Source organism: Panthera leo, chromosome B3 (assembly GCF_018350215.1).
Source record: "Panthera leo isolate Ple1 chromosome B3, P.leo_Ple1_pat1.1, whole genome shotgun sequence".
NCBI lineage: Eukaryota > Metazoa > Chordata > Mammalia > Carnivora > Felidae > Panthera > Panthera leo.
In genome coordinates, this window is record NC_056684.1 from 106275331 (window position 1) to 106518706 (window position 243376).

The 243376-nt window shown below is 37.0% G+C and overlaps 3 protein-coding genes across 13 annotated transcripts; 2 read left to right on the plus strand and 1 right to left on the minus strand.

The window, feature by feature from the left end:
* Nucleotides 1-430: 430 nt before the first annotated feature.
* On the plus strand, nucleotides 431-112890 carry LRRC9 (leucine rich repeat containing 9). 4 transcript variants are annotated; one of them, XM_042943393.1, is made up of 33 exons: nucleotides 431-918; nucleotides 10028-10105; nucleotides 10361-10579; nucleotides 11503-11643; nucleotides 12199-12262; nucleotides 12569-12639; nucleotides 17345-17527; nucleotides 24623-24778; nucleotides 27566-27762; nucleotides 28642-28773; nucleotides 34617-34793; nucleotides 35549-35666; nucleotides 44035-44164; nucleotides 46099-46221; nucleotides 47912-48027; nucleotides 51684-51896; nucleotides 58679-58798; nucleotides 66712-66903; nucleotides 68014-68139; nucleotides 70498-70632; nucleotides 72081-72258; nucleotides 74284-74504; nucleotides 75970-76092; nucleotides 80231-80361; nucleotides 82821-82929; nucleotides 83613-83752; nucleotides 87303-87439; nucleotides 91996-92213; nucleotides 96130-96198; nucleotides 104245-104385; nucleotides 109259-109403; nucleotides 110832-111000; nucleotides 111844-112890. In XM_042943393.1, exons 2-33 carry the CDS (start codon nucleotides 10058-10060, stop codon nucleotides 111881-111883), a joined length of 4482 nt encoding a protein of 1493 aa, XP_042799327.1. In that variant the 5' UTR covers nucleotides 431-918; nucleotides 10028-10057; the 3' UTR covers nucleotides 111884-112890. The 4 variants fall into 4 exon arrangements, with proteins under 4 accessions (XP_042799327.1, XP_042799328.1, XP_042799329.1 ...); XM_042943394.1 differs by lacking the exons at nucleotides 109259-109403; nucleotides 110832-111000; nucleotides 111844-112890 and adding an exon at nucleotides 103494-103623 and having other exon boundaries at nucleotides 104245-104379; XM_042943395.1 differs by lacking the exons at nucleotides 109259-109403; nucleotides 110832-111000; nucleotides 111844-112890 and adding an exon at nucleotides 103494-103623 and having other exon boundaries at nucleotides 96130-96202; nucleotides 104245-104332.
* Nucleotides 110940-175019, plus strand: PCNX4 (pecanex 4). 7 transcript variants are annotated; one of them, XM_042943400.1, is made up of 11 exons: nucleotides 110940-111000; nucleotides 149343-150087; nucleotides 156053-156232; nucleotides 156316-156830; nucleotides 157069-157169; nucleotides 157291-157413; nucleotides 162758-163118; nucleotides 166600-166703; nucleotides 169805-170841; nucleotides 171217-171403; nucleotides 174733-175019. In XM_042943400.1, the coding sequence occupies exons 2-11, from the start codon at nucleotides 149390-149392 to the stop codon at nucleotides 174982-174984; spliced, it is 3558 nt and encodes a 1185-aa protein (XP_042799334.1). In that variant the 5' UTR covers nucleotides 110940-111000; nucleotides 149343-149389; the 3' UTR covers nucleotides 174985-175019. The 7 variants fall into 7 exon arrangements, with proteins under 7 accessions (XP_042799334.1, XP_042799335.1, XP_042799331.1 ...); XM_042943401.1 differs by lacking the exon at nucleotides 110940-111000 and adding an exon at nucleotides 134914-134974; XM_042943397.1 differs by lacking the exon at nucleotides 110940-111000 and adding an exon at nucleotides 135881-136326.
* Nucleotides 175020-180965: 5946 nt separating this feature from the next.
* DHRS7 (dehydrogenase/reductase 7) lies at nucleotides 180966-199482 on the minus strand. Of its 2 annotated transcripts, none has more exons than XM_042943407.1 (7): nucleotides 199219-199482; nucleotides 192089-192241; nucleotides 188929-189035; nucleotides 188251-188490; nucleotides 185616-185738; nucleotides 184192-184407; nucleotides 180966-181192 (listed from the first exon to the last, which is right to left on the minus strand). In XM_042943407.1, the coding sequence occupies exons 1-7, from the start codon at nucleotides 199349-199351 to the stop codon at nucleotides 181145-181147; spliced, it is 1020 nt and encodes a 339-aa protein (XP_042799341.1). In that variant the 5' UTR covers nucleotides 199352-199482; the 3' UTR covers nucleotides 180966-181144. The 2 variants fall into 2 exon arrangements, with proteins under 2 accessions (XP_042799341.1, XP_042799339.1); XM_042943405.1 differs by having other exon boundaries at nucleotides 192089-192262.
* Between the last annotated feature and the right edge of the window lie 43894 nt (nucleotides 199483-243376).

The window sequence follows — 243376 nt, forward strand, 5'->3', positions numbered from 1 at the left end:
CTTTGATTTTCCTTTTACTGAATGCATTCATTTCTCAGCCCTTCTGCTCACCCTTTTAAAAAAAAAGTTCCTCCCTGTCCCTCTTTAAGTTCTACTTTATTTTATAAATATGTTTTGCCTCCTGAACATTTTGGAGTATTTAAAGGACCCTCCAGAGCCGGTCCAAGAACAGTAAGAAGACCCTTGGAGGGTCCATCTCCTCTCTAGAGGCACCAGGGCATTTGCCTGCCTGCTCCGTCCTTCTATTCTGCTCGTTCCGCGCTCTGCAGCTTAGGCGGTGGTCAGCTACATTCTTGGGGCTCCGAGGCCACGCCAGGGCCGGGAGCGGGAGGGGGGATCGGAACGTGTCCTGGCTGTCTGGTCGCCTTATGACATCACAGCGACATGACTTTTAAGGTTCCAGTTCAGCAAGGCTCCGGCCTTCCAGGCCCCGAAGGTTAAAGGCTTTCAATGGGAGAGAGCCGGGACTGGAGGAAGCCACACGACTAGGTCTCTGCCATCATGCCCACAACTCGTTGCCTCCGGTCCGGTCCTCCGATCCTGCGACAGCAGGCGAAAAGATGCGCGCGAGCACAATGACACCCGCGAGCAATAAGCTCCCCGCCATTTCCCAGCAGCACCAGCGGGGTCTTCCGGGTGGACCCCTACCTCTGCTGATTGGCTGGAGGTTGCCGCCACGTGATCCAGAAACGGATTCGGCCGCTGCTTTTCCCACCCCTTGATGTCCCCCTCCCCACTCCAAGGTCGCTGGAGGCGGAGGGCAGGTTTCCTAGGCAACCTCAGCTGGTCGCGTATACACACCAGGCCCTGGATTAGAGAGGGTGTCGTGCCTGCTGTTGCAAGAAAGGGATTAGGAAATCGGAGTGGACTCTGCTCTGTCTCGGATTGCCCTGGAATCCATCCTCTTTCTGGGATAAGGTGAGTGTGCCTCACCTTGTGGCCTTCGGGTGTCTTTGCTTCTCTCTCCTGCCACTCTGCCCACCCCGGAGAGGAAGATGGGAGAGAAGAAACACTGTGGTCAAAGGACCCCCCCCCCCCCCCCCCCCCGTAATGGTGCAATGGAGATGGTAATAATGAGACAGTTCCATGTCTTTATTGAAGGCCATCAGGGTGACCAGAGCAAAGGTTAAGAGAAGAATAAAAGAGAAGGTGGCTCACAGTCACCTGTGCAGCCTTTCCTGCAGACGTTAAGGTACAGAACTGAGAGAATCAAGTGCTTATTGGCCAAATTTGATACTGCTCACCTAGAGTCAGAAAGGTGTTTGTTTGGCCCATCAGTGCTAACAGGTGGATTCTGATCCCTTTATACCCAAGGGAGGAGACAATTTGACCATACAGGGCTTCTAGTTTGTAGAAAAGAAACTTGATTTTTCAGAATAATACCCTACCCAGCTCTCATGGCAGACAGAACATGGTGCTTTATACTCTAATTATTATACTCTGGTCTTGTATGGCAAATATTTACATATTATTATATTATATTCCAAGTTATACCATATAGGACCCTGTAGCATGACAATTAATTCAAGCCATTTAACAAACTTTTATGGAACACCAAGCAAGTGCCAGGCACAGTGATAGGTTCATTGACCCTGCCTTCGGTGAACATGTTACCTGGTAGGGAGGAAGGACCTGCAAGCATCACAGTAGAGTAGGACAGGTGCTATAAATAGAAAGTGTGCAGGCCTTAACAAGGAAGAGAACGATTATAATACTACCTGAGAGAATTGAAGTCTTCATACAGAAGACCCTTGATTTAAAATTTTAAGGATGTATGGAGTATGCCATAAAGTCAAGGGAAAAAGGCATTTTAGGAAAGGAAGACTGCATATGCCAAAATGCAGAAATGCCCCAGCCCATTCAGAGAACCATAGTTGTGGTCAGACTCTGAGGTGTTGGGAGTTTGTGGTTGATGAGCTTGACAAGCAGGCAGGGGTCAGATCATGGATACCATGAATACCTTCCAAGGAGAGTAGCCTAAATAGATTTACCTTTTGGGAGGTTGGCTGTTACAGTAGTGTAGAAGGTGGATTGGAGGGATGGATGTAGGACTGTAAGGAGAGCATCCAATTAAGGTGAAGTGATAAAGGCCTGAACTAACGCAGAGGCAAATATGATGGAGAGGAGGGGGAAAAGGATAGACATTTAAGAGGTATATTCAGAAGAATTTAACGAGCAAGTGAATATGGAAGAAAGACTAAAAGAGTGGTTAAGGATATGTCCCAGGGTTCTAATATGGATGATTACAAAGATGGTGCAATTTACCAAGAGAAAGCATACACTAGGAGAAGAAAGCTGGCTGGAAAATATGACTCCAGGTTTGAACGCACTGAATTTAAGATGCCTGTGACACATTCAGATGTAGCTTTCCATATTGGAAATTGGATTTGCACAGGAAGGAAGTTGCACAGCAAAAAGGAAGATAAAAATTAGTAATTTTCACCAAGAAGGAAACAATTGATCAGAAAAGTAGATTTGAAATAACAAGTAGAGGGGCAAGTGGGTGGCTCAGTCGGTTAAGCATCTGACTTCGGCTCAGGTCATGATCTCGCAGTTCGTGAGTTCGCGCCCTGCTTGGGCTTCTCTCTCTCTCCGTGTCTCTCCCTGCCCTTCCCCTACCTGCACGCTCGCTCTCTCTCTCTCTCTCTCTCTCTGTCTCAAAATAAATAAATAAAAATTTAAAAAAATATAACAAGTAGAGAGAAGACACGGGGAAAATGTCAAACCAAAGAAGAAATCTTAAAGAAAGGAGTCATCAACATTGACAAACGCTATGTCAAGGTCAAGTTAAATTGAGAGCTGAAACATGGTAAGTGTCTTTGACAATTAGAAGATTATTGTTGACCTTGGCAAAAGAAATGGTTGTGGCCTGACATATCATCAGTCAGACTGTAGTGAGTTAAGAACTGAATGGAGGTAGTGAAGCATTGCTAATGACTACTCTATCTAGAAGTTTTTCAGCGAAAATATCTAAACCCAGCTACTCATAGAATACAAGATAGGAAGACTTTTTTTTTTTTAAGACAGGAATGATCTAACATTCATGTATGGAGGGAAAAGAAACTGCAGAGAAGAAAAGGTGGGAATAAATGAGGAGGAGGAAAATTTGACGGAATAGTATTCTGAAAGAGACTGACGAGGATGGGATCAGTACACACATTTTGGACAAGAGAAAGAATACTTTCACTAAGAGGGGAGTCAGGAAGGGAAAGAAATACATTTTTAGGAGGAAAAGAAATTTAAGGAATGTAAATCTGATGTCATCACTGTTCTCTGTGAAGACGGGAGACAAGATCATCTGCAGAGGAGGGGTGGGAGGGAGAACCTGAGAAGAGTGGCAGAAGTTTAGAATAGTCCCTATGTCATGAATCCCCCATCTGTATGTCTAGCCCTACTCTCACTAGGAGAGGAAGTCGAAGAGGAAAATATAAAATGTTGTTGAAGACGGAGGCAGCTGAAGTAGAGGCCATGCATTTGTAGTGACTTCAGCTCCGTGCTGGTTATATGAAATGTTTCAGCAGCACTTCACAGTGGAGAGGGGGAGGTGATTGGATCAATCTGAGATCGGAAGGGTGAAAGTTATAGAAGCTCCTGGTGGCTCCTGGTTCCCTGAAGGAACTAGAGGAGACCTGTGGTCTCTTAGATGGTCAGGCCCTGAAAAGAACTTCCCCAAAGTGGAGGAGAGTGGGTACAAGCTGGCCAACAGGACACAACTCTTGATGAAATCAGAAGCTTCAGCTGGAAGCCTTGGGTCTACTAATGACTGGAGGAAGCATAGGAGGCTTATAAGTACCAGAGAGGTTCAGGCTCCTCATAATTCAGGTGCAGTTATTCAAATTATAGAATCGGAAGCTTTGTAATTAAATTTTGTTTTGCTAATTAATATTGGATTAGAACAGATTTTTTTCTAAATGAAGGCATTGATGAAAGAAAATAAGATGAAGTGGAAGGTAAGGCTGATATCCAAAATATACGTGTTTTCTCTATCAAGAAAAAGTAGTCTCCTTGAATAAATAGAAGACTAATACTGTAAAGATGGAAGTTCTCTTTAAATTAAGCTTTACACTGGAATCTCAAAAACCCAAGTGAATTTTTAAACACTAAATACAAAATAAACATAAATTTTGGTTGGAAAAATAAATGAAAAAGTAGCCAAGAAATTTTTAAAAAAGAATATGATGGAAGTTAATATAAATCACAGTAATTAAAACAGGATAATACTATAGGAATAGATAGAGCTAAGGGAGAACACAGATTGGAAAGTCCCAAATTAGGCTCAAATATATGTGATAATTTAGTAAATAACAAAGGGAACAGTTAATTTCTTTTGGAATAGACATCTTGGACATGGACTAGATAACTGGAATTGCCATTTGGTGACTTTGGATGTACTGAGGACAGGCTTTTTCCTTGTGTGGTGGTGGGAAGGCAGGCTTTCCTTTAGTGTTCACAGACATTAAACCAGAATGTAAGGATTTCTTAATGATGAGAAGGGGTGGTGGTACAAAGCTCTCCTTTACTTAATATGGCATCTGAATAAGCCTAGGGAGGGAAGACTGTGGCCCACATCTATGGACGGGCCTCTGATAGAGTACCTAATCCTCTCAAAGTTGTTCCTTGCTAAGTGCTCCATTGCCTGGCTGCTCCTGCAGCCTATGCTGTAATATATGGGGAGGGGGGGGGAGGGCAAGAATGGGTTAAAGAGACAGTTGCAAGGAAAGATCAGTATCACCTTCAATATGGATCCATCATCTAACTACTTCTCACCATCCCCACTACCTCCACCCCACCACAACCACCATCCTCTCTCTCATGTTATTACAAGTGTTTCTTAACTGGTCTCCTTGCTTCTACCGTAGACACCTACAGTCTATTTTCAACAGAGTAGATCGGGTGATCCTTTCCAAAACTTAAGACAGCTCATATTACTCTCCCCCCCAAAATCCTCATAGAGATTTCCATTTTACTCATAATACTAAAATGTAAAATCTTCACAAGGGCCTACAAATCACAAGACAGCACATGATCTGTCCCTGCAATACCTTTCTGATGTCACATCCTACCTGTCTCTATTTCACTAGCTGTGTTCCAGCCATATCATTTTCCTTGCTATTTTGCAAACATGCCAACTATTCTTTCATCCTGTTCTTTTTTTTTACATGTGTTCTTCCCTCTGCATGGATGCATTTTCCCCAGATTTCCTCATAGCTCACACTCCCTCATTTCCTTCACCTCTTTGTCCAGATGCTACCTTACTAGAGAAGTCTTTTCTTTCCTCCACCCCCTATCATTTTCTGACTGGTAGATATTAGTTCCTCAACACAAATGTTAATGAATAAGTGATGAATTAGTAGAGATTCCAGTGTATTAGAATAATTTTCTGGCTCTTATTTTTCTTTGTGATGCTAGCTGGGGCCCCTCCCCTTCTCAACTCAGCATGGTCAGACTGTGTCTCCAGTTTACAAAGCCTGAGTACAAATACAGACTCTGATATAAATCTCAAAGTCTTTTGATTTGGTTCCCTTGGATGGCTTACAGCCACCATCTTCCCAATCACTGCTGGTCTGAGTTTGGGGAATGTTTTCGGATAGTTTTATAAAACTTCTTTCCTTGGTACATTGAATTTTGGGCTGGTTTATACCAATGGGCTTTTCTCTCAGACTCATGCCATCTACTTCATTTTCATTCAAAAGACGCTTTGCTAATAAAATACTCAAGAATAAACTAACCAAAGAGGTGAAAGACCTGTACTCTGAAAACTATGAAACACTGATGAAATAAATTGAAGATGACAGAAAGAAATGGAAAGATATTCCATGCTTATGGATTGTTAAATCCATAAATATTGTTAAAATGCTTATACTACCCAAAGCAATCTACACATTTAATGCAATCTCTACCAACATACCAACAGCATTTTTTGCAGAACTAGAACCAAAAAGCCTAAAATTTATATGGAACTACAAAAGACCCCAAATAGCCAAAGCAGCCTTGAAAAAGAAAATCAAAACTGGAGGTATCACAATTCCGACTTCAAGTTATATTACAAAGCTGTAGCAATCAAAACAGTATGGTACAGATACAAAAATAGACACATAGATCAATGGAACAGAATAAAAACCCCAGGAATAAGCCCACAATTATATGGTCAATCTTCAACAAAGGAGGCAAGAATATGCAATGGGAAAAAGTCTCTTCAACAAATGGTTTGGGAAAACTGTACAGCTACATGCAAAAGAACGAAATTGGACCACTTTCTTACACCATACATAAAAATAAACTCAAAATGGATTAAAAAACTAAATGTGAGACCTGAAGCAATAAAAATCCTAGTTGAGAGCACAGGCAGTAATTTCTCTGACACTGATCATAGTAACATCTTTCTAGATATGTCTTCTGAGGCAAGGGAAACAAAAGCAAAAATAAACTATTGGGACTACATCAAAATAAGAAGCTTCTGCACAGCAAAAGAAACAGTCAACAAAACTAAAAGAGAACCTACTGAATGGGAGAAGATACTTGCTAGTGACATATCTGATCAGGGGTTAATATCTAAAATATTAACACACAAAAAAACCACAAATAACCCAATTAAAAAATGGGCAGAAGACATGAACAGACATTTCTCCAAAGAAGAAATACAAGGTGGCCAAAAGGCACATGAAAAGATGCTCAATATCACTCACCATCAGGGAAATGTAAATCAAAACCACAATGAGATCACTTCACACCTATCAGAATGGCTAAAATCAGAAACTCAAGAAATAATAAGTGTCAGCGAGGATGTGGAAAAAAAGGAATCCTCATGCGGTGTTGGTGGGAATGTAAACCAGTGCAGCCACTGTGGAAAACAGTAGGGAGGTTCTTCAAAAAATTAAAAATAGAACTACACTGTGATACAGTAGTTGCACTACTGGATATTTACCCAAAGAATTGGAAAACACTAATTTTAAGGGATATATGCACCCTTGTGTTTATTGCAACATTATTTACAATAGCCAAACTGTGGAAGCAGCCCAAGTGTGCACTGATAGAAGGGAAGGATGGATAAAGAAGAGGTGATATATACATATATATATGTATATATCACATTTTTCTGCCATAAAGAAGAACAAAATCTTGCCATTTGCAACAACATGGATGAATAGAGAGAGTATAAAATGCTAAGAGAAATAGCTAGTCCGAGAAAGACAAATGCCATGTGATTTCACTCGTGTGGAATTTAAGAAACAAAGGAACAAAGGAAAAGAGAGAGATAGACCAGAAAACAGACTCCGTTTTTTTGTTTTTAAGTTTATTTATTTATTTTGAGAGAGACAGAGTGCGAGCAACCAAAGGAGGGGCAGAGAGAGAGGGAAAGAAGTAATCCCAAGCAGGCTCTGCACTATCAGGACAGAGCCCAATGTGGGGACTTGAATTCACAAACCGTGAGATCATGACCTGAGCCAAAACCAAGAGTTGGATGCTTAACCAACTGAGACATCCAGGTGCCCCACAAAACAGATTCTTAACTAGAGAGAACAAATGGATGGTTACCAGATGGGAGGTGGGTGGGGTTATGGGTGAAATAGGTCAAAGGGATTAAGAATACACTTATCACAATGAACACTGTGTAATGTATAGAGTGTTGAAGTACTACGTTGTGCACCTGAAACTAATATATCACTGTACATTAACAATATTGGAATTTAAATAAAAACAATAACAGCAACAAAATACCTTTTTAAACATCTCTGACAATCAATGCCCCTTTCCTAGCATTGTTACACATTCCTTTCTTATTTTCACATTTCCCTAGTCATTTTAGTGGGATTTAGGGAGGGAAGAGGGATTTAGGGATGGACTCAAGTCACCAACTCATTTTTCTTAAAATTTAAATTTATGTACATGTATATAATTATGATTGAATGAATGAAAGTAGACATATACTTTTAAAATACATATTTAAGTAAAATTTTGTTCTAAGTATAACATCTGTATAGATATCACACAAAATCTTAGGTATCTAATTTTATTTTCTCAAAGTGAATGTGTTCCTTTAATCAGCATGCAGATCACAAAACACATCTTCATCAGCACTCCAGAGCCCTTCTTTGCCTCCTCCTAGTCACCCACCCCTGAAAGGTAACCACCACTATCTGGGACTGCTGCTAAAACCATAGATTGGTTTGCTTTCAAATTTTATATGAACAGAGCCACATATTATGAACCTCACTGTGTTTGTGTGTCTTCCTTTGCTCAATATTGTGCTTGTGGGAATCATCCATGTTGTATACAACAATAGTTTCTTTCTCATTCCACCTCTAGGTATAAACTCAGACTAAATGTGCACTAATGTCTCTTATGATAAAAATGTTCAGGGAAGCACCATTTAACTCCAAATTGGAGACAGTCCGAAAGTCTACTAACAGAATGAATAAATGATTTATTATAGTCTTACTTTTGAAAGTAAGTTTATGTATTCTTACTTTTGAAACATGCTTTTGAAAAGTTTTTTTTTTCTTTTCCAGTTTTGCCTAGATCTATCCCCGTCCAACCTCTCACGCCTATTATATGTAAAGATAGACATACTCAGTTGTTAATATTAGTTACCTTGCACGCAGCTTTCACCTGCATGTTAACAACTCATGTTAACCACTTTGTATGTTTATATGTTTTATCCTTTCATAATCATACACACGTGCATAACTACATATACATATATATGTATATTTATATACATATACATACATATACATATACACAGACATATACACATATACATACATATATACACACATGCATAACTGCGGGGGAATTAGTGTAAAAAGTGGGATCATGATATATATCATATCTACATTTTTGCTTTGTCATGTCATCATATTAAAACCTAGACTCCTGTATTTTATTTTTTTTTTTTTTTTTTTTTTTTTTTTTTTTTTTCAACGTTTTTATTTATTTTTGGGACAGAGAGAGACAGAGCATGAACGGGGGAGGGGCAGAGAGAGAGGGAGACACAGAATCTGAAACAGGCTCCAGGCTCTGAGCCATCAGCCCAGAGCCTGACGCGGGGCTCGAACTCACGGACCGTGAGATCGTGACCTGGCTGAAGTCGGACGCTTAACCGACTGCGCCACCCAGGCGCCCCAAGACTCCTGTATTTTAAAAACAGTATGTGCCTAGAATAATATAATGGACATATTAAAAATTACAAAAAAAAACTGAGTTAAATTTTATTGTAGCTATTAGATATTAAGCAGTTCATATCATCTAAAATGAAAACACTGGCTCATTCATTTTAATAAATATTTATTCCCATGCCAGGTATGTCACTAATTCCTGAGGTTTCTTTTCTTCCCTAGTACACTTAGAGAGCTATGTTCAGTTTGGGACACAACAGTGTAATAGGAAGGATAAACTGGAGCCTGTTCGAAGGAGAGAAACAGGGATATCTCTAGTGAGAGAACTAAAAGACATGAGCTGGGGAGTGAGGTAAAGTTGTAGATGAGAGATGACTGTGTTCGTCAAGTATGGAAGAAAAATACTTGTTTTATTTGAACCCAGGAGGTAGAATAACAGTGGAGTGGAGTTATGGACAGACAGAATTAAATTCAAAATAAAAAAGAACTTTCTAACAGAAAGTTTTAGAGATGGAATGGACAGTCTTGGGGCCCAGACAGATACTTGGTATTACACTGTGTGAAAATTTCAGGCCACATGTGGGTGGTTTCACTTCAGTAGCTTTAAGATCCCTTTCAGGGGTGCCTGGGTGCTCAGTTGGTTGAACATCTGACTTCGGCTCAGATCATGATCTCACGGTCTGTGAGTTCGAGCCCCACCTCGGGCTCTGTGCTGACAGCTCAGAGCCTGGAGCCTGCTTTGGATTCTGTGTCTCCCTCTCTCTCTGCCCCTCCCCTGCTCATGTTCTGTCTCTCTCTGTCTCAAAAATAAATAAAAACATTAAAAAAAATTTTTTTTAAAAAGAGCCCTTTCAACTTGGAATGACATGACTCTAGAATTTATTTAAACTTTTCACTTTCCTTAACAGGTATATTATGACCTTTATTTTTAATGGAAGATGATTGAATGTGAAAACCTAAACCAAGAAGAAATAATTAAGGAACTGGTGAGTCAAAGCCAAATTTATTTTCAACTCCATTTGCAAGAATGTTAAGTGAACATTTTTATACTCCTTTCTGGAGCTTATACTCCTTTCTGGTCTACCCCATGACCTTTGGAAACAGAGAAAAACCATTACATGGTATGACTTTCCTTCTTGTAAAAGTCAAAAATGGCATTGGTGCAATTGGCAATTTATAATTTCTACTGGCAAAAATATTTTCTTTTAATAGGTAATAACCCAATTTCTTTTTTGAAACAGTGTTTATGCAATGGTTTGTCTTACGAGATGGTTGGACAAAAAGGATCAGATATTTCAGAACTGGAGATGTTTTTCTCAGGGTATCCCCGTATAGTTGGATTATCATTATTTCCTAATCTAACGAGTCTCACCATTGTTGCTCAAGATATAAAGGAAATATCAGGACTAGAAACTTGTTTACAGCTTAAAGAACTTTGGATTGCCGAATGCTGCATAGAGGTAAGCGTAAACACAACCTTATGTGAAGTATTTTATGCTGAATTCTTTGGCTTTGGGAAAAAAAATTCCTTGAAATACATGCATGAGTCATAAATCAAAACAGATGAATGGGGGCGGGGCATACATGATGAATTACAATAAAACCCTTCACCCTGTAAAACAAAACAAACTAAACAGATAAATGGGTAAAATACAGAAATAGATTTCTACAAAGGAGAAAATAGAAATAAAGACATAGAAATAATAGACATATTCTACTTTTTAGTAATCAGATCAGATCAAATAATGCCCAGTATTGCTTAGTAGTAAATTGGTCCACTTGGTCAGTATTGGTTGTATGAAAATTGTAACATCTGTATTGAAAAGCAATACTGCAAAATGTATCATGAGTCAAGGAAAGGTGCATACCTTTTGAGTCAGAAATCCCTTGTTCTCAGATCTTATCCTAGAGGAGTAATTCAACAGCAGAAAACAACGGTATGCATGAAGTTATTTGTTATAGCACTATTTAAAAATGTGAAACGAATATTCTGCACGTAAAGGTATTTTTAAGAAAATTATTATAAACTTCATGAGGCTGCACCTTGGTGGCCCAGTCAGTTGAGTGTCCAACTTTGGCTCGGGTCATGGTCTCACAGGCTGAGGGAGAGAGTGTTAAGCAGGCTTCATCCTCAGCATGGAGCCCAATTGATGCAGGGCTCTAGCTCACAACCCTGGGATCATGACCTGAGCCAAAATCAACTGAGCCACCCAAGCACCCCTGTATTTTTTTCTTTTATAATGTTTAGTTCATTTTGCTGGCTACAGGTTTTTCAATAAAGTGTGATTTTTAAAAGAAAATGTGCTTATAATCTACTCTATTAAAAGGATTGATTCTAAAACAGAAGTTAACACTATTCAGTCTCTTTTTTTTTTTTTTACAGAAAATTGGAGGTCTTCAAGAATGTAGAAATTTAGAAAAATTGTATTTATATTTTAATAAAATTTCCAAGATAGAAAATTTAGAGAAATTATTCAGCTTGGAAGTTCTTTGGCTGAACCACAATACAATTAAAAATATTGAGGTAAGATAATTTCAGTCATTTATATGTAAAGTCAATTGTTCCTGTGGAGTTTTAACCACAATGTCCTAAATAATATAATGGTTAGGGACCAGAATATTCGTGACTAGTTTAATAATTGTTAAAAAAAACTAACATGTATATAGTATTTTATAATGTGTAGAAACTTCATATACATCGTTTTCTTTGTTCCTCCCACCAAGCCTGGGAGGTAAGGTATTATTTCTTCTTCAAAGGTTAAAAAAAATAGAGATTTAGAGAAATTATATGTAACTTGCCAAGGATTATAAACACACTCTGTGTGATGTGTTTTTCTTCTTACTCATCATCTTCTTTTCCTCTCCACTCCTGTCCCCCTTCTCTCCTCCTCCAATAATTCTCTCCATATTCCAGGGAAACAAAGATGGGTTCACTGAGACACCTACTTAGCTTCTGTGTTTGTGAGGTACACAGTACCCAGTGCTCAGAACACTTGGAGAACCAACCAGATAGATCAGATCATTTATAAGTATATATTTTACTAATTTCTTCTAAATTCTATATTGTCTAAATTTTTAGGGCTTGCAAACTTTGAAGAATTTAAATGACCTCAACCTTGCTGGAAATCTAATAAGCAGCATTGGTATGTACTGTTTCATTTGGAATATGAGCTAATGCTACAATAATTTTTTATCAGTATGAAAAGTACATTCTTAGATTTCGTTTTTAGACTCTTGTATGATAGTTTGCAAGGCATTTCTAAATCTGTGATTACAGGATGTGAAAATATTACCCACTAACCAGTTATTACTAACTATACAATGTTATTGTTAGTCTTACTTATATGCAAGCCATGATGATCATATATAACTAAAAAATATTATAGGATATGAGCAGGAGGTAAAATAAGAAATTTGATTTTTCTTTCATCTTGTTTTTTAAATTAAAGGTCGATGTCTTGATCCCAATGAACAACTGGAAAGATTAAACCTTTCTGGTAACCAAATATGTTCTTTCAAGGTATGTTTAAGTGGAACAGTCTACTTTTATTTACCAACCTAGATCATGAATCGTCTTATTGCAGAAAATGTACTAAATAGTTCCCTTTTAAGGAACAATTTAATTATTTTGGACTACCCAATACTCTTGGAAATTTTACAGGCAGCTGATTAAGTTAGCCATACTGATCTGACACTTTTAAATCTAACACTATTTACTTGCCTTTGTTTTCCTCTGATCTTTCTGGCTGCATCTCTTCAGTTTACTGGTGTTTCTTCTCCTGGATCTAAAAAATGGACTCTTCCAGGTTAGGCCCAGGATCTTTTCTCATTGCTATCTATGTTCATTCTCTAAATAATCTCATCATATCTTATGACTTTAAATAGCTTTTATTCATTTATTACTCCTACATTTCTACTTTCTCTAACAGCTATCTCTATTTCTACTTTCCCTAATAACTCCCAGAACTACAGACATCTCCTATCCTAACTCAAACTGATTTCCCCTCCAATGAACCATCTTCTCCTGCAGCTTTCTCTACCTCTCTAAATGGCATCTCCATTTTCCTAATAACTTAAGCCACAACCCTTAGAGTCATTCTTTTTTACTCCTCTTATTTCTTCATAACCCATATCCAGTCCATCAGCAAATTCTATTGGCTCTATTCAGAATATGTCCAGTCTGACCATTTTTTACCACCTGTATCTCTACTAATCTGGTTCAAGACACCATCAGCTCTAACCTGCATTTGGGGTTGGGGGGAAAAGCCTCCTAACAGGTCCCCTTGTGTTTACCCTTTCACTACTTGCTCCTTGAAAAAATATGTGAGATCAAATAATTCTTCCACTCAAAACTCACTCTTGCTTCTCCCACACTGTGTCTCTGACGATGCTGCTCCCAGTTTCCCTTTTGTTTATTCCATTTCAGCTGCTCTGGTCTCCTTACTGGTCCTTGAATACAGCTATCACTGTCACCTTAGGGCCTTTGCACTTGCTGGGGTATTCTTCCCCCAAATATCTTCATGGCTCATCTCCTCATTTCTTTCAGGATTGTGTTAAGATGTTATGTTCTTAGTGACCTCTTTCCTGCCCAATTTAGGTAAAATAACAGCAACCTTACTTCCCTCCCTAACCTGAAGCACTCTTATCACTCTCCCTGTGTTTTCTTCTTGGTGCTTATCCACATCCCTGACTAGAAAGAATACAAGCTCCCTGAGTGCAGGAAGCTTGCCTGTTTTGTTCACTGTATTCACAATGCTTAAAACAGTATTTGACATGTAAAATCTCAAAAAGCATTTGAATGGAAGAGAGGAAAGCAAAAACACTTAATGTTTATGGGATATAATATGGCTGAAAACATGGCATTTGTAATTTCGACGGTGTCAAATTGAAAGTGCGTATTCAAACACTTCCTCTAGACAGTAATGAAGAAAGATGAGTAAATTTACTATAGAAATAATTTTGAATGGATCATTATTAAAATACACATTCTTTCACTCAGAGAAGAATATAAGATGCCAAAAAGCTATAAGAATGAGGCAGAGTATTATAAGCACTTTAACCAGAAATTTTAAAAACATAAAAAGTTTAAACAAAATTTTATTCATCAGAGTCAAGAGGAAATAATTGATATGAACACTAAGGGGTTGACAGAATTTCAGCAAGCATTAGAGGAGGATCTTCTAAAAATACAGTGGGAGGGACTCTTGATCTCGGAGTCATGAGTTTGAGCGCCATGCTGGGCATAGAGATTACTAAAAATAAATAAAAATTAAAAATACATGCAGTGGGAGGTAAGCATTCTAAGGTGAGAACATTATGCACGAAGACATGGAGGTAAGAAAATCAAGGGGTATATTTGAACAACATCAGCAGAAGAGAGCAGAGGGAGCTACGAAAGATAAATTCAGAATCCTGTGGGAGGTCATTTTAAGCTGACTAACGAGACATGAGGTGCTTAGGAAAAGAGCATTCCAGGCAAAGTGTGAAGGACCTAAATGGTGGAAAGAGCATGGCAAATTCAAGAAACTAGAAGTCTGTTGCTGGGACAGAGTGAGGGAGAGAATCATGAGTTGAGGCTGAAGAAGATAAGCACACAGTGCTGTGAGGATAAGGTATTGTCCTACTAAGAAGCCATGTAGAAGTTTATCTTACTCTGGCTAGTGGAAAAGCCAGAAAAGTGCGGTGGTAAACAGCATAGCTACATAGAAAGATCTGTCACTTCTTTCTAGCACTGCCACAAGCCACAGGCAGCATTGTACTGTGGTAATATAAAGTGCAAGCAAAATAATAATGTAAAGCTTTTAGAATAATGACTAGCACACAGTAAGCACTCAATAGATATGCTATTTTATTATTACTACCATTTTAATTACATTAACCTATTCTATTTCAATCTCATCAAAAAATGAGGATACAAATTTGGATTGTAAAAATTTATTATATGGAATAAAACTTAAACAGTTCTCTAAAATAATGGCTATTTTTCAGAAAAACATTGAAACATGATTCACAGCAACTTTTATTATTCTCACATTAGGAATGTTCTCGAAACACTATTACCTTGAATTCTTATCTCTAACCTTTCCACCCACCCTAAAAAGATACTATCCTGGTGGTGATGGAATAACTTCTGCGCCACTTTCTGTCCATACCAGCTACCACAACCCTAACTTTTAGTGAGATTCTGTGCTTTTGTAGACTCCAGTGTCATCTGACTTTTGAGTGTAGGTGGGGGTTAGGGGAAGTTCCTGTGTAAGACTTCAAAGTTCCTATCCACCATAGCCCTGACTGATGGTCAAAGGCAACATAGCCACCCAGAAATCAGACAGTGTTTTCTCCTTGGAACAGTCTAATGGTTTACCTTCCTTGCTCCTGCAGAATTTGACCAAATAATTCTTTGCACAACTCTGTCCAGAAATCTCCATTTCAGAGCAGCTCTGCTTAGTCCTACTTCTGCCATGAGCCCAGTAAGAGCCTCAGGGCCAGCCAGTGAACCAAGTCACATTGGTCACCTGACCCTGTCTTACTCTTGACTCCAGCAGCCTGACTTCACTACTTACTTCCTCATTCCATTTGTACTTTATTTTTAGGACTAGTACCTCCTGGTTTTTGCTTTGGATTTCCTTTAACTCTGATTCGGAATCTACTAATTAGCATTACATCTGTTGAAGGCAAGCCCCACCATAGTACCCTTCTACACCAGGCCTCTGTCGTGAATTCTTCCTTAGTTTTTTTCAACACTTTAAAAATGCAATCACCATTCTAACCTTGTAGACTGAGGGCCAAAGCCTATATAGACTCTTAGCTTATAGACTTGTGTGTGCATAAGAAATTAGTAATAGAGTTGTGATAAATTCTATAACAAAGGTAAACCCAGTGGCTAAGAGAGTTCGTAGGAGGAGACTCTGCCCCAAGCTTGGGGGATGAAACAAGACTCCCAGGAAAGATGAGGTAAATCTGGGATGAAGTTCAATCCACTCAAAGGCAGCAGCACGAATGAAGGTATAAAGATAAGGTAGGGTCTGGCACATTCTGAAATTTCAAGTTGCTCAGCACAACTAAAACATGAAATGTCAAAGTTGCAGTAGAAGAGGAAAGACTGAAGAGTTAAGCAGGGACCAGATACCAAATAAAGGAAGGTGTAAACAAGGACCTAAACTTCAGTGTAAAATAGGTTCAGGAAAGACATTGGCCTGGAAGTGCATTATCAATCCCTTCCCCTCCACTGAATGTGAGGAAAAAGGGGCTCTCAGGAGAAAGCTAGGTTTTAGTTGCCATTAACTGGTAGAAAGGGCATTTACAGAAAACAAACAAAAACCCCTAAAAATCAGGAATTCAGTGGTGCATATAATAGAACAGATGTCCCCTAGCCTTTGATGAGAAAAACAGATCTGGAGGTCCAGGAGAATGGTAAGCACCCTTCCTAGGGTGGTAAGGGTGGGAAATGGTGGTGAAGGAAGCAGGAGACCTGCGGACAGTAGGGGCAATAGTTAGCAAAGGGGCTGCGTGGAGGAGGCACCGTTATCTTAAAAAATATATGTGCTCAAGTGACTGACTCCAAGGTTCCAGGTGGAATACATGATTTAGTAAATACTCTTTGGTCTTTTATTTTATTTTATTTTTTTTTTTTTTTAAATTTTTTTTTCAACGTTTTTTATTTATTTTTGGGACAGAGAGAGACAGAGCATGAACGGGGGAGGGGCAGAGAGAGAGGGAGACACAGAATCGGAAACAGGCTCCAGGCTCCGAGCCATCAGCCCAGAGCCTGACGCGGGGCTCGAACTCACAGACCGCGAGATCGTGACCTGGCTGAAGTCGGACGCTTAACCGACTGCGCCACCCAGGCGCCCCTATTTTAAAATGCGTAGTTTAGAGAGTCTGCTATTTAACAATTGTTATCTATTCTTCATGTAGTTAACATGTTTTTCACTAGAGGAAAAAAAACATTTTATCCATCTAAATCACTTTAAAATGTTTAAGCACATATTAAAATGCATTACATTAAATTATGGGTGATCTTAAGTGTTCAAATGGCTCCTTTAGAAATGGTCAGTTGTGGGATGACTGGCTGGCTTAGTCAGTGGATCATGAGACTGTTGATCTCAGGGTTATGAGTTCAAGCCCCACGTTGGGTATAGAGATTACTTAAAACTATAATGTATATAAAAAAAAGTAATGGACAGTTGCAATTAATTAATTGAACATTATCATTGCTGTTGTTTTAGGACCTCACTAACTTAACCAGGCTGCGTCACTTAAAGGATTTATGTCTGAATGATCCTCAATATAAAACCAATCCAGTTTGTCTGCTGTGTAATTATTCCACACATGTATTATATCACTTGCCTAGCCTTCAAAGACTTGACACGTTTGATGTGTCAGCAAAACAGATCAAGGAACTGGCAGATGTAAGTGCATCTTCAATCAGAAATCTGTGACTTAAGTTTAATTAACTGCTTCTTTCTGGCTATGTCCACATATGGTAGGTAGTAATATCTTGTCAGTTCTTGTCATCACCTCTACTTTTGTCCCAATGAGCTGGATATTTCATATGAATATATATAAATAATAATATTAGTACTAGAATCTCAATGTTCTTGACAGTACTAGAAGGCAAAATAATAGAAAAACATTAGAATTTATAAAACTAAAAGAAATAAATCTGAGAAATGATCATCAGTGTTAAGAAGAAGTGAACTAGTGGTATATACATAAAAATTAATAAGGCCAAAGTAAAGTAGTAATGAAACAAGTAACCTCCTCTCATTTGGAATACTGCATATCAAAATTAGAAAATATCCATGGTTGATGGTAGTATTCTGGAATTAGGTAGACTTTAATATAATTAAGATGATTTGGGGCTCTCTAGAAGTATATCTACGCACACCGCCAGAATCTAGGAGATCTCTCAAATCTCAAATGGCTCAAGAGAGCCATTCCTAGGCAGCCACTGATGGTGAACCTCCCAGTAAAGGGGCTGGCTCCTTTCACATGCCACCAAAGGACCTATAATTTCAGGATGGAGTGCATAGGAATTCACCATATTTATTAATAGTCTTTCCAGATTATAGTTCTTCTTCTCCTTCCAGTCCAGTGAGCCACATTCATTTGTGCAGTTAATCGTCCAGTAGACAGGTTTTGAGTATCTAGAGTGTGGATGCACATGGATGTCCCCATATGAGGCCCTCCCCTCCTTTCCTTGTGGTTCATCCATCATGTCAACATAGATAAAGAATGCCTTTATCCATTTATCTTGTTTCTCTTGTCTTGCCAGCCTGAGGATTTATTCTTAGCTTCCATTCTCTCCTCTCTTTTTTCCAAAACTGAGATTATCCTCTCTCCCATCCCAGTCTGAAAAGTGAACTGTCTTGCAATATCAAGCAAAGGGCTAGAGTTCTTGTCTACTAGCAGATGTTCAGAGTCTTTGGAGATTCAGGGAAGAATGTCTCCTCTAACACCATTAAGTCAAAAATAACGGGAAAACTTCACAGTGACAATCATATTTTTTTAAGATTTCTGTTATCATCTGCAGAGTTCTACATTAGTCAGTTTCTTCAAAGGTGAGCTGGAAATGAAATTACTTGGCTGATTAACTTATCTAACAAATATTTAATACCTATTACATTCCAGGCACACCTCAGGTCCTAGAGATATAGAATGACCAAAACAGACAAAATCTCTGCTTGCTTGGAGCTTACACTCTTATGAGAGAAGACAGATACTCAGAAACTAAATAAGAAAAGAACTAGTATGTCAGATAGTGATAAATGCTATGGAGAAAAATAAAACAAGGGTGAAGGAAACAGAATTATAGGTAGGGGCAGAGGGAGAAGTGTTGGCTATTGTATATAGAATTGTTGGGAGAGGATTCCTCAGGCAACATTTGGGCAGAGACCGAAGGAAGTAAGGGAGCAAGCTTTTCAGGGATCAGCAAATGCAAAGAATTTGAGGCAGGAGCCTGCCTCTCATATTTGAAGAACAGGAGGTTAGTGTGGGTGGAGCTGAGTAAGTGAGAGGAAGAGAAGAGATGAAGACCGGAATTGGGGGGTGGGGAGATCAGATGAGACTGTAGGATGTTAGAAAGACTTTGGCTTTTACTTTGAGTGAGGCAGAGCCCCTGGAAAAATTTGAGCAGAGGAGAGACAAAATGACTTATGTTACTTATGTTTTATAGGGATCCTTCTGGGGGCACCTGGGTGGCTCAGTTGGTTAGGCGGCCAACTTCATTCAGCTTAGGTCATGATCTCACGGTCTGTGGGTTTGAGCCCCGTGTTGGGCTCTGTGCTGGCAGCTCAGAGCCTGGAGCCTGCTTCCAATTCTGTGTCTCCCTCTCTCTCCCTGCCCCTTCCCTGCTTGCTCTCTCTCTCTCTCTCTCTCTCTGTCTCTCTGTCTCTCTCAAATAATAAACATTTAAAAAAATTTTTAAGGGATCCTTCTGGCTAATGGGTTAAGAATAGAGGATTTGAGGGAAAAGATGAGCACAGAGAAACCAGTTAGATCCCAGTCACTTGGATGAAAGGTGTTGATGGTTTGATATAAGGTGATAGTAGAAGAGGTGGTGAAAAGTAGTCATATTCTGTAGTAGTTAAAAGGGGGAACCCATCTGGATTTGCTGATAGAGTGGATGTGAAGTGCAGAGGAAAGAAAGAAACAATAATTCCAAGCTACTGGCCTGAGCAACTGAAGGAGGGAAGAAGTCACTGTTTGATGAGATGAGGAAGAATATGGAAGAAGTCTGTTGAAAGGAAGAATCATGGTTTAATTTCAGACATATAATTTTGAGCAATCTTTTGAACATGTAAGAGGATATGTTCAAAAAGTAATTGGGTACATGAGTCTGCTATTTAAGAGGGTTGCCTGGGTTGGAGATATAAATATGAGAACTGAAGGCAGAAAGATGGTACGTGGAGCCAGGGACTGGATAAATCACCAAGGGAATGGTGTAAATGGAGAAGTGTGTCAGTTGGGTGTTGGAGACTGGGGAGGGAGGAGGAACCTGCTGATGAGATGGAAGAAGAGAACTAAGAAAAGTAGGTTCTTTTGACATTCTGCCTAAGATTGTCATATATTCGGTTTAGTCTTGTATATGTCAAAAGTAGTAGTATTTAAAGAACAAAATAAAGAATTGTTACACTATTCCTGATATCTTCTCTTAAATTATGTCATTATATTTCAGTTTTCCCACTATAAAATATTTATCCTTTCTTCACCGTTTTAAGGCAAAAATAGGATATATTATATACTAATATTGCTCAACTTTTGATTTAGATCAAGATGATTTTTCACATTCAAAGTGTTTTTATGTAAGAATTGCATATAGATTGCCAAGGTGCTTTCTTCATTACCATTCATATGAAGACAGGTTGTGCGAGGGTGGTGGCACTTCTCCAATGTGGTAAACTCTTGAGCAGAGTACTGTCGATTCTTCAAATTTTCACCCATGGCTGTGGAGTATTTGTGTAAACTATAAGTGACAAGGAAAGTCAGGAGGACCAGCAGGGAGTCAGCATGGGAAAGAGGGAAGAACATGGGAGTTCAAGTCAGAAGACTTGGATTCAAGCTCCAGTTGCGTCCATCACAACCTGCCACTCAGGCAAGGCATTTCCCTTCCAAAACTTCAGCTTTCTCGGAACTATTAAAATAGTGATGATAAAAATAGTACCTGTCCTAAATGTTATTGTAGGGACCCAATGAGTTAATGGGCATAAAAGTACATTTGATTTGTTAAGTACTGTAAAAATAACCACTATGAAACTGTAGTTGAGCCTATGACTTTTCATTCTTTTTTGGTAATCAAAGAAGCAAATGGAACATGTTTTATCTTAACTTCATACAAACATGCAACTGAATTTAGCATTATAGTTAGACTATTTTACAAAAAAACAAAAAAAACAAAAAAAAACACTTTTTTTTTTTAAACTATAACGGACAAGTAATTCCGCCGAAGTGGAATAGTGAAAATGAGTTTGACATTCTCAAAATCCAAACACAGAAAAGCAAGTTGAATATAGTAAGCCTACAAAGTTGATTTACTGTTTATGTACAGTTTACAACATAGTCTTCCCCATTTTTATGGAATCTTAGTATATACTCTCAAGGACAAAAAAAAAACCCTGATTAATAACTCTTATTGTTATGACACACTAAGTGATCATTGAAGAGTTCAGAAATAGTAAAATATCACAATTTATGTTCCCAAACGTAGATATAGGTATATTCTTAATAAAATATAAAAATAAAGTAGAAGATGGGGTGCCTGGGTGCCTCAGTCAGTTAAGCATCTGACTTCAGCTCAGGTCATGATCTCACAGCTTGTGGATTCAAGCCCTGCATGGGGCTCTGTGCAGAGCCTGCTTGGGATTCTCTCTTCCTCTCTCTCTGCCCCTCCACAACTCATGCTTTCTCTATTAAAATAAATAAAATTTAAAAATAATAAAGTAGAAGAAACTGTGCAAGGATACACTAGAAACTGAAATTAGTAGTTATCTGTGGAAAGTGGGGCACCTGGGCAGATGGGAAGTAGGTGTGGGAAGTACTTTTCATTGTGTATTTTTCAATTATTTTGGTGTTTGAAACATGAGCATATTACTTATTCAAAAATAAAAATTAAAAACAAAATAAAAGCAGTATTTTTTGTCCCCCCTCTGCCAAGGGACTTCCAAGTTAGATCTGAATTTTGGGCAAGCAACACATAATGTTTCAATATCATATTTATTAAACTTAGTTATAATTATTCACTTATACTCAAACATGATTTATTATTTATTTTTTAAATTTTTTTTCAATATATGAAGTTTATTGTCTTATTGGTTTCCATACAACACCCAGTGCTCATCCCAAAAGTGCCCTCCTCAATACCCATCACCCACCCTCCCCTCCCTCCCACCCTCCATCAACCCTCAGTTTGTTCTCAGTTCTTAAGAGTCTCTTATGCTTTGGCTCTCTTCCGCTCTAACCTCTTTTTTTTTTTTCCCTTCCCCTCCCCCATGGGTTTCTGTTAAGTTTCTCAGGATCACATAAGAGTGAAACCATATGGTATCTGTCTTTCTCTGTATGGCTTATTTCACTTAGCATCACACTCTCCAGTTCCATCCATGTTGCTACAAAGGGCCATATTTCATTCTTTCTCATTGCCACATATTACTTACTCCATTGTGTATATAAACCACAATTTCTTTATCCATTCATCAGTTGATGGACATTTAGGCTCTTTCCATAATTTGGCTATTGTTGAGAGTGCTGCTATAAACATTGGGGTACAAGTGCCCCTGTGCATCAGTACTCCTGTATCCCTTTGGTAAATTCCTAGCAGTGCTACTGCTTGGTCATAGGGTAGATCTATTTTTAATTTTTTGAGGAACTTCCACACTGTTTTCCAGAGTGGCTGCACCAATTTGCATTCCCACCAACAGTGCAAGAGGGTTCCCATTTCTCCACATCCTCGCCAGCATCTACAGTCTCCTGATTTGTTCATTTTGGCCACTCTGACTGGCATGAGGTGATATCTGAGTGTGGTTTTGATTTGTATTTCCCTGATGAGGAGCGACGTTGAGCATCTTTTCATGTGCCTGTTGGCCATCCGGATGTCTTCTTTAGAGAAGTGTCTATTCATGTTTTCTGCCCATTTCTTCACTGGATTATTTGTTTTTCGGGTATGGAGTTTGGTGAGCTCTTTATAGATTTTGGATACTAGCCCTTTGTCCGATATGTCATTTGCAAATATCTTTTCCCATTCCGTTGGTTGCCTTTTAGTTTTGTTGGTTGTTTTCTTTGCTGTGCAGAAGCTTTTTATCTTCATAAGGTCCCAGTAGTTCATTTTTGCTTTTAATTCCCTTGCCTTTGGGGATGTGTCAAGTAAGAAATTGCTATGGCTGAGGTCAGAGAGGTCTTTTCCTGCTTTCTCCTCTAGGGTTTTGATAGTTTCCTGTCTCACATTCAGGTCCTTTATCCATTTTGAGTTTCTTTTTGTGAATGGTGTGAGAAAGTGGTCTAGTTTCAATCTTCTGCATGTTGCTGTCCAGTTCTCCCAGCACCATTTGTTAAAGAGACTGTCTTTTTTCCATTGGATGTTCTTTCCTGCTTTGTCAAAGATTAGTTGGCCATACGTTTGGGGGTCTAGTTCTGGGGTTTCTATTCTATTCCATTGGTCTATGTGTCTGTTTTTGTGCCAAACATGATTTATTATTTACCTAAAGTTCAAATTTAACTTAGAATCTTATCTTTTATTTAGCAATCCTATCTTTACCCACGTTCTCTTGTTTTAGATTTAAGAATTCAATAGAAAATTTTTACACTGACTCAAAGCATTCTTTATTGGATTTTCCATTTTCTCCAAATAGGCAAAAAATTAACACCACTTGCCATTTCTTTAATTACTGTTTTTCTTCTCAGTTGCCCTTCCAAAATAAGCTCTTCTTTATCAGGAATTTTTTATCTATTAATCATCATCTTACTAGCGTGTTTTTTCTGAACTGTTCTCTGTTACTGATGCCTTATTTTTTATAGAGGAATTTAGTGATTTCAATCTCAGAACTTCATAATATGTTGGGAAAGGGAATTCTTTTGGCCTGTTCATCATGCCATACAACTGTGTCTATTCTATATTTTATGCCAAATAATTCTGTTGGGATCTTGATTATCCACTTTCTAACAAATAAATCACATAACAAGAGCCTGCATCTATGAAAATACGTGTCCAGAACAGTGTACAAGCCTTCCAAATTATTTAAGGTACAGATAACCTAATAAAGAGAAATGTCTTCATTATTTCAGGTAAACAGTTAAAACTAGGTCACATTTAATAGTGCATCTGATTTGCTTATTTTCTCCTCAGCTAGTTCCTTTTGACTAATATTACTTGTAGGTACCATTTAGCTGGTGTATTTCTTAATAGTAGATTTAATCTATTTATTATATATTTATTATAACTAGATAATCCACTGGTATTAAGATATTCTAGGTAATGGGATTAGATTGACAATTTAGTCATTTGCTCAATCTAAAACAAGTTTATTTAGAGCATCCTTTTATAGAATTGGGCGAAAATCAAATTCTATTTCTTACCCATGCTTTTAAAAAATGAATAATGTTACATTTGCTTTTAATGCTTTTGATGTATTTTTCCCTAAGTTAATTAAATAGGAATAATGCAGTGACCTATTTGCTTTTTAGCAATATGCTTTATTAGCTAAATGATAAGATTTTATAAATTGAATTCTATCTGGAAGCACTTTATGTTGTCATCCTCGAAATAAATATGAATATGCCTTAACTTAAAATATTATCTACAAAGGAAATATTTGGAATTTTATATTTTGCTTATTGTTTAAATATAGCACTCTGTATAGCCGTCATCATTTCAGCTATCATCATTATGAGTTATTGGGCATGTAAAATTTTCCAGTGGGTATATAGAACATATCACACTCCCATAATGCTACCAAACTTAATAATGTTTTTTGCTTCAGCTGATCATTTATTGGTTTTTATTTTCTCACTTTTAGACCACAGCAATGAAAAAAATAATGTATTACAATATGCGTATAAAAACTGTTCAGAGGCATCTTCATGAAGACCTTGAAAAATTGAATGAACGAAAATGCAAATTACAGAAATTGCCAGAAGAAAGAATAAAATTATTTAGCTTTGTGAAAAAAAATGTAAGATTCAGTATTGTAAAATTTTAGTGGCCATATCTTCAGAAAACTGGTGATAAGACAGCATTATCTTTTAAATTATATATATATATGTATACACATACAGAAATAATTTTTTTATTACTACTTATTTTTTTATTACTACTTTTTTTATTACTACAAGTTTGCTTCTAAACCTTTGATTCCATTTGCTTGACCAAGCTTCGTTGTGTGCTTAGAAATCTACAACTGTAAAAAGGTAGAGGCTTATAAATTTATAAATGTTTAAAAAGCTGTGTAATTCAGTATGATTCCAAAAGTTATTGAAATCTATTAGAATTTATTTCAGCTGTATTTTTATTAGACATATTCAGGTTGTGCTCAAAATTAATTTTTTGGTCTAAAGTGCTAAAATTTCCCTTTAATAATACTTTTAAGGTATTAAAACCAGATGAGACCTTTAAAGCAAGCTGCACTTTGGTAGTTATATTATGTGTGCTTTTTTTACTTAGAGTAAATTGGATTTCCTTTACCAACAGTAGGCTTTGAAAAATGAAGGATTATTAACCTCAAAATAGAACTTTTTATATATAAGAACTTACTGTATTTTTTTAAAGTAAGAAAATATAATTATTCTACAAGTGTTAGACAAATAAATTATTTGGGGGTAGGGGAATTGGATTCTTAGTTTACACTTTACCAAAAAAAAAAAAAATGCCAGTGGGGAGAAAAAAAGAACTAAATTAAAAATGAAAAAACATGAAAAAAACTGAAGAATATATAGATGAATATGGTTAACTGATCTCAGCCTGCCAAATAAAAGGAATACTAGAAATAACAAAAGAACAGAATGTAGATCTGATTGCAAAAAATAAAAGTAAAATGCTTTGGTACTAAAAAGGATCATTAATAAAAATAAACAGTTTTCAGCAAACATGATGGGGGCATCTGGCTGGCTCAGTTAGTAGACCATGTGACTCTTGATCTTGGGGTTGTGAGTTCGAGCCCCACACTGTGTGTAGAGATTACTTAAAAATAAATATTTTTAAAAAACCATGATGGACAACCTTAGTATAAGCATTCATAAATAAACAAAACAAAAAGCAAATATTCAAATAGAAAAACTGAGCAAAGTACATAAGCTTCTGTTTCACAAAAGAAGAAATTAAAAAATGACTAAGATTTGAAAGAAGAGCTTAACTTGGTTATTAATTTCCAAGTGTGAATTAAGATAACAAAACCATTTTCTCCTATAAAATTGTCAAAGTGTAACACGTGACAGTACTCAGGCTGGTGAAGATGAGTGTGACCCTACTACACCACCAATGAAATGTAATTTGGGTCAGCATAAGAGACTGTTAAAAACTGAGAACAAACTGAGGGTTGATGGGGGGTGGGAGGGAGGGCAGGGTGGGTGATGGGTATTGAGGAGGGCACCTTTTGGGATGAGCACTGGGTGTTGTATGGAAACCAATTTGACAGTAAATTTCATATATTAAAAAATAAAAAAAAAATAAAAAAAAATAAAAAATAAAAAAAATAAAAAAAAAAAAAAAGAAATGTAATTTGGGTCATATGTATTCACAGCCTAAAAAATGCTTGTAGCCTTTGACCCAGTAAACCTACTGGTAGCACTCTGTTCTAAGGATTTGGATAAAATTTACATACATAAGATATTTGTCACTACACTATTAATAACAACAAAAAATTGGAAACTTACCTAATTGTTTAACTAAAGAGGAAGAATTATTCATTCTTAAGGTAGAGTAGTATACTGCCATTAAAAACCAAGTCTTTTAAATATATTTAATGCTCTTCCTAAAATAAACAGGCTTGAATTAATAATATAATAGACATCCTTAAAGTGAAACATTAACAACATTTATTTTTGGATAAAAAATGAACCAGTATATGAAAATCATTTTATATCTATTTTTGTGTACAAATGCATGTATTAAGGAAAATCTGCAAATGTGAAAAATAATACCTGTAGATTAGATAAACTATAGCATTTTTATAAATATGCTTGATTTGCTTTTAATAGCTGGATATAGCCATTATAGAGGTGGGACAGATAATCAGTAAATTTCTATTTATAAAAATCTCTCCAATGTATCTTGAAATCCTACAAAGCTGGGGTTAAGGCAAGGCAATTGAGGTACTCACTGCAGGCCCAAAATTAGAGTGCTAAACACCTCAGTAATCACAATAAATCATATCTAATGCAATATTTTTTTTTAAAATACAAATGAATGCCAAAAAAGTCCACTATGAACAAGAAAAAACAATCAAAATTTAAACAAAAACATTGCCGTGCTGAGCCGTATATAGGAGACTGAGGCAAGAGGAAAAATATGCATCTCAATATACATGTTTTATATATTTTCTATGGTTGATTTTTTCCCAGAATACCAAAGTACTTAAAAAAAATACTGAAAAATTGAAAAGTAGGTGTGATAAATGTCACATTACCTTGAAGTTTAAATATTTTATTTATACCCAAACCAGTATTTGTTATAATTTTACTTTGGCTTTAATAGAAGGAAGCTCATCACTAATATTTAAAAATCAATTTCTTTGCTTTTCTCATTTCGATGAAAAGAACTGCCATGTTTGAAGTATTTAAGAATGTCCTTTGGTCAAAAGAAATTGACTGACTAAACTTGCACCAAAGTTGTAATTGCACATTTGGCATGTTTTTATGCGTTTGGCCTATTTATTATCTAGATTTCTATTTTATTTATTTAAATTAACTGTATATTTCATAATTCCACTAAAATGTTTTGCTCTATGGCACACTGATTTCAACAGCTGGAACGGGAACTTGCGGAACTCAAGGGATCTGCCAAAGGGCACGGTGATAGATCCAATAACAATAAAGTAGCTGAACTTGAAAAATCAAAGAAGTGTGAAACTGTCACAGAGGAGCCAAATCTTCAACAGAAGATACTGACCAAACTAAATGCCTTGAATGAAAGGGTAACATTCTGGAACAAAAAACTAGATGAGTATGTTTTATGAATTGTCTAGTTCAAATTTGAAACAGGAGAGGATAGAATGTTCTAGGCTATCAGTCGAGCTCAGTTCTCTTCCTCAGGGGTGGAAAGAATTATGAAGTAAAACACGGAATGTGTTTCTAGTCCCATTCCCAGCAGAGATAGACATCATTGATTCAAAGCCGACATACATAGTTTTTTACAGAGGCAATGCTTAATTAGGTACAGCAAACTTCCCCCTAGTGGCTTCTTGTCACATCACTGCTCTAGTGTCTGCAAACTAAAAATAGAGCTGCTACTGATGGAGAAACTCACCACATAGACCTGACTGAGCAAAGCACATACATAGTTGTCTGGAGTCACGTAGAAACAAACTCTGGCTGAGTTTCAACTAGAAATATAAAGCAGAAGATTTAGTAAGTACCAATAATTTTTTATTTACTAGGGCATTAAATGGATAAAGTTAGTTTGCCCTGTAAATACTCCTACTGCTCCTACTGCTTCTACTACTCCTCCTAACAGCTAACACTTATTTCTTACTCTGCCAAATTCTTTGCTAAGAGCTTTATATGTATTTTGCATAGAATCGTCAAAAAAAAAAAAAAAAAGCCTTTTCAGATGTAGGTACTGTTAATATTGCCATTTTACTGAGAAACCGCAGCATCAAAAGATCTGCGAGCCATAAGCGGCAGAGCCAGGAGAGACTTCTAACCTTATTGCCAGAAACAGAATGTCTTTAACTTGGTTTAACTGTTAACACCAAGCTTTCTGTACCCATTGACAAATGCCTTATATTTTTATATCAGCCTTTTTTTAAAAATCTATTTTAACTATAATTTTAATGTTGTGATATTTAGGTTTTTCTAATAACTTAATTTTTCTCTTAAATAGGATTGAAGCAATTTATCATGTTGAAGTAAAACAAAAGAAGAAAAGCCATGGCTTATGGATCCCATTTTTGTTAATTGAGTTGGAAACTGTGGGAAATATCCACTTTGAAGAAGGCACTCGATCTGATGACTGGTAAATCTGTTTGAAATTTAATTACAGCCTTAAAAATAATTTTAGGTGCTTAGGGGTGCCTGGGTAACTCAGTCAGTTGAACATCTGACCCTTGGTATCAGCTCAGGTCATGATCTCATGGTTCATGGGTTTGAGTCCCGCGTCGGGCTCCATGCTGTCAGTGCAGAGCCTGCTTAGGATTCTCTCTCCCTCTCTCTGTGCTCCTCCCCCACTCATGCTGCCTCTGTTGCTCTCAAAATAAATAGACTTTAAAAAAATAAATAATTTTAGGTGCTTAGGATCATCAGCTAAAATATCAACTTATAAAATCTTAAAATGTCTAATTTTCAAAACACTTCTCATATAGAATGTTCATCCACTGAAGAGTAGCTGTTACCTATTTTGCCACCAATATGTTTTTCTGTTTACATAATTGCTGTGAGCTAATCTTCAGAACATCCTAATGATATTTCATTGCTCTTTACCCAATTTCCCTTAGCCCAAGAGCCAGAATAAATTTTTTTAAGTTTATGGCTAAGTATTAACTTCATATATGTTTATACTGTTCATTTCTTGACTGGACGTGGCCCTGGATTCTGAATATTGTGTGAGAACCTACAATAGAGAAGGAACACAGGAGCAAGATTGGCAACAGCAGGTCGCAGACACTGGGGGAGGCACCATAGCAAATTTCCTGGGGGTCCATAGTCAAGGTCAAACCAGTTGTCTAGAGCTGGCTAGAGTCAGGGGGCACATGGACTCTCTGAGTTGAAATAAGGCATACACTTAAAAACCAGGAATTTGGGTTAAAAGTCCATTTAGGCAGAAATGCAGAGAGCCACCAGAAACAGGAAACGGGCATACACACTTCGTAATTGAAGCCTCCTGGTACAAACAAGGAAATGGCTGTGTTGCCTCAACTTGAGGGTACAACTTAGAAAATAATTCTGAAGGAAGGAAGGAAGGAAGGAAGGAAGGAAGGAAGGAAAGAAAAGGTTTGCAGCAGAAAATATCACTAATTATAACTTCCACATTTCTATAATCATTTCCTCAAAACTGGGGAGCTGTGAACAAGCCAAAGCTTGCCCTACAACCCTAGAGCATACTGCGAATTTGGGTGTGTAGAGAGAAAGCAGGAAACACGTAAAGTGATTGAATGGACTTGATCCAGCATCCCAGCGGATTGTATTTGCAGTCAGTGTTGAAACAAACACTGACTTTTATGGAGTAAAATGCAAAATTCGTATTAACTTTTTATATGTTTATTTTTGAGAGAGACAGAGACAGAATGTGAGTGGGTTAGGGGCAGAGAGAGAGGGAGACCCAGAATCCAAAGCAGGCTCCAGGCTCTGAGCTGTCAGCACAGAGCCCGACGCGGGGCTCAAACTCACAAACTGTGAGATCATGACCTGAGCCGAAGTCGGATGCTCAACCGACTGAGCCACCCAGGCGCCCCTGTATTAACTTTTTATAAATAAAAATATGTAATTGTTATGAATTACTTTAAGCCATAAGAAGTTCTGCCCAAGTGAGAAATAGACCGTTTAAAATATTTTCTCTTGTATCAGTACATCAATGGCCCAGCAGTTACCACTATTCACTTAACCACAATACTTGATTTTTATGTGCAAAGATATAAAGGGGATTCATCCCATTTCCCATATAAACAAATAAAGGCCTTGATTTTTCAAGTACAAAAATTGAATGGTGTCTGTCTGCAGGGTGCATGAAAAATTTTTCAGTCTTTCATTTATATTCACTCAACCTAAACAGATTTGTTTATTATTATTTCCGTTTCTTTGTAACTTATTGCATAGTAGTCTCTTTACAAAACAAGTAGATTATAAGGAAAAAATACATAAAAGCAAAATGACTAAAAAGCCATTAGGTAACTATGTCAACCTGATAGTAAATTAGGTTGATGGATTTTGATAAGCATTAGCAATTGTTTACTTGGCTTTAGTAATAACAGCCTTGTTCCATTTTAAGAAGAAAATCAAATCTACATTGGCAGAATTTGAAGGATTGTTTTTTTACAAACTTGGCCACCTTAGCTGTGATTTTTTATGGATACTATGAAATAGCTCCTGAGGCGCCTGGTTGGCTCAGTCGGTAGAGTATGCGACTCTTGATCTGGAGGTCGTGAGTTCAAGCCACACGTTGGGTGTAGTACAGTGTCTGCATATAGTAGGTACTTGGTATTTGCTAATCAATCAGTAAAGATAACTAAATGATTTCCTATGTGGTCCCTGCTGGCACACCTCCTACACAGAGAGCACTGTGTAAAACAAAATAAAAGCCTTTTGTAGCAACCTGTTATTTTCCAAGTGATATTCAAACCTTTCACCCCAATATTCAGTGGGCTTCACCATATGGTGTTCAAACCATCCTACTACTTTTCCAACCCCTCCAGAGTCAGCCAAACTGTGTGTGCCTCACTGCTCTTGGGACACAGCTGGTGCACCACCGTGGTTTCCTCTGTTCTGCTTCCTTCACCCAGAATACCTTACATCCTTGCCCTCACTCTCTATCATTGTCTGTCAAAACTTACTTTATCTTCAAGGCCAACATCAAGAGCCATCTTTTGTGAGGAATACCTTTGTCATCTTTATCAGATTAGTCATTATTATTATTCTCTTTGAATCTTCACAGCACTATGTTGCATCTCTCCTATCTTCTACTCAGTTATAATTTTGCCTATTGTTTGTCCCATTACTTTTCTGCTCCATTTGTTTATAAACTCAGTGAAGATAGAGACTGCATTCTTATTCATCTTTGAATCTTTTCTATTGTGTTCACTTGCTCAGCATCCATCCACTGGGTTTCTACCATGGCCCAGATTCTATTCTAGGTGCTAGGGGTAAAAGTTACAGTTCCTGCTCTCATCCAGGCTGCCATCTGGTATGGGAGACTATGGAAATGAAGCAGTACTAAATTCTGGGATAATTGTTGGTCTGGAGAAGAATGACATTCAAACCAGAATGGGGGTGTAGAGAAAGTTTTTGGAAGTGGGGACATCTGAGGGAGATACTTTGATCTGAAATTTGAGGGACAGATAGAAGTTAACTATACACAGAATTAGGGGAAGGACTTGCTAAGCAGAGGAAACAGCATGTGGTGAAAAGGTATGGAACTATTATAATACATTTGGAGAACTACAGTATTTCCACATGACAAAGGCCTGATCATTAAAGCGCACCGTGAGCTGGTAGTTTGAATTTCGCCCTTAAGTCTTTGGGACCCCTTGAAAGAGAGGTATAAGAGATTTAGATATTATTTTATATAAGTTCCTACAGTTATTATTTGAGGTTCAGACTAGAAAGCATATATCTCGGGTCAGTAATGAGATGCTGCCCAGTGCATGTAGCACGTTACCAACAATGCTATGAGAAGTGTCCTCTTCTACGAGGAACTGATAATACGGAGTGTCACAGTACTTCCTAGTCAGTTATAGGTTTGGTTCTCCCTCCTCTAGCAGTATTTTGGCACTCTGTGAGTGATGTCTTCTCATCTCCAGCTTGACCAGGTGATTTATTGAATGGCTTTAGTTCTCGGATTCCAGATAGCACAGAGCCCATGTCCCATTAGCACGGGGGTTCCCAGTCTCCAGGGCTGTAGGAATTCTATGTGAAGAAGGGCTCAGCTACTGAATTTCCAGGCAGAGAAAAGCTCTATGAAAGGATTCCACTTCATGGAGTTTCCTGTGCCATTCTTAGTTCTTGCATTCCTGGGAACTGAACTAGAAGCTAGGTGTTGTCCATTTATCGCTTCTACCCTTGTTTATCCTTGTTACTATATGACAAAACTTTATCTAAATAAAATGCCTACAACACTTTCTATCAGAGTATAATAATAATAAAAATAGAGTGCAAGTAGTAATTGGAGCTTCAGTGGTTCCAGGATGTATTATGTAGGAGTGACTTGGACTGATCAGGCCCAGACAGTGATCCCTCTATACATGAGCCTGGAGGTTTCCCACTCCTGGTGATGATGTAATTATTTATCCAGACCTCCGAACTAATTAGCAGCATCAGCTGGTTGCCACACTACTTATATGTATCTGTCTCCTAACAGACTGTGAGCTCCTCCGGGAGTGGTTTGGTTTGGGCAGCTCACTTTTCAACTCCAAGGGAAGAGCAATTGGGCAGCTCTTAGCTGCACTGGTTCAGTCTTCGCTAGTGAGAAAGGCAGACACTCACTCTAAATGAGTTTGTCCCAGGGAAAGACCACCCACCAGGAAGCTCACCTCTGTGATCTTAGCCCACACTCATGCTCAGGCCTTTGTTGATATTGTATGCCAGTGAGGACCAGACATCTCATTACAGGTAAATGTATCGCATATAGGATCACTTAGCTTTCTTTTCAAATTGATCCATTTTATTTTATTATTATTATTTTTTTAATGTTTATTTATTCTTAAGAGGGAAAGAGAGAGAGCACAGCAGGGGAGGGGCAGAAAGAGAGGGAGACACAGAATCCAAAACAGGCTCCAGGCTCTGAGCTGTCAGCACTGAGCCCAACGCAGGGCTCGAACCCATGAACCGTGAGATCATGACCTGAGCTGGAGTCAGATGCTTAACCTACTGAGCCACCCAGGTGCCCCCAAATTGATTCGTTTTAAAATCTCATCTTAGTCCAAATTCTGTGCTACTTTAAGATAGGGCATGGCCCAGTAAGGGCAGTAGAGAGCAGATGAGCACTTCCAATACATTTTCTTGAGATCTTCACATAGTTGGCCCCTTCTTCTCCTTTTCTTCACTCAAATATCTTCTCTGAAATATCTTACCCAGATCTATACTCAGTAGCCCCCACTCCAGTCCTTACCCCAAACTTCTCTTTCTTCAAAGCACTTGTCAGTTTAGAAATGATTTTATTTATGTATTGTTTATTTTTTGGCCAACTCCTTATAATATAGGCTCCATGAGAGGAGGGACCCTGCCTCTTTCACTTCTATATCCCTAGTTATGAAGTTATTGGCAGTAGTCCAAATGAGAGATGATGATGATTTGCAAAAAAGTAATAACAGTGATAGTGATGACATAGGGTTATAATCAGGATATTTTAGATGTAAGGCCAAAGAGATTTGACCAAAGAATTGGATATTAGTGAGACAGACAGGAGGCAAGTTTCATTCCTGGGATGTTAACTTAAGCTACCAGTTAGATGCTGGTACCATATACTGAGATGGAAAACAGTCAGAAGGAGTAGGCTTAGAAGCAGGTGATGAATTAAGTTTTAGAGGCCTATTCCATATGCAAGTGAACATACCAACTAAGCAGTTGGATGTTCAAGTAGGGGTATATCCACCTAAATTGGGTAGAGATAAAGTCTGAAAGTAAAATGTTGGAATATATCCGTATATATAAAATATATTTTTTCTGTATATTGCCAAGGGACCAGATGAAATCACCTAGGAATAGTATTCATGGAAACAAAAGGAGCACCCAAGACTTATTCCAGGTGCAATCCAACATTTAGAAAGCTGCCAGAGGAAAAAGAATCAGCAAAGAAAACCATTAAGGAGCAGCCAATAAGAAGAAAGCCAGAAATATATGGTTTCACTGAAGCCAAAAAACAAAGTGTTTCAGTAATGAAGGATTACTCAAGCAACATGTCTTTCAGTCAAAACACATATCTAATCATTAATAAAAACAACTCTTACTTTTATGTTTCAAAGTTTAACATCTCTTTTATTGATTAAGTGTGCCCAGTTTGGACCAAAGCAGAGCTATGATATGACAATGTATCTTTAGCAAAAAATATAAAATATGGGTTATAACTTTTATTATATGTAACTTTGTGTTCTTCAACATTTTAAGGACAATGTGTTCTTTTCTTTATATATATTCTGTTTTCCCATATAGGTTTAACTCCTGCTATGAACTAATTCTCTCACGTTTTTGTACCTGGGACTTCAGGCCATATGGTATTACTGGAGTGAAAGTAAAACGTATCATCAAAGTTAACAACCGTATTCTGAGACTAAAATTTGAAGAGAAACTCCAGAAGTTTCTTGACAATGAAGATATGCATGATTCAGAGTAAGAAGTTAAATTCCGTAAGGAACATTTTTACAGAAGTCTGATTTTATTTTGTAAAGAGTCATTCTGTTTTAAAAGCTTACAATATTGGAGTGCCTGGGTGGCTCAGTCAGTTAAGCACCCAACTTCAGCTCAGGTCATGATCTCACGGATCATGGGCTTGAGCCCCGTGTTGGACTTTGCTTGGAGCCTGCTTGGGATTCTCTCTCCCTCCGCCCTCTCTTCCCCTCCCCTGTTCGGTCTCAATCTCGCTCTCGCTCTCTCTCTCTCAAAAATAAATGAACATTTTTTTTAAGTTCACAATATTGAAAATATGCCTTGTTAGTAAATATTTCCTTTTCATGCATCTCCCTTGAGGAGGATGACATCATAGTTTACCCACACTGGGGCCTTTTTTGTTTTTTAAGTTTTCATTTGTCCATTTTGAAAGAGACAGAGAGAGAGCAAGCAGGTGAGGGGCAGAGAGGGAAAATCCCAAGCAGACTCCTCGCTGTTGGCCCAGAACCTGATGCAAGGCTCGAACCCACAAACCTTGAGATCATGACCTGAGCCAAAGTCAGACGCTCAACAAACTGAGCCACCCAGGTGCCCCTGGGGCTCTTTTTGAGACTGAGGGGGATTGGAGGCTTAGTAATGACACTGGACATTCACTGTAAATGGGAAATATCCAGGGCAGGATATATGATTGTCTTATCTATGCCTAAGCTCTTTTGAAATCAATTCTCAAACTTTTTTTTATCTTAATTATTCTTAAGGAGCTATCGAAAGATGCTGGAATGTCTTTTTTATGTTTTTGATCCTGAAGTTACAGTGAAGAAAAAGCATCTGCTACAAATACTTGAAAAAGGATTCAAAGACAGTGAAACGAACAAGGTAGCATAAAATGTCATTCAGAATAATGCTTTCTTCCTAATGAATAAAGCCCTGCCATTGGTTAGACAGGGCTTGGTTCTCAATCCTTTTATTCATATTTATAGCCAACTTCTGCTATTTCACAGAAAGCTTGGTGCTACAAAGTATAGCATCTTCCTTCTTTGGATTATACCAGAATAAGTCCATCAATTAATTTATCTGCCTATCTAATATTTCTAGGTATCCTATTTTCATGCTGTGATCCTTTTGTTAATGATCTTGAAATCTATTTCTCTAATCTCTTTTAAACACTCTAGGGTCTTCTCCATCTTGAAAAAAAAAAGTCCATTCGCTGAACACTGCTATGCTTTCTGGTTGTCATCCTGTTTTTCTTTCTCTCTTACTGCCACCACTTCTTTATTTTCTACTTCTTTGTCTGCACCTTGCTCCCTGGTCACTCTGAGCTCCAAAATATCCAGTCACCCTTTCTCTGTCTTCCGCTCTCTTGCTGAGGCAGCTGTAACACCCTGTTGTACAGCAGTGCTCCCTCACCCTTTTCACATCATGGCGCACACAAAAATGACAATGTTGTTGCATTTAAATCCTGGCTTTCCTACTCAGGAGCTAAGTGACTTCACCTCTATGTGCATTTTTATTCCTATATATAAAATGAAGGTAATAATAGTATCTACTTCACAGAGTTGTGGTTAGGATTTAGTGAGGTATGCATTCAAAAGTTTTTGGATACTGGTACACCACTCCATGTTCGTAACACCATTATTCATAATAGCCAAAAAGTCAAAACAACCCAAATGCCCCTCAAGACACAATGGATAAACAAAATATGATATAGCCATCCAATGGCACACTAGCCATAAAAAGGATTTAAATTCTGATACATTCTGATCCATGGTTAAACCTTGAAAGTATTACGCTAAGTGAAAAAAGCCAAACACAAATTTACAATTATTGTATGATTCCACTTATATGAGGTACGTAGAATAGGCAAATTGGTACAGACAGAAAGTAGAATAGAGGTTAGCAGGGGATGAGGATGGAAGGATAGGGAGTCATTCTTTAATGAGTGCAGAGCTTCTATGGGGATGATGAAAAGTTCTGGAAATGAATAGTGGTGATGGTTGCACAACATTGTGAATGTACTCCATGCCAAAGAATTGTACACTTAAAAACGATTAAAATGGTAGTTTTACTTCATGTACTTTTTACAATTAAAAAAAAAATCACCAAAACAGCTTTCCAGCCATTCAGTGGAGAATGGATTGGAGGGAGTAGGAGCTGATGGCAGGAGGTTACATAGGGGGGATACTGCAGCAGCAGGCCAGAGGGACAGTGGCTTCAGCAGGCTGGTGTGGCGAAAGTGCCCTTATGTACTTTCTGGAAGAGAAGAAAGAAGGAGGCGAGGAATAAAGGATTTGAAAAAGTAGAGTGGAGTGCTCAGGGTGATTCCAGAGAACTATGAACCATCATGGGCACGAAGGTTGGCAGAAAGATGAGGCTAACATTTCTGTGTGTTTCCTGCTTGCCCGACACTGTGCCTAGCGCCTTATCTCCTGCCGCTCCTTTAGGAGATGTGGTATCTCTAATCCTTCAAACAGCCGGCTATCCAGTATGGTAGCCACCACCCGCATGTGACTGCTGAGCATTTGAAATGTGACTAGTCGGAATTGAGATGTGCTAAAAAGTTTGAAATAAATCTAAGTTTTGGTATAGAAAAGAGATTATAATTTCTTATACTGATTACATATTGAAATGATAATATTTCAGATAGATTACATTAAATAGAATATATTATTAAAATTTACCCAGTAAGTTCTTGGGACCAGTTCCTGGCACATAGAAAGTTTTGGGGGGTTTTTTTGTTTTGTTTTTTGGGCTTTTTAAAGAGTTTATTTAAATTTTTTTTTCAACGTTTTTTATTTATTTTTGGGACAGAGAGAGAGACAGAGCATGAACGGGGGAGGGGCAGAGAGAGAGGGAGACACAGAATCGGAAACAGGCTCCAGGCTCCGAGCCATCAGCCCAGAGCCTGACGCGGGGCTCGAACTCACGGACCGCGAGATCGTGACCTGGCTGAAGTCGGACGCTTAACCGACTGTGCCACCCAGGCGCCCCTAAAGATTTTATTTAAATTCCATGTGCCATACGTATGAGTTTCAGGTGTACAAAAGAGTGATTCAGCACTTCCATTACAGGTCACATCACAAGTGCTCATCACAAGTGCTCATCACAAGTGCTCATCACAAGTGCACTCCTTAATCTCCATCACTGACTTTACCCATCCCCCTCCCCACCTCCCATCTGGTAACCATCAGTACCTTCTCTATAGTTAAGAATCTGTTTCTTGGTTTGCCTCTCTTTTTTTCCCCCCTCTATGTTAATTTGTTTTGTTTCATAAATTCCATATTAGAGTGAAATCATGTGGTATGTCTTTCTGTGACTGACTTATTTCTTGTAGCATAATACTCTCTAGCTCCTATTATTCAGCCATAAAAAAGAACATAATCTTGCCACTTGCAATGAGGTGGATGGAGCTAGAGAGCATTATGCTGCATGAAATAAGTCAGAGAAAGATAAATATCATGTTAGTTCATAGAAAATTTTAAAATAAGATTTACCATTATTCTCTGAAGTATTTGATACTATTGACTGCTCTTTCCTTTTCGAAACTCCCCTTTGGCATCCATAATATTACACTAATGTTATTCTCCTATTTTTCTGATTGTCCTGTCTTTGTTTTCTTTTAATTCTTCCTCTTCCCTCTAAACATGAGAATACCACAAGATTAAGGCTTAATAATCTTGTTTTTCTCCACACATGATCAATTACTCTCATTGTTAAAATCTTAGAAATGGAGTATAATTGGCTAGAAAAATCACTGTGTAGCATGTAGATCTAATAAGCCATATTTTTTATGCTATTATGTGCACACAGGAAATCAAGATAAATGTTTATGTACTGCATCGTTTAAGAGGTGGGATAAGATTAAAAAGCATGAGCTGTGTAAGCAGTTTAGAAGACAGATTTGGCTTAGGTTGGCAGTGACTTTGTAAGGCAGAGGGCTGGCTTACATCATTACTCTGCCCAAGGACTTGGTCAATAGACTTAAGGAGTATCATTTATTCCACTTGGCTTTCTCCAAAGTGTACGTCCTCAGCCAGCCCACCTCCTGCTCTCTGCTCTGACACCCACAGCTGCCATTCCTATGTGATTAACCGGTTTTATCTCCTTCTACAATATGTCTAAAACCAGCCTTTAATATTTTGTCCATAACCAACTCTCTCCTTGTCTTATTTCTGCCAACAATGCTGTCACTCTCCACTGACCAGGTTCAAAGCTTTGAAATTATATCCAACCACTCCCTTTTTCATTATCCCTGTATCTAATCATTTACCATTTGTAGCGATTCTTCCTTTACCATATCACTTTGCATTCTTCCTTTCCCTCCCTGTTCCTATTGCCTGCCACCACTTGGAACATTCCCTCTAATCTTTGCCAGTAGTTTCCTAATAGGCAACTCTGCCCTTGGTCTTCCCTCTATTCCTTCCACCTTTAAAAGGACAGACAAATTAATCTTTCCTAAAACATTATTTTCATAGCACACACTGCATTGTTCTCATGATGAAAATCCTTCAGTCTCTTCCCATTACTCATGATAATGAAGTCCAAATCCCTCTGCCTTGCACTTAAGGCCCCTCAAAATCTAGCTTCAACCAGACTCCCTATTACCAAATACAACAAATATCCCAAATGAAGTATGTACTTCCTTTGTGATTCTCCTAAATATACCTCAGTGCCATGCCTCCTTTTGATGAAATGATCTTCCCTACTTTTTTCTTTTGGCAAACTTACCCTTCAAGTCCCGACTTAAGGACTTCCTCCTTTGCGAAGGCTTTCCTGAGTTCTCAGATAGTAGGATCCCTTTTACCTAGTTTACAGGTTTATCAGAAAATCCATTAAAATGGAGAACTAGGGGGCGCCCAGGTGGCTCAGTTGGAAGAGCATATGACTCTTGATCTCAGGGTCGTGAGTTCAAGCCCCACATGGGGTGTAGAGTTCACTTAAATAAATAACACTTAAAAAAAGGAGAACTTTAAATAAATTATGTACTTAAGGAACACTTTAGCAAACTTAACATATATGCTGCTGAAGCGAGCACCCCTTCAGCAAACTTAAAACATATAAACTTACATTTCTTTTTTTTTTCAGCTCCAACCTCTGCTATTTTCTTTTTTCTTTTTTTCAATATATGAAATTTATTGTCAAATTGGTTTCCATACAACACCCAGTGCTCATCCCAATAAACTTACATTTCATTCATCTTTTTACATAGGGCCAAAGCCGCTGAGTATGAGGTTGAAACTCTTGATAATCTTTCTTACATCAGACCATAACCATATTACATATTAGTTTCAGTTGCTTTAAAGTTGAGCATGAACTTGAGTGCAAGAATCAATCTAGTTTTAGTTTGTATGCTCCCCCTTGCCACCACCAAACTTTTATATTTGCCCCATTTACACATGCTGTAGCAGAAGCTTTTAATGATTAGTCTCTACAGAATCTTACCAATACTTTCCACTTATTTTTCACAGAAACAGCTCTCATCCTTGTTCATGTTTCATTGTTTTATTTCATGTGTATAATTTCAATAACAAATACAACTGGTATAAAACATTTAGGAACAAAATTAACCGACTTTTTGTAAGCATACAACACAGCTGGGGAGAATAGAAGTACATCAGTTTTTTTTTAATTTTTATTATTGAAGTATAGTTGACATACAGTGTTATAGTAGTTTCTGGTGTACAACATAGTGATTCGACAATTCTATACATTACTCAGTGCTCACTAGAATAAGTGTAGTCACCATCTGTCACCATATAATGTTACTAACAGTATCACTGACTATATTCCCTATGCTAGTATTTTTTACAGTACCCTCTTATCCTTGAATTGTCACCATACTGTGGGATTTAGAAAGGATGGAAATTACTGCTTAATCCTGTGAGTCGGTTAGCGGAAGCTGGTTAAGTGGCAATGAGTGGCAGTTGAGAATTTTATTGTAGCACATTTGTTATACTAAAATACAATTGAGAGGAGTTAAGATGACACAGAAGTAAGCTGTAACCTCAAACACAGCTGTATTGAGGTTAGGTCACTTGAACACCCAGGAAATCGATCTATGGAGTGGCAGAAGGATCTCCACGGCAATCATGGTGTGCATCTCTCTACAAGACCTTGAGGACAGGGACTTTCTTTAGAGATTCCTAGTGGAAATCTGATTAATGAATGATGGATAGTTGAATAGATGGATGATAGTTGAATAGACAATCGTACCTGTTTCTATACCTTCATATGCTTTCTCCTCTTAAAAAGACTTTCTTTTAAGATTTCTGATTGGAATTATGTCTAATCTTTAAAGCCTAGCATTGATCCCTCACCTCTACAAAGATGGTTCTTAAAAACATTTCGTTTAAAAAAGGAGATCTTATTTGACACATCTTGTGATGGTTTGTATTTTTTTAATGTTTAATGTTTATTTATTTATGTTGAGAGAGAGTACACAAGCATGAGCAGGGTAGAGGCAGAGGAAGAGGGAGAGGCAAATCCCAAGGAGGCTCCATGCTCAGCGTGGAGCCTGACACAGAACTGGATCTCATTGGATCATGTGACATCATGACCTGAGCCAAAATCAAGAATTGGACACTTAATTGATTGAGCCACGCAGGCACCCTGTGATGGTTTGTATTTTTAATTACTGGGTACAGTTTCCATCTTCCCCCCTCTTTCTTCTTTTCTTTTTTCCTTTTTTTTTTTTTTTTACATTTTCTGATTCTTTTTGTTGTTGTTATCTATTTATTTTTTAAATCATTTTATTTTTTAATCGTAAGTATACTCTTTAATCCCCATTCACTATTTCCCCCATCCTCCCACCTACCTTCCCTCTGATAACTATCAATTTGTTCTCTATAGTTAAGAGTCTGTTTCTTGGTTTCTCTCTTTCTCTTTTTCCTTTGCTTGTTTATTTTGTTTCTTAAATTCCACGTATGAGTGAAATCATATGGTATTTGTCTTCCTCTGACTTATTTCACTTAGCATTATACTCTCTAGATCCATCCATATCACAAGTGGCACAATTTTATTATCTTTTACAAATGAATTATATTCCACTGTGCATATATACCACATCTTTATCCATTCATCTATCGGGGGACAATTAGGCTGCTTCCATAGTTTGGCTATTGTAAATAATGCTTCATAAACTTGGGGGTTCAAGAATAATTTTGAATTAGTGTTTTTATTTTGTGTGTGCAAATATCCAGTAGTATGATTACTGGACTGTAGGGTAGTTCTTTTTTTAACATTTTGAGGAACCTCCATATTGTTTTCCACAGTGGCTGCATCAGAGTGCATTCCCACCAACAGTACAAGAGGGTTCCTTTTTCTCCACACCCTTGCCAACACTTGTTTCTTGTATTGTTGATTTTAGCCTTTCTGACAAGTGAGGGGTGATCTCTCATTGTAGTTTTCATTTGCATTTCCCTGATGATGAGTGATGTTGAACATCATTTTATGTGTCTGTTGGCCATTTGTATCTCTTCTCTGGAGAAATGTCTGTTCATGCCTTCTGCCCATTTTTTAATTGGGCTATTTGTTTTTTGGGTATTGAGTTTTATAAATACTTTATATATTCTAGATACTAACCCTTTATTGGGTAAAGCATTTGCAAATATCTTCTCTCATTTAGTAGGTTGCCTTTTTGTTCTGTTGATTGTTTCCTTCGCTGTGCAGAAACTTTCTATTTTGATGTAGTCCTGACAGTTTATTTTTGCTTTTATTTCCCTTGCCTTAGGAGACATATCTAGAAAAATGTTGCTATAGCCAATGTCAGAGAGATTGCTGCCTGTGCTGTCTTCACCATCTTCCCTCTCTCACTTGAGGACCAAGACCAGGCTATAGCTGCACAATGCCACGTACACAGCTTGTATCTAATGAATAGTTAGTGACGTTCATGGGAAATCTGATAAGGTTATATTTACTGGGATGTGAAATTTATGGTAACATGAGCAACATTTTAGTATTTATATTTTAAAAACTTCTTTGGGGGGGCGCCTGGGTGGCTCAGTCAGTTGAGCATTCAACTTCGGCTCAGGTCATATCTCACAGACATGAGTCTGAGCCCTGCATCGGGTTCTGTGCTGACAGCTCAGCCTGTCCCTCTTGTTCTCTGCCCCTCCCCCACTCACACTCTGTGTGTCTCTCTCTCTCTCTCTCTCTCTCTCTCAAAAATAAATAAACATTAAAAAAATTTTAAAACCTCTTTGGGTAACAGCTTTTAGTAAGAAAAAGTAAATAAGCAATTCAGCATTTATAGAAAACATATTTTTTAGATAATTTGGGTACTAATATTAAACTTGTAATAATTTCAAAACTCTGAGATAGTGACAAGGAGAAGCAGACCTGAGTTCAAATTATGACTTTGCTAATTTCTACTTCTGTCCTTGGATAGATTATATAATCTCTCTTAGCTCTAGGTTTTCTACTACTAAAAATAGAGATTTTATTTGTTCTTCAGAGCTGTCATAGCAAGTGATATGAATTTTAGAGTATTACTGTATTTCTTTTTTGTTGTTGTTGTTTATTTCTTTTGAGAGAGACAGTGAAAGCATGAGTGGGGAGGGGCAGAGAGAGAGGAGGGAGTGAGACTCCCAAGCAGGCTCTGCACTGTCAGCGCAAAGCCTGGTCCAGGGCTCAAACTCAGGAACTATGAGATCACGACCTGAGCTGAAGTTGGACACTTAACCAACTGAGCCACCCAGGCACCCCTGTATTACTGTATTTCTGATAAAACATTTTTAAGAAATAAATCTAGTCCCAACGCAAACTAAAATTTCCATGCATTAGCACAATGAGATGTATCTGGAAAGCCACGTAGATTATTAAACCAAGAACACTATTTATACCAAATCTTTATCCATGTATCTATATTTACCTATATCTCACATATAAGTAAGAACCTACAGGGTTTTCTTTTTTGGAATTTACATGATTACTAGTGGAGTATCATTGAAAATGTGTAAGACTATAGCTCCCGCACCGCAGTGTTGTCAGTCCTGACTCTGGCTGCTTTTACAGGAACGAATACTGTGTATCACTTTTCATAAACCTATTTGCATGTAAATTTAAAGCATATTATATAAATGGCCTTACAGAATGAAGTTGCACCTGAAAGTTACCTACTGCTTTTCAATGAATCTAGCCCTTTTTTTTTTTTGCCCAGACACATAAACATAAACTAATAAGCCATCTGTATTGAAGCTGAAGTACTGTCAGTTTTATAAAAATACTCAGCTTTGTTTTTTCTTTGCAGCTGCCTCTCAGAAAAGAAGCTGTTATTCTCGCTAACAGCCTAAGTATGTGTGAGGGTCCCAGAATTGAATTTCTACAGCAAAAGTACAAAGATGAGAAGAACTCTCCTGAGCATGAGCTCTTCAGGCATGGTAATACAAATATATGGTATTTCTGAACTTTTTAGTTTTAAGCCTTTGTTAATTATTTTCATAACATTTTTAATACTTGGCTTTATCAATCAGGAAGATTTTCCAGAAACTATTTTATTTAGTATTTACCAGTATAGTGAAATACGACTTTCTGATCTGTAACTTTACAATTTATGAACAAATACTTACTGATTATTGTGTCAACATTAATAGAATGGGACTCATTTGTTACTCACATTTAATCCAATTTATATGAAACAGGCTGCTTTTGTTCATTCGAGGGCCAAGCCAAGCCTAGGGTCCTCCTACTGCACCACCATCTTAGTTCCTTGCTGTCTACTTTTGTTCATTAACTTGTGTCCTAAAAATAAACTCAGTATATATGCATGCGTCTCTCTCTCTCTCTCTCTCTCTCTCTCTCTCACACACACACACACACACACACACCACCCCAAATTCATAGGAAAGAGAAAAGAGAACTTGGCACAATTATGCAGTAGTCATCATGCCAAGCACTTGGGAAGGCAGGACTTAATCATTTTCATAGATACAAGAAAACCTGGTTGCAAATCTAAAACTGGCTAAAGACAAACTGTAGTGTACAGATTTCTTTATAAATTGCCTCATAGAAGATAAAATTTTGGTACTTTATTCACAATGATCAGTACTTTATTTGCATCTTGAATATATAGATAGATAAAAGCATATGAGCCAATTTGCAGGACACTTCTGGGAGAGGTCCCCTTGTAACCACACACTGGGGAAAAGTCCAGCTCATTAGGTCCTCTTGCCTCACCCTTCCACTGTTCATGCTTCAGTTCCACCAGTATTATGGAATGTTTACTATGTGTTAGGCACTTGGTAGTAGTATGGATATAGTCTTTACAAACCAGACACAGTTGCTCCTTTATGGTACTGACAAATATTAATAAGCACACAAATAAATGTAAAATTAAAATTTTCATAACATAACAATTTCATAACAAAGAGGAAATGTTAGTGCATATTACCAAAGAATATATAATACGGAGAATTGACCTGGTCAGGAAGTAAGGGACACCTATTCTTTGGTCTCCACTATACACCTACTGAAGACTGGGCAGTCAGAAATTTGGTTAAATTAAGTCTATAAGAGTGATATTCTAGGTTCCAGACTAGAGCTCTGCTAGGATTATTCATGACAAACTACATGTGTCTTGCAGCCTTTCATTCAGTTAATGATAATCAGAAAATTAAGCAGATAATTGAATATAGAAAGAACTCCTTATTAAAAAAAAAAACCATTTGCTTCTTTTTTCTCATGCTCTTCCATTCCCATCTTAAGAAACACCTCATCATGTTTTTCTAGATCCTTCTGAAATGTTTCCCAAAACAGTTAGGTTCTTTCAACTCGCATTCTGTAACTCGTATAGTGTAAAAAAAGTCATCTAAATGTTTTGTCTAGTGATTACAAGTTACATTATAGGATTCAGTGACTCCTAGACATCCTTAGGATTGAGAGAATCCAAAGGTTTCTTAGAAATCTAAAGGGAAAAGAAATGTTTATCCATTTAGTAGACATGTATTGAGTGCCTCCCATGATCTAAGTGATGTGCTAGGTGCTGATGATTCAGAGATGAATTTTTACCCAGTTAATAACAACAACAAAAAGTTTCTTACTTCAAATCACTTGATAAAAAACATTGCTAACTTATTTTCTTTCCTTATTCCTTTTCTGTAAAGCTTTGCTTTAATCACAGGAATCCTCTTTATAATTATTTCATTTGTTCAACAAATATTTACCGAGTTTCTGTTTTGCTATACAATGACAAACAAGGTAGCAAGGATCTCTGCCCTTACAGAACACATAGTCAAGTCTGGGACTAATAAGGAAGGTGATATGGGAAAATTACTAAAATGAATTACTGTTAAAATGATTTTTTATTCATATTTAGGCATCCTCCTCATTACAAAGGTTTTCCTTGGCCAGAGTGTTCAGGCTCGTGAACAGGACTCCATCAATCAAGCTAACTATCCAATGGTTAATTCAGTGTTTGCTCCTCGAAAATATTTACTAAGTATGTCTGCCATAAAGAGAAATGTGCTTTAATTTTTCTGAATACAAAATGCTTGTATTTAATACAGATGTATAGAGCTTAATCTCTACTTAATAAAGTTTGTAAACTTTTCTAAAAAAAATCTAGTGCTGGCTACTAATGAACTATTTTTCTGTTCCCTGCTTCAATGACATTTATATATGTGTGTGTATAGATTTTTAATTTTGTGAACATTTATTTTTTGAGAGAGAGAGAGACCATGAGCAGAGGAGAGAGTCAGAGGGAGGGGGGACAGAGAGAATCTTAAGCAGACTCCATGCTTAGCATGGAGCCTGACACAGGGCTGGACCCTGGGATCATGACCTGAGCTGAAGTCAACAGTCGGGTGCTTAACCAACTGAGCCACCTAGTCACCCTTGTAAACTTTTATATTTACACATTCATGCATACTGTTATATGAAATTTCATGTATTTTATACATATACTATGTATGTATTTCATACATCATATGAATATTATATACATATATGTGATATAATACATATATATTACATATATATTATATATTTCATGTATAGTCTATGTATTTCATGTATATTATATGTATTTCAAAAGATAAACCCATCCTTTTTTTTTTGAGAGAGAGAGAGCAAGCCGGAGCAGGGAAGAGGAAGAGGGGGGCGGGGAGAAGAATCTTAAGCAGGCTCCACACACAGTGTGGAGCCCAATGTGGGGCTCAATCCCATGACCCTGGGATCATGATCTGAACCGAAATCAAGAGTCAGAGACTTAACCAACTGAGCCACCCAGGCACCCCAAACCCACCCACTTTTAACAACAAAGGTTTTTGAGTAATACATTTGTCAAAAGTATATTTGAATAGAAAAATGACAAAGTATGAAAAGGAAAAGGACATGATGAAAAAAATTAAACCCTACTAGTCTATGTAGTGAAAAGGTGACTAGTAATTTCTAGAATTAAGAAACTGTCGCTTTACTCAAAGTCTACTAATTTAAATGTTAATCACATCTAAAATTACTTTAGTGGCAAGGTCTAGACTGCTATTTCGCCAACTAGGCACCATAGCCTAGACGAGTAAACACATAAAATCAACCATCACAATCCACCCCCTGTCTATGTGGCACTCATACACACCTTCCTATGCCATACTAAATAGTCAAATAAATAAACTAAGAGGCAAAATGGGTGAGGATGGTCAAAAGTTAAAAACTTCCAGTTTTGAGATTTAAAAAAGTCTTAGGGATTGTAATGTACAGCATGACTGTAGTTAGCAATACTGTACTGGATATTTGAAAGTTGCCAAGAGAGTAAATCTTAAAAGTTCTCAGCACAAGAAAAAAATTGTAATTATCCTTGGTGATGGATGTTAACTATAATTATTGTGATAATTATTTTTCCATGTACACATGTATCAAATTATGTTGTAATCCTAAAGCAAATACAATGTTATATGTAAACTATATCTCAACTTTAAGAACTTAAAAATTAAAGGGTAAAAAAAAACCTGCAGAAAGAAAATTAAACTGTCTAGGAGGGGTGGAAAAATAGGAAAAAAAAAAACCAGTCTCAATAACGTAATAGTTGGAACTTACTGAATTTATTGTTTATTAATCTGTGTAATAATGAAAAAAGTATATTATGTTTCATTTTGAAGAGTGTTTTTCTTGTTTTGTTATTGATTTTACTCTAGATTCTATCATGGGACAGAGAAACTGTGATTGCAGCATTCGGCAGTTCAAGTGGTTTGTCTTTGATCATGATCTTGTTTTGCCAGAATACATCGTTGAATTTGAGTATATTACAATGGTATGGATGTATTTTTAAAACTGGAATTCCTTAAGTAAGAAAAGAACAGAAATAGTAATTAACAGAAGTCTAATAATGTAGTGTCAAGTTTATACTATATATTTATACGTAAACATACATACAGTGGTTATTCTGTGAAGGGTTCATTTTCAAAAGAAATCATTATGACACCTAAACATTTTTATATGCAAATATGTTACATGAGTAATATATGGCCGTAGTCTCACCGAAAAAGCTTCAAACTATATTGAAGGATATATAATAAACATAAAATCTGATTTCACCTCACATGCAGCACCACTCCCTTTCATGAAGAAATCCACTATTAACAACTTCATGGGTTTGCTTTCACTGTTTTTTCTATGCATTTACGTATATAACAGCATGTAACATTTTACATAGTAGAATCAAGATCTAAGTATATTGTGATTTCTTTTTGCCTTTAATCATGTTTTGGACATATTTCCACTTCAGTACATATAGGTCTATACTTTATTCTTTTGGTGACTGCATTCTATCCAGTAATATCTAATTTATTTGACTATTCTCTTGTTCATGAAACATATAGGTTGTTTCCAGTTTTATTACTGTTTAAAAAGTATTTCAGTGAATATCATTATATATTCATCCTTATATAAATATGGAAGTTTCTCTGTAGAATAGATTGATACAATTGGATAGTCAAAGGATATACACATTTTAAATTCTGATACATTTTGCCAGTATTCTCCACAAAGCCTTGGCCATTTTACAAATTTCCAACAGTATGTGACAGAGCTTGTTTCTTTGCATGCTTACCAAAACAAGATATTATCAATCTTTTACTTTTCCACTCTGTGGGCAAGAAAAGGATATTTGATTCTTTAATAGGCTATGGATTATTTATAGTTTTATAAATCACTTGTTATATCCTTGGACTTTTCTTCTTTTAAAATGTTTTTAATGTTTATTTTATTTTTGAGAGAGAGAGAGAGAGAGAGTGCAGGGGAAGGGCAGAGAAAGAGGGAGACACAGAATCTGAAGCAGGCTCCGGGTTCTGAGCTGTCAGCACCCAGCCCAATGCGGTGCTTGAACTCACGAACCACGAGATCATGACCTGAGGCAAAGTCGGTCAGTTTACCAACTGAGCCACCCAGGCACCCCATCTTTTGACTATTTTCTATTGGACTCTATTTTTTTAAATTGATTGGAAAAATCCTTATATGCATCCTGGATATTAATCCTTTATCTTATATACACGTTGCGAATATTTTATGTCACTTGTCTTTTAAATCTATTTGTAGCAAAACCTTATTTGTCATTATTAATTTGCAATTTCCTGGTTAATTTTTAAGAGGTCAGATCGCTCCAAATTTCCTGATATGGATTCTGGGTTTTATGTCTCATTACAGAAGGCTTATATAAATATCTTCTTTATTTTCTTCCAATAACTATATAGGTTGTTCTACAACTTTAAGTTTTTTTAAGTACATCTGGAAATTATTTTATGTCATGTGAGAGAGGAAGATCAAATAATTTTTCCTTAAAAATGGATAGCTACTTGACCAAGCATCATCTTTTTGTTCTATTTTGAAGTGCCATCTTTATTGTTAAAATTATTTTCATATATAAGGGGTTTATTTATAGATCCTTCTATTCCATTGATCTCTTTGTCTAATCTTGGACCCCTCCCACATTGTTTTGGTTATTACAACTTTGATGATATACTTTGATATGCGACAGGGTAAATTCCCTTTCCCTGCCCTCACTCATCTTTTAAAAATTTTTCTTGGCTATTCTTGAGCACTTTCTCTTCCAAAAAGAAGTTAGAATCAGCTTGTTAAGTTTTATTTTAAAATCCTATTTAGTAATATAAAAATAGGGAGGGGGACAAAACATAAGAGACTCTTAAATATGGAGAACAAACAGAGGGTTACGGGAGGGGTTGTGGGAGAGGGGATGGGTGAGGGGCATTAAGGAATCTACCCCTGAAATCATTGTTGCACTATATGCTAACTAACTTGGATGTAAATTTAAAATAAATAAATAAATACATACATACATACATACATACATACATACATACATAAACAAATAAATAAAATCCTATTTAGGATTTGATTGAGATTGTATTGAATTTAAACCTTAATTTGGGACAAACTGTTCTGCAGTATTGGACTTCTCATCCAGGAACATGATAAGTTATTCCATTTACTCAAGTCCTCCCTACAGTTTTCTTTATTCAGGTTTTAAGTGTAATTCCGGGCACTTAGGCACTTATATTTTTACGTTGCTATTATGAATGAAACTGTTTCAGTCAAGTATGCTTTCAGCAAAGACCCAGACAAATAGTAGAAACCCAAACAAACTGTTAACATAACTCAAATAACAGGAAGTCAAGAGGTGGGCAGTCCTGGCTGTTGAGACTGTTCAGTGACTGATGTCAGCAAAGACCTTAGCTCCATCATCCATCTGCTTGCCACTTCATTAGCTCTTTTGATCTGAAGAGTCAGTTCTTTCTTCACTTCCGGGAAGTTTTCTTCTCTTAATTCCTCCATTATCTTCTCTCTTCCATTCTGTGTTCAGCCCTCTGGAACCTTGATTGGTTAAACACTGGACTTTCTGAGTTGATCCTCCATTTCTTTTAATTTTCTCTCTCTCATATTTTACATCTCCATTTAAAAATTCTATTATTCTGGAAGATTTCCTCAATATTAACCTCTGCTAATTTGATCATTGCTAATTTGATCTGCTGCCATATCCATTTGGTTTCTCAGAGCATTTAGTGAATACTTTCATTTCACTAATTATTTTTATTTTGACTCTAAAGTGTTACCATGTTCCTTTCTCTTTTTTTAAGTTTATTTATTTATTTTGAGACAGAGAAATAGAGGCACAGCACAAGTGGAGGTGGGGCAGAAAGAGAGAGGGAAAGAGAGAATCCCAAGCAGGTTCCACGCTGTCAAGCACAGAGCCCAATGTGGGACTCGAACTCACAAACCATGAGATCATGACCCGAGCTGAAATCAAGAGTCAGACACTTAACCAACTGAGCCACCAGGCACTCCACTCAATTCTTTTCGATAGCAGCCTGTTCTATTAGGGATGCTTTATTCCCCCAGATTTTAAAATAATTCTCTTATGGACCATTTTTTTTCTAGAGCCACTTCTGTTTATGTTTTTTATGCTCATTCATCCACAGTTTTTACCATAATTACTTAATCACCTGCTAATTACCTAGAGCATCCTACTGCTATTTTACTTGTTCACTCTGAACATCAAATTTCTCTGGATCTGTTCTTCAGAGTGGTTTATCTCCCACATATGTTTTGGCTACAGGTTACATTTCTGCTCCCATTTGTCTGTCAGTTTGGTCCCCTCTGATTTGTGTCTCACAATTCTTAGTCTTTTGTTGGCGCTCTCTCCACTGTTGAAAAATATTTAAAAATTATCTTTTGCCAGTTTTCAAGGACTTTTCAATGGGAGGGGATGAACATATTTGTTCTTAGCCCACAATTTTAATCTACTCTCACTGGTTTTCTAATGTGATTCTAATCATGATAGATATTATCATATAAACGAAAAAAACTTAATTAGTCTTTCTACATAGCCTACTTCTTATTCAAAGTGATAAATACAGCAACCAAATTTTCAATATTTTTAATAAATTTTTTTAGGTAAAGCCTCACTCTTTATTTTCTTCATTCAACAATGTTATTCTAGAAGAAAGCAAAAAAAATTCAGAAGGATCATTACTGTCTCAGGATTTGCAATTTGATGATGAAGTTATAAAAATGGATCCCAGGATCAAGCCCAGACCAAAACTTATTAATTTGGATGATAAAACAATACTTTCCCTTGCCAAGACTAACATTTACAGTCATATTGTGGTGAGTATTATAAGGAATAAAATTTGGGGACAGAAACCTTGAATTTGGAATCATAATCTACCATAAGAAGTCTAAAGATACTAAAGCACCTATCTGGTGATGCCAGTCATCATGCTGTCAAAATTAAAAGGACCTTGACCTCTCCTTCTTTGTGGACTAGATCAGATCAGTGTTGTCTGGTAGTAATATAATATAAACCATATATATAATTGAAAATTTTCTATTAGCCATGTTAAGAAAGTTTTCTTAATTAAAAGTAAGATTAATTTTAATAAATCCAATTTTTCTAAAATATTAACATTTCAATATGCAATCAATATGGAGAGTCATTCATCAGTTTCATACTAAGTCCTTGAAATGTGGAGTATATTTGCAGATGACAGCACTTGCAGCCCATCTCAAATCACACGAGCCACATTAGTGCTCAAAAGCCACATGTCACTAGTAGCTACTGTACAGGACAGTACAAGCCTAGAGGGTACCCTTCTAGTTTACAAGGGATTTTATTACTGAAAAAAAAAAGCTTTCTTTAAATGACTAAGACAGTTAAGTTTCAAATCAGTTCCCAGGATTAGTCAACATAGAATATTAGAGATTTATCTTTACAAAATTAATTAATAATTTGAGTTACTATTGAAGTGACATACTTTATTTAATTAATTTATTTTTAGTTAACATATAGTGTAATATTAGTTTCAGGAGTAGAGTTCAGTGATTCATGACTTACAGGTAACACTGAGTTCTCATCATAACAAATGCCCTCCTTAATACCCATCATCCCTTTAGCCCATCCCCCCACTCACCTCCCTTCCAGCAACCCTGTTTTTTCTCAATAGTTAAGACTCTGTTTTATGGTTTGCCTCTCTCTCTTTTTCCCTGTATGTTCATCTGTTTTGTTAAGTTCCACATATGAGTGAAATCATGTTATTTGTCTTTCTCTGATTTATTTTGCTTAGCATAATACACTCTAGCTCCAACCACATCATTGCAAATGGCAAGATTTCATTCTTTTTGAGGGCTGAGTAATATTCCATTATATAGAAATATATAATAGAATATATAGATAGATAATGGAATATCCATATCTATAGATATTCTATTATATATATATATATATCTAATCTAATATGTATATATAGATATATAATGGAATATATATATACCACCATATATAATGGAATTATGTATACACACACACACACTCACACCACCTCTTCTTTATCCATTCATCAGTCAGGGGTTTTGGGCTCTTTCCATAATTTGGCTATTGTTAATAATGCTACTGTAAACATCAAGATGTATATGTCCCTTCAAATCAATATTTTTTTATCCTTTGGGTAAATACCTAGTGGTGCAATTGCTGGCTTGTAGGGTAGTTCTATTTTTATCTTTTTGAGGAGCCTCCATACTGTTTTCCAGAGTGGCTGCACCAGTTTGCATTCTCACCAACAGTGTAAGAGGGTTCCCCTTTGTCCACATCCTTGCCGACATCTGTTGTTTTCTGAGTTGTTAATTTTAGCCGTTCTCATAAGTGTGAGATGATACCTCATTGTACTTTTGATTTGTATTTCCCTGATGATGGGTGATGTTGAGCATTTTTTCATGTGTCTGTTACTCATCTGGATGTCTTCTTTAGAAAAATGTCTATTCATGTCTTTTGCCCATTTCTTAACTGAATTGTTTGTTTTTGAGTGTTGAACTTTATAAATTCTTTATAAATTTTGGATACTTATGCTTTACCAGATATATCATTTGCAAATATCTTCTCCCATTCTAAAGGTTGCTTTTTTCGTTCTGTTGATTATTTCCTTTGCTATGCAAAAGGTTTTTATCTTAATGAAGTCCCAATGTTCATTTTTGCTTTTGTTTTCTTGCCCCTGGAGACATGCCTAGTAAGAAGTTGCTACAGCCAATGTCAAAGAGGTTGATGCTTGTGTTCTCCTCTAGGATTTTCACATTTAGGTGTTTCATCCATTTTGAATTTATTTTTGTGTATGGTGTAAGAAAGTCTTCCAGTTTCAGTTTTTTGCATGTTGCTGTCCAGTTTTCCCAACACCATTTGTTGAGACTATCTTTTTTCCATCAGATATTCTTTCCTGCTTTGTCGAAGATTAGTTGACCATATAGTTGTGCGTCCATTTCTGGGTTTTCTATTCTGTTCCATTGATCTATGTTGAAGCAACTTACTATACACAGAGGCAACTCTACTGAGATATGAAGTCTACCTCCACACCTTGACTTTCAGATCTGTCCACTTCAAATCTGCTACCATTCTATGCAAACTACCATTATCTCTGACCTAGACTATTGCCATAGCCTTCTAATACTCTGTCATTCAACATTGCACAACTCCAGGAAGTGCAATTCACATTATATTCTATTAATGTGTTCTTTGGGTGCCATTCATAACTGAATATAACTCAATATGGGGGTTAGAGGGTACCACCTAGAGCTGTACAATAGAGGCTTTGTCCTGCTTTCACTTTGAGCCCCCAATTTATTCTGCATGTTGAAGCTAGAGCAATCTTTTCAAGATACAAATTTGCTCATATCTTTGTTACCCCTTACCACTCTTCCTTGAAATCTTCAAATGATTTTCCATTGTTTTAAAAGTAAAACCAAAGTCCTTAATATGGCCTATAAGATTCTGAATGGCCTGGATCCTGGCCTACCTTTCCAGACTCTTTCAATATTACCCTCTCTTTAGTTCTCCATGCTCAGCCTCCTTTCTGTTTCTTAAATGCATTCTGCTTGCATCCAACACAGATCCTCTGCACTTTCTAGTCCTCTGCATGGAATGTTCTCCCCTGACCCTCTTCTCCTAGTTAATTCCCACACATCTTTTAGATCTATACTAAAGCAAAGTTTTCTCTTACCTCTGAGTCTGCATCAGATTCCTTTGTTATATGCTCTGTGTCCTTCCGAGACTGTAAATTCCACAGTGGCTGAGGCTGTGGCTATTCTTCGATATGTATATCCCCAGCACCAGGGCAGCAATATAAGATGGTTCAGTGTGCATTGCACAAGAGGGCCAAATCCAAGGGGTACACTTTAAATCTATAGTAGTATATTTACTACAATTTTCTGACAACTGTTCATAGAATTTCTTGTGCTAACAAAATAAGAATATTGTGATAATTTTCTAAAAGCTGAAAATAGTGGTGTCTTGAGGAAAGGATGGATGCTGCTTCAGATCCTCTGTCCCCCACTCTCTCTGCCCCTTCCCTGCTGGTTCTCCCTCTCTATCTCAAAATAAATAAATAAACTTTAAAAAATAAAATAAAATAAAATAAGATAAAATAAAATAAAAACAATATCTTTACAGCAAATGGTTCTTACAAAGTGGGTTTGCTTGAACTGCAGAAGTAGCAAACAAATTAATATCTGATACACTGAGAAGACAAGTATCTGATTGATACTTGAGAAGACAAGTTATTCTCACATGACATTATCTTTCTATGTGTGCCCTGAAAGCTGAGATACAGATAAATATTCAGAAATTATTTTTATCTTGAAAGTCAATTACATTGTTCCAATGTGACATTTCTAGATCACTTGTTTATGAAGACAATTTTTTTCAAGTGACTATATAAAACAAAAAGAATGAAAAAATGTTTAAAAAATTTTTAATGTTGCTTTATTTTATTTTTATCTTAAAGTTTATTTATTTTTGAGAGACAGAGAGAGACAGAACACTAGCAGGGGAGGGGCAGAGAGAGAGAGAGAGAGGGAGACACAGAATCCAAAGCAGGCTCTAGGCTCCAGCTGTCAGCACAGAGCCTGCCATGGGGCTCAAACCTACAAACTGTGAGATCATGACCTAAGCCAAAGTCAGACATTTAACAGACTGAGTCACCCAGGAACCCCTATTTACTTTATTTTTGACTGAGAGAGAGAGACAGAGACAGAGACAGAGACAGAGACAAAGAGTGAGTGAATAGTGCAGGGGCAGAGAGTTGCAGGGGAGAGAGAATCCCAAGCAGGCTCAGTGATGTCAGTGCAGTGCCCGATGCAGGGATCAATCCCATGAACCATGAGATCATGACCTGAGCTGAAATCAAGAGTCAGATGTTTAATTGACTGAGCCACTCAGGGGCCCCCAAAATATTTTTGAAAATAAGAAGTGTGGTCAATAGTTTTGAGTCTGCTTCTGAAAATATTTAGAAAACATCTTTTTTCAAGGGGTTGCTTTGGTCCAACTATGTTGTCACCATCCACCAAATCTTCAAGTCTAGGAGATTAAGTTTGACCTTAACCAGTTATTATTAGGGAGGAAGGAAAGCTTCATGACATGATGGCAGTACCACCATCTGCATCATAAATGTGCCGTATAGCGATTATAAGAACATTCTTTGAGTTGACGTGGAGAAATTATTGTTTCTGCCCTATAAGGTAAAGAGTTCATATTTGAGTAATAAATTTTTTATAATAAAGCTTTAGTAATGAAAAGCTTAAATGCATGAGTTTGATTGGATTGAGCTTCCACAACATACATTTCTATAGATTTAAAGGGATTAAATAAACGTTAAAAAAAAAAACAGCAATAGTTTAAAAAAAAAGGTAGGCCTTCTTTAATTATCTTTGGTTTGTAAGATAAAAAACAGTGAGGAGGAGAATAAGACTTCAGAATACCTGGCTTGCTTGTGACCTCCACCTGACTGCCTTAATTTGATCAATACCCATAACATAAGAATGGAAGAACCTCTCATCCTAAACTTGCATATACTGCCTAAAAGCCAGGAAAACCTTCTAGGGCTTCTAGTAAAAATAATGGCTACTACAACAAGAATGTTTAGACATCACACCCTTTATTCTCCTTCCTTTGTGCCATTACTATAAGAGAAACCGAGGGTACACACACACACACCTCTTATTTTCTTTTCAGTCTTCCCCTCTAGATTGAGTTTTTTAGGACACCTAAAAATAAATAAAATATATAGAAATAAAGGTGGGAGATGGGAGGGAATGAGTGAAATAGGTGAAGGGGATTAAGAGTACACTCATTGCGATGAGCACTGAGAAATGTATAAATTGGTGAATCCCTATCTTATACACCTGAAACTAATATAACACTGTATGCTAATTATACCTGAATAAAAAAGAATATAGTTATTAGTTGTATGTCTGGCTTGTATGTCTGGCTTTTGCACCGATTTATTCATCTAGCATTTACTGAGCATTTGCTATGTTTTAGGCAATGAGTTAAGCATTGGAGGTTCAAAATGAGTTATCTTCCCTATCTCAAGGACATCATTTTAGCAGAGGAGACAGATATGTATACAAATACAAATTTGCAAAGGCAAATTTTAAAATTTTAGTATATCTTTAAGGAACAGGCCCTGTGTTTGTAAAGACCCTAACTTTGGCAACTTGTGGTTAGATTTAACTAAAGACAGACTGATGGTATGAATAGCCAGTGGATACTATTGTAGTAGTCCAAAGGACAATAATAGTCTGAACTAAAACACTTTTAGTAGTAATGGTATGGAATGGTTGGTTTGAGAAACATTTCTAGAATCAAATGCATATGGAAAAGAGGAAAACGGGGTGGTCAACAATAACTGTTGGATAGATAGTCAAACTCTTAATCAGGATTGAAAAAATAGACTACCAGGCAGATATGTATGGAAAATGATGAATTCAGTTTGGACATGTTAAGTGTAAGGTATCTGTAGATACCAAAATGTGACCTGTAGAATAAACTATTCTGCATAAATTGACCCTTCTTAACAATTTTAACTAAATTTTGACAACTATTTGACATGTAGATGTTTCTCCCTGCCAAGAATTTGGTTATATCCACAGTATAATAGGGCATAAGATGGTGGTGGTGAGTGAAGAGAGTTGGGAAGTAGATGCTTGATTTTATCATAATACCAATTTGTTGTGAATATTAAAACATTTTTAATTATATGAAAACATTTTTATATTAAATTATATTAAAACATTTTTCCTGTGCCACTGCTTATTCTGTAGACTATGCATAAACATAATCTTCACTTGATACCTCTCACGATGGTGTAGTGTAAAGACGGAAAAATATATAGACATCAGGGTATCCTCTAAATATTAAAAAAAAAAACAACTGTAATAACACTCATTTTTGTCTAGCCCGGGATCAAATGGACAGGAAAAGTCTACGCCAAATTCTGATATGGAAACACTTTCCTACCTCCTTCTTTGAGTGTCTGTCCTCCTACTTTAGCATCCTCAGCCTTTCTTCTTTAGTCCTGTGCCTTCATACAGTTTTGTCCAATCAAGGTGTATCCTTGCCATCTTCTCTCTTATGAGGTATCCTAGCCAATACCCAAAGTCTTTAGGGCCTATATCGTTCACTGGCTAGCGTGAGAAATAGATGTGCCTTAATAAATGTCTTAACAATGTATTTAGCTATTTTCTAAAAAGACTTTTGAAGTCAGTTAAGTGTCTGACTCTTCTTGATTTCAGCTCAGGTCGTGATTTCATAGTCGTGAGATTGAGCCCTGAGTTGGGCTCCGTGCTGGGCATGGAGCCTACTTAAGAGTCTCTCTCTCCCTCTCCCTCTACCCCTCCCCCCACTTGTGCACACATACGCTCTTGCTCTCTTTCAAAAAAAAAATTTTTTTTAGACTCAAGTGGAAGATCAAATTAATCAAGAACAGGGCCCAGTGATGCTATTATAAGGTATACTTTTAAAATCATACATTAGATATATTTCTTATTGGCTCTCTCTCAATGTTAAAAAACTATGATATGGAATGTAATCTGTCTTATTTTTTTATTTATATTTCAATTTATTTCAGAGTCTGAATCTACATGGAAACAGCTTGAGTAAATTGAGAGATCTCTCCAAGTTAACAGGACTTCGAAAACTTAGTATCAGCTTTAATGAATTTACCTGTTTAGATGATGTATACCACTTGGTAAGAACTGTCCTTTTGAAACTATTTAAGTAAAATAAAATTATTAATTTAATAGATAAATTATTTTTGTAATTATGACCTCAAATATTCCATATTCAGGATTATACAGCTCAAATTGGGAACAAACATACATACATTATGATATGTTACTTTGTCTAAAATAGGTCTTGGATTCAGATTCCATTTGGAAAACCAATTATACGCCTGTGGTCATATCTGATTTCTAGCTACTTGAAAATAAATTTATTAAAACTACCCCAGATTTGTTTTTAAAATGTCTTTTGGAAATTGTCATTTCCATTGTTTTCTCATTCTTATTTTTCTGCTCCTGAGTCCTTATTTCTTCATTCTCTAGTTTACTACTTCATATTGAAGGCTGTCAATTCTTCCCATTTGTTCATTGTTCATGTTGTTATTTCTCTTTTCCTTCTGCCTTGTTCTTTCTACCTGAATGTCACCCGCACGGACCTTGTTGAACTTGTGTTCGCCCTCTCACAGATAATAGGACAAATACAGTAATGCACATGTACCCATAGCTAAGCATCTTATCTGGCTTTTGTTTTCTTTGTTATGTATCATATAACAAAAATAATTACATATGTGGCTCCAGAACTCCAACCAGCATCCCCTGTTTCCATGGGTCCCAGGTCACTGACATACCGTTTCAGAATATATCATCATCCTCAGCTCTTCATTCCCTACCTGCTGCTTTCAACCATATCAAAGCCCTTGCGTTGCTGCTTCTCCCACTCTGGTCAGAACTGTTACTTTGCTAACTGACCTTAAGTTTTAGTATTAAGCCCCCTTCCTTGTTTCTTTTGGTAAGCCGAGGTCCTTTGTAATAGAATCCCTGATAGTTTGGGTTCGATATACAGCTAAGTAAAGAAGACAGTTTGGGGTGCTTGCGTGGCTCAGTCGGTTAAGCATCCGACTTAGGCTCAGGTCATGGTCTCGGGGCTCTTGAGTTTGAGCCCCGCGTCAGACTCTGTGCTGACAGCTTGAAGCCTGGAGCCTGCTTCAGATTCTGTCTCCCTGTCTCTCTGCCCCTCCCCACCTCACGTTTCCTCTCTGTCTCTCTCTCTCTCAAAAATAAACATTAAGAAAAAAAGAAGGTAGTTTAATAGAGGTCCCAAGACTATATGTAAATGGTTGGCATGTTTTATTTAACTTTTTTTCTGATGATTTGCCAATGGTTCCAGAGGTTATGACAGCCATAATTATTTTGCTTAGGCACAAAATTTGATGAGTAAACTCTTAAGTCATGCAAGGCACTTAGATAGTGAGTGAGCTTAGCCAGCTTCTCAGCATGTATTTTGTAGTACAGTTTTGTTGTTCTCCTTAGACGGAAAATTTTCTTTCAACATCATAGCTTCACAGCCTACTTACTAGATTAATATTACTGTGGACATTTTACAGGTAAGAGAACTGGACAAATATGCCTAAGTGGTGTTTTCAAATTTTAAGATTAGCAAAGGTAGATAGATAGATAGATCTAGATAGATCAGATACATCAAGTATCTGATATATAACTATGTCTTGAAAAATGACTACAGGAATGTTAGGGGTGATCAGAGGGAGGAAATAATCTGTGTGTATTTTTTTCACCTTTTTATTGTAAAATAAAACAGATACAGGGGTGCGTGAGTGGCTTGGTTGGTTAAGCATCCAACTCTTGATTTCAGCTCAGGTCATGATCTCATGGTTCATGGGTTTGAGCCCTGCATCGGGCTCCATGCTGACAGTGTGGAGTATGCTTGGGATTGTTTTTCTCCCTCTCTCTCTGTCTCTCCTCCACATACCTGCTCTCTCTCTCTCTCTCAAAATAAATAATAATTTAAAAAAACAGATACAGAAAACTACGTACTTCAAGCACATGGCTTAGTAAATTATTATAAGGTGAATGTGCTTGTAACTAGCGCCCAGGTCAAGGAATAGAACTTTGTAAACTACAACATAAGCCCCTTCTATATATGCCCCATCCCTCCAAGAAATCATTATTTTGACCTCTCCAGTAATCCTCTCCCTGCATTTTCCCCCATAGTTTCATCACCCAAATGTGCATCCCTACCTAGTACAATAGTTTGGTTTTGCCATTCTAAAAATCGTTTAAGTCTCTTTTAATTTATAGGTTTCTCTTATAATTCCTTCTTTCCCCTTCCACTCCCCATAGTTTATCTCTAGAAATGCTTTGACCTTCCAATCCCAAGAGTGTCCCACAATTTGGACCCTGCTGATTTGCTTATGATACAATCCTACACAGCCCCCACCCTCAGTATTTTCTGCAATTTGGCAACTAAATCCAGAAATTGGATCAGACTCAGGTTCCATTCCTCTGGTAAGACTGTAAGAATCAGATCATGTGTGGTTGACTCATTTTTCTCATGCTGGTAGCATTATTAATGTCTGTATCCATTAACTCATCAGTGATTACAAAATGGCAATATTTCTATTCTATCATTTCTTTTTCATTTATTAGTTAGACTATTTTTACGTAAAGACATTTCCCCTTTTCTGTGATTTGGTTACCCAGTGGTACCACTCATGTAGAAAATGCAGAATAGGTGTTTATTTGCCTTTATTTACCAATTTTGAAGATAACGAATGGTTCTTTGTGATCTCCCAAAGACAAGCAATTCCTTTTTTGTTTTAATATCATTAGGAATGCAGGGTCTTAAACACATTTGATGAGAGTCCATCCATTCAATTATTATCATGATTAAAGCTCAAATTTTATCATCTTCACCAATGGAATCATCTTAAAGTTAGCTTCTTTTGCCATGACCATAGTGGTCTCTGATAGCTTCTTTGCCACCTGGCATAAAAGATGTTCCATGTCCATTTTCTGTATTTTCTTTTGTAGACATGGGATCAGCCATTTCTTCAAGGAGCCCTAGTTTCTTTTAGAGAAAAGTGGTATTTCAGGACCACAGTCTGGGTTGGTCATTGTTTCTAGGTCTTTCCATTGGACAGAACTTATTATGGGGAAGGTGTGTGCGTGTGTTTGTGTGTGACTATATATGTATGTATAACTAAAACTAACCTCATGTATTTATATTGGTATTTCCAATTCAGATTCAATACTGAAAATCTTTTAGCTTAACCTCTTCTCTGTTACTTACATCAGTATCTTTCTTTCTCTCACACCAATAATCCTCAGTTTCAAGGGTACAAATTGATAGCAGTGGACTATTTAATAACTGCTCATTGTTTTATCCCTTATTACACACACAAAAGTCTCAGAATAACAGCCCTGATACTCTCATCAATATGATTACTGGGAAGATTTTTTTTATTTTGTATATGTTCTTTCCATTATTCATTTTAAAAATGAATCAAAATGATCATTCTGTATATACTTTGTCAGAACATGTAGCCTTGCACTTTGTACACTCTCCCTTTTAGTTGTTTGGTAACTGTATATTTAATTCTTGTCACTAGTCCTTAGGTTGGTATCTCTCTAAACATTTTGATCGTCTGAAAAATATTCTATTATAGATTCCTCAGGAAGGGCTTATGGGGACAATATCCCTTCCACTACTGCATGTAGATAATAGTTTTTCTATATCCTCTACACATGCAAGGCAGTTTTGCTAGATATAAAATCCTTGGCTCACAATTTATTTCCTTGGCCATCTTAAATGTTACTTGTTTCTTCTGACATAAACTGTTACTGTAGAAAAGTCTGATGACAGTGTACAATTTTTCCCTCATAAGTCACATGCTTTTTTCTTCTGGATGGCCAAAGAACTTTTTAAGTTTTTTGTTTTTTTTTTTTAAGTTTAGTAATTTTACTAGAATATGTCTTGGTATTGGTCGCTGGGCCAGTATTTCAGCTTCACAGTATGCTCTTCCAAAATACAGATTAACTGGGTGTTGTATGGAAACCAATTTGACAGTAAATTTCATATATTAAAAAATTAAAAAAAAAATACAGATTAAAATCATTTTTTCTTTCCTTTTTTTAAATTGAAAGTTTTAAGCCTCTTTTTTTGCTTCCTTGCTTCAGTTTTCTTCTTCTTCAGGGATGCACATTATCCACATGTTGAATCTTTACCTATCTTCACTATTGGTCACTTTCTTTTGTGTCCTTTTTATTTCTTAATTTAAAATTTTAAGTCGATTTGATTTTACAATTTTTTTTTACCTTCTGTTTCTCTTAAAGCATTACCTATTGTTTTACTTGCTTTTGTGTTTGACTATTTGTTCTGAAATGTTTTTCTTTTATTTCAAATTATTTTATGGGTTCTTTCACCTTACTACTGAGTTTTTCTAATCCATATTTATATTGTTATTTTTTATCTTGTATCATTCTTAACATCTTTTTGCTTGTTTTAAAATAGTAAGTTAATAGTCATGATAAGTTCTGAGCATATCTTTCTGGTGTTCTTTTATTGCCAACAGCAATGTCTCTCTCTCCTTTCTGCACCCCCACCCCTCTCCCTCTCCTTCCTGCTCTCCTAACTTTGGGATTTTATCTCAATACTTTTCTGCTGCTCATTTTTTAATGAAATTATTTTTTCTTAACTTCTAAAACGAAGTGGAGTTAGGGAAAGCTTTCCTACCTTCACAGATCTCCCTCCTCTGTTGTTTATTTTTGCTTTAAAAAAAATTATAGCGCTTACTTTCTGACATTTCCCGACTCTACTCTCTTCCTCCACTTTGCTCTGAACTTTATCGTTTATTTGTGTTTTTTGTCTTTATCCTGTTTAATTTTTGAGTTTCTTCTTTGAGAAGGATTTTGTTCTAGAAGGGGGCCTTCTAGGGGAGTTTTAAGATCCATAAGTGCTGGACTGCCCCAGCTGCTTCAGACCTTTCTCCTGTAGGTCCCATGCATGCACTCAGTAATGAACAAGGCAGAACTTCTCCCAGTTGTACTCAGGTTGGCTCCCATACTTTCCAGTAAACATTGGCAGCCTTTTGGGGTCTGTCTTGTTCTCAGGTCCATCAGATGCTGCCTGATGGTTCCTGCTTCCTCTCATATAGGCATGGATACCCCGTAGGGCTTGTGGTTGTTGTTGGTTTATCCCTACGGCTTCTTTGGGATCTTATTGGGCTACCTTGTCATGTAACTTTGTTATAAACGTTGTCCATGGAATTTGGGTTTATTTATTTATTCTGTTTTTGTGTGGGGATTCAGAGAGATTGAAAACTTATGCTGCCTCCACCTCTTTATTCTCCAGTAATGAGTTTTGTATGTGTGTTTAATATGAATTATGTTTATCTTGGCATTACAAAAGGTTATGATCTAGTTTAATCACTCACCTTCATTCTTTGAATTATTTTAATTTTTTTTAATGTTTATTTATTCTTGAGAGAGGCAAAGCATAAGTGAGGGAGGGGCAGAGAGAGGGAGACACAGAATCCAAAACAGGCTCCAGTCTCTAAGCTCTCAGCACAGAGCCCAACGCGGGGCTCGAACTCACATACTGCAAGATCATGACCTGAGCCGAAGTCAGACGCTCAACTGACTGAGCCACCCAGGCACCCCTCACATTCATTCTTCTGTCTTCTAGGTTTTTTTAAATTTACCTTGGAGATATCTCATTTTTACTCTAATTTTCCTTAAGCATGTCTCTAACATAGAGAGTTTCCATACCTGCCTTGCATGCTACAAGTTGCTTCTACTAGGTTGCAGAAAATAAATATATTATTCTTAAGTGTTCATCATCCTGGCCTTGCCTTGTAAATGAAAATACCCAACCTAACACTGTTTATATAATGGAAGACTTGGCTTCGTTAATGATGAAAACATATATATACTCTATGGTTTTTATAGCGTTTTTAAAAGTCTAAACAAGACATCCATACAATAAATTAAAAAGTCCTAGCCTGCATCTTTGTCATTCGCTCACCTGAACTATCAGGAAAAGAGTATCTGAAAGAAAACAATAAGAACAGATTTGTTTCTCTGAAAATAGCTCCACCATAGAGTAGGCCGGGGAAAGACAATTATATATATATATATATATATACAACACACACACACACACACACACACACACACACACATATAGACAAATATAGACAAATATAGACATATATATATATATATATATATATATATATATATAAATGGCTCTTTGCAATCTTAATCTGGATTATGTGCCTAATTTTTTATTGAAATAATACTTCTGTCTTATCTCTTCCAATGAAAAACTTATTGTTAAAGTGTTCTTGATGTCTAGAGAGAGCTAATTTATATTTACAGAATGAACCATTATCCCTAAGAATAGTTAAAGGAGGTGTTGTGGGTTTTAATCTTTGTAAATTGGCTGTGCTATACTGTGATTTAAGGATTTAAACTGAAGCACAAGAACTATTAAGACCAAAAACTCTGCCACAGAACTGAAAATACTTAATATCTGTTTTATATCTTGGGATTACAAAAATGAAGATCCTATCCCCCTTTTCAAGGAAAGAAGACAGTTATTTTTTTATGATGCATGGTTCCCAAATGCTAGTCTGCATGTAAGTGCCAGAATTTGGGACAAGTTTTTACCACTTTATGATGAAAACTGGGAAAAGACAGGCCATGTAGTAAACCTTTATAAAGCCAAAAAGACTGTTCTAAGTCTAAGGACTTTATGTCCTTAAGGAAATCAAGTTCATTTTTAATCCATAGTAATATTACTTTTTATTTTTAAAAATATGTTGCAAAATATCTTCTTAAAGTTCTTAATCTCTTCTTTGTTCTAAGTCTGAATTAGTATACACCTTAAAAGAAAATTTTATTTGCAACAAATAGAAGTAACAAATTGAAGTCTTAAAGACTTCTTACAAATAACTAGATGAATATCTGAATAGATAAATGGCTAAAGACAAGACACAAGAAACAAAAACAAAATTTAAAAATGGCTCATACAAAACACATGGAAAGATGTTCAACTTCACCGGTCATAAGCAATGTAAATTAAAATAAGGCAGATGAATTGGTGGGTATTTAAGAAAATGAACATTCTCATATTCTACTGTTGGAAGAAAAAATTGGTACAAACATCCTTGAATATTATTTGGCAGTATTTATCAAAAATTTTAACAATATAGAAATCCAAACTAAGAATCACATTTTTAAAAATCTCTTCTGAAAAAACATGAGAGTCTCAGTTAAAGTCTCATGATCATGGATGTTTGTGGTAGTGTTGTCAACAATTAGAAGCCACATAAATGTTCGTAGTAATATGTTTAAAATAATCCTAATTATTCACTTATTGGAATATTATACAATCAGTACAATATTGGAATATTATCCAAAACCATTTTAAAGAATATTTAATGATGCATGAATGTGAAAGGGATACAAATTTCTATGTAATACAATGTTTTGTGTAAGACTATGTGTGCATATAATTGAAACAATGTTTTCAGTGGCTCTTTTTTTTCTTTTTAAGCTTATTTATTTATTTTGAGAGAGAGAGAGAGAGAGCAAGGGAGGGGCAGAGAAAGAGGGAGCAAGAGAGAGTCCCAAGCAGTCTCCACGCCGAGGGTGGAGCTGATGCGAGGCTCAAATTCACAAACTGTGAGATCATGACCTGAGCTGAAATTTCTACCTCTGAAGGTGAATCTTTTTTAACCAGGCCATGGGTTCAATGGTATAAACCAGCAGCCCAGAAAGTAAAAGTGAAATTCCTTGTTTTGGGGGGATAAATTATCTTGTCAGTTACTCTTCAGTTTCTTTCCTAGGAAAACAAATGCCTGCCTCTCTACCTTAGAAGGGTGAAGTGAGAATTGAGGGCTAAAAATAAAAGACCTGTAGCTCTTTGGGAGAATACATATGTTGATACCATAATGCAATGTATCTACTGTGTAGGTTTTCTGTAAGAATTACCAAAAAGCATGGAAATACTTAGTGAATCATAGAGACAAGAACTCTGTAAATAGAAACTGTGCACCACTTCTATTTGTATGTGTTGCAGTATAACCTTGAATATTTGGATGCAAGCCATAACCATGTGATAACGCTGGAGGGATTCAGAGGTCTGATGAAACTCAAGCACCTAGACTTGAGCTGGAATCAATTGAAAAAGTCTGGTGATGAAATAAATATGTTATGCAAACACACTGCAAGCCTTCTTAGTCTTGATATTAGGCATAATCCATGGCAAAAGGTACGCAGGAGATGTATTTATAAAAAAGCAAAGAATCATTTTTATTTCTAAGCCATTTTCTTGGTACTATTCAGCAGTAGCCAGAAATGGGAAAACTATCTTTGTTTTACTAGAATTCCTTTAAGTATTTTATAAGTTGAATTTAGTGTAGTGATCAAATGAATTAAATGTTACTATAAGGAAAGCTTTTTTTGATAAGCTCTAATAGTTTGAGAGTATGGTGGCTTTAAGAGTGTTAGATACCATTGCTATTTGCAAACTTTGGGAGGGATTATACAGTTCAGTGTACTAGAACCTATTGTAATGAAGCATGGGACCAAGAATAATAGAATACAGTGAGAGAAACAGACTATTAAGGGAGGGAATACATTTGTTACTTCCCCTGATAAACCTGCATTATAGAGGCTTATTTTCTGCTATAAAAGGAAATTTGATTAAACACTATTTTTTTCTCATCACAAAAATACAGAGATTCATGCTAAGAAATTTCAGTATTCAATGATTATATTTAAGGGTATCTCCAAGGATTTAAAATAAGCCCCAAGCCAATAATTTCAAGAATCCTCCTTTCCTTGCTTTTCAAAAATGAATATAAGACTGGGTTCAATATTTTAAAAAGAGGCTAATGATTGGTTCTGTTAAATTGGCCAAGTTACTATGTTTATGTTGTTCTATTTCTTTTTTGCTCGGGAAAATTGAAGGGTATTTTTCTTTTGCCAAAGCAGACACAGAATGTGTACAGCTATCTTCCCGTTGCCAAACTAGATGCCAAGGGCTAAAGATCTATAGAGACTTTACACGGAGCTGACTAACTGCTGATCTAGAAGAACAGGAGTTCACTGCCATTGTGCTCTGAGCACTTTTCACCACACTTTTCAACAGCTTATAGCCAGAAGTCATCTGGCTTCAAACAAAACAGATTAGTTTTTAAACAGAATTTAATTTCAGCTACTGGAGAACTAAGTTAGGCCCTTATTTTTAGATATATGTAAGACAGTGGGAGATGCATGATTTTGAATTACAAGGGAAGGAAAGAAGAAGCACACTCCTTTCCATGCCATAACATATGTAATATTTTGTAAAAATTAACCTTTTCTTATTTCTCCCAAGCCAGCCACATTAAGGCTGAGTGTTATTGGCAGATTAAAGGCTCTCACTCATTTAGATGGACTCCTCGTTTCTGAAGAAGAAACAATAGCAGCAATGAAATTTATTACTGGAACAAAGATTACTCAGGTTGGGTTTCACTGTTTAATATTTTTTGTGCTGTTTAGAATATACAAGTTATATATTCCATACCTTGCTTGTTTTTAAGATTTTGTGTCTTCTTTTAGCATGCTAATAAAAAAAAAACAATCAATATGTAACAACCATATCACTCGAACTTTTTTTCCTGTTTAAATGTATCTTATTTAAATACCAACTGGTTGTATGGATTCTCATCCCTGCACACTACCCCCAAAATGCCTCCTGGGTAATTGTATTTTTTCCTAGTCAACTTGAAAACTCACCAGAGTCCTTTCTAGAGCCTACATGAAAACAAGCAACTTTCTGTGGACAAAGTAAGCTTAGAGGCCTTGATAAAGCATTTAGTGAATTACCTATTTAGTATTGACATTACTGGCTGAAACAAAACAAAACAAAACATAACATAATTAATGAACTTGGGCAGGGGGCAGGAAATGCCAATATTATCCAGATTAAGAATGCTGTACTCTGGCCAAAATAGCTGCAATCCTAAACATCTTTACCCTAGTTCTCTAGCTGTGTACTTCTTGTGAGGCATTTGAATATTAATTCCTTAATGTAATGTTTAATTTTGGATCCACTCAAAATGAAGGGAAGAAACTTTTTTGTTGATAAAAAAATATAATTAACTCCTGAAGAAGAGTTGGGGATTTATCCTACCAGAAATCAAAACTTACTAAAATCCTTTAAGACAATGTAGAGTTGGGACAGACCAATAGCACAGAATATAAAGACCAAATATAGAACCATACATACATGGAAACTTGATAAATTATAGAACTGCCTTTACAAACCAAGGAAGCTAGTCAATAAAAGGCACTGGGACAAGTGCGTTAAGACTTAACTGTAAAAGTCAAAATCAAAAATGTTTTAAAAGCAAAGAGCAGAGGGGCGCCTGGGTGGCTCAGTCAGTTAAGCATCTGACTTCGGCTCAGGTCATGATCTCACGGTTCTTGAGTTTGAGAGCATCGGGCTCTGTGCTGACAGCTCAGAGCCTGGAGCCTGCTTCGGATTCTGTGTCTCCCTCTCTCTCTGCCCCTCCCCTGTTCATGCTCTGTCTCTCTCTGACTCAAAAATAAATAAAAAACATTAAAAAAATTTTTTAAAAAGCAAAGAGCAGAGATTATCATTATGTCCTTGAATGAGGGAAGAATTCATTACACAAGAAACCAAGAGCATAAATATAAAAGACTGGATTTGTCTACTTTAAAATTAATTCAACTGTTCCTTAAAGGGCACACCATAAAGAAAGTGGAAAAACAAGCTACATACTGGGAAAAGAAATATGCAACATGTCTAACTAACAAAAGATGCTATTTGCATATCCTGAATATACCAGGAAAAAGACTGCCAATCAAACAGAAAAGTAGGCAAAAGGTGCTGGAGAGGAAATCAGAGCAGCCAAATAATAGGAAAAGATGCTCCATCACATTAGTATTCAAGGAAATGGACATTAAAACTGCATGAGATAACAATTTACAGCCACCAATTGGCAAAAGTTTTAAAGCCTGACACTATCAAGTTTTAGCAAAAATTTGAACTAAAAGTTACCATTGGTATAACCACTCTGGAAAACAATTTGGCATTATCTAGTAAGGCTGAATATATAGTTAACCCTATTACCTAGCAAGTTGTGTATATTCCAAAGAAACTCTTGCATGTATGCAGCAAGAGTCAAGAATATTCATAACAGCAGTGTGCAAAACTGAAATCAGCCCCAATGTTCACTGATGGGAGGATCGATAAGGAAATACTGTACAGCAATGACGTGTGAATGAACTACAGCTACGTGCAGCAGCCTAGATGAATGTCACGAACACGATGTTGAGCAAAAAAGTAAATCATAGAAGAATACATTTATATTATTCAATTTACAGAAGGTTCTAATATGTGTAAGATTAAATGATATATTGTTTATGGGCACAAACATAGGCCTATAAATAAAGCAAATGAATGGTAGATACAAAATTTGAGATTGTGGAGCATTGGTTGATTCACATGAGGTGAGTGATGGCTCTGGAGGGGAAGGAGAGGAAAAGGATTAGGATGGGGCACACAGGGAGCTTCCAGAGTGGGAGAAATATTCTAGCTCTGAAACTTGTTTAATGAATGGACTATATGGGTGTTTGTATTATAGCAATCTTTTATAACTATTATTTTGTAACGGTCTGCTAAAACAAAAAGTGAAATATATCTAGATATTGAGAACATTTTAAGGCAAAGAAAATGTCATATTTTAAAATTATTCATTGTGCCACTCAGCAAGGAAAAAGTACTTTTAACTATATATAAATGAACCTCTATATTCCATTTCCTTTATTCATCATGTGTTTTTTATTTTATTAGTTATCGCTCTTACGGCATTCTAGTACTAAAGAGGAGAGACCACGGACACTTAGTATATGGCCTTCTGCCAAAATTCTGACACAGATTTCAAAGTTGGGACCACATTTACATGTGAATGGGAACTGGTACTTGAAGGTAAAAATTAATTCTGTTTAACTAATATAAAAGCTTAATTTCAATTGATTTTTAAATTTTTTTTAACATTTATTTATTATTGGGAGACAGAGAGACACAGAGCATGAGCAGGGCAGGGGTAGACAGAGGGAGAGACATAGAATCTGAAGTAGGCTCCAGGCTCTGAGCTGTCAGCACAGAGCCCGACGTGGGGCTCGAACCCACAAACTGAAAGATCATGCATGACCTGAGCCGAAGTCAGTCGCTTAACCAACTGAGCCACCCAGTCACCCCAATTTCACTTGATTTTTAATCAGCTTTGGTCCATGTGTCTTAAAGAGGGCACAGATAGGTAAGGAGCAGAAAACCGTAAGAGCCAAAGTAAAATTAAACAGGGACGTCAAGTCATGAGTGGTAATGTCATGGGGACTAGGCCTTAATGGCAGTCACCATAGAGCTGGAGATTTAGGATAAGTGTATGCTACAAGACCAAAGGGTAGATTTTGATAATGGATCAAAATAAGCAAGCAAACTTTAGAGCACAGAACCAGAGATCAAGCCAAAATTTTGGGTGACAAGGTAAAAGAAATAAAGAATTCTGGCATGACACTAGGGGAACTGGTCACAATTCAGCCAAGGATAGAGCACCAACAGCTTCTTTTTGTTGCACAGAGCATCCTTATGCCTCTTGCCAAAGACTGAAACTGGGTTAAGAGAAGCTGACCCTCGAAAAGGGAAGAAATCAATGGCATTATTTTATGACAGGATATATACAGACATTTAGCTGTGATGCATGCCCAGTGACAGCTCTGCCTGACCCCACGGCGAGTTTTGGAATTAGAATGGCCCTTTAAATTTGTCCCAAGTTGGGCTGAGATGGCCAGGTCTTTATATCCTTCCATCATTGGATTTGGGCCAAACTGGGAAGGAGCATGACCTTGCGCAAGGCAGCTCTCTGCAGCTGAGGCTGTCCCTGAAGGAGCTGACAGCCGAAATCTTTCTGCCCACAGCACTCCCAGCAGCTGGGACAAGTTTTCCACTGCAGGGGAATCTGACACAGCACAGTGTCCATAAGACCATATAAGTCCCTCTTGGGGTTATAATCTTGTCAAATTTTACCCTTTTGTAAGTTTCACAATGTCTTCAGTTCCTGAAGGAATTCTTTTTTTTTTTTTTAAGTTTATTTATTTATTTTGAGAGAGAAAAAGTGAGCAGGGGAGGGTCAGAAAGGGAGAGAGACAGAGAATCTCAAGCAGTGCAGAGCCCACTGTGGGGCTCAAACTCAGGAACCATGAGATCACGACCTGAGCCAAAGTCAGACACTTAGCAGACTGAACCACCTAGTTGCCCCTGAGCCCCTGAAGGAAGTCCTTTGCTGTTACTTATTTGAATGATTTCGTTAGCCTTTTTTAACATTGAGTTTATTGATACCGAGTCAGAAGTAACATAAAATGTGAATTATTCTACAGATAACTGCTTTAAATTTAGATGGGCAACATCTCTTTGAAATCACAAATTTAGAAAAATTGGAAAATTTGAAATGGGCGTCATTCAGCAACAATAATCTCACTAAAATAGAAGGCTTGGAATCCTGTGTTAACTTGGAAGAACTCACGTTAGATGGAAACTGTATCTCAAAGATAGAAGGTATCTGAGAATTTTAAAATCTTAAAATATGAATGTTTAACTAACAAGAGCCAAAAAGGAAAATGTGGAGGACAGAATTTTTTAGGAGGAAGATGTCTACAGAAGTTCCAAGAAGGTTTGGGGCAGAGTGTTCCGAACACTTACTAGTGGGATCTGTGACCAGTCACTATATGTAATGAGCCCAGCTAGCTGACTTTCAGCTCTGACTTCTCTCTCCTCTCCTCTGTCCCACCTATAGCCAAACCTAGCACATTACAAACTAGAAAGTAATTAGTATCTGAATGAGAATGAATGAATGAATGAGGTGTGCTTTTGAAAAAGATAAAGCAGCCCAGTTGATTTTTCAAAGTATGGAATTAAGATTACCTTTGGAAATTTGAAGATTTCAACAAAAATGAAAACTACTCACTAGAGGTTGAAAGTTATCAAATGTACTATATCACCTTTTATAGGGATCCACATAAAGTACAATGAAGCAGCTTTACTAATTAATGTTGGGTATGCGCACACACACAAATATACACATTTATCTGGGTATAGAATATTTCTGGTTGTATGATGATTTCCATCGGCTAGAAAAGAGACTTAATTTATACTTTATTCACTTTTGAATTGCTGGATTATTTTTAGCACATGTGTGTACTTTTCCATAAAAGTAGAATATTCTATTTCAAAAAATTACATATGCAAAAGCAAGTATTAGATATCTTTAAAACAGTGTGTATAACATTCATTATATTTTATCTTGATGGCTCTTAACAATCTGCTTATAAAACCTGCTTGATCGTAAGAATCACTTGGGACGCTTATTGAATATATAGATTCACAGGCCTCTCCTTTGTAGATTTGAATTACGTAAACCTGGGGGTAGCTCAGACATCTCTCTTTAGAACCATCACTAGTCTCTTCCATTCTCACAAAATAGGGTGTTAGTTTTCCTTTGTATGTGTAACTGAAAACTGTTTCCAGTTTCCTTTTTATTTCCACCCATCAGCCCACTGAAGGGAAGAATCCTCCAACCTATATTTTTCCTATTACCCACTTTTCAGAGATGATAGTTTTACCTCACTAAGCTTTAACAAATATTTCTCTTCTTTTTTCAAGACACAGATAAGTTTAATGTCCATCTAAGGATTTTTTCTCTGATAGTGTTATCCCAACTTGCCCTAGATCAATTTACTCTCAGCTTGCATAGTCCCATGAGTAAGGCTGGTGTGAAAGGCCAGCATGGATAAAATGTCCTGAGAACCAATTATTTGCCAAAAGCTATAACTGACATATTTCAAATGCAATTCCACTTAATTCCATAACCCCTTAGAGGTAGATTTCAGTATGTGCTTTTTATGGATGAGGAAAATGAGGCACAGAGGTTACAAAGTTTTACATAATATACTTATGATCCCAAATCTAGTGGTTCTACGTTTGAAACCAACTCTGACTCCAAAGTTCTCTCTCATCTTTCAACTTGCACTATACTATCTGCAAAATACCTACAGCATATAGCATACTTAGGGGTTAGATTGTGGTGAGAGGTGGCATTTTCTCAAGTTCTGTCTTAAAGTAGTTTTAAGCATGCAAAGGTAGAATTAGGCCAAGTGGTTCTTTTCAATACAAATAATGCCACAATGAGGAATACTTTCCAAAGTGCTGTATCTACTCCCTTACCTTTAATGTTTTAAAATGGGGGGCTGGTGATGATTTTGAGCTTTGTGTTATTGTGATGGTGAAAATCTTAATTATATAATTTGAAGGTTATTTGAAAATGAAATTCAATATTTCCTACATAATACAGTCCCTTAATACCTAGGAAGACTGAGTCTACATAGAAATCCAAAATTGGAATTTAATATATTAGCTGGGACTTTATACACATTGTATCCTTCTTAAAAGTCAAAACAATGATAGTACTATAGAGTCTGTAAAGAGAAAATGTAAAGAGAAAAAGTAAAATGGCCAGCCAGTTATTTTTTAAACTAACTTTTCAGTGCTATCTGAATCATTTCTTGAATTTGCTTATTTTTCTAGGCATTTCCAAGCTGACTAAATTAACCCGCCTCAGCATAAATAATAATCTTCTCAATGGTCTGGAAAAACATACTTTTGATAACATGCTTCATCTTCACTCCCTTTCTCTTGAGAACAACAGAATTACTTCATTGAGTGGTTTACAAAAAGCTTTTACTCTGATTGAATTATACATAAGCAATAACTATATTGCTCTCAATCAGGAGATCTATAATTTAAAGGTGACTATCTCAGATGGTAATGTTTTTGTTTTTTAAAATATGTATGGTTTCTTTATATTATGAGCATAATGCATGTTCAATGTATAGGATTTGGAAAATACAGAAAAATGTAAAGAAAATAAAAATCAAGAATAAAAAAATAAAATCAAAATCAAAAAATAAAAATCAAGAATAACAAGGTTTACTGAATGTATTTGCATTCAATTTATGCGTATATAAAAACATATGTATATGTAACCATGTCCCCAAACTGATAACCTACTAGGACAATTTTTTTTTAGTACTCGAATAAAATACCCAAGCCCCATCCCTTCTAACTAGTGCCTTTCTCAGTATTTCCAAGGACTCCTCAACCGGTTGGGGAGTAAGTCTTGAACATTTCCTGTTCTCAGAGGAATTCTTGATTACTTCTCACTTACTTACTGGTTCTTACTGGAGACTCCCAACTCTTTCTGGCCAACTTTGCCCAGCTTTGTCCTCTTTAATTCTCCCAAAGAAACGTCTAAAACTACTGTATAACTGAAGTTTTGAAGGCTTTCCTAAAGGTTTGAATAAAATGGACGTTTACTACAGCACAGAATAGGAATTCACTTCAAATACATTGTGTGACTTAACTATTTCTAAAGTTCAATGGCCATTTCCTACCACTGGGATTCTCACGATGGCCTCTTTCCTTTTGCTGATATCATATTGCTAGGGCTTGATCTCCTACCAAAAACTTATGTCTGTTTCCTGTCTTTCCTTACTTTCAGCCTTCTCCCCATCCTATTCCACAAATATAACTACTTCTTCTAAAGCTGCAGAGGCAACCAAATCAATGGTAGCAGCAACAAAATAAACCATTTTACATTGTGAGACAGAGTAGTGTTACTCCCACTTGTCTTAACCTCTCCCAACCACATCTACTCCGGGCCGTTCCTGCACAACAAAGACACATCAAAATGTTCTAATAAAAACACATTTTCCCTTAAGATGAATTCTGCTACTCTCTCAAGATAGAAGTACATGGGTTTTATCCCTTATCAGAAGGCAGTATTTTTCATTCCTACTATATCTATATGCACACATGCATACTATTTAATAGGCCATTCTTCCATAAACAAAGTATATTATTTTAAACTTAGCAAAGTTCCCTCCAAGTCTTTACCACTGATAGATAATATATTTAGCAGCAGTGTGCTAAAAGAAAGAGATTCTGATCATGTATCACATATCACTGAAATATTGTACAAAATTAAAACTTACTGCTCTGAAAGGATAACTCTTGCAATAAAACGTGTACTTAAAGTACTGTAATCACTAAGAAATGATAGAGTAATTTGAATATTAAAATTCCAGGGTAGTTAAACTCTTAAGGGGAAAAATCTTGCTGGAGTAATACACATAATGTATATGTGTATGGATAGATACATAGAGATAGAGATACATAGATATATCTTTAAATTTATGTGTTTTTATTACCCAGGGTTTATGCAACCTGGTCATTCTCAACATGTATGGAAACATTATTGTATGGAATCAAGAAAACTACCGGTTGTTTGTAATATTTCACCTTCCAGAACTGAAAGCTTTGGATGGAATCTCCATTGTAAGTTGTTTTTATGACTCACAGCATTTGGTCCAGCCTGCATATTTATATATCCATTGGCCATCATCATTTTGAACATTGCCTTATCACTAGTATGATACTCAGACTTAGGTCTCTAAAGCACATTTTTGATCTGGGTTTTTAAATGTTCTCCTTTAGCCAATTTTCTTCTAAATTGAGATGGCAGAAAAGGGAAGATATTGCTTACATTTGCACCCATTGAATTCGATGCCTGACAAAAATAAAGAGTATAGGGACAGGACAGAAAAATCTGTTCTGGAGCTCTACCATTCTCTTGGGCCTAAAAACAGCTCCCTATTTCCTAGAAAAATACAGTTGTTAATATTTAAGCAAAATATATTTGAACAAAAAACTGGTATGTCAGTGTTATTAGTAAACCGTAAGTAAGGCGATGTTGCTGTCAGATGGAAGGTGTAAGTCCAAGCTCCCCCACTTGGCCTCTGTTGACAACCTGAAGGCATGTGCTTTATTAACTGCTAAGCTCACATTGCCCATTGGCCTCCACTGACTCATAAATGCTCCGCCATTATTACTGTGTGGAAATGGAACAGGCTCCCCAAATATTCTCTAGTAACATTTGTGTGTGGGGAGGGGGTGCATTACTGCTGGGAGAGGATGAAGATCCAAGCCACTTGCTCAGCAGGGGGATGATAGAGAGGTGCCTTATTACACTAGGACAAGAGTGGAAGACTGTGCGCCCATCTGCTTTTACAGGTGTAGATGGGACCACAATTTATGCCATGGGTTTGGCTGGAGTAGACCCTCTCTTGTCTAAAAATTTTCTGGCTTGTTAGGCTTCCCCTTTCCTACTCTTTTGACTATAGAGAACAGGCATTTGTGTGAATTTTTGTTTTCTCTGGTTGGCATTTCTGGGTTTCTGGTTTCTCCAGCACATAGTCCCGCATATAGGAGGCAAAAACAAAACCCAGTTGTAAAGGAAAACCCACATCTATGTGTTTCCTTTACTCTCACAATTCCCCATACTCACAACACTTCTGACACCAGATGTGTGGGTTTTCCACATATGAGCAATTCTCTGAATTCTGACACTATGTATCTGGAGACAGGATCAGATCCCACACGCTCAATCCCCCAGCACTGCCCCACCCCACTTCACAAGTCCAGATTGGTACCTATGCTTCTGACTAACCAGCTATCAATAGGAGGTTCCCATCACCCTCTCCTTGGGTTTGATTAATTTGCTAGAGCAGCTCCCAGAACTCAGGAAACAATTTGCTTACTAGATGACGGATTTATTATAAAAGGATATAACTCAGGAACAACCAGATAGAAGAGATGCATAGGGCAAGGTATACAGGAGGGGGCATAGAGTTTCCATGCTCTCTCTGAGCAAACCACATTCCCAGCACCTCCACGTGTTCACCAACCTGGAAGTTTTCTGAGGCCCCTTCTTTGGGGTATTTATGGAGGCTCTACTATGTAGGCATGGCTGATTAAATGACATTGGTGACTGATTCAACCTCTAGCCCTTCTCCCTTCTCCACAGGTCAGGGAGTAAGAGTAAAAGTTCCAACCCTCTAATTGTAGTTGACTCCCCTGGAAAACAGCCCCCATCCTTAAGGACTTTCTAAAAGATACCCTTTAACATGAACTCAGGTGTCGTTGAAAGGAGCTTGTTATGAATAACAAGACACTGCTTTCACCTTTATAGCTCTGAAGCAATTTCAGGAACTGGTGTCAGAAAACCAAATATTATAGCAAAACATGCCCCTATGTCTCTTATATAGGAAATCACAAGGGCTTTAGGAGCTATGTGCCTAGAACAATGGATGAAGACCAAATAAATATTTGTTATTGTATATTTTTTAATGTTTATTTATTTTGAGAGAGAGAGAGAATCCCAAGCAGTCTCCATGCTCAGTGCAGAGCCCCACATGGGGCTTGATCCCACAAAGTGCGAGATCATGATCTGAGCTGAAACCAAGAGTTGGACACTCAACCGACTGACTCACCCAGGTGCCCCTATATTTATTACTATAAATCACATTATCATAGTACATTCCCTGATTTTTGATCCTATCATTTATAGCAAAATGATCATAAAATTCAAAAAACACTGTCATATTACTATAATCTCATTTAGTCATTATCCAGTTTGTAATCATATGAAAATGTCTCCCAGGGTGAAGCCACTCAGATTTGCAAGCTTTCATTGGATACCTTTTCAGATTCCACAAGCAGGAGTGGTATCAGAAAACAGCTTCCCCTTTTCAGGCAACTGATATAATTATTTAAGAGACATTATCAGGGCACCTGGGTGGCTCAGTTGGTTGAGCATCAGACTCGTGATTTCAGCTCAGGTCATGGTCTTGCAGTTCGTGGGATCGGCCTCTGCTAATTGCATGGAGCCTATTTGGGATTCTCTCTCTCCCTCTCTCCCTCTCTCCCCGCCCCCCCCCCTCAAAATAACTAAACAAAGATTTAAAAAAGACAAAGAGAATATCATCTCTTGCTCTGAGCCTCTTTTGAAGTGTTAATGTAACATTGGATTTCCCTCATTACATAACTTACTTATTAATTTCTTTACCCATAACTGCTATTTCTCCTTCTCTCCATTTATACCCAAATTTTCCCCCTTTGGAAGGGACAATAGGCTGGGCCACTGTGCTGGCCTAGATTGCAGACAACAATACTAGTCTAGTAAGTGCATCCCCCTCAGTCAGATGGGGTGAGATTATACAGGTGCAGGACTGATCAGCTATTTTTGCCCCCCAGACAATACAACTAACATTCACTGTTAACCCCAATTTTGCCAGATGGGGTGAAGACAAAGCCCACCCCCATCAGGCCTTTAAGAATTTTAACATAAAGTTTAAAAACATAGTTGTAGTTTCTTGCTTAGGAATCATCCCTGTTTCCAGCCATAGTCCCTGATCAGGTAGGAAATAAAAGTTGAGGTGATGTGGAGAAAAATAAAAAGGATAGTGGTATATGAGCATCACCTTCCCTTAGCAAGGATTGCATAGTCACACCAGCATCCTTCCCCAGAGCCACCAGAAAAACAGAGAAGTCTATCCACTGGGGATAGCTTTAGCCCCACTCATGTTCACACTGAGTGTGAGCACTCTCGTAAAGGCATATAAATCAGCTCTTCATATTTTATCTTCTTGCTTTAGACAACTGGCGTTTTAACTGCCCATTCCAATTCTCTATCGAGCTATTACTCTTGAGTAGGATATCTTACTGCCCACTGTTGGACATTATGAGCTGTCAAGTGTGCTCCTTGGTCTGAAGAAAGAACAGTCAGCTGTCTAAATTGGCATGATATCTTCTGTCTCTGTTCTTTTACAGCACTCTGAGCATTTGCATTTACCAGTGGGTAAGCAAAACCCAGTCCGGAGTCAGTATCTATTTCTGTCAAGACTCTCTTGTAGCCCATTAGGGCTACCAGAATGAGTCTGACTTGCCAAGTTTGTTCAAAGTCTTCCCACCAGGGAAATCTGCCACATGGCCATCTGCAGTCTCTGTCCCTTTTGCTGGCAGAAAAAACAGTTCTTATTGGTATTCTGTGCCTCAGAGGGTGCAAGATAAAGATGTCTAGATTCAGTCCATCTCTGCATTGCTGTAGACCCCCAGTATTCACCTATTTCACAAACCCAGGTGGCCACCTTAAGTGAGCATATGGGGATATCTGCTTGTCAAATCCAATCACCTTTCAAACCTGGAAGGGAGTTCTGATGGGCATCAATGTGTCCTACTTTAATGTACTCCTCAAATTTCCATAGGGCCATGCCCCATATGGGCATCTTTTAATAGGCCAGTTTTCCACTGCTCTTCTGCCTAACCATATGGCCAGGCCAGGAACAGTGGATAAAGGCCAAATATATATTTCTTATGATAAATCACAACAATAGACCAGCAGACTCACCACAGCATCATTCCTCAGTCCCAAGGGCCCTAGCTGGTCTGCCTTCTTGTCTGCGCCTTTCAGTCTCCTTATATTTATTTTCTATATAATGTATAGGAGTTTTTGCTGTATTTAGTGGGAGGAATAGGGAGAAGTGAGTCCACTCCATTTCGACCTAAAACCAAAGAATTAATATCATTTAGTCATCTGTAAGAGAAGACATCACTTTCTAAATGTCCTTATATGTAGGAACCACCAGAGACTGAGTGTGCAAAAGACTTGTTTGGTGGCAGACTTACTTCTGACATGATTGCAGAACGACAAGGACATTCAAACTTCACCCAAATGCAAGAACTCAGTTGGACTTCATCATCCATCAGGTGCAATCATTTTATTATATGCTTTTTGATATAATTAAATATGCAATTATTGTAATTATCTAAGGTTTTTATTCACCTTATCCAAATATAACTAATAATTCAGAAAATCATCTTCCCTACTTCAAAATCTCATGCTAATTTCACCACTCATTAAAGTGCATTATCACACACTATGGTTTAAAATGTCAGCAATCTAAGACATTCTATGTCTTCTTCTCTAATAACCAAGCTTTTAAAATTAGACTAGACTAGGTTTGCTCCTCACATATGACTTTAACCCAGTGAAATCTGACTTTTAAAGCTACCATTCTTCTGATGTTCTTCTTCTCACTGTCCTCCTGGCAAATAATCCTTTTCTCTCCTCTCTTTTTCTTATTCTGCACTCTTCACAGACATCTTTAGCCATAATTTTAATTTGTGATGATGATCCTTTAAATTTAACCAAAACCTGAGCTCTTTACTTGAAAATTCAGTTGCTCTTTAGATAGCATCTAGAAGACAACATTCATCTGTTGTCACCCTAGCCAAAAATCTAAAGGTCATTTCTCTCTCCTTTGTCCTCCATTTATAATTGATCTCCATGCTCTACAGAGTCCATATTATAAGTATGTCTCATAATTCCCCTCTTCTTTCTGTAGTCACTACCTTTGGCCTAGGTTGGGACATGAACTATTTTAGAAACTCTCTTGATGATAGTTTTGGGTTTTTGTCTTATATAACCTTTCCTGAAAATCCATACCACCTTCTAAGATGCAAGTTTTATCAGGTCACTTCCCTTCTTAACATTGTTCAGTGGCTTTCCACTGTCTATAGTAAAATGTAAAATCCCTTTGGATGGCATAGAAGACTCATTCTATTTGTATCTCTTATAACCCTTACCTTCACTGCCCATTACTCTTTATACTCCAGAAATTCTAAAATATTTTAGTTCCTTAATCTCAATCACAAGATGCTGTTTCACATTTCTGTCTTTGCTTATGCTTGTTCTGCTAGCTGGAACTCTTTTTCTAATTGCCTGACAAATGCTTATAAATTCTCCAAGGCTCATTTGAAGGCTCCACTGTGTGCTGACTTCCCCAGATAGGTTTTTTTTTCTCCCTAATATTCCATTACATCTAACTCTATTATATCATTTTTCCTTTTTTATTTTAATTTTTCTGGATCCCATTTCATGAGGACAGAGACAGTATCTTTTCATATTTGTTTTAGCTTTTCCAAATACATTGTCTGCACTTAGAAAATACTAATTAAAATATGTTGAATGAATGATTTATTAATGGATAAAAGTATGCCATAATTATAACTACAGGGTTTAGGATTTGTTTAAAAAAGTAGTTAGGTTCTCAACAATAGCCAAATTATGGAAAGAGCCTAAATGTCCATCAACTGATGAATGGATAAAGAAATTGTGGTTTATATACACAATGGGGTACTACATGGCAATGAGAAAGAATGAAATATGGCCCTTTGTAGCAACGTGGATGGAACTGGAGAGTGTGATGCTAAGTGAAATAAGCCATACAGAGAAAGACAGATACGTTTTCACTCTTATGTGGATCCTGAGAAACTTAACAGAAACCCATGGGGGAGGGGAAGGAAAAAAAAAAAGAGGTTAGAGTGGGAGAGAGCCAAAGCATAAGAGACTCTTAAAAACTGAGAACAAACTGAGGGTTGATGGGGGGTGGGAGGGAGGGGAGGATGGGTGATGGGTATTAAGGAGGGCACCTTTTGGAATGAGCACTGGGTGTTGTATGGAAACCAATTTGACAATAAATTTCATATATTGAAAAAAATAAAATTAAATAAATAAATAAATAAATAAATAAATAAATAAATGTAGTTAGGGTAACATAATTTAGCCTTATGCTCTTCTCTATTAAGGCTCAAAGGACCAAGAAAGCCATGGACTAGGAATCAAACATATTTTTAACTACCAAAGCATTCTTGCAAAGTGGAATGCCATAAAAGTTTTCAGGAGATTGCATAGAAAACTCTTTTTTCAAAGACCTCACCTGCTTTCTTTCCCCTTTTCTTTCCCATCTCTAATGTATTCCTGGAATTTTAGAAATAATGTGTTTCACATATATCCTCTGCAGTTTATAACCTGAAAATCTTACGATTTACTATATCAACTTCACTACAATTTCATGAATATGTATGTAAATTTATAAAGAAATAGGGATGTTTACTTTAAAAGTTGCTTTGTGATAGTGCTATGTTTATGTGGTAATAGACATGATTTTTAAAGCATTCAAATTCTGTGTCATTTTCTTACATAAATGTCCAACAAAAACATGTATTTATCCAATTATTTAACCCATTCATTTTACACTAAGGCAATTATTTTTCATAGCACTTGTCAGATAGAGGCATTTTTTTCATGTTTTTGGGATTGTACATGAATGATTCACCTATATAATTTTCCTATCAAAATTATGAATGTATTTATCTCAATTCAGAACTGTGGATTTGATTCCAGTTGACCAATTTAGAAATGTATGTAATGTGAATCTACAAAACAATAATCTCACCTCATTCAGTGGATTAATCTATCTGCCTAATGTGAAGGTGAGTCACTCACAGATTTTACTTTTTTCTTTCAAGGTTTTCAGTGTGAGTTGTAATCTTATTTACTTTGGGTTCAAATATATTTTTGTGTTATTAAAGAAATTATTCCTAAAATTTTTTTTCACCAAGCAAGAGAAAGTACTACTTCCAAAATTATTTTGGTTGACCTCAGTTTTATGTGATTGTCTTATAAGCAGTAAATCTTCCTCTGCAGTAGGAGACGGGATAGAAGGGTGCCTCTACAGTGTGGGTATGGAATGAAATTGGAGGACACTGAGGTTCTCAAAGCAGCCTTATTGCCTCCTGTCTTATAGCTTTGGCTGAGCCATCTACAAAAGCCTTTTAAAAATAGGGAAGTGGTGATCTCTCCAACTAAACAATTGTTTCATCTATATCGGGCTTGGAGAAATCAGGAGTGCAGATTGAGAAGCTTGAGCAGCTTTCTGGGGTCTCCATTATTTATTTGAAATATTGTCATTTCTTAGCAAGTCATATTATTCAAAAAAACACATTCAAAGCTAAATACAGACCATTTGTACCATTTTAACACTGATATATTATTATACTATGTTGTATAATCCATTACATCTTAATAGTTTTTAGGATGTTGATAATCTCAAACTAAAGATATATATACAGCATTCATATTTGAACATCTGATTAATAAGGTATTCTTTCTGTAGGTCTTATGCCTCAACTATAATCATATTGAATCAATCATGCCCAGACTAAAACCTCAGACTCACTTGACCAACAGACAGCTACTCTACCAGAAAGTGCCTTCCAGTGGCTATGGACAACAAGGAACTTCAAAAATAAACAGGTACTATTCTTTTTCTCACAATTATATACAATATTTGTTGGGAGTTTAAAAAGCAGTAAGTCACATTAGTGATAGCAGTAACGTACATTTTTCTTACTTGATACTTATTTTATAGCTACATGCCAATAATAAATGTCACAAATAAAAAGATACTCAAAATAGCCCTTTGTCATTGCTTTTTCCCTGCTTCCAACATTTCATACCCATTATATAAAAAAAGAAAATGAAGAAATGTTGTATGATTAATGTGTTTTAAATTGAGATACAATTCACATAGCATAACACTCACTCTATGTACAATGCAGTGTTTATTTTAGTATATACACAAAGTTATACAACTACAATGCAACCTCCATCTAATTCCAGAGCGTTTTCATCACCCCACAAAATAACTCCTTCCTTACCCAGTAGCATGAACTTAGGTTTCTTGTAACTTTTGTTCTGTTTGTGTTTCTAAATAATTCACCCGGTCACTTAATGCCCCAGCACCAATGGAAAAGATACTTTATAAAGAAAATGAGGACATACCTCCCACCTTCCTACACATTTTTGGTAGAACGTGAAGATATATATCCAAGACAAAATACTTTCATTCCAGTTATCCTAATGAAGAGTATTCCTAGTGTTTTCATCTATATTTATTGAAGTATAATTTACATATAATAAAACTCTCCAGGTTAAGTGTACAGTTTCATGGGTTTTGACAAATGTATTCAGTCACGTAACCATTCCTTCAATGGAACTATTCCCATCCCAGAAACTCGTATCTTGTTATAATACCCTCCCCCCCACCCCCCCCCCCCCACACACCCTAGGTCCTGGAAACAACATTGATCTGCTTTCTATCCCTATAATTTTGCCTTTTTCTAAAATTTCATATGATTACAATCGTATAGTAAGGAGTCTTTTGTATCTGGCTTCTTTCACTTAGCATAATTCTTTTGAGATTCATCTATGTAGTTGCAAGTGTCAGTAATTCATTTCATTTTACTGCTGTGTTGTATACCATCATATAGATTATATGACAGTTGTTTATCCATTTTTTGTGTTCTTTAATCTATTTTGGGATATATTAAGATCAAAGACAATATAATCATCTGTTAATCTGTAAGAGCAAAAAAATATGGAGGGTATAGATAGAAAAATCCCCAGAATAATCTTATTTTTTTATTCATTTATTATTGATGAGCCATGGGGTTGTTTCCAGTTTGTGGTTAGTTTGATCAAAACTGCAATGAACATTTCATTTATACACATCATTTATATTGGGGGCTATTCGTATTTTTCAACAACTTTACTGAAATACAGTTTACATACCATATTCACTCATTTTAAGTGTATAATTTTTACTAAGTTTGTAACTGTGCAACTATCACCGCAACATACTTTTAGAACATTTCCATCACACACCAGAAATATCCATCATTGTCCATTTGCAGCCAGTTCCCTTTCCCACCTCTAGCTCTAAGAAACCATTAATCCATTTTCTATAGAGTTGTGTTTTCTAGACATTTCCTATAAATAGAATCATATAATATGTAGTCTTTTGTATCTGACTTCTTACACTTAGCATAATATTTCTGAGGTTCAGCATGTATTCATAGTTCATTCCTTTCTAAGGCTGAATATGTTAGGTATTCCATTGTATTGCTCTGCCACATGACGTTAATCCATTCAATAGTTGATGGACATTTGGATTGTTTATACTTTGAGGCTAGTATTAATAATGCTGCTAAAACATTTGTGTAGAAGTATTTGCAAGCACTTGTATTTTTCTCTTGGGTAGAAACCAGAGTGAAATTCTGGGTCATAGAGTAATTTCATGTTTAACTTTTTAAGAAAATGCCAGAACTGGTTTCCAAAGTGGTTGCGCCATTTTACATTACTGAAAACAGTTTATGAAGATTCTCATTTCTCCACATCCTCACCAATACTTGTTATTGTCTTTTTTATTATAACCATTCTAGTAGATTTGAAGTGGTATCCCATTCATTTATAAGCATTTTCTGTCAGTGACTTGGTTTTTCATTTTCTTAGATGGTGTCTTTTAAAGGAATTTAAATTTTGATAAAGTCCAACTTACCAACTTTTTCTCCTACAGATAGTGATTTTGGTGTTGTATCTAACAACTCCTTGTCTAATCTAAGGTCACAAAGATTTTGTCATGTTTTATTCAAAAAGGTTTATGTTTTTTCTCTTACATTCAGGACACATTTCTCATACATTTGTGCATGTTATGAGGTAAAATGTTAGTTCTAAATTCATCATTTTACATGTGGACATCTATTTGTTTAAGATACTACCCGTGGGGCATGTGGGTGGCTCAGTCGGTTAAGCGAGTAACTCTTGATTTCAGCTCAGGTCATGATCTCACACTTGTGAGATCAAGCCCCAAGTCGGGCTCTGTGCTGGGCATGGACTCTGCTTAAGATTCTCTCTCACTCTCATCCCTTGCCCATGCAAGTGCTCTCTCCCCCCCCCCAAAAAAATAAATAAATAAAATAAAATAAAATAAAATAAAATAAAATAAAATAAAATAAAATAATAAAAATAAATAAAATACTACCCTTTCCCCCACTGAATTGTCTTGTTACCTTTGTTGAAAATCAACTGACCATAACTGTAAAAGTTTATTCCTGAACTCTAAATTATATTCCATTGATCTGTCTCTCCTTTTGCCAGTACCAGACTGGTTTGATTACTGCAACTTAAAAGTTTTGGTGTCATAGATTTTAAGTCCTCCAACTTGGTTCTTTTTAAAGATTGTTTTGGATATTCTGAGTTCTTCACATTTCCTTATAAATAACCATCTTAGAATAAGATGTTTGTTTTTTTTTTTCTGGGGGGAGAAATCTGCTGGATTTTTGATGCAGATTGCCTGGAATCTATTAATCATTTTGAGGAAAACTGCCATTTTAGTAACATTGAGCCTTCTAATCAATAAACATTGAATATTTCTCCACTTATATAGATCTTTAATTTATCTCAGCAATGTTTTGTAGTTTTCTGTGTATATATTTTATGTTGCTTTTGTTAAATTTCTTCTGAAGTATTTTGTTCTTTTTTATTCTATTGTGAGTAAAATTCTTAATTTCGTGCTCAGTTTATTGATGACATGTAGACATTCAGTTAATTTTTAATACTAATTTTTATCTTCTGATCTTGCTGAACTCATTTATTACTGCAATAATAGTTTTTTGGTGGATTCCTTAGGATTTCCTAAATACAAAATCATGTCATCTGAGAATAAAGACGGTTTTATTTATTCTTTTCCAATCTGAATGCATCTTTTTTTCTTGCTTGATTGTGCAGGCATTTGCTTTTCATTTCAAGTAATTCTTTCTGTACTTTGTCTTTACTATATAAAAATAGTTTTTATTTTAAGAATAAAAAGTGATCATTATATAAAATACAAAGATAATATTATTTAATTCTGATATACTAGTAAATTTTTTTAAACTTCAACTTATAGTAAGTATATATCAGACTTTTTATGATATAGCTTGTTTGAAACTAAGTTTATGGGCTCAAACTTACATGTGTGTTTCAGAGATACAACAAACAGTGAAAATTTGCCTCCAATAATGCATAGTTTAGAAGTTCTTCATTTGGGCTATAATGGAATTTGTAATTTAATTCAGCTACAGCTTAATAGACTAAGAAATTTAAAATTCCTCTTTCTACAAGGTGAGTAGCAACACTGTCAGTGTGTTTATTATTAAAAATTGATTTGGTAATCCTGTTTTAATATGCAAATATTAGCATCAACATTTACGCAAAACAGATTGACAAAAATATTTAGTAATCGCTAATGGGTTTTTCTTGGGTTATTTACATAAATAATGTAAATGCAATATTCTAGGGCTAGAGAATACTGCATCTGTAGCCCTAGAAAATGCAATGTGCTGGCACTATGTATGGTATTACATCATAATTTATTTTATATCACAGTTCGGTTAAAAAACCAATAGAAAGTAACCAGTGAGAAATTCACAAGTAATTATTAAACCCAGAATTGGGCTAAGCACTAAGAAATATACAGAAACACTATATTATTTTAATTATATATAAGATCATTGCTCTAAAGCAATTTAAGATCTACCTGTGGCAATATACTGAAAGAAAGATGAATCAATTCTGAGTAACTATGCATTTCTAATTTAAGTGCAATAAGGTTAGAGAAAAGAGAAATTGAAACATATATGGGACTCTTTGAAAGACTGATAGAACTTAGATGGAAGGTGAACATGACCAAGAGTTTTGCAAGTAGTGGGGAGAAGAGTCTCAAGAGCACAACTGTGGTGTCTATGGACCAACACTTGAAAAGGGACCAACCTGATAAAAACAGAGTATGCAGTTCTCTGAGAGAGGTATGAAGCTTCTAAACATGATCAATTTGAAGTATAATGCTCATTTCGCAACTGAAAATGAGTAAGAGTTGTAAATCTTTAGAAAAGTAGAATGAGAAGAAAAAAACAGTTTGAAACATTAGTCTAACAATAATTATTTAATGGCACAGAAGAAAGGTTGGAGGATCCATCACTGAGACATGTGGGAAGATATCTGTATAGTTGATCTGAGTATGGTAACTTTTTTCTGAAAGACAGGCTTTTCTAGATCATATTTTTAAAAATTTAATGCATCTTTTTGCCTATCAAAGGTGCTTATGAGTTGCTTCAAGACCATGGAGACTTAACTTTAAAAGAACAAGAAACTGAGCACACCAATAACAAATTTTTTAAGATACACTGATGTACAAAAAAAAGCAAACAACCTAGCCCTGGAAAGTTTATTTTAATCTAAGAATATAAAAGGGAGTGTGTTCTCTTGCTGTGTCTAGCATGACAAATCAGAGTGGAGCAGCCTTATGCAGGAGGTGAGGCAGTTGACTCTGACAATAATGGCTACCATTAATTGGGTCATTAGGTAAAGTATTTGTTTGCATAGATTATCTCACAAAATCTACACAGCAATTCAACATGGTAAATAATTTTATATGCATTTTGCAAAAAAAGAAATTGAATCTCAGTGGGGTTAAATGATTTACCTAAGTTTGCACTAGTTAATGGTTTTCACCAGTGAATGGTGTCAAACACAGCTCTGTCTGATTCCAAAGCACATGCATTTTCTATCCACACAAAAGACATAGTAAGGGTTTGGGCTGGAGTCGTGTCAGTGGGAAGGGTGAGTAAAAGGTGACTCCAAAATACATTTTAAAAGAAGGAAATATTAGGACTCACTGACTAATTAAACATATAAGGAGATGAAAAATAGTTCAAGAGGTTTTCATGATTTCATTAGGAGACTGGGAAAAAGGAGGTACTAAAGCTAGATAAAGTCATTGTGAAAGGCTGCTACTTTGTAGTAAGGAATGATCAGGTTGTGTTATGACAATTTTGAGATGTAAAAATGGAAACTTTCTCAAGCAGTAGTAATGGACCACAAGTCAAGACTAAAAATTATACCAAAGGAGGTGACAAGTGGAGTCATAAGTGTATGTGCTTACTTAGGAAGTAAACACAGAGAAAGAATAAAAGGCCAAAAGAGATGTGGAGACACCCCCTCCCCTTATATACATCCCACTAATCCCCTGACCCAGCATTAAGAAGGCTGGAGAAATAAGACCCAGTAAAGCAATCATATAAGAAATGTTGAAAGAAAACCAAGAAATGCAGACCTTAGGCCATTTTTTTTAAGTAGGCTCCACACCCAACGTGGGGTTTGAACTTATGACCCTGTGATCAAGAGTCACATGATCTACCAGCTGAGCCAGCCAGATTTCCCAAGAAATATAAACTCTAAATATCAGAAAAAGAAAGGATGAACAGCCTCAAAGTCAAATGATAGGAAGAATAAGGTCTTTGAAAAAAATACTGAATGTAGAAACTGGATTAAACAAAAAGAACAACATTGGTAATTGTCAGATCAGATTTGTAAACATGCAAAGAGCAATAATCAAAGTGAAAACAATGTAGAGGGAAGTGGTTGGATGGGCAGTGAAGATAACAGAGGTTGCATACTTGAGGAGCTTGTCCCTAAAAAGCAGGTAAGAGGTCAGAAGGTGGCTAGTGAAGTTATGAGCATATTTGGAGGTTTATAAAGAGGTGAGTTAGGTTAAAGACTGAACAGGAGGAGATGATTCTGAGATCAATCAAAGGGAGTACACAAATAAAAGCAATGATAAGATGAAGCCTGGCCAGGGTCCACAAGAGAGAGATTATGAACCAAACTTTCACCTGTTATGTTAAATTTGCAAGAAGATGAGGAAGGTGAATCTTGGGGGAAGGGCAGAGTGAGGCTGTACGGTAGCAAGTTAGAATCTTAAGGATTAGGAGTCAAATTTATTCTAAAATATAACTATTTAGTTGAATAAGCGTGAGTTTTTCAAACAATGGTTAATGTTCCTAGTTAAAGAAATGTAAGATCCCTGAAATCACATTCAGCATAGTTTGGGAGTTTTCTTTCTTAAATATGTTTAATGAGCCTTCTAAAATGAATCCTGGCCAAAAGTATGCTATGGCAGACATTATTCAGTACTTGAAGCTATCCCATAATGATTTTTATACCACTGGCCTCAAAATATCAAAGGTGACAGTCTAAATGCATAATTTCATGAAAGTAATATATTAACACAACTGAGTCTCTTTTCTCTATCTGACTTACATAAACTTCATTTACAAGCAAGACACTGGTAAAGTTTCAAAGTCTGTGATTTAGTTCTGTGAACAATTTTATTGAAGGCTGTGATGTTATAAATTTCTCTAAAGAATAGAACAAAATAAGGTAAATTTGCCATAGCTCACCAATTCTGAGACACCTGCTTCTTATTTTTTAACATATCTGAAATCTGACCATGCATTAATGGATAGCATGTCATAGTTTACCTAACCGAGTTTTTTTCTCTTAGTATACATAAAATACTGACCTATCTTGACAACTGTTATTGTCTTAAATTCAATGAAATACGTTACATTTCAAGAAGAATTCCAACATCATGGAATCACACGTTCAGTCATATGTTAGTTTGCTAGAGCTGCCATAACAAAGCACCACAGACTGGGTGGCTCAAACAACGTACTTATTTCCTCACAGTTCTAGAGATGAGAAGGGCAAGATCAAGATGTCAGCAGGGTTAGTCACTTCTGAAGGCCTCTCTTTTTGGCTTTTAGATGACTTCTTTTCAGATGGTTTTCCCTCTATGTGTATCTGTATCCTAATATCTTCTTATAAGGACACCAGTCATACTGGATTACAGCCCACCCCAATGACCATAGCTGCCTCTTTAAAGACCCTACCCCCAAACAGAGCCACATTCTGAGGTACTAGGGTTAGGACTTCCACATACAAATTTGGTGGCAGCGGGGAGGATGTCACAATTCATCCCATAACAAACAAGGAAGATGAACAGTGAATGAAATATAGTGTGGCATAATAGAAGCAGCATTGAGCTTAAAATGTAAAAGGTCTAGGTCAGGCCTGGTGTTGCCACTTTTATGTCCCTGTGCAAGTCACTTAATTCCTCTGACTCCCAGTTTTCTGATTATTAAAAAATAATATTTTCCCTGTCCCATTTTGAGACTCTAGTAGAAAACACATTTAAAAGCATTTTGTCAAGTCAAGGGTCCTCTCATTATCATTATTATTAATACTTACAAAGCTATCGATTGCTACAGTAGAGAGAAATAATGGGTTGTAAAGGATTGAGATTTTATAGAATGTAATGTTTCATTCATTTTTAATTTTTTAATGTGGCTGTGGTGCAAAAATATGTTGAGAAATAAATAACTGCATAATTAAGGTTTATTTTTCCAACTTAACACAACAAATTCATTTATTTTAAAAAATATTTAGATATACCTATTTGAGTACCCATTAGAAAAATCAGATATACTCAAGAAGTGTATCTTTTGCAGTGCTTTTTTGCAGTACTTTCATACATCTACTTTTGTCAATACCAACTATTTTAGCACTTAATTACTGAACAGACAGATTGGGTCAATTCAGTACATCGTATACTTCACATCTTGATCTCTCAAACGTAAAGGAAAAATTTTAGCAAATGTTATTTGATGATAATGCTACCTTCCCACAAACTGCACTTCTATTTCTCCTTGGAAATACGTTCCTTTTAGCATTTTACTTTTTAAAAAATCATTTGATAAAAAAATTTAAGTGAAGATAGGTAGACCTTTGTTCAAAAAGTTTGGGCTCACTTGACATTATCATAACTTCTCTTTCTTCAGGGAATGAAATCAGTCAAATTGAAGGGCTTGACAATTTAGTAGTCCTTCAAGAATTGGTAGTGGACCATAACCGCATCAGAGCATTTAATGACAGTGCCTTTGCCAAACCAAGCTCTCTGTTGGCACTTCATCTGGAAGAAAACAGGCTACGAGAGCTGAGCAAACTACAATCTTTGGTAAAACTTGAGAAACTCTTCCTAGGATATAATAAAATCCAGGTAACATATTTTTTTGTTATGAAATTACAAGACTTAGCTCCTCTGAACATAAAGCTTCCAAACACATCAATGAAAACTTTGCTACTGTGTTACTTATCATTTATATGCCATGTAAATACTCCATGAAGCGGAGACATATAAATAGTCTGTGATGCAAAGATGTCCACTCTGCTCCTAGATTTTAAACCCAACCAACCTTACATGTATCCACCTACTAAAAACAAGTTAGCTCTAAATGTTCTAAGGCTCCTCCAGCAGTCCCAAGAGATCTCTTTTGTTCTTGACTGCTCTTGTTCCAAGCTATTTATTTCCACATCTCAATCCCAGACTTCCTCTGGTTCTTTAAACTTGGCATATGTCCTTGGTCTACTTGATATTTGACTCAATTCCTGATAATGGACCTTGACCTGACTTTAATATTCCATCTCTACTGACTCAAGACTTTCTTATGTAAGGTCCTGCTTTAGTTTTACCTGTTCAGATTTCAACCTATCTCCAATGTCCTGTCCCAGTGAGCCTGACCAGACTCTCTGCCCAGACACAGTATGCAGATAAGAGGGTTGAAGGTATATATAACCTTATACAGCCCTAACATTTCTCTCAGTTCTTTGGTGATGATCTGTTAGCCCACCTCTTACCAATTTTACTGCTTTTGCCTATACCTCTAAGACAACCTCAAAAACAAAATAAAATGTGGATTGTCAGCCAAGAACAGAGACCAAGTATATCTTCCCCACATTTGATCAGTATATAGCATAGTGCCTGGTACATAGTAATTATGCAATCAATATTTGTTTGTGGCTCTACTTGCTACAGTTTAGAAAGTCTTTTCTATAGTGATATAAAAGCCTGTTCAAGGCTAGAAGGAAATCATGAGCACTGTCCTTTTCTACACAGCAACTAGGAAATATACATACAGAGAAAAATGGCATACAACTAATTTATCAAGGTTCAAACAACATTCATCTGAGAAAAGCCTTCCAAACTGGCAATGATTCTTGCAAAGCTTTATTCAGAGGAAATCTAAACTGGGAAAATTGCAATCCTATGGGAAATCTTTCCATTAATAGCAACTGAACTGACACAAAGGATTGTCATATCAGACTTAACATGAATCAGATCATACCCAGTTTCAAGCTTTACTAATAATTTCAAGGATACACAGGGTCTGGGACATTACTGTGGCTTGTCAGATCCTTTCTTTCTACATACTGTCTAGCTTACATTGAAATATAAGATCTCCAAGGGAGATTATGTGTGACAGATTTTGTGTGAGTGATCTCTTACAACAAGGGAGTGTTTCATTTATGAAATACCTCCACTTTATACTTGAGCTTACATGATATTTTATAGGGAGCCATGCCTGATAATTCTATACTTTTAGGTTTATTTGCTCTAAGCAGTCCTTAACCAGGGAGGTACTGCTAAGAGCATCTCATAAATAAGGACCTTTTTCCTAGTATATATCATTGGTCCATTTGACAGTACAGCTATTTATCAGCATAACAGAGAGATTAGACCAGGGAACCTGCTTTTTCCCAGGAGTATCTGTGCCCCCCCTCCGCACCCTCCTAAATCCCTACAGGAATGAATGAATGGCAGAATGGTTATTGTAACAACTTCCTCTCTAGTAACTCAAGCAGGATAACGCCCAGTCAAGGTTATTTTTTATCAAAATTTAATATAGCTAATGGACAAACTATATGATAAACCATGGGAAATTATACATACGTCACCGAGTGAAGGGGTATTGATTGTTTAGTGATCAGTCCTCTTTTGTTTATTTTTATTCTTGAAATAGTATTTTTCCTAGAACTTAGATTGATCATTTTACCATCAAACTTATTCTATTAATATTATAGTACCTTAACATGAACATACATTCAGCTGGGAAAAATGAACTGAGATGTGTAAAAAGGTTAAGTTAGAGATTCTGTTTAACTGAAAATATTATGTTCTTCAAAATTGTAAACTCCCCATTCAAATTTTCTTTGGGGGAGAGATTTTTTTCCTCTGTATTCGTACCAACATGGGTAGGTGACACCAGCATCAACTTCTACAAATGGGCAATCAGATCAACCCTTGGGTTGATAAAGACTTCTAGAATAGAAGGGAAAAGGCTTAGAAAAATTAGGAAAACACTTCAAATGAAGGTATATGCAGCCCTACATTAACCTACTTTAAAATCTTTCATAAACTGCATATCCTTGATAACAGATTCTCGTGTGAAGCTTTTCACTTAGCCATCATGACCCATAATGTAGATTTGGAAAATTGTTGCCTGTAGTCCTGCCCTTACAAGTAAAATACCAGAAACACAACTGAAAGGTGAGTTATTTAATTCAGCTTTACAGTCCTAGTTGATTCCTGTGTCTAAATGACTCCCCTATCTGGCATCAGACAACCGTGTCTACTTTTAAACATCCCAGTAATCACCTGAAGCTGGAAATGACTCTAGGAAATAGTCCATTGCTATTTCTTGCCCTAAATGAAAGGCCCCAATCTGAGCCTAACTAGCTGCTACCTAAGCTATTAGTATGATTGCCATAAGTGCTTATTCTGAGAATGTACTCAAAAGATAACAACCATTATATTTTGGTTAATGTTGAGCATCTGACTTCAGCTCAGGTCATGATCTCATGGTTCATGAGTTCAAGCCCTGCAACAGGCTCTCTGCTGTCAGCTCTGAGCCTGCTTTGGATCCTCTGTCCCCCTCTCTTTCTACACCTCCCCCACTCATGCTCCCTCTTTCAAAAATAAAAAAATAAACATTAAATAAATAAATAAATAAATAAATAAATAAATGGGAAGCCATTAGCCCTCTTTCCCAATTATGAACATATTAGTTTTCTTGATATATCTTTACACCAGCATTATCATCCACATATTTAACACTCTGTTTCTCATATTAATATCTTGACATCTTTGATTAGAAATACTTCACTACTAAACACTGTTATACTCTGTTTCATTTAAGAAGATGATTGAGAAAAAGACTTTTCATATTTCTATGCTTTCCAGTCATGCTTTGCTTCCACAAATAGGAACTACCTGTGGGTCAAATACATAATATCTCTATAGATAACTGACTGTCAGAGATTTTCCAAAGTCCTCCTAAATTTATGAGACTTCTATGATCAAAATTGAAAAGATCAATCACTGTAGTCAAATTCTACTTCCAAATGGTCTAAAATAGGTCTAAATGTTTTTATAGTTAGTAGATGAATTGGTTATGTCTACTTGTCAATCCAAATAAGAATAGAAGCATATCAATAACTTTATGTTATTACTATAAACTAGCAGCAAACTGAAGCTGAGCTTGTTGCCTAAATTTTTACAGAAATAGCATATAAAAAATAATTTTGCAAAACTTAAAATATACTCACAAAGTTTCACCAATGATAAATAGACAATGTTAAATAATCCCATCCATACAGAAGACAAGTCATTCAACCAGAAAAATAGTTTTTCAACTATAAATACTCCCAGAAAATATATCAGGATGCAGTCCATTCAGTATCACATGTGCCTTTATGGCTAAGGTGTGTTTAAAATTATTTAGACTGGATTCACCTTCTTTTCCACACTTCTGGGTCAGTCCTCTGGGGAATTAACCAACTATAATCTCAGCCTTAGATCATAACTTCTCTGAGAAGAAATTTGGTCTTTTCTTGCAAGTGCTGCTATATGGCCTATATCCCATGTTAGAATATTGTCTTTACCAATCATGCATTTTGAATTAATTGTATATAGATCTGTCCTTAATCAGCATTACAGGATTTGTCACTCAAGCTCACTTTGGAGAATTCAGCCATGAGCTAGCTGTAGTCCAACACTTACATATGATTACTTCAAATCAGTGTATATTTGAAGATTTTGGATCTAACCAAATAATAACTTATTAACTTTGGAACAGGATATGACAGAACTGGAAAAACTTGATGGTATCTCTTCTCTCAGAGAGCTTACAGTTTATGGCAATCCAGTGAGTATGTTATTTTTATAATTTATCAGTTAATTTATTTATAGTTGTATATAATTAATTTTTATATGTGAGAATTTTTTATCTGTTCCCATATGTATAGACAGTTATCCAAGCACAATTTATTGAATAGTGTCCTCTTACAACTTGTTATAATATAATCTTCCATTGTCACATATAAAAGGATCTGTTTCCGGATTCTATGTTGTATTCATTGGACTATTGTCAATCCCTGTACCAGTATTATACTGTGTTAATTATTAAAGTTTTATATTAAGTTTTGGTGTCCAGGAGAATAAGCACCTCCAATTTTCCTTCTCTTCCTCCTTCTCCTCTTTTTCTTTCTTCACTGTCGTGGCTGTTCTTGGCCCTTTACACTTCCTATGAGTTTAAGGAAACAGCTTTTGAAGCTATGTGAGAGTCTTATTGACATTTTAATTGGAATTGTATTGAATATATAAATTAATTTGGGGAGAAATTTGCCATATTTTCCTGTTGGAGGCTTTGGAAGGATTAAATAGGTAGCACTTTTATTTACCTAACATCTGAACAAATTGACAAATATGACAGTGGCAGATAGAGGGTGAAAATACTTTGCTTACCTTCGTGAGAAAGCCAAATGGGTATGCTAACAGATCCCAGAAATAAGCAATCATCATCACCTGGTAACAGGAAATGCTTGAGTGAATTCTTTCCACATAGGAGGAGAGCTTCTGCTGGAGGAACAGCAGGCATTCTCCTAGCAATAAATTCCTTCCCAAGACAGGAAAGACAAGAGCTAAACATGCCCAGTCTAATCTTCCCAGGTTTATCAATTAAGTTACCCTGCTACTCTTGGTGGAAGAGTGAGGGATTCAGAGAGCCCACTAGTGCCACATCACAGAGCTATTTCCACCAAGAAAGAAGTAATAATAAGAGTCTCCCCTAATATTTGTAGTATTTAGACTTCCCATTCATAAGCATGAATGTTCCTACATTTATTTTATGTTCTTCAATAAAATTTATAGTTTTCTCCTAAAAGTTTTAATCATCTATGGTTTGATTTATTCTGTTGTTTTAATAGCTACTTTGAACAATATCTTTTTACATTTTTCTAATTATTTGTGGCTGAAGTACAGCAATTCTGATTTTTGCATTGTTCTGATTTTTGCATGCTACTCTTTATCTAGGAACCTTGTTGAACTCTCTTTTTAGTTCTAATGGATTGTAAATTTTGTTGTATTTTCTCTGTAGACTATCATATTATCTACAAATAATGACTATTATTTCTTTCCAATCCTTACATTTTTTTAATTTTCTTTACTTAGTGTGTTGACTAGGACCTGTAGTACAGTGTTGAATGAAAGCATTAATAGTAGGTTATTGACTTCAAAAATGCTTCTAAATTGTTACTATTAAATATGAGTTTGTTGTACATTATGGGTAGATAATCTTCAACATTTTAAAGAAGCTCCTTTTTTTATTTATTCCTGAGAGAGACGGTACAAGTGGGGGAGGGGCAGTGAGAGAGGGAGAGAGAGAGAATCCTAAGCAGGCTCCCCACCATTAGCGTGGAGCCCACACTAGAGTGGAGCAGGGCTCCAACTCAGGAATCATGAGATGATGACCTGAGTCGAAACCAAGAGTCAGATGTTCAAACAACTGAGCCACCCAGGGGCCCCAAGGAAGCTCCTTTCTAATTGCAGTTTACTACCTGTTTTTATCATGAATGGTCATTGGATTTTGACTAATTGGCAATTCACTTTTTCTCTTTAATCTGTTAATATGTAAATTATATTAATAGACTCCAGTGTTAAACTGTCATTAATCCAGTGCTGAATACTATTTATTTGGTCATGTTTTATGCTTTGCTGGATTCAGTTTGCCAAGATTTCATGTAGTATATCTGTATTTATGGAAATAAGTAAAGTTATCCTATAATTATCTTCTTATGCTATTCTTTTAAATTCATCAAGGTTGTTCTTGCCTCATAAAATTAACTGGGAACGAACTCTCTCTCTTGCTAGTCTATGAATTAGCATATATAGGAAAAATTCATTCATTTGAATCTGGGCTCAATATTTTTTGAAGTTAGGTTTTAAACTACTTATTCAAATTCTTTAATGGCTATAAATCTAGTAATGTTTTCTATTTCTTCAAAAGTCAGTATTGAGAAGTTATATTCTTCTATAAACTTGTAATTTTTTATAAATTTTAAATGTATTACTATATAATATTCTCCTGAATTTTAAAAATGTCCTCTATATTTATGTTTTGTCACCTTTTTTATACCTAAATTTGTTGATTTTTACTTTTTCTCTTTTATTCTTGATAAGTCTTGCTTAAGACTTATTTTGTTTATCGTATTAGTATCTCCAAAGAACCATGTTTTGGATTTATCAAGTGGTTTATTTGTTTTTTATTTCACTAAGTCCTACCCTTGTTTCCATCTTTCAGTTTCTTGGAATTTACTTTTTTAAACATTTTTAACATTATTATTAAAACTATTTTTAGCATAATACTGATTCTGTGGTTCAGCTTTTATTTGTTTTAAGTTTTTATTTTACTTCCAGTTAGTTAGCATACAGTGTTATAGTGGTTGCAGTTATACAATGTAGTGATTCCACACTTAAATACATAACCTGATGCTCATTACAAGTGCACTTCTTAATCCCCATCCCCTATTTAACCCATTCCCCCACCGACCTCTCTTCTGGTAACCATCTGATTGTTCTCTATAGTTAAGAGTCTGTTTCTTGCTTTACTTCTCTCTCTTTTTACCCTTTGCTCATTTTTTTTCTTAAATTCCACATATGAGTGAAATCATATGGTATTTGTCTTTCTCTGCCTGACTTATTTCACTTCACAGTATACTCTCTAGGTCCATCCATGTCATTTCAAATGGCAAGATTTCATCCTTTTTTATGGCTGAGTAATATTCCAGTGTGTGTGTGTGTGTGTGTGTGTGTGTGTGTGTGGGTGGGTGTGTTTGGTGTGACATCTTTATCCATTCATCAATTGATAAGTCAATTGATGGCTGTTTCCATAATTTGACTATTGTACATGATGCTGCTGCAAACATCAGGATGCATATATCCCTTTGAATTAGTGTTTCTGTATTCTTTAGGTAAATATCCAGTAGTGTGATTGCTGGATCATCAGGTACTTCTATTTTTAACTTTTTGAGGAACCTCCATACTGTTTTCCAGAGTGGCTGCATCAGTTTGCATTCCCAGCAACAGTGCAAGAGGGTTCCCCTTTCTCCACATCCTCACCAACATCTGTTGTTTCCCGTGTTGTTGATTTTAGCCACTATGACAGGTTTTGATTTGCATGTCCCTGATGATGAGTGGTATTCAGCATCTTTTCATGTGCCTATTGGCCATCTATATGTCTTCTCTGGAAAAATGTCTTTTGTGTCTTCTGCACATTTTAATTAGATTATTTTGTTTTGGGGTGTTGAGTTTTACACATTCTCTATATATTTTGGATGCTAACCCTTTATTGGATATGTCATTTGCAAATATCTTCTCCCTTCATTAGGTTCTCTTTTAGCTTTATTGGTTGTTTCCTTTGCTGTGCAGAAGCTTTTCATTTTGGTGTAGTCCCATTAGTCTATTTTTGCTTTTGTTTCCTTTGCCTCAAGAGACATATCTAAAAAGAAGTTGCTATGGCCAATGTCAAATAAATTACTGCCCTGTGTTCTCTTCTAGGATTCTTATTGTTTCAGATCTCACATTTAAGTTTTTAATCCATTTTGAATTTATTTTTGTGTATGGTGTAAGAAAGTGGTCCAGTTCCATTCTTTTGCATGTAGCTGTCAAGTTTTCCCAAACCATTTGTTAAAAAGACTGTCTTTTTCCATGGGATATTCTTTCCTGCTTTGTTGTAGATTAATTAACCATATTATTGTGAGTTCATTTCTAGGTTTTCTGTTCTGTTCCATTGATCTGTCTATTTTTATGCTGATACCATACTGTTTTGATTAATACAGCTTTGTAATATAACTTGAAGTCCAAAATTGTGATCCCTCCAGCTTTGCTTTTATTTTTCAAGATTTCTTGAGCCTTTAAATGTCTTTTGTGGTTCCATACAAATTTTAGGATTGTTTGTTCTAGCTCTGTAAAAAAATGCTGTTGGTATTTTGATACGACTTGCATTAAAACATATATTGCTTTGGTTATTATAGACATTTTAACAAGACACAAAGAAGGGCACTATATAATAATAAAGGGGATAATCCAATAAGAAGATATAACAATTGTAAATATTTATGCATCCAACATGGGAGGACTCAATTACATAAAACAATTAATAACAAACATAAAGGGACTAGCTGATAATAATACAATAATAGTAGGGGACTTTAACATCCCAGTTACATCAATGGACATGATCATCTAAACAGAAAATCAACAAGGAAACAATGGTTTTGAATAATAACACACTGGACTTGATGAACTTAACAGAAATATCCAGAACATTCCACCTTAAAACAGCAGAATACAGATTCTTTTCAAGTGCACCTGGAACATTCTCCAGAACAGATTACATATTAGGCCACAAAACAGGCTTCACCAAATTCAGGAAGATCAAAATTATACCATGCACCTTTTCTGACCACAACATTATGAAACTAGAAGTCAACCACAAGAAAAAAATCTGGATAGACCACAAATAAATAGAAGTTAAATAACATGCTACTAAACAATGAGTGGGTCAACCAGAAAATAAAAAAATAAATTTAAAAAATACATGGAAACAAATGAAAATGACACATAACAGTCCAAAATCTTTGGGATGCAGCAAAAGTGGTTCTAAGAGGGAAGTAGATAGCAACATAGGTCTACCTTAAGAAGCAAGAAAAAAGAATCTCAAATAAACAACTTAACCTTAAACTGAAGGAGCTACAAAAAGAACAACAAATGAAGCTCAAAGCCAGCAGAAGGAAGGAAAAAATAAAGTTTAGAATAAAAGATATAGAAACTAAAAAAATAGTAGAACATATCGATGAAACCAGGAGGTAGTTCTTTGAAAAAAATTAATAAAATTGATAAACCTCTAGTCGGACTCATCAAAAAGAAAAAAGAAAGGACCCAAATAAATAAAGTCACAGATGAGAGAGGAGAAATGACAACAAACACCACAGAAATATAATTATAAGACAATATTATGAAAAATTGTATGCCAAGAAATTGGACAACCTAGAAGAAATGAATAAATTTCTAGAAACATATTAATTACCAAAAGTGAAACAGGAAGAAATAGAAAATTTGGACAGACCAATAACCAGCAAAGACATTGAATCAGTAATCAAAAAACTTCAACAAAAGTCCAGGATCAGATGGCTTCACAGGTGAATTCTACCAAACATTTAAAGAAGAGTTAGTACCCATTCTTCTCAAACTATTCCAAAAAATACAAAAGAAAAGAAAACTTCTAAATTTATTCTTTGAGGTTAGCATTACCCTGACCAGATATCAAAACCAGATAAAGACGCCAAACACAAAAAAGAACTACACTCCAATATCTCTGATAAACAGAGATAAACATAGATGCAAATATCCTCAACAAAGTACTAGCAAACCAAATCCAACAATACATTAAAAAAAATAATTCACCATCAAGTGAGATTCATTCCTGGGTTGCAAGGATGGTTCAATACTTGCAAATACATCACATTAATAAAAGAAAGGATAAGAACCATCTGATCATTTCAATAGATACAGAAAAAGTATTTGACAAAGTACATCCATTCATGATAAAAAACCCGACACAAAGTAGGTTTAGAGGTAACATACCTCAATGTAATAAAGGCCATCTATGAAAAACCCACACCCAATATCATCCTCAATGGGGAAATACTGAGAGCTTTTCCTCTACGGTCAGGAACAAGACAGGAATGTCCACTTTCACCACTGTTATTTAACACAGTACTAGATTTCCTAGCCACAGCAATCAGATAACAAAAAGAAATGAGGAATCCAGATCAGCAAGGAAGAAATAAAACTTTCACTATTTGCTGATGACATCATACTCCATATAGAAAACCTGAAAAACTCCACCAAAAAACTGCTAGAACTGTGAAATGAATTCAGGAAAGTTGCGGGTACAAAATCAATATACAGAAATCTGTTGCATTTCTATACACCAATACTGAAGCAACACAAAAAGAAATTAAGGAATCTATCCCACTTAAAATTGCACCAAAAACAATAAGATGCCTAGGACTAAACCTAACCAAAGAGATGAAACACCTGTACTCTGAAAACTATAAAACACTGATGAAAGAAATTAAAGATGACACAATGAAATGAAAAAAAAAATCCCATGCTCACAGATCAGAAGAAAAAATATTGTTAAAAGGGAATTTACTTTAAAAAAAAAATTCTTAAGTAGGATGTCTAGTTCATTTTTAGGTTTCAAAACACTGCTTAGCAGCATATTAAAAGTTTTGATATGTAGTATTTTTCCTGTTCTTTATTTCTTAAAATCTAGTCTCCAAAAGATTTCTTCTTTATTCCATGAATGATTGAGAGGTGTGTGTGTGTGTGTGTGTGTGTGTGTGAATTTCAAACCTATGAAGTGTTTTTTGTTATCTCTTTGTCACTTATTTTTGTTACTGTGTTTTGGTCAGAGGAGACAGTCTATACATTCTTTGGTATTTATAAGACTTTCTTTCTGGCCTATAATGTGGTTCATTTTTTAAACCTCTATTATATATACACACTACATTAGAAAAAAATAGATTGTTGGCATGCCTGGGTGGTTCAGTCAGTTAAGTGTCCAACTCTTGTTTCAGCTCAGGTCTTGAGGGCGAGCCCTGCTTCGGGATCCACACTGGGCATGGAGCCTGCTTGAGATTCTCTCTCCTCCCTTTACCTTTCTCCTCCTCCCCCACTCACACACTTTCTCTCTCTCTCTCAAAAATAATAATAATAATAATAATAAAATAGATTGTTTATTCATTCCCCTTTGATGAAAATTTGTCTCTTTTTGTCTCTTCTTCATGATCACAAGATGTGCTATATACTTTTTCTTTGCTGTCAGTCCCCCAAGAACACCCCCACATTCAGAGATTTGCTAAAAGAACTCAAGGGACTTAGCATATCATTGTACTCATGGCTAAAATTTATTAAATGACATAGTGAGGATTCACAGCCAGGTGATGAGGAAAAAAGACACAGGTGGAGTCTGGAGAATTGATAAGTAGGCTTCCTTATGCTCTTTCTCTCCCATGAGGGAGAGAAGGGTCACATAGTACATACTCTTCACCCAGCAACAAAAATGCAGCAACATGTGTTTATGTTTCTACCCAGGAAATTCCACTACACTTAGCATTCAAGAATTTTGTTGGAAGTTGGTCACATATGTACCCAATGCCCATCACATACCAAAACTCCAGACTCCCAGAAGGAAAGCAAGTTGACCATAAAGCATATCATTTGGGTAAGCAGTCTAGGCACAGTGAACTACCTTTAATCACTTAAGGAATGGTGGGAACACTTCCAAAATCCAAGTACCAAAAACTAGTCAAGAGCTATCCTTGCAAGCAGACCTTTCTAAAGATAACAGTTTCAGGCCTACTATGTTAACTCTTCCTATATACCTTCTTATGTACACATGCAAATATTTTTCAGAGTAGGCTGACAAACTATGAAGGGATGGATTATACAATCCAACAGATGTGTACTGAATTCAATTGGACAGTGCCTATGGGAAAATACCATATACGTTTCAAAGTAATTACTCATAAATGAATTTTTATAGCATAATCCTATTCATGAGTTGAGATTGCCTGTAGTTAATGAACAATATTATATGCTCTAAAAAGAGACTACACGTCTAAATGGTAGTCTTGGTTACCAAAAAAGTTCTAATCTTCATTTAGTATAACAAGAAATTGAGAAATCTTTCAAAAAGGGAGCTCATATTTGTATCAGCTAACACTACAAATTAGCTATTATCTGTCATTTTTGGTGCCCAGGTTAAATTTCTTTCTCTATAAAGGTTAATCTTTGAAATAAAAGTTTTTTTAAGAAATACATTGTTATTTTTAACTTTATTCAGATTTGCAGAAAAACACTACATCGCCACATGCTCATATTTCGGCTGCCTAACTTACAGATGTTAGACGGAATTCCTGTGAATTCAGATGATAGGGCAAAAGCTGAATTTCAATTCTCTGAACTACAAGCAAAGAAAACTTCGGTAATACTTCTATTATTTATACTTTTCCTTTTAAAATATATGATTATTAACAAATTAAAACCAATTTACTGGGTAAATCTGGGCTATGATGTTCTGGTAGACTATTTTAGTATCTATTTTAGTGATTACTATCAAAAGCATCTTGATCTGGTGAATAGAGCATATACATACATGCAAATTCCAGGGAAGCTCCTTTTTCTAATAATGTAGTTTGATATAAAGAAAATTATTTAAAATCTTGGGGTGCCTGGATGGCTCAGTTGGTTAAGCGCCCAACTCTTGATTTCGGCTCAGGTCATGATCTCACGGTTTGTGACTTTAAGCCCACGTCGGACTTTGTGCTGCCAGCAAGAAGCCTGCTTCAGATCCTCTGTCTCCCTCTCTCTCTGCCCCTCCCTGCTTTCTCTCTCAAAAATAAATAAATATTAAAAATAAAATAAAATCTGTGTACCTCTTGCTCAATATGTGAGATAATGCTAGAAGGTAAGAAACTATAACATATCACTTCTATAAACAGAAACTAACAAACTCTTTCAGTTTAGCAGATAGGAAGGGAAGGAAGGAATTCTGACCTCAACACTCTGGACTATGTAGTTCATCTAACAAGGGAGATGTGTGCTTCTTTCTTGTCGGCCAGAATAATTGTGCCTTTTACCCATGAACGCTAAAAAGGTATCTGACCATGACATGAAAGAGTTTAGAGAGAGAAGCCACAAAGCATACCATTAGGAAATTCTGTCCTTGGCCACCAGGATTCTTCATGACCATCCTCCAAAGACTAAACTTAACCCGGAAAAGCTATAGTTTTTGAACAAAGAAGTAACCTTATTAGAGCTGTGCCTTTGCAAGATTTGAGAAAGAAGAGGCTGGAAGCAGGGAAGCCAGTTAAGAGGCTTTTAGAGATTATGAAGACCTAGACTAAGGTGGGGCAGTTAAGAAGGTAAATGAACCTCTAAAGTAAGTGAAAGCCAGAGAGCAAGGACATCAGTCAGTTAACAAATAACACTTTTGAAACTCATATTGAAAAGAAAAGATTACCATAGATGCTTTTACTTAATCAATGGATTACCCAGCACTCTCCATCCCTTCTGTAAAATAAATCGATTCCCAGAGCACACTGGAAGTTTGATACTAGAAGGCTCTTCTCCAGCCCACTTCTGCCTTCAGCAGATTTACATATTTATCAAGAGCTGGCTGTTTTGTCAAAAACGTATATGTCAGTTCTTTTATCTTAAAAAGCCAGATATGCTATAAATGCAAATTCTAAATTACTATTTGTATATTTCTGTGATAACCAAAATAGGGTACTTTGGAAAATCTGGATAAAGATCAATCACACACACACACACACACACACACACACACACACACACAAATAGTGTCAAATAGGTTAGGAGGAAAATCTTGTAAAAAATGGGAGAAAATTATAGAAATTCAAACACAATATGTGGGAAAATTATTTTAAAAATTCTTGTGTTCAAATTTTCTCCACATGTCTTTAAATTCTTACTACTTTAAAGAAACCAAAACTGGAAGTTGTAGGCAAAACATTAAGGATAGCTTTATCTAAGAACAATGAGATAAAATACCAATCAAGGGACTCTTACAGAAAAGGCCTTAGCCATCACAAGATTCATGAGCGCATGTACATTTATGTTTTATGACTAAAAAATAGGGGTGCCTGGGTGGCTTAGTCAGTTAAGCATCTGACTCTTGATTTCAGCTCAGGTCATGATCTCATGGTTTGTGAATTCAAACCCTGCATCAGGCTTTGTGCTGATGGTGGAGAGGCTGTTTGGGATTCTATCTCCCTCTCTCTCTGTCCCTCCCCTGCTTGCTCTATCTCTCTCTCTCTCTCTCAAAATAAATAAAATTAACTTAAAAAATTTTTTTAAATAAATCTAAAAAATAAACATGAATTATATATACAATTCTTAGTTATTCCCTGATTTTTTTCATCAACCTTGACATTTTTTGGTTAACCAAGGAGCTTCTATTATAGGTCAAAGTAGTCACAGAGACCTGCAAGACTTAAAGTTGTACAATGTTAATAAATATTATCTACATTAGGCAAAGGAAGTGGTTCATTTGTAGGTTATATCTATAAAAATTATTCTAAAAATTATGCTTTGTGAAAAAAAAAATCTTAGCTACTAATTTGTATGACTTAACTAAGAAAGAGCACCATCTAATGTGATCTACTGAAATTACTGTCACAGGTCCTAGTCTTTCAAAAGAGAGCAAATAAGCAAATAAAATTTAGGTCAGTGATCTAAGGCTCCTTTCCCCTCTCTATTTTATATTCCTGGAGCAAGTCATTTCTTACTTCCAGAAGTGGAAAACTAAAGGAAACTTGAGTTTCCCACTGCTGCTGTAATAAATTACTCAAATTTAGTGGCTTGAAACAACACAAATTTATTATCTTATAATTCTAGAGGTCAGAAGTCCAAAAACTGGTCTTACAGGGCTAAACACAGGCAGTTAGTCCTATATTTCTTCTGGAGCTCAAGGAGAGAATTTGTTCTTTGCCTTTTCAAACTTCTGGAAGTTACCTGCATTCCTTGGCTCACGGTCCTCTTCCAGCAATAGCATCACTTCCACTTCTGATTCCATCCGTACATCTTCTCTGTCTCTGACCCTCCTGACTCCCTCCTTCTTATAAGGACTCTTGTGATTGTACTGAGACCACCTAGATAATCAAAGATCATTTCCTCACCTCAAAATCCAATGTAATTATGTCTGCAAAGTCCCTTTTGTCATGTAAGGTAATATATTCACAGGTTTTGGAAATTCAGTGTGGACATCTTTGTTTTTTGGGGGGGCACTATTCTGCCTCCCATACCACATATGTGAGGGCTCCAGGTGAGAGAACTATAAAGACTGTCACATTAAAATTTATAAATTGTATTTTAAGGTAATGTTGGCTAATTTGAAAAATTACATATAAATTCACCAAATTACATATAAAGAAATCACTTAGAGAAACTTTAAAGATCCTAATTTCCATATATATTTTTTATTAGTTTCATGTAGCAGAAAAAATACACAAACTCAAATTTTAGTCGATAAGTATTTTACTAAAGGACTTGCTTCTTGGTTATTCTTTTCTATTTCTCATATAGTGAATTCAGATTTTTCCCATTACTATATATGATATGATAATATGCCTTGAGTGAATCTAGACATGTATTCTTGCCATTTGAATCAGTGCCATATAAAAAAACTTATTTTTCCACTTATTCTATATGTAAGCATTTTATTAAAAATTATTTTTTGATTTGTCTATACATGGTTAATAAAATAAGGGGGATATCCAAAATCTTTATTTTAGAGAAATCCTTTTTTAGATCTTTAAAATTTTATAATGTTTATTTTTGAGAGAGAGACAGCACACACACACACACACACACACACACACACACACACACACGTGGGGGAGGGGCAGAGAGAGAAGGAGACAGAATCCAAAGCAGATTCCAGGCTCTGAGCTGTCAGCACAGAGTCAGACACGGGGCTTGAACCCACAAATGGTGAGATTGAGACCTGAGCCAAAGTTGACGCTTAACCGACCGAGCCACCCAGGCACCCATATTTCTTTATTTTTAATTAATCTCTACAGCCAATGTAGGGCCTGAACTCATGACCCCAAGATCAAGAGTCACATGCTCTTCCAACTGAGCCAGCCAAGTGCCCCAGAGAAATCTATTTTAAGATTCAATAACAATGTTTATTTTCATGGCTAGAATAAAATTGAGCCATCATTTCTTTTAGCTATTCAGAAGACACAAAAACAATCCTTTTTCAAGTTTATCACTTCAGTCTAATTCATTTTTCTTTCAGTTACTGCTGTTCTTTCTTTTTTAAGAGCAAGTAAAGATAATTAACTCTAAAGTTGTCCTTTAAACCAAAACATTTTGGTCCTTTTGGTTTCAGAAGAAAATTTGACAACATTCTAGATTAGTGATGGGAAGAAACTCTAAAAAGGAATTAGTTAGGGAATTTGGGACTGAGCATCTTTAGTAAAAAGCCTGATATTTTAGTGCTCATTACAAAGCTGCATTCTTGTTGACACTTATTAAAACAGGGTAATTGGCCATTTTACACTAATGGCAAACACTTATATTTCTAAGTAAGATGACTCATATATTCAGAATTCATATTTTTAAAAGTATAAACAAAGTCAGTCTTAAGACAGAGCAAGCATAAATTTCTAGGGAAACCAAGAGTCTCCAGCCTAAAATACTTGTCTCCTCTGTTTGCTGATTCCTGAAATTCTTTTAAAAGCCTCTTAATCCTCAACTAACTTAAAATGTAAACACCATTTAGAGAGTTAGCACATTCATTAAGTGATTGTTTAAGATGCTTTTCTTAGTCTCCATTTATTTACTTGTTTTTGAAAAACTAATTAACTGCAAGGCACCTGATGAGGTAATATGAGGATTATAAAGATGTTGAAGATATAACGCTTACTATCTAGAAATTCCTGCTCAGTAAAAAAGAAAAGAGAAAAGAAAAGAAAAGAAAAGAGAAGAGAAAAGAAGAAAAAGAAAAAAAATGTTACAAAGGAGAAAAAGTTTAATTCTCATTTTCTTAATTCTCCACTTACCTCATTGAGATCCTATGGAGAGAGGGAGATGCCGTCATACTAGTGATGAGTACAGTACAATCTGAAAAGACAGAACATAAGGTTCTGAGAGAGGTTAAAGGTTCAAAAGACTGTTTCAGTTTCTGCCTCATACCAACTCAGTTTAGGCATATAACTCTTGACCTAAAAATTTTTAAATTATCAAGTGGGGCTTGCAGTAAGGACTAAATCTATTGATCTGAGTTTTGGAAATGAGACATTCTTAACTGGTTTTATTTTATTATGTAGCTCATTCCTGTTACCAACTGTCCAATGGATGGTGGGTCATTTGGCCAAGTGAAAGCTCCTCCCATGAAGATAACAAATGTAATTCTGCCTAGTGGATTTAGCCATTACTTGGGATCTGACTTCACTTTAACTCCTGAAGCTGAAGGTATTTTGACAAAAAGTTTCAGAATGAACGTAAAAGCAAACAAACACTTCATTTGAAACAAAAATCTCACTTTGACTTCTAATACTACTTAAAATTGCATTTTTAAATTTACATTTCCTAAAATTGCATGTTTGTTCAAGTTTCATGTGGCCATTCTGACTTTAGAGTCTATAGTTTTGGGGAGTTTTGTTCAACTACTAATATTTTGTAACTAAACATTTGCTCGTAATGGGAACTTTGTGATACTTGCACAATTATTTTCTGAATTATGTATTTTCAAAGGCTTTGTTTTCATAGCGTATAACTGCTAAAACCAATTCTTTTGTACATCCTGCTAAAAGTAGAAATCAGAGGTTTAAAAACATCTGTGACAACAGATTCTTGGGGTACAAAGAGAAGATTGGATTTTATCCTTGAAACCACAAGTAAAGCATGCAGCTAATACTAGAGAAAAGTTTTAAGAGATACAGCTCGAAAGGAGGGAGTATATTAAAAGGACAGGGCATGGAAATGTATCCTTCTATTACACACATTTTAATTCAGGCTTAGATCAAACCTATTCCCTAATTCCATATCTTCACTGGCTATCTTGTTGGTGAAAGTGGGGATAGCCACTCCTCTCAGGGCTCACCTCTTCCATTCCCTGTAACATTCCACTTTGCTTGGGACCACTGGTGGCAATAAAATTGAACATCATGAATTTATAAAATGATCTAAGAACCTACCAAGAACAGTATATTGTTCTGTGTGATTATTTCAAGAAGAAACTCAGTTAAAAGAAACCCCAAATCATTTACTTTGTTAAGATGTTATTTTTTTAACTTATTTTTCATACTTCTACATACTAAATGGCTTTAAGATTTTAGTCACGGTGAGAATTTTTATGCTTCTGTCTGATAGATATAACTATTAGTAAAATAGGACATACTAAATTTTTAGCCTCCTTAACAGTACAATGTCCTCTTCGGGAATGGCATCAATATCTTTTTTTTTTTTTCCTGGCACTAGTTCATTCCTGAATTCATCTCCATAACATCCTCAGATCTGTCTTCAAAATTTGTCTGTGACTATATTTGAGGTTTTTCTTGAAAAGTCTTATAATTTCTCTCCTATCTTCTGACTATGTTGCCCCGATTTTTATTTTGAAAAATTATGGTCACTTTGTCTGTACATTTATTACAGCACACAGCTCTAGATATTTATATTTTTAAAAATTACCTAGAAATAATCAAATAGATTCACTAACTCAGACATTTAAGCAGCATTGAGTGCTAGAAATATATTCCAATTCCATAATTTTATTTAAAATTTTAAATTCATGTTATGAAATATGTACAGGATACATTCAGCTCAAGGGCAGCCAAGCTTTATTACTTAATTCATTTCATTACTTACTGCTTCTCATTCTTTCACAATTCCTAATTTCAGACAAAAAAAACAAGAATGCAGGGACTCTGACAAATAATCCTCGGAGCATCCATGCAGAAATAGCTTTTCGGCAACTCAGAGGAATAGATCCCTCTCCGCCTCTTTTATCACATCAGAATATGACATCTCCAACTACACAAATGTACCAGAGCAACCCAGATGAGGGAAGGTAAAACTATTCTGTGTTTTAACATCATTTCTCATCATTAAAAAAAAAACTCCCCAAATTTGCTAGTCATGTATAAAAATAGAAAACATTATTGGATACTATTATTTATTTACTGAGAGCAGGGAGAAGCTGTCAGATAGCATAAGGCTTCTCCCACATTCACAAAACCTTTCCCGAAGTCCAGTATATTTACTTCATAATTCAAAAAGACTTAGAAATGGCTATCAAGGTAGAATAGTGCTCACCTGATGCTTACATGAGGGAACACTGAAATAAACACTTGTAATTATATTCTCTCTGAAGTCACTTCTCACTAAACGTGCAACATGATTCACTTACATTTTGAACAACAAGATAAATTCAACTCTGAAATCACGAAACACCAAGAATTTTGTTGATTCTTCAAACCTCTTCCTATAGTTCCGATTTGCCTCTCCTCCAGTCTGGACCCTCTCCCTGGAGGCCAGCTCAGTGCCTAAGAACCTGCTAATTCTCATTAAGAATCCACTCTGTTCAACACCTGTCTGCCTAGAGTTCCAGTTATTACCTGTCCCCCAGCTTCTTTGGAGCCAAGCTCCAATTCATCTATTAGTGACCTACTCAACAGCAGATCTAGTGTAGGCCTGGCTCTTGATGTACTGACTTCCTTCCTATTATCAGTCCTCAGGATAACCTGATTTTTAAATGTCCAAAAATAGGATCATTTTCTCTACTGCACTGTCTTTTTGGAATTGAACACATATAAATTACAGAAATTATTTAGTGCAGAATGACCTTAAAGTAGCTGATCCATTAGGAAAATAAGTCATATTATTTGACTTATAAATATCTTATTTCTGACAGAATTCCTGGCAGCCACTTTCCAAGATCAAATCGAATGTAACTGCCTAAAGAGAAATGAATATACACCAAGAAACCTATTTCTGTTTAGTAGTTGTACCAAAATTAGCAGACAGTGTTGGTGGAAATATAATATATAAGATAATCATGTTACTTATTTTACTGAAGCACTTCAGTTCCATATGATGATAATTTCTGTCACCCTGGTTGAATTTTACTTTAATATCACCTCTCTTAAACTTTATGATTATCTTAATTTTTCATTTGAATTTCTATATTAAAAAAATCATGAACCATTATATCCTACAATTTGAAAAGATAGAAGTAGCGTAAAACAAAGTCCAGAGAATCAAATATTTAGTGCTGATATTGGAAGCATTTAGTTACAAACTCTTATTGTGGTCTGTCATATGAAGATACTAAGAAAAGGTAATTCTAGTAAATATGCATATTTTATTTGCTGAATATCTGTTCGTTTGAAGTTAACAAAAACTAAAGTATACATTTCTTACCAAACACAGCTATTACTAAAGCAAGTTGAGCTTTGCTCATTGAATTACAAACTAGTTTTTTAGAACTAAAATTGGGGAAAAGTACACTTAAGCCAGATCTGTCCTAAGAATTGTTTAGACATGCAAATTATGGGCATCAGTAGTACTTCCTGAAGGTGGCTAATTGCAGGTGCAACCAGGCATTCATGCTCTAAGAATAAAAAAGAACTATTTCAAATACAAAATGTGTTAATTGTACCCATAGTGTACTAGCAGTTTGAGGCTAAAAAGAACATATGTTCAAACTGAGTGGACACTTTTAAATTTGAGATCCTTAATAATTTATTTCACTGGAAATAATTTATCTAAAATTTTACACTGCATAGTACTAGGGCACATCACAAATAAATCAAATATGGTTTTGAATTTGATTGTTTTATTAGATACAGCTCTTTAAATTAATGACTAAATTGCCAATCATATTTTGATATAAATGGGCTCTACAATTCATGAATTATTCTACTAAAATTTTCCAAGTATTGGTTCAACACTGCATGTAGTTTTCATACTATTTTAGATGTTCCTTACATGAAAATAAATTTTTACTAAAATATTTGTATTTTTTAATCTACCTGGAAATAGGCTTAAAGATATTTTGGAAACTAATTCCAATGTGTTTGCAACAATATTGTATCTTTTCTTCTTCAAATGCTATATATGCTTATGATTTAATCATGTAATGCTTAAAATTTCAAACCCAATACAGATTGATTTTATACTTTTTAATGTGTGGTTTTTAAACAACTGTTACTCTTAGCTGAAAATAAGATCCTTTGTTTAAAAAACAACTCTGCAGTTCTTATGATGTCCAGAAGATGTCTTTCTTGCCCTTTAGTTTTAACAACTGCTTCCCTTACAGTGTTTGGATGAGTGTCTGCTCTTCATTCTTTGTTACTAACTTGGCATCGCCAGCTTTTTTTCTTTGATGATAATGTATAAATGAAATACTGAATATGTGTTACTTTTATAATGAAAATTGCCTTTTCAAATAATAAATCTGGTGGGAAAAATAAGTGCAACTGGCTTTCATTAGACAAAAAGAATTTACAAGAATTAGAAAAGTATAAAGCAGGAAAACATAACTCATTATTCAGCATCCACTTAACATTTAGCATATTTTCTCCAACGATTTTTCCTATCCATTTGGAATATACTTGAGATGATCATTTGATTTTTATGTACTACACATTGTTAAATCTTGAGATATCATTTCTATTATAAATTTTTAATTACATCTGAATTTCCTAAAAGAAGTAAATGAATTTATAATACATAATTTGATATAACATTAAAAAATATTAACATGTATTTAGGCATTATTAGGCGACATACAGAAAATAGACACAGATCCAACCTTTAGAACATTTTAACATAAAACGTGATAGGGGCGCCTGGGTGGCTCAGTCGGTTAAGTGTCCATCTTCAGCTCAGGTCATGATCTCACAGTTCATAGGTTTAACCCCATGTTGGGCTCTGTGCTGACAGCTCAGAGCCTGGGGCCTGCTTCAGATTCTGTGTCTCCCTCTCTCTGTCTCCCTCTCCCTCCCCCCACTCACGCGCGCGCACTCTCTCTCTCTCTCTCAATAAATAAAAACATTTTAAAAATGGGAAAATGTGATAAATTATTTCATATAAAAGCAATGAGGAAGATCATTACTAAGGTAATTTGCACAGTTCTGAATTTTTTTCTGCCATGATGGCAGATGACACTGACATGATATACAACATAATCCCCTGAAAATGCCTAGATAGGTTAAACTGTTGGTTATGTGCAGTTCATAAAATAATAGCTATAACTGCATCCCTTTCCTGTTCAACAAAACAAAAAAATGTAATTGAACATGAGAGATGTTTTTGTAGGAATGACTTTATTTTTTTAATGTTTTTTAATTTTTTTTTTATTATTTATTTTTGAGAGAGACAGAGCGGGAGTGGGAGAAGGGCAGAGAGAGAGAGGGAGACAAAGAATCAGATACAGGCTCCAGGTTCTGAGCTGCCAGCACAGAGCCTGATGCGGGGCTTGAACCCACGGACCACAAGATCATGACCTGAGCTGAGATGATGCCCAACTGATTGAACCACCCAGGCACTCCTAGGAGTGACTTTAAATCTGCCCTAAATTATTTAAGTAAGTAATTCACAAACTGAGCAATTTTAAGTTATAGTTACAAATTATTTGTAACATACCTCACAACTCATTACAACAAAACAGGCAAATAGTGCTTTAAATTTACAAACTACTAGCCCATATTTTACATAGTTTATCCTAATACCACTCTATGAAGTAGATAAGACATTTATTGTCTCCATTTATAAAGAAACTGGCTCAAGGAAAAGAGTAGATATCATACCAAATCCTAGGGTTTTTTTCCACTCCAAATTCATTACTTTTTCAATTACTACAAGTGAACTGACATTTAATTATTACTAATATGTAATCAGCAGTAGTAGAGCCCTAATGTATGTAAAAGCTATAAACTATTCATCCTCTTCCAGTATATTTAGCTTAAGGAAAATGCATAATTTCCACAGTAAAATTAGTTCTTTGCCCCCAGCAAATGTCCTGACAGATTTATTTTGCATGCAGTCATATGCATGAATATAGACTTGTTTTAAATTAAAAAACATTTCCACAAACAACCTTGAAAACTAAAGTTAGGGCACTTTATAGGTTAGGAGCCTGTAACGCTGAACTGAATATAGATGATGTCAAAGTGATCTTCTGATTTCTGTATATGAAGATTGACCATAATAAAGTAATTATCCAATAAGAACTTTATTATTTACTTCTTTTTGTATTGTTCTAGACTTCTCTGATTGTTGACACAAAATTAACTATGGTCATGCACATATTTTTGCCTAGAATATTTAGTATGCACTGTGTGTATGTTTGCAGGCACTCATGACCAGTTTTAAAATAATTCTTGCATTTAAGTAACATGCCATTTCACTCTTTATTCATAATATTTCATACATTATAAAAACTGTTTAATGTTTTTAAACATTAGATCTTACTGTTTGTTAGTCATGCTATGGGCTCTTAGCTTCAATTAAATGTTACCTACATAAAAAGAAGTAAATTATTTACAGTTCTATAAGAGTAGAAGCAAGCACTTACGGCCAAGTTCTGTTGGTTATTCAATGAATCTGATCAAATCAGTTCTTTTTATGAGAAAGAAACTGGCTGGGTTTTTTTTTATTTCTCTTACTATAATACTTAGAGCTTCTGGATGACCTCCAAGTGCTTAACTACTCTTCTTATTCATCTCTCTGCATTTACCTTCACAAATAAAATATTTTTAAAGACTTTTTTAAAGTAATCTCTACACCCAATGTGGGGCTCTAACTTACAACCCCTAGATCAAGAGTCACATACTCTACCCACTGATCCAGCCAGGCACCTCAGTTGAAATATTTTTAAAGAAAAAAGTATAAAAATTGCAATTTTAGCTCACAGCTGCCTTTTATTAGAACTAGGTCAGCAAGAAGCACACAGTTATTTTATTAGTAATATTTTATTTCTGGAAGTTTTTATCTTATAAGAATATGAATTATAATATTCTTTATTATTCTTTGTCTTTAATTTGTGAATAAAAATACTTTGTAAACTACTGAAAAGACATTTCTCAGACCAAATCTGTGCATTTTTTACCTTTAAATTTTGTTTTGGTGATGATTTTTCCTTATAATTAAGATAAAATGAATGATTTTATAGCCAAAACATGAAATGCTGTAACCTCAAAATAGAATAGTATATTCTAAGGAACTCAGACGTAGCTTTGAAAGTGGTAATTATCTGAAACCACATTATTTATCACTTATGTTTTATGTATTAGACCATACCTTAACTATATGGTCTCTTAAGTAAATCAAAGGCCAACTCATCAATATCATCATTTTCCATATAAAATACATGTGATTCTGAAATGCTAAGTTTAAAATTAGAATAGATATTTCCTTATATTGTATCATTTAAAATAAGAGTGTTCCCATAGGCTCTGAATAAAATTCTGTTAATTAACTTACAAATGTTTAAATATATTTAATACCAGCAGAGTTACATTTTTAAACATTACAAAGAGAAAAAAAGGTTAGTGATGATCTTCCTATTTTTGTAAACCATTTATGGTTACATCTATTTTTAAGTAACAGTATCTATATTTTAAATAGAAAAAAAATAAGATCATATGGTTTAAAAACTGTAGATTTTAATCAGGGATCTGCATGTTTTACAACTTGCTTATTTTAAAACATTTTTTCTAGAAAATGTTTTAGATAACTTTAACAGTTTGGCTGTACTATTTGATCCATCTTTAATTATAACATGATGCCCCCTCTTTCCTCAAAATGTTCTGCCGGTATGTTTCTCAAAGAACAACCAAAAGAGACTAATCTATAAAAAAATATATCAATAACATTTTTAAGTTTCCAATTATTTCTTATTTCTTCCCATCAATTTGGCTGAGAACAGGTATTTACAAACACTGGTAGCCTACTTTCTTATGGTCTTTCTTTTTTTTTTATTTTTTTTTTTATGAAGTGCTTTAAAAGAGTTCAATCAACCTTAATGGTGCATTTTTAGTTAAGGAAATAGAATGCGGAGAAGTCAATTTGAGCTCCCAGACGAACAAGTGTCTTGAGAAAGAATAGGCATAAATGGGTTTAGAAAACAGGGAGAGTAGGAGTAAAATGCAGTGAGCAGAGCACTCAGGGAAGCCAGATACAATGGAAAGAGTAAAATACTGCAGAGCTTTTTAAGCTACATACAATTGGAACAATGGACTTGATCCAGCCATCTATGTTAAACTGTTAAAAGGTGAAAAGCAAGCTGGAATTCTATAAAGAGTGTTGAGGAACAGTAGATTGAAGAGCTTTAAATCTAAAGAGAATGAATGCAGTCATTCAATAGGATGGAAATGAAGTCAAAATTGGCATATTTCCCTGGTTAATTTACCTTGCGAAGGACTCTGTTCAGTTTTAGGCATTAAGCCATTATTTGCAATGAAATAGTCTTTAAATTGCCACCTTTGGAGTTTTTAAGCAACACAGTGTACATCTATAAATTTCACATGGACATACCACATATTCATACACATATACATGAAAGTAAAAATACAACATATAGATCTCACATAATTGTAACAATTTAATACTATAGTTTACAGCCCACAGCACACTAAGTATGTCAAACTTCCCATTCTCCAAGAACAAAAAAGACTAACTTAGTAACAAAGATGCAAGTGTGCAAGTACAAAAACTTGAAAAAGAAAACTAATCTAGAATAACACATGTAACTCATAGACAAGAATGCTGTGAAATGATTGAATGGCTACATTATTTTTTATTAGCTAGCAGTCAATCAGAAGAGGTTTTATTTTTACATTTTTGGAAAACTTTTACTGAATATGTTGATATACTTTCCTGATTTAGTAATTAGAATAAATGAAATTTTATCTTCAATGATTTATGCTGACTGGGCGACGGTTGTGCATGATTTACAATTTCAGAAAAACGTAGCTGAAGGAAGTGTGTGGCATGTATCTTGTACAGAGGATATCACCTTGAAAGTTGCTTATAGCCAAGGTCTGATGTTATATTATTATTATGTTTAATGAAGGTAGGAGTACATCTGTGGAAACAGATCTAAAACATCTATAAATAGAAACTAAGTAAGACTAAAGTCCAAACATGAGCAGGTTGGACTATTAACTCTCAAAAAGAATAATTATGAGAATGTTAAGTTATAAAATCATCATCCTTTTTTGTTACTACATACTTTAAATACTTATTTATTCTCTTTAGACTTAAGCATTAACTGACCAATACTGACATTATCAAAGATTTAAAGGGTAGCTACAACAGACTTCAACAATGAAGAGTTCCCAGTATCATGGAACTGTTTCAAGTTTTTAAACACTGATACTATTCCTTTGATATTTATCACTTATTCATTTGCATGTGTGATCAAGCTTACCACAGCTAAATGACCTATATATTAAAGAGGTAAACACATGAATAATGTTATAGCAAAGAATAGAGGATACACAAGTAACAAAAAGAGTAATATAAATCAAAGAGCTGTCCTCCCACATAATAGATCACTTCTATTTCATGACATTATACCCTTATTGTTCTTTTGCACTTATAAAAGATGTATACCTCACCATCTGGGAGGCCAAAACCTCAATTATAGACAGTTATAAAATCTTCAATTGAACATATCAGTATAACAAAGAAAGCAATATCAGAACCAATCCCAAGATCTATGAAATTATTTCCTCTAGGAATTACAAACTTAGAAGACTTCAGGGACCTGCCAAATATGAAGGAGACCAGATATAAGAAAAATTCACAGCCAGAAATATAATCAACTGCACTTTCACTGAAATAAAATGTGCTAGTTTCTGTTTGCCCTCCCATATCTACTTTGCACCTTTTTCCTGATTTGTGACTCTAGAGAATGACTCATGGACAACATCAACCAGGGTTCTTGTTCTATCTGGCAGTTGGGTTAGCCAATGGAAGACACTGCAGTATATCAAAGAGAGTAAGAATGAATAAAATTTAGGCTTTAGTAGTAACTGTATTCCTTTACAAGGGCCCCAGCTCCTCTTGCGCTCTCCTAAAACTTTCTGGATTCTCACAAACTCCCACCTCTTACACTTCAGGCCTGAGGCTGTTGCAGATTCGTAATGTATCACCAATGCTGGTCTTTTATGATTACTCATCTGGTTTGAAACTGACACCTGACACCTTTTTCTTCCACAGAAAGATGTGTTTTTTGTTGTTGTTTTTTATTTTAGAGAGAGAGATTGCATGTGTATGAGCCAGGGAGAGAGGGGGAGGGAGAGAGAGAGAGAGAGAGAGAGAGAGAGAGAGAGAATCCCAAGGAGGGGATTCAGCACACTCAGCACAGAGCCCAATGCAGGGCTTGATCCCATGACTCTGGGAACATGATCCTGAGCCAAAATCAAGAGTCGGATGCTCAACCGACTGAATCACCCAGGCGCCCCTACAGCAAGATGTTAATGTAAGGCTGGAGTTGTGATGTGCAGCATGAAATATAGACTTGAATTCTAGGAACTACATTTTTTAATTAGTATTGTGGCCAAAAAAAAAAAAAAAATGTGTTCACAAACATAGGAACTAATTATGGATAAAATCTTTGCAGTTTTTACATACTACTCCTGCAATGTCTATAAAATTCTGGTATTTCAATGAAACTTTACTTTTCAATTCACTAAATTCCATTTATAACAATTCATTCTCATTATCAAAATTGGGAAAACTAACTGCACAATTATTTCATGTTCATAAAGTTTGAAATCATGTAAACATTGCAATCTAGTCTTTAACTCCCCATTGTTAGAAGTGTCATGCTGGCCACCACTTGCTTTTCTGGAAATAAATTTTAGCCTAAGTAAGGGGGTTAGATTACTTCTTATCAAACTTGCAAAGATAAAATTTCTCTAGGATTGAGTAAAGTAAACAATATGTCTGAGTAACTACTAGGGAATGTTTTTCCAGAGAAATTTTCAGAGCATTTAGATGTAGTATCGGCCCAAAAGGCTGTCCTTAAAGCAATCTTCACTAGTGATCTGAGCCAAGAATTTTGTGGATGATTTGCACAAATCAATTTTCCTGGTTGAAAAAACTCTCTACAAAACTGTGGTTGACTAAGCACCAAACATATTGTGCAGCACAACAACCTATGGTATTGTGGATCTGGTTCATTAAGTTCTCAGTTCTATTCCACCCCCACCTGTACTATAGAGTTTCCCCCTCGATTGTAGGTAATTTTCTATTTGGGGCTGAAAGCCTAAAGAATTATTTTTCTTTATTATTAAATCTTACTAACTATTGCTCTTGCTATGCTCAGAATTTTTCTCTTTCTTTTATTGGCGGCCAGTGTTTGAAGCTAATGGCCCTTCTCTGTAGTTGCTGATGGTGATTTTTTTTATTATTCCTGTTGTTGTAGTTGTTGATTATTATGTTAGAAATTGGGGGACAGTGATTCATTTGCCTATCTTAATCTAGAAGTTCCTACCTGAAGATTTTCATGTCTTTCCCAAACACAAAAATAATTTATGTGCTACTTTACTGTCCAAAACACTGAGTAAAGTTCTATTAATCTAAAGGGAACGTAGTGTATTAAAGATTGTTTTTTATCAAAGCTAGTAGCAATAAAATGAGTTTGATTAGTAAATTCAAGAAGTATATACATAGAAACTTTTGAGGAAAGTTAGACAAAATAGGAGATCCAAGAGAAGTAAAGAGTGTTTTGCATTTTTTCAATCCAAGGAGTAAGAAAATTAAGGATACTACCTGCCAAGGACTATGGTTTTGGTAAAGATTAACCTCATGACTACTCTTAGTTGTCCTGGCAATGGGAACCTCACCAATGAAAGTGGTATTATAATGAAAACAAAAACAAAACACCAAACTCATGCACATGAAGTGCATGACAATCACAGGCAAAGTAACTCACGGTCTGGCTAGCTCTACCTTGGGAAGACGTCTAGGGATGTTGTTTGAGAGTGGTTTGTACTCTTTTTAATCAGTTAAGGTAATTAAGTGCTATGTATCCATACTAACTTACCCGTTATATTTATGGCACTCACAACCTGGAAGGGTTTTTGCATGGAGAAAATGTAGTTGCTTATTATCTTCCTGTCAAGTGTAAGATGGCTGGGGATTGAAGGAATTGTAGCTCCTTGTTTACATAGCTTTCCCCATCCTTTGCTGTGGGCCCAGGTTTACTCTGCACAAAGAGAAAAGTGGGATTAGAAGTAAGAGTCAACACAGAAGTTCCTTGCTCCCATCAAGAATCATACTGACCCCACAAATAGAGATAACTGGATTGTACATCTATGCTCTTCTCAGCAGCAGTAGAAAATGCCACAAATAATTTAACATTTGCACACAATTTTTCCTGTGACTTTTGCAAACATCTCAGCCATATCTTTAACTTACTGATGAAAAGAATTTCTAATCAGGTTCACCTTCACAAAATCTTTGTTTCTACTCAGAGTACATAATTGTCTCCTGCACTCAATAAACTGTGGTATAAGAAGAAATAGATTCGATCTTTCTCCCTGGTTTCTGACACAACACTCCAAAAACTCTTGGAATTTCCTGAGTGATATGAGTATCTTTTGTCATTCGTAAGGAACCCCTTTAGAGCACATCCGAGTTTATGCTAATGAGGTGACCCAGGGTGGGGCTCCTAGAAAGCATCTGGATGGAACTGATCATCAGAAAGACCAAGTGATTAGAGGGTTGGGACTTTCAACCCCACTTACAACCTCTGGGAAGGGGAAGCAGGGTGAAAGCTGGAGAGTAGAGATCTAGAACAACTCTTCAGTGAGGGCTTGATGAGCTTTGAGGTTGTTAAACCCACATGGCAGGATGGTTGGCACACCCAGTTCCACAGGGACAGAAGATCCTATACTAGGGACACTTTTGGACCTTGCTCTGTGTACCTCTTCTTCGTCTCTATCTTCATAATATCTTTTATAAGAAGCTGGTAAACGCAAGTAAATGTTTCTCTGAGTTCTGTGAGCTACCTGAGCAAATTAGTCAAATCTGAGGAGTGGGTTGTGGGAACCTCCAATTTATAGCCAAAGAGTCAAAAGCACAGGTACCAACCTGAACTTAAGGCTGGTGTCTGAAATAGGGCCAGTCTTGTGAGATTGAGCTCTCAACCTGTGGGATCTGAAGCTATCTCCAGAAAGACAGTGTCAAAACTGAGTTAAATTTGTGAAACACCTAGTTGGTTGACTGAGAATTGGGAGAATTGCTTGGGGGTGTGGAAAAAACACACTGGAACATGTAAAGAATACTAGATAAATCATCTCTAGATAAAACTAACAGATGTCAGTATAAGCAGTGTATAAGCAGCATATTAGAATGGCCTCTAAGAATTGCCCCACAAGATACTTTTTAACCACAAATAGAACAATTGTAACTTTGCAGTAGAAAAACCTGGTAAACACCACTTTAAGTGATCAAATTTAATGTCACCAATAAAATATATCAATACCCTGATGTAATGCACTGATAAGAGCACATCAGTTCTGTGATAATCTCACCAAAAATACATAATCTGATCATGAAAAAATACCAGAAAAACTGAAACTAAGGGACATTCTACATGTAACAGGCCAATGACTTTTTAAAAAGGTCAGGGCATTGAGGGGCACCTGGGTGGCTTAGTGGGTTAAGCATCCAATTCTCAATTTCAGCTCAGGTCATGATCTCACGGTTCATGGGTTCAAGCCCCACTTCTGGCTCCAAGCTGACAATGCAGAACCTGCCTGGAATTCTCTCTCTCCCTCTCTCTCTCCCCCTCCCCTTCTCATGCTCTCTGTCTCTCTCAAAATAAATAAACTTAAAAAAAAATACAAATAAAAAGGTCAAGGGCATTGAATAATGAAAACTGAGAAATTGCCGTAGATTGGAGAAAACTAAGGAGACATGACAACTAAGTGTAATATGGGGATTCTGAATTGGATCTTGGACCAGGAAAAGTACATGAGTGGGAAAACTAGTGAAATCTGATAACGTCTGTAGATTAGTTAACAGTAATCACCAATGTGAACAGCTCACACAATCAACAGGAAGGCTAGAAATCCAGGCTCACAGAATGAGCTCCATGGAGAGCTGAGTGGTTAAAATCACAGGTGTTGTCATGACATTGGAATAAATTAGGGTACCAATGCCCTGCTGCTACCTCAGTGTTACTGGGCCTTGGATGTTCCTGCTGCCATTAGAATGGATTCTAACTCTTCCTACTGCTTCACTGCCCATGATTACATTGAAAGCCCCAAGAAGATGGCCAAACGTACACTGCCTGCCAAAACCTTAATTAGGAGAGTTTAAAATAAGCATTGGTATTTTTCACCTTTCCGTGAGAGTTGTGGCCTGCCCACTGATGCTTCCACAGTGGCAAACAAAAGAAAAGGATTCGAATGTTGGGCAGCTCAGTTGGTTAAGCTTCTGGCACTTGGTCGTGAGACTGAGCCCTGTGTTTAGGCTTTGGCTGGCTATGGAGACTGTTTAAGATTCTTTCTCTCTCACTCTCTTTTTTTCTCTCTCTCTCTTTCCCTTTGCCCCTCCTCCACTCTCACTCTCGCTTTCTCAAAAATAAAACAGAGTGGGCAGCTGAAAGATGACAAATATGCAGTACATGAAATGATTTAAACTATTTTATGTTTTTGTATTGTATTTTATTTATTTTGAGGAAGAGACAGCATGAGTAGGAGAGGGGCAGAGAGAGAGGGAGGGAGAGAGAATCCCAAGCAGGCTCCACACTCAGCTGGGAGCCCAAAGCAGTGATCTCACAACCATGAGATCATGACTTGAGCCACAATCAAGAGCCAGATGCTTAACCCAAGCCACCCAGGCACCCCTAAACTATTTTAATGGAGTTGAACAGAAATATTGATGTTTATCTAGAAGTTTTTAAAAAGTGGCTTCACTAGAAGGTGGGTAAACTATGGGAGTTTGTTATTTTGTAAGGTAGGTAATTTCCTACCTTCTTTCTTCAGATTCCTTTGGGAAACTCTTCCTCAACTCTATGTTAGTGTGGGGGTTGCCAATGACAGGGGTAGGCACACAGGACCTGAAGTTGAGACATGGACATTGGCAGAGTGATTTCTTCTTCAACTGCAATTCTTTTTTTTTTTTTTTTTATGAAATTTATTGTCAAATTAGTTTCCATACAGCACCCAGTGCTCATCCCAACAGGTGCCCTCAATACCCATCACCCACCCACCCCTCCCTCCCACCCCCCATAAACCCTCAGTTTGTTCTTCTTAACTGGAAGGATGTGTGAGTATGAAGCCTCTGAAAGCATTTGCCTTCTGCCCCTAGGAAAGACTCTCTTTGAAGAATAAAGCAATGCAAACCAAGAGTGGAGAAAGTCCTAATAGTGGTCTTTGAGCCTCTGGGTGTTTTTTTTTTTTTTAATGCAGTCTTAAGATCTACTCTTGAACTTCTCAGTTATGTGAGCTAATACATCTTTTGGGGAGTTCAAGTTCTGTCATTTGCAACCCAAAGTATTCTGACATAGTGTAATGCATAAGATCTAGAAGAAATATACTTTCTGTTTTGAGTTCTAACAAAGAGTAATGAAGAAATACAGTATCCCCACTTCCCACAGCAGGAGTAGGAAGGATATTGGGTCATCAATTCATAAAACAGATTAGTTTTAAAAGTAAAGAAAATGCAACTCCTCTTAGAATCAAAGGAACTATGGCCTGGGGAAAGAAAAGCTGTTAATTACTTGAGAAAGTCAAAAGCAGGAGTAAAAATCCTAGATTAAAGTCATACCATCAAATCCATGTTTGATACGAGAATTTCTTAATAGGAAAGAAGTAAGAGGGGTGCCTGGGTGGCTCAGTTGGTTAAGTGTCTGACTTCGGCTCAGGTCATGATCTCACGGTTCGTGAGTTTGAGCCCCATGTCAGGCTCTGTGCTGACAGCTCAGAGCCTGGAGCCTGCTTCGGATTCTGTGTTTCCCTCTCTCTCTGCACCACCCTCACTTGTGCTCTGTCTCTGTCTCTCAAAACTGAATAAACATTTTTTAATAATTTTAAAAAATAGGAAATAAATGTTTCATAAGGTTAATTCTTTTAATAAGGTTAATTACTTTAAAAATTAGAATCTGGCCTGCATCAGGTGGTATAAAGCTTAAATAATGTCATAATAAAAGTCAAAGGATCCATTGTCAGATTTATCATTATATATCTATAAAATCCTAACTTCTCTGGAAACTCTGGTTTCTCACCTCTAACACAGCATCTCTAAAACTGTGATTGAACATTAAGAGTTCATTTCAGTCTGACAGTTACATTTTTTTGCTATTGCCAACATACATGAGCTTAGAAAAGCACGAAAAGTAGAATAAATTTCAAATCATACATTCGAGCATAATGCCATATAATTTGAGGATACCCATCTTAAAATTCTTTTTCCAATTGCCTTATGTATTTCATTTTTTCACTGTAGTGTACTTTTAAATCTATTGACTAACTCTTCTTTCAACTTTTGATGTATATCTAGTAATCAATCCATAGCTGCAACCACTTAAAATTTTTTTATTATGTAATAAAATATACAGAACATAAAATTTACCATCTTAATCTTTTATTTTTTTGAATTGTGAAATACACATAAAATTTACCATATGAACCATTTTTAATTGTACAGATCAATGGCATTAAAAATATTCACAGTATTGTGTAACTATCACCACTATCTATCTCCAGATTTTCACCTTCCAAAACTGATACTCTGTACCCATTAAACAATAACTTCCCCATTCCTCCTTTTCTAAGGCAACAGCCTGGCAACAGCCACTTTACTTTCTGTCTCTATGAATTTGATTACTCTCCTATAGATAGAACCATACAGTATTTGTCTTTTTGTGACTGGTTTATTTCACTTCGCATTATGTCTTCAAAGTCCACCCATGTTGTAGCATGTATCAGAATTTCCTCCCAAGGCTGAGTAATATTCCATTGTATGTACATACCACATTTTGCTTATCCATTCATCCATCAATGGACACTTGGTTTGCTGCCACCTTTAGTGGAATAATGCTGCTATTGTAAATAATGCTGCTATGAAAATCAGTGTACAAATATCTCTTCCATCCCTGCTTTCACATCATGGGGAATATACCCAGAAGTAGAATTTCTGGATTTTATGGTAATTCTATGTTTAATTTTTTTGAGTAACCGCGACACCATTTTTCACAACAGCTGCACCATTTTATATTCCTACAAATAATGCACAAGGGTTCCAATTGAGAACTACTTCTATACATTGAAATGTTTTATTATTTTTAAATGTTTCAAAAACATTGAAACGATCATCTAACCATGCTAATACAGCTATCATTTTCTAAAATCTAAGTCTTCTCATTTGTATATCTCACAGAACTGTAATACTTTATACAATTTTTTATTTTTTCTGCATTCTACATCTTGAGCATTTTCCATATTACAAAGCCCAAAAATATCATTTTAATGTCTGTATTATATTCAACCAAAGGGAAATACTATTTTTCTCTTAATCATTAGACATTTGAACATTTAAGTTGCTTCCAATTTTATGTCATTAAAAGTATGCAATAAACAACATATGTTCATAAGTCCTTTTACTTCTGAGGAATACTTTCTGTAGGAAGGTATTAATCAGTTAAAAAGTTTACATGTTTTTATAGAGTTGTGACAAATATTACTACATTTATTTCCAAAGGGGTCATAACGGTTTCTATTACCCTAGCAATCTCACCAGAATGACCCTTGACAGGAGGTAGTTATCTTTCCATGCATCTCTAATTCTCTAACAAGCTATCACCTAGTAAACACACAATATGTGTTTACCAATTGAACTCATGAATGAATAAATAAGAATGGCATTTAACTGAATCTTCACCATTACCCAATCTTATTTGGTTGCTAATTTATGACAGACAGTGCATTTTAGATGGGGTTAAACTATTTTAAAGCAATGAAAAATTTGGCTTGCAAATCGGAAGGTTCATAAAAAATGAATCATGCCAGCATAAAGGTCTTTCTTGGTATTTAAACATGTTCCTATCCATTGCCAAGTGTAATGTAATTTCACTCAATTATAATCTTTCATTCTAAACATAAAATAGTATTGTGGGATCACTTTCCTAACTTGCCATCTTTTGTAGTATTGGGTAGATTAAACCTTTACTTAGCATTTATGGATCAGCAAACAAAATAGTATCAGCCATCCTCAACTCCAAACCAAAATGTAATTGACTCTAAGTTTTATCTTACTTTGTTCATTTTTCTTGTGAATTTCTATCCATTAAACCATGGGTTCTTTGACATTAAATAATGTTTCCTTTCCATCTTTGTATAAAATTTTGCACAGTAGGAATCAATATTTTTTGTATATAAATATATATATTATGCTATACATTTTTGTTTAATCTAATTGAGGATTTTAAAGAACATGGTAAACGTAAATTATATATGCATTAAAATACACATTAAAAGGACATCCTCTTCATGTTAAAGTACTAGAATAAAATTATCAGATAAAAAGGAAGACAAAGTATCCTGATATTCAGTGTAGTATTCAATTCTTCACAGGTTGTAAATTATAATGGGAATGTTACAAAACTGTCAAATTCTTCCCAAAGCAATCTTCAAGTTAATCAACATAGACAATCACTCTTTTCATTTCTATGGCAATAGGAAAATTTTAAGCAATATCTTTTGATTGGAGTTGTCTTGAAAATTGCTTCGTGTTGGAGGCCTTATTTTAAAATGCAACAAGCCTGAAATATTAAATGTAATTTGTCATGCAGCCTAGAGAAAGAATGAAGCATTTGGTACATTTTTCCTAATTGTTTCTGATTGCTGCCTGGGTAGCTCCAGCACTTCTCCATCTTCAAAATCACCTTCCAGGGCTTTAACATCTTTGACCATTACTTTTAATCAAAGAGGCTGAACATAAAATAACGTGACTATTAGGTAGCAGAAATCTTAACTACACTGGCTTTAACATTTTTATTTAATTGACCTTAAAGACAGAGCCCTCAAAAAGTAAATTGTTAATGAATTCTGATTAAAGTGACAAATTACCTAATGTTAACACTGACATAAATCACTGTCCCAGGAAAAGTGGTCAATACTAAAGTCAGCAGAATTTAGTTTTCCAATGATAATCATGTTTTGTTAAGTCCTGCTTAATAATAAAGTCCATTCTCATACTTAATGTGTGGTTACTTAGAAAACTTATACACATTAAAAATTTGCATGAATTTCCTTCACACTAAAAAGCACTGTTTTTTTAAATTTCCACTACTGTAATCTGAAGTTCCCATGTCCATTCATCCAAGAAGGAAGATATCACTTATTGAGTTAAAATTTGATAAGGAGGTGAAGAAAATATTGGCAGAGTCTAGTAAATAGGGATTATGAAAAGAGGACAAAATATTTCAGAATGTTCTCAGGTAGCATTGCTTTTGTTTCTGAACAGAATGAGTCATTTTGAGAGGAGATAGTAATGGATGGGATATTTGTGCTATAATCAAAAGGAAAGGAAATTAGCTTAGGGCTCTCCTTGTTCACTTTCTCATGAGGCAAATATTCACTATGTGCTCCAGAAGAAAAAGGATAAAAATTCTTCCTGAAGGATTCCATATCACATTCAGGTACATATGTTTAGGATGTATATTTTTAAAGAAAATGTTGGGGAAAAGAGACACAGATTTAAAAAGAAGTCTTTTCATAGAGTAAGTGTAACTTTTAGGATTTCACAGTCCAGTGTTCTAGACCAGAGTATATTTAGGCGTGCAAATGATAGAATAACAAGTTGCACAGGGATACTGACTGAATTGTGCAATTAAAAGTGTATGCCTCTAAGCTAATTGAGCAATTCAGAATAAAAATATTTTCATTTGATTTTTTCAACATAGAACATGAGTTTTTTTTTGGTTTTATTACACGTGTTAGGTCATATGTGCCCTTAAAAAAAAAGCTTGTCTCTAAAATTTTATTCATTATTTTTGCCAAGAGAAAAAGTTATATGGGAAACGACTTACAGGGAAAAAAATCCATAGGCTAGTTTTATATAAAAACCACAAATAAAAATGATCCATAGTTTCTTTAAGTTTTTATTAATACCAGTTAACATACAGTGTAACATTCATTTCAGGTGTACAATTTAGTGATTCAACACTTAACACATTCAGTACTCATCACAAGTGCCCTCCTTAATCTCCATCACCTATTTAACCCATCCCCAACCCATCTCTCCTGTTTGTTTCTTAATACATGGTTGCTTCCACAAGTTAATGCATCTCTTTCTTGCATGCTGCTCTTTCTGGTTACATTTTCCACTAGTTACAAAGTATTTTAGGAGGAAAATTTCTATGTAAAAATGTGAATCCAGTATTTGGCTTGAAGTTCATATGTAACAGAATTTTAACTTTGAAGACTGATAATTATTCTAACATTTGTTTCTGTACATTGGTTTTCATTGAGACTAAAAGCATAAAAAGCAGCTCTGGTAAAAAAAAATTAATTACTGGCATAAGTTTTATTAAAAACTGCTGTACTTTAAAATTATATTGTTAAAGATGAGCCAGATATGAAAATTTCTTCCATTAACATTTAGTTATTGCCAGTTCAATAAAATAAAATTCCCATATATTTTATTTTACATATTATATATAACATACACTTTGTATAGATGCAAGTATTTTACATATACACATATCTGTAAAAATACATGTATACTTTACACATATACTAAAAATTAAAATTTTATATGCAACATACAAAGAAATTCTAATAATCTTGATAATGTATATATAAATTCAGCAAAGGCTCTAATTTACTATAAAATAAACTCACGTAAAGGATTCCTACAGATATATCACTGAAGTGGTCCAGATTCTAAGCAGTCTCTGATTACCAGAGCTCAAAATTTACCGATATGCCAAATAACTTATTGTAATTTTCAACTGAAATATAACATTTAAAAATAAATATAACATTTCTCTCCCTGTGAAAGCATCAATACTGTAACCACTTACTCATAGAAACTAGTAACTACATATTCCAATTAGTTTCTAGATAAAGGAACTAGTATAAAAACAAAAACCCACTATGCCACTTTTCTTGTTATATGATAGCTTGGTGGGTTTTCTTCTGGGGGGGGGGGTATAGAGATATTTTTTTACTGTCAATTTAATTTTGTACATAATTTTATATTTAAGTATTATAAAAAACAATATGTATTGTTGAAAATATATTAACAGCACAAAAGAGTAATATAAAAAGTTCCCCTTCCCATCAAACCCCAAATTAACCTTAACTTCTATCATAGTTCCTCAGGTAGCCTTCAAAAATACACTTATACAAAGCATGCTCATGCATACATCTAGGTTTAACGTAAGATCATACTATAATTTTTGAATTATACAAACTATAATTTTTAAATGTTTTACTTAAGTTAGACATGTCTGCATAGCAATACATGTAGATATACCTCCTTTTTAACTAATTTATTTAACCTGTTCCCTATTGAAGACTGTTTTGTATTTTGCTATTACAAATGTTCTAAGTACATCTTTGTACAAATATTGCTGCATACTTAGGTGAGAAATCTGTAAAGGTGGGATAACTGTTAAATATATTTCTAGACATGAAATTTCTGTTAAAGGCAACTGCAGAGCCAAGCAAAATTTCAAAGTGTATCTCCAATCTACTATCCCACCAAAATTGGTTATTGTTGTTGTTGTTATTTATATTTTATGTATACCTTTTGTCGTTGATACTTAGTTTATGTACAAGGTTTTTATTTTTTTTTTTGTTCGTGTGTTTTTTATGTATGTATGGTGGTGTTTTTTTTTTTTTTTCCAAACTGTGGTTTCATTTCCTATAAATATTTATCTGTGAGTAACCTCTAGTTTTCATATTTTTAAATATATTAACCTAAAGAGGGCATCACAATTTAAGCTGTAGGAAGTAACTCTAACCAGTGTGGACTTTTCCATTCAATAGCAATAATATCATCATGAGTCTGGAAAGATTGTGAGAAGGCATATAAACTTTCCTCTACCTTCAGACGAATTATACTAACTCCCTTTCCACTCCACTCCACACACATTCAATTACAATTTCAACCAAAATTTTATAAGGCAACTTGTTCGTTGCACTTCCTTATATGTTCATTCTACAGGAAAGTGAAGATAATGTTCACATGATCCTAAACAGTTGGTACATTTACAAATAAATGAGTTAGCAGGCAAATGCCAGGAAAAGGACATCTAAAAACTTCAGCTTTAGCTTTCGAAATGAGTAGTAAGACATATCCTTGATAACAGTGTCAATAGAAGAGGTTAATTTATGTTCCAATCTTAGTGTAGGACACTGGGAATAAACACTATGAAATCTGCACAGTCAGCTCTTATTTATGTGTACCAAAATATAAAGGGAAATCATTGTAAGTAATTGAGATCTATGTGTACCTTAATTTTTAGTAAAGAGTCAAATGAATGCGCATATGGATATTTACATAGAGTTTGATCTTTCAGTGATAGCTATATTCACAAACTCTTATGAAATTTAACGTAATTAAAAAATGAAACTCTAGCCTTTTAAATATTCCAATTTAGTGATTTTCAGTCTACCAAAAATTCTACTGTGTTCTTTTCAAACAAATACCTAAAAGAAGTTTCCAGTGGTGACAACTTTCTCAAGTAATATTAATTTAAACACTCCTGAAATTAAAATTTTAATCTTTGAAATTAGTGATATGAAATAATAATGAAATTTAAGAACTATATGAAAAATTTTAAATTCTTTTTTTTTTTTTTTTTTTTTTTTTTTGAGAGAGTGAGAGTGAGCAAGCTAGCAGGGGAGGGGCAAGAGGGGGTGGGGAGAGAATCTTAAGCAGGCTCCATGCTGAGCATGGAGCCCAAAGCAGGGCTTAATCTCAGGACTATGAGATCATGACCTGAGCCAAAATCAAAAGTCAGACGTTTAACCAACTGAACCACCCAGGTTCAGTTCTTAAAAATTCTTAAAACCTTAAAATTCTTAAAACCCCTTAAAAATTCTTAAAACCATAATCTGAGAAATTCTATCCTTCCCACTGTACACTCATCAGAAATTAATATACATTTTTCAGAATTATCATTTAGAATATATTGTAATTTACAACAAAGTTTAAAACCAATTAATGGCAAAGCTATGATTACAGTATACATTATTTTATGGTCCTAATTATGAACGTTTACCTAGTATGAAATTTTTTTCTGTGTTAAAGGAAGTTTCAATATTAAACTTTAAAGTTAACAATTAGTCACTCCTTGTCTTTAATTAATTTTATTGAAGTATAGTTGATATAACAATGTTACATTAGTTTCAGGTGTACAACACAGAGGCTGGACAAGCTCAAAAGTTATACTATGCCAACTGCAAGTGCAGCTACCATCTGTCACCATACTACCCTATTACAATACCATTGACTATATTCCCTATGCTGTGCTTTTCATCCCTGCCACTTATTCATTCCTTAGGAAGCCTGAATCTCTCTCGTTCACCCATTTTATCCATGCCACTATCCCCTTCCACTCTGGCAACCATCAATTTGTTTTCTGTATTTATCAGTCTGTTTCTGCTTTTTGTTTTTTTTTTTAGATTTCACATATAAGTGGAAGAATGTGGTATTTTTCTTTCTGACTTATTTCACTTACCATAATACCCTACTCCTTATCTTTAATAGCCTCATAACTCAAAGTCACCCAACCCATATGCCTGTAAACACACTAAAATTGCTACCGGCCACATGCCCATTCACATGGTCTTCATACACATTGAGATGCATATCATGTTTTGTGACATAAAGAAATTAGATGAAATGAGCCATGTAAGAAATACATCATCTCATTTTATAATCCTTTTTTTCTCTCCTGATGGTTTTCTTCACGTTCAGTAATACCCAAACCTTGGCATTCTTTTTCAAATCTCATGCTTCCAAATAACTTTTTTTTTTTTAATATGCTTCACGCCCATTGCAGAGCCTCACACAGGGCTTAAACTCAGGATCCTGAGATCAAGACCCCAGCTGAGATCAAGAATCAGATGCTCAACCAACTGAGTCACCCAGGCACCCCTCAAATAACTTTCTTTATGTAGAATACTCCTAAATCTCTATGTCTTAACCTGTTTCCCAAGGTCCAATCCTATATTTGCAACCGGACATATCCCCCAAGTCCTTAAAACACGTAACGCCTCAAAGTGGATTATCTTTCTTTCACCCTCAAACCTATTCCTCTTATGCTTACTTTAGGGTTCCTCAAACTTTGTGGTCACACAGCTTGAAGGTTAGGCTCATCTTTTTTCTTTGGTCTCCTTAACTCCCCCAACCATCCCCACCCTGATCCAATCCTTTACCAAATCTAGCTGTTCTATTGCCTTGCCCTGGAAGCGCAACTTTCAAATTCTCTGCAGCCACTTCTCCACTTTAAATCATCTTACCCTGTGTTGCTGCAGTTCTACATTATTTTCAGAGTCCTCTGGTCAATGACCTGTGAGCAATGGAGCAGAGTGAGGCTTTTATGATTTTAGGTTTGTCTGTTTTACTTTATGGCAAGAGGAGTAACTTGAAAATGAGCATTACCATTACACAAAAACGGGTATGCCGTGATAATGACTGGGCAAACATTTTCTCTGGCTGAAGAAGCAGGTCCAGATTTTTGGTAATGTTTCCTTGTATATCAATCAGCAGGGTTAACAGAAAAAAACAAAACAAAAACACGGATTTTTTGTTTAAACAAAACAAAACAAAACAAGGATCTTGAAGACATACAGATAAACGCTCAATTCTAAATCTCATTTATTTTACTTTTCTGCAGCTCAGATTCCTTATATTTGAAATGAGAATAATAAGCTATCTCATACGGTTAAGATTAAATAGGGTCCATAGGTACCTGACTTATGCTCTAAATATTTGTTAACTGAATGAATGGTGCTCTCCTGCCTGAAATACCTCCTTTCCCAGATCTTTATCCAGCTAACTTGTACTTATTTTATGGCCCCAGTGCCTATTTGTCTATCACACACTCAGTATTACTGATGTCCTTGTTAGTCTCTCATTATATTTCAGTAAATTCCTTGAGGATAGAATCCATGTGTTATTTGACTTTGAATCTGCAGCAATAGGTGTGATTCCTGGCAAACAACATCCACTACTTCAGTAAATGTTGAACGACTACTTTTTATACACTAGTAACCAAAGGCCTTGTACCATAAGCTTTACCCATTTTATTCTAAGGGCAAAGTAACCAACACATTGGAAAAAAGAAAAAATTAACAACCAAATATCTACAGCAGGTATCACAACAACAAAAATATTCTGATCGAATTCTATGTAATTGAAGGTGGCAAAAATACAGCCTCTCCTCATAAAGACAACAGCTCGTTCTCAATAAGCACTTAAACTGTGCCTAACTGAGCGATTTGGTTATTTAATCCAACCTACACAACTCCCTGTGCGATAAATTTTCTCTCTCTTATTTTACACGATTTGAAAACTGAGCACCAGGAAGACTAGGTAACCCCTAGATCACACAAGTAGGGAGCTGCGATGTCAAGATTCCAACAATTTGGGACTTCCTAATTCCAGAGCCTGTACCGCTAATCACACTACGGCCGACTTCTAGCAACTGCAGATGTCAGGTGGTATCCTGACCCATGATGACTAAGGCTAGTATGTCTTCCCTCAAAGTGAGGGAAACATTAGGGATGGACCAAGAGTACCTCTCCCCCTCACACTGAACTATGAAAGGTTCTACCTGCTAACTGTGTCAAGTATATGTACGTTATTGAAACTGCACAGGGTTTTCTTCCCACAATAAACTACACTTTCCCTCTGAATAGAGTAATCCTTGGTTTTCTTTTCATATTAACATACACACAAATTTCCTTACAGCTTGAAAACCTAGATGCTCGAGAACCAAGCCACCATTTCCAGTGAAACCAGAAAACAAACCAAAAAAGGGCCGCATTTATAGTTTCGAGGTAAAGAGATCCAAACAAGACAGTCCTTGAGCACTTAGAAGTCCCGAGTATGCAGAATTGCTAGTGTCAATCACACAGGAAACAGAAGTACCTTAATACTGACAAATTGGCTTCGGAGTTCCCTTAAAGAGCCTCTAAATCATTTGAGACCAATTTCCAATTGGTCTAATTTCCAATTAGACCAATGCTCTAAGGGGCCAACTTGTAGACTTCCAACAAGCAATCCAGAAGGTGTCCAGAAGATGAGTAAGAAATCAAACTTCATGGAAAATGGAGGCGGTGGGCGCGGGGCATGTAACTTTAAACCGGCAAAAGTAGGAGTTTGTGGCTACCTTCCAAAGATTCCCGTATCTTACACTGCCACTAAGTAGTAACAGTGGGCCAGGGCTTTCCACAACCCCCCCCCCCCCCCCCCCCGCAATTAGGATAGGGGACTTTGCCTCATTTTATTAACAGATACCTTCCTCGTAGCATGATTCAATGATGGGCATTTTGGTTCCTCGCATTTAAAAATGCAGCCACAAATCCACTCGGGGAGAAAAAGTATGCAATAAAAGGGCAATAGCTAGGACGTATAGCCAGTTCCAAATCTTCCAAGCTGAAGAGGGCGTATGAAGTATCACTAAAAACATTTATTACCGTCCGTGTGCCGAGTGGCGATGGCCAAAGTGCGGATGTGGTTAATGCAAGTGCAAAACACCGAGCGGCTGGAGTCACCCTACACTCCAGAATCGGCGGTCAGACCGCCGGTAAACCAACGCTCGCGAAATGGCTGCCGTACGTCAATCGGCCAGAAAGCATTACTCCCTCCCTCGGGCACGTCACATCACCAGGGAAACGGCGCTTTTGCGTAGGGGCGCGGCCCGGGTGAAAGTTCAGGGCTGGACCGGAGACCCCCGCCCCTGTCCCTTTGTGGATGCTTGTGGGCGCAAGGCGAGGCCAGAGTCCCGGAGTCTCCCACGGCCCCGGGTGAGGGGAGCGTGGGCCCAGGCCTGGAGTGACCAAAGCGCCCCTCTTCCCCAACTCCGCCTCGCTCGGCCGGCGGTGGGGTAAGCGCCCCGAAGCGAGCACGAGCCGGGGGCGGGGCGAGCTGGGGGCCCGAACCGCCCCCGAGCGCGATCTCGGTTCCGCGGCGGTGGCGGTGGCACCCGCTGGAGTTGACGTTAGCCATGGAAACGAGGAGCTGGCTCAGGCGTGACCTCGGGGAGCTGGTTGCCTGGCCGCTACAGCTTCTATGCCTTCGCGTTCGGGTCGCCGGCAGCCTCTGGGCGGGATCGCCCAACCCGGGTTTACCTGCAAAAATGCAGTCCCCGGGATGCCTTCGCACCGCCTCTGCCCTCGGGTGACTCGAGGTACGTTCGAACCCCGACATCCACCTGGGGATTTCTTGGTCATCTTAATTTCCAGGACTATGCAGAGTCACGTTCTTGCAGTTGCAGTTGCCGCACATTTCTTGTTCTTCGCTATAAAACCTTCAAATGCTATTATTGCACTTTTTAGACGGAAGATGAACTCCGTGCCTAGAGGAATCAATCCAATGTGACTTTAAGTTTTTTCAGAAAACTGCTTTAGCCTGTTGAGTTACAGCGTTTTGTCTCTAAGAGACACTGGTCAGATGGAAAACGGTCCTCTGGGTCTTGATTGAGTGATGTCCTTGTTTCACCAATACAGTTTACAAACTGCGTCCCTTAGATAGTCCTGTACTCTTTCCTTATGTCCAGCTAGACCACTTTTGCCCCGGCCTGGTCAACTTACGTCCCCCTGAACATGAATAACTCTTTCACCCTTAATCTGCCTTTTTTCAAAACTCTGTCAAGGACCAGTGTTTACTTCAACGAAATCTACAACAGAGGTTATCTATTAGACCTGTGAATTGATTATTTGCTCTTTACCAGTCATTTCTTTTGTATTCAGCTATATGACATTAGGTACGTTCCTTTTGTTTGTTCGTTTTGTTAAACGATTTTTTAAAGTTTGTTTATTTTGAGAGCGAGAGAGAGAGACAGACAGACAGACAGACAGTGCCGGTGGGGGAGGAGCAGAGAGAGAATCCCACGCAGGCTTTTGGCTGCCAGTGTATGCTGGGCTCCACCTCATAAAACCTTGAGATCATAACCTGAGCTGAAACCAAGATTCAGAGGCTTAATTGACTGAGCCACCCAGGTGTCCCAAATCATTCATATAATTAGGGCACAGACCATCCTTTGTATCATTTGGTGTCCACTGCCACCCATGCCAAATCTCCAAACTTTATCATAGCATCCAGAGCCTGACTCTATGACCAGACAATGCCATTTTAGTAATTTAACCGGGGCACCTGTCAGCTACTCCTAAATTTCCTACTAGTTATTAATGGACAATACCTGGTCGGGGAACTTTTCTGTTTCTTTTTCTTTTGTAAAAACTAATACTACACTGTATGTTCACTAACTGGAATTTAAATTTTTAAAAAGTTTTAAAAATATTGAAGATTTTTAAAGAGTGTACAATTCAATGGTTTTTAGTATATTCATTGAATTATGCAAGTATTATTGCGGTCAATTTTAGAACATTTTCATCACCGCTAAAGAAGGCCCTTAAAAAGTAAAAACAAATGAAAAATTAAAGAAAAGGGGGACACCTGGATGGCTCAGTAGGTTGAGCATCTGACGCTTGATTCTGAGCTCAGGTGTTGATCTTAGGGTCATGGGTTCAAGCCTCACGTTGGGCTCCCTGCTGGGCATGGAACCTGCTTAAAAAAAAAAAAAAAAAAAAAAGCCCTGTACTCTTCAGGAATTATTCCCTTATTCCCTACCCCACTTGTCACCAGCCCCACCAGCCCTAGGCAAACATTAACCTATTTTCTGTCTTTATAGATTTTCGTGTTCTGGACATTTCATATAAATGGAAGCATACAATATGTGGCCTTTGGTGATTGTCTTCTCACATTTAGCATTATGTTTTCAAGGTTCATCCGTGTTGTAGCCTGTATCAGTACTTCATTCTTGTTTATAGCCTAAAAATATTCCATTGTAGGGATGTGCCACATTTTATTTAATCTGCTAATGGACATTAAGGTTGTCTCTACTTTTTGGAAAATTCATATTTCTGCTATGAATGTTCGTGTACAAATTTTTGTGTACACTTATGCTCTCATTTCTTTTAGGTAAATACCTAGGAATGGAATTGCTAGGTCATATGGTAACTCTCTGTTTAGCCTTTTAGGAACTGCCAGACTGTTTTTCAAAGCCGCTGCACCATTTTACAAAACTACTTGCAGATTCCGTTTCCCCCACCACCTCACTAATACTTGTTTTCTGTCTTTTTGGTAACCAGTCAAGTGGATTTGAAGTGATACCTCGTTGTGGTTTTGCTTTGCATTTCTCTAATGAATGAGTAGTGATGTGGAAACTTGTGTACTTGTTGGCTATTAGTATATATTAGTATATATATATTAGTATATATATGTCTATTGAAATTCCTTAAATTGATTTCTTTGTTTTGGTCACCACTGAGTTGTAAGGGTTCTTTATATATTCTAGATGTAAGTCCCTTATCACATATATGATTTGCAAAAATTTTTTCCCATTCTGGGGGTTGTTCATTTTCTTGACGGTGAGAATCTTTTCTTCTAGACATTTTCCCACTTGTGTTTATCTCTTATCAAGGAGTCCTACATGCCACTATCCTCAGGCTGGCTTGGCTAACAGAAGTTTCCTATTTTGACATTTTGGAGATTCCTGACAGGTCCACTTTTCCCTGAAAACTCTTTCTCCCAAATTATCCTTCTATTTCTCTAACCTCTAAAATTGCCTTTCATTTGACAATGGCTTGGTATGATCGAAAAACTCAGTCAGCCACCAACGGACATTATGTGTGGATTAAGTCACTTCGTATCACTGGTTCTCAGTTTTCTTTTCTGTAAAATAAGTTGATTTATTTCTGGTAATCCCTGTGAATGGTAGACTTCATTCACCTGATACTTGATTTTGAAAGAAAAACTTGTTAATCACTTTGCATTTGTGATTGGTAAGATGTGTACAGTATGGGAGAGGTGGATTGGGATAGAAGCAGAAGTGTCAGCTGGCCTGGCACATTTGTGATGCACTGATGTGACCTTGGCTATTTTCTACCATTTTAGTTTTCCAAGAGTATGGAATGCTAACAATTCATATTCTAGTGTTACACATTTGGGAAGGATGATCCTTTGATCTATCTAGTTACCCTTTCCATCCATTGTTTGCTCTACAAACCAATTCCTATGAATTTACAGAAAACTCTTAGATTCAAAGATCCTCCCCAAATCTTGAATTTGAATAAATACCATTTTGTTGATCAGAGAGATGTTTTTGTGCTTGTTCTTTCATTTTAAGACTCGTTTTTTTTTTTAATGTTTATTTATTTTTGAGAGGGAGAGAGAGTGTGCATGAGCTGGGGAGGGGCAGAGAGAGAGGGAGAGACAGAATCCTAAGCAGGCTCCATGCTGTCAGCGCAAAGCCTGATGCGGGGCTCAAACCCAGAAACCTTGAGATCATGACCTGAGCTGAAATCAAAAGTCATGAGGCTTAACTGACTGAGTCACCCGGGCTCCCCAAGACTCTTTTTAGGTGCTTGAGTAGATTTTCCTTTTATTGGTGGTGAGAAGAAACTACTTACTATAGTAAGTGATAAACTATAACATGAAATGTGCTTTTTATGTTTTAGCACCAAATGCCTTTCAAAAGTCTCTTCAGGAATTTAGCTGTTTGCCATGGTATGCATTTAGTTAGCATTCGTAATGTATTTTCAGAATTACAAATAAAAAATAAATAAATAAAACTTTCAAAAAAAAAAAAAACCAACGCTCTGATAGTAACAGGTCATTTGATCCAGAGCAAATGAGAATTACTTAATCATAGCATGCTTTTTGAGTATTCAAGGTGTAGGCGATGTTGTTTCTTTTCTAGACATGCATGAAGTTTTTTATTTCCCATATTAGTAAAGGTGGTGATGCTTAGAAAAGTAGAACTTCAGTATATTTCCTTTCATTTTTTTTAGGTCTCTATTTGAGAGAGAGAGGGGGAGAGAGAGAGAGAGAGTGTGAGAGTGAGAGTGTGTGAGCAGTGTAGGGGCAGAGAGAAAAGGAGAGAATCCCAAGCAGGCTCCATGCTGTCAGCACGGAGCCTGATGCAGGGCTTGATCCCACGAACCGTGAGACTACAACCCCAGCTGAAATCAAGAGTTGGACGTTCAACAGACTGTTCTACCTAGACACCCCTTCTTTCAAATTTTTTCATCAAGGTGCCCCTCCTTTCAAATTTTTTAAAATACTTTTGAGGAACATGGATGAGGCATTCTATTTATTGCTGACAAAGTTTGTGTAGGCATTTTTTAAACAAGCAGCTATTACTTTTTCTTGAAAAGTTTATCTTGTTTAATAATTCTATGTTATTTGTAAACTAACTTTGTTTATTGCTTATTCTCTTCATAATGAAAATTAAAATAATTCCAGAGTTACTTTTACCAGTAACAATTATTTGACAGGGAAATGATCTCTACCTTACTGGAGTATAATCTTCTTTGGATCAGACAGTAGCCTTATTACCATTACCTAGTACATTGTAGGTATTCAGAAGTTGAAATGTATCAAAATACTAAATTTTGTTTAACTATTTCTGTATAAAAGGAAGGATAACACATTTGTCTATATTAACAACTATCAAAATGAATTCTTTAATCCTCACCAGCATCTTCTGACAGTGCTTCAAGTACAAGTTAACATAAGGAGAGAAAAAAGATTATAATGTATGTCAGAGCTAATATCCTTCATGTATAAAAAGTTCTTTGAAATTAATAAGAGAAGTGAACACTTTTTTTTTAACATTTATTCATTTTTAAAAGAGACAGAGCCTGAGTGGGGGAGGGGGAGAGAGAAAGGGAGACACAGAATCTGAAATAGGCTCCATGCCTGCACACACAGCCTGATGTGGGGCTCGAACTCACAAACTATAAGAACGTGACCTGAGCCAACGTCGAATGCTTAACTGACTGAGCCACCCAGATGCCCCAAGAAGTGAACACTTAAAAAGAGGCAATTTACAAAGGAATTAGATGACGTTTATCTACGTGTACACACATATGTATAGTGAATATTCTCAGGAAGATAGACCATGTTAATGAAATAATAAGATTCTATAAAAAGGAACATCCAGGCATTAAAGATGTACTCTTAGAAATTAAACATATGAGAGCAAAGATTTAATAACATTTGACAAATACACTAGGAGATAGTAAGTTTCCTGAAAGTATAACAAAAATACAGTTGACACACAGGGCAGACATGCTCAATATATGTGTGTGGATTCAGTGTCACCTCATACCTGTTAGGATGGCTATTATAAAATAAAACGAAAGAAAAACTACAAGCATTGGCAAGGATGTGGAAAAATCGGAACCCTTGTACACTGTTGGTAGGATGCAAAATGGTGCATCTGCTATGGAGAACAATGTGGAGAATCCTCAAAAAGTTAAAAATAGAACTGCCATATGATCCAGCAATCCCACTTATGGGTATATATCTGAACATATTGGAATCAGAATCTCAAAGAGATATTTGCCCTCCCATGTCCATTGTAGCATTGTTTACCATAGCCAAAAAAACAGAAGCAACCCATTGTCCATCAACAGATGAATGGATAAAATGTGGTATATACACACAATGGAATATTATTTAGCCCTAAAAAGGGAAGGAAATCCTGCCACATGTGATCACATGGATAAGCCTTGAAGATATTTTGGTAAGTGAAATAAGCTAGTCAGAGAAGGACAAATACTGCATGATTCTACTTAAATGAGGTATCTGTAATTGTCAGACTCCTAGAAACAGTAGAATGAAGGTTGCCAGAGACTTGGGGGAGGAAGAAACAGGAGGAAGACTTGCTATATAAAGTTTTAGTTGTGCGAGATGAGTAAGTTCTAGAGATCTATTGTACAACATTGTATTGCTACTTAACAATACTGTATTATACACTTAAAAATTTGTCAAGAGGGTAGATCTCATGTTAAGTGTTCTTACCATAAAAAAATCTGAATCCAATAGAACAGAAAAAAAATGTGGATTCAATGAATGAAATTAACCAATCAATAAAAATAATGATAGATTAAAAACAAGTAGCCTTTACTAAACAAAAATTAGACAATTGACTAAGAAAACTTTAAATTTATTGTAATCCCCCGCAAACTACCACTTTTTGTTTATTGTTGTTATTATTATTATTATTTTATTTTCTTTAAGGGATTTTTTTCAGGTTGGTATCTTGCCTGATTCCTGCATTAAAGTTGAAAAATAAGAATTCCCTCCTAGTACATTGCCAGATTGATCTGTTTCTCACCCTTCTAGATAATGCTCAAATTCCAAATAAAGCAGCGTTTCTATGGCTATTTTGTTGGCCCACTTTCAGAGTAGCATATGAAAACAGCATATGGCCAAAATCAATGTTGTGATGCCATCTTTATCCCTTAATCTTTATTTTCACAGCATTTTTCCTCCTAAGCCTTGAGCCATTTTTCATTTTAACATGTTGGAGGCTGCAGCCATACAAATGCATCAGTCTGTTTAGAAATTGTCTCTGAGGGGCGCCTGGGTGGCGCAGTCGGTTAAGCGTCCGACTTCAGCCAGGTCACGATCTCGCGGTCCGTGAGTTCGAGCCCCGCGTCAGGCTCTGGGCTGATGGCTCGGAGCCTGGAGCCTGTTTCCGATTCTGTGTCTCCCTCTCCCTCTGCCCCTCCCCCGTTCATGCTCTGTCTCTCTCTGTCCCAAAAATAAAAAAAAAATAAAAAAACGTTGAAAAAAAAAAAAATAAAAAAAAAATAAAAAAAAATAAAAAAAAAAAAAGAAATTGTCTCTGAGAATGTATGCCAAATTCTCATTCAGGAAGTAAGTTTTAATTAGTCTGAATTTATTTTCCATTTTAGTAATCCAGATTAGAATTTAGAAGATCTCTCTGGGGGTACTCGGTGGCTTGGTCAGTTGAGCATGCCACTCGATTTTGGCTTAGGTCATGATCCCAGGGTCATGGGATCAAGCCCCATATAGGGCTCCTTGCCTTGCGTGGAGACTGCTTTAAGATTCTCTTTCTTCCTCTCTCTCTCTGCCCTTCACCCACTTGCTCGTGTGCGTGTTCTCTCTCTCTTTCTCTCTAAAAATCGGAGATTTCTTGGTATAAAGAAAATATTTAAAAAATTTTCCAGGATCTGTAATTAAATTAAATATCTCACAATATCAGTTTATTTTTTTTTGCTTTAATGAATTTCCAGTTTCTGTCATACAATCCTTCATATATATATAAATATACATTTATATATATTTAGTGTTTTATTTATCTTTGAGAGAGAGAGTGGGAGTGGGAGAGGAAGAGAGAGAAGGAGAGAGAAAATCTTAAGAGGATCCAAAGCAGGCTCTGCACTTACAGCAGTGAGCCCGGTATGGAGCTCAAACTCATGAACCATGAGATCATGACCTGAACCGAAGTTGGGCACTCAACCACCTAAGCCACCCGGGGCACCCCTGTACAATCCTCTTTTATCTTTAAGATATTAGAAAAAAATATCCATACTAGAAGTAAGCTTTTCAGCAATCTGATATACTTGCTACTTGACAAATTTCCCTCATAATCTTTTTCCTTGTGTAGCGTTATTCATGACATTCCTCAATTGGTATACCTTTTCTTTTTTAAGTTTATTTATTTATTTTGAGAGAGGGAGAGACAGAATCCCAAGCAAGCGAGCTCCGTGCTGCACTGTATGCACAGAGCCCAGCGCAGGTCACAAACCCACAAACCCACAAGATCACAGCCTGAGCAGAGATCAAGAGTCCGATGCTTAACTGACTGAGCCACTCAGGTGCCCCCTGATTGATACATATATTTTTTAAATGTTTATTTATTTTTGAGAGAGAGAAAGAGAGCATGAGCAGGGGAGGGGCAGAGAGAGGGGGAGACACAGAATCTGAAGCAGGCTCCAGGCTCTGAGCTGTCAGCACAGAGCCCCATGCGGGGCTTGAACTGAGTGTGAGATCATGACCTGAGCCGAAGTCGGACGCTCAACCGACTGAGCCACCCAGCCGCCCCAAGATAGATATATTTTTTAATTCTCCTTGGCTTGGCTAAATCTTTAAGATCATAATTGAAGCTGAGGCCAGTATTTCTCAAGCAATTTACAGAGAACACTACACACATGATCTGTTGCTAGATATGGTGGGAACGTTAGGTTTCCTGTTCGAGTAAATTTGGAAAATTCAAATGATACGTTTTAAGCAGGTTTGCAGTCGTGTTTTGTTTTGTTTTGTTTTTTTAACTTCAAAGATGTCTCTAAGTCTTTAGTTTGCTGATATCCACTGTGACTCTTCAAGATGATGTCCTAGTGTGTTATTTATCAAGCTTCTTTGACCATGGACTCCCTTTTAAGAAACATTGTGTAAGGCAAATAATTCTGTATCCTTCAGCCTTTCTTTTAATATCACATGAAAATAATTCAAATCTGTCTTGAGGGGACTCAAGTGTTAACATTCTCTTAATGCTTCATAATGTGCTCTCACTTCTTTTGTGATTGATCTTGCCTTATTTTGACTCTGTTACCTGCTGTTTTCTCTCTGCTTTTCACTCCTAGTATGAACTAGCTCCTTCTTCCTGACAAGAAGAAAGTTAAAATGTTGCATAAGATAGGGAGCAAATTACAATTGGATTTCTGTCACATTAAAATTCTACAGCCATTTACTTCTCTGTCCCAGAAACTCAGGCTCTCCCTCAGGCTCATCCTGTTCCTATAGGAACATACTGCTTTGGAATATACTGCTCTAGGCAAAATCTTCTCTGACCCAATAATACTATCAATAAGTGCCATTATTTATTCCATATTATCAATAAATTATTTTCTAAACATTTAAAAACTGAGAATAAAGGGTTTGCAAGTTTACTGTTAGTGGGGCAGGATATGCAGGAAGAAGGTTTTGAAAAAAAAAAACCGAACAGTAAACACTCCCAACTTCCCTTTTAAACAGCAGTATTTAGTGTTGTCTTTTAATTTTAATCATCTTATTTATACCATTAATGTATTACATGCCTCTCCATGCCAAGATATTTTGCTAAATATTATGGAGAATCGGAAGTGTCTCAAGATTTGGCCCCAGCCCACAAATAACTAGTTAGTAGAGAAAATAAATACAAATGAAAAAATAACAGGTAAAGAGGTGAATAATACAAGAAGTGCCCTATGTTGATACATGTTACAAGATGAGAAGTATGGACAAGCAATATTTGTTATACAGAGAAAAGAGAGGCACAGTTTGACCTAGGCGTTCTGGGGAATTTGCAGAAAGGATTAGACTGAATGTCTAAAGTTGACTAAAATTACTAATTAGGGAAGGGAAGAAAGGGCATCCTAGGATGGAGAGAACATGAGCAGAGACACCACAGAGAAAAGGGTGGGATGTGTTTGCAGGGCAAGGGGCCGAGAGTTCCAGAGGTTATTTGATAATTTGAAAAGGTATCAAAATGTTCTATGTAAAATACACAGACACACAATCACATCGTAGTATGCTGTCTGGAACTTTTTACACCTATACAAGCTATATAAATCATGTATACACACAGGTATATATACTCTTTTTTTAAAAAATGCAAATGGGATCATCAATGTGTTTATTTTACTTTTCAACATGTCATGGCATCTTTCTGTTTCCGTATCAACAACAGATCCTCAGAGTATTTCACTGTTCGGAATATAATCACAGAATATTCCATCGAATAGGTAAGAACATTTAAACTAAACTCTACCAAAGATTCAGAAGTACTAAAAGGTAAATGAATATGGATAGTAACATGAAGCCAGATAATCTGATTGTAAGGTGTCTTCAGTTTCTGGCTTTCTGGCCCAGCGAGCCATTTCACCTTGTTTCTGATTTGCCTCAGTGGAGCAGGAGGGACCAGCTTTTACCTAACTCCCTGGGATAATTTCAGGCACTTCCAGTCTCTTGAAAAATCCCAGGCCAGACATCCAAGTTCATTTTCCTTTCTGATGGCATCTTCTGTGGATAATTGAAATCAGAATATTTACACCTGCTCACAAGAATATGCCCTTACTTTACCTTAGGCTTGTACAGAACAACATACCAGAATAAAGTACACTGAGCCTGACATCAAGACAGGAGATAAGCTTATTCAGAGGGGAGGGAAGCAGTCTTTTCATTCCTTAAGATTGAACCATCAATGACTAAGGTTCCATTTGGCCCTACGGTTATGTTATTTTGTGAGTATTTGCACGGCTGTCATGTAAGTAAAAGCTATGAGTTGTTCTGTGCAGAACTAAGTCCAATGACTAGAAGACTAAATATGGTGTTTACAGTAAAGAACTTCCTAACAGCATAACAAGAGGTGTTCTAAAGTAGTCATTCTTAATGGCGACCTCCAAATCTTTCATGATGCCTGAAAACTGTCTCTAGGGCTGATATTGGTTGGGTAGGACTGACTTTCAGAAAGACTGTTTTAAACTGAAGAAAGAACAGAAGAAGAAAGAAGGAGAAAAAGAAGAAAGGCTGTTTTAAGATGGCTTTAAACTTGTGTGTATGTGGTAAAATACATAGAACATTTACTGTCTTAACCATTTTTAAGTGTATGGTTCAGTGGTATTAAATGCATTCACATTGTTGTGCAGTCATCACCATCATTCATCTCTGACTCTTTTTATCTTGTAAAACTTTATACCCATTCAACAGTGACTGCCATTCTCTTCCCTCAGCCCATGGCAACCACCATTCTACTTTCTATCATTTTGACAACTCTAAGTGCCTTGCCTTAGTGAAATTCTGCAGTATTTGTCTTATTGTGACTAGCTTTTTTTACTTAGCATACTGTCCTTAATGTTCATCCATGTTGTAGCATACTGAAGGATTTTTTTCCTTTTTAAGGTTGAGTAATATTTTGTTCATCTTTTCATCCTTTGATGGACACTTGGGTTTACTTCTGTGTTTTAGTTATTGTGAATAATGCTGCTGTGAACATGAGTTACAAAAATCTCTTTGAGAACCTGCTTTCAATTCTTTGGAGTATATATCCAGAAGTCGAATTCCTGGATCAAATGGTAATCCAATTTTTAATTTTTTGAGGAACCACCATACTGTTTTCCCCAACAGTTGTCTCATTTGATATTCCCACCAAGTGCACAAGGGTTCCAGTTTTCCACATTCTCACCAACACTTGCTGTTTTCTGTTTTTCTTATAGTAGCCATCCTAATGGGTGTGAGGTGGTATCTTGTTACAGTTTTGCTTTGCGTTTCTCTAATGATTAGTGGTGTTGAGTATCTTTTCATGTGTTTATTGCTATTTGTATATCTTCTTTGGAGAAATGTCTATTCAAGCCCTTTGCCAGTTTTTGAGTTGGTTTATTCTGTTGTTGAGTTTTAGGAGTTCTCTATATATTATGGATTGTAATCCCTAATCAGACAGATATATGATATGTAAATATTTTCTCCCATTCTGTTGGTTGCCTCTTTTCTATGTTGATAGTGTCTTTGGTGTACACAATATTTAAATTTTCATGAAATCTAATTTGTCTGGTTTCCTTTTGTAACCTGTACCTTTGGTGTCATATCCAAGAAGTCATTGCCAAAGCCAGTATTGGAAGCTTTTATCCTATGTTTTCTTCTCAGCATTCTATTGTTTTAGGTTTTACACTTAACGTCCATTTTGAGTTAATTTTTGTATGTAGTGTTAAAGGCCTAATTTCATTCTTTTGCATGTCAATACTCAGTTTTCCTCACACCATTTATTGCAAAGACCATCCTTTCCCTATTACCTTTGTCACGTATTTGGCCATATATGTGAGGATTTATTTCTGGGCTCTCTATTCTATTTCATTGGTCTATGTCTCTTTCTTTATGAAGACAGCTTTAAACATAATTTTTCTTTTCCAACCCAACATATGATCTCTGAGGTAGTACTTTGCTAGCTATCTTGTGTCAGGCAACTGTTTTTCAGAATAAGCTACTGAGTATATCCCAGGAAAAGGAAAAGTTGAAGGTGGAGAATCCACGTTATTTGGTATTTCAATTTTTCTGGCCCTTAAATGGAAATAATCTAGATTAAAACACATATAGGTCCTATTATTGTTTCATGTTTTCCTAGTTTTGGTAGATTTTGGAAACTGATAACAGAAAGAGAAACTAAAAATTGAATCAGAAAGTGGTTTGCTTATGGTAACATAGCTAATAATAAGCATTTACTCTGATACCTAGAGTCTTTTAATTTCCAGTTTATTGTTCTTTCTACTGCATATTGAGCTGTCAATGGATTTTATTGAAATGTAACTATTTTATTTTTATTTATTTATTTAAAAAAAATTTTTAATGTTTATTTTTAAGACGGGGAGAGAGCATGCGAGCAGGGGAGGGGCAGAGAGAGAGGGGGACACAGAATCTCAAGCAGGCTGCAGGCTCTGAGCTGTCAGCACAGAGCCCAATGTGGGGCTTGAACCCCAGAACTGTGAGATCATGACCCGAGCTGAAGTCCAGTGCTTAACTGAGCCACCCAGGCACCCCCAAATGCTACTATTTTAGCAGGATTTGACTCTTTAAATTATCAGAAAATCCTAAATTTATTATAATTGCTAGAAGATATGACTAACAGTATTTGTTTCCATATTCTATTTTCATTTCAATTCAAAGGAATCAAAGAGAATATGTTCATTTTATAGAGCAGAGTTTGGCCAACTATGGCCCACAGACTGAATCTGGCCCACAGGTATGGGTAAAAATACCATAACACTTTATCAGAGCACAACCACTCATATCCATTTATGTATGTATTGTCTATGGCTGCTTTCTGCTACAACAGCAGAATTGAGTCATGTAGCAGAATTGAGTCATAGTAACAGAAATTATATGGTACACTAAGCCCAAAATATTTACTCTTCTGCCCTTAGAGAAAAATTTTGCTGACCCTTATAATAGAGGAAAAGTTTAAAACCAAATATTGAAAACTCTTAGGAAAATGATTAAACCACTGGCAGATTTGAGTTGAAAGCACTGGCTTTTTGAATGTTTCTTTGCCTTCAAAATCTAAAAATGTCAATTTTAAGATCTAATTTAATTAGATCTGATTTCCATTAATTTAAGATCTAATCCCAAATAATAAGTTCTAGATAAATTATAATGAATATCCTTTTTTTCCCAAATAAAAAACAACTTTTCAACTGTTTGTTTAGTGCTGCATGTATGTCAGGCAATGGGGAGGAGCTAGCGGGTGAAATTATAAATCCTGCCCTTGAAGGAATTAAGGAGATAAAATAGAAATGTGGAGTTCCCCCCCCATCTTTTAAGTATGACATTTTCAAGTAGTGACTTTTTTCTTTTTCTTAGAGACTGCTGTGTTACAGAAGAGGATGTAACTTTCAGAATAATCCTGAATGAGAAGGATGAGTCCAGATGTGCCTCTGCTGAATGATTACAAACAGGACTTCTTTCTGAAGCGCTTTCCACAGACCGTTCTTGGAGGCCCTCGATTCAAACTAGGCTATTGTGCCCCTCCTTATATATATGTTAATCAAATTATCCTTTTCCTGATGCCATGGGTTTGGGGTGGATTAGGGACACTTTTGTATCAATTAGGGATTTTGGAAGACTATTACACAGCAGCACTTTCAGGTGGACTGATGCTTTTCACTGCATTTATCATCCAGTTCACAAGTTTATATGCCAGGAATAAATCGGTGACCATAGAAAGAATGCTAACCACAGATATCTTAGCAGAGGAAGATGAACATGAATTTACAAGTTGTGCTGGTGCTGAGACTATCAAATTTCTCATTCCTGGCAAGAAATATATAGCCAATACAGTTTTTCACTCTTTTCTTGCTGGGTTAGTGTGTGGTCTTGGAACATGGTATCTGCTTCCAAATAGAATGTCCCTGCTGTATGGCAGTGCAGGAGGCGCTGTTCTACAGTTTGTCTTCGGATGGATTACATTATGTATAGGAGAATATTCATTAATTGTAAACACAGCTGCAGAGACTGCGACTTTCCAAACCCAGGATACTTATGAAATCACTCCTCTTATGAGACCTCTCTATATTTTTTTCTTTGTTTCTGTAGATCTTGCACACAGGTAATAAGCTACCAAATACTTTGTCACTTGCTTTGTTTTTAAGCATACATACACAGTATGAGCTCTCCTTAGTATTAAAAAACTGAATCTATGAAAGTCATCAAGACCAAACCATTGGGTGATAGTTGTTCTGATGATTAATCTCTTAGGAGTAATCTCTGTTAAACATTCATACTAACGTAGTAATTAAACCTTATTGAGGAGTTAAAAGAAAACTCTTTGGTAAGAGAAATCAGCAAAATTTCAATTCTGTGTTTCACTTTAAATAAGGAGCTGTGTGCTATAAGATAGCCTGGCTGAGACCTGTGAAAAGGAGATGGAATTTTCCTATGAGGGTATAATGAAGAATTTAAAATTTATACCATAAATATTATGTACAGATTGAGTGAATTTAAGATGAGTAACATTTCTAATTTTGTTATAATAACTATGTAGGATGAATACTGATTTTTTACAAATCAATTTGCTATAGAAGAAAAATAGACTTTTTTAACAAAACTGTTTACCAAACTGTTTACAAAATTGTTGGATAACCCCCTTTGCTCACCTTTTCTAAATCTGACTTTTCTTTCTCTGTTTCTGTAGATTGCAGCTTTCTCTCTCACAGGTTTATGTCCAGATAGAAATGTAAAGGCATTTAATGGACTGAATGTCTTCAAATTCATATATCAAAGCCTGTCCCCCAGTGTGATGGTGATTGGAGATGGGGTCTTTGGGAGGTGATTAGGAAAATGAGGGTGGGGCCTTGGTCTGATGGAATTAATGCCCTTATCAGAAGAGACACCAGAGAGCTTGATCTCTCTCTCTCTCCACTATGTGAGGATACAGTGAGAAGGCTGCTGTCTGCAAACCAGCAAGAGAGTTCTCAGCAGAACCTGACCATGCTGGCACACTGATCTTGGACTTCCAGCCTCCAGAATAATTTCTGTTGTGTAAGCCACCCAGTCTGTGGTATTTCATTATGACAGCCCAAGCTAAGACAGATTTTGATACCAAGAGGTGGGTTGCTCCTGTAACAGATACCTAAAAGTGTGGAAGTGGCTTTCAAATTGGGTAATGGGTAGGGGCTAGAAGAGTTTTGAGGCTCATGCTAGAAATGTGGACTTAAAGGCATTTCTGGTGAGGTCTTAGAAATGAGAACATGTTCTTGGAAACTGGAGGAAAGGTGATTGTTGGTATAACGTGGCACAAAACCGTTCTAATTTTTATGGAAAGTAGAACTTGAAAGTGATGAAATTGGATAGAGAGTTAAGGAGATTTCCAAGCAAGTGGCTAAAAGAACAGCTTGAATTGAAGAAGGAATTGCTAAGCAAAAAATAATCAGAACTAGAAGATTTGGAAAATTTTCAGCCTAGCCATATTGCAAAAAAAATGAGAAAGCATGTTCTGAAGTGAGCACCAAGAGTGTGACTGGACTAACACTAAAGAGTTCAAGGGGTTATATGACCAGAAATACGGCCAGTTTGAACTAAAGCAGTCAGAGACCAGATGAAATGAACTAAGGCTGTTAGACTTCTTAGATTTGACAGGTCTTTAAGAAGAGGGGAAAAATGACCCCAAAAGTGACTCAGAGATTGTCAGGGCTACTTCCTTGGTTTCAACAAACTAGAAGCTGGAAGCCTTGGGTCTAGTACTTGCCCTGCAAAGCGTTGGGGGTGGGACCCACACCTAGAGCTGTTTGGGTAATGATGGCAACCCTGGAGGCCTAGAGGGCAAAATATGGAACCAAGAAGATTCTTCCTCAGCCTTAAGGTCTAATGGAATTTGCCTTGCTAGGTTTTGGACTTCTTTGGAACCTGTCACCCCTTCCTTCTTTCCTATTTCTCCCTTCTGGAATAAGAATGTTCATTCTGAGGTCACCTGGGTGGCTCAGTTGGTTAAGGGGCTGACTTCAGCTCAGGTCATGATCTCGCGGTCTGTGGGTTCCAGCCCCGTGTTGGGCTCTGTGCTGACAGCCACTTGGAGCCTTGAGCCTGCTTCAGATTTTGTGTCTCCCTCTCTCTCTGCCCCTTCCCTGCTCGTGCTCTATTTCTCTCTCTCTCTCTCTCTCTCTCTCTCTCTCTCTCTCTCTCTCAAAAATAAACATTTAAAAAAAAAAAAAAGAATGTCCATTCTGGGGCTGTCCCACTGTTTTATTTTGGAAGTACATAGCTTGTCTGATTTCACAGGTTCACAGCTGGAGAGGGATTTTGCCTCAGGATGGAGTGTACTTGAGTCTCACCCATATCTGCTTTAGATGGTAGTTAGATGAAACTTTGGACTTTAGCCTGTAGAATTGATGCTGGAATTTTTTAAGACTTTTGGACCTGTTGGGATGGAATGAATGTGTTTTGCATGTAAGAAGAACATGAATTTGGGAGACTGGGTTAGAATGTTAAGGACTGAATGTTTCTGCCCCCAGCCCTAACTCCCAATGTGATGGTATTTAGAGATGGGGTCTTTGGGAGGTAATCAGGTCATCAGGGTAGTCCTATTCTTATGGGATTGGTGCCCTTATAAGAAGACAGACCAGAGAGCTTGATCTCTCTCCTTCCACCATGTGAGGATGCAGTGAGAAGTTGGCTGTCTGCAAGGCAGGAAGAGTGTTCTCACCATAACCCAACCATAATGGCACTGATTTCCCTGTCTCTAGAACTAAAAGAAATAAATTTCTGTTATTTAAGCTACCTGGTCTGCGGTATTTGTTATGGAAGCCTGAAATAAGACATTTAAAAATATTTAGCTATTTTGTATACTGAAACTGACCTATTCTTAGGTATCCAATTGCTATTCCTTAAATCTTAATCTCTTCTCATTGTGCTACATTTGTGGACCAGAGGACACTATAATATCCTTTTTCTTCATCCAATCAAATATGTAAGGGAAAAATTAGTTTATGGGAAATTCATCTATAATTGCTCTGTTAGTACCATTACCATTTATTAGCTGTAAAATATGTTACAGTTAAATACTTGGTTTTGAAAAGTTAGGAATAAAATTAAGTTTACATGTGTATGTATACATTTGACCCCTTTTTAAAGATGGAGGTTTATAAGATTATTTTCACAATATAGATTCTTGAGTTACTGTCTCACTGTGCTATTTCTGAAATCAGAAATTATATACCTGCTATAATACATCTTTGCATTTAAATTGATGCTCCAGGTTCTTTAATTTCTTTTTTAAATCTCAGTTAATTTATAATTTGATTACCTTGAATTTCTGCATTACTCATTTCTGAATGAAAGGACATAAATGTTTTTAGTACATTGTAGTTGGATTTAATGTACAGTTTTAATGTTTACGGTTTGATCATTACAAAAAAGTTTTTGTTTTTTTCAACTAAAAGGAAAAGACAAAAGCAGGCCCAAATCTGTTCATATAGAAGAAGATGGCATATTTGTGCAGAAAAATTACCTTTCACTTGACTTAGAAATTTTTAGCTTCTGGTTAACAAACTAATAAAGAAGATGATCTTTATACAGTAGATATGATACTACAGATAAAAATGTATGAAATGTGTGCACTGTTCAAATTTGAACAGTTGTCAGATATGTCAAATTGTTTCTTAATTTTATTTCAGAGAATGTAAAAGTTGAAGAGACAAGCCTCACAGTATAATAATATTTTCTCTTTCCCCATTCTTTATTCTACCCAGTACACTGTGTATTAATAATTTACTTTTTCTGTACATTTTCATCAAAGACTGGTATTAAATCTACAGTGCATAGACTCTCAGGAATTGTTTGAACGTATGATGCATATTTATTTCATCTTAGCCACTATAAACATCTTTTTTCTGGACGTGGATATAGTGTAAAGAATTTGCAATATTTTTATAGCTGTTAGAGTCAAAGTTTTTTTTTTTTTTTCTTGAGGTCTTAGATATTTTGCCCTAGAAGATTCCTATTACATTATCAGAAATAGAATTTAAACATATTTTCCATATGAAAGACTTGACCACAATAATCATTATTTGGGTCTGAGTCATACAGGAAAGTGATCATGATGTGTGGTTGCTCAAAATACGAATGCTTATATTTATGTATGGTATTCTTGTATATAAATAAAATTTCTATGTCATTGCTTTTTTTTTTTTTTTTTTTTTTTTTTTTGGGACAGAGAGAGACAGAGCATGAACAGGGGAGGGGCAGAGAGAGAGGGAGACACAGAATCGGAAACGGGCTCCAGGCTCCGAGCCATCAGCCCAGAGCCTGATGCGGGTCTCGAACTCACGGACCACGAGATCGTGACCTGGCTGAAGTCGGACGCTTAACCGACTGCGCCACCCAGGCGCCCCTATGTCATTGCTTATTAAGAACAAAAAGATTTAGGGAGGTTAAATCAAACTTGGGTAAAATATTTCTTGAATATACATTATTTTTACACAAATTATACTATACTTAAATATATTAGGAAGAGAAATGTTGTCTTTAACAAGAAAAATAGCTACAGATCTGCGTGTTTTCCTTGACCTTCCTGTGGTTTATTATGTGTGGTTTGATTTTCCTTTTTGTCACTTGAGTATTTTCTTCCCAGAATGAAATACATTTTAAAACTACACTACAAAAAGTATTGTCCTCTAATTTAGCATCATATTGTTAACCTTGTATTCATTAATTCTCTGCTTATAAAATTTGAAGGACATACATTATGAGACAGTGCATTAGCTGACATAGTCTTGATAGCTTCGGAGCAAACACATTATGTCATTATTATATCCATAGTTGCTATACATTTGCTTCTGGGCTGTTAACATATGCTTAAGTGGATAATTATTACAGAAGGTGCCTTTCTCCTTGACTTTGATTCCTAGCAGCTCAGGTATTCAAGTACAATTATGCTGTAAGTTTTGACATTTAGTTTTTTATAAGTTATCTTTTGAACACTGTAAGTACTAGGACATTATTGGTTTCTGGACAAAGTATGATCAGCCTTGTTTCAAAAAAATTAGTAATATTTTGATAGTGTTTATGCTTCTGTGCTTTTGAGTTTTTGTTAAGTCATTCAAAGCCATCTGATTTTTAACTGGTAAATGCTGTACGAAGAACAAATTTCTCCACTTTATAGAAATCATCTCTAGTTTATGAAATTGTATTTTACAAGTTTGTATTCTCTATAAAATAAAAACAATATTATAAATGCTAGTTAAGTTCCCACACCAATCCACAGAGACACGTTCATAGCCTAATGTTGCCAACTTCTGATATTGATTCTACTGACTTCAAGTTCTGGGACCTGGGGGTAAGACAGTACTGGGAGAGTAGGAAAAAAGAAAAGAACTCTCTTTGCTAGCTACTAACGTTATGAACATCAGTAAGGCTTTGGCTTTCCTAGAGTTACTTACAATTTTAAATTAGAAAATTTTAGGGGCGCCTGGGTGGCTCAGTCGGTTAAGCGGCCGACTTCGGCTCAGGTCATGATCTCGCGGTCCGTGAGTTCAAGCCCCACGTCGGGCTCTGTGCTGACAGCTCGGAGCCTGGAGCCTGTTTCGGATTCTGTGTCTCCCTCTCTCTGCCCCTCCCCCGTTCATGCTCTGTCTCTCTCTGTCTCAAAAATAAATAAACGTTAAAAAAAAAATTTTTTTAATTAGAAAATTTTAAACTCTCAACAATCATTGGTAGAATTTTAGCCAATGTAGGTTAGACAATTACAGGAGAAATATTTTTGCTCTAAACTCAGTTCAGTTTTACAAATCCCTGAATTCAATTATTCAGTAAACTGCTTTTAATTACTTCTTTCCACATTGGAATCCACATATTTTCTAAGTGCTAATCTTGTACACAATTGAGTAGGGGTAGTGGCTGCTATGGGAGAAGGACAATGGTCACTATTTACAAATGTTGATATTTTGCAGTTTGGGACTAGGATCTTTTTGTAAGTGTTCCTTTGTTTTGGGGGAGTGGGTTGCATGTGTTTTATTTTTCCTGGGAAGATCCTCTCTCTATATTATTTTGTATGATTTAAATGTTCCCTTTTCTTATAGGTTTACGGTAAACATACCAGGTCTAGAACAAACGAATCAGATTTTACACATCTTGTTTATATTTTTACCCTTTCTGTGGGCACTCGGGACTCTGCCCCCACCTGATGCCCTTTTCTTATGGGCAATGGAGCAGATTTTAGAGTTTGGCCTTGGAGGCTCATCTATGTCAACCCAATTACGGTAATTATTTTAAATATTAAGGTTCTGTGTAACTTAAAGTATAATTTTTCTTTTCAATCAAATCTTTCTTTTTTTCTCTGCAGGTTATTAATAATGTTCATCATCTCTGCTGGAACAGCGGTAACATCGTATTTCATTCCCAGCACTGTTGGTGTGGTTCTTTTCATGACTGCACTTGGGTTCTTGCTGAGTCTTAACCTAAGTGACATGGGTTTTTTCTTCAAACACAGTGCAACTGGACACAGAGTTGGAACCAAATCTAAGGCTTTACCCAATGGGTCAGAAAAACAGTTTACTTGGAAGGAATGCCTTTTCTATATTATTATATTAGTCTTGGCTCTCATAGAAACTAGTTTGCTGCATCATTTTGCTGGTTTCCCACAGATTTCCAAAAACAGTCCTCAGGCTATTGTTGGCTATATTTTGATGATATTGCTTATAATACTGTGGCTACTTAGAGAAATTCAGAGTGTCTGTATCTTTGGAATTTTCCAAAACCCTTTCTATCCAAAGAATGTGCAAACTGTGACTTTATTCTTAGAGAAGCAAAGAAGGCTTATGAAGATTGGTGTTATCAGACGGATTTTGCTAAATCTAGGTAAGAAGATAAAATCTACTAATTTTGTGTTTTAGCTAGGGAGTGTACAAAAGTATTCCCATATTTTTGTAATATACAACATACAGGCGTTCATTTTTTTATGTTCTGGTTTGTTTATTAGTTTTTTCAGTTAGTTGCTTAAATGTGCTCATAGAAGAACACATATCAGCTAAAATAAAATGTGGTAGAAGAGGTTACTTTGCCTTAATTAAATAATGTCTTTTTTTGTTTGTCCTAGTGTCGCCTTTCGCTATGATAGCATTTCTTTCATTGGACAGTTCCTTACAAGAGCTCCACTCTGTGTCTGTCTCCATTGGGTTCACAAGAGCTTTTAGAATGGTAATCCTAATAAGCACTTAATAGTATTTTCTTATTGCTAAGCTTGTGATTTTGTTTATTCTAACAGTTTACTTAAATTATCCAATTCTGCCTAATAAAGTGGATAATTTTTGTACTGTAGGTGTGGCAGAATACAGAAAATGCTTTATTGGAGACAGTCATCGTATCAGCAGTGCACTTATTAATCTCCAGTACAGATGTGTGGTGGAACAGAAGCCTGGATACAGGAATCAGACTCTTACTGGTAAGGATATGTTTCAGTAGCTTTATTGAGATCTATTTCATATACCATAAAATCACCCACTTAAACAGTTCAGTAGTAGACAGAATTTTACAGCCATCACCATAGTCTAATTTAGACCATTTTCAACATCCCAAAAAGAAACCTCATGCACATTAATGTCATTCCCCCATTCCCTGTCCTAACCCCACTCCAGTGCCAGCAACCATTAATATACTTTCTGTATCTATGGTTGATTTATTTATCAGATCATGGATTTTTAGGTTGTTTCCACTTTCTGACTATTATGAATAATGCTGCTGTGAACATTTGTGTACACATTTTTGTACATGTGTTTTTGGACGTATGTTTTAATTTCTCTTAACTATATCTGCCTAGGACTGGAATTTCAGTTCATAGTAAGTCTATGTTTAACAGTTCAAGGTATTGCCAAACATTTTTCCAAAGTGGTTGCACTATTTTACATTTCTACCAACAACGTATGAAGATTCTAATTTCTCTACATACGTACTAACACTTGTTATTATCTGACTCTTTCATTATAATCATTCTGATGGGTGTGACATGCTATCTCATTGTAATTTTCATTTGCATTTCTCTGAATGCTAATGGCACATCTTTTCATATATTTATCAGCCATTTGTGTGTATTTTTTGGAGAAATGTCTATTCAGATTCTTTGTCCGCTGTCTGTGGATTGCCCTTATTGTTGAGCTTAAGAGTATTTTTTTAATGTATTCTGGATACAAGTTCCTTGACAATATATGATAAATAAAAATTTTTTCCCATCTTGTAGGCTTTCTTTTTCTTGATAATATTCTTTGAAGCAAGGAAGTTTTAAATTTTGCTGAAGTTCAATTTATCTCTTTTTTCTTTTGTCACTTGTATTGTTCGGGTCACATCTAATAAACACTGCTGCCTTTTTCCAAATCATAAATATTTACTGTGTTTTCTTCTAAGAGTTTTACAGTTTTAGCTGCTACAGTTCAGTCTGTGATCTACTTTGAGTTTATTTTTGTGTATGATATGAGGTGAGTTCCAAATCCATTCTTTTGTATAAGGGTATACAATTATCCCAGCACCATTTATTGAAAAAGCTATTCTTCCCTCAATGATTTTTCTTGGCATCCTGGTCAAAAATCAAATGAAATGTGTTATTTCTGGACTCTTCAGTTCTTTTCCATTCATGTATGTCTATCCTTATGCCAGTCCTATACCGTCTTTATTACTATATTTTGTAGTAGGTTTTGAAATTGAGAAGTGTGAGTCCTCTACTTTGTTCTTTTAGAGATTGTTTTGATTCTTCCAGTTCCCTTGTATTACCATGTAAATATTAGTTTCAGCTTTTCAGTTTTTGCAAGAAGGCATCTGAAACTTTGATGGAGATTACCTCAAATCTGTAGATCAATTTGGGGAGTATTGCCACCTTAAAAATATTTATTCTTCCCATCCATCAACATGGCATGTTTTCATAGTTTTTAAAAAAAAAATTTAACATTTATTTATTTTTGAGAGACAGAAAGAGACAGAGCATGAGTATGGGAGGGGCAGAGAGAGAGGGAGACACAGAATCTGAAGCAAGCTCCAGGCTCTGACCTGTCAGGACAGAGTCCAAAGCAGGGCCAGAACTCACAAGCTGTGAGATCATGACCTGAGCGGAAGTCAGGTTCTTAACCGACTGAGCCACCTAGGTGCCCCTCAAGATCTTCTTTATTTCAAAAATGTTTTGTAGTTTTCAGTGTTGCAAGTCTTACAGGTTTTATTAAAATTTTCCTAAGGATATATTTTTTGATGATATTATAAATGGAATTGTTTTCTTCATTTTTTGTTTTTTTTTTTAATTCATTACTAGAGTATAGAATACAATTGATTTTTTTTTTTAATGTTTATTTTTGAGAGAGTGAGAGACGGAGACAGAGCGTGAGCTGGGGAAGGCCAGAGAGAGAGGGAGCACAGGATCCAAAGCAGGCTCCAGGCTCTAAGCTGTCCTCACCGAGCCTGTGGCGGGGCTCAAATCCACAAATTACAAGATCATGACTTCAGCCAAAGTCGGACGCCTAACTGACTGAGCCACCCAGGCACCCCTTGATTTTTTTTTAATACTGATTTTGTGTCCTAAAACCTCACTTCTATTAGTTCTGATAGATTTTTAGTGGATTCTTAAGACATTCTGTATATAAGATCATGTCATCTGCAAATTAGATATGGTAGAATTTTTTTTAAGGTTTTTTATTTATTTATTTTAAGAGACAGAGAGTGGGAGAGGGGCCGAGAGAGAGGGAGAGAGAGAGAATCCCAGGAGGCTGTGCACTGACAGTGCGGAGCCTGACACAGGGCTCCAACTCACAAACCATGAGATCATGACCTCAGCTGATGTCAGATGCTTAACGGACTAAGCCAACCAGGTGTTCATAGTAGAGGTATTTTTTACTTATTTTCCAATCTAAATATCTTTCATCTCTTTTTCTTACCTAATTGCCCTGTCCAGAACCTCCAGTATAGTGTTGAATAGAAGAGTGGACATCTTATGAGGAAAGCATATTCCATCTTTCTCTATTAAGTTGATGTCATTCTTTTACCATTAGACATGATATCAGCTATTGTAGATGCTCTTTTTCAGGTTGACAGCTCCCTTCTATTTATTTTTATCATGAAGGGTATTGGATTTTGTCTGATGCATTTTCTGTGTCTATTGAAATGGTCATGTGATTTTTGTCCTTTAATCTGTTAACATGGTATAATAAGTTGACTTCTGGTTGTTAAACCAATCTTGCATTCCAGGAATAAGTTTTGTTGTGATGTATAATCCTGCTTATATGTTGCAGGATTTGTTAGCTAGTATTTTTGTGTGGTTAATATTTATATGTTATCTGTAGCTGTCTTTTCTTGTCATGTCTTTGGTTTAGATATCAAAATAACACTGACCTCATAGAATGAGTTAGGAATTTCATACTAGTTATTCTTAAATGTTTGATCATATTTGATATGTATCTTAAATATTTTGTAGTATGTGGTATTTTGTAATATGGAAGCTATCTGAGACAGTTTTTCTCTGTGGGTAGCTCTTAAGTTACAAATTCAATTTCTTGTTACAGGTCTATTCAGTTTTTCTATTTCTTCTTGAGTTGCTTTATGTTTTTCTAGGAACTTGTCAGTTTCATCTAAGTGATCAAATTTATCAGCATACAGTTCATAGTATTCTCTTATAATCCTTCTAATTTTTTTCTGTAAGATTGGTGATAAAATTATCTCTTTCATTCCTGATTTTAGTAATTTGAGTCTTCTCTATTTTATTCTTGGTCAGTATAGCTAAAGGTTCATCAGTTTTGTTGATCTCAAGAAACCAGCTTTTGGTCTTATTGATTTTCTCGATTTTTTAAAATAGTCTCTATTTTATTAATTTTTGTTAATCTTTATTATTAAAATTTTTTTTTAATGTTTATTTTTGAGAGACAGAGCATGAGCAGGGGAGGGGCAGAGAGAGAAATGGAGACACAGAATCCAAAGCTGGCTCCAGACTCAGAGCTGTCAGCACAGAACCTGATGTGGGGCTCGAACTCATGAGCTGTGAGATCATGACCTGAGCTGAAGTCGGATGCTTAACCAGCTGAGCCACCCAGGCGCCCCTAATAATCTTTATTATTAACTTCCTTCTGCTTACTTGAGGATTAGTTTGCTCTTTGTTTTCTAGTTTCTAAGGTAGAAGAGTAGGTTATTGATTTAAGATGTTTCTTCTGCTAACATAGGCACTTAAAGCTAGCTATAAATTTCCCTCTGAATACTGTTTTAGCTGTATCACAAATTTTGGCATATTGTGTTTTTATTTCATTCATCTCAAAATGTTTTCTCATTTTTTTGTGTGATGTCTTCTTTGACCCATTGGCTATTTAGCAATATGTCTTCTAATTTTTTTTAAGATTTTATTTTTAAGTAATCTCTGCACCCATTGTAGGGCTTGAATTTACAACCCCAAGATCAAGAGTTGCATGCTCTATGGGCACTAAGGAGTCTACTCCTGAAATCATTGTTGCACTATATGCTAACTAATTTGGATGTAAATTATAAAAAAAAGAAAAAGAGTTGCATCCTCTACCAACTGAGCAAGCCAGGTGCCCCAGCGATGTGTCTTTTAATTTCAAGATTTTTTAATTATTTATTTATTTCTGTTGTTGACTTCATTATGTTTTAGTTAAAGAACACACTTTGCATGGTTTGTATGAACATACTTGGTATGATTTCAATCTATTAAGGTTTGTCTTAAGTTATGACTTCTGTTTCTTAATCTATAGAATACTCTCTAAAATAATGATAAATTAAGGATAGTTGCTTAATTATTTACCACTTCTGGTTCTCATGACTTAACAAGCATGTAATGCAAAACTTAGTCAACCTTAAGATCAAGGGGCGCCTGGGTGGCTCAGTCAGTTAAGCGGCTGACTTCGGCTCAGGTCATGATCTCGCGGTCCGTGAGTTCGAGCCCTGCGTCGTCGGGCTCTGTGCTGACAGCTCAGAGCCTGGAGCCTGTTTCGGATTCTGTGTCTCCCTCTCTCTCTGCCCCTCCCCCGTTCATGCTCTGTCTCTCTCTGTCTCAAAAATAAATAAACGTTTAAAAAAAAATTAAAAAAAAAAAAGATCTAGTTAGCACTCTATTGGTTATCTTTAGTATTAGTTTTTTATAGAGAGCCCAAACTTTTATTTTTTCTCTCTTTTTTTTAAGTTTATTTATTTATTTTGAGTGAGAAAGAGCACACACATGTGTGAGCAGGGGAGTGGCAGACAGAGAAGGAGAGAGAGAATCCCAGGCAGCCTCCATGCTGTCAGCATAGAGCCCAATGAAGGGCTCACTTGATCCCACAAACTATGAGATCATGACCTGAGCCGAAATCAAGAGTCAGAGACTTAACTGACTGAGCCACCCAGGCACCCCGAGAGCCCAAACTTTTAAAAATGTAGACTCATGGGGCACCTGGGTAGCTCAGTCATTTCAGTGACTGACTCTTGATTTTGGCTCAGATCACGATCTCGTGGTTCCTGGGTTCTAGCCCTGCATCAGGATGTGTGATGATGGTGCGGAACCTGCTTGGAATTCTCTTTCTCCCTCTCTCTCTGCCCTCCCCCATTCACACATGTTCTCTCTCTCTCAAAGAGAAGTAATTAATTAATTAAAAATAAATAAATGTAGACATTTATTACTTGTGAGGTTGGAGAAAATTATAACAAGTATCTCATACAAGAGCTATTTCCTCAAAAATATTGCAGCAATAATAAAATCATACAGTTTCTCTTACATGACCTTGAAAATTCATGAAGTCTTTAAGAATAAAAAAATCATTTTTCCATCTCTGCAGGTTGGTATCATGCGTGATCGTCTGATTCAGTTCATCTCTAAACTGCAGTTTGCCGTGACTGTACTTTTTGCATCGTGGACTGAGAAAAAACGTCGAAAGTCAACCACCACTTTATGTATACTCAACATTGTCTTCTCTCCATTTGTGCTGGTCTTCATAGTTTTTTCTACACTACTCTCCTCTCCATTACTCCCCCTCTTCACCCTTCCTCTGTTCTTGGTGGGCTTTCCCCGACCTGTTCAGAGTTGGCCAGGAGCAGTGGGCACCACAGCCTGCATATGTGCAGATACAGTATACTACTACCAGATGGTCCCACATTTGACCACTGCGCTGCAGTCTGCAATGGCAGCTGGAAGTTTAGGTAAGTAAATGGGCTGTGCTCACAAAATCTTCACCAATGTATTTAAAGTACAAAAAAATGAATATACAGAAAAAGTCTTTTGATCCAACCATTATATAGATTCTAATACTATGATATATGGCAGAAGGACTAAATATGAAATAGAAGTATGTATCTTGCTTCTTATTTTGAGGTGTAAATAAAGTCACAAAATAAGAATAATAAGGGAAAATTTCATCAAGGTGATTTGACAGTTTTTTAAAAACATTTTCTTGGATAAAATCAGGTTATAGTCCTACCACTGAAACATGAAAAAACCTTATCTACCAGAACTTCCATGAATCTATAGTGAGTTCACATCAAGCAAATGCAATGGCTTAGATCCATAAAGATTAAAAACTAGCTTTATGTAATATCAGATTGAAGGGTTTAAGGGAGTTTGTTCATACCTTATTAGTTATTGTATAACAATGTAAAAGCAGTCTGATGAGGTTACAGGGCAAGATGACAAAAGCTATGGCCAATGATCAGTAGCCTCCCAAAATGAAATACTTTGCAAATATCAGCAAGAAAAAATATTTTTGATGAGGATAAACTAATTTTATGAGTTAATGCTTTCATTGTACACTAACTAAAAATTCAACTATATTGCACTTCTTGAGGTTGGTTTTAGATAAAGTACAAGCTGATGCCAGAGGTGTGTTATCTCCTACCATTGTTTACCTTAGCCCTTGAAACTTGTTTTAGAAATATCTAGTGACATCTTGGCAAACTGGTTCTAGGCAGAAGGTTAATTTCAAATCAGATTTTTTTTTTTTAGTGTATTTGTTTATTTTTGAGAGCATGCACCTGAGTTGGGGAGGGGCAGAGAGAGAATCCCAGGCAGGCTCCACACTGTCAGTGCAGAGCCCGATGCTGGGCTTGAATTCAAACTGTGAGATTATTACCTGAGCCAAAATCAAGAGTCAGACGCTTAACCAACTGAGCCACCCAGGCACTCCTCAAATTAGAAGTTTAATGAAATGCTTACTTGGATTGAATTTCCTAATTATCTATTTGTTATCTAAAATATGTGAGGTGTGGCATCTAGGTGGCTCAGTCAGTTAAACGTCCGACTTTGGCTCAGGTCATAATCTCACAGTTCATGAGTTTGAGCCCCACATTGGGCTCTGTGCTGACAGCTCAGAGCCTGGAACCTGCTTGGGGTTCTGTGTCTCCCTCTCTCTCTGCCCCTCCCCCTCTCACGGTCTGTCTCTCTCTCAAAAATAAACATTAAAAATTTTTTTAAATAAAATATGTGAACTAATTTAGGAAAAACTTTGTAGTATACATTTTTTTATTAAAAAAATTTGTTAACGTTACTTATTTTTGAGAGACAGAGAGAGACAGCACGAGCAGGAAAGACACAGCAGAGAGAGACACAGAATCTGAAACAGGCTGCAGGCTCCGAGCTGTCAGCACAGAGCCCAACGCAGGGCTCAAACCCATAAACTCTGAGATCGTTACCAGAGCTGAAGTCGGATGCTTAACCGACTGAGCCACCCAGGAGCCCCATATAGTACAAATTTTTTAATGAATGATCATTTTTTCTCTTTCATAGGAAGTATTCTACATTTTTAATCTTTTCATCCAGTTTGAATTAATGTTTATTATATAATACTATGCCACTTTAAAAAATACCTGAGGCTTGACTCACATTTGAAGTAATAAATAACTTAGCAGTAAGGTAGAAATTATACTTTATTATCAAATCAGTTACATTCAGCCAAGAGTATGTCATAAAGTATTCCTGGGGGGGGTGGGCAGTGGTAAAGAATGTGGTAACATTTCACACACATCTTATTGGCAGAAATATAAAAGTTAGACATTACCAAGTACTGGCTGGGGTATGAGGAACAGGAATTTTCTGGAATTTGCTGGAAGGGAATATAAATTCATACAACCACCTTGAAGGGTAAACTAATAGTCTATAGTAAAGTAAAGATACACATATCCTATGGCCTAGGGATTCAGTTTTAGATTCCATAGTTCTAATTAGATTCTAATTGTGGAGAAACTCTTGCACATGTGTTCTGGGGGGTTCCAAAGACTATATCCAGGTTTGATGATTTACTAAGAGGACTCACAGAGCTCAGTGTATATTTGTATTCACAGCTAAGGTTTATTACAGCAAAAGGCTGCAGAACAAAATCAAGAAAAGTTATATGGGTTAAGACATGGTACAAGCTTCCAGATGTCCTCTCCTGATGGAGTCACACAGAACATGCTTAAGATCCCACGCACATGTTGTCACAACATGTGTGGTATGGTGACTACCAGTTATTTGGGCTTTTACTGGGGCTTTGTCATGTAGGCACCTTCCGCCTAGCATGTACCAAAATTCCAGACTCACAGAAGGAAAGCAAGTATTCAGTATAAACTGCATTGTTTGCACAAACTGTTTAGACACAATGAGACTTTTATCAGGGAGAATGGTGAGGATTCTTCTGAAATACAAGTTCCCAGGTGCCAGCCATCAGCCAGCTTTGCAAGCAGGACTTTCAAAGGGTAGCAGTCAGTTCTCCTGTGTTAACTCTTTACTGCACAATACGTTGTGTAAGCAGACTTGCACAAAGATAATTTCTGCAGTATTATTATATAATAGAGAAAAATTAGAACAATATGGATATAGTTATTAACATGGAAATGAATATTCAAATTTAGCTATATTCATAAAATGAATTCTCAACCACAGGTACAATTAATGACTTTTAAGCTATTTGCAGTCAACATGGTCAAATCTCAGAGACATAATGTTGAGAGAAAACTAATTTCTAAAGGTTTTGTACAAGTGTGGCAGGTAGCATTGTATGTAAATTTTAATACCACAAAACATCTTTAATTTTTTTTTTTTTTTTTCAACGTTTTTTATTTATTTTTGGGACAGAGAGAGACAGAGCATGAACGGGGGAGGGGCAGAGAGAGAGAGGGAGACACAGAATCGGAAACAGGCTCCAGGCTCTGAGCCATCAGCCCAGAGCCTGACGCGGGGCTCGAACTCACGGACCGCAAGATCGTGACCTGGCTGAAGTCGGACGCTTAACCGACTGCGCCACCCAGGCGCCCCCACAAAACATCTTTATATGTGTGTTTATAAAAATGTCCAAAATGCTTTAAATAATGTGAAGTTGGCTTTTATACATTTAATATTTATCCTACTATATTTAACATGTATTTAGGATTTTATATAACATAGGTTCTAATCTGTTGTTTCTCTGAAAAATATATCCTTGAATTTTTATGTATTATCACCTATAAATTTTCTCTTCTGTCCCTGTTCCTATAAAGACCTTAATTTAATGCCTCCTAATATGCAATGAATAATTGTTTCTATTCTTGACATGAAGACAGCATAAAAGGAGCTATGAATCAGTTCCAAGAGTGTTACCAATTTTGAAAATTCACATGGCAAAATAAAGCAAGCTTGAATATTACTTACTTTTTTTTTTCTAATTTGTTTTAGGTCTCCTCTTACCTGGGTCTCATTACTTGGGCCGTTTTCAGGATCGTTTAATATGGATAATGATTCTAGAATGTGGCTATACTTACTGCTGTATTAACATTAAGGTCAATGTACATTTGAAACCTCTAGTTTTTTTATAGTACATGTGTAAAATTTTACCTCTTATAGACACATCATACACTGAATAGCTGAATTTAAGAGTATCAATTAATTACCTGTGAAAACACTTAAGGATTTTTAAAGTATATTTCAATTAGCACATATTGATAGGTAGACTAGTACTGATTGTTTAATAGAGCATAGTAACAAAATATTGCCAGCCCCCTTTTTGTCTGGACCTATTCTTTTTATCCCTACTTGGTTGAGCATCTCAAAAGTGTGACTCAGTAATATTTTTTCCCTATATTATATATGCATTCTCAACTTAATAAAAAACCTCTTCTGATCCTTACTACACTACCTGCTACAGCATGTTTTTCTCTTCTTTTTAAAACAAAATTTTTTAAAACAATTGCTTATAATCAAATCTCAAATTTCTTTTCTCCTATCTCTCTTCAACTTACTCTAGGTTTTTGACCCTATTACCTATTACTGTACCAAAACTGCTCTTGTCAGTGTCTCCAGTGGCTATCACATTGGTAAATCCAATGATCAGTTCTCAGACCTGGTCTTGTTTGACCTGTCTGTAGCATTTGACACAGTCTATGTCTTCTTTTTGCTTATTTCATGGGTCATTCCTTGTCAGCCTCCTTTGATGGTTCCTTCTCTTTTCCTTGATCTCTTGATATCAGATGACCTCAACATCAGAGTACCCCAGAGCCCAGCAGTCCTTGGTGACAACTGCATCCTTCTGGTTGCTCAGCCCCAAAACATTTGAACTTTAGTCCGGTGACATTTCACACCTGTTTACTTCTATGTCCCATATGCAGTCCAACAAGAAATCCTGTTGGCTCTGTCGTTAAGCCATATCCTATGTCCTACCACTTCTCATCACCCTGCTATTAGCTATCTTTATCTCTTTCCTGGGTAATTGCAATAGTCTCCTAATTGGTCTCCCCACTTCTACCTGTGCCTGTCTCTTGTCTGTTCTCAACTAGAGTGATCTTTATAAAGTCTAAGTCAGATCATGTCACTTCTCTACTCAAAACCCTACAGTAAATCTTTTTTTTTTTTTATTCAGAGTAAAAGCCAGGGCCTTCAATGGTCAGTCTCCCTATTTCCTCTTGGCCTCATCTACTCCTTGAATCCTCTCAATTGTACTCACACAGTCAACTCCCTCACCACCTTCAAGTCTTTGCTCAAATGTCACCTTCTCAGTGAAGTCTACTATGGCTCTCCCATATATTCCCATATGTATTCCCACTACCATCCAGCACTCCTAGTCCTCCTTGGCTTGCTTTACTTTTTCTTTATTTTCATAGCACTTATACCTTCAAACAAACTATGTAATTTACTTATTATTTTCATTGTTGACTGTATCCCTTTACTTTCTAATGTAAGTGTCACAAGGGCAGGGATCTCTGTTTCAAGGGGTATATTCTAAGCCCCTGGAACAGTGTCTGTCTGGCACATAGTAGGCCTGTGATAAATATTTGTTGAATGAATAATGAATGAATGAATTTTTTTGTCTTAGCACAGACTGGATAAAATTGCTGGTGACTAAAAACTTTTTCTTTAGCTCATTGGTTCTCAAATTCAGTTCCCCAGATTAGTAATATTAACATCTACTGGAACTTGTTAGAAATGGACATTCTTGGTCACCACCTCAGACCTCCTGAATCAGAAACTCTAGAGGAGGGCCCAGCAATCTGTGTTTTAACTGACCCACAGTGATTCTGACTCACCTAAAGTTTGAGAACCTAGTCTAACCTGTACAAATAGGAGAAGGCAAAAATCCATGCAAAATATTGAAGGCATTTTCATTGCTTCATTTAGGCTTTATTTTTAAAATGGGATGCTTTATAATACCTAATAATGTGGGTCCTTTATTGCTCTTTTGTGGTCTGTTATACATGTAGTGTAAAGATATACTTTTCAGTGGCAATCTTTGTTTCTTTTTCATTTTTTCAGACACAACGTGGCTTAGTGCCATCTTATCAACATTTATATGTTATATGCTTTAAATATTACAAAGCACTTTTATTACTTAAATCTTCACACCCCTGTGTGCTAGGATTATTTTTCTTTGAAAGAGAAGGAAAAGGAATCTCTGGATAAGTGACCTACTCAAGGTTAAGTACTAGCACCTGGTAGAGCCATGATTTTAAGATGGGTTTTGATGTCACATTCCATGTTCTTTCCCTGGATCCTAATACACCCTGACAGCATCGCCTTTTACTAAAGGCACTGGTAGTTTTGTAAAAATGTGTAAATAAACAACAATATTAATAATAATATAAACAGTGACTTCGAGCATCCTCTTCAAGGGATTCCTTCTAGGAAAGTAATAAAAATGTGTTTAAAATTCATGCAAAAAAATAAAATAAAATTCATATAAAAACATTCATAATATTCATTCTATCAACATATATTTGTTGCATTCCTACTGTGTGCCAAGTACTGGTTTAGGCACTGCAGATATAATAGTAACCAAAAGATAGCTGTTGTATGGAATTTACATTATAGTTGGAGGAGACAATAACTGAATACATAAATCTGTATGATAATGATGATGTTATTATAATTAAAAAACTGGAACAGGAAAATAGTTGAATCAGTTATGGCATATCCATACAATAGAATAATGTTCTCATAAAGTAGGATACAAAACTACTGTATCATTATACTATGTATACTATATCATGTATCATGTATAGTATCATGTATACTATATCATTCCAGTTTTGCCTTTTGCCCTCTAAAAAATGTTTATATTTAAACTTTAAGTGTGATTCAACCTCAACTGTACATACCTATAGTCTTTAAAAATTGTGGTTATAGTCAATTAAATTGTTTTGCCAGTTTCTAGTGGCATCTCTGATTTCTTTTAAAATAGTAGCACTATTTTTCATCTCTATATGCAACAACAAATTACTAAAGTACTAATAAGTTTGAGTGAAGGTGTAGCTCTTGAGTTAAAGAGGTTTTTTTTGCATTTTCCATATTTTCATTATGAGAATCCAATCCATGGGCATATACAAAAGTAGTTGCTTTTTTCTATGTAATAAGTACTCATAAACTCAAGTACTTTTTATCTCATCTTTAGGGCTTAGAATTGCAGGAGACATCCTGTCATACTGCTGAAGCTCAAAGAGTTGATGAAGTTTTTCAAAGTGCCTTTGAACAAGAATATGCAAGAGTATGTTCTGTTAATGAACACTTTGGAAATGTCTTGACACCCTGTATTCTTTTGCCAGTAAAACTCTATTCTGATGCCAGGAATGTTCTATCTGGCATAATCGATTCTCATGATAACTTAAAAGAATTTAAAGGTGACCTTATTAAGGTACTTGTGTGGATACTTCTTCAACACTGTTCCAGAAGGCCCAGCATGCAGGAGGTTATTCACAAAACTGAAAATAAAGGGAAAGAATCTCTAATAATCCTGCCTGCTTTGAATGCTTCACCACAAACCCAATCCCTAGAAGACACAGATAGTTTAAGTTCAGAAATTTTGGATGATTGGTCTGATGATAATGTTTTTGGTGATGAGCCAACTATCAAAAAAGGAAAAGAAGAAAAAGATCAATTGAAAGTTGTACCAGGTGTAAATTTGCCTATTCCGGGATCAGTAGAATCACAGGGGGTCGGTGATCATTCAGTAGGCACAGTTCCTGAAAATAATCTTTACAAGGCAGTTATATTGGGATACCCTGTTGTTGACAAAGGAAGACAAGAAGACGTGGCATATATCCCTCTCATGGAGTTCAGTTGTTCTCATTCTCACTTGTTAAGCTTACCTGAAGAGTGGACGTCTAACTGTTTGCCTAACTCCAAAATGAGGGAGATGAGCTCATTATTTCCAGAAGAGTGGTACCAGTTTGTTTTAAAGCAGTTGGAATGTTTTCATTCAGAAGAAAATGCCTCAAATGTACTGGAAGAAATCGCAAAGGACAGAGTTTTAAGAGACTTTTATGTTCATGCCGTAATGACTTGTTATTTTAGTTTATTTGGAGTAGATACTATGGTTCCCAGTCCTGGTCATATATTGAGAGTTTATAGTGGTGTTTTGCCTTGGTCCCTTGCCTTGGATTGGCTTACAGAAAAGCCGGAACTGTTCCAACTAGCACTGAAAGCTTTCAGGTAATTTATTTTGATTACATAAAAATTGTAACTGGCAGAAAAATGATTTTTCAGATAACCTAGAAGGAGGAACCTTTTCTAATTGTAAAAAATAATCTCTTTCCTAAAAATGAAAAACAAATGCTTAGTACGTATAGTGATTATATCAAGAGTACTTTAATTTCTACATCCTTCTATTTATGTGGAGAACCTATTTTTCATATGGCTTATGGAATTTCTTCATTTTCACTTCACTCCATCATTTCTCCCTGAAATATGTAGGATTTTAGTTCAATGTCCTAAGAATATTGATTGAATAAAATCTATTTTGTCTATAAAGTGGATTTTATAAATTTTATTAAAAATTTTAAAATTCTTTGTTTCTCCATTTTTAAGGTATACTCTGAAACTCATGATTGATAAAGCAAGTTTAGGTCCAATAGAAGACTTTAAAGAGCTGACTAACTGCCTTGAAGAATATGAAACTGACTGGTACATTGGTTTGGTATCTGATGAAAAGTGGAAGGAAGCAGTTGTACAAGAAAAACCATACTTGTTTTCTCTGGGGTATGACTCTAATATGGTAAGGTTAAAAATGTGTTTTTAAACATTTTCATATATTAGCCTTAAGGAATGGAAACCAGTTATAAAGTACTTGAACTGAGTGATAGAGATATAACATTCTGGGATGGATATATTAATCATATTATTAAAGTATTTGTAGTCATGGCTTTATGGCCAACATAGTACAATCCTAGAATGACTGGTTATTTACTTTTGCAAACCTAATTAAAAATGTGTGGCCATTGTGCAGTAACTGACCTATAGGATAGCCAAGTAAAGTTCATTTAATTTACTATAGCATATTTGACTAAATGGATTAGATTCCTATGCCAAATTTGAGTATCACTTTGGATTGGACTCCTAGAAGAAAAACTAATTTATAAGTGGTAAAGCATTCCTTTTGCCACCATCCATGTTTTATTTGAAGCAAATCTAACCTGTGAAAATTCAGGGAGACTCCAAATAATGACTTTTTTTTTTTTTTTTTTTAAGAAAATAGTGCCTGTTCTCATTACATTTAAAATGTTATCAAGTGTGCACAATATGAGTCAATGTTACATGCTCATTGTAGGCTTCACACCTGGCATTGCAGGTTAGGGAGCTTCACAGATGTGCTCCCAATCAAAAATGATGAAAGTTACATTGAAAAACCATTTAAAGACTTGGAAATGGTGCTAAGGGCATATAGCAAATGAAGAAACATTTATTCAAGAGTACTAACTAAAACCCAGTAAGAATAGTGAGAGACTGCCGTATTTGAACCAAGACCCATTCCTTCCCAACTCAGCAAGACAAGCTCTGCTTGCAGTGGTACAATCAAGAAGGGTTCCCTCTCACTTCAGCTCCTGGTTGGAGGACTGTTTTCCTGGGAGAGGCAGGGCTTCAGCATTTCTTACCTTACTTCCAGCTACCTGTTGTGAGGCTAGGTTCTGGGCAGGTGTGGTCAAGAGGTGAGAACTCCTTTCTGGCCAACCTATCTCTTTGGATGGAGGCTTTACTCTGGACTTGCTGCCACTGAGAATAACGGGGACCTGACCACCCTTACCTGCTTGGCAGGTGGAAGTTCCACACTGGGAGAGGCAAACCAGGAAGACCTGAGGTTACTGCCTTTCTTCTATGTCCTAAAGCAGAGCTGTCTCTCAGAAGCATGCCATTATCTCACCCCCAGATAAAGAGCTCTGGCTCTCAGATTTTGCCCAGTGGGAGATGCAGATCATTAAAAAAGAGAGAACTCTACATCTCTTCCAAAGGAAATTATTTTATCTGCAACAGTGTGGAGACATTGACACCTAAGATGCTCTCAAAAACAACGGAGCTTGTGGTAAAAAGTAATTAAGGGATTGGGGTACCTGGGTGGCTCAGTTGGCTGATGAGTGAGTTTGAGCCCCACATCGGGCTCTGCACTGGCAAAGCGGAGCCTGCTTAGGATTCTCTGTCTCCCTCTCTCTCTCTCTGCCCCTCCTCTGTTCATGCTCTCTCTCAAAAATAAATAAAGCATTAAAAAAAAGTCATTAAGGGGCTATTGGTAAATTTGTTAGAGATATAAACTAAACTATAGGCTGGGTAGATGAGCAGAACCAGGGAAAGAAACCATAGAGAAGAGCCTTCCTGTGATCAAAAATAGGAGCCAAGCTTAATTGGGTCAATCTGTGAAGCGATTTACATTGCAGGTCATTGTTGAAAACAAAGCAGCCGCCTGGCAATCATAGGAGCTTATTAGCAGCTGGGTGTGAGCACTTGCTAGATGGAGAGAGCCCTGCTAAACCCATTGCCATCTCATGGTAACTGGGGACACACAGGCTGCACTCCCTGAGGAACCACATCAAAGGCTTCACACTTGTGGGAGAGGTAGGGATTAACTTCACTAAGGTCAGTCAGCCACTCACTAAACTAAGCAAGTAACATTATAACATTATATAACACTGAAAACATGCAAACAAAACAGAAATAGATAAATAGGACTTCATCAAAAGTAAAAACTTTTGTGCTTCAAAAGACACCATCAACAGAGTGAAAAAACAACTCAGAGAATGGGGAAAACATTTGCATATATCTGATAAGGGACTTGTTACTAGAATATTTAAAGAACTCTTACAACTCAGTAATAAAAAAAATTTGTATTTAAAATCTGAGAAAATTATAAAATGAGCACAGGATCTCTATAGATATTTCTTCAAAAGGAGATATACAAATGGGGCAATAAGCCAATGAAAAGATGGTCAACGTCATTTGTCTTGAGAGAAATGCAAGTCAAAACCACAATGAGGTATCACTTCATACAAGGACATACTATGATGGCTGAAATCAAAAAGGCAGATAATACCTGTTGGATGAGAATATGGAGAATTAGAACTCTCATACGGTGCTGGCAGAAATGTAAAGTGGTACAACATTCAGAAAACATTCTAGCAGTTTCTTAAATGATTAAACTTAGAGTTACCATTTGACTCAGTAATTCCACTCCTAGGTATATACCCAAGAGAAATGAAAGCATAGATCCACATAGAAACTTGTACATGGATATTTATGGCAGCATTATTTATGACTGACAAAGGGTGGAAACAACCCAACTATCCATCAAGTGATGAATGAATAAGTAAATTGTGGTTTATCCATACAATGGAATATTAGTCCACCATAAAAAGGAATGAAGTACTAACACATGTTGCAACATTAACGAACCTTGAAAACATAATGCTAAGAAGCCAGTCCCAAAGACCACATAGTATATGATTCCTTTCATATGAAATTTCCACAGAAGACAAAACTATAGAGATAGAAAGTACATTAGTGTTTGCTTATGACTGGGAGAATGAAGGGATAGGAGGGTGATAGCTAAAGAGTACAAGGTTTCTTTTTGAGGTCATGAAAATGTCCTGAAGTCATGGAGATAGTTGTATATGTTTGAATATACTAAAAAACTACTGAATCACACACTTTATATGAGTAAATTGTATGGAAATGTGAATTATATCTCAATAAAGCTATTTTTAAAAAGAGCCTATTGTGTGATTGTCCAACGACTAGGATTTATGACTTAGGCATTGTTGAGGCCAGATAGGGTGAAGGAATAGAAAAGGAAACGAAATAGAAGTAGCTGAGATTTTGCAATTTGGGTCATTGAATGAATGGCTATCATTTCAAGCTTATTCAGAGAGCTACCAAAGAGAGATGATTCTTGATTCTGAAGACAAGCAACTCATGTGTACGTTTTAATACACCAGTTTCTGTTTAAGTTTGCCTAAGCACAATGGAATTTTTTTCTAAGTTTATAAATGAAATGTAATGACCTGAACATAATTTTTTTCTTCTTCTTCTTCTTTCCTCTCCCCCTTTTACACTTTAAAGGGAGTTTACACTGGGAGAGTACTTAGCCTTCAAGAATTGCTGGTCCAAGTTGGGAAGTTAAATGCTGAAGCTGTTAGAGGCCAGTGGGCCAATCTTTCCTGGGAATTGCTTTATGCCACAAACGATGATGAGGAACGATACAGTATCCAAGCTCATCCACTACTTTTAAGAAACCTTACGGTACAAGCAGCTGATCCTCCCCTGGGATATCCAGTTTACTCTTCAAAACCTCTGCACATACATTTGTATTAGAGCCCATTTTGACTTGTAAACGTATTGTCATCACATGAGATGGGTTTTTTTTTTTTCCATTCTAGAAAAGTAACAATGTGATTCCTCATAACTTCACTGGACTTCTCTCTCTTCCTCCAAGTCCGATGCCTGAGAAAAGCTAAGCTCTGTAAAGTTGACTCTCTTAGCTATCTCAATGGTTAAAAAAAATCAAACAAACTTGATCTCACATGAAAGTTAGAGCTAGTTGGCCAGTATTTGTGCCCTGTGGATTGTGGTAGGTTTTAGCAAATATAAAACATTTGTGTAAGATTAGATAATGAATTTTTTAATGCCTTCTTAAATATGTGGTAGGTGACTTGCCTTATGCAAGTCAGCAGCTATGTAATTTTTACATACTCAGAAGACACACATACGTATCAGTGCTTTTAAGTAATGGTAATGGATCCTATTGAAAGTTGCAAAATGTATATATATTTATTTGAAATACTAAATTTTATAGTATTTTCAAACTTAATGCCGTTTTAACATTTAACATGGTCTAAGTATTTTCATATAATCTATTCATTTTCTTTTCATATACTTCAATTCAGAAACCTTAAAAGCCTTTAGTAAAATCTCTTACAATAAAATATTTTCTTTTCCTTTCCCCGTATCCTTTTGATATACATGAAAGAAACTGGGTTTAACTTGCTTTTCAGGATTAATAGTGTTTGGTTACAACATAATGAGTTCACTACTAGAGGGCATTCTGTTGATCTGGCTCCTTAAGCATTTCTTTTTTTTTTTTTTTTTTTTTTTTTTTAATGTTTATTTATTTTTGAGAGAGAGAGAGACACAGAATCCGAAGAGGCTCCAGGATCCTAGCTGTCTGCACAGAGCCTGAGGCAGGGCTTGACCTCACAAATTGCAAGATCACGACCTGAGCCAAAGTCGGTCGCCCAACAGACTGAGCCATCCGGGCACCCCAGGCATTTCTTTTCAGTTGAATATACTGCTTCTGAAGAATGATTTACCCAATAGGACTAATGGGCACTAGTATTGTAGGTATCTGAACTAAAGACTGAAAGAAATGGTAGAAAAATTTTCATAACATCAGGATATTCATTCTTTTGCTGCTTATAGATACAGAGAAAAGACTGGTGGTTGCATGAGGAGGGTGGTGGGAAATGAAATGGGTGAAGGGGATCAAAAAGAATAAACTTCCAGTTATAAAATAAGTTAGTCATGGGGATATAATGTACAGCACGGTGACTATAGTTAATACTGTATCCCTCATCTGAATGCTGTTAAGAGTAGCTCTTAAAAGTTCTCATCACAAGAAAAATTTTTGTTAAGTGTGACAGATGTTAACTAGACTTACTGTGGTGATCATTTCACAATATATACAAATGTTAAATCATTATGTACACCTGAAACTAATGTTATCTGTCAGTGATAGCTCAATTAAAAAAAATAGTTAAGTTGGGGTGCCTGGATGGCTCAGTCAGTTAAGTGTCCTACTTCGGCTCAGGCCATGATCTCAGTTTGTGAGTTCAAGCCCGCTGTTGGACTCTGTGCTGACAGCTCGGAGCCTGGAGCCTGCTTCAGATTCTGTGTCTCCCTCTCTGCCCCTCCCCTGCTCGTGCTCTGTGTCTCTCAAAAATAAATAAACATGATCAATGTAGCCAATAAAGATATTAAAACATGCTTCCAAGGTCATCCCTTTGGAAAAACATACATGTGGATTTGCTTTATTGTCTAATTAGATAAGATTTAAGATAAGGGATGATGAAATTTTCTTTGATCTTTAGCCTTAAGATTCACAAATCTTAATAGAAAACAATACTGACTCTTGCTTCAGAGAATAACCTTGGAAGTTGATTAAAAATCATTATAAGGTTTTATTTTTCTATGTGTTTTTTTTCCTGAAGAGTATACCTCCTATACTTCTATGAGGCAATGGCAAACAATATTACAAATGAACGGTTAGGATGCTAAGGCAGACATAAATGTTTACTAGAATATGGCTATTAAAAAAGATGAGGACAGGGAAAAACAAATCAAAACCACAATGAGATACCACCTTACACCTGTCAGAATGGCTAACATTAACAACTCAGGCAACAACAGATGTTGGCAAGGATGCGGAGAAAGAGGATCTCTTTTGCATTGTTGGTGGGAATTCAGGCTGGTGCAGCCACTCGAAAACAGTATGGAGGTTCCTGAAAAAACTAAAAATGGAACTACCCCACGACCCAGCAATTGCACTACTAGGTATTTATCCAAGGGGTACAGGTGTGCTGTTTCAAAGAGACATATGCACCCCCATGTTTATAGCAGCACTATCAACAATAGCCAAAGTATGGAAAGAGCCCAAATGTCCATCGATGGATGAATGGATAAAGAAAATGTGGTGTGTGTGTGTGTGTGTGTGTGTGTGTGTGTGTGTGTGTGTATACACACACACATACACAATGGAGTATTATTCAGCAATCAAAAATAATGAAATCTTGCCATTTGCAACTATGTGGATGGAACTGGAAGGTATTATGCTAAGTGAAATTAGAGAAAGACAAAAATCATATGACTTCACTCAAGAGGACTTTAAGACACAGAACAGCGAACATAAGAGAAGGGAAACAAAAATAATATAAAAACAGGGAGGGGGACAAAACAGAAGAGACTCATAAATGTGGAGAACAAACTGAGGGTTACTGGAGGGGTTGTGGGAGGGGGGATGGGCTAAATGGGTAAGGGGCACTAAGGAATCTCCTGAAATCACTGTTTCACTATATGCTAACTAATTTGGATGTAAATTTTAAAAAATAAAAAATAAATATAAAAAAAATGAGGAAGGGTCTTAACATAATAATCTAAGTTCCTACCTTAAGAAACTAGAAAAGGGCAAAATAAACCCAAAGTGAGCAAAAGGAGGAAAATAATAAAGAGTAGAAATCAATGAAATTGAAAATAGGAAAATAGAGAAAATTTTGAAAGCAGTGGTTCTTTGAAAATTTTCAATAAAATTGATAGAATGAAATAAAGAATATCACTACAAATAGGGGCACCTGGTAGCTCAGTCAGTTAAGCATCCAACTCTTGATCCTAGCTCAGGTCTTGATCTCGGGGTCATGAGTTCAAGCCCTGCACTGGGCTCCATGCTGGGCATGGAGCCTACTTAAAATAAAATAAAAAAGAGTATCATTACAAATCAGACTTTAAAAAGATAATAAAGAAATACTACAAACTTTACATTCATAAACTTGACAACTTAAGAAAATGACTCAATTCTTGAAAACCACAAACTACTAAAGCTCGACCAAAACTAAAACAGATGAAATAGACAATCTCAATATCCTATAGCCATTAAAGAAATTACATTTTTAATTTAAAATCTCCTGAAAAAGAAATAATCCAGGCTCAGATACTCTGGCTTCTTTATTTTTATAAATATTTTTATACATGTTGTTGCATGTATCAGTAGGTCATTCATTTTTGTTCCATTATATGGAATAGTTCCCAGTTTGTGTGTTCCTTTCATCTGTTGATGGGCATTTTGGCTTTTCACAATTTGGGAGACTATTATGTAAAAGTTGTCATGAACATGCATTTACAAGTCTTCATATGGACCTGTTTTCATTTTTGGGAAAATATCAAGGACTAGAATGGCTGGATCATATGGGGTGTACGTTTAACTTTTAAGAAATCGCCAAACTTTTAAAAATCAATTGTGCTACTCTACATTCCCACCAGCAGTATATGTGTATAAACTACTATTTCATTCATATAAAACCCTAGAAAATGCAAACAAATCTATAGTGACAAAGTATATCATTGGTTACCTGGGATGAGATAGGCAGGGGGAATAGTCACAAAGGGTTACAAAAGAACTTTGGGGGCTGATGTTTGCTCTCTTTTTTGAGCTAATGATTTCATAAGTGTGGCCATATATGTCAAAACATATCAAACTTACACTTTATGTATACTTTATCAATTATACTTACATAGAGGTGTTAGAAATAATGTTTATTATTTAATAGGATATGTTTATTCAGCCTCTGAATAACTGATTGTGACTGAGGTCTCACGTGAATTACTGTGCACCCAGTAGTTGGGCAGACTAACCCTAAAGCGATAGCTTCTACTGGTAACTCTTCTAACCAACTCTCCAGCTATCACCTTGCACAACCCCATCTCTGCCCCACTTTCAGCATTGATAGAATAAGCACACAGTTTCCTTCCTATTTCAAAGGGTGATTTGAGTTAGTGGCTAGGAAATGAGGGGTCAGTACAAAATAATAAACACTTTTTAAAAGTCAGTATGTGAACACTTGGGTTTCACAGCTCGTGACTACCTTTGACAAAATGAACTTTGACAAAAAGCTGCCTTTCCATTTAGGGCTGCTCACAAAAAAGACCAAGGAAGAGAGGGTTTATACACAGAAAAGCATGTCTTTATACATGTCATAGAAAAACACCAAACAGATGAATTTTTAAAGATAATTTTAATTTATTTAAGCCTCTTCATTGGCTGGAACAATTGAGCAAACTGAATTCATTTTCCTTCATCCCGATACCATGCTATTTTCAGTCTAGGAGTTTTCATCCATGACATTGTGGAGGTCTGGCATACTCTCAGCAAACCCTAAACACTGGCAAGCACAGTGGCAAGGTCTGGAGATTCAATGACAAATAAAACAAAACTGACCTGGACTCCAATCTCTTGAAACCTTCATGTAAATCCCACCCTTTGAAGGTTCAGTGCAGACCACCTTCTCCACAAAGGACTTCCACACTATTCTAAATGTGATGGAGGGGTTTCCATGGTGTAGTGGTTATCACATTCATTTCACACTACTCTATATGCACCTCTCTCCCTTTTCTGAACTGTTTGTGCTTACAATCTATACCATGCCATATGACAATGTTATTTTGCAGTCCTCTAGAACTGTTTCAACAATTCATCTTTTTGTTTTTACCCCAGGTGCAGTGTATTCAATTAATCATAATTCCCATTTTCATCACTGGTTGTGCAAGAGTTCTCTCGTGTATTTTATCCCCACACTGCACCCTCGATGCCCTCCGCATCCTAAGCTACCATTTCAAGTAATCTAATGTTTATCTTTCACTGTGTTTTCTTCCAAATGAGCACTACCTTCTAAGCACATAAATTTAAGTGTATGTAAACAGAATTATGTTATTGTAGTTCTTTACTTTTCTCCACTCATCACCATGCTTCTAGGATATATCAGTGTTGCTATGTGTTCATTTATTCCATGGCTACTGTACTCCATGGTGTACCTCTGTCACCTTCCCCCTTTTGTAAAGATAGCCACCAGGGTGGCCTCCAACTTACCCAACAAATGTTCTAGTTATTTTATTTATGTTATTTGGACTATAGCTAAACTATTAACTGCTCATAAAAAAGGAACATGTTTTTCTTGTCAAGGAATATTTGCTAATTTTCTATTGTGGCCTATATATGTTTTCTAATGTAAAGTGGTGAAGATTAAAGTAAAATTAATAATAATAACTAAAATAAGGAGTTGCCAATGGAGTCTTCCTGAGCTGAGTTTAATCCTGGCTTTACCCCTTACTAGCTGTGTGACTTTAGGAAAGTAATATACCTACTTGCTTTGAGCATCTCTTTCTTCTTCTATAAAAGTGGATAAAACCACATACCTTAGCAGGCTGTTATGAAGAATAAGCGAATTAACTCATACAAAGCAACTTAGAACAGCAAGTGGCGTATGACAGATGTTGAATAAGGGTTGCTATGAGCCCTACCAACTGTTTCAAACTATAGGCATTTGGACCCATCAGCTCTTCTAAGAGTGTAAGGATCTTAGAGACAGGACTATTTCAGATACTTCTTTATATCTGCTCATTACCCCACACTGTTTCGTGTAATGTTCCATACGTTTACGTTTAATGGGTTATTATAATTATTTGGTTAGCATTCTGCTAACTTAGATTTTAAGTATATATGCTACAGTAAAATGCTTTTTTTAATCCAAGAATGTGGTTATGTGTTAATACCTTTATTTACAAGATTCATGGAAATCTTCTATTATTTATTACATGTTGAAAGTTGTATCTATTAAAAAGTAAAATCAGAAGTTAGTCTTCAGTATATAAAGATTGCTGATTTCATTCTCCCTCCAGTAGCTTAAAAAAAAAAAATGCGAGTACTCCTCCTTCAGTCATGTTTTGTCTTCCAGGTTTTAAAGTAAGAGGCATCTGCATCCTGTAACAGAGAGACAGTAACATGAATCACTCTCTCTGTATATTTACCCCAGTTTTGTTTGTTTTTTGTTTTGTTTGTTTTTACAAAAAAAAAAAGCTGTATCATTTTTCACTGTTAAGAATTCTTAGGGGCGCATAGGCAGCTCAGTCAGTTAAGTGTCTGACTTCAGCTCAGGTCATGATCTCGCGGTTGGTGAGTTCAAGCCCCACGTCAGGCTCTGTGCTGACAGCTCAGACCCTAAAGCCTGCTTCAGATTCTGTGTCTCCCTCTCTCTCTCTCTGTCCCTCCCCACCCCTCTCAAAAATAAATAAGCATTAAAAAAAGTAAAAAAAAAAAGAATCCTTATAAAACCTGGGCAAAGGCTTAAATTAGAATAGAAATCATAGTGAGAATTCTAGATCTACACAAACATATCTCTGTATCATATCTCCATATCTTAGTATCATTATCTCCTCTATCAGGTATAAACATCATTGATTAGCATCTGCTCATGCCATTTCTTAAATGCTGAAATCTCTATTATTACTCTTCTAGACCAGCATATCATACCTACACTAACTTGCCTTAATAAATACAAAGAATAGGTCAGGGTATTTAGGATTGAAGTATCTGACAGATAACTCTAAAATTATTTCTAGTTATTTCTAGTACATTGCTTAAAGAGTAAAACGAGGCAACCCAATAATCCTTGAGATGTGATATTTCATTTGGGAAGATATGCATTTACTACTTCCAAGAATTTGCACTAAGACAAAAAAATATGTAACAATTCAGTGCAGCTATTGTTCTTGATCCTGGAAAATAATATATATTCATAAAAACAAAGTTCCAGACATAATGTTCCCACCCTAAACAATAGAAACAAACTCAAGTATTATCAACAAGTACATTCAGTTTGGGATAAGCTATACTGGCATTATCTTAACATAGATGCCTTATAAGCAAATAGAAAATAATAGAAAAGAAGCAGGAGGAGAAAACCATAAAAAAAAAAAGTGAACAATTTTTTAAAGTTTATATGGTTTTACATAAAGAATGAGGAATTTGATCTCAGAAATGGTCTTCAGAAATGAAAGGATGCCCAGTTTCTCATTAAAAAAAAAGTGATTAGCAACAAGACCCATGTAATGAGCAATATGTTAAAGATGGTGGTAAGAAGAGAAAGGCCATCATTTTAGCAAAGTCTAGATGTAATCGAATGCTTGACTTACTGAGTAATGTCTATATTTTACAGTTATATAATCTATAAAGAAAACAAATTCACATTCTTGTGGATGTCCCAAAGAGTACAACTATTATAATAGCACCAAAAGTCTAGCCCCGGTCCCCCCAACTCCCGCATCCCTCAAAAAAGTAATTTCTATAATGTATTCTTTCTCCACCCTATTGCTTAACTCTTTGATCTTTATCTATTAGTTAAATATCCTGCTACCATCAAAACAGAAACATTAACAGCTAGTATTTAACAAGCAGGACATTCCAAGATGTGTTTTAAGGGCTTTCCATGTACTCACTTAATCTCTGTGACAATCCTATGACTAAGTGCATCATTAGTCTCCATTTTGTAGCTGGGGAGATTGACATAGAAAAGAAGTCTGAGACTGAGGGATGAGGTCATGGGACAGAGCTGGGATTTCAACCCAGGTAGCCTGGTAAGAGGCTCCATGATCTTAATCAGAGAGCTATCACCTCCCTAATACTGAGGACCTTCTTTCCCAACTCTTATCCATCACTGGGCACAATACCACTATACCAGCTGCACTCCAAATTTGAAATTCAGATGTAAATCTTTGATGAAGCTCTACCTTTTTTAAAAAAGTTTTATTTAAGTAATCTTTGCACCCCCACATGGGTTTCAAACTCACAACTCCAAGATCAAGAGTCACATGCTCTTCATACTGAGCTAGCCAGGTGCCCCAGAAGCCCCACCTTTAGAACCAACCCACACTACCACATCCCAACATTACCAAAACACTTATAAATGGCTTGGTACCAAGCAAACTCGTCCATATTACAACTTAGTAGAAAATAAATAGCCCCTTCGTTTTTCAAGCTCTGGACTTGGTGCATCATGGAAGTTTTATAACCTTTAAGTCTCTTTAAGCATTTTGTTTTGTTTTATTTTTTTCACTAATTATTTTCAGGATCCTTCAAAAATTGGGAACAAATTAAGTGCCTAACAATTTGTGGACTGCTTAAATAGTGGAAGGTTATATAATGATACATATGGTATGCTCCCACTGAATAATGCTCTTTATATATCAATCCCTGCTAACATTTCTAAAAGAACGTAGTAGTCATTGAAAATAATTTCACAATAAAAAACATCCACAGAAATAGCCTTTCTTTGCATAATCCTATCCATAATTTTTGGCTTAACTCATTACATTTTCTTGCTCTTCAAACATTAAATTCTTGTGATGGTCACAATTTTCTCAGAAATAGATCATAATATTCCTCACTTAGCTGTAGGAATGAGTGCCAAAAGAATGAACAATCACCATATTTTTTCAGACATGGACATTTTGGTACATCTCATGTGCACAGTGCTTCCAGAATGAGGCCAAAGGAACCAGCACTACACAGAGAGAGTGCATGATTTTTCACTGCATGGTAAGTGCTTTGACAGAGTAAAGCATGGGCTGAGGCCTCATCCTGGAGAGAAATTGGAGGGGAGGCCATTATCATTCCAAGGAGATGGTACCAGGTAGGAATTTGTGATGAAAAACAGTGGAGAAAGAAGACATACATTGGTCAATCAGTAAGTTTTTAGAAGATAAAATGACAATCTCTGATTTGATTTTACCTTGTAGAAATTTCTAAGACCAGTAGTAATTTATAGTAAACCAACAGATATGCCTGGGGAATACAACACTTCTTATATCTTTCGTATTTATGTCATAAAGTTGATGGGGAGTAAGAAAAGTTTTCAAGCGCTCAAAAATTTCATACTTTCTACAAGACTGATATGTATTAAGAATTGTATAAATTTGTCTTACCAAACCCTTCTTAAAGTTCTCAATTCGTTTCTTCCCTAATATGTTGGTCAGCCACCAGGCCCAGGTTGGCATATATTGCCACAAATATGCTATTAATAAAAAAGGGTGATCCGCAATCCAAACTTCTTTCAAATCATTGGCCATGCTGATTAACATCAGCCGCACACAACGACTGGTCACCATCTTGTGGGACTGGGCTACATCAATGCCTACAGACTAAGAAAATGTTAAAAAAAAAGTAAGTGAATGCTGAGTATTTATCCAAGATATTTCACAAAATTTTTTAGCTATAAAGGACTCAGAGGTCACGTAGTTGACGCTTTTACTGGGACCTCATGCCCCTTAGAAGACGTCATTGGTACTGATGGGTGTCTATAAACTGTAATGTTTCAAAAAGCCTTAGACAAATCATATATGACCAGATAAGATCATGCAGGCTAAATAAAAGATGAAGGTTCTTTGCTTTTATTTACATCCCCTTTAATTTAATGAAAATTATATATCAATTTAGCAATAAAGATTTTTAAATAAATTACTAATACATATATTTAGCAAATGAAATTCTATAAACCATGGAGTCCATAGTGAACAAATCTGGTGCTGCTAATCCAGTTAACACACTACCATTCTACAAATAAATAAACTGAAGCCCATAAAGGTAGTAACTCATCTGTGTTCACACAGATCATTAGCAGTAACCAGATCTTCCAAGTCACTTGATTCCCAAAACAGCGTGCTGCTTCTAGTTTACCTTACAGTCTTCACAGAAAATGTGAAAATATAAATCATATCTGTAAACATTTACACAGAAGCATAAACAGATTTATGTCTCAGCAGAAATTGATCTTCGTGGAGAAGGAGGAAAATTTCACGGTCTTTAGTGGGATTTTGTATCACTGGGTGATACTGGACTCATCGCAAGAAATTTGTCATCCACTTGCCAACTCACCATGTGCAGTCCAAGAGCTGAGGGAAGCACAGGCGTGTGGTCAGGCACAGGTGAAGCTAACCTAAAATTATTGCAATCCAGCCAGGCTTTTTCTAAGCTCCTTCACCATAGCTCTTCTTTAAAATCCCAGTAAGATTTAATGTGCTAAAATTCAGCCACACAAATCCTTTCAATGTTGCTGTAATTTGTGAAGTGATAGAAACTGAGTTTTTAAAATGTTGATAGCCCACATCATAGTGGATTACTTATAAGCAGTATCTTATCAACTTCTTTAGCCTTTATTAAAACTGAATGCTAAAGCACTAGCAGCTAAACTTAACAGCGGTCCTACTGCCATGAGTTAAGTTTTGCAAATAATTCATAACACAGTAACATGTTAGTGTAATATGTTAGAAAAAATTCTAAGCACAGTGATGCAATACCAATACATAACTACTAAAGCGTTCAAATTATTCTCCAACTAGAAGTTTTTTACCTTTGTGACTTCTTCAGACAGGGCATTCTTCACAATATTTGACTGCACAGGTCCTGGACAAATGTTAGAAACTACTATACCTGGGTATGTAGCAAGTTCAGTACGGAGGCAATTAAAAAAACCCTAATAGGCCAAAAACAAAAAAAAAAAACAAAAACAAAGAAAGAGGGCAACAAATAAAATTAAATACATATATCTCATGTTTGCTATTAGCACGACATTACTTTTCTTCAACTTTTTATATGGGACACTAGCACATTATCAAAATATGTTTTTAAATGCCAAGTAAAGGACAGGAAATCTCATTGGGCAAGTTTATTAAACATTTTTAACTCTAAGGGCAATCTAGGACGCTTGGGTGGCTCCGTCGGTTAAGGGTCTGACTCCTGATTTCAGTGCAGGTCATGATCTCACGGTTCGTGGGATCGAGCCCCATGTCGTGCTCAGTGCTAACAGGGCAGAGCCTGCTTAGGATTCTCTTTCTCCCTCTCTTTCTGCCCCTCCGCTGCTCACATTCTCCTCTCCCTCCCTCTCTCTCTTTCCCTCTCAAAAATAACTAAGCACTAGAAAAAAGACTGGGGGCAATTTAGAACAGGCATCCTCAGGCATCACCATCTTCTGGTAGGAATAATTGACACCTTCTGGCAGTGGTGGCTGACACCACGAGTTATGTCTCACGGTAGGCGCAGGACAGGGGAAAAACTATCCCCGGAGACTCTGACACACCCTCCCCACACCAGTCCCCATCTCCCTGCTTCTTTTGTCCCTCAAAGCAGTCTCAAGTGCCACTGCTGGCGCAAGAGGGAGCAAGAGGGATTAAATACTTGACAGAAATTATCATAGAGGAAGAAGTCAACTTTTTCTATTTATATGACTATTTTAACATACAATTTGTTTCAGCATTTATTTTTAGGGTTAGCAAGCGAGTCCGTGGCTGGTTAAAAATGTAATAGGATTGCTTCCTCAATGACTTTCATAAAAACAAGCTAGACCCTCTAGACTTGAAGATACTGGCTACTTCTGAACAAATAGGGAGTAAACATCTACTTCCCCTCCTCTCTTTTCCTAAATTAGGAAATGTTCCAAGATTACATTGGTATCAGCTGAGATAAGTATTGAAACGCCTAAACAGCTAATCTGGAGTGTGATCCAACATTAAAACAGTTACCAGCTCTTAATGCCAACCACTAACAAATAGCAGCTATAAGGGTTCACGCTGCCAGGGACCAACAAAGTGCCTGCCTCAGATGGACATGAAAAAAGTCTTTGTAAATCAATGAACTCTCGTATCCTTAACCTCTCTACAGCAAAAGAGGAGAGAGGACACCATGAAAGCCAATACATCATGTTAAACCTCTCCTTGTCTGAAGTCACATCTAGTATAGTGTGTGAACTTTTCAGTGATAAATAAATTCACTCTATAGCTTGTTGGGAATCAGGGAAGGAAATGTGTTCTTCCAAAAGTACTTCTTAGTCCTAGTGTTCAGCTACTGGTTTAACTAACTGGAGTCTCAACCTGCCACACTGTATAACAGGATCAAATCCAGTAATAAAACAGTGAGTCCTGGAAGGCAGGCCAGATAGCTCAGGTTGCATTTTAGTGAAAGCACTCTGCATGTCAGGAAGATAGTGGGCTGCCTTCCCTCATCCACCTGCCTGAGACTTGCCCATCTGCTCTGCAGGAAGTGACTACTACCCCATTACCAAATATGGGGAAATCATCAGTGTAGCAATCTGTTTCATCACTCTCTGCAACCGTCTCTCTCCACAGCAGAAAGAGGATACCCTAAAGAACCAAAGCTTCAGATCCTCATGACTCTGTGAAGGCCATTCAGCTGTTGCATCTCATTATTCCAACAGCGAAACATTCCACTTATGCTGACTTTCAACAGCATTAATTATAAATTATGTGTCTCCTACTGGCCTTAGGATCTAATTTGTTCTATGTTACAGTTTAATAATATTTCTTCATATCCATTCTTAAGCCAATATTAAAAAGTCATTTGTTTCTATAGTCACAGCTAGTAAGTTATTGTAGCCCAAATCAAGCTTTCTCCCAGCCTCTGCCTTGACTGGATTTTCTTCTTTCAGTGAAGCCACAGTAAATAGGGTCAAGACTAGTCCCAGTAGGGATACGAAGCCCAGTCTAATCATCCAGCGGGGAGCTCCTACTTCTGACATGAAAATATACTTAGACTAGATAAATGCCAACTACAACGGGGAAGGAGAAAGAAGTCAGAGAAATGGGAAGGGTAAGTACATCAAGTGTGTGTGGAAGAAATGGGGGGTAGAGTTTCCATGAAGATGTGATAGAAATGAGGATGAGGGTGACATGTTGAGCAGACTATACACTTCTTTAGGGTGGGGACCATTTCTTATCTTTATATCCCCAGGATCCACTGCTATGCACAGCATGGCACAGTGTCGGTACTCAGTACATGTTTGCTGAATTAGGAAGAGGCGAGTGAGATTCAAGTCTTTTTTAGCATCTTCTGGGGATGTCCTCTACCCAAGGTCTCCTTGGGTCTCTCTTGCTATTCCCCTACATCACTGCCCCGTTCCAATGACCTCTTGCAGTGATGGCCATATCTCCCATATACATATTTAGATCAGAGCTGAGTTTGAGCAGTCTTACCCGGAGAGCATGTTTGCTGGCACAATATCCACTAGAAAGGGGCGCAGATATGATACCCAGGAGGCTATTCACAGTAACAATCTTTCCTTGTTTCCTCTCGATCATGTGAGGCAGAACACACATTGTCAAGGACAGTGTCCCTAAGTAGTTAAGCTCTATTAGCTCCTTGTAGACGTCCAGGCTGGTCTCCACAAACAAAGAACGCTGAGATCTTCCAGCATTGTTGACCAGAATGTCGATCTAGTTAAATAAAATTAGAAAAGGGGCACTTTGGGGATGACCTGTAAATGGACTGATACAATTCTTAGGGATGGCTGGTTATATTGTTAACTTGAAGAATCATTGGAATGGAATGGTGAATTTCTAGCAGTCAGCAATAAAGAGATAAAATAAAAACCACAATTCACCTACGGAATTAATTTCCCATCATAAAAATAAAAGGCACAGTGAATTTTTACCTTCTTTTGTTCTACATGAAGGAATTAGTACTTAGTAAGGTATGGAAAGTACTAATTACATAAATCCAAAGACTTAAAGTATAAAAGACTCATGGGCATTGATCTCACTGCATGGACCCATTTGCCTAAAATCCTTTAAATGACAGCACACAAAGAAAGGAATCTCTTTTGTAGCTACCTATTTCAAAGCAAGACTTACCAATTCAAAATGGCTACTTACTTTACCAAACTCCTGGAGGACCATTTTGGTAGCCGCCTCATGGGAACTTCTGTCAGTCAGGTCAAGTGGCAAAACGAGTATATCTTTGTCTTTTAAATTGCCATTCTCTAAATAAAGACATTTAAAAATTAGTGCAGAAGTTGTAAGATAGTCCAATCAAGCTTCTGGCTACTTGGTGTTAAGTTTAATACCCACCCTATAACTGGACTTGGCAAAAACTCATTTCTGAGTGGCCTTGTGGAAGAATTTCTCTCAGTGACCAAGAGGACTGGCAGTAATAAGGCAATATCTAATCAGACAAAAAGCTGGCTGGGTACACAGGAAGTAGTATGGCTCTCTTCAACTTGAATACGGACAGTCTAACATTGGAACAGACTCTACAAGAAACCATGATTATACTACAAGCTAAAAAAAAAAATTAGAGCTTTTTCTTTAGAAGTACAGAGATATATTTGTTTCATTACAGGCTCAGAAAGTATAGTTGCTCTTTTACACACATTAAAACATAAAAACAATTTATGCTTCACATTAGTAAGACATTCAGAGTTAACCCAGTCACATGACACACAGAAGCTTCCTTCCAGACAAGGATTCAGGGATGCAAACATGGAACAGGACACCCTCAAATTGCCAATCGAGAAACATGTTGGCCCTTTCTGTCACTACTCATCAAAAGAGTACGTTTTGAAATACAACCAGTAAAGCCAATAAGAAAGGCAGGTAGAGAAAATAAACAAGGTACAAAGGTTTTATGGACAAACTGTTAAGCTGTGAAACATCAACTGTTTTAAAAAAAGAAATGGAAATGCTTGCACCAGTGATCTGACAGATAAAAGGAAAAGTCAGCCTTAGTCTAGCAGACACATGCTGACATGGTTCATTTCTGCCAGTACAGAACTTGCAAGTCTCAACAGCCAGAGGAAGTGTCCCAGTGCAAAGCATAAGAGGCCTCTGAAGGCAATATTGTGAAAGAGGCCTTGTGGCCTTGCTACTGACTCTCTTTTCTGCATGGTTAACTCCATCAGCAAACTGAAAGAAAATTGTTTCAAGAATGACAGGTAGAGAAATGACCCAAAGAATGGTCTGCTTGAAAATTCAAAATTATCTCATTTTAGGTACTGTTTCATGACAAATGATAACTTGTTTTCTTTTTTTTTTTTTTTAACGTTTATTTATTTTTGAGACAGAGAGAGACAGAGCATGAGCAGGGGAGGGGCAGAGAGAGAGGGAGACACAGAATCTGAAACAGGCTCCAGGCTCTGAGCTGTCAGCACAGAGCCCGATGCGGGGCTCAAACTCACGGACCTCGAGATCGTGACCTGAGCCGAAGTCGGACGCTTAACCGACCGAGCCACCCAGGCGCCCCTGATAACTTGTTTTCAAGTGAACACATCTATACCAAAACCTAAACCAAAAAAAATTAAAAATAAATAAAAGTTAAAAAAAAAATAACATTGTTGCTCCCTATATGAATATTACCTCAAGCTGCATTTTAAAACCTAATTCAATTCCTGTTCTTTCATTTTTTTTGTTCTTTCATTTTTATAACAAAAATCTTATAGTGTCCCATATGACTTTAATATCTGCTATTTCAGCAAAATGAAGAAGGATCCTTTCTAGTTAAATTTCTATGGTTACACACATGAATGCCATATATAAGAACCAAACTGTTCTTTCTCTAAGACAAAAGTATAAAGTACGTGGTCACTGAAAATCCGCCAGCATTCGCGGTGCCTGGGTGGCTTAGTTGGTTAAGCGCCCAACTTCAGCTCAGGTCATGATCTCACAGTTCCGTGAGTTTGAGCGCCACATTGGGCCTTGTGCTGACAGCTCAGAGCCTGGAGCCTGTTTCGGATTCTGTGTCTCCCTCTCTCTCTGCTTCTCCCCTGCTCGCTCTCTCTCTCTCTCTCTCTCAAAAATAAATAAACATTAAAAAAAAAAAAAAAGAAAATCCACTAGCATTTAAAAGAATTCGTGATCAGTCTCTAATATCAAGAGTCAGCACAAAATAAAAATAGAAGGCACACACAGATCAATGGAACAAAATAGAAAATTCAGAAGTAAATCCACAATTACATGGTCAATTAATCTTTGACAAAACAAGAAAGAATATCCAATGGGAAAAAAACAGTTTCTCCAACAAATGGTGTTGGGAAAACTGGACAGCAACATGCAAAAGAATGAAACTGGACCACTTTCTTACACCATACACAAAAATAAATTCAAAATGGATTAAAGACCCAAATGGGAGACATGAAACAATCAAAATCCTAGAAGGGGATACAGGCAGTAACTTCTCTGACATCAGCTGCAGCAACTGTTTTCTAGACAGGTCCCCTGAGGCAAGGGAAAGGAAACAACAGCAAAAATAAACTATTGGAACTACATCAAAATAAAAAGCTTCCATACAGCCAAAGAAATAATCAACAAAACTAAAAGGCAACTAAAAGAATGAGAGAAGATATTTGCAAATGACATATCCAGTAAAGGGCTAGTATCCAAAATATATAAAGAACTTACAAAAACTCAACCCCCACAAAACAAATAAATCAATTAAACAAGGGGCAGAATTTGCAATGATGTGGGTAGAGCTACAGAGTATTATGCTAAGGAAAATACATCAGTTAGAGAAAGACAAATACCACATGATTTCACTCATATGTGAAATTTAAGAAACAAAACAAACAAGTATAGGGCAAAAAGAGAGAGAGAGGCAAACAAAGAAATAGACTCTTTTATAGAGAATAAATTGATGGTTACCAGAGGGGAGGGAGTGGAGGGATGGGTTGAATAGGGGATGGGGATTAAGGAGTGCACTTGTGATGAGCACCAGATGATGTATGTGTTAATCACCATATTGTACACCTGAAACTACTATAACACTGTATGTTAACTAACTAGAAGTAAAATAAAAACTTAAAAAAAAAAAGAAGAAGAAAAGTAGAAAGGCATCAGAAAAGAAAAGGAAGGGGCAAGAGCAGCTACTGAAGAGATGCCCAAAGAAAGAGAATTTGGATCTAAGCATTTGGAGTATCTGGAACCAGAGCAGATAATATGCCCAGGAAAATCCCACTCTTAACTTCTAAAAATCTCAAAATTGTATTTGAATGTGAATTCTGGTTGATTTCCAGGAAGCTGCTATGGTTTTAGATTTACTCACCAAGGCACCTTCTCTTCACCCTCTCCAGCTCCTGCACTCTTCTGGCTGACAGCACAAGGGAGACTCCTAGTTTAGACAGCTGGTAAACCAGCTCTTCACCGATCCCGCTCGATGCTCCAGTCACCCATACCACCATATCGGTCAGCTCCCATTCTAGTGAGAAATAAGTGCAGCCTGAGGGCAGAAACTAAGCTCTGGATTACACCCATAAATCAAAGATTACCAAAAAGACAGTCTTAAACAATACCACAAAATATGAAGGCATAATGTGCGGAGTTTAAAAATTCTAATAGCCTAGGGGTGCCTGGGTGGCTCAGTCAGTTGAGTATCTGACTCTTGATTTTGACTCATGTCATGATCCCAGGGTTGTGGGATCCAGCCCCACATAGGGCTCCACACTCAGCATAGAGCCTGCTTGGGATCTTCTCTCTCTCTCTCTCACTCTCTCCCTCTCTTTCCCCCACCATCTGCCCCTCTCCCCTGCTTGTACACTCTCTCTAAAATAAAAAAAACTTTTTTTTCACTATCCTATATTTATGGGCTTGATTCTGGTGATGTTCTCACAGGTATATACCTACCTCAAATTCACTGAGTTGTATATTTTAAATATGTAGTTTTTATGCTACTCATACCTCAATAAAGTGATATAAATTTTTTTAATTAAATATCCTCAGAAAGCACCTCCTACCTAATTTTTTTTTAAAAAGCATGAATACAAATATATTAGTAACAGTTATCAACACACTGTATTATATATTCCCGACTCTTGGGTGAGTTTTCCTGACTTTACTCTAGGACAAGCCTTATAACTTGATGATCTGACTCCCAGGCTCTATTTATTTATGTATTCAATTGAGAAAAATTAGTCTAAGTGAATAAAAAGTCTATCTGAATTGCTTTCTCACTTCCTTATCCATGAAATGAGGGATTCAGATAAGATGATCACTAAAGGTCCCATCCAGTTCTGAATTCTATTATTCTAATTTCTTGCAATGGAGGTATTGATGATGAATCTGAATATACCAAGCTCTACTCTAAGGTATGGTGGTATCATTCTGGATTTTTGTTTTCCTCATTTGTCAATCATATCTGATGCCTATCAATTAAAAGTCACTTTATAAAAGTGCTTGCTCCTCAAAGGCCTGAGCTTTCTTCTTGGAGAATAACAGTTCACCCAAGATTAAATGCATACGATAGAGAAATGAAATGCTGTACTCTGCTTGCCCAATCATGTTCTTGTGAAAAACTATAAAAATGTTACAGCTCTAAACCAAAGAGTGGTTTATTCTCCTTTCCTCCAATGAAAAGCTTATTTGCACTGCAGGACATGAGAGCCACTGTCTATCTGAATTGCAGGGGAGGAGCTAGATGTACCTGGGCTTTTTTTTTTTTTTTTTAAGTTTATTTATTTATTTTGAGGGAGACAGAGAGAGAGAGAGAGAGAGAGAGAGCACGCGCATGCACGCGCGCACCATCAGGGGAGGGGAAAATCTGAGAGAGGGAGAGAGACAGAATCCCAAGCAGGCTCAGCGCTGTCAGCGCAGAGCCCAAACTGGGGCACCAACCCATGAGCTATGAGATCATGACCTGAGCTGAAGTCAAGAGCCTGATGCTCAACGACTGAGTCACCCAGGTGCCCCACACACCTCTGATTTTAGATCATAAACATTAAAATCAGGAAATCAGTTTACTGTTTTAGTCAAACAAGTCTAAAACCTAACTGTCGGGTTAACAGTACGAGCTCTGATTTTAGATCATAAACATTAAAATCAGGAAATCAGTTTACTGTTTTAGTCAAACAAGTCTAAAACCTAATTGTCGGGTTAACAGTACGAGCTCTGGACTGCCAGGGTTCAAATCCCGGCTCCATCACACACAGCAGTGAAATGCCCCCATGTGAGAACTTGGTGCCTTAATGTTCACAACTGGAAAACTGGATTAATAACAAAACCTCCCTCAAAGCATTGTTGAGAAAAGTAAGTTAGTAAGTAAAGTACCCCGAGCAGTATCTGACATATACTCAGTGCTTAATAAAATGTCAACTCACTATTGCTAAAAGTGTTTAACAAATAGACTTTTCAGCAGCAAAACATAGAATATTCACCCAATAATGTATGTTCTAATTTCTCTAGCAAGGGGCAATGGGGTTACTAACTATAAAGGCTTTATATGTTTTTATTATTTCCTATGTGCTTAAACACAGTACCTTATTAAAACAAGGTATTACAAGGTAAAACAAATCTTACAAGAAATTCATGAAATAAGAATTATCTCAATTTTATAAAAAAGGAAGCTGAGGATTACAGACATTAATTTACCTCACTAGACTGTAAATTCCCTTAAAACTGGGACCCTATCTGCCTTGTTCACTATTCAGTGCCTAGCATAGAGACTGGAATATAGAAAGAACTCCATCAATAACTATTCAGTAAACACCCAACAACCCTAGGAGAGCTGGGATATAAGCCCAGGTACAGGGCCACCAGGGTGGTTCAGTCAGTTAAGCATCCAACTCTTGATACCAGCTCAGGTCATTATCTCACTGTTCATGAGTTCAAGCACCTCATCAGGCTCTCTGCTGACAGAGCGGAACCTGCATGGCATTCTCTATCTCCCTCTCTCCCTCCCTCAGTGGTGGTCTCTCTTGCATGCGCACTGTCTCTCTCAAAATAAATAAATAAGCTTAAAAAAAAATCCCAGGTACATTTAGCTCCAAAGTCCACACCCTGACCACTAGCCTATGGTGCTCACATTTTAAAATGATCAATATTTTATTTCATTTTTTTTTTTAGTTTATTTATTTATTTTGAGAGAGAGGGAGAGAGAATGCCAAGCAGGCTCTGTGCCATCAGCACAGAGCCGGACATGGGGCTCGATTTTACAAACTGTGAGAATATGATCAATATTTTAAAACCCAACTGTTTCTTAGCCATTCAAGAAACTATAGCTTGTCTTCAGTTAAAAGGTTTCATGTAAATATCTGAACTAAGGTTGCAACCATCCTGAATACTATGTCTAGGCTGTAATTCTTTCCCATCACATGATGTACTTTTACGGAAATGCACAAGCGAGAACTTCATCAGGAATGGTAGAGTGTATATTCAGATAATAATCATTTACTCACTCACTGACTACTCACTGTTCCAAAGTTCTGCAATACTCAGTCTACAGGGTGACTCTAGTTGTTTGTAACTATTTACTAACTAGCATAGAATAAAAATTTCTCCATTTTTACGCCAATAAGCAAATATTACTTAAAACCAACAATGAAAACCCCTTAGCTCATGTGTACCTTAGTATACCTGCACTTCTGGCCCCTTTCTTCCCACCATGGAGAGGAAAGCTTTTGTATTTAGCACCAACTCTTGTTTACCAATTCCACAGAAGATAGCAGAAATCATGGTCTCCCCTACAGAGTCTCTGAAAGCAGATCCTCAGAGCTGGAAGGAAACTTAGCAGTTCAACCCCCAACCCAGTTTGAGAATTCTCTCAAGGCACGGACTAATGTCTACTTAATTCCCTCACAGAATGAGGAAGCTAGTTATCTCCAAAGCACCCCCTCCTTTTTAGACTAGTCTAATCATTCAAGGGGGGCAAGGATTTTTTTTTTGAGAGAGAGAGAGAGAGAAAGAAAAGAGAGAGCATGAGAAGGGAAGAGGGGCACAGGGAGATAGAGAGAATCTTAAACAGGCTCCACGCTCAGCACAGAGCCCCACACAGGGCTCGTTCCCATGACCCTTGGATCATGACTGAGCTGAAATCAAGAGTTGGATGCTCAACTGACTGAGCCACCCAAGCATCCCAAGGATTCTTTCTTCTACTGTGATATACCTTCAATTTCTGCTACCCAGCAGCAGTCAGCAGCAGTTCTGCCTTGTGGTAACAGAAAGAATAAAATCAGGCATGCCTCGCACATGACAATCCCTTGTATATTTGAAGAGAGCTGACGTGTCTTCCCTAAATCCTCTCATCATCTCTTGCTTCTCTAAGGCTAAATAAACACCTCCAGTGTCTATGACCTTCCCTCAGATGACATGGCCTCAGGTTTCCTCACTCTTTGGCTCACACCCCACTGCACAAACTCTAGCTGGTCAATGTTCCTATTGAAGAGAACTAGCCGCAGAAGGATCCAGGATTCCCGTGGGGTCTGGACAATGGCTGGTTGAGCCACTGCGGTGTCCCCAGTGTGCAGCACAGAGGCCAGCACAGACAAGCCTTTATTCAGAAGACATCTGTTGTGGACTGCTATTCGTTGCTTCAGCGACTACACGCCTCCCAGGCTTGCCTAATCTTTTCTGGCAGTCATTTCACAGTTCACTCCTATTGAGGTTACTGCCAACAAAAACCCGAGTTTTCCCCAGATGTGCTGCTGCTGGAAACTTTTCCTGCTCTGGACTTGTGCCATGGATTTTTCTGGATCTGTGTCAGTATCTATGATTAGTCACCCTTAGATTTCACCATGTAAGATATACGCTTGGGAACATGGAGAGTTTCTTTAGAAGGATATGTGAAAGCAGAAATGTTGGTTGCCTCCAGAGAGGCATACTTGGTGGCTGGGGGCAACTTTTCACCATAAGTCCTTTTGTATCTTTATTTTAAGTTTATTTATTTATTTTTGAAAGACAGAGAGCGCAAGTGGGGGCAGGGCAGAGAGAGAGAGGGAGAGAGAGAATCCCAAGCAGGCTCCACACTGTCAGTCAGGAGCCCAATGTGGGGCTCGAACTCACACACCATGAGATCGCGACCCAAGCAGAAACCAAGAGTTGGATGCTTAACCAACTGAGCTACCCAGGTGCCCCTCCTTTTGTATCTTTAAATTCTGTAGTATATAAGAATATTGTCTATTTTTTAAAGTGACAAAAATAATAAACCTATGGAGAAGACAAGGAGGATTTATTAAAAAAAAAAAATTTTTTTTTTTTTTACCTTAATAGAGTTTGCCTATCTTTCCAATCTAAACCGTTTTGGGAACCTGATGGGAACCTGAGTGTATCTCCATGTTCCTTTAAGTTTGTTTCATTATCACCAGCCCCCAACCTCCAGTAGTCTTTCTAGTCATTTTTTTCTTAAAAACTCCCCCAATGAAATTGTAACTCCAGATACACTGTGTATCTCACATATATCTGTGCTTTATACATAAAAGGAGTTCTAGAAAGCTTACTCTTCAGTCAATGCAGGTTTAAGAATGACTAAATTTAAAAATGAAGTTAAGGGGCGCCTGGGTGGCTCAGTCCGTTGGGTGTCCGACTTCGGCTCAGGTCATGATCTTGCAGTCCGTGAGTTCGAGCCCCGCGTAGGGCTCTGTGCTGACAACTCAGAGCCTGGAGCCTGTTTCACATTCTGTGTCTCCCTCTCTCTCTGACCCTCCCCCATTCATGCTCTGTCTCTCTCTGTCTCAAAAATAAATAAACGTTAAAAAAAAAAATTAAAAAAAAATGAAGTTAAAAGTTAAATTAAAATTTAAAATTTAAAAGCCATCACCATTTAACATTACAACTTTATTTGCTGAATAACTTTTAATGTGATTTATTTACTTAGATAAATGACAATGTATCAAATTAATATGCAAATTAGTCAATTATACAAGTAAATAATAATAGCAATGTAATTAAATGCATGTTAAAATCCTTTAAAACTATTTTTCCAGCCAAAGTAAAACACTGAAAAAATTAAGTGAATTTCTTAAAAATTATTTTTGGTCACCTTAACTTTCAGTTTTTGCTTGATATGCGATAACCTGTAATTTAACTAGCTATTAGATATTCATTCAGACATTGTCTCAACGTTTTCCCTTTTCAGCACTTGACATGACTAATGGATCAAATAACTTCTACAGAATTAAGTTTTAAAAAGAAATTATTTGTATGTAATTCTCAAAGTCCAAGTTAACATAAAAGCACTCAGGATCAAATGTAAATATCCACAAAGTAGCCACAAGGCAGCCATCAGGCAAGAGAAGGTCTGATCAAGAGAGGGTCTGACAATCCCAGCCATCTATCTGCCTGCCACACGTTGACTTTGCACAGGTGTAGTGTATTTTCCATGAACTCAATAATGTCAGCACTCCAGATGTTATACCCAAGAAAATGCAACGAGAGAAATGAAATACTAAGGAATAAGATTTTGTCAGGTACAGTTGAGCTTTGAAGGGACACAAAACACTGCACCATCTAAGTTTTTGTTGGTTGGTTGGTTGGTTTGTTGTTGGTCCTCAAGAACCTGTTTTGACATCCTTGAAAGCCATATGGCTCCCCTTCCCTCCCAGACCCGTTTTGAAAGCGATGTATTATCTTCTGAACTGCTAGCCATCACTTCCAAGTAAACTTCCTCACGTGCTTTTTGGGTATTTTCACACAGGAAACTAGGTCCAGGGAAAGTCCACTTCCCTGAGCCCTTATGGATCCAAAGCCTAGCTCTGGCTGGGTCATTTAATGTCTCTGAATATTGGTTTCCCCACCTGGAAAATAAGATCAATAACGCCTGCTTTGTAAGAGTCTCTGTAAAGGCTGGAGGTCGCGTGTGTAAAGGGCGGTGCCCATTGCTTTTAGCGCAAAGAATGCAGTAGTAAACGACGACCAAATTTCAAGCAGGGCACAGATGAAAGTGGGATAGGCAGAATGCCCCTCAATGTGCCTGTAATGATCTATCTCGGGGCAAAATGCCAATCCAGGTCTTTCTAGGGGAATAAGTAGGTAGGTAGGTAACTCCGGGTTATTTCATTTTATTTCACAACTCAGAATGAGGGAACAACTTCAGGATGTAGAAAAACCGAGCTCCAGTTCTCGAAAGGAGGCTCCCGTACAAACTCAGGGGACTGGCAGTGTTTCTCGGTATCGTCGTCCGCGCACGCAGCAGCAGAATCCCTGGGGGCCTGATTAAGAACTTCCAGCACTCAGGGCGCCCCGCCCATTCCAGCGCCCTCTGACTTTGGCAACCAGGCATGTCCTCCCTGACCCGGACGAAAGACAAAGGGGCAGACCCGCCTTCTGGGCCCCGGCTTTTTCCTCCCCCACCGTCAGCCCCAGGGAAAGGCACGGAAGCTCCACACCACCCGGTGGGAGGCGGGGACAGCGGGGACGGGCGCCCGGAACCCGACCTCCCACTCTGGAGGCGCGGCTGCGGGTCCTCACCTGGGCGTCGCCCCTGCCACTCGGCCCACAGCAAGGTCAGGTCGCCATCCGCCCGCAGGAAGCGCAGCAGCTGCACCACGAGCGCGAGAAGCGCGCACAGCGCCAGCAGCCAGAGCAGCAACTCCCAGCTCATCGCGGCCGCGCACGCCCGGCCCCGCCTGGGGAAACACAGAACCCGTATGAGCCGCGGCGCGGTGCACGGAAATCAGCGCGGCCTCCTCCTCGTGGGCCGGAGAGCCGCACCGCCCCGGCTCCGCCCAGAGAGTGGACAGGAGGGAGGGGCGGTCTGGGCGCGCCGCACCACCCGGCTGGGAGCCGCGCCCCGGGCCGCGTGGAGGGGCGGGAAAAGCCCTCACGCCCCGCCCAGTGCCCCGTGCCCCGCAACTGCTGAGCATGCTTCGTCTGCGTGTACGCCTGAGGAAGGGTTGCTGCTGAGACGCCAGGCGTGGGTGACTTAAAGACTCGGCGGTACTGCCGGTACTACCGTAGCCACAAGGTTTGTAATATCAAGAAGGATTCTTTAACAGTTGTTTTGAGGGGATATAGTTCCAAGGCTCGGGTTGTGTCAAAAGGAAGAGCACAAAGAGTCCAACCTATGAATGCGACTTCCTCCGTCCTCATCTTTCTTAACTAAATAAACCCAACAAACTATCAAACTGTTTTCCACCCCACCCCCAATTAACCGGGTCTCTGGAGTTGGCCCCTTGATTTAAATACGGAAAACAATGTTGCATAAGACACTTGCCTTCTTGCTGGAGGAGAAAGTGCAGTTTCGGCCAAAATTGTCCATGAGCACCAGATCTAGGAGCAGGATTGGGGACCTGAGCCAAGCTGGTTCCGTCCTCAGCAACCCTAAGTAAATTATTTATCTTTATGTACTCACAAACAGTAGGGAGGTTTAAATAAAAAAATGTAAAGGGCACAGTAGTTCATACACAATAATCCATTCTTTTATAATTATGAGAATTCATTCTCATTTATTATTTATTGTTTCCATTATAATTATCACATCTTAGAGTCCAGCCTGAAAGACAAGGGCTTTGTTTATAAACTTCTATATCCTGGACCTATAGAATTACCCTTGCATGTGAAAGCAGTAAGAATGTTTAAATTGTGATGATATGGTTCTGATTCTCCGAGGAAGATGTACACTAACTAAACTTGGATCTTGGCTGATTGCTTACCTCTCTTATAACTTGGTATAATATTGCTCAAGAGCTGACCTCTTGTTACCTTTGCAATATGGGTTTTATTTTTCTTATGATAAGTGAGTTTTAAAATAAGGTGCTTTGGGGCGCCTGGGTGGCTCAGTCGGTTAAGCATCCGACTTCGGCTCAGGTCATGATCTTGCGGTCCGTGGGTTCGAGCCCCGCATCAGGCTCTGTGCTGACTGCTCAGAGCCTGGAGCCTGTTTCGGATTCTGTGTCTCCCTCTCTCTCTGACCCTCCCCCGTTCATGCTCTGTCTCTCTCTGTCTCAAAAATAAATAAACGTTAAAAAAAAATTTTTTTTTTAAATAAGGTGCTTAAAAATACCACACTGAGTCTCACTCCCATGAAAAAATTCCAAGAGTTTTCTCTGAGCTTGTTTCCCCTTCTGTAAAATGTAAGGACTGAATTAGATTTGGTGTCCCAAGCCAGACCATGCCATGTATGTATACCTGGATTCTCCATCACACACTCCAGCTTTGGGGAGGCTGAAAGGGGAACAGAGCTGTTTCCGTGGAGAATTGTAACTAATACACAAACTATAATAAAACCACACAGTCTTTTCACCTCACTAGCGCTTCTTGCACTGGAAAATGAAAACAAATTAATATACAAAATTTCAATATCATATATTTCATCTTACCTGAAAAGAAGCATCATTCATTTTGGAATTCAATTAGATGTTTATGAAAGAATCAGTCACGGTGATCAGAAAAGCAACAGTTATAGCTAGTATCTTTGCAGTGCATAATTATCCTGTTCACCGGTGGGAAAAATCCAACCTCAGAATATGCTGCTTCTGGTGAAGACACTCAGCAAGTTCTTAGTTATCACAGTAGCATCTGTCAGGATTGCCTCTTCCCATTTTGCACGGAATGTATCTCAAAACTTGGAGCCAAAGTACTCAAAGCAAATGAAAGACAGATGAATAAATAAAGGGACTCCCCAGAGGCTCAAGAGGCAGAAGAGGCAGAGCAGTGGAACCCTGGCCTCTCCTGGATTAGTCCATTCAGGAGCAGACAGAATTTCAACCAGGCATAAAACTCCAGTAATAAAAAAAAAAACAAAACTGATTCAAACATAAGCTACATTCTTTCCTCTATGACCAGAGAAACTTAACTGCCCGAGTCAAGGAGAAAAGCACTCTCAGCTGGGCCCCTCCTTCATTCCCATTTGGAAGGAGCTTTGGCTGCTCCCTCTGCACACATCTTGGTATTTTTTCATGAAGCCAGGGCAGCGCTGAAGTAAAGTGACCATCAAGGAAGTCCCCAGGAGCCGAAGCAATGGCCCCTCAGGACAGGGTCCTTTCACAGAGAAAAAAGATGAACACCATATGCTGTATTTCAGCAGCACCTTACAATGTGATTCTGACAGCACACAGACTTACTCTTGGCTGAACTGTTTTGGCAAACCAAAGCTTAGTTTGGTGCTAAATATCCTTGTCCCAAAGCCGTGATTTACATCCCAAAGTAAACAGCACAATTAAAAACAGAGAGAATAAATAAATATATAAATAAATAAACAGTATAATCAAAACACCCCTAATTACACAAAATATCAAGATATTATTCTTGGTTAATTTCCACTAGAAATGAGCTTCAAAATAATTGCTTCCTACTAAATGCCTACATGTGTTAGAATTAAGAACTTTTTTTGATGTTTATTTATTTTCAGAGAGAGGATCATGTGAGCAGAGGAGGGGCAGTCAGTAGGGAGAGAGAGAATGCCAAGCAGGAGCTTGGGATCCCATGAACCACGAGATCATGACCTGAGCTGAAATCAAGAGTGGTCCACTCAACCGACTGAGCTACTCAGGAACCCCCTAGAATTAAGAATTTAAAAACAAGAGGGTTTTCAATCCACAAGCCTCATAGGGCCCAGGTAGAGTGCATAGAAATTAGGTCATGGCTGAGAATAATGGATGGTCAAACGGAGAACATGCTAGGTGTTGATGCAGTAGAACCTCCATCCTCTCTAATTTCTGAAATACCTTGTATGCTCTGATGTCAAAGGCTGTTCCTTGGCATAAGGCAAATATAACTGTAAAACAGTGATGAAAGTAAATGACAGCGGCTCCCCTCTGCAATGTTTTATTTTCCAGTCTTGCCTACTATGCTTCCCCTTTCTTTTGTCTTGAAATGTTTGAAGAATGTTACTTGCAATAATTAAGTTTCCTTAAACAGCCCTTCCTTCTCCCTTTCCAATCTTATTGCAAACCCCCACCCCAGCTCCCCACTCCCATCCCCCTCTAGAAAGATTTTTGTGGCTCTCTGGAGACATAATCATCCCTTACCTAGTCTCACCTCTTTTTAGAATTACTTCTGATGGGAACGACATCTGATATCTCTAATTATTTTCAGGGCTAATATATTATTACTCTAATGAAACTTTAAGCTCCTTGAGATCAAGTAGCAAAGCTAATGCTTCTTTTGAAAAGTCCCAGTACTTAGTTTAGTGTTAATGCAACAAATGATAAGCCCACATTGAATTGAATTCTCTTTTCCTTGAAAGTTAAACTTCCTTGAAGTTCTGAAATAAAGTTGGTATTAGAATAAAAGTTGCTAGAACTTAACAAATAATCTTCCTGAGTGTCATTAAAATGCTTTGAATAAAGCTCCAACCAAGGCCTTTTGTATAACTGGTACCCTTTAAATTTCAGCTGTGATAGAACGGTACCCCCTTCTCTCCTTTTAGTAATGGTCATAATGGTCACTTTTGGGGCACCTGGGTGGCTCAGTCAGTTAAGCGTCCGACTTCAGGTCAGGTCATGATCTTGCAGTTTGTGAGTTCAAGCCCCATTCAGGCTCTGTGCTGACAGCTCAGAGCCTTGATCCTGCTTCAGATTCTGTGCCTCCCTCTCTCTCTCTGACCCTCCCCTGCTCACACTCTGTCCCTCCCTCCCTCCGTCTCTCTCTCTCTCTCTCTCTCTCAAAATTAAACATTAAAAAAATTTTTTTGTTGGGGGGCACCTTTGTGGCTCAGTCGGTTAAGCGTCCGACTTCAGCTCAGGTCATGATCTCACAGTCTGTGAGTTCGAGCCCCACGTCGGGCTCTGTGCTGACAGCTCAGAGCCTGGAGCCTGCTTCAGATTCTGTGTCTCCCTCTCTCTGCCCATCCCCTGCTTATGCTCTGTCTTTCTCTGTCTCAAATAAAAACATTACAAAAAAAATTTTTTTAAGTAATGGTCACTTTTGATGGTATGGGCTGAGGCCTACTCAAGTCAACCAGGATGAAAGCAGTTGTGTGCAAGAAACTCACTTTCCATAATAAAAGGGTATATAAAAATAACTTAAAAAACCCAGATCCTCCATTATTGGCAATTCTGGGGGAGGAAAAAAAAAAGACCCTATGAGTGGAAACAGGGACTAAGGAAGTCTGGGAAAAGAATATTCTTCATGAAGAACAAGAAAGGATTTGTGGGTTTTGATTATTATCACAACCTTCTAGATACTTTTGAAATTTTGTTGGATGTACTTTGTTTTCTTTTTCTTTCTCTTTCTCTTTCTCTCTCTTTTTTAGAGTATGAGTATGAACTGGGGAGAGGGGAAGAGGGAGAGAGAGGGAATCTTTTTTAAAAAAAAAATTTTTTTTTTAACGTTTTATTTATTTTTGAGACAGAGACAGAGCATGAACGGGGGAGGGGCAGAGAGAGAGGGAGACACAGAATCGGAAGCAGGCTCCAGGCTCTGAGCCATCAGCCCAGAGCCCGACGCGGGCTCAAACTCACGGACCGCAAGATCGTGACCTGAGCTGAAGTCGGACGCTTAACCGACTGAGCCACCCAGGCGCCCCGTGAGAGGGAATCTTAAGGAGGCTCCATGCTCAGCACAGAGCCCAATGCAGGGCTCGATCCCACAACCATGGGATCATGACTTGAGCCGAAATCAAGAGTCGGATGCTCAACTGACTGAACCACCCAGGCACCCCAAGATATGCTTTTTTTTCATAGTGCCAGGTGGCCTAAGGCCAGGAGTTCTAAAGATCTGGACAGCATGTAAAGGCATAACCAACAAGAATTGTCTGGCCTCAAAAAGCCCACAGTGTTCTTGTACAGAAATCTTGTAGCCATTGTGGACAAGTGCTCCTTGATCTATTCCCTGCTTAATGGAAGCATTCCTGCATCCCTCTGCATCTGTTTGCCTATACTCCATATATAAGCATTCAGGTCATTGTTTAGTATTCTGATATTCTGCAGGCAGACATGGTCTTACTTGAATAGTCTTCTGTCTCATACAAATTATTTCTTTATCTTTAGTAATCTTATGAGATTCCTCAATAAGAAAATTTCACTGCCCTGTTGGCCGCATGTAGTTTTGCATGTCACTGAATTGTCTCTTGAGATTAGCAGATTTCCACATTATCTTGACTCTCTTAAACATGAACAGTTCACTATATTCTCTCACTCCCTCTCTTTCTCTGTCTCAGTCCCTGCCCCTGCCCCCTTCTGTCTCATTAAATGCTTCATTTTAAGTTTCCCCTTACATATAAGCAGTAAATTTTTTTTGTTTCCTGTTACCTTTTTTAAGAGAGAAAGAGTAGGGGAAAGGGACAGAAAGTGACAGAGAGAGAGAGAAGGAATCTTAAGCAGGCTCCATGCTCAGTCTGACATGGAGCTCTATCCCACAATCCTGGGATCATGACTTGAGCTGAAATCAAGAGTCAGACATTCAATGGACTGAGCCACCCGGGTGCCCCTAGCAGTAAATGTTCTAATCAGTGGTGGTGGTTACTCAAGTCTACACATGTGATAAAATTGCATAGAACTATACACAATGCACATACACCTACACATATATATGTATGAAGCTGGTGACATTTTAATAAAGTCTATAAATAGTGCTAACCACAATTTCTGGATCTGTTACTGTTCTGAAATTATATGAAATTTTACCAGTGGGGAACATAGAATGAAGAATACACAGGACCTTTCTGTACCATTTTTGCAACTTCCTGTAAATCTCTAATTATTTTAAAGTAGGAATAATTTGTTCCTAGGTGGCACCTAGGTGGCTCAGTCGGTTGAGCATCTGACTTCAGCTCAGGTCATTATTCGGCGCTCTTTGAGTTGGAGCTCCATGTTGGGCTCTGTACTAACAGCTCAGAGCCTGCAGTCTGCTTCGGATTCTGTGTCTCCCTCTCTCTCTGCCCCTTCCCCGCTCATGCTCTGTCTCTCTCTCTCTCTCCTTCAAAAAATAAACATTAAAAAATTTTAATGCTTTAAAGTAGAAATAATTTGTTATTATAAGGTGCTTGCACTACCTGTGAAGCAAAATAGTGTTATTTGAAAGTAGGCTTGGATTAATTATAAATGTATATTGCAAATTCTAGGGCAACCACTTAAAAAAGGAAATAAAGAGTATAATTGATATGCTAAGAAAGGAGAGTGTATTAGTTACAGCTCCAGAGAAACAGAACCAGTAAGATTGTGTGTGTGTGTGTGTGTGTGTGTGTGTGTGTGTATGTGTGTAAGAGATCTATTATAGGAGTTACTTGTGCAATTATGGAGACCAAGAAATCCCATGATCTGCCATCTGCAAGCTGGAGAACCAGAAAAATGGGTGTAATTCAGTTCAAGTCTGAAGGTCTGAGAACCAAATGAGCGGATGGTGTAAGTCACCGTTCAAGACCAAATGCCCAAAGGACTTCAAGCTGTATTACAAAACTGTAATTATCAAGACAGTAAGCTACTGGCACAAGAACAGACACTCAGATCAATGGAACAGAATAGAGAACCCAGAAATGGACCCACAAACGTATGGCCAACTAATCTTTGACAAAGCAGGAAAGAATATCCAATGGAATAAAGACAGTCTCTTCAAGTGGTGCTGAGAAACCTGGACAGTGACATGCAGAAAAATGAACCTGGACCACTTTCTTACCCATACACAAAAATAAACTCAAAAGGGACAAAAGACCTCAATGTAAGATGGGAAGCCATCAAAATCCTTGAGGAGAAAGCAGGCAAAAGCCTCTTTGACCTTGGCCACAGCAACTTCTTACTCAACATGTCTCCAGAGGCAAGGGAAACAAAAGCAAAAATGAACCATTGGGACCTCATCAAAATAAATAGCTTCTGCACAGCAAAGGAAACGATCAGCAAAATGAAAAGGCAACTGACAGAACGGGAGAAAATATTTGCAAATGACATATCAGATAAAGGGTTAGGATCCCTTTATAAAGAACTATAAAGAACTTACCAAACTCAACACCCAAAAAAACAAATAATCCAGTGAAGAAATGGGCAAAAGACATGAACAGACACTTCTCCAAAGAAGACATCCAGATGACCAACCGACACATGAAAAAATGCTCAACACCACTCATCATCAGGGAAATACAAATCAAAACCACAATGAGATACCACCTCACACCTGTCAAAATGGCTAACGTTAACAACTCAGGCAACAACAGATGTTGGCAAGGATGTGGAGAAAGAGGATCTCTTTTGCACTGTTGGTGGGAATGCAAGCTGGTGCAGCCACTCTGGAAAACAGTATGGAGGTTCCTCAAAAAAATTAAAAATAGAACTACCCTATGACCCAGCAATTGCACTACTAGGTATTTATCCAAAGGATACAGGTATGCTGTTTCAAAGGGGCACATGCACCCCCATGTTTATAGCAGCACTATCAACAATAGCCAAAGTATGGAAAGAACCCAAATGTCCATCTATGGATGAATGGATAAAGAAGATGAGGTATATATGTATACTCATGGAGTATTACTTGGCTATCAAAAAGAGTGAAATCTTGCCATTTGCAACTACGTGGATGGAACTAGAGGGTATTATGCGAAGCAAAATTGGTCAGTCAGAGAAAGACAAATATCATATGACTTCACTCATATGAGGACTTTAAGATACAAAACAGATGAATATAAGGGAAGGGAAGCAAAAATAATATAAAAACAGGGAGGGGGACAAAACATAAGAGACTCTTAAATATGGAAAACAAACAAGGTTACTGGAGGGGTTGTGGGAGGCAGGATAGGCTAAATGGGTAAGGGGCATTAAGGAATCTACTCCTGAAATCATTGTTGCACTATATGCTAACTAACTTGTATGTGAATTAAAATAAATAAATTAATTAAAATAAAATTTTTTTTAAATAATAAAAAAGGGACAATACATAAGAGACTCTTATGTATGGAGAACAAACAGAGGGTTACTAGAAGGGTTGTGGGAGGGGGGATGGACTAAATGGGTAAGGGGCATTAAGGAATCTACTCCTGAAATCATTGTTGCACTATATACTAACTAATTTGGATGTAAATTTAAAAAATAAAATGAAAAAAAGTGAAAAATAAAAAAATAAAAAGATTAAATAATATAAAAATAATAATAATAAAAAGACCAAATGCCCAAGAACCAGGAGCACTGATGTCCAAGGGCAAGAAAAGATGGATGTCCCAGCTCAAGCAGAGAACAAATTTGCCCTTCTACTTTTTTGAAAGAATTAAATGATGCGCACTTGTAATGGTGAGGGTGATCTTTACACAGTCTACTGGTTCAAATGCTCATCTCTTCCAGAAACCTCAACAAGGTGTCAGTTCTTCCCAACGGATCTATAGGTTCAATGTAATTCCAACAAAACTTCCAGCAAGCTATTTTGTGGAAATTGACAAACTGAGTCTAAAGTTAATATGGAGAGGCAAAAGCCCAGAATAGCCAGCAAAATATTGAAGAAGAACAAAGCTGGAGGGCTGACACTTTTTTACTTCGAGACTTACTGAAAGCCACAGGAATCAAGATGGTGTGGTATTGGTGAAAGAACAGACAGATGAATGGAGCTGAATAGAGAGCTTATAAATAGACCTACACAAATATAGTCTACTTATCTTTAGGAAAGGAGCAAAGGCAAGATAATGGAGCAAAAACAATCTCTTCAACAAATGGTATAGAACAACTGGACATCCATATGCAAAAAAAATGAATCTAGATGCAGACCTTCCTTGTACCTTTCACAAAAATTAACTCAAAATGGATCATAGACCTAAATGTGAATGCAAAACTATAAATCTCCTAGAAGATAACCAAGGAGAAAATACAGATGACTTTGAGTGTGGTGATGAATTTTTAGATACAACACCAAGGTATGATCCATGAAAGAAATATTTGATAAGCTGGAATTCATTAAAATTTAAAATATCTGCTCTGTAGAAGACCATGTCAAGAGAATGAAAAGACATGCCACAGACAAGGAGAAAGTGTTATAAAAGACACATCTGATAAAGGACTGTTATCCAAAATATACAATGAACCCTTAAAATTCAATAGTACAGGGGCACCTGCGTGACTCAGTTGGTTAAGTGTCCGACTCTTGGTTACGGCTCAGGTCATGATCTCACAGTCGTGAGTTCAAGCCCTGAATCAGGCTCAGTGCTGACAGCTCAGAGCCTGCTTGGGATTCTGCCTCTCTCTCTCTCTCTCTCTCTCTCTCTCTCCTTCTCCCTCTCTCTCTCTCTCTCCTTCTCCCTCTCTCTCTCTCCTTCTCCCTCTCTCTCTCTCCTTCTCCCTCTCTCTCTCCCTCTTTCTCTCACTCTATAAAATAAGTAAATAAACAAACAAAACAAAATTACAACAATACAAAAACAACCCAATTTAAAAATAGGCAAAAGATCTGAACTGATGTATATCAAGAAGATATATAGATGACAAGCATAAGAAAAGATGTTCAACATCATATGCCATTAGAGAATTGTGAATTAAAACGGCAATGAGATATGACTACATACCTATTAGAACGACCAAAATCTAAAGCACAGGCAATACCAGGTGCAGACAAGGATGTGGAGCAAAAGGAACACTCATTCATTACTAGGGGGAATGCAAAATGGTTCAGCCATTTTGGAAGACAGTTTGGCAGTTTCTTTCAAAACCTAACGTACACTTACCATATGGTCCAGCTATCATGCTCCTTGGTATTTACTCAAATGAACTGAAAATGCATGCCTGTACAAAATCTTTCACAGCTTTATTCATAATTGCCAAAACTCAGAAGCAATCAAGAGGTCCTTCAGTAGGTGAATGGATGAACTATGGTATATCCAGAGTATGGAATATTATTCAGTACTAAAAAAAGTGAGCTATCAAGCCCTGGACAGACATGGAGCAAACTTAAATGCATATCATTAAGTGAAAGAAGCCAATCTGAAAGGGTTACATACTGTATAATTCCAACTATATGACATTCGGAAAAGGCAAAACTATAAGTAAAAATATCATCGGTTGCCTGGGTTTGAGGGTGTGGGGTTAGGTAAAAACAGGCAGAACACAGAATTTTTAGGGCAGTAAAAATACTCTGTATGATATCATAATCATAGATATATTCTGTTATACATTTGTCACAGCGCATCGAATGTACAATGGCAAAAGTAAACCCTACTGCAAACTATGGACTTTGGGTGATAGTGATGTGCTAGTAGGTTCATTGATTGTAACAAATGTACCTACTGCTGCAGGATGTTGATAGTGGGGGATGTTGTGCATGCGTGAAACAAAGCATGGATGGAAACTCTCTATACCTTCTGCTCAATCTTGTTGTCAGCCTAAAACTATCCTTAAAAAAATAAAACTTACTAATTTTTTAAAATTGTGAATTTCACCTCATTGAAAAAAAAGGTAAGTTTGGATTTGTCCCCCAAGTTATTGTTTGCCAACCCCTGACACAGATTCTTTGGGGATAGGGGCTGTTGTCTCTCCAATGCCTGGTATCTATAGTCATATAGCAAGCATATAAGTGGTATTTAGTTCAAGTCTTTGTGACAAGCTCCAACAGCCTTACCATTTTTTAGCCTTCTGTTCTTAATCTGTTATAAACTACACAAGACCTTTTTTCATTTCAACTGTTTTGGCTACTCCAGGCAGTTCACAATTCTATATAAATTTAAGGATCAGCTTTCCATTTCCGTAAAACAAGCCATTTTGAGACTAGGGAATGCGTTAAATGTTAGATCATGCTGGGTAGTATTGTCATCTTAACAATATTAAGTCTTCCCATCAATAAACATGGAATATCTTTCCATTTTTGTCATCTTTAATTTCTTTCAGCAATGTTTATAGTTTTCTGCCTTTTACCTCTTTGAGTAAATTTATTCCTAGTTATTTTATTCTTTTTGATGCTATTGCAAATTGAATTTTTTCCTTAATTTCCTTTTTGTATTATTCATTGTTGGTATGTAGAAACACACTGATTTTTGCATGTTGATTTTGTGTCCTTAAATTTTGCTGTATTTGTTAGCACTAATAGTGTCTTGTGGATTCTTGGGGAAATGGATCATATCATGTGTGAATAGAGAAAATTTTACTTCTTCCTTTTCAATTTGGATGGCTCTTATTTCTTTTTCCTGTTTAACTGCTCTAGCAATTGCAGTACAAAATTGAATAGCTATAGTGAAAGCAGGCTTTCTTGTCTTGGTCCTAAGGTTAGAGGGAAAGCTTTCAGTATTTCAGCATTGATTATGGTGTTAGCTGTGGATTTTTCATAAATGCCCTTTATCATGTTGAGGAAGTTTCCTTTTAAAAAAATGTTTTTAATGTTTATTTTTGAGGGAGAGAGAGCCCACACGTGAGTGGGGGGAGGGCAGAGAGAGGGAGACAGAGGGTCCAAAGCAGGTTCCACGTTGACAGCAGAGACCCCAATGTGGGATTCAAACTCATGGAATTGCGAAATCATGACCTGAGTCAAAGTCGGACACTTAACTGACTGAGCCACCCAGGCGCCCTGAGGAAGTTTCCTTTTAATCCAAGTTTTCTGAGTGTTTTTATCATGAAATGATGTTGAATTTGTTAAATGCTTTTTCTGCATCAACTAAGATGATCATGGGGGCTTTTTTCCCTATCAGTTTATTAATGCAGTGTGTTACATTGATTGGCTTTGTTATGTTAAACATTCTTGGGGTAAACCTCACTTGATTATGGGGTATAATCTTCATAATATGCTGTTGGATTTGGTTTCCTAGTATTTTGTTAAGGATTTTTGCATCAGTATTCATAAAAAATATTTGCCTATCGTTTCTTTTCTTATGGTTTCTTTCTCTGGCTTTGTTCAATGTACTGTTGGCCTTATAAAATAAGTTAGGAAGGATTCCCTTCTTTTCATTTTTTGGGAAGAGTTTCAGAAGGATTGGTGTTAATTCTTCCTTAAAATTTTAGTAGAATTTTCCCTATCAAAATTGCAAAGCCATTTTTCACAGAAATAGAACAAACAATCCTAAAATTTGTATAAAACCACAAAAGACCCTGAATAGCTGAAGGCCTTTTGAGAAAAAGAGCAAAGCTGTAGGCATCATGCTTCCTGATTTCAAACTATATTACAAAGCCATTTTAAACAAACCAGTATGGTATGGCATAAAAATAGAACAGACTAGAGTCCCCAGAAAAAAACTCACACATATATAATCAATTAATTTATGACAAAAGAGCCAAGAATATGCAAAAGGGAAAGAACAATCTCTTCAATTAGTGTCCGGAAAATTGGACAGCTACATGCAAAAGAACAAAACTAACCACTATCTCACTCCATACACAAAAATTAACTCAAAATGGATGAAAACTTGAATGTAAGACCTGAAACCATAAAATTCCAAGAAGAAAACAGGCAGTAAGCTCCTTGACATAGGCCTTGGCAATGGGTTTTTGGATTTGACACCAGAAGCAAAGGCAACAAAAGCAGAAATAAACAAATGAGACTACATCAAACTAAAATTGCACAGCAAAGTAAACCATGAACAAATGAAAGGTAACATACCAAATGGGAGAAAACGTTTGCAAATCATGTTACCTGAAAAGGAGACAATATCCAAAATATATAAAGAACTCCTATAACTCAACCACAACAAAACAAAACAAAACAAATATCCAACTAAAAATAGGCAGAGGATCTGAATAGATAATTCCAGAGAAGACACACAGGTGTCCAACAGGTACAGATGAAAGGTGAAAAGATGCTCAACATCTTTCAACATACGGGTGAAGAGATGCTCAACATCACTAATCATCAGGGAAATACCAATCAAACCACAATGAGGTATCACCTTACACCTATTAGAATGGCTATTGTCAAAAAGGCAAAAAATAATAAATGTTGACAAGGATGTGGAGAAAAGGAAACCCTTGTGCATTGTTGGTTGTATGTAAGTCAGTGTAGCCAATATGGAAAACAGCATGGAGGTTCCTCAAAAAATTAATAATGGAACTACCATATGAGCCAGCAATTCCACTTCTGAGTATTTATACAAAGGAAGCAAAAACACTAACTTGTAAAGATATATGCATTCCCATGTTCATTTCAGCATGATTTATAATAGCCTAGACTTTGAAGAAATCTAAGTGTCTATTGATGGATAAATGATCAAGAAAATGTGATATACACATAGAATGGAATATTATTTGGCCATAAGAAGAATAAAATCTTACCACTTGTGACAACATGAATGGAACTTGCAGGCAATATGCTAAGTGAAATGAGACAGAAAAAAAAATAGCATGTGATCTTACTTACAAAGGCTTGTGTAACCCCACCAGGTCCTACCAACCTCAAACCCTTCTCTCCATAGGAGCCACAGACCAGCCTGAGGACCAGTTAGGGACAGCAGACACCACTGATACTCTGAACCATCCCCAGCACAAACTCCAAACTAGAGTCCATAAAGGAACAGTGATGGGTACTGGGCCTGGGAGAGTGGGGCATGGTGCCTATACTACCTTGGTCTTGGCTCTGCCCTCAGGTAACTCATCATCCGTACTCAGGCTGAGGAAGCACAGAAACTTGGATGTTTAGACAGCAAAACTGATGACCATGCTTCTCGTTTGTACCAAAGGCACTTTTGCTGAATTCAAAGCATCTTAGGTAAAACTACCTATTGTCTGTCAGAGGCTTCCTTTTAAAAAATTAAAAAGCAAAATAAAGAAATGAATAAACAAAAAGCAGAAACAAACCCATAAACACAGAACAAACTGATGGTTGCCAGAGGAGGGGGAGGGGATGGGCAAAATGGATGAAGGAGAGTGGGAGATTCAGGCTTCCAGTTATGGAGTGAATAAGTCACAGGGATAAAAGGCACAGGTTAGTCAATGATACTGTAATAGCAGTCTACGTGATGGGTGATAGCTACACTTGTGAGCACAGCATAAGGGATAGATTTGTCCAATCACTGTGTTGGACACCTGAAACTAATACAATGTTGTGTGTTAACTATACGTCAAATAAAACATTTTAAGGCTTGGGGCACCTGGGTGGCTTAGTCGGTTGAGTGTCAGACTTCAGCTCAGGTCATGATCTTATGGTTCGAGTCCCATGTCAGGCTCTGTGCTGACAGCTCAGAACCTGGAGCCTGCTTTGGCTTCTGTGTCTCCCTCTCTCTCTTCCCCTGCTTGCGCTTTCTCTCTCTCGCTCTCAAAAATAAAACATAAAAAAAATTATAAAACATTTTAAGGCTTTTATTATGTAGTAAATTTTGCATCTTCTATTGAAGGCATCCATGAATAGGTCAGCACTGCCCTCTACTGGATGATCTGTGTTCATTACTCAATAATTGTGCACAAAATGACTTAAATAGGATTTTTGATATTTTTTTCTGAATTTCGATGAAAAAATGAATGGAAACTAGGATATTCTTCCATGCCTATTAAAATGGTTAGATAAAAAGTTCCTCCAAAAAAGTCTTAACTTTTTCTAGTTTTGAGGATTATACGTTTCAAAAATGAATTCAAATACATTAACAACAAAGAAAGAAAAAGCCAGAGAGACAGAAAGATAGAGGGGAGATGGAGAGGGAGAGGCAGAAAATAAATTCTCATCAGAATAAATGGGTAAATTTCTTACTTTGGCAACCCCCAAAATAAACTCGAGGAAATGCTTTCTTTGTGACATCACCAGCTGCAGTTCTTCTAATGTGTATGCTAATTCTAGCTCAGGGGATAAACTTTTTATCTTCTTCAGACAAAATTTAAGCTGAGTTAGTTTACTCAACTATAATGATCAGTACTCCCGCTGTGAAAATGTAGGTTCCTTTCAGAGAAGATTAAATTGTGGTTGGTTGGAAGTCAGCCAGCAAGCTGTTATACCTGTCATAGTAATAGCATTAAAACTGACTGAAATCCAGCCCAAATTTTGACTTATAAGGCAAGAAAAAATAAACGGTAATTAAAAGATATTACTACTTGAGGGGCACCTGGGTGGCTCAGTCGGTTAAGCATCCAAGTCTTGATTTCGGGTCAGGTCATGATCTCACAGTTCATAAGTTCGAGCCCCGCATTTAATTCTGTGCTGACAGCAGTGAGCCTGCTTGGGATTCTCTGTCTCCCTCTCTCTCTGCCTCTGTCAGCTCACACACACACACACTCTCTCTCTCAGAAATAAATAAACATTAAAAAAAATATATATTACTACTTGAGTAGCACTTACAAAGCAAAAAAAAATAAAGAAAGAAAGAAAAAGGAAAAAAAAGGAATACCTATGCCATAAATTACTGTGACAAGAACACCTGGATGCAGTCTTAATAAAACATATGCCAGTGCAGAATGAGCTATCATTTCTGGGTTAAAGATTCCCAACCCAAACTCTCCAATCCCAACCTCCACCATCTCTCCCAGAGACCCTGAAAAGAACACGGGCTTTGGCAGAGACAACCTGGATTCAAGTTCCAGCTCTGCCATTCCAACTCAAGGCCTTGCTCTCCTTACCTGTAAGGTCGAGACAATAAGGTGTAACTCACAGAGTCTGACAAAAACTGAATGAAGTGAAGCATGCAAATCACTTAACACAGTATCTGGCACACATTAGGTTTTCAATAAAGACATTCTTTTCCTTCCAAACTCCTATATCTACCCAGTTACGAGACAACTCCAGGTGACACACAGGCCATCATTTCCAAGCAGCATGTCTAGAACTCTTCTCCCTCTCTCTTTTCTTTCCTAAGTATGGCCACCATTATTCACCTCGTTATCCAAGTCAGACACTTGAACATCACCCTGAATGCCCTTCTCCTTCACATGTGCTTTAAAAATTCCTTTTCTGCCTGCGAGACTCAGTTCAGATGTCACTTCTCCTGAGAAAAGCCTGGATTTCTCTGCTCCTCTCAGGCTGAGTTAAGTTCTTGATCTTGTCCCATGTTTCCAAACTCCCCATATATACATCTAGTAAAGAACTAGTTACCCCACATTGTGGTGACTCATTTCTCTTCCCCACTGGGCTATGGGTACTTTTAGAGCAGAGACTGTGTCTTATTCAGAGTTTTACCCCCAAGTTCCAGCATTGCACCTGCCACAGGAACATGCTGAAAAACATCTGTGTAATAAATGTTAAAATGGATTCATGAATTAATAATGGAGTTTCTAAAATGCTCATCTTACTCCTTTCTTCTATGGAACAATAGAGTTAGGAGTCAGATAGAGAATGTCATGTGGCCCGACAAGCCAAAATCAGGCTTCCTAGTCCTTCCCCTCAAATTTAGATTTCTAGATTCTGGAAGTTAGGCAAGATTTGCTGAGCAGGCACCTGCCTCATACCTATCAAACACAGAGTGAGACAAGCTTACCCCCAGAAGCCCACCCTTGGGCCTTGACCCAGCTGTGCTTACTGAATCAGGGGCAAAGGAAAATCTGTGCTCTTTGTAGGGAGGGCAGTTCTAAAAAGGAGAATGTATGTACTTTAAGTTGTTCCCTGCACAGGGAGCTGGCTGAGGGGCAGGTGAGGCCTGAAATTCAACTCACACTCCATTAGCCAAGTGGGGCATGCTGGTTTGAGTCTGTGTTGCATAAAGATACTGTCTGCTTACAAGCCCTGTAGTCACCCCCTGAGGGCTGTGTCTACCCAGAGGGGACACAAAGATCCATTTGAAATGGCTGGTCATTTAATTTTGATGAGCTAGGAAAGGAAGGGAAGAGCTCTCCCTAAGAAAAATAAATGAGGGTTGGGGGTCCTGAGTGGCTCAGTCAGTTAAGCGTCCAACTCTTGATTTTGGCTCAGGTCATGATCTCACAGTTCATGAGATCGAGCCCCATGTCGGACTTGATGCTGACAATGTGGAACCTGCTTGGGATTCTCTTTCTCTCTCTCTCTCCCTTGCTCTCTGCCCCTCCTCTGCTCACTCTCTCTCAAAATAAGTAAATAAAAATTTTTAAAAAAGAAAAATAGGTGGGGAGAAGAGAGTTAGCATTAACTGAATATCTACTATGTGCCAGACACTGGAATACATGATTTGGATAAACCACTTCATGTCATTCAAACAAAGCTGTAAAAGTTGGTTATCTTCAGATGAATATACTGAGGATTAGAGCCAGGATGACCACATAAGTGATGACACTTGAATCCAAAGTCCATTATCGTACCACCGCTCCATGATACTTTGTACTCTGCCAACAGAACATCCTAGTATCAGTAACTTATTCTGTAGTATTCCCAGGAGCTAAAGAGCATGAAGTTGAACAATGCAAACAATGCAAATGTGAGCTGAGAAATGCGATCAAGGCACTACCCAGTTTTCAAACAGGTACAAAAGTTCATTCCAAGACTAGGGGCACCTGGGTGGCTCAGTTGGTTAAGGGTCCAACTTTGGCTCTGATCATAATCTCACGGTTCGTGGGTTTGAGCCCCGCGTTGGGCTCTGTGCTGACAGCTCAGAGCCTGGAGCCTGTTTCGGATTCTGTGTCTTCCTCTCTCTCTGCCCCTCCCCCACTCTCACTTTCTCTCTCTCTCTCTCTCTCTCTCTCTCTCTCTCTCTCTCTTTCTCTCTCTCTGTCTCTCAAAAATAAATAAACATTAAAAATAAAAAAAAATTCATTCCAAGACTACAACTTTGCAAATATTTTTTTTCTAAGCTATAAACGAAAGTTAGGCTCTTGGGTAAGCTCACAAAATTGTTTTTCGTGGGTTTGGAAGCTTAAGCCCTGAAATAGAACTTCTCTGATCTTCTGTGAATATTGAGTCCCTGATGGTCCTGGCCACCATCGCAAGCTGGTAAGTTCCAAGATGGATTGACTAGCTACATATACAGGGGCTTATAAAGCAAGTAATATAAAATGAAGGATCTATATAAAAAGCCCTACAAATAAGGTTTGAAAAATCTCCATTTCAGGGTTTCTCAATCTCAGCACTATGAACACTCTCATCTAGATAATTCTTTGTTGTAGGGAACTCTCTGGCACATTGTAGGATATTTAGTAGCATGCTACCCTCAACCCACAAAATGCCTATAAAAACATCCCAGCACCAGTTTTCTGTTTACAGCCAAAGAAATGTCCCTTGGAGGACCAAAATCACTCTCCATTGAGACGTTGGAATGCAATGGTCTCTGAACAATGGCTTACAACCACTTCAGTCCTCTGTAGCTCTCAAAGGCCAGAAACCCAGCTTTCTACGGATAAACTACTAATATACAAAGACACATAACATTTTAAAAAGTAAAACACAAGTCTTGAGGGTTATGAAGGATTATTTGGAAATCCTTCAAAGATTTAAGACATTTAAATATCTCCGTCTTTTTAATACCTAGAAAGATTTAATACCATTTTTTTAAGTAAAGGGTGATCAAAAATTCCTTTCCAGTGTCGTAAAATATACTGTTCCCCAGAACAGTCTAAGATTTTTAGGTGAATTATGATATGCTTGTTTTCAGGTGGTGATTTGGAATCAACAATGGGCCTTTTCTTTGACTGTAAACAGAAAACTGTGGGTGTGGACATAATGAAGCAATTGTACCATTGGAAATAGTGAGTAACTCACATCCCTCTTAGAGAGGGGAGGGTCATACTACCTTCACAGTACAGACCAAGAAAATTCCCATGATGCTAAGAGAAGTTTCAGATTCCACAAAATAATTTGAATCCCCTACTTTTTTTCTCCCATCCCATTATTCTCTGCTTTCAAATGAACAAAAAGTGGTTACCTTCACAGGCTATCAAACTAATGCCCAATTGCCCCATGGGGGAGTTCAACCTCTCTTTTATATGAAAATTAGAATTCTTATCTGATCAACATCAAAATCTCCATTCAAAGATGAATATAGAGGCAGGAGTTGCTGTAGCTTTCTAAATGTTACACAAAGCAGGCTGAGGAATCAAATTTCAAGACTCTTCTGTCCTGAGTCCTCAGTAAGCATTATACATTCTCCACTTGAACACTGAATTCTGGGGGCTAGCTGTTACGTTAAACTGACCTCTCTCCTGATTCACATCCCCTAATAACAAAGCTTTCAAAGACAGTTGAAAACCTTTATGGTACGTATATGTATTGTGGAGTGGTTAAGAGTGGGGACTCTGGACAAATGTCCATCGATGGATGAATGGATAAAGAAGATGTGGTATATATATACAATGGAGTATTACTTGGCAATCAAAAAGAATGAAATCTTGCCATTTGCAACTACATGGGTGGAACTGGAGGGTATTCTGCTAAGTGAAATTAGAAAAAGACAAAAATCATATATATGACTTCACTCATATGAGGACTTTAAGAAACAAAACAGATGAACATAAGGGAAGCAAAAATAATATAAAAACAGGGAGGGGGACAAAACAGAAGAGACTCATAAATATGGAGAACAAACTGAGGGTTATCAGAGGGGTTGTGGGAGGGGGATGGGCTAAATGGGTAAGGGGAATTAAGGAATCTACTCCTGAAATCATTGTTACACGATATGCTAACTAATTTGGATGTAAATTAAAAAAAAAAAAGAGTGGGGACTCTGGAGCCCTATGTGGACCAGGACCCAGAATCTCAACTCTCCACTTACTGGCTCTTGGGAGACCCTTGGGACCCTTACCTCAGCTTTGTGCCTGTTTCATCATCTATCCAATGGAAATAGTCAAAAGTGCCTACTTTTTAAGGTGCTCATGAGGAATAAATGAATTATTATTTATAAAGTGCATAGGCACGCCTGGATGGCTCTGTAGGTCCTGGATGACCTTGATTTCAGCTCAGGTCATGATCTCCTACAGTTGTGGAATGGATCCACACTCAGTGTGGAGCCTGCTTGGGATTTCCTCTCTGCCCCTGTCCTGTGCGTGTGCATGCACTCTCTCTCTCCCTCAAAATAAATAAATAAACAAACAAGTAAACATTAAAAAATAACAAAGTGCATAGAATGGTGTCTAAGATCTAGCAAGTGCTATGCAAATATTTATTAACCAAAAGTATAAAATAAATAGAGAAACACGAGGCTTCTGTCCCATTAATGCAAACAAACCATGCCCTAGGGGAAAATTAAGAAATAGGTGTCTTGTCTTTCCTACCTGAACTTCCTTCTTTCTGTCTCTTCTTCCTTTTTCTATGTTCAACTTGAGCCTCCTTTTCAAGTTCCTACCAGGGTGTTAGCAGATCACAGTTGGTGACGTTTAAGGTTGCCCGTCTAAGCTTCCTTTTCCAAGGGGCCTTTGAATTCCCCTTGGAGACTCTGAAAGGCTGCAAAGTCAACAGAGCGTAAAGAAATGAATCTGCAGTGCTGACATGTCAAGGTGGAGTTGTATTTTCAGATGGGGGGATCCTTCTGTACCTGGGCTGCACCCTCCTGAGGCTGGCCCAGGGAGAATAATGCAAATTCATACCTTTGAACCTAAAAGTTAAATTTAAAAAAACAAGCAGCCTCAAATGTCTCTGTGCTAGCATATGGAAATTGTGGCACTTTCTTGAAATGAGTCATCCTAAACCCAAGTTAGAAGCAGAGATAATTTCCAGATGTCAAAAATTTTTTATTTTTCACTAAATAAAAAAGCAAGCAAGATGGAACATTGTTCTTAATACTGCTTCTCTTCCTAGCTGTTAATGTTTACTCACTTCTGATTTTCCTAAGATTATCCCCTTGTAAGCTGTGGCCTAAATGCATTTAAATTGCCTTTGAATATCCCAAGCAATCCTTACTACCATGGAAACAGAACCAAGGATATGCAAGATGACTCCTCAGGGGCATAATTTGGTGCTTTACATACTTTTGATTGGTTGTTCCTTGCTCTACACCCCTTCTCTGAAATGCAATCATGTTGGTTGTATTTATTTTTATTATCCATGAGAGCACACAATTCACCAAGTAGTGGAAAGTGCCATTCATCCATCAAAGTGCTTCCACAGATATTTATAATCACAGGCAGCATTAGCAAGGGCAAATCCGTACACATCAGAAAGCATGGGCAGATTGATCCAGAAGGATTTAGGCATTTGCCCAGTGGCCTATGAGGTAACCTACACTTTTTGTACTTTTGTTGGTGGAGGAGAAAAGGGCATGGCCTAGTGCACCAAAGAATGCTGCCTAATGTCATGGCTCTTGAAAATGTGACTTGGCAGTTGTACAGTTCTGTATAGAGGGAGTATGAGATAGTAACAATAAGGGACAAAAAATGAGAAATATCCAACTTACGACTCTTTTGGTAAAGTATTTATAACCTTAATAAAATACCTTAGCTGTTTCTCCCCCATATGTAAAATGGGCATTTCTGGAGTGTAGAGTTAAGGCTTGGGTTCAGTTTGAGGTCAGTGTTTGTAAACTAACGATCCTCTGGATGAAAGATTAGACGTAATAAATATTTCCCTTGCCTGTTTCATCAAGCATGATGAAGATGGAGAAAAATGTCAAGGTCATGTCTGTCTCTTTTGTTCAGTCTATTTCAGTATCTATCTGAGTATCTATCTCAGCCACTTACAGGCAGAATATTCTCATACTTTACAAATAACTGGAGTCATGACATGTGGAAAGGCACAAAATAAATATTTGTTTTCTTCTTTTTCGTCTTCCCTTTTTTGGGTTACTGAGAATTCTCTGGGCATATGTCAAGAGACCAGCCAGCTGCTTCTTAGAATAAATGATATCATGGCAATGAAAGGGCATAAAGACCAGACAAACTGGGCCTACCTGACCTTCACCTGGTATAGAAATGATTTTGACATTTAGATGCTGAAAGATGAAAATGTTGACAACTAAGTTTAATCTCTATGATATATCATAGTTCCTACACAGCTATGGTAAATATAAATAAATATTAATATATTCACAGATATTTCTGATAGAAATATTTCTAATATTTCTAATAGATGAAGAAGATGGACTTATAGTTTCTGTGAGTGGATATAAAATTGGTACGTAGAAACTTGAAAGGAAATTTTAATAATAATCAGATAAATGAAAAAAGAACTATTTTTTAAGTTTATTTCTTTATTTTGAGAAATAGAGTGGAAGGGGCAGAGAGAGAGAGGGAGGAGAGAATCCCAGCCAGGCTCCTCACTGTCAGCATGGAGCCTGAAGTGGGGCTGGAACCCACGAACCATGAGATCATGACCTTAGCCAAAAACAAGAGTCATATGCTCAACCAACTGAGCCATCCAGGTACCCCCCTCCCCTGCTGCAAAAAATACCATTTTATAACTAATTAGCAAAAGCAGTTCAATTATCTGTTGAATCCTCACTGCTATGGAAAAGGAGGCAGACATGTCTCATGTTTGTGGCCACCTGTATTTTTTTAAAACAAACTTATATTTGGGAAAGTTGTCAAATTATAAGTCCCGTCTCTTATAATACAGAACTCATTTTCCCAAGTTCCTTTTCAGCAAGGCTATAGACATGTAACCTACAAATACATCCAATTAAGAGCTTGATATAGAAGAGGGAAGTAGGAGGAAGTACATGATGCGCAGAATTCATTTCCTGAGAGATGATAGCAGAGGTGTCCAGATTTGAGGGCTCTGGTATCTCACCGCTGTCCAGACTCAGAAGGTAAACTGGCGTGGTGTCTCCTGATAACAACACAATCTTCTCAGGAACAGCCCTACAGTGTGGTGTGGGTAAACTCCACTCCTTCATGACTGTGGAGCCTCCAGACTTACCCTCTGAATCAATAAATTCCTTAGTTTACAGCTAAGAATGCTGATTAATATACTATATACATTCATACATCCTTGGTGCAAATATGAACTGAAACACCACTTTTGTAAAGTGCTTTGGTATTATATATATCAAGATCCAGAAAAAAAATCTTCATCTCTGACTCATTAACCTTCTTCTAAAAATTTATGCTAAGAAAATAATCTAAAGGAAGGAAAATGGCTGTGTGAATGGACACAATTTAAAATTTCAAGGCATTAGAAACAATTTGAAGATCGCCACCTTGAAAGGAAATTGTTCCCCATGGGGAACATTTAAGTCAGTTATGGCATGCCCTTGGCACTCAGTAGAATGCCAGAATTTCCACATGTAAGGGTTTAGGATATATAATTTTGTTGGAGGGAGGCCAGGGGGCTTGAAGCTGCATTTAGACAGAGAGCTTGCTCTTTTCCCTTAGACTGAATATTTATTTGGGGTTGCTTGTGGGGAATATTTAATGGGATTGGGGGGCACTAAAATCTTCCCCAGCTATCTCCCCTAGACCTGCCACTATTAGCAGAAAATGACACAGTAAATAAAGTAAAATAATTTTTAGGAACTTATGTGGCACAGTAGGAAAAAAAAAATGATCATGATATCTTTATTAGGGAATAGAGCAAAAAACAAGTATATCTATGTAGTGACTACAGTTGAATTAGTAAATTGAGCCAGGTTTGGAAGGAAACACAGAAAAACAATGTGATTTATTGAGTGACAGAATTGTCAATAAATATTTTGTTCTTGTTTTCTGCTGATGTCATTCAATGCAACAAATATTTTTATGTCTTACAAAATCGTCTTGTGGTCAAAATAATATCCTTTCTTTGGCAATGTTTCAGTGATATTATGGCAACACAGCCACCTTCTCGGTGAAGATGACTTTGATACCTATTGTCTTCCGGCAGAATTAGACTCAACGTGGGCTTTAGCTACTTTTGGTGTGTGTGGATCCACAGGACCAAAGATAAAAGGCACACTCTAAGAAATCACCAGCCACGTAGGTCTTTCCACCCGAACTTTAAAAACATACCTGTTCACATGGAGAAATGATGTGCCCAACCGTGACCCAGAAATTCCTCTCCTAGGTGTTTACCGTGGCAAGATGATTGGCACACATGCACCAGTAGATACATACAAGAATATTTATGGTAGCACTATTTCTATTCACCAAAAACTGAAAACAATTTAAGTGTTCATTAACAGCAGAATAGATTCTTAAAAATGGGTAAATATATGGTGTAATCACATGATACTATATAATAGTATATAATAGTATCTACTTTTAGATAGTGACTGTATACAAACTACTTTTAGACTCAATCAGACAAACAAAGCTCATAAGCATAACAATGAATAAAAGAGGCAAGATACATGGTATGACTCCATTCATAAGTTTAAAAGCAGACAAAATTAAACTGTGCTATTTAAGGATGCACAGAAAACTGGTAAAACTATAAAGTAAGGTAAGGAGATGATTAACTCAGATGTCAAGATAGTAGCTGCCTCTGGGAAGGGAAGGGGAGAAGTAGTTGTGCTTAGAAAGAGGCACACTGTGAAAAAAAAAAAAAAAAAAAAAAAAAAAAAAAGAAAGAGGCACACTGTGGCTTCAGGCCTGGAAGTGTTCTTTCTTGATTGGATGGTGTTTGCAGATGATCACTTCATAATTTTGCATTAGATAGTGGTACATTTGTGTTTTACATTCCTTTCTTTGTGTATGTTGTGTGGAAATGAGAGTTCTCTGCAGGTCCTAGAGGCTGGTGCACTGGGAGGAGTCCCCTTTTAGTTCAGGCCAGGACCTTCTGCCAACAGAGACGCTGAGGTTGCAGCTTCTGGATCTGTAATTAGGGTGTCCATCACTGTCATGAAGAGTCATGAACACGGGCATGTTTATTAACTGGCCAGTCCCCAGAGGGCTTGTGACTCATAGAAGCTCTTTGAGATGAAGGGGAAAGCATTTCAGGGACTCTTAGCCTGGAGGCAGGATTCCAACACTTTTAAATGGAACCTAGAATGGGAGAGTAATGAGGAGTAAAGAGTTGTCTCTACATTTTGCCATGACCAGTGAGGCCACCTGAATCACTGCCTTGGTTATGAACTGCTGCCCAAGAAGATGTAAGTTAAGTCTATTAAGACTTCTTCCAACTGACTTGGAAAGCAAAATACCTAACAATTTGACCAATCAATTGATTGCATGGATGGTCTGCCCCAAACCAAACATGCTACCAAGAACCAGAAGTTTTTATCGATTACTTGTGCATTTGAAATCTATCATTTAAAACTCAAACCTGAGTTTTAAATGGTTCTAGTTTTCACAGGCTCTAGTTTAATTTTGTGTTCCTGGCACACTACGAAACTTGAGAAGAAGCAAAAGAGATTACTCGATCCTCTTGCATTGTAGTGCTGAGCTTGACTTAACTATTGTCTGGGTGATGTGCAACTCTGTAGGAGTAGAGATGAACTTCTAGATTCTTGTCTAATAGAGATGCAAATAATTTCTATCTTGTGGAACAGGTAACCCCCAAAATTATATGTGGCTCTTTGGACACTAACTGCTTTTGTATATAACTCAACAATCTTAGCATTGTCAAAAATACCTAATTTCTCAAATGCTCTTTAGATAGGCTTTTAAATCAATTGGACAATCATAGGAAAAAAGGAAGGAAGGGAGGGGCAGCATAGAGAGAGAGAGAGAGAGAGAGAGAAGGGAAGGGAAGGGAAGGGAAGGGAAGGGAAGGGAAGGGAAAGGAAATGTTTGCTCTGTGAAAGACAGTGTGAATAAGATAAACAAGCTACAGACGGAGAGACAATATTTGTAAACCACATATCCAACAAAGGAGTGGTATCTAGAATATATAAAAAAAATGAAAACTCAACACTAAAAAAAAAGCACCCTAAATAATCCAAGAAGATGGCCAAAGTCTTGAACAGATATTTCACTGAAGATGATAACTAAGTACATGAAAAGGTGTTCACCATCAGGAGCTCCCAGGAAAATTCAAATTAAAACCACAATGAGATATGACTACATACCTATTGGAATTGTGAAAGTGAAAATTAGTGACAAAACTAAATGCTGGCAAGGAATGTGGAGAAATGAAATCACTCTTACATTGATGATGAGAATGTGAAATGGTACAGCCATTCTGGAAAACAGTTTGGTAGTTTCTCAGAAAACTAAACACACAAAAACCAGATGATGTAGCAATTGCACCCTTGGATATTTATCCCGGAGAAATGAAAACTTATGTCCAAATGAAAACCTGTACACAAATGTTCATAGTTGACAAATGTTCATTTCAAATGTTTTTCATAATAGCCCCAAAGTTCCTTCGACGGACAAATAGTTAAATGGTGACACAGCCATACCATAAATACTACTCAGCAGGAAAATAAAAAGAGAACAAGAGTGAGACACTAGTACATGCAACAATTTGGATCACACTCCAGGGAATTATGCTCAGTGAAAAAAAGCCAGTCCTAAAAGGTTACGTACTGTATTATTCTATTTACTTAACATTTAAATGTTAACATCTAATATTTCAATATTTAATATACTTTAACATTTTGAACATTTAACATTCCATTTATTTAACTTTCCATATTTTAAATTATTTGACAAGTTGAAACATTTATTTGCCCTATTTAATATGAAATTTTAGAAGTAGAGAACAGATCAGTGGTTTTCAGGATTAGGGATCAAGAGGGAGGGTGGGAGGAGAGGGAGGTAGGTGTGGGCATAAAAGAGAACAGGAGGGATGCTTCTTACTATAAAGGAACTGTTCTGTATCTTGACTATAATGGTGGACACATGACCTACAGATGTGATAAAATTGTGTAGAACTGCCTCCGAACACACACACTCATACACACAAGTACAATGAAATAAGAAATCTGTACAAGATCAGTGGATTGCATCAGTGTCAATATTCTGGTTGTGATATTATTTTTTACAAAATGTTACCTTTGGGGGAAACTGTATAAAGGGTATCTGGGATCTTCTTGTGTTATTTCTTACAATTGCACATGGGCATACAATTACCTCAATTAACATTTCATGATTATATATAATATGCACACTCTTGGTATAGAAATATACAGAAAATAAAGAAAAAGTGTGAAGATAAATAAAAGAATCCTCAATTTTATCACCTGCAAATAAACAACTATTAAGACTTTAAAGTAATCCTTCCAGCCTTTTAAGAACTCATATTAAAAACATTGGTGTCACTTTGTTTTATAAATTTTCACTTAATATACTGTGAGAAGTTTTCTGTATCATTATATAGTTTCCTATGAAATTATTTTTAATGACTGCATATAATTCCTTCATATAGAAAAACTACAGTCTATATACCCAATCTCTGGTTTTATTCTATTTTTCTCTCTGATGAGAAATGTTCAATGAATATCTTTGAGGATAACCCTTTGGTCACATCCCTGATTATTTCCCTCAGATAAGTTTTAGGAAGTAGAATTACTGCTCAAAGAGTATGAGCATTTTTAAGACCTTTAACACTTATCACTAAAATGCTCCAAAGTGGGGTCTTGGTGGGTCAGTTGGTTAAGCATCTAACTCTTGATTTCGGCTCAGGTTGAAATCTCACGTTTCATGAGATCGAGCCGTGTGTTGGGCTCTGCACTGACAGTGTGATTCCTGCTTTGGATTCTCTCTCTCCCTCTCTCTGCCCCTTCCCACTCATGCTCTCTCTCTCTCTCTCTCTCTCTCTCTCTCGCAAAATAAATAAATAAATAAATAAACTTTAAAAAATAAGTAAAATAAAATAAAATAAAATGCTCCAGAAAAAAGTTGTAGCAAAATACACTCCTATAAACAGTAAAATATTTATTCCCAAATCTTCACAGATAATAAGAATTATAATTTATTAAAAGTTGATAATTTGGGGGGCACCTGGGTGACTCAGTCCATTAAGCGTCTGACTTCGTCCCACGTCATGGTCTCACAGTTCGTGGGTTTGAGCCCCACGTCAGGCTCTGTGCTGACAGCTCAGAGGCTGGAGCCTGCTTCGGTTTCTGTGTGTGTCTTTCTGTCTGCCCCTCCCCCACTCATGCGCGCGCTCTCTCTCTCAAAAATAAATAAGCATTAAAAACAATATTTTTAAGTCGGTAATTTTTTATAAAATTTTTAAGAGAAATATAGTATCTCATTTTGAAACTTTGTTTCCTTTAAATGTTAGTTCAATTAATTTTTTTTTATATATTAGCCATTACAATTCTACTTTTGGGAATTGACTTCCCATGTCCTTTATTCATTTTTCTGTTTCAGTAGGCACTGTATTTCCTTACTGTTAGTGAGCTTTCACATTTTTTATATTCAAATCAAGATGTTTCTTAGTAGCTTCTTCCTTTTAATTTCAAGTTCATGAAGTCCCTTCTCACCTTGATGGCCAGTTAATAGTTTATCATCTATATTTATTTTTCATCTTTTTATATTTTCACTTTGTTTTTATATTTAATTTTTTTAATCCGCCTGAATTTTGGTGTAAATTATAAAAAACATGGTGCACCTCGGTGGCTTAGTCAATTGAGCGTCTGACTCTTGATTTTGGCTCAGGTCATAATCCCAGGGTTGTGCGATCAAGCCCCATGTCGGGCTCTGTGCAGAGTGTGGAACCTCTTTTGGATTCTCTCTCTCTCTGCCCCTTTCCCCTGCTTGTGCTCTCTCTCCCTCTTAAAAAATACATATAGATAGATAGATAGATACAGATATGACACCTTTTGTTAATTGTTCACCATTTGTCTCACCACTATTTATTGGGGGGCTTATCTTTTCTTCAAATTCAAATTTTAAATGCCATTTTTGTGAAGTACCAAACTTTTATGTGTTTTGATATTGCTTTCAAAGGTTTCTGTTCTGTTCATTGTTGTGTTTACTGTTGGAATAGTCTCACTTTGTTTTTCTTGATTGCATTGATTGATTGCACTTGTATATTGTAATGCCTGGAAATGCAAGCTCTCATTTTATTACTGTTCTTTTAATATTTCCTGACTATTTTCAACAATATATTTGACACATTTTTTGCTGATGTGAGCATCCAACTAAACGTAAATGTAGATTATGACCTGTTCTTCCACTTCTCCAACTGCTAAATTATAATAGAGAGCATCTATTGAGTGCTTTGTGCCAGACACTGTTCCAAGTATTTTTACACACATCAACTCATTTAATGTTAGCAGTGACCCTATAAGGTGGGTATGTTCAGTATCTGTGTTTTACAGAAGAGGAAGTAGAAGCATGGAGAGGTTAAGTAAACTTGCCCAAGGTCACATAGCTAGTATGTGGCTAAACTAGCTGTTGCATATAACATACCCACTAAATCCAGGCAGTCTGGCTCCAGAGCTCACTCTCTGTCAAACACTATAGCTAGGGTGAATATTATCTTGATTTTTTTTTTTTTTTTGCTTTAACCTGGAAATACTATGAGGTAATAAGCCTGAGATACCACAGTGATTAAAAACCTGGTTCAAAGCAGCTTCGTATGCATATTCTATAGCAAAATATAGTTTCCTTTAGAGTGATGAAGGAAATTTTCTTTACATTATAAAATGGAACTAAGAGTTCTGAACCTCAACCAAGGAGAAAACAGGAAGCAGCAAACTATTAGTACTTCTATTGGTGCTAACTAGCTTACCCATCACTAAAATTATCTTCCTTATTAGTTTGTAACTCTGTCTAAAATTCCACTATTACAGATTCATTGCTCCAGGTTAACTCTCTAAGGTGTGAATAGCCCCTGGTGATATAATACTTGTCAGGGTATTTATTATCTATACTGTGGTGTGATTCCAGTTGCTCCTAAAACTAGCCCTGACATAATAGAAGTTGTCACAGTCCAAAGGGGAGATGGAAATAGAAGGCAATGTTCTTCTGGAGCCTGGAGAGAAGGAAGGTTGTAAGAGTAGTGATTGGGTGGTGGGAGACCACAGTTAAAAAAGAGGCAGCTGGCCAGTAGCCTCAAGTGACAGAAGTGAGAGAGGAGATTGGAAGGTGGAAGAGGGTCCTATGGAGAGGCAGGAGGTGGGGAGAGGCTCCTTTCCTCAAAGTTTTCCCAGGACTGCAGCTGGGTGCAACTGAGCATTCTAAAAGGAGGACTTCCTCTGGGGATCGGGGAGTCAGGAAGGGAATGTGAAAGGAGTCCACACCCTTGACATTCACTCAGAAGCTCTGAGGTTCGTTGGAAATGCTGCATGAAAAGCTATGTCCAACGGCACGCAAGCATACACATACAACACCATAAAAGGAGACAGCGTTGTAGACTTTCCTCAAATCCTCACGGCTATGAATTTCTCCAACAAAGTTCTTGCAACATCATGGCCTCTACCAAACCTTCCCCCATTTGTCACTGCCACAATGATGCTGACCTTGAAATCCAATACCAGGGGAAAAAGGTGGGGGCTTCAATAGCATTCCTTTTATGTAAAATCTTACTAGCTCACACAAATATTTTTCATTGCTTTGTGTTTTATGGGAGGTATGAGTGGAATCGTTTAATGGGTATGCTGATTATAAAAGCAATGGATGCTTATCGTAAAAAATCAGTGATGTAGAGAAAGAAGAGAGTGAGCTTCTCCTCTCACCCTGCTACACTGCAGTGTGCCTTCCAAACTTTGCCAATGGCAGAACAGTGAGATGCCATTTTGTTTTTTTTTTTAATTTCTTTAATTCTTTTATTATTGATTGATTGATTTTAAATATATTTTATAGTCAAATTGGCTAACATACAGTGAGTAAATTGTGCTCTTGGTTTTTGGGGTAGATTCCCATGTCATCGCTTACGTACAACACCCAGTGCTCATCCCAACAAGTGCCCTCCTCAATGCCCATCACCCATTTTCCCCTCTCCCCCACCACCCCATCAACCCTCAAATTGTTCTCTGTATTTAAGAGTCTCTTATGGTTTGCCTCCCTCCCTCTCTGTAACTATTTTTTTCCCCTTCTCTTCCCCCATGGTCTTCTGTTAGGTTTCTCAAGATCCACATATGAGTGAAAACATGATATCTGTCTTTCTCTGACTGACTTATTTCACTCAGCATAATACCTTCCATAATACTTTCCACGTTGCTGCAAATGGCATGATATCATTCTTTCTCATTACCAAGTAGTATTCCATTGTATATATAAACCACATTTTCTTTATCCATTCATCAGTTGATGGACATTTGGACTCTTTCCATAATTTGGCTACTGCTGAAAGCTTTGCTATAAACATTAGAGTACCTGTGCCCCTATGAATCAGCACTCCTGTGTCCTTTGGATAAATTCCTAGTAGTGCTATTGCTGGGTTGTAGGGTAGTCCTGTGTCTAATTTTTTGAGGAACCTCTCTCTACACTGCTTTCCAGAGGGACTGCACCAGTTTGCATTCCCACCAATGGTACAAGAGGGTTCCCTTTAGTGAGATACCATTTTGGATTTTTACTTAACATGTTATTGTGGACACTTCTTTGTGTCAATAAATGTAGCACCCCAATTATTGGCTCCATAGTATCCCACTATATTTTCTGCTACATATGATTTATTCAACAAACAGAACAGATGGACACTGAGATCATTGCAATCTCTTTCCATTATATATTATCCTCACACTAATTGCTCCCAAGGTATTAATTTCCTAAGAAAAGAATTGCTGAGCTAAGTGACACTATGTATGACACCAAATAGATGTATATGAGCTATATTATATTTTATTGTACCTTTTAATACCTTCACCACTTGCTTTACCATGTCTTTTCCTTCACTATGTCTTTTTGTGGTATTCAGCTTTGTTCAGAAATCATTTTAAAACTTGCTCTATTGTTTCTTTTTTTTTTTGTATCTTGTAAAGCATTCTTTTTTTTTTCACAGAACATCTTTTATTGTAACCAATTTAGCTTTCTTTATATAATATGGAAGCAATTACATTGGTCAATATGTCTTTTTGAGTTGTCTTTATGTAAAATTCAAGTATCTTAAATTTCTTATTTTTATCTTGTAAAACATTTTATTTTTTCACAGAACATCTTTTATTGTAACCAATTTAGCTTTCTTTATATAATTGGAAGTGATTACATTGGTTAATATATCTTTCTGGGTTGTCCTTATGTAAAATTTGGACATGTCCCTAAATTTCTCTCCCCCCTCTCTTTTTTTTTTTTTTTTGTTCAGAAGTAGAATTTAGTGATTCATCACGTATGTATAACACCCAGTGCTCATCCCAACAAGTTCCTTCCTTAATACCCATCACCCATTTAGCCCATCCCCCCACCTACCTCCCCTCCAGCAACCCTCAGTTTGTTCTGTATAATTAAGAGTCTCTTAATGGTTTGCCTCCCTCTCTGTTTTTATCTTATTTCATTTTTCCTTCCCTTCCTCTATATTCACTTTTGTTTCTTTTTTTTATTTTTTTAAATTTATTTTTTATTTTTTTAAATGTTTTTATTTATTTTTGAGACAGAAAGAGACAGAGCATGAACAGGGGAGGGGCAGAGAGAGAGAGGGAGACACAGAATCCGAAGCAGGCTCCTGGCTCCGAGCCGTCAGCACAGAGTCTGACACAGTGCTGGAACCCATGGACTGCGAGATATGACCCGAGCTGACGTCGAATGCCCACTGGACTGAGCCACTCAGGCGCCCCTCATTTGTTTTGTTTCTTAAATTTCACATATGAGTGAAATCATATGGTATTTGTCTTTTTCTGATGGACTTATTTCATTTAGCATAATACACTCTAGTTCCATCCACATCATTGCAAATGGTAAGATTTTACTCTTTTTGTTAGCTGAGTAATATTCCAATATATATATATACATATATATATACACACATATATATGTATATACATATATATACACATATGTATATATGTGTATATATATGTATATACATATATATGTGTGTATATATATATGTATATATACACACCACTTCTTTATTCATTCATCATTTGATGGCCATTTAGGCTCTTTTCATAATTTGGCTATTGTTGATGATGCTGCTATAAACATTGGGGTGCATGTGCCCCTTCGAATCAGTATTTTTGTAGCCTTTGTGTAAATACCTAGTGGCACAATTGCTGGCTTGTAGGGTAATTCTATCTTTAGCTTTCTAAGGCACCTCCACACTGTTTTCCAGAGTGATTGCACCAGTTTGCATTTTCACCAACAGTGAAGAGGGTTCCTCTTTCTCCACATACTCATGGACATCTGTTGTTTCCTTAGTTGATAGTTTTAGCCATTCTGACAGGTATGGGGTAGTTCTCTTTGTAGTTTTCATTTGTATTTCCCTGATAATGAATAGTGTTAATATTTTTTCATGTGTTCTATAGTTTTCAGAGTACAGATCTTTTACCTCTTTGGTTAGCTTTGTTCCTAGGTATTTTATGTTTTTGGTGCAATTGTAAATGGGATTGATTCTTTGATTTCTCTTTCTGCTGCTTCACCATGGGTGTATAGAAATGCAACAGATTTCTGTACATTGATTTTATGTCCTGCAACTTTGCTGAATTCATGTATCATTTCTAGCAATTTTTGGTGGAGTCTTTCAGATTTTCTGCATAAAGTATCATGTCGTCTTGTGAAGAGTGAAAGTTTGACTTTTTCCTTGCCTATTTAGATGCCTTTGATTTCTTTTTGTTGTCTGATTGCTGAGGCTAGGACTTCCACCACTATGTTGAGTAACAGTGGTGAGAGTGGTCATCCCTATCCCGTTCCTGACTTTCAGGGAAAGACTCTCAGTTTTTCCCCATTCAGGATGATATTAGTTGTGGGCCTTTTGCATATGGCCTTTATGATCTTGAGGTACATTCCTTCTATCCCTACTTTCTTGGGGGTTTTTATCAAGAAAGGATGATGTGTTTTGTCAAATGCTTTTTCTGCATCTATTGAAATGATCATATGGTCCTTAACCTTTCTTTTATTAATGTGGTGTATTAGGTTGATTTGTGGATATTGAAGCACCCCTGCAGCCCAGGAATAAATCCCACTTGATCATAGTGAATAATTCTTTTAATGTACTGTTGGATTTGATTTTCTAGTATCTTGTTGATAATTTTTGCATATCCATGTGCATCAGGGATATTGGTCTGTAATTCTTTTTAGTGGGGTCTTTGTCTGGTTTTGGAATGAAGGTAATGCTAGCCTTGTAGAGTGAGTTTGGAAGTTTTCCTTCCATTTTTATTTTTTGGAACAGTTTCAGAAGAATAGGTATTAACTCTTCTTCACATGTTTGGTAGAATTCCCCTGGGAAGCCATCTGGCCCAGGACTCTTGTTTGTTGGGAGAGTTTTGATTACTGATTCAATTTCTTTGCTGGTTATGGGTCTGTTCAAATTTTCTATTTCTTCCTGTTTCAGTGTTGGTAGTTTATATGTTTCTAGGAATTTATCCATTTCTTCTAGATTGCCCAATTTGTTGGCATATAATTGCTCATAATATTCTCTTATAATCGTTCGTATTTCTGAGGTGTTGGTTGTGACCTCTCCTCTTTCACTCATGATTTCATTTAATTGAGTCCTTTCTCTTTTCTCTTTGATCTGTCTGGCTAGGTGTTTCTCAATTGTGTTAATTCTTTCAAAGAACCAGCTCCTAGTTTCATTGATCTGTTCTACTGGTTTTTTTTTTAATTTCTATATCATTTATTTCTAATTTTTTAATTTCTAATCCGTATTATTTCTTTTCTCCTGATGGGTTTAGGCCTTATTTGTTGTACTTTTTCCAGCTCCTTTAGGTGTAAGGTTAGGTTGTGTACTTAAGACTTTTCTTCCTTCTTTTTTTTTTTTTTAATTTTTTTTAACGTTTATTTATTTTTGAGACAGAGAGACAGAGCATGAACGGGGGAGGGGCAGAGAGAGAGGGAGACACAGAATCTGAAGCAGGCTTCAGGCTCTGAGCTGTCAGCACAGAGCCCGACGCGGGGCTCGAACTCACGGACCGTAAGATCATGACCTGAGCCGAAGTCAGACGCTTAACCGACCAAGCCACCCAGGCGCCCCGAGACTTTTCTTCCCTCTTAAGGAATGCATGTGTTAACATATACTTTCCTGTTTTGACTGCCTTTGCTGTATCCCAAAGGTTTTGGACTGTCATGTTTTCATTTTCATTGCTTGCATATATTTTTATATTTCCTTAATTTCCTGGTTAACCCATTCATTCATTAATAGGATGTTCTTTAACTTCCACGTATTTGTGGTCTTTCCAGATTTTTTCTTGTGTTGACTTCAGGTTTCATGGCATTGTGGTCTGAAAATATGCATGGTATGATCTCAGTCTTTTTGTACTGGTTGAGGCCTGATTTGTGACCCAGTATGTGATCTACTTGAGAATGTTCCATGTCCACTCAAAAAGAATGTGTATTCTGCTGCTATAGGGTGAAATGCTCTGAATATATCTGTTAAGTCCATCTGGTCCAGTGTGGTTCAAAAGCCATTGTTTCCTTGTTGATCTTCTGTTTAGATGATCTGCCCATTGCAATAAGTGAGATGTTAAAGTCCCCTACTATTATTGTATTATTATCAATGAGTTTCTTTAAGTTTGTTATTAATTTATTTATATATTTGTCTGCTCCCAATTTGGGGCATATTTATAATTGTCGGATCTTCTTGTTGGATAGACCACTTTATTATGATATAGTGCCCTTCTTCATCTCTTATAACAGTCTTTGGTTTAAAATCTAGCTTGTCTAATATAAGTATGGCTACTTCAACTTTCTTTTGATGTCCATTAGCATCATAAATGGTTCACCATCCCCTCACTTTAAATCTAGAGGTGTCTTTGTTTCTAAAATGAATGTCTTTTAAGCAACATATCGATAGGTCTTGTTTTTTTTATCCATTCTGAAACTCTGTGTTTTTTGATTGGAGTCTTTAATCCATTTACATTCAAAGTAATTACTGATAGATATAAATTTAATGCCATTGCGTTACATGTAAAGTTGCTATTCCTGTACATTGTCTCTGTTCCTTTCTAGTCTTTGTTGCTTTTGGTCTCTTTTTCCCATTCAAAAGGTCCCCTTTATATTTCTTGCAGAGCTCCTTTAGTTTTTGCTTGTCTTGGAAACTCTTTATCTCTCCTTCTCGTCTGAATGACCGCCTTGCTGGATAAAGTATTCTTGGCTGCATATTTTTCCCATTTAGCAGATTGACTATATCATGCCACTCCTTTCTGGCCTGCCAAGTTTCTGTGTCTTATGTGTCTACCCTTGTAGGTTAAGGACCTTTTGTCCCTCCTCACTTTCAGAATTCTCTCTTTATCTTTGTAGTTTGCAAGTTTCAGTATGATATGTTTTGGTGTTGACCTGTTTTTGTTGATTTTGAGGGGAGTTCTCTGTGCCTCTTGGACTTGAATGCCTGTTTCCTTCCCCAGATTAGGGAAGTTCTCAGCTATAATTTGTTCAAATAAACCTTCTACCCACTTTTCCTGTTCTTCTTCTTCTGGGACTCCTATGATAGGAGTATTATTGTGCTTTATGGAGTGGCTGAGTTCCCTAATCTACATTTGTGATCTAATCATTCTTTCCCTCATTTTCTTTTCTTTTTTTTTTAATGTTTATTTATTTTTGACAGAGTGTGAGCAAGGGTGGGGCAGAGAGAGAGGGAGACACAGAATTCGAAGCAGGCTCCAGGCTTCATGCTGTCAGCACAGAGCCCAACATGGGGCTCAGACTCACGAACCGTGAGATCATGACCTAAGCCAAAGTCAGAAGCTTAACTGACTGAGCCACCCAGGTGCCCCTCTTTCCCTCTTATTTTCAGCTTCATTATTTCCCATAATTTTACCTTTTATATCACCTATTTGTTCTTCTGCTTCTTCCATCTTAGTTGTGATTACATCCAGTCAGTTTTGCATCTGAGCTATAGCATTTTTTATTTTGGTCTGACTAGCTTTTAGGTTTTTATCTCTATAGCAAGGGTTTCTCTGGTGTCATCTATGTTTCTTTCAAGTCTAGCTAGTATTCTTATGACTATTTTTCTAAATTTTTGTTCATGGGGTGCCTGGATGGCTCAGTTGGTTAAGTGTCTGACTGTTGGTTTCAGCTTAGGTCATGATTTCACAGTTTATGAGTACAAGCTCTGTGTTGGACTCTGTGCTGCTTGCTGGTGTTGAGCCTGCTTGGGATTCTCTCTCTCTCTCTCTCTCTCTCTCTCTCTCTCTGACCCTCCCCTGTTATTTATCTCTCAAATAAATAAATAAAACTTTAAAAAATAAATAAATTCTTGTTCAGATATATTTCTTATATCTGTTTTGAGTAAATCCCTGGCTGTGATTTCTTCTTGATCTTTCTTTTGGGGGGAATTCCTCTGCCTTGTCACTTTGTCTAGGTTTCTGTCTTTTGCAGGTTATGAGAGTTTGTTATGTTTCCTGTCCCGAAGAGTAATGCTATATTAAGAAGGGGTCTTATACTGTCCAGAGCCTGGCACTTCAAGGAGTGTTTCCGGTGTATGCTGTGTGTACTCTGCTGTTGTGTGTTGCCAGCTCTTTCCCACAGGTCACTCCTCTGCAGAGTTCCTCCTTGCTTGCAGTGGGGAATGTTTAGACCTTTAACTAGGTGTGCTTTGCTTTGTTTGTTAAAATAAGCCTGATTTAAAAAAGGGGGGGGGGGGGGCTGATCCAAAAAAAAGACAAAGGAAAAGAAACAAAAAGACCAAACAGACAAAAAACTATAAGCCTGATTCCAAAGAAGAAAGAAAGAAAGAAAGAAAGAAAGAAAGCCTGATCCAAAAAAAAAGAGGAAGGGAAATTAAAACAAACAAAAAACTATAAGCCGGATTCCAAAGGGGAGGAAAAAAAAAAAACAAACCTGGTCCTATTTCCACCAGAACTGAAGCTGATGCTTTGGAGCACTCTGTGATCAGTAGACTTGGTGCGTGCAGGGGGCCTGCACTGGTCTTCTGGGGGAGAGGTCCTGGGCTCTCATCAGACCTGCCCTAGTAAAGTTGCTCCTGCAGGGCACAGAGGGGTGGAGTTTGGTTTAAGCAGCTTTAACCTCCACTGGGGGCACTGTGTTGCTACACTGAAGTCAGACCATGCTGGGGGGAGGCGGTGGTGGGGGGGCGGGTGGAAATGGTATCACCTAGTTGTCTCATCCCTGGAGCGGGGACTTCGTGCCAGCTGCTGTTCAGGAATCCCTCACAAAAAAAACAAAAAAAAAAACAAAAACGAACAGTATCACCTCTTATGTCCCAGGCTTCTATCAGATCTCTGCCTTCACCCTATCTGTGCCCAGGCCATCAACATGGCTGGTGCCACAGTTCTTCTGTGTTTTATCTCTGACAAGTGGCTTGGATTCAAAACTCCAAATCTTAAAGGACCTGGCACAGCACAGACCTGCTCCATTCCTCCAGAGGAGAGCCTTGGCACACTGTGTCTCATGCAGTTTTGTCCCAGAAAAGCAGTCACATGGCCGTGCAGGTGCTTGGAGTTTATAGTGAAGCACAGTGAAAAGCAGCGACCAGTTTATCTGCCCTCTGCACACACCTCTGTCCCTTGCTGATGAATGGCTGCTCAGTGGTGCCCACCAGGTCTTTTGTCCTTGGAGAGGCAATATACCCTCTTCCAAATGTACTCCATGAAGGGGAACATTCTCTCCCAGTGTGACCTAGGGGATCCCCACACCACACTGTCCACTTCCGGGCCTCCGCCCTCCTTCTCCGTAGGAGCACCACTACAGATGCTTGGCTCTACTCTGGAGAATGGTGCAGACTTCTAAAACCTTAGAATTTGAGCTCCACTACTTACTTGTGAAAACTTGCAATAGTCAGTTCTTCTTGATCCTCCAGTCAATGGTTTTGGGGAAGAATTTTTCTTGCACAAACCTGACACATTGCTCTCTCTCCTCCTCTCTCTTTCTCTCTCTCTCCTCTCTCTGTGAAAAGGACTCCCTCCCCTCTGTGGTACCACAGCTTTTCTCTCCCCCAGTCTGCTTCTCCACACCTCATACGGGCCATGTTCTCTCCCTCTAATTGTGCAGATTGTTCTCTTAATCCTCAGATGGATTTCCTAGGTGTTCAAAATGATTTGATGTTAATCCAGCTGTGTGTTCAAGGGATGAGGCAGGAACGGGGTCCCCCTACTACTTGGCCATCTTAACTTCCTCTCCTGCCCTGTTGTTTCTTATTCCATTTCACAATTGAGAGAAATGTGTGTTAGGCTAATAGGGAACTCACAGATTCTCATATTTGGAGCATCTTTTATTCTTTAGATCTTAAAGAAATCTTTCTAGGATCATCAGACCTCAAGATACTGGCAAATGAAAAGTTTCCATGAAAAGACAGCCATAACAAAGGAGTGAGGCTCTATGTTCTTGGTGTTCATTGTCATGTAATTAAATCTTATGAACATTTTGGTGAAAATGAGTTAGGTAGAAAAAGTGTACTTTTTTAGGCTTGATTATTTTGGATCGCAAGAGAGAATCTGGGAAGGAGCTACTAACAACAATGGACTACCTTTTCTCTTTATGTTGAACACTGTATAAAGAGATCAAAGTCTTGTGTATAATCTCTTCCAGGGCCACTTAGCTGTACTTTCTTCATCAATGCCTACTGAACTTTTAAACCTAGCTGGACTTAACAAATGAGAGTTGGAGATTATGACCAACCAAGACCATGTAAATGGCACTGAGGCAGATCTATTAACCCACTCAAAGAGCAGCAGCAAAACGTCAGAGCAAATTAGAATGCCTTACCCTTAGTTCACGGACTGCAGGCTGTGCTGGACTAGGCTGAGAATCAGGCCATGGTGCCTGTTGTAAAATCAGTGGGAAAAGAAACAGAAAATGTGTGAGTCAGGGTCAGGGATTAGAGCTGCGATTTCCATGACAGTGTTAGGATGTGGCTACAAAAGAAAGTTACAAATGAAAGTGATAGGAACCCAACAATATGTGCCTAGAACCAACCGGATCTTCTCTCCTCCCCAGCAGGCTCTGTATATGTGTACATCTTTGTTCTCTTGCATCTCTTTCTCTCTCTTCTTGCTCCCTCTCCTACCTTCCTTCTTCCTGTCATAGGTGCTGAAAAGCCAGTGGCAAATGAGACCTATATCACTTCTCTGTCTCTATGAAAGCCTCCTTCCTTACTGACAAATTTTCTCTGGCTTTCCCATTCTAAAGGGTTTCTTCCTTTGTTTTCGTTTTTTGGGGGAATAGTTTATACTATAGCTAAAACTGCTTTAGTATCCATTCACTCTTTTTTTTTTTTTTTTAAGTAAGCTTCACACCCAGCACAGAGCCCAGTGCTGGGCTTGAACTAACATCCCTGAGGTCAAGACCTGAGCTGAGATCAAGAGTCAGATGCTTAATCGACTGAGCCACCCAGGCACCCCAGTATTCATTCACTCTTTAACCAGTCTTTGCCACTAAAACCTTTTCTGCAACCATGGTCTCAAATGTTCCAAGTGATGTGATGGCCATTTGCGGATATCCAGCACAGAACTACCTTCATATGTGACAACTCTCCCATTCATGAAGCTTAGTAGATACAGACTTCTTTGACCCTTTATGCAAGTTGAAGAGGATCAGACTTATCCTTCTCCTTATGGGAATGTGAGTATATAATCTAGGTCTGGCCAATAGAATTGGCCAAAAAGGCAAAAGGAACTTTGATTTCGGAAAGAATGAAGCAATGACAGGGTCAGTTAGAAATTACTCATAGAAGCAAGGGTGAGGTTGAACTTTCTGGTTAAATGCAGCGAATACCTCAGACTGGGGGAGCCTGTGGCAGTTTTTCACGAGACCTTTCCTTGGGCAAGACCCTAATCATGTTCCTTAATTCTCAGCTTCTTTGGTTCCTGCCAGTGTTCTTAGTCTGGTTCTTCATTCTTACTGTTTTGAGTTATCCAATATTCTTCCAACGCACCCTTTTCTGAAGTTAGCCAGAGTTGGTTTGTATTGCTTGCCACCACGAACCCTGACTGATAAAGATGTCCTCATCATGCAAAGACCCCTTCTGAGTTGCATCCTCCTTTAGCCCTTTGTAGCATTTGAAACTGGCTCCTCTCCCTCCTGAAACTTCTTTTATATTGTCTTTAGTTACTATATACTCTCTGAATTTCCTCCTATCTCTCTTACTATTCCTTCTCTATACTTTTTTGTGGATTATTTTATGTCCCTCATTGTCTCTCATTCTGTCTTGACTTTCATTTCTCTATTTAAGGTCTCTCTAATGATCTCACCCTCTCTTATGACTTCAGCCAATCTTTAAACTTAGCCTATGGTCTATGGGACATCCTCATCCTTGTGTTCCATCAGTACCTCAAACTCAGCATCACGACATGATCCTGCCTCTGTTCTCTCGCCATCTGGATGCCAAACTTTGGAAGTATTGTTGATTCTTTCTTCTCCCTTCTCCTTGACATTAATTCCCATGTTAAAACTTTGCCTGTAGCCTGATGAACTCACAGGAGAAGAAATGTTCTCCTTTTCAAAGCATTGTCTATAGAAAGGCTATGGTACTAAATGATCTCTAAGATCTGTTTCCACCCCAACATTCCATGATTGTATAGATGCCAATGCTGCAGTAGATGCTGCCTCCAGTCATCATGCTCTTCTTTCCATGCCCATTGTCACCATTGCCATAAGCCCCTCACTTTGCCAAGTGGGGAGCATAGAGTACTAGTTCAAAGCAGAGGTTCTGTAATTAGGCATATGAAGTTCAGACTCTGGTTCTGCCTCCACTACTTATAAGCCATAACCTTGGGCAAGTTGCTTAGCTCATCTGAGCCTCATTTCCCATTTCAAATGGGAATACCAATAGTGTTTACCTAATAAGGCTGTTGTTGGGATTAAATGAAATAATACCTGTCAAGTACTGTGCCTAGAATCTAATAAATGCTAGATAAATGCTAGCTGTTATTAATTTTTCCTTATATGGTCAAAGTAACCTCCTAATTGTCCTGCCATCATTAATCCATCCTCCATTCCACTTCATTATATTTCACTAAACCTAGTTTAATAAAGTTGTATACTTTAATATACTGAATAGCAATTTTGAAAGTCCTCCAAAACACAAATTGGGTTTTTTTATGCCCCAAAACAATTCCCAATAACTCCAAACAACTTACCTTGACATAACCTTTCTTTTTAGTCACTCAGTCTCTCAGTTTCCCAGTCCCCTATTCCCAAGAGAAGAGCACATTTTTGTGAGCAGGCCATATCAAAGGCAGATAGCCAGCAAGCCTGTAAGTGGGCTCACCCTAATCAGATGGCAATACTTGGTCCAATCAACTCTGATCAGAGGGTGAGATCTACTGTCCAATCAGCTAGGGCTGTGGGTGCACCAGGTCTCCTTAGAAGGGACTATGGGTAGGCAGGAAATACTTGACATCTCCAGTACAATAATATTCTTCTCTGCTCTATCCCATTGCCACCTACAGAATGCCTATCTATACTTCCAAGTCCAATTCAGTACTACCTCCTTCATGAAGTTTTTGCTGATCCTCTCAGCCAAATGTGACATCTGTTTCATTTCAGTTCCCACATGCTTGGTTTGCATCTCTGAATAGCAGTAAATATCCTATCTCCTCTTATAAGGTCCTTGTTTCTTACGTGCATATGCACACATCTTCTAACAGCAACTAGATTATATGCGCCTTCAATGCAACTTCGTGTTTTTGATTTGTTAAATATAACTGACAACCAATTTGCTTATGGTCCTCAAATATCAGTGGATCCTGGACCACCTGCATGAAAACTACCTGTGGCACCTGTTACAATACAGATTCCTTGACCCTGTCCCAGACGTAATGAATCAGAATGGGAAAGGAACCAAGGCCCAAGAATCTGCACACTAACAAGTCTCCCAAGAGACTGTAGCAATTGTTTACCCTCATGAGCATCAGCAGCTTTCCACAGTGTAGACCATAGAAACAACTGTGACCAGCTCTGAGCAAAGCAAGTGGTTCCCATTCATGACCTAAGCAAGCATACACTCCTCTCTCCAGCCTAATCTGGACCTTGCAATCCACATGATGTCCTGTTTTCACCATAGCCTGTGAACAGACTCTGATGAATTTTCATATGATGAGAGCCCATGGCACTGTTGCCTATGGCACTTTCATAATTGTAGCCCAGGAGAAAAGCCTAAGAATGATATAATGCATTGAGCTCTGCTCCGGGGTGCTAAACAACAAGATAGAAAAGCTTAGTCTTGCACTCTGCCACCTTGCTAACCAAACATGAAATCTGTGGTTTCTTGGTGAGGTTGCAAGGATAGCAGGTGGCTTGAGAGTGTGTGTGTGTGTGTGTGTGTGTGTGTGTGTGTGTGTGTGTGTGTGTACAGGGACCATCTGCTTCTCACAATATAGATGGGAACTCTTCTGTGACCTAAGTTGAAGCTTAAGCTCCGGGGCCAGGATTCTCTACACCACCTGTTCGTTAGAGTCACTTGGGCACCTTAAAAAAATCCCTATGCCCAGGTTGCATCCCAGATCAGTTAATAGAATCTCTGGGGGTGAGAACCTGGCATCAGAACATTTTAACACCTCCACAGCCATTTCAATGTGCAGGCAGTTAAAAAGCTCTGTTCAATAGGAAGCAGATGCATTAGTTAATCTACATTATGGAGGAATTAACAACCTCCACTCATTGCTATCATTATCAGGTGAAGCCACAATGGCTTCTGCTGAAGCACCTACTAATTGACACATGGCAAAATTCTGACACTGCTAGATCTGAACCAGTGGCTTTCTCAGCCCCAGGTAAAGAATCTCACCAAAGTAACTCAAATTGTTAGACACCTGGATTTTATGACTAGTGCTCTCAACAGCTCATTCCTTGGTAAAATGAAGATAGCCTTTTGTCACAGAAGCTACAAGAACCCCTTGGTTCAGAGTGGGCGCTCCACTCTGCCTGTAGGTTCACAGATTTGTGTGCATACTTGTGTTTTCATACCCTTTCTTTTCAAAATGGTTGTTATTGAATTTTACAGTAAGGAAGGCAAGGAGGAAGTGATGGAGTGCTGACGTACAGTCTTGTCTGTTTCTATTTGGCATAATAATTATTTTTCAGTGGCATCACGTCATTTCCTAAGCACTATATGGATACTACCGTGTTCAGTTCCAACACCTCTGTGAGATAAGTGTTATTCCCAATCTACAGATGAGGAAATTGAAGAGCACAGAGAT

Coding starts and splice junctions, on each gene's coding strand:
- LRRC9 (XM_042943393.1), top strand. CDS start 10,058: ATGATTGAATGTGAAAACCTAAACCAAGAAGAAATAATTAAGGAACTG. Junction 17,528..24,622: donor AGATCAAGGAACTGGCAGAT/GTAAGTGCATCT, acceptor TCTCACTTTTAG/ACCACAGCAATGAAAAAAAT. Junction 46,222..47,911: donor TCCTCGAAAATATTTACTAA/GTATGTCTGCCA, acceptor ATTTTACTCTAG/ATTCTATCATGGGACAGAGA.
- PCNX4 (XM_042943400.1), top strand. CDS start 149,390: ATGAGAAGGATGAGTCCAGATGTGCCTCTGCTGAATGATTACAAACAG. Junction 156,233..156,315: donor TCTATGTCAACCCAATTACG/GTAATTATTTTA, acceptor TTTTCTCTGCAG/GTTATTAATAATGTTCATCA. Junction 163,119..166,599: donor AATGGCAGCTGGAAGTTTAG/GTAAGTAAATGG, acceptor AATTTGTTTTAG/GTCTCCTCTTACCTGGGTCT.
- DHRS7 (XM_042943405.1), bottom strand. CDS start 199,351: ATGAGCTGGGAGTTGCTGCTCTGGCTGCTGGCGCTGTGCGCGCTTCTC. Junction 189,036..192,088: donor GGTGAAGAGAAGGTGCCTTG/GTGAGTAAATCT, acceptor GTCTTTATTTAG/AGAATGGCAATTTAAAAGAC. Junction 181,193..184,191: donor AGAACTTTAAGAAGGGTTTG/GTAAGACAAATT, acceptor TCTCTGTTACAG/GATGCAGATGCCTCTTACTT.